General features: G+C 40.7%; 1 long non-coding RNA gene across 1 annotated transcript; it reads right to left on the reverse strand.

Moving 5' to 3' along the window:
• Nucleotides 1-89,256: 89,256 nt before the first annotated feature.
• Nucleotides 89,257-235,743, reverse strand: LOC128787653 (uncharacterized). The gene is made up of 4 exons (XR_008430776.1): nucleotides 235,587-235,743; nucleotides 217,432-217,532; nucleotides 108,637-108,692; nucleotides 89,257-89,416 (listed from the first exon to the last, which is right to left on the reverse strand). It is a non-coding gene; the product is annotated as an uncharacterized LOC128787653 (long non-coding RNA).
• Nucleotides 235,744-264,421: the final 28,678 nt, after the last annotated feature.

Raw genomic sequence — 264,421 nt, forward strand, 5'->3', positions numbered from 1 at the left:
TTGACCCCATCCTAGCCATCCCATTAATTTGGGGGTGTTCAGGTACATCCCACAGGCGACAGGTGAGTGGTCTTTTTTTTTCCCTGAGGGCATTTCTTGGTGGCAGATTTAAGGCAGACTGGTTGCCAGTGGGAGGAAGCTGATGGCAGAACATCTAATTACAGGCTTTCCCCTTTCCAGAGTAACCCTGTGTCACACATAAACCTGTCAAAATTCCTCACAGACAGAAAATATGATGGAAAGTCAAGCTGACCCCTCTTTAGGGTTTGTAGGTAAATTTCTACTTTCCTTTCTTCTGCTTTTGCTTGGCTTTAAACACCTTGAAATATATGTTTGGCAGAAAATTGTGCAGTGCTGTAAATATCAACAGGGAAAATGGCATGTCAAGAAGGATTCCAACATAAAGGAAATATTTCATGTTTTTCTGGTAGTGCCAATAAGTCCCTGTATACAATAAGGCTAGAAAGCAGTTTTCAGCTCATGCCATGACCTGATTCACTACTGAGCATCCCAACTCCAAAAGAATGCAAACTTCCTAGATTTAACTCCTTTGAAATAGTTTCATTTCTCCCTGGAGTCAGATTGAGAGACTAATGTAATCAACAGTTATTTAAGGAGGCAGGAGGAGGTAAGATCCCTCAGGTTTTTGAGACCTGCAGTGCAGGGTTGAGCCAGTGAGATGCCTGCCCAAGGACAGGAAACCATAAATAGGCTCCTGGGGGGAACTAGCATTAGGAATTAGGTTAAAGCAGCAACAATTAGAGATGGAAACCTGAGAAAATACTGCAGTGCAACAGTCCTAGATGGGGGAGGGGGTGGGTATTTTCCTCATACTGATAAAAAGGACAGGCCAGCTGGGCAGGTACCCCAAGATGATGCTAAATGCCAGTCCCCTTGCCTAGAGGCAATGGACACATCCCCAAAAGACAACATGTGCTTCTCAAATCCAGCTACCACACATCCAGACCAGGGCTGCAGAACTGGGAAAGCAGAGGGGGGATGATATTTTTCATTGAAATCTCTCAGTATTGATATTGGGTTTTTTCTGATGGTCTCACAGGAGCGGCATAGAACTGGCTGATGTGTTTTCTCCCAGAAGAGCACAGCTTTAAGTGTAAACTAGGAATTCCTCATTCATTACAAAACTTGCTTCAGGATATGGGATACGATCTCCTCTGTGAGAATAGAAAGGGATTGGGAAGGAGCTAGTGAAATGCAGGGGCTAAAAATAAATATATGGCTTTTCTCTCACCGAACTTTAAAGCTTTGATCTCTTTTTGCCTTTGTTTCAGCAGAAGGGAGAGTTCCAGCATAGCTGTTGATATTTACCTATAGGTCTTACATGAATCTCTCTAAATTTGTGTGCTTTAGCAATAAATAAAAAGGATACAAATTTTAGCATCTTATAGCTCCTGTGCCTTCTTGTGGTTTTCACTAGAGCAAATATTTCTCACTTTGGGAAACCCAATAAGAGATTTGAAACACTTTCTTGCATTAGTTACTCTGATACGACAGCTTCTCACTTGGTATTGTGTGATTGTGACACCTGATCTTGACCTAAGGCAGAAATAGGAATAATAAAAAAGAAAATCTTCACTTGGCCACAGCATTAGAACCAAAATCAACCTCTTTGTGGGCCCATTCCTCATTTTGAGAGGGAGTTGTACTTGAACACTCACCTCAACAATGCAGGGTGAAGTCATTCTGATACTGTCACAAGGAAAATAGCCTTTATCTAATGTCTCTGTGACTTGTTTTAATTCCTGGGAAGTTGTTTAAACTATTTCCTCCCAGCTTCATTAATTAGTCACATAGAGAACTTTTGAAGGAGAAGTGAATGTCCTAAGTTCATTAATTACTTGAATTTATGGCATAAGATTTGGGAAGTTAACTTCAGTTGAAATAATGTTGCATGGTCCCATATCAAGCAAATTAATATCTTGTGTTTGTAAAACAAAGGTTGTAAAAACTTGCTGGTTTCATCATGGTATGTAATCTTGTATTCTGAGCAGAAGCTATCATTTATTAAAGTGAAGTGCCTAGGCAGGTACACTGAGGGGAGAAAGTAATTACTCAAAAAATAAAATTGGTCAGTTGAGTTTCTGTATATTACAAATGGCTAGAATTTGGTTAATGGCAGTCTGGTGGCAACCACTTAATTTGTTTTGACGCCATTCTGCAGGTGCTGAGGGTGCTTTTCTGGCAAAATGAAACCCCTTTGATGTTAAAAATTGTGTTAACACATTCAACTTTTACCCCTACCCTATTTTTGGTAATTTAATCATCCATTGAAGCAGATCATTTCACTGAAGGGTTCCAGCCTGCTCACAGCACTTTGGGGATTTTTCTTACTTAACACTTTGTTCTAATTTATTGGTTCAGCACTGTTTTTCATGTCTCTGTGGATTTGTAATCATAGTTCCCATTAACTTCAGCATGGCAGGTGGTATTAAACTTACCTGTGTGCTGTGTTCTAGCCATTGTGTAAGAAAACTGTCAGGGTAATGCAGAATGGTGCAGTTTCCTCCCTCACTTGGAGTTACAAACCAACACACGCAGCATCAAAACCTGCTCTGAAGTGCACTAATCAGTGGCCCTCTTTTGAGAAGGTGAGCACTGGAGGATTTAGTCAAGATTTAATTCTTAAAGGTGCCAAAATCTACTCCGAAGCACAGCAGTAATGGCTGCCTTTTGAGAAGATGAGCACTGGAGGATCAAGTCACGATTTAATTCTTAAAAGTGGTGCTGTTAGGCCCCCCAGTTTTGACCTTTCAGACATAATTCTGAAATCAGATTGCCCTTGTGGCCAGGGTGGGTTCTCTCTTAGATGTGGCCCCCAGCACAAGGGAGGGCTGGGCTCTGCAGGTGGGTGCTGAGGAGCATGGTGGTGACCTCTGATTCACACGGCGGCAGCGCAGCCTCACCTTCCCCGCCACAGCACCTCCCCGGTGATTTATGGGGTCTGATTTGCTGCTGTCAGCTACCTCTGATATGTGAACAAGCTGGAATGAGCCTCGGGGAGAGGGTAGGAAGGGGACAGAGGGATGCTTGAAAGGAAGGTTTCATACCTCCCCCTGCTCTGAGGGGCTGAAGGCATAATCTGCCACTGGAGTTCTGTAATTTCTGCCTCGCTTGGTCAGATGGAGGGAAAAAATACTGCAAACTGATGACAGCCTTGAAACAAGCACTTGACGAGTTTTGGGGTTGTTGGGGTTATTTTAGCTACCTTCAGGTAGAAATCCTGAGGAAGGGGAGGGTATGAGGAAGGAGCAGTTGGAGACTGGCAGAGCAGTGATTGCAGTGTTATGAGAAGGGAGCACTTCGTGATAGAAACAATGCAGGAGCCTTTCTTTTTAGACAAACTCAAAACTAAACTGGAAAATAATTTATTTTCTTCTTCCTGGTAACTTACTTGAAGTTTGCAGGCTCTGCACTTGGATGAACCATGTAAGTATCGCTCTATCAAGTTTCTGAGGAGAGGCACTGCTCATTTCTCCATGGGATGCCCCAAGGATTCCCAGGTGCTTCTCTGCATCTTTGTTCCTCTAAGTGTGAGCCTTGCCACCATCCCTTGCAGCATCCCAAAACCCTTCAGGTGTGTGTGCCACACCCCCAGGAAGGTGTGGAGAATCCTCCTGTGCCTGTGGTGCAAAGTGTGGGTAGCTCCACACGAGGGAACCCTGGGCAGATTAAATCAGTAGTTGCAGCAGGATATGAGGTTCTGGCATTTAATAAAGCCCCGTCTGAGCTGGATGTGTGGCTGTGCTTCATTAGTGAGGAGCCAAAGACATGTGCTGAGTGATGTGTTATCTTTTTAATCATCTTAGTCCACATGAGACTTGGACAGAGCTATTTATTACCCATCCTGTTTTCATAACTGAGGTTTCCAGCTCAAGCTGAGGGACAAGAGATGCCAAACTTCTCTTTTGGTTTCTCCCTTTTCTTCCAACTTTGGCTTGAAGATGCCGCTAATAACACTCAAAAAATCAGTATTACTCCTCAGAAATTTACACCATGCTGGCAGTTCCTGTAAAACAAATAAAATTATTCATTTTTCCTGGGATCAGGTCTGGGAGGCGTGGAACATGTTAAAATGAAGATCTTTGCTGTCTATCTTGCAGACCAACACACAATTTATTTTCTAATACTTTCTTGCAACTCAGGGGTAAGATTTTCTTTGCCTAATTTGCCTAAAATTTGTAGAAGTCTTTTGCATACTCACCTCAGTATGATTTCTGAGCTGAAGCTTTTGAGGAATCTCATCACAAACTTTTGAGGAAATTTGAAAAGAAAATTATGAAGGTAAATGTCAGTGCCCCCCACGAGCTTTATAGCACGTGTGGCCAAATAATACAAATAATAAAATACACTCTAGTTTATCTACATCTATTTGTGACTCAGGAAAGCTCTGGCAATTCCATGTGTGCAGGATTTGATGGAAAAGCTGGCACAACTGTGGTGACAGTAAACATATCACTGTACTTGGATGAACAAAATCTCATCTTACTGTGAGGCATTATCCAGAGGTAGGGTGTGTAAACAAGGGATCAAAGTGCATCTAGCATTCCCAGGCTGGGGAATAGGAAATGCCTGCTCTCTTCCATTTCAAATGAACTCCTCTAGATAAAAAAGTTGCAATTATCCAGGCAGCTCTAAGGAGATGAGTGAGCAGCTACTTTAGAAGCAGTGCGGGTGTTAAGCATACACAGTTCAGGTGCTGCCTTCTGGCAGTTTTTGTGTGTTCTTTAATATTAATCTTTGTAATTTAATAGGCATAAATAGAGATCATAATTACCTTAAACAAAAATGCTTTTAAAGTTTCATCTGGCACATTATTGTGTATTTTTTTTTCCCTTTCAAACTGCAAACCATCCAGGCAGGATGGGAAATATAATACTTGGTGTCTTGTATTGGGCAGCAGTGTTTCCCTGCTGCGGTGATGGCCAAAACTTGGGGAACTTTCACAAAACTTGGTTATTTTGGTTATTCTAGTGATAGCCAGAGTTCAGACTGTTTGGGAACCATTTCTGACAGTCAGTAGCATCTGCAGGTGTTTTATGGAGTGGTCCACTGGGATCTGGGGGAACTTAGGAGGTGTAGTATGCCTTAAAGCCAGCTTGTTAATTCATAAATAGCCACCTGATCAAATGGGAATGAGGGGAAAGTTTTGCCTAAACCTGGAAACAAAACATCTCTACTTCACCTGATTCTGACATGCCCAGGCTCCCTTTGGATAGGCCAGCCTCTCTTGAGGGTACTTTCCAAGACAATTTAAGACCCAGCCTCTTGAGGAGGTTAGGGTTTTCATGTGCTCCTGAAATCCTTTTTTTTTTTCTGCTGCTGCTGCTGTTTCTAACAGCTGAGGACTGAGGGGTGTGGAGAAAGCTCCAGGAGGCATCATAAACAGAACAAAGCACCCAAAATGGGGCCAAGTCCCTTTCTCCTTTCCTTTTCCTCCTCACTGATGGCAGCTCTTCAGAAGGAAAAACTTGCATCCAAGTTGTCCCTTCCCACTTTTGGGGATTTCCTTTTCACAGCTGGCCAAGGTTTGGGGTTTATTTTTCCTCTGTTGCACTCCATTTGTGAGGAGGGAAATGCATCACAAAGCTTGAGAGCCCAGGCAGGGTTGGTACTTCCCCCTCTCACCTTCTTGCATCTCTGAACCTTCCCTCTCCCTTAGATGTTTGGGGAGCAGCTCAGGCCAAAAGGAAGAAAGGAGAAGCGTGGGTTTAATTTGGCTTATTGTTTATGGTAGATTGCCTAATTTTAGGTGAATGGCCATTTGTTATATTACCCGATCTGCATTTTGATATTGTAATTTGAATTAGGGGAGTCCTCCAGTGCCAAGATTAGCATCATAAAACGAAATAAAATAAAAAAGGGTTAAAAAAACAACCAGGCAGTCCAATTAAAATTGTGGCTGTCTGGAGCCATGGAAAAAATTTAGCATAAACAGAGCTGCAAGATTTGCAGGGTGGAGCTGGCACTGGCAGCAAAGAGTGCAGGTATATACCTGTCTCCCTGATTTGGCCCAAACAACTTGCCAGTGTGCTGTTTTTTGGGGATCAGAGAACAAAAGTGAGGCAAACACTGCTGAGCTGTGGGAGAAGCCAGTTCCAAGAGGATAAGTACCTGTTCAAACATTCCCCACTTTCCTGGAACATCTCTCATGTAAAGGACTTTCAGCTCCCATGCTTATTGGTTTATTGTCCTGCTCTCTGGCAATTAGGGATCCACTTCACCCCTTGCAAGCTCACATCACTGCTGAGCCAAACTGACAAGATAAACTCAGTGCTTAAAATTCCATTTCCAGTAATAGAAATGTACCCCATCCTGTCATTTTTTTTAAACTTTTTTTTTTGAAGCTATACAAAACACCACCATATTAGATTAAGCCTGGAAGGCACAAATTTAAAGGGTGAAACCTGTGTTTCTGAACAGAATGACAGCCTCTACTTTTTACACTGTAGAATTTTCTTTTGACTTTGGCACTCAGATTTCTTCTTTCTTTACAAGTTTTCTTTCTTTTTTTTTTTCCCTTTGTCTGTTATTTTGTGTAATCAAGCCTTGAATTAGTAAATCACTTAAACATGCTATAAGCTTATACTGGGGTTCTCTTGAAATCAGTGAGGGTTTTGTTCAAGCACTTAATTAAATCAAAATCTTTGTCCTTCAGTCTTATTTTGGTGGGATTTTGCACCTAGTTCAGTTCCTAGATTTCATGGCAGTACAGTTATGCCAAGTTTGCTCACTGGCACTGATTTCTTCTGGGATACCTTCAGAAAACAAAAGAAAAAAGGAACTGATCCTCAGACAAGAAGAAATTCCATTGGCATTCAGATTCCTGGATGGCCACACTGGCTCGGCTGGACATAAAGCTGATTTATAATGTGGTGAAGCACCCGGGTCTCTGAACTGTGTGAAAAGCAGCTGCTGTGAGATGTCCTTCCTGTCCTGTTGGGATGGCAACAAGACAACTCTTAGCACAAAATTTGTGTGCTGGTCCTTAACCAGCTTGCAGAGTGCAGTGGTTTGTTTTGGTCCAAACATGCCAAAATTAGCAAAGATCTGGAGATCCTCTGTGTCTGGAGCAGTATTGGAGGCTTGTGGAGAGTGCAAACTAAGGCTCAACCACTTCTTGATAAACGTGTGATCCAGCAGAATTTTGGATCTGAGTGATAGAGCATCAAAGCTCAGCATTTGTCACTCCCTTTCCAAAATGCCTTCCTCATGCTCCCCTTTATCACTCTTCTCTGCATTGCCCTGAAAAAAAATTAAATGCTTATAAAAGAAAGACATAATTCGCTTTCTTCTCATTTGAATTCTCTGTACAAACCAAGTCAGCAAACACACAAACCCTCCTAGAAAAAGTCTTTCATGTAGGTAACAGTGGACTTTTTTTCCTCTAAGAGGGCAGTCTGCCAGAGGGTATCCAATATAAGCTTTTGTGGACAGCAGTTTTTCTACACAGAGCTGAGTTGACAGCTTTCCTCCTGGGATAATCACAATCTTCATTCTTCTGGGACAAAATTGCTTCTGACAGTATAAAACCCAGGACATCTTTGATGTAAAATATGACTTGAACACATGAATGGTGAGACTGCAGAACCATCCCATTCAAGAGACAATATTAGTAGTGGAGGCAAGATCAGAGGTGTCAGCTGAATTAATCAAACTGGTAAAATGTGAGGAAGTATCAGTCCATAAAGCTGCCTAATAAATCCGAGTGCACAGCGTTGGAAGGGAAGTGCCTCTGGACACTAAGCTGGGTGTCAGACTGGGGCAGGGTGCCCTGTGAGTGTAGTCCTGCCCTGTCTAGCTCTCTAGTGCTCGTTGTCACAGTGTAATGTGTGTTGGGTTGTTCTCCCTCCCTCTTCCTTTCTTCCCCTTGTCTGGAATGGAGAGCTGCTGCCTCAAGTCGTAGGGATGAACCTTGCAGGGTTGGCTCTGTTCCCTCGGGATGACAAAGGGATTGCTGGGCAGCAGGTGCCCCTAAAAATCAGCCAATTTGAGTTTGTGAAGGTAATCGTGGTGTTTTTCCAGGGAGGGACAGAACATCAAGATGAGCAGCCAATTTTCTGTAGAGATATTTAAATAAAATTAACCAACACTACTGTGGGTTTTTTTCCTTAGATTTCAAAAACCACAGAAGGGGTTTGCTTTTTTTTTTTTAAAGCTCAGGATGTTTTGTGATAAACAAAGGTGCAGTTAAACAAAATACTAATTGCAACACGTAGCCCAGGAATATTGATATCCTGGTAAGCCTGGCTTTAAGCATCGTTTGCTTTCAAAGATGTGGAGGTTGAGCAAAGTATTGAAAACCAGAAAGGCAAAAGGAGATGCATCTGTTCCTGGAGACTTTAAGCAAGCAGAAGGATGGAGTTGGTGAGAGGGTAATGTTGAGTTGGTGGCACTCGTGTGTCCAGGCGGGAAGCGGTGGGTCAGCAGGTGGCACCAGCGCCCCATCCATGCTTCAATCCATCCCTGCATCCATCTCCCGGCAGCACCGCTCCACAGCCCGCTGGGTTTGGAAAATACCCTGTTTGTTTTCCTTTTCAGCTCGTGTGTAGTGTCACCCAAATGCCAGACACTTTATCTGAGAACAAAACTCAAACAACTGCTTCCAGTCTGGGCTGTGTCCTTCCACCTGAAGTGAGGAACAGTAAGGTCTCTCCTTTCTGTGCCCCTTACAGCAAGAATGTAAGATCTAACAGCCTGCCAGCTCCTAAAAAAAGTTTTAGATTATTTCTCATCTTGTTTTGTTGTCACATTCACTTTTCTTAAGCATTCCTGCAAGAGCCCTCTAGAAAGGAAATGGAGCTCAGCCTGGAGAAGACTGAGAGAGGACCTTACCGATGTATCGAAGAATCTGAAGGGAGGTGCCAAGAGGGTGGACCAGGTCCTGCCCAGTGGTGCAGGACAGGAGGCAGGGGAAGAAACTGATGCACAGGAAGTTCCACCTGAGCATGAGGAAGAACTTTGCTGAGCAGTGACCAAGTGCTGGAACAGATTGCCCAGAGAGGGTGTGGAGTCTTCTTCCCCAAAGATATTCAAAAGCCACCTGGACACAATCCTAAGTAACGTGCTCCAGGGGCTCTGCTTGGGCAGCAAGCTGGACTAGATGACCTCCTGACCAGGCCAATCTGTGAGATGGAGGAAAAGCCTGCAGAATTAGCACAGACTGACCAGGCACACACAGTTTTCTCTATGCCTGCCAATATTTCTGTAGCAGGTCTCAAAGTCCTGCTGATTTCCCTGTGAATCATCCACTCCTCAAGCTCATTCAGTGCCGTGCTCACTTCTCTGCCCTTCTGCAGAGGCTCCCTGTTCTCTGCACTCACCCGAGTACAAAGCAGGCCCTGTCCCTGTGCCTCAGCCCAGCAAGCAATTCCATTCCCATTCAGCAGAACACTTAGCCACATGCTTACCTTTAATTATGTGCTTAAACCAAAGATGTGTGAACTTGTGCTCTGGTCTCATGCTGGATAGCACAGAACTTAATGAGATGCTTAAAGTTAAGTAAGTACTCGGTGATTTCCTGGATCAGGACCTACCTAAATAGAAGATTACCCCACCTGATATTTAAAATTAGATTATGTTTAATTTGGAAGTCAGGGCACTTCCTTGAAGTCACATCAATTTGCCATAAACAGTTCTTGGAGGCAATGCCCCTGGGGTCTAATCCAGGCCCCTTTCAACAGGCTCCTGTTGATGTCAGTGGATTTACATTAGGTCCTGGATCCCTGCAGAGGGCAGGGAAGGAAGGAGACAGCTGGGATCACACCCTGACAATTTACCCCCTTGGGTGACTCTGGTGAGAGCCCTGGATGAAGACTCAGCAGCCTCTTTTCCCAGAGCTGGAACAAGATTGGAGGGTGGGAGCCAGGGTGCTGCAGACCATGCACACCCCCATCTCCCCTCTTTCACCCCCGTAGCCCAAACAAAGTCATGGAGCCCAGAAGACAAATTAAAAGATGCCCATTTTGCTCACGCAGACAAAGTGTGTGGATCTGCTGTGTGATGCTTTTGCTGTTGGGATGAGGCAGGGCTGACTTACTGCCCACAAACTTAAAAACAGGATGTTGACTCCATCACCACATGGCTTTAGAAGAGCTTTTAGTGCTGTTTTCTTTAAAGAGGTGAAATGGATAAATCAACAAATAAACTTAATTAGAACAGGGTAATAAATTTGTACAGATTTACATGTCTCTGGATAGTAATATATCTTCTCACTTCTGTGGGGGAAAAAAGAAGGAAAAGATATGAGTTTGTTTTGGACATAAATATCTGAACGGGATACTGGAACCATCTTAAAACACACTTCAGTGCAGCTAAGAGAGGAATTCACACATAATCCTGTGCCCAGATGTTAGGGTTTTCTTCTTCACACAAGACATCTATCATCAGAAAGGGGAAGCTGTCTCATTTAATTTGCATTCCAGGTTACTAAGGAATTCAGTAGTTTGTTGCAGTAAGCCTGGGCAGGGTTTTGCTTAGCTACAGAAGCCAGAGGCAGATTGTATAACTTCCATTTCCTGATTATATGGCAATCATAAGTGAAAGGGCAAAGCTTGGGCTGTTTACTACGGGATGCAGAGTTTAAAGGGCTGTTTACAAAAGTAGGGTTGTGACAAGAGAGTTCCCTAAAACCAGCCTGCTCCCACCTCCTGTGGGATACTATCCTGAAGGGTCCCTTCATTTAAATCTCCAGTCTGTCATATAACAAATTGAAACTTTGTAGCTTTATTTTATTAAAATGAATATGTTTGCAGTGTGTTTTAGATTGCAGCTGGTGCCTGATGCAATTTGGTTCTTATCACCTTGCAGCTCTGATACATTAGAGCAGAGTAGAAGCTTTTCTCAGGGAATGTCTCAGGAATAAAGCTCCTGGGATCTCTCTTGTGACAGATCTGGTGTGCTCTCTGACATCTGTGGCAGTGCCAGCTACAACAGCACCCTCTTCCTTGCTTTTTCCCCCCGTGGTCCATTCCTTAGTGTTCCTGCCCTTTTTGAGCTTTGGCTCTCCTTCCTCTATCCATTTCCAGGGATTTTGCAAAATCCAAAGTGTGGCTGGTAGCACCCAGGCTGAGGCACGGGGGAAGTGAGGGCTGAGCCGGATGGCCACATCCAAACAACCCGCAGCTCTGAAAATGCTTCATGCAGGAACTGGATCCAAACGTCAGGGCTCAGGCCCACGGCCATAAAGAACGAGAGAGAGGAATTAAACACCCTGTTCCTTTAGCTGACCAGGCTATTTGGGGGTATTTCGTAATCAGAACAGAGGGAGCCGTGGGGCCAAGCTACGTCTTGGCTGTTCCTTATCCCTTTGAGTAGCACAGAAGGACAAAGCTCAGATGGGATGAGCACATCCTATGCTGTAAGGCAAGTGCAGATGTCCCCTCCTGAGAGGAGCTCCTGGCAGCTGGAGGCTGCCTGCTGTTTACCAAGGAACTGCACCAGCTCCAGGAGGGAGCAGAGGGTCCTGCTGCTCCTCAGCATCCCCCAGCAGCAGAGCAGAGCAAGGCAGTCCTGCTCTCCTGTGCTCCCTGCTTTGCCGACTTGATCTGTGAGCGTTGGCTTTTAGGGAGCAACACAGGAGGCTGCTGGAGGTGAGCATAATGGGGCTCCTCAGCAGGCAACTCCCAGCAGGTGCCAGCAGCAGGGCTGTCCCTCCAGGCGTGCCAGTGGGAAGACACATTGTCACAGAGCTTGCCCAAGTCAGTCCCGGCTGCCCACAGCCCTGCTCCCACTGCTGGTGACGCTCCTGTGCTGGTGCTGGCACCCTCCCTCACTTCCCCTCCCGGGTTTTCCATTATGACTCCTGTGCTGTGTATAGAAGAAGGTTCTGTTTCTTGTTCTTTTGCAATACAAGTAGCACTCAGCTTAAATTTAATTTTCTTCTTTTCAACAAGCATTTTTTGGCAGTGCCTTCGTTGCCCTTCAGCTGTTTTAAATGTTTATTTCTCATTTTGCACATGTTTGACAAAGACAGCACTTACACAATTCCTCTCTGAATAACTCCCTTTCTCCCTAGAGCCAATAAAGTGAAGATATTATAAAATGAGACACTGCACTCCTGTGTTAGGCAGTGAGGTTGCCCATCTTGTTTCTCTGCTCTGCAAGACAGAGATGGGATATGAAACCTCAAAACCCGTGTGCTCCTCCAGCTTCTCCCAAATGCCACCATTTTTCCAGAGGTACAAACTCAGCTTTGGGGGGTTGGGAAGAAACTGAAGCACACAACCTGAACTGTGTTTTTTAAAGTCCCTAATCACCTTACTTCCCATTCTCTAGGGTTTGGAGTTGGGATGAAATAGTATGTGCCCACCAAAACTGGGGCACCTCCTGAGGCAGTCTCACTTTGCAGCACAATGAGGAGGGTGGGCATTAATGAGAATGATTCATCAATGAGATAAATTGTACCAAGGCTTTATTGCTTTCTGACAGCACAAACTACTCTGCACATGGGCAAACTGAGAAAAGTGTCACCTTCCAGTTTGTTATCTCATCCAAACAAGTCACTACTGACTAAATGACCAAGTATTTTCTTAATTTTCTGCATTATTTATATTTAATCCACTGATTACACAAAGAAAGTGGTCTGGATTAAAAAACCCGCTGTACAGTAAAAGGAGTTTTAACAGTGAAAATCTATGCCAGTATTTAGGGTAAAATAATCTCAAGATTTGCTCTAAGCTTAACCCAAGATTAAAACTGATCAGAAGGAGAAAATGGTAGAGTAATAGAATGGTTTGGAAAAGATTTAATTCACTCAAATTCTTTGTAAATTTGGCAAAATTGTTCTGGTTTGCAATTTTAGCCTGAACCAATAGCTCACACTACAATAAACAGCTACTGCTTCTTTCCTGTCTGCAATTTGAGTTGGATACATCCACTATTCAACTACTTTAATTTCTTTGGAGGGGAAAATCTCATCACCAGCCATGAATACTTGAAAATTGAAGCTGCCTTATTTGCCACATTACAAATACAGGCTGAAGTCCTGCATTGGCAAAACTCTCCCGAATTTCACTAGGCCCAGGTTTTCCCTCACGGGATACTTTGGTTCTTCCACCATCTATCTGGCTAATTGCTATAATGAGATTTGCAAAGGGCAAGCTTGAAAGTCAGCTGTAAAGTCCAAAGTGAGCTATTGCCTCAAATTCACTTTCCATGAGCATTCTCACAGAGAAGGCTGGAGTGCTGAAATGTACAGGGAAAATGAACAAAATAGATCTGCAAACATCATTAAGTCCAAACTCAGTTTAGGGGATCAAATTCCCTTGCAAAGAAGGATCTTTTTCTTTTAATATTATTTCAGCTCTGTGAATTTCATACTTCAAAACTGCCCATGAAAAGAAGAAAAATTAAAAACAGAGAAATAGGAAAATGTATGGATGGTGTGACAGAGTTTGCCAGATGTTCCACACACATGAGAAAATGAGTTGTGAGCACTTCCCTCTCCAGATTTGCTGCTGGACAGAGACGGGCAGCACCCCTTGAGCTCTCCCTGGGCCTGTTCTCCTCCATGCCTGCATCCACAGGCACTGCACACCCTGCTTGGCTTCTGGTTCCTTTGGGGGGATTCTGGTGCCATGTCTGTAGCTGCATGGAATCCATTAATGATGATTTTTGCAAACCAAAATGAACACACCTTGTGTTTTAGGGCAGTTATTCAGGATATCATCTGCTTCTCTTGCTTCAAAGCACTTTAACATTTGCTCCCTTCTCTTACCCCACTCTTTGCCCAATTTTTTTTCCAATGGGCATTGGGATTCCTCCTTCAAAATCTGTGGAAATGTAATGAAAAAATGAATGTAGGTAACATGTGGCTGGGCTTCTGGCAACAACCTTCAGATGCTGAAAATAAAGAAGCTCTGGAATAATGTGCTAAGGAGAACAAGTAGAAAATATTGCCACTTGGGCCCCTGATAAATCAGTTGGACAAACCATGTAGTGGGAAACACTCTCACCCTGGCATGCCCTCAGGCTGTGAAAACATTTGATTGTCTGTATAATCAAAATATTTCATGATGGTGCAGTATTATTTTTTTATACCCAGACTTTCCTCTTCAAAACGTATAAGGATATTAATGCCTAATGCTCACTCAATTCCAGTAATTAGGTTTTGGCCTATGTACAATTTAGGTAGAATTATGTTTTAAAGTGCCTCACAAATATCAGCTCAGACAATATTCATAGTGAAAAGTGGAAAGTTTCTCTTTTGAAACTCCCCGGGTTTCTTCTTCATCTGCAAGAAATGATGAGCTAGACAGAGACTTGCACAGAAATGTTGTCCAAGACGTCTTTGCCACCAAAGAATTTAATATGAAAATATTTTGCTATCTTTGCACAGCAGTTTCTGCATTTCTGAAAGCAAACCATGCATTTGTGTAAGAATTTGCAGCTGGAAAATAAGTTCTGTGTGAATTCGGCTCCCTCAGTCTTATTGTCAGAAAATCTTACAGTTGTGACATTTGTAATTTTCTTTTGGCAACTTTCTGCAGCTGTTTGTGGTAAACTGTCCTGAAACCATTGCTTCTTTTAAGTTTAATAAGGCTGGTAATCAGCCTTGTTTTCTTTGCATTTGCATACCAGCAGACCAGCTACGTTCCTCACTGTTACATGGATTTTCCATCTGCCCTCAGTTTTGGTAATGTTAGGTTATGGTTTTCTCTTTTTTTTTTTTTTTTTTTTTTTTTACAAGCTGTTGTTCTGTGTAGGCATGGCAGGTGCAAGATGGTTATTCAATTGAAATTCTAGAATATATATATATATTCTTAATTTTTGAGTTCTCCATCATTCTCTTTCCACTGCCTCACTGTAGCTCTGTAATTGATTTTCCTGTCAGGTCCATCTCTGCCTTGGACTTCCAGAAGTCACATATGCTCCTGACTCTCTTATGCACAGCTATCAACTTCATTAAATACAGCACCCCACGTTGTCTTATCTGCATTTGTAGGTGCTGGAGCAGCTCTGTGGTGGTTATTCAGGGGTGTAAGGAATTGTTTTTGCAATCATGGCTTGGCAAAGAGCAAACAAGGAAAAGGGGTGCCCAGATCAGAATGAGTCTGCCAGGCTCATTTTGTCCTTGCTTTTAGTGCTGGATTTATTTTGTCAGCCTCTGGAGGAAGTGGGACATACAGATGTTTGATAGTTAGCTGGAAACAAATTCATTTACATTCCTGAGGTGAAAAGAGTATCAAACAAAGTCTGCCTCACTTCTTACTTCTGTTGGCCAAACCTGAGTCCAATCAGGGAAGCCCTGTGATCCTGATAGAGCTGCCCAAAGCTTGATATGAAGGTTGTAAGGAGAGCCTGGATATTTAATTGGAATAAAATATCATAGCTCTGTGGCACTAAATGGCTCTGATTTTGAATAGACAGTAGAGCTGAGCAGGAGTCCCTGTGTTTACAGCAGGACACTTGCTGGGAAGGCAGAGGGGGCTTCTGGGTGTCTGTTGGGCCTCTGCAAAATCCTCCGGGTTGTAGATACAGCTGAGCTGCCATTCTGTGCATCCCAAATAAAGTACTCAGTATTTCTTTGCTTATTTATAACCTGAGTTCTGTGTCAGGATATGAAAGTGGAGCTGGTTCCTAGGCAGAAATGGTCCTGAGGGAGGTAGGAAAGTGAAAAAGATGCTCCTACAGGAAGGAGGTCTTGCTCAAGGTCGAGCTTCTTCAAACTGGTAGTGAAATGTTCAATTCCATTCATTCCTTCTCACAGTTCTAAAATAAAATCTTTTATTGTTTACTTCCTAGGCTAGGGCCAAGTTGTATGTTAAAACTGATAACAGTAAATCATAACATTAGGAAAAGTATCCTGTTTCATACATACTTCTCTTTAATGGTATATGATTAGGAACCAAATAGGAAAAAAAAAAAAAAACCCAACAGATTTCCTATCCCTTATCTGCAAAGGTCTTCACTCAGTTAAAATGGCCAACATTTCCATCTGGACTCCAGCTGCTGAATGCATAACTGAAATAGAGATGTGGGGCATAAATAACCAGTGAGATAGTTTTCTAAAATACAGACCATTAATATCTAAAATTGGTTGTGGGATAAACCCTGCAAAGAGAAAAGAAAAAAAAGTAGCATAGGAAGTTTCAAAACCAGATAAAACAGATTTAAATAACAGGTTCTCCTAACATCTGTCAGCTAGTGATTTTCCAGATAGGTGATGTCTCAGGGGTTTCCCATGGAACAGAGAGAGCTCCCTGCTCCTGCGCCTTCTACAGGATGGTGGAGAACCCACCACATGCCAAAAAATAGAGAAGACTGAGAGTCTGAGCTGTTGATTCTTTTGCTTTTTTTTCTGTTAAGGTTGGGATTAAATTGTGAGATAGTATTTTTTGTTTGGACTCGGATGTTTATTAGTTTTTATCTATATTACAGTCTCATAAGTTGTGACTTTTACAGTGTTTTATTCTAATAAGGTAAAAAAATGCAGACTTATTTCTCTCTCTGCAAGGCTTTTTAAGGATAAATTGTCTAATCAAGAAATGATACTTTAATTATTTTTGCTTTTAACTTTATAATTAACTACTTGTGTCCTGCACTGTGGATTTTTTGTCTAATTACATAATACTACTTGAACTCATAAAAAGGACTAGCTTCTGCTTTAAAACTTCTATCTTGTTTTATATATATTACTACATTCTAAAACTTTAAACTCTAAGTTTTCTACTATGTGATAGTACACACTTCTATTCAAACTACACACTTATAATTTCAGTTTTATCATTCAATTTTGGAAGTTTTCTTTGCAGCCTCAGGTCAAATATAGTGTTCTCTTGGGGGGTTAGTGTCTGTCAGTACAGAAAGTTTAAAATTCTCAGTAACTAGGGTTCTAACACTGAGCCTGCACCTCTCTCCCAAAGCCTTGCTCAGAGAGCTCAGCAGCTTGAAACACACTGTTGAGAAATTCCAATGGAGTAGGGGCACGGAGGCTTTGTCAGGAATGTTTGATCATATCCTTTTGTGAAACCTAAATACTTTCCAGATTCAGAGACTCCTGCCCTCAGAAGAGGACAGCTAAGTAATTTCAGCATTTTTAACCAGTAACTCTTCCTACCATTAGCCATGCAAACACAACTCCAACTGGCATTAGAAGAATGTGTGGAGGTGCATTGATTTTATCAATATTTTATTCAAATCCCTTTTCAGTTAGAGAGCCCACCTATTGCCATATTTTATCATTGCAGGTTTACTGTTGAATGGTGTAAAATCTTTTGATTTAAAGCCTCTGTCATGATTCTTCTAAAGCTATACTATCACAGATATATTATACCTTTCCAGCAGAATTTATAAAGCAATAAACCAGATTTTCTCTCTTAGAGCTAATGAATGGAGAATTTCATCCTTTCTTCTGTCCTTTTTAAAAACTAAATATCTCAGATTAACTTCATCCTTCCCAACTGTCAGCACGGTTGGCTGTTTTCAGAAAAGTTATTTAATGTTTTAGCTGCAATTTTTGTCAGTTTATTAAAGACTGATTCTACTCCCTATGCTGTCACTGATGCTTGAACTGTACCCATTACATGAAGCACTCGGGATCTGCAAAGAGCAGAAGCATTTGTTTAGAAGAAAATGGAAAATGTAATATTTCTTAGTACTACAAGGTGGTTTTCAAGTGACAAATTACTTCAGACAAGAGTGGTTATGCGGTAGAAGAAAAGATATTTACTGTCGTGAGATAGAGTTGCATTTCCAAGGTCAGTATTTTCCCTCATGCTCTAGACAGAACTTGAAGGAATCTTTGGTGCACACACTGTAATTTAAAATTAGGAAGAAGCATAGTCAGGAAGAAGCATGTTTCTGCTGCCTGGCATGCAGAATTGCATGTTTGTGAAGCTCTTTTAGCAATACAAATTGTTTGAGGTGAGTGTCAGGTTTGGTTTAGGCCCTTCAATCTTCAGTTAAGGAATTCCTTAACATTCCTTGTTTTAGGTTTGGCTGGCCTTATTAATTTACTAATTTGGTCATTTGCTTGGACACAAAACCAATACTTTTAAGGAGCCAGATGACACACACAATTGACAAGTGCCAAAAAGTAGATTTCTTACTGCTCTAAGGGTATACATCTCTGTTGGAAGAAGGGATGTGTACATCTTGGCTTTACAATGTCTTCTCATGAACAGATTTTGATCCAAAAGGAATAAACATTACTTCCTAACTAGCAGATCCATGTCATGGCTATCTTTAAGAAATTACTTCTCCAGACTGGCCAAAGAGGAAGGTCAGCTGGGCAAATGAAAGCAGTGGGAGCCATGGATTACAAGTCTTATACATTATTATTCCATTCTTCATTGCATGGACAAACCTGGAGAACCTTCATTAATGGCAGACCAGGAAAGGCAGCTCTGTTTTGCTCCCAGAGAAGAAAGATTGAAGGGGGTATAACAAGCTGAATTCTGCCACATTCTAAGCAAGGCCTTCCTTCCCTGATGAGTAATTAAGAGAACGTGCAAAGACTGCATTTTCCTGGCTGAGATTAAGGGATCAGACTTCCCTGGACAGGCCGTCAGCCCAAGTCCGTCTCGCAAAACCACAAACCCAGTCATGTCTGCCCAATGCTTGGTGCCATCTGTCCCTCCAGCAGTGAGACCCCTCAGGTTTGGGACTGGCTTTGGTTGCAAAATCGTCAGAGACTTTTCCCTGAGAAAGCTCTCTCCCTGTTTCTCCCAGGCACAGTCTGTGCACTGTCAGTCCTGATGCAATGACAGACCACAAAAGATGCTCCGAGGCTTGAAGAGAGATTGTCCTCAAGAAAATTTATTGTCAGCTGAATCAGGGCACTGTGCACCACCTCCAGCTCCAGCAGGGACCAAGGGGCATGTGTGACGTTCACAAAGAAGCATATACACACATGCATGCATGTAAATATATTAGTTGTGGTTATTTAGCTGCTAATGGAGTGATTAGCAAAGGACAATGCATTAAATTAATCCCTTCTGCAAGCACATTGTTTTACACAGAGTTATACCAGCAATAATGAGGGCCCTCATTCCTACCTCCCTGCTTCTTCCATATCTGATTAGGGAAAGAAAAGAAGTCCCCAGTCCAATTAAGCCTCCCAGCTGGGAGAAGTGTGAATTTTTGAGGCCACTCCTTTCTTCAGCTTGGCTGTCTCCTCATTAATTATTTTAAACATATTAGTTACAGTAGTTTGTTTTGGAAGGTAAACAGAAATAAAACATTATGAAAAGTGATACAGTAGTGGAGACCACAACTATGCCCAACTCTGTCTGTGGATTCCCATAAATGTCAATATTTTCATTAAATGACTGGTGTTCCTACTAAAGTGGCCAGCGCTGTTCCAGTAATTCATTATTTTCTTTCCATTCCTTTGAATATGAGCTCCCTCCTGCTGTTTGAGCAACCAGTCCTATATGGTGGAGTGCTCACAGCATCTGAAACACCCTCACAACTGGGATCAGAAAACAAGTGAAATATTTCTCCCTGATCACAAGAAGTGGGGCTGGGGAAGGATTTCCAAACAGAGTTTGTTTGTGCCACCTGGAAATCAGCCTTTGCACTAGCTCTGATTGATAGTGACAGCTTAAATCCATCAAGATCCCACACATCCATCCCATCTGGCAGGCAGTAAGTTTGCCCATCTTGTGGGCATCCCAAATCCAGCAAGGCTCGGTGGGAAGCTGCTTCTGGAGTCCCAGAAGCACTGCCTTCAATTCCTCCAGGAAAGGTGCATCACCAAAATTTGTGGAACTCTGGAATTCCCATCACACTTCCCTGGGTGACTCCCCAGCTTCAGCTGCTGGAGCAGGAATTGTTTGTGCATTTTTTTTAAATGAAAGAAATAGTTTCACATCCATCTATCTAAGGCTTGGTATCTAAGGGTTGCAAGGAAGAGCTTTCTTATGAATGTAAGCGTTTAAAAATATGTTCCCATGGTTAAGAAAATTTCACTTTGAAAACCTAATTTTCTTTCCTTTTGAGCTGTAATCAGTTATAAACTCAGGAGTTCCACTACCAGTTTAGTACAGTGTTAATAATTCTGGGTAATTGCAGACACAAGTAACACCCCAAAAAAAGCATAACAGACCAACTAAAATGTCCTTGGGATGGGGATAAAAGTCTAGGAAAAATCTGATTGTTTATACAGGAACTGGGAAGCTTGAAATTGATTCTTGTAATGATACAGGAATGGAGAAAATAGTAGAGGAACTTTATATTAATTAGGCCCAGTGTCATCTGTGCATGCCATATCCCATCTTGGCTTGTCAGGAGATAGCTGGGTAGATAATCAGGTGGGTCATAGAAGAGTTTGACAGATCCTGTCCAGCATTCCCAAGTTTCGTCCAGAGCAAGCGGTGCTGTCACATCCCTCCTCATGCTCTCTCCTGCATCCTCAGAGCATTTTTTCTGGAGTCCTTCAGTCATCCATTCCCCTGGCTTCCCTGGGCCATCTCTGGCAGGGCAGATGTGAGCGTTCATCCTTGCCATGTGTCCCAAATGCCGCTTTTTCTTTTGCCAGGGTTACAAATTTACTGAGCTCCTCGACAGCTCCTGACATTTGTTAGAAATCAATTCCACTTCATATATTCACTCCAGTTTGTTTCCAAAGCTATAAGCTGCCTGCCTCTGGGGAGCATCCAGGTTTCATATCCATATGTTCAGATGGAAATAACATTTGAGTTGAAGATTCATAGTTTGGTCTATGAGTTGCTGATTTGGCCTTTAAGACGTAGATTTTCAACAACCAAATCTTGTTTAAACTGGTAAGTGCAGCTGCTGCCCTGCCAATTTGTGACCTTATTTCCTTCTGGATGTCCCCACTGGCTTGCATGTTGCTGCCAAGGTATGTAAACTGACCTATAGGTATTCCCTTGCCCTCTAAAGTAATTCTTCAGCTGGGAGTTGCTGGGGCTTTCATTAGGCTGACTTTAGAAAACTGATTATGAATCACATCTGCTTGTGATTAAAAACAATTTGTTGTGATTACAGGGGGGAAATGTTATTTTTGTACCGTCTAGCTGCTGCCTCCTTGCAGTTGGTTTTGTAGGTTTCTATCTGTTGGACACCTCTGTGTGCTCCCAGCTCTCCTCTGTTTTCAGCATCATAGGACAGCATACAGTGTTTGCATATCAGGCTGAACTTGTCACTTCTGAGTACCCAATACAAATGTTTTGTGCCTTTTGTCCACAAAACAGCCTTTAACCCACATCAGTGGGAAAAATACCAGCTTCTAGGCATCATCATACCTGTGATAGCAGAGGCACACAGAAAACCAAAAAAGACCCAATTTTTCAGAAACAAAATATTCACAAGCTCCTTTCTTTTGTTTTTTTTTTTTTTCAATTGCTTTTTTCTCATTGCAACATAAGTGAGATTTGTTGAGTTTTAAATAAATATTTCACTAAAAAGGCTCTGGAAAGGGATTTACTTGTAGTGAAGATCCTTTCTGACCTTTCCTATGTGCTTAGCTTGTGCAATAGAATTTGTTTCCTGGGCAGACTTTTGATTCAGAAAGTGTAGTAACTACATGGTGTTTCTAAAACACCATGATTTGACATAGTGCTGCAGCAGTAAGTGCAAGGGTTGCACTTAGGAAGGGATTATGCACGAAAAATTCATATGTGTGTACTTTTATTTTCAGGTTGTCTTCTTGTCTATTTGCACAAAGAGATTAATAAGATCCCCAGGTTCATTATTATTCCATTCTCACCAGCCTTGTTTCATATATTTTATTATATTTCCCATTACTCATTCCCTCACTGAATACATAAAATATTTTCCTTACTTGTCATCTTAATACAAACTTTCCCAGGAGCTTTTATCACTTTTCTTGCTCTTTTCTAGCAATTTGCAGTTGCTATGGAACTGAGATAAGACAATAGAAATCAGCCCATCTATTTAGAATACTTTTGCCTAGAAGCATAGATGTATGTATAGATGGATATATTATAGAATGAGATATAAAAGTTATAAATTCTACACGTTTTTGTCAGCGTGCACAACTTATTTTATGTAGGCTGTGCAGCTCAGTGTTTCAAAAACAGTCATCATCTGATGTCCCTGAGTGTGCCTCAAAGCAATGAGTGACTACTCCAGCTTCACACCACTGGCACCTCAGCCAGAATTAAGTCATTAATGGAGATTTTATGTGCAGTCTGTGCACCTGAGGAGTTGAAACTCTGCTTTTCACATTTGCTTTATTTTGCACTCACTCGTGTTAGGCTTTTAGTGTTGCAGTGGTGCTTGCTCTGAGCCAATACCCTCATATTAAAGACAGTAAATTTCTCAGTTATTGAGGAAAAAAAGTGCAGTGGGCATGGCAGGTGCTGCTGGACGCCCTCGGGTGCCCCTTGGGCTCCCCAGGAAGCTGCGGGGCTCTGGGAGAAGGCTCTTGCCCGCCTCGGTTCGTCAGGGACAGTGACTCATTAAAACACGAGCGTGTGTTATGCGGTTGCCACGGGAACAGATAATTGAAGTAATTGTTTTTGCAAATTCTTCAGTTGGTATTCAGCGTGTAAGGCTGCCTGTCACTGGGCGAACAGAGCTATGTGGGCTGTAGCCAGCTTTTCTGGGAACCAAAAATGCCTTTTCAGTATGGGCAGTGCATATTCCTGCAAGGGTTTTGGATTTTATTTTATTTTATTTTATTTTATTTTATTTTATTTTATTTTATTTTATTTTATTTTATTTTATTTTATTTTTCCATTTCACAGGACACAATGCTTTTTTTCTGAGCCAGTTTTTGCCCCTCTGAGACTCGTTGCAGATCCAGCAGCTGCAGATCTGGTTCTCTCCTTACATTTAAATAAACATTCCTGTCCTGACTGGCAAAAGCCCTGTCTCTGGTTTCCTCGGTACCTGCATAGGCAGGGCTGCTAATGCTGCTGCCGAGCAGATGCTGATGCTATCAGCAAACCTATTCCGAGAGAAAGCGCACTCAAAACCCCTCCTCCATCGATAAGAGCAAGCCTGCAGATGCTTACAAAATGTCCAGATTGGCTGTCGGTAGCCGGGATCGCTTTGGCAAACAGCTGGATCTCATCTCCGGGCACGTTTCTGCTAGTGTAGGGCTGGCAAAATTTGCTCTTCTGCAGCAGGAGAGAAAGCAGCAGCTCCAGCCAGAGCGGTGGGCTCAGCGTGGCACATCCCTGTGCATCCCCCCTGCCCTGCACATTCCGGTCCTTCCAGAGCGCCACCATCCCGGCAGACAGCATGTTGCTTTCAAGCTTCTGCTTTCACTACAAATTCATGGATCTGTGCTCGGTATTTTGTTGGAAGTAGGAGTATTCATTTCACTCGTGACCCGAGGCAAATTTAAATGTAGGCTTCCAGAAGTGTTAAAACAGTATAGACAGAATTTAATGGGCCAGACTCCAAGCTCTATAAATTTAACTATTCCCATACACCCAGTGTAACTTACAAGTTGATTAAAACATGTGTGAATTGATTCCTGTAGACTGACACTTCACGGGTGGCTTTAGACTGAGAAATTATTTGGTTTTGCTTTATAAAGTGACTTGTGTCTTGTACACATAGTTTGGAAGTTGTTTGAGAAAACCTGTGAGGCTCTTGGGCTGCTGGACTGGCTGGGCTGACAGTTTGGCAGGGAGACAACAGACAGATTATCATATTCCTTTTATTGTCTGAATGTTGCAGAAAACACAAACAATATGGTCATGGGGAGCGAGCGAGAACAGCTCATCCCTGCTGCTTTGAGTGGAAAGTAGCCCCAGCCTTGGACTTAGATGAATGCAGTCATTTCAGTAGGTTTGATGCTGAAGCATGAATGAAGCATCCATTCCATAACTCCAGGATGGAGTATTTGGAGGTATGGCTCCTCACCAGTGGTAGTATGCACATACTGATCACCCCAAGGAGGTGCAAACCCTTCTGCCCCATATCAAAGCTACTCCTTCACCTCCAGAGGGAGAGCTCAGGCTCCAGGGGAGACTTGTGCTCGTGCATATCCTATAAGGATATGCCTATGCACATCTGCTGAGGCAGGAGTGTGACCTCCTGTGAAGCTCTCGTGTCACTGTCTCCCACCCAAGAGGCTGCAGAGGATTATAGCACTCCTGGCAAGACATCGTGGAGCCAGTCTTGACTGAGTTTGGGCCACCGTTAGAAAAGCTTCATAAACTGATCCTAGGTCCCATGCCAGTAAAGATGTCAGTCAGAGCTACCACCTTCTCTCTATTTCCACTTGCGTCCTTCCTGCTCTGTTTAATAGCAGTTTCTAATGTTACAGGCAAAGATAGCTGATACACTCCTAGATAAAATGCCTATAAACTTGGATTTGATAGCAGGAGAATAAGGAAGGGTGTCCAGTTTAAGAAGAAGTTTGTGCTTTTGATTATCCTTGAAGGAAGACTATTTCCACCCCTCTCCATGCAAATACCCAGCTGAGAGACAACCTAATTTAGGTGCTGTGTTTCCAGCAGTGCCCAGGGGGTTGTCTCCAAGAGAAAGCAGCCAGTGCTGCCCTGACACTATGGGGTTATAAGGTTTAGAATTAAACTCAGCCTGAAACTGATGGTTTGGGATTTTATTAAAGAAATCATATTAATCTGGCTTTGTCATCCTGGTTTGTCCAGATATCCATCTGGCTGGTGGATAAACCAACTCCCCTGGTTGTTTTCAATCTTTTCTTGTGTTCTGCTATTTGTAGGGTGAGCAAGAATGAGAAAGACTGATGAAATGCAAAGGCTGTGATGAAAGGATGGTTTTGCAATGTGGTGTAATGATATTGTACACAAAATCAGGCCGAAGCAGTAAAGTCAGTTTTGGGAAAGGAGTTGTAGTAATCTTTGGTATTCTATTTCCCTAAGAAGGAATACAAGGAGTGTGCAGGAGGCTTTATGATTGCTCTGTGAAATTCCAAGCAAGTTCATTCCTGGGATTTACCTGGGAAACCAGAGGAGTGTGTGTTTGCCATTTGTAAATTGTATTATTTAAATTCCCCATTAACACATATAGCTCACTATCTCTCTGGATAATCCAGCATGCTGGACTACTTCCAGATAACCCAAACCACAAGGGCTGGACGTTGCTTCAATTACTGAGACACTTGAAGTGGAAGCCTAATTCCACACCCTTTCTGTATTGCAGGGGGTCTAGGTCTTAAAATCTGGCTTTTCAGTCTTGATTCTGAAAGGTGGTGAGATCTGCCCAGCCCCAATCCCAGCAGAAGTTCACAGCCTGCCATCAACTGTTGTATCAAACATCAGTTTGGGAAATATCGTGGATGAACTGTGCATGCATTGTGGGAGAAAAAAGAGGTCATGACACCCCTCACTTTGAAGGCTGAATCCCTGTTATCCATCCACTCATATCTTCCACCTCCACCACTTTGCTGTTTCTCTTCCCAGAAATTCTACTCTTTTTATTCTGTCTTAATAACCTCAATAACATGCCTACACAAGAGGCACAAAGGCAGCTACAAGCCAACCTCCATGCTTAAAGTGACCCAAGAAGCAAATCTCTGTTGAAGTGATTTGAAACCAAAAGTTGGATTTGATTATTCTCTTTTTTTCCCCCTAGGACCTAATGGAAAAAACATTCAAGCTCTCTTCAGGGCTGTATGGTTTTAGGTTAGTCTATTAATCTTTATTATCTAAATTAATGGAATTTTTGTATTACATAGATGTTTATATATTATAATCCTTGCCAGTGCTGGAGGTCATGGGTGTTGCCACTACGATATTTTGCATTCTTTAATATTTACGTTACTTTTTTAACAGATTGGCCAAAATTCTAAACAAGTGCATAGTCACAGTGTTTGCAAACCCAGCTTTGGAGTTTCTACCTCCTCAGCCAGATGAAAAAGCAAAAAGGTAACAGTGAGCAGGATCAATTTTCCTGCAGGCACTGAGGTCAGGGGTTCTTCCTGTTGCATCCAGCTTGCTGCTACTGCTTGCACAGTGGATAAAAACAGGAGAGCACAATACTGGTGCATGCATCATTACTGGTCCAGACCAGTGCATTAGATTTCACTTCTGAGGTAACATGGTCCTTTTTTCTCTAATTCTTGCCAAATACAAATGGGAATTTTGTATTTTGTGCTGTGTCCTGCCTCGATCGAGGCAAGGGTTCCTCAGGGAAAATGCAACTGAACCTCAGACATTTTCTTTCCTTTAGAAAAGGATTTTGCTTTGAATGAACACCCAAAGCATCACAGATCCTTATTTTTACTTTGTACACTTCAGCCTGAGGAATATAAGAGAGCTCTGTGTGTCTAAAGAACAAGATTTCTCCTACACTACCCTGCTGAAAGGATATGGGTTCCCCACTATTTAATTCATAGTGCATTTAAGACACTTTTCTTCTTGTCCCAGCTGGAAGCAGAAACTGCCAGACGTTCATGAAAATGAAAAACGGCGAGTGAAATATATTGTAAATCCAAACTTTCAAACCCCAATAAGGCTTAATTATGATTTCATCCAAAGTGGCTCACATAATTGCTTCTCCCAGGTTTTAATGCTGTAAACCTGTCTTCTGCAGCACACATCCATGCTCCCCTTGGCCGTGCCAGGAACTGACCTCCAGATTTATCACTTGAGCAGGAAAACATACAATGACCCTTTAGAACTTGCCAGTTGCTGGAGAGCTTAATATTGCTGCCTTAGATTAGGAGCATTCTTGAAGGTAAGTAGTAGAAAGTTCAAGAAGCACTGAAGAAACTCTATCTATTTATCTAAGGCAAAACTGGCAAATTTATAAGGTTGTCTCCTCCAGGTACTGTCAAATAGCACTGGAGGTCCCTACATAATTTGGACCAGGAATATATCATTAAAGAAAGTAAAGGGCCTGTCAGAGAGAATTTCCTCTTTGTGTCATGTTGTCACTTTGCTCTCAGCGTGATTCATGTCATCACCAATAATTCCTGCACCCCACAGCGGGTCTGTTTTTCCCTTTAATCCAGTGGTTAGATGGACTGGCCAAGCTACACAGGGCTGTGATTTCCAGTGGGCACAGGCCTGACGTATTTAAGAGACTGCTTTCAAATGTACACGTGAGATGAAAGGCACGAGGTGATGGTCTAAGAGGAATGCTTTTGTCATAGTCCTCCAGCCTAGCATCGTTCATTTTTAATGCTATTAATAAATTAACATCCTTCATTTGTAAGAACCAGAAGTCTAGTTACTTTCCATGCTTTATATTCTCTTCATCTGAGGCCTCTGGATCATTAAGTGGCACCAACAGTGTGTCTAGAGGTGTATTTCCTTGCTCAGTCATTTGCACAAACAAATAAATCCCCTTCCCAAAGCTTTCTTTTTCTCAGTTCTGTGTTTCTCATGACTAAGCTCTGCTTTATTCATGATTTTATTTTTCGTGCTGCTTGAAAAATACCTGTCCCTTCAAAAACTGCAGAGATCTCTGTGTATGTGATAACATTTGAATGCTGATAAAACAAGAAGGAAAACTAAAAAGCAAGTCCAAGACTCTCCCCTTGCACACCGCAATATACACTTAAATCTCAGTGTCTACCAAAGGATTTTATGTTACCTCTTATGCTGTGGAGCTCATTAATACACAATTATGTATCATAGAATGGTTTGGACTGGAAGTGATAATATCAGGAGTGCAGATCCCTAAAGCCAGCCCCAAACCTCTGTGCACGAAGCTCTTCCTCGCCCAGGTACCGCATCCTTCCCTAGGCAAGGCAGCTTTCTGAAAAAAACCGCAACCATCATCATCAGCACGACTTCCTGCACTAACTCCCCTATAAACAACCACACTATTTATGCTTCCCAGCAATCTTTCCTGTTAGGAGCAGAATTGCTAATTGCTGGCTTACAGCTCCTTCCTCCCCGCAGCAGTGAGACCAGTGGAGCCTGGCCACACTCCAGGCTTTTGGCTGCAGAGGGGACGAGCGTTTCCAACCCTCTCGTTTGATCTTTCCCCTCCAGAGACAAAAGTCTGTGTTTGCACAGCCGGGTGGATGATGCTCGTGCAGGGGTGGGAGTTCAGGATATGACCCGGCCTCTTGCCTCCTGGTTTCTGTTTATCCCAGAGCAGAAGGGAGGGTTCCTATGGAGCAGCCCTTAATTTGGGGAAATAATGTGCAGTTTCCACTTGGAAACTCTTAATTAAATAGTCTGTGTAGGCTTGGAAATGAGTCTGTGTTTATCTGAATGCAAATTTTGTTTTCCTGGGTGTGGGCAAATTAGGGGACAGAAGTGTTCACTCCAGAATTAAAACATTCAGTGCCAGCTCCACCAGCCCCGGAGAAAAGGAAAAGCAGGAACTCAGAGATCCTGCCCACTTTACAATTTTCCTGTTTTTGAGATGAGCATCTAATTCCTAGATTAATTTACTATTTATCTAGGTCACATGCTTTCCTTCATCTTTGGGAGGCAAACTGAAGCTGAGAAAGAAACGGTCCTGGTGTGCTCACCTTGGGCAAGAGAGGAGGGGTTTTTCAAACGGGATTTGCTCTCACATCCCTCTGTCTTCATGTTTTTGTTGTAGCTGTCTTTTTCCCTCGGGGCTTTCCATTGACTGAATTGTCTAAACACTTTGACCACGATTGCCAAATTATACTTTCCTTCAGAGATCGTAATGCAGATAAAAGAGTTGAGTAGCTGCCTGCAGAGAGGAGGGATACACAGCAGCCGAGTTCTCAGCACTTTCATTTAGCAGCTAGAGTATCTTAATTATTCACCTTGTGACAAAGAGGGGTTTCTCCCATGGCCCTGGGGACTGAGGTAGGGATTGGCAGGAGGGAGGCTGCAGGCTGCACTCTCCCTTTGCCACAGCGCAGGCAGAGCTGGGGTGCTTTCGACAGCTGAGGGTGCACATTGCACATCCCTGGATTTGGGGCAGCTTCCCAGGGGCCTGGCGCCTTGTAAGGGGAGGAAAGGGCAAGGAAGCATGGCTGGTTGGCCTTTCCTGCTCTCACTCTGCTTTTAGTGCCAAAGAACTGTTTCCACCTACATATCTAAAGGTGACTTTCATCAAAAGAGAAAAAAAAAAAAAGTGGCAGCTTTACAGGTATGTAAACACCTTGTTTTACAAACAGCAATACAAAAGCCTGACTTGACCTCACAGCGTTTCTTTAACAAAAATATTCCCTACCTATAATGAATCTCCTGTCACTGATTCTTGGTTCCAGAAACAAACCGTACTGTTCCAAGAACGTATTGCACAAGTGAATTCATAACAAAGTAATCATGGAGAAAGCAGGCTCCTTATAGCAAAGCTGTTATAAAGCATCGCAGACACGGGTATTTTAATCTCCCAGAGTGTTTCTGTCAGTACTTCCCTTCCTCCAAGCAATTTGGACCAGAATGACAGCAGCAATAATTGAAGGATGAGTCACTGGCTGTATTGCAGGTGAGACATCATCGTGGAGGAATGGCCAAGAGACAAACCTTTAAAAACAGGCTTGTTTTTACACTGTTGCTGTCTCGCAGCCTGGCAGTCCTGGAAAGGGCACCCCCTGACGGGTGCCCCCAGACTCAGGATCCATCAGAGTTATTGCTTCAGTTTGAAGTTAACCAGTTCACCTCCAGAAAATCCCTGTCACACAAGATCTCAGTCTAAATACAAAAATATGCATGGGAAAATTCAGTCCCTGAAACCCAAATTTGCTCTGGGTTTGAACCAGTGGACAGGAGGCAGTGAGAAAACCCAAATTCTTAAATTTGCTCTTGAGATCAGGATCCAGATCTAAAGAAAAATGGCCACCAAGGTTCAGAAAAGCAGGAGCATGAAACCAAATTTAGAGCTTGAAACAGTTTTTAAGTTTTATTCTTTGCAATTTTAGCACTGACAGAGCAATACTTGAAATTGGAAAGCCTTGGAATGAGATTCAGGGAGAAAATGAGGGAGGCAAAGATGCAAAAGAAGAAAAGGCAACAAGGAGGGCAGAGGAAGGGCAGAACTGCCTTTTGTAGCTGCTGCTTGAGTTTTGGTGACCTCTGTGGGTTCAGAAGTGGCAGAATTAATTTTGCCATTCACATTCTTTGAGCTGCTTTTTTGGCATGTGAGGCAGGAGAAGAGGCTGGAGGGAGCAGAGATCCTGCCTTCCCTGCTGGACCATGCCTGAAGCTGGTCCTGGGGATGGAGGACAAGCATGGTGCCACTCAGGCAGCCTGTCCTCTAAACCAAGCACATGCCACCAGTCTGATTTATTAGCCTACATTAATTAAGCAATTTGGTGATTAAAGCAGAGAGGATAAGAACGTGTGTTTCCTACCACTCATCCCTGTGCAGGAAGATAACATCACTTTTTTTGTCTTGGGAAAAAAACTTGAAATTCACATTTTTCCCAGGGTGGGAATGTGGAAAGGGAATTTTATCCTGCAGAGGAGGCGCAGGGAGCTGCATGTACCTGGCACGTTTAAAGATGCACTCACCAGCTCCGGGGGCTGGGGCCTGGGAGGCAACAAGTGATGGGTAACATGATCTATCTTTTGTACAAGGTGAAGGAACTGTGGAGCCGGGCAGAGGCAAGGGAGGGTTGAGCCAGCCAGGAGCGTGCACCGACTAGCACCAAGGCAGGGAAAACAGCTCTTGGAACCACTTCCATAAATTTTCTTTTCCTTGAAGCATCCGACAGAAAAAGAGAGAGGGGAAGAGAGGGAAAAAGGGGGAGGGAGGCAGATGAAGTGTGAACCGTAAAATTTTGCAAAAGCAGGGCTGGGCACTCACTCCACACTCCAGCACAGTGGCTGCAAAGGCTGGGGAGGCTCGGCTGCCTCTTCTGGAGCTGGCCCATGGCTCAGGGCTGGTCCTGGAGAGCTCTGCATGGATGAACAGATAAACCAGTGGGGCCTGAGGACTGGGCCAGCAGGCAGGGACACGTGGGGAACAGGATGGGGAGGAAGCAGGAATCCCCCAGCAGCAAAGCCAAGCACCTCGGAGCGAGGTGGACACCGAATTCCCTGTGCTGGGCACAGCTTTGTCCCCTCTCCGGAAGCCTGAGCATCCCCCAAAGGTCTTGCAAACACATCCAGCTCCCATCAGGGCCACACGTGTTTGTACAGGGGCCTGAGAAATGCCTCCTTTCTCATGCTTGAGTCCTGAAAATTGCTAATCTGCTCTCCTGCAAAAGAGACTTTTCTTCTGTCCTCTGACACCTTCCCCTTAATACCACCTTTCTGTGCTGAGGAAGCATTTCTTTGTGCTAAGGAAAATGTGAATGGGAAGAAAGTCAATATAAACACTGCCTCAATCATCAGATATTTCCTTTTTTAGTTCTCAGCGCTTTAAACAACAATGAAATATAAACAGAAGTTACTCCTTTCCAACCTCTGTTAGTAATGGCTGGACCATTCACTGTTTCCATCACCATGACAAATTGTGGTTAGTCCCATGGCAGCTCCCAGGCCAGTTGGTTGCCTGTTTCAGAAGAGCATGTGCTGAGCACAGGGGGCAAAGTGACTTCCCCAGCATCACAAAAAAATGCCTGGTCCAAAGCCCTTTTGAAGCAATCAAACCATTGCATTGACTTCATGTGGGGATTTGGAGAAGACCCAGAGTCAGAGTGGGGAGCAGCAAAACTACAGCTGTTGATGCCCTCAGCATGTCTCCTGGATTAAATAATCATTTTCTTTCATTTTGGAGAGGGAAAAGGATAGTGGGAATCATGAAGGCAAATAGGGCTGGTTAAACATATAAAAGTGTTAAAGTGCTCTATAATGTTTCTAAGTGCTCAGTGAACATATTTCCTATCTAATAAATGTATGACTAAGAATAATATTCAGACAGCCATAACTCCTTCCAGCAAAGACTTTGAATGCAAAACAGATCAGAATGCTCCTGGACAGGGAAAAGCATTTGGTTCTTATTGTAGTCACCAGGGTGAGTTCTCAGCTCTCTTTGCTGTCATTCCAGACGGGAAAGTGGGACAGCAGGATATGATGATACTGCCACCACAGCAAAGACTTATCTCTGTTTGCTTTCAGAGCCCTCCAAAGCAACTCCTTTCTTCATTTTCTACACTGAATCAGTTTGGTGGCTGTTAGGAAATCACAAAGATCCCTGTAACGGGAATTGTCACCAAAAGTCAAAGATACCTAGATATGTATCCCAAATATAACATTTCAAGGGATGAATGGCTCTAGAAACCCAAAGGTATGGACAGCACTAAATGAGGCATCTCCTCTGTGCTGTAATCCTGGCAGATGGGACTCCAGGCCATGTACTGTGGGTGAATCTGGGAAAGTCACTTTCTTCAAGTCTCGGCAAAACAGGAGCAATTTCAGTCTGATTTTCAGACTGAAAGGGCAGGATTAATTATTATGGTTGTTCTTTTGGTCCTCTCCAGTTATTTTTCTCAGTCAGCTCAGCTCTTTTATCAGGGTAGCAGTCCTCTGACATCTGAGAGGCTGGACAAGCTTAATCAGGGGTCATTTATGAAACGGGATTAAATTTTGCTTGTAGTTTAACAAGAATCCAACCATGTTATCCCCTGAATCGTTGAAATGTCAACCTCTTAAAAACTTACATAGCCTAAACAAACCACAGGCTGTTGCTAAGGAAAATAATATAATATTATAATATTATTACAGCCATTTATTGTAACAGTTCTCTGATGGAGACGTTGTTTGCTCTTTGGATTTTTTTCAGGTTTGTATGGATGGTATTTGATTTGATTGCTTTTCATTTCATAACACCATTCTTTCCTTAATTTTCAAAAACATGAGGAAGGATATTTTTCCAAGGCTGCAGAAAATCCTGGAAGTAAGGAGTGCCCCTAGAACAAGGGCAGCTAAGAACTTATCAAGATCTTTGGGAAAAGTCTGAATTCCTTCACTCCTACAGCTCTCTCACACTCTCACCCTGTAAGTTAGCAAATCTGTAGGACAAATAGATTGGTTCTGCATATGACTGAAGAACCATTTTTAGCACAGACTTAAAAAAATTTGGCATTTAATAATATATTGTGGCACTGTATGAAATGCAGAGAACTTGTAGAGTTCTGTTCCTTTTCCATCTCTAGAGATGAGTAGAAGATGCAGCTTCCCATCAGGTGGGGAAGTTCCTATCTTTAATAACATTTCTGTTGGGACTATTTTTTCCTAATTTCGTACTCCTTCTTGAAAGTTGTGTCATGTAAGTCAAACAGTTCTTGGAATTTTGTCAGATATTATTACCTTCTCTATGAAATATGTATATGGCTTTGTGTTCTGCATAACCCAGGCTTGTGTAAAGATAAAATATTTAAAAATGCACACTTGGGTTTTCTTTACCTTGGCCTTCTTAAGTATAGAAAATAACCACTCATGCTTGTGTCGAAGGAAAGTGTTTCTTTATGGGTTAGTGAAATAAGCTATTCAAAACCATGAAATCCTTCCAAAATACCTTTTCAGAGCTGTCAGAGTGAGAGACCTCAAGCCACTGTGTCAACAGCACGCTGTTAATGCTGCCAGAGATGGAGGGAAGCAGGAGTTTGACACTGAGCCCATTTAGGAGTGACACAGCATTCTATTAGTCAATTAATGGATGCCATTAATTGATGGATACCATCATCTCAGGATGGAACCTTTCTTTTCTTCTCCTTTCCAAAGTGCTCACCCATCCAGCAGCAGGTCGGCACGCCTTGCATGCCTTTAGCCCAAAGCAAATATTATGGAAATACAAATGGAAAAATGCTTGAATTTTATTTCCTGCGTTTTGCTCCTTGTTGAAAGAGAGCAGAGTGGGTCCTGGGAGCTTTTATCTGTCACAAAGTCAAAAATATCTGTTCGTAAACATAAAAAATTTAAATAATTCCCCCTATATTTTAAATATTGGTTTTTTATATTATATTGTTATATTGTATATTATATAAGGTTATATTGTCCTTAAAACAAAACCCATTTCTACACCAAAGCGAAATGTGCTTTGCCACTTAACACCTTGAAACCCACCTGTTGTGCTGTCTAGCACTGCATATGCCAGTGCTAGAAATCAAACAGCAGAGTTTCCTCAAAGGCAGAAAATATCTAAGACTGACATGTCAGAAGAAACTCTTGAGCTTTTGCTGTGATGGGAATGTGATAGTTTATTTTTAAACAGATATGGCAAGATTTTCTGACCTTCTATGCAGGTAGAAAATTAGACACATACACACATGTCTAAGAAGGTCTTTAAATTGGAAATCACTCATATTTGTGCTCTTTAAGAACTCCAGAAGAAGTTCCACTGTATTGAAAACACCACCTTGCTCCTGACTGGGGCAAGATTTTTTCTTGGTTGGGCAAGGGAGGTTTTCAGGCTTTATTTCCTTGCTTAAGCAAGGAAATAAATTCAGTCTTACAAATTTAAAGTTTACACCGCCTTTTTATTTCTTTGCTACACTTAGGTTTTGAAGAAAATCTTGAGAAGTGATAATTATATATTATATTATTGAACCTTTGATCACCTGAGCAATATATAGATTTCTTTTTAAAATACACAGTTCATTGCCTCTATTTTGTATACAATGGCCCATTTCACAAAATGGTTCAGTACCTTGGGTAAGCAGCAGCTTTCCCCAATTAGTAATTTCAGAATTGCAACATTAATTAAAGGCAAAGGCAGAAGGCTGTTTTTGTTCTGTGCAACCATGCAGATTTGTAGCTCAGATTGCTGGCTCTTGCTCATAGAAACCCCCAGCAAAGGGAGGTGGTTGGGGTGGGGAGGAGCAGTATTTGTGCCATCAGTGGCTTTCTCTGTGTCTCCAGAGGAAAAATTATTTTAATCCATGTCAGTACCTATTTTCTTTATTCATATTCCCTATGCTTTCAGTCTCTTTGAAAATCTTTGGTATGTTATTGTGGGAAGGGATGAAGTGGATGCTTTCAAAATTCTAAGGACTATGTGGTATATGTAGGGATCATATGGAACTACAGTGCACTGACTTCTGCACTCAAGGTTGTGCTTGATGATCTCTTTGCCAACCTTAATGATTCCATGATTCTCTGACTTGCTTTAATCCATGGCACAGAAAATTGGAATTGTAAGGATACGCTCAGTTCTTCCCAGTGCTGCTGATTTTTTAGTGTCGCTGCTGCATGAGGCACGTCGCTGCCAAAAGAAACATTTTTCTATGGATAATTTTCATTCCCTTGACTTCAGCACAATCCAAAGGGATCGGTGAAATAGTTTTTTGTTATTTATTGATGCCACAAACTTGAAATGTGCCACTACAGAAGAGAGCAAACCGAATTGAACAGATGAGTGCCTGCATACAAGTGAAATGAGCTTCCCCCAAGTCTATAAAATCTGTAACAGACTTTTGAGACTTAATAGTTAAGTTGATGGAGGACAGCCAAGACTACCAGTGCCATGACTTAGGGAAAAGGCTGCAAGTACAGCTTGAGGTCTATGAAATTCATGTACCATTTAGAGGGCAAAAGCAAAGGCTATGAAGAAAACTATGCTGCCAGAAAAACAGGCCCCTATTTAGTGCATGGTCTTTAGAAAGCAGCTTGGTGCAGGTAGATAAAATCCCATCTCTATCCTAGCTTAGAAAGTGGCACCGAAAAATAACTCTGCCTTGAACCTTGTGGTCTTCTGTCAGAGGGTGAAAAAAAAATGCTATCTGCCATTTTTCATAATTTCCATCCTCTTCCTAGCAAAACATCTCATTCATGGTTGTTCAACTTGGCTTATCCAATAGCTCCTTTTCTGCTGAGGAGCATGTATTAAGATCCCCAGAGTATTTATGCCTGGTTTTTTAGCCTGAGCCTGTAATTTGTCTTTCCATTAATATTCCTTGGATGTACCTGTCGTACCCCTGCTTCAGATGTGACAGTGAGCACCACTGGGCTTAGAACCACAGTGGTTTCAACACACACTGGTGATTTGACTCTCACCAAAGAGTCTTCCCTTAAGTGAAAATCTTTAGGTGAAAAATCATTCTGAAGAGAAGCATTAAGATTTTACTGTGCCAAATGGTGATTATGAGAGACTCAGGAGAGGTAATAAAGACAGCAACTTCAGCGCTCTGCACTGATTTCCTGGAGATCCTAGAAGGGGTGTGTGAAATCTCCCAACTGCCACTGCTGTAGTGAAATAAGTAGCCAGAAGAGAGGGAAAAACGTGGAAAAAATCTGAGCTCAGCTGTGGGCTTTGGCCTGGCTCTGCTGCTTTGCCCTGTGTGGGCAACCTGTGACCATGGTTCTTGCTCACAGCAGCTCCTTGTTGTGATTAACAGGGAATGGCTCTGTTGCAGAGTGGTCTGTGAGGACTGGGGAAGCAACATGAGACAGCTTGGTTTCTGCAGCACAGCCTGATATATTCCATATGCTGCAGGAGCAGGTTTTTACTTCATCCCTCTTTATCTAGGCAGCTTCGGATGGAGAAACATCGCAAGCGAGGAAACAGAAGGCAGAGGGAAAAGTCAGAAACCCTCATCTGGTTTCTACCGGGGTTGAACACTATTTGCTTTGGCTTCCAGACGTGGCAATTTAGCAACAGGAAATGTCAGCTCATTAGAGCCATCGCATGGCATGGCACGATGATAGCAGCGGCTCCGCTGGCAGGGCTCCAGCCGTCACACTCCGCAGGGAAACGGCACAGTTTGATGGGAAGGGCTCAATTTCGCTCTCAAGGCAGGACAGTTTAGTGGGCTAGTTGACTTGGCAGGCTGTTAACAGAATTAATTTGATTGCCTTGGCAGTGGTAGGAGGATGCATGAAGGAAACCTGGCTCTGTTGCCAGTGTGTAATACCAAATGATTATCTTATACCATTGAACTGGTGCTGGATGAAGCATGTGTGAGGGTTTGCAACAACTTTACCAAAAATAGTAAGTGCCATTTGAAGTTGGCAAACCCATGCTCAAGAGAAAACAAGCTTTCCAGTTAAAGCCAGTCAGAACTTCACCCCGCAGGCCTGTTACTTGTCATGTTCCTGGGCTGTGTCATTTTTCATCCACGCTCTGGCCGTGAAAGTACTGCTTTGTATTATCCACCACTGAATTACATTAAAAGCCACAGCTGTCTGCTGTTCATGGAGGCTGTTTCCACTGGAGGATGGATACCTGCATTAATGACAGCTGGATTTGCTGTTGGACAACTTGTAGTCTTGGCATCCAGCTTGTTATTTTGCCTGAAAAATCATTGGAAAGCGTGTTGCACGTGGAGCTGTGCTCTTTACATATGTAAACTTCTCATATTTTTTTGGAATGAAAGAAAAATCCACTTGGCACATGATTGGTTTGTATAAATACCTTTTCTTTAGGTACTTAATGCAATGCCAAGGGTGATGGAGAAGAAGCTGTAGGATTTAGCTGGCCCTTCAGAGGCAGGTCTCTCACTCCAAGTGACTAATGGTAAAACAGGCATTCTTCATCCAAAGAGCTGAAAGCATTTAAAAGCATTCAGGAGAAACCAGTTGCCTCCCCAAATTTAAAGCTGGAACTCAGTTTCCATGATCAGGCTGATATTGGCTCTGCATCCAAAATGAACACAAAAATGGAATATCTATCTGGAAGCTGGCATAAGACTCATGTCTGAGAAACAGGTTTCCTGATAGATTTGGGATGGAGTGCCATGAAAGGTTCCTGATTTTGGACACTGAAATGGAACCCATTGCTCCTCCCTCTCCCTTTCTCTCACTGGATGACACACATACATAGCTACTAGATTGTTGCAAGTGATGCAAAAAAAAAAAAAAAAAAGGAGGGGATAGAAAAGGAGAGGAAAAACAAAAGTTTAGAACATCAATATTTATTTTCTGAAATTATAAATAAAAAATTAAAATTAAAGCACTGATCTCCTACAGAATCTGTTAACAGCTTTGTTAGAGGTATAGCAAAGACAAAAGCCTGGAAGATAAATTTCAAAAATTTTTTATTACCTATGGAAATCAATTTAACTGGAGTCAGGGACAAGTTTACAACAGACTTCAAAACTTCCTTGCTGCTTGTAGGTTGTTGATTGGGTTTTCTTTAACATGAATTCATTCCATGATTTCCTGCGTTTTATGATCTCCACTGGACCTGAAGAGTTGCATTTATATTTCAGTGTTCACATTTTCTTCCTGCAGTGTATGCATGTGCAGGTACATAGCTCTACACACACACGGGAGCATGGAAAGCTCAGAAATTCCTAACAGAAAATATCACCAAGCTAATATTTTAATGGCAATTTCTGCAGAGTAAATAGATTTTTTTCATACAGATAGATCAGCAGTCCTGGACAGTTCTTTACCCAGGACCAATTTATGACTCTGCAGCCCACAACAGGTGGCTTGTCTGCATGAGCTCATACACCAGAGACATCCAAAAGTTTCCTGGTACCTCACACTCAATCCAAGTGATCTGATTTTATAATTCATTATGTGATTGAAGGAGCAGTAGCGTGACCAGCACTTTGCAGCACTGCTCACCCGCTCTTTCTTCTGCAGGGGTCAGTGGGAGGGGGAAAAAAATAGAAGATGAGAATATATGGATTTTGGGGGGTTGTGCCTTGCCAACCCCCCAGCAGCCACCATGCAGCCTTGATGTCCACTGTGCCCTCAAATGAACAGGGCAGAGTTCCCTGTGGGTGGAAAAGGAATGGGAAGGGAAATGTGATCTCTCCACCAGTGTTTTTTTGTGCTGGTTGCCAGTGGCCCTGAGAGAAAAGGACCATAACCTGATCAAACAGCCTGTGGCCCTGAATGCCTGGGGAGGCAGGAAGAAAAGAGGGTTAACAGCTCTGGCAGCTGGAGAGGGAGGGAGGGGGCATGAAAGGGCTGCTGCTGGCAGCTGCTCCGGGTGCTTGGGCACAGATTCCCCTCTGAGTTCAAACAGGGCACTGAAGCCTGTCCCAGAGCTCAGCTCTCCAGGGAGCAGTTGGCATGGTCCTCATCCTGGTGGCTATGGGCTGGACACCTTCAGGTAGGATGGGATGGCATGGTATGGCGTGGCATGGCATAGGAGAGAAAAGGGCTGGTAGGAAACAGAATGTACCCTGTGAGGAAGGTCAGCCAGAGGAGGGGAATGGGGAGCAAGCTCTGAAGAGAAAAAAATATCACAGAAAGGGAAGCAGAAAGAATTAAACCTAAAAATGGTCTAGTTTTCCTGCACTTTAATGAGGACACGGTGAGGGTAACTGTGCACCAATAACTACAGCAAATAATGCCATTCCCATGATTCTGCCTAAAAAACTTAAGATCTCATTTAAAATATCTATCTATCTATCTATCTATCTATCTATCTATCTATTCTATTCTATTCTATTCTATTTATTAATAAGAAGCACTCTTGTTCCCAATGGAATTTCACAGCCAGATGTTTTCTTCTGAATAACTTTGGTAGGTGGAACTTGAATCTCTTAGGATGTGCCTCAAAAAAGTAATGCCCAGAGTTCAGAGCATAACAAGCCTGGTAACCCAACAATGACAATATTAACCACGAGTTGGTCCTAATATGACTTGGAAACATCCAGTTTCAGAGTCTGCACCTGGTCTTGGTGATGCCTGCAGTTCCTTTGTGGTTTTGCATTCTTATTTTCCATGGTTTCTTTGTGCTGCTTTCTCACACTCACATGAGCAGGGGAGCAGGCTGAATAATTAATGGTATAAAGAAAACAGTGACTGTGAGTGACGCTCTCTCAGTAGCATAAAGGGGAAAAAAACTGAGTTGTAATCAAAGAAATTACCGTTAATGTAAAGAGGTGGAAATGGTCAGAAAAATACAACTGGTTTAGGACTGTCTTTTACATTCTTGTTTCATCTGTTGGCTATGGTGTGGCTCTATGACTTTAAATTAAATTAGTTTCAGAGAAAAACACTGGATTTAGTGAAGTGGGTGCAGTGCATGGAGTATCACTGGATGTTAAAGCTTGTCTTCTATAACTTGAAATGATGTAGATCAGGAGTATATGTAATTTTTTTCTTCATTAACACATTAGGTCTGACGGGAATTACTGGGTTTACTCATTATTGATGTTCAACATGAGTTGATTGATATCTTGTTGATTCAACACGAGTGCATTGATATCTTTCCCAATGTAACAGGAAGTTAAATATCCATCAATTTGGAAAATAAGGATTTTTCTTCTTCTTGAGGCTGATGTGTATTAGGTTCCTTTGAAAGGAAAAAAAAAAGTAGGAATCCAGTAGTTGCTGGGAAGAGCTATAACCTAGTTTTCCACCAAAAAAAATGTACCATGCATGAATGTATATATTTTTTTTCCGTCTCTGGTACCCATTAAGAGAATTTAATGATTTTGTGGAGGGCAGAACATGGTTCTGGAGAAATATCAGGGGACTAGTACCAGGTTTGTTGGAAAGTCCATATTCACTTGGAACTCACACCCTTTCACTCTTTGGTGTTCTTAGCAGGGACTTGATGTACTTGTAACTTCAGTTCTGGCCATTGTCAGTGCAAAAAGCAAACAGGGACACATCCTTCCATGTATTTTCAAATACACGACTACATTTTTTCACTGAGGCCACAACTGCCCTAAGGTGTGCCCTTGTGCTTAGCCTAGAGGAATCTTCTCAGGATTATTTTTTTGACACGTGATGGCAAAAAATTGTTAAAGTTCTTTATCAGAGGTTATGAGACTGCTTGGAAAATAGGACACCAGTGAGAGGTTTGAGGCAGCATGAACATACCCTTTCCAAGAGCACCTCTGAAACCAGTGAAGCCTCTCTGACACTAAACTGCAGTCTTTAATGGTCTGAGCATAATAACAGCAATAATAATAAAAATAATGATGATTTAAGGGAGCTGAAATAATAATAATTTTGCAGCTGATCTGTGTTTGTTTCCTTTTGTGGTGCTGGCTGGAGGCAGCGCACAGCTGGTGGGCCATGCACTGTGCAGGCTCTTTCCAGCCTGCACCATTATTTCTAGATCAGCAGCTTTCTTTTGACTTGCCCTAAACTCTGCCCTGTTCAGAGGAATAATGCCTGCAGGGGAGATACCTTCAGAATAGCTCTTAGTCCCTCTGTAATGATTTTCATTACTTTTTTTTTTTTTTTTTTTTTTTTTTTTTTTTTTTTTTTGGTGGTGGTTTTTAGGTCCATAAGTGTAGCAGAGAGATTTGTGTGAGAGACTTGATTAAAGCCCAGCTGCTCCATGCAATCTGGATCCCAAAACATCAGGACATTTTTGGGTAAGTTCTGCCATCAATAGTGATGCAGCATTATTCTTCTTCCCAGGTGTTAAAAACCCACCAGCACTGACAGTTTCTCACAGCACAGGAGTATTTAATGGGGAAGGAACATGTGCTTGCCAAGAGAACCCTTTGCCACATGGAGGCCCTAAAAGTTCATTACAAAACACAGATATTGCTGGTGTCACAAAGGCACTGCCACAGTACAGTATTTCATTTGGCTTTGCTATGTTTCACCCAAAGCATGACTAAAGTGAACGTAGAAAATTAGCTTTCCTTTCTGAGGTTATTTGGGGTGATTTTGGAAGGGTGTCTTAGGGCCTTTACCTGGCTTGTGAGGACAAATCATTGAATTGCCCTTGTTAGCTGCCCCATAATGAAGGGGCTGGCCCTATGGAGACCTGCTGGAGAGGGAAGAATAGGGTTCTTTTCTTTTTTTTTTTTTTTTTTTTAGATAGTTTTTCCCAAAAGATAAATTTGCATTCCAGACGCAATACTGTGCTTTTTCTAAGCTTACCTTCTCTGCCACTTTGGGCATGACAATTATTGAATGACCCACCAGCAAAATCAAACACCAAGAAATCCACCATGGGGCTTCCTGGGAGTTGCCTCAGGCAGCCCTGGCTTCTGGAGCCTGAAAACATCCCTCGGAAGGAAAAGACATTCCCATCCACAGAAGGGCCAGTCCAGCCAGAAAATGATTCCTGGAGGTCATGGCACCCTCTGGCTGCCCCTGAGGGAGCTGGATTACCACTGACAGCCAATATTTTTATGTTTTGTTGACACTTTTTCAGCCACAGTATCTTAATGACAAATCTAAGCTGGTTTTATGCACAAAACTTTAAGGCGAGGCTTTTTTTCCTCACAGAATTTGTTTAGAAACAAGGAAAGGAATCTTTAAACCCTATCTATTAAGGGTTTTCCCCACAGAGAGAAGATCACATTGCAAAGTGTCCAAAGGAACACAGTGTATTTCAACAGATGACTTTGTATTCACTGCCATTAAGAGCTCTCTGGCTCCCCAGCTGTCACAGACACGTTACCAAATTTTGAGTTGCAGAGAAATCATTGCATTTGTTGGATTATCTCCTGGAGTGAATAATCCAAGAGCCCACAAAACCAGACTCTGCTCATGAATCATCCTGTAACCTGAGGCGAGTTACTTACCACCTCTTTGCCTCCAACTCCCCAGATAAACTGAAGAAAAATCAAAGAAAATCAATATCCTTCCCCACCCTTCCCTTTTGCCAAGTCCTTTCACATATTCAGGCAAAAGGTGGTGGGCAAGTGAAAACCGCCCTGTGCTGGGAAATGTTTCCATTTCTGATTTGCAGAGGAAAGCAACAATTTTACCCCCTCTCTTTGAAGAGAAGGAGAGAAGTGATGCTGCTCAAACTGAAAAGAGATTTATTTTGTTAATTGAAGTTCTTTTGAAAAATGATCCTCAGCCTGCCGGTGAGGTGCTAATTAATGTGAGGATGTGGTGCACCATATAATAAAGGTTGCTGTTGAGGAATGTGAGTGAAGTAGGGATTGTTCCCAAGGTGCTGATGTGTAAACAAGATTGCTGCAGAGGTGGGCCACAGGTAAGCTTGACTTTGCATTTTTTGCAAGCTGCTGCCTTGCTCTGTGTGTTCATTTGTAGACATTTTCCACAGTGGGAAGGTGAGGAAGAAAAAAATCCTTCCCTTGTAACCACCACTCTGAGTTGTCAGATATAGCACAGCTCCTGTCTTTAGGATAGAGAGATGCTCAGAGCAACAGAGCTAAAAAATTGCTATGTAGTGAACAATCAGCATTTTAAAAACTTAATTAAGATTCTCTAATTTTATTTGACACTCTGATTGTCTGATTATACATGGTAGTGGGTAACTTTGGCCCCACATTGACAAAAATCTTTTCAGTCAATAGACACTCAATGACATTTTAGTTCTGCATCTTAAATTTCTTCAGATTTCATCTTGATCATTTTTGGTTTTCAGACAGAAACAATGCCCCATTCAGGGAGAAAATTTATTATCTCTCTGGTCCACAAGTATTTAAGATTTTCTTAAGCCTCTATTCCAGAGGCTTTTGGCCTTCTTAAGTCTCTATTACAGTGGCTTTACATTTAAGACTTATGGAGAGAAACTTTGCTGCCATATATTGATAATAGTGATGATAACATTGATACTAGGGTAGCAACTGTGGACTACCCCCTCATTGACTCTCTTCTGCAGCCACTTTTGACTTAAAATTGAATGGCAAATCATGCCAGTGACATACTTAAGAAATCCTGGAAGAAAATGCATCCCATGTTCCCAAATTGTGCAATGTCTAATCTGACTCTCTTCTGCAGCCAGTTTTGACTTAAAATTAAATGGCAAATCATGCCAGTGACATACTTAAGAAATCCTGGAAGAAAATGCATCCCATGTTCCCAAATTGTGCAATGTCTAATCTGACTGTTACTGTCTGAAGCACAATACTCACAGATGGACTGGAGAGGGTGAATCTGAGGCAGAATAGGCAAACAGCAGTGACTTGCTTGCAGGCAAGTTTAGCCGTATTCTCCTGGGGAATTCAGTGCTCAGTAAAGAATTTTTCTGCCTTTTCTTTTGTATTATACAAGAGGACAAGCCCCAGGCACATCCAGTTTGTGGATCCAGTGTAGGATCCTGCCCTTCAGCAGGTGTGTTCTGTTCAGATGCTGGAAAGGGAGTCCTCCAGCTGTGAGGAGGTTGCTATCCCAAGTTATCTGAGAAACACTGAGTATTCCAGGAACTCTTCCCAGTGCATGAGCTCAGGCTCACCAACTCCCCACCAGATGTGTCCACTTCTTTAGAAGACAAATCTGAATATGAGCAGTGAAGAAGGAATATCCTCTCTGCTAGAAGAAAAATAGTGAAAAGATAGATTGGAATAGCTGGGATTGCTTACACTCATTACTCAGAGCCAGAGGAAGGAGCTGAGGGTCAAAGGAAGGACAACAGGTCCAGTCCAGGGTGTGTGGAGGCAACTTGTGATTGTCAGCTGGCCAAGGTTAGTGTCACTGTGCTGTCAGCAGTGCTGCAGTCCATTGGGAAGCGTCCAGTGGAGCACAGCTGGGTGAGGAACATTCCAGGCCTTTAGCAAACAGCAATGCTCCTGCAGCTGGGCTCACTGGGAGAGGCAGGGCAATTTCCATGCAGGTGCCTTACGGTCCCCAGCTGTTGTGGGGACACCCCCTGGTCCCCTGGGGAACATCTGGCTGGGAATACGGAGCTGGAGCTGACCAGGCTGATGCCGCTCAGGGCCTTCTGACCTAGAGTACAGGGTGGTCAGAGGTTTTTCCAGGAGAGAGGAGATGCTTTTCTAGTGTGATATACCAGCAGATGAGGGAAAAGGGAGAGGATCAACCAAGCCCCTTGAGAGAAGAATATTTCACCTGAAAAATGTATCATTGCATTGTAACTACAATGTTTGGTTTCTTCTTTGGGAGAAGGAAAAAGAAGAATATAATTTTGACACATTGAGGTCTTTCTGCAGTGGGTTGTGTCTTCTGGAGGTTGCTTTTTTTCCTTTCTAGAAATATTTCTGAATTCTTGTGCTACTGCATTTTCAACTCCATGGTCTAAAGGGAGAATAACTGAGAATATCTATATATATGTAAAAAAGCCTTCACAAAACATGCTAGATAGCAATTCTATTTACTGATTTCTCTATATCTCTATATATAAATTTTCTATAACCCTGCTGGCTATAAGTTTCATAAAGTAATAATTTTTTCAACTGCACTGTTTATATGGTGTGGAGATATGCTTTTTTGGCAGTCCCAATATTCCAGGATTGTCATATATTTCATGTGAAAAAGCAGAACTTTCCCAGATGTGGAATAGCAGAATTTGGTGATTTTATTTTTATATTTACCTTGATAGGGCCAAAACAAAATCTTATTGATTGTAAACTACTGGGGAACCATTTGATCAGCATAGAGCAGAGTATAGAACTACTGGGTTTTTTTTCCCAGTCTTCAAAGAATCATTAGCTATTTTAGAAAATTACTGAAAGTCTTCAAAAGAGACCTTGGGCAAGAGCTCCTTTTGTTTCTGAAGTTTTTCTCCACTTCACACACGCATTCTGGATATATATTTAAGGCAGAGAGAGCTCCAGGCTGTTTGTACAATGAAATTGGCAGGAGGCAATCTTTCATTCACTCACACAATTGTGCCCTTAGAATATGAGCTATGAACAAAACTAATATGATAATTAAATTATTTGAAAAGATACCAAATAAAATAAAGAGTTCCACATCAGCTCAGTAATAAGAATAATCTCACTTTCAGAAAGTACATTTTATCTCGAAGGCTCCCAGAGCTGCCAGCACTTTGCACATGTCCAGCCACAGATCAGAGCTTGGTGAGCAGCACTGCTCCCCATGGGGAGCACAGTGCCATGCACTGAAACCTACTCAGGAAGGGGAGCTGAAAGCCAGATTTGGAGTAGAAAGTGCCTGTGGATGAAAGATTTCATTAGACAACTCTGTTGTGATCAACCAACACAACATGCACACATCGCCTCTCCAGTGGCTCAGGTTGTAACAGCCCAGGATTTCTGAGAAGCAGCACTGATAATCAGAGAACCATAGATTGGGTTGGGTTGGAAAGGAACTTGGAAAAATCATGTTATTCCACCTCCCTGCCATGGGCAGGGACACCTTTCCCTAGACAAGATTGATCAAAGCCTCATCCAAATGCATTTTGAACACTTCCAGGGATGGCACATCCACACCTTCTGTGGGAAACTTGCACCAGTGCTTCACCACCCTCTCAGAGAAGCATTCCAGAAATTTCCCAGAACCAGCTCTGGTAAGCAACACCACACTATTCCTTTTCCCCTCAGCTGGGATTTTTCTGGATGTCCCAGACACCAGATATACACACAAAGCCAAATTTCCACCAGTGTGGTTTTTTAAAGGAACTCTGGTGGAGAAGAAATCATTTCTGCCTGTTGCATCCACAACCGTGCGGGTGAAGATGAGCACAGCAGCTCATGGTAACTGAGAGTCTCCTCATTACCCTGCTGTAACTGTATCTCAGAGGTAGACAATAGCCCCAGGCTTAGATTTTCTAAAAATTTATCTGTATCAAAAGGGATCTTGTACAGGCAGAAAGCAGCAAGTTGATTTTTTCCAAGAGCAGCTTTGCCATTTTAAGCAGTTGTTGGCTTAATAAGTGAAATAGCTCAGGGCTCTGTGCATGCCACAGAGATTGCATTCTGTAAGAAAAGACTGTGCCTGTGGGTCTCCAAGATTCAGAGCCAAGACTAGTCATACTTGTGGTCTTTAAGTCACAACCCCAAGCTATTCTCACCACCGTAGATAAGGGATAGCTGATCATAAGAATAACACCAATTCCAAAATAACTAACCACAGCAAAATTAAAATGACCTAGTGGAGCAATACAAAGGGCGTGTGATTGACAAGATAGCTGTTCTTTGAAATGTGCTGCAGGCAGTAAATAGAATCTTATGCCCATAAGGTATTTTCTATCTTAAAGCCAAGAATAATGATCTGGCATCTGTCCTTCCTGAGTGAGGATTCAGTTCTCAAGGCTGCGGCAGCTCCCTCCCAAAAGTCTCTGGAAGTGATAGCAGGGCTGTGCTCATGGCTTGTAATTATACCATGGGGTACTTCTCCTCTTTCTTTCCAAAAGGGCTTCTCTCTAATATAAACAGCTGTGCAGGGTGGAGGGAAGTTTTGCCTCTTACACTTGTGCTTAGATGGATTTAACTCACATTTGCATTTCCTTGGAGTGGGCAGACAGGCAAGGAAATGCAAGGGCCAATTCCTAGTTTATCTTTGCCCCCGTCAAAATCCAAGTGGCATTTCTGCTCATTTCTACCAAAGCAGCTGCAGGGCTCTGCTATCACTGCCTTGTAATCACTGTAATAGTTCCATTTCCCTGTTTGTGGAATGTTGCAAATATAACCACGTAGGGCTGTGAACTCTGACATTCCATGGACCTGATGCCAGTAGGGAAGAGTCAAGTTCCCAAGGTCTGCAGCAGCAAGATTTGCCCATAGCACTTTGGCAGCCCATCCCAGCACCTGAGCTGCACGACCATTCTCACCTCACAGGAGCAACAGGAATCAAAAAATGTGAATAAGCCAACAGTTATTTGGCTCTTTTTTTTTTTTTTTTTTTTTCCTCCTAGTATAGACTGGAATGCAATCTGGTGAACAGAAAGCTCTTGGAACATATCAGAGGGCTTTGAGGAAAGCAAAATGTTCCTTCTTTCAAGAATGGTATATTTTCTGATGTTGTCATGGAGCTTTTGGTTGGTTTGTTTTGTTTTTTTAAGTGAAAAGGAGAATTGTAACTTCCTTTACACCAGTGCATTAGCATAATACGTTCCTGCCTTCAGGTACTGTATGTCATTGTTGTGAGTACATTTTGACATCTCTCACACTTCCAGCAGTCCAAAGATCCATGACAGAACTGAATGAAAACTTTTTTTTTTTTTACTTGGCAGAAGCAGTAAGAACACATAAAACCTGCCAGCTGTCAAGGATGTAAATGGTGATTTTGTTTCACTTTTTTAATGAATTAAAGCAGGATTGAAATCTGTCCAAAGACAGCATGTTGGGCCTTGCAAGGAAAGAAAAAAATGAAAGGGAGGGATTTTTTTTTCCTCTTTTGGCAGTTATGCTCATGGAATGTTTATTCTTGGTAACACAGTATAGGACAGAACTACTCTCCTGGAAGAGCCTGGAAGAGTCTGTGGCAGAAACTGGTTTCAAGAGAGAAAGCATTTGAAGATTGAAAAAAATTTTAGCTCTGCCTTATTTCAATACAGGCACCTAAAAATTACAGCACTCATCACTACTTTGGAGAAGGGTGGCAGCAAATCAATGGCAGAAGTAATTTTGTATGTCATTTACAGGATGAAGCCAAACTAAAATCTGATGGATTTTTCTTATCAATTATGTTTTTGCTGCTATCTTGCTGACACCTCTTTTTGGAGTGAGGACAGGTGTGTCTTTCTTCTGTCAGGCTGGCATCATGTACTTCTGAGGGGACTGTGATTAGTCCCTCTGATCCCTCCTTTTTCCTCTTCAGGGGTGAAAATATGGTAAAGAATTTGCCAGGTGCTTTGCTTTTTATGCCCTAGTTTCTGCTTCTCAGCTGATGTCCCATTCCAGAACCAGCCAATTTCAGGTCATGTTTTCAAGCTGTGAAGGGATTATCAATTATAAAGGCTATCTCAGCACTTTGAAAATTGAATTGCACATGTCTTAAACATCTGGCAATTTCCCTCAACACTGGCAGAGGGAAATGAAGCCTGTTCTTTAGGAAAATGGAGTGCCTCACATCAAAACAAGCTCATATTGACTGATGTTCCTGGACCAAAGACCATCCTGGAAGCACAGCTCAGCTCTGGATTTGGGTCAAGACAGGCACAAGCTCATCTCCAGTAGTGTGTGCTGAGATGGTCCTGTGTACAGCCTGGAAGAGGTTCCATGTGCATGGAGCACATTAGGTCTTGCAGGGATTTACAAACAGGATTCAACTTGGCCTTTGTGAACAGACCTATTAATCCAATGTGGCTTCTCAGGCAAGCCAGGCTCGGGCTGTACTTCAGCCAGGTGATTTAGACAAAATAGAAGGGAAGAATTTTGTTCAGACAAAACAAAAAAGAATACTAGCTTCTTCCAAAAAAACTCAAGATGGGCCCAAATTTCTGAAGAAAATGTAGAACTCCCTTTTCCTCCCCTTGTCTCTCCCCCAGCCTCCTAAACCTCTGGCACCTACCCACTTCAGCTGGAACAGAATGACTCTTCTCCTGTTTCCAGCCTCTTTTCAAGCAGGAAGTATAGAAAATCTCACAGGAAAGCCTTTTCTTATGAGCTTTCCAGGCAGATTTCTCTGAATAAAGAGAGCCTTACACAGTTCAGCTCTTTATTAAGTCTTCCATCCCCAGCTTGAATATAAGTCTTGAGACACAATATGTAATTACAGGATGACAATCTGCTAAACCCTACAACCTCTTCAGTAAACTTTGTAGGATTATAGGAAATATAGTGACAGTTTGGACTCTTCAGTTCTATTTTTTCAAGAGAAATCTTCATTTACAGCAGCTTGCCAGGTAATTCCAGTACTTATATATCAGAGGGGGAAGGGGTGACCTGATGAAATGGGGCAGCTCAGCAATAAACATTAAATTGCAATATGTTCCTCACTTTGGGGCAGTTGGGCATGTTCTGCAAAGACACAGAGCAGGTTCCCCCACCTTGGGATCCTGCTGTTATTCAGCATCTTCTTCCTCTGTCTCTGAAATAGAGAAAGCCTGCTCAAAGAAATTTCCAACTTCTTCCTCCTTGCTGGAAATGAAAGCACAGGAGATGAAAGGGAAGGAATCCCTGCTGCCTTTCCAGGTCATGCTTTTCTCCCCCTCATTAGGGTCTGGGCTATCTTGCCCACACTGTGAGACCTCACCTAGCAGGGGTGAGACTCATCTACCTCCACTAGTTGGGTCCACAGCATGTACAGCCATTGATAAAGGGATGAATAAAGCAATTTAACCACTTAAATCTTGCTCTGGGTGGACACAGGGGGAAAGACAGGAATGGCTGAGTGGGGGAAGAGCCCCCCAAGTCACAGCACATTTCATGCCACCAACACACAACCCTGAAGTAAATCTTGTACCAGAGAGAAGTCAACAGTGATTATTTACTCACTTGCTGAAGTGGTAATTTGTGCTGTATTATGAAAAGTTTTAGGTTTCTTGATGTATGTGAGTCAAAAAGCCCCCAAATTACGATGCTTGGGTTGGCACCTTCAATGGAGGGAAGGTGCCTGATGTTTAGCCTCACTTTCTTTGATGGGGCCCCAGCACTTAACCATGCTTAATCCTTTTTAATGAACACTTTGCTGATGCAAATCAGCCCACAGATGTCTATTTAAAGGAAAACAGTGAAAAATCTGTTGGGAGACTGTCTCTGTAAGATAGACTTGGCCAAATTAAAGAGTGCCACATAAAGGTGAGTGAAAAATAACTGCAAGTTAAAACCACGCTTCAGAGAAGATGGTTCAGAGGAGAATCTTTTCCAAAGTGGTGAATTTTTCATTTCATAGTTATGAAAAGAAAAATAATCCAATTCTACTCTTGTCTCCAGAAATAGTTCAGAACAGAGAAATAGAAGCACTGTTTTCAAACAGGACTTTTCTGTCCCTTAAAACTACTTTCTTTCGAAAGGCAGGAAAGAGCACAAAGTAACAGTGGCTGTTTTGCCAGTTGGAAAACACTTAGAAAGTGTGAGAATGTGAAGGGGGGAGAAAAATCACATCCTTAAGCTTTGTCACTGTTCCTCAGCTGGAAAAATATTGGAAAGCAGAAAAATGTTTCTTTTTTCATACATCCTTAATTCAGGGAATGGTTCCATAGGAAAGCCATTGTCTCCCAGGAAAGATATTCCACTGAGAAAAATCAAGAATTTTCCAGCACTCTCTAACCACATGCCTTGCTTTCATTTCTACCCACTGACTGATAAAAAGGGCATTTGTCAGGCTGGATATTCACTCCTCCAATGTGTTATTACAAAGCATGTGACCAGGTAGATCCTTCTGAGAATTATAATTTTCCATTTTTTTTCTCTAAGTGAATTTTTAAAAAGGGCTCTAAATATCCACTCACATGCAAACAGGAGGTGAGCAAGTCTCTCTTAGAACCCTGCTCATTTAGGAAACATTTCAAACATTTTCAAGAGCAGGATTATGAGGTGCATATACGAATTTGCAGCTTGAGTCATTGCTCAGTGACTTTTCAAGTTCAATTTGCCATCTCTAATTATTCTTATTTTACTGCTTTTAATACTTTGAACAGTTTTTGGCGGGCTTAATCCATCAAAAGTGTCACATTGCATAAAAATTTGACTTCCTTGAAGTGGTGACCTTCCCCCCACATCATCCAGCTTTGCTTGATCACCCTTCCCACCCTCACTGGTAGTCTTAATCACACAGCATTTGGGGTAGTCAGGACAGTGACAGCACCCTTTTTCCCAAGCCATCATTTGCAAATCATTGCACAAGGTGCATGCTTTCCCCCTTGCTCTACCAGAGGCTATTGCTTAAAAGAACCAGTTCCTGTAAAAACAATTGCAGGTCAGCACTGAGAGAGTGATGGAAAGGCCCATTTCAGTCATGTGTTTTTTGGCACGGAACCATGGCGAGTGCATAATCTGTATAAATGTTAGCTTTCTAAACAAACAGAACCTCTGGTTGCACAAAGGCACACAATAAGGTTGAAACTTGTTTCTTTCATTAAGCAACCTTTCAAAACTGGCCCTTGTTTTGTTCTAGGCACACATCAATCCTGACAGATCCCAATAAACAAACAGCAGCAATGGCAACGGAGCCAACTGAGCTGCCCTGCACCCTTTGCTTTGTTTCCTTTCCTCAAGTATGGAAGTATTTTGTCCACTATCCAAATACAGAGATGTTGGAGTGGGAATGGGAAAGTTTTTGGGAGTTTGTACCATGCTGTGGTGGGTGCCAGTGGAGTGGTGCCACCAAGCAATCCCACGGGCAAGGCTTGAATTCCATCTCTGACCCTTGAGGGATGTTGGTGATGTAAACTTCCCACTCTAGATCTGTGAGGATTATATGGAAAAAGTCAGCTGTTGGCAATAGTCATCCCTCAATATCCTGTCCAGACCTGACCCATTTCCAAGCTGCAATACTCTAAGCAGGAATTATTTTGCTTGGTGTTGCTATTGAAATTTCACCATGGTGTCAATGATATATACAAGAATTTGAGGGTTTTTTCAGTCTAAAAAGGACAGCAGGAGTGATCTGTTTATATACTAAAAAATAGCCTGGAAAATAAAGAGGAAAAAAAAATTTGATCCATCTCCAGCAATTATATATATTTTTAAAAAGTTCTCTAAATATTTTACTGCGCTGAAGTATTTTTGAAAGAGATGGAAAAGTAGTGTTTTGTGTACACTGTGCTAAAAATGCCTTAAAAATCCATCATTCCCCAGCCATCTGTTTAGGAAGCTCTGCAGATTAAAAGACACAGAGGTAGACAGCAGTTGTCCATATTAAAATGCTGTTTGTGTGTGGGCTCTGTTCGACCTCATCCCACTGTTTTCTGGATACTCATAGGTGCCTTTGCACCAGGCAGGCCTACATTTCTAGGACAAAGTTTTGCATTTTACTTTCTAAAATCTAAATCAGCATTAATTATATCCTTTCACTGGACAATATGTAACATGCTACCTTTCTGGGAAAACCAGAACATGGAAAATAAGCACATGTTTTATCTGAGAATGCACACCTCACGTGACAGATAATGCAGGGATTACAGAATATGTGATTTCTGTGCACTGACAATACAGATGTGCTGTTACTGGAGGAGGAGGAATTTTGGTTTTAATGTAGGTGGGGTTTAAGTCACTCAGCAGTTTGTCTGAGGCAAAAGAGCAATACATGGCTTTTATTTAAAAAAAAGAAGGCACTAAGATGATTTACTGCTTGTCACACAACACTAAAACAGCACATGGTTACACAAGTCATTTAAAAATGAATTTTTTTCTTTGACTGATCTGCACAGTGGTGGCGTGCAGTGTATATTCAAGAGTGTATATTCATTTTCTTCTCAATGAGTAAAGGCATCAGATTAAAAAAATTTAAAAAAAAATAAAATCCCCCAAAAACTCAAACACAAACCAAAATTAACCCATCCTGTTCACTCAAAAACCCTTGCAAATGGCTACAGTAAATATCTCAGCACTTCAACATGATTGACATATCGGAGTCATGTTCTGGCATAAATATATTCTGATGAAGTTATGCCTTCAGTGGTCACAGAAAGTCATCCTTTATGTCTTTCCTCCTTTGTAAATAAGGTCTTAGGTAGTTTCCCTCCCACTTCCATGTCTACACATGATTTTCTAGTTTATTAACAATTTGGTGGCTTCCATTGTGTGGTGGCTTTTTTTGTTGTTGTTGTTGACTGCCACCTCAGCTTTGCCAAAGTGTCTCTTGATTTGCAACTGTGAAAGGAGGTCTGGGGCTGGGGCAGTGTGACCCATCACTTCTCCTTGTCACACCCAAGACGTGCAGAAGGAAGGGATCAGGATTATCAGATCCAGCCTGTTGCTCTGCTCCCATTCAGAGCTCAGAGACAGCAAATCTGTGGCGTGCACTGATCATTGATTTTAGCACCACCAAGCCCAAAAATCCCCTCTCAGTGCTCCCTGACAGAAGCAGCACTCAAAGAGCTCATCTGTTTCACCCAAAAAAGAGGGCAGAAGAGCTACACAGTCCTCCCTTTCCTATGAAACAGTTTTTACCTGCTTCCAGAGGTAGATAAATGCAACACAGGTTTTCCACAAAGTGCCTTAAGCCTCCTAAGAAAAGTAAAACAAAGCACGGTGAACTACACCTTTGCTGAGCAGCTAAGACAGCAGATTTGAGCATTTTATAGCTCAAGTCTGTATCATTCACTTGGCAAACAAGTGAATTATATATTAATTAAAGTGATGTATTAGTTAAATGTTAAATTAAAATATATTAATTAAAATATATTAATTAAAGCGAATCATACATTAATTAAAATCCCTGAAAAGTGTACTGAGTGTCTTTTTAGCAGCCACCTGATCTTTGTATAAATTAGACTGCTGAATACCCTACTGTCTTGATAGTATGTCTTGACTCTTCCTCATTTTTAAAAAGAAATCTTCTGAAATGCCAAAAATCTCTAAAGGCATTTCTGACATTTCAGAAAATATGCTGAGGCTCTTGTCAGCATGGAAAACTGCCTGAATATCGATTAAACATAATTTTCTCTGAATTATGTCATATTTTCCATTTTTTGAAGTACGAAAGATATGTAGATGAAAACACTGGATTCTATAGATGACTTTAAAGTTCAGAATTGCCCTGGAGACCTTTGTGTCAGCCAAAGCAGATGATGTTATAAAATTACACATACAAATACTTTAACAGGTTGTTCCTAAAACTAGAATCCGGTTTTTTGGAAACTCCCTACCTTTGGCAATTCTCATCAGTTGCTATAATAAATACTCAGTTTTCTGCAGAGCATAAGAGAAGCTCTGAAAATGTTTGTGAGCTTTTTGCATTGTCTTCCAATGGCCCCCAAACCAAACAGTGTTCATAAATCCATCCTTTATCCTTGTTTAGTTATTAAATGTTTTAGTTATTAAATGTTTCTGGATCTGCTTCTGAGACATTTGAACTTTTCAGCTGGTGCTTCGGTAATTTGTGACAAGTCATAAGTGATCTATATCCACTTTGTTAAGGGGTTTCAACAACCGCTAAACTCTCATCTGTTGGCATTGCAACTCTCTGAAAAGCCCCAAAATCTGACTTAAAACAGCTGAACTTTTCTTATGCAACATATTAGCACTTTGTGGCCTTTTGGATGCCTTGACTCTGCCTTGATCTTGTTTAGAAACTGAATTCTATATAAAGAGTATGTTATTATGCTTTTTATCTATGGACCTTATGGACAAACATATAGGACATATAGAATGATTGCTTACAATATGAAATATAATCAAAATATATGCACATACACTAGAAGGGGGACAATTGTGGAATAAAAATGGCAAGACAAGTGGCCAAGCACACTCGTGAAACTACAATTTAAAATTGATTTGAAATATATTCTTTCATTTTCTTGGGCTTTAGTAGGTCACTAGATATTTACCCCAGTTTGAAAGAGGAGCTGCGTGGTATTTTCAGGTTAAAATCTCCGTTTGTCTATAATGTTTTCCTTTGTGCCATTACTCCTCCCTGACAGGTGAGGGGAGGTTTTGACACTGTTAATATAACACAGGGTGTTAATCTTATAATCGCCCTGTCAGCACTTTGTGTCAGGGTGTTAATGGCCACCTTTCAGCCACTCAGGCTCACCTGCCAATAAAAACACTGCCGGCTCCTATCCAACCAGCAGATCTGCAGCTACTCTGTCCTATCCCCAAAGAATAAATATAAAATTTCACTAGCCATGTGGCTGTAAAAGATGCTCCTCTCTGTTTATTTCCTCTTCCTTCTCTGCACCCATTGGCACACAAAGCAACTCTGATACTGAGGCCTCCCAATGCACTTTGCAGACTTCATGTTATTTTAAAATATGCCATTTTTTTTTTTAAGTTTTAAATAAACATAATACCTTGGACAGGATGAAATGAGATTTTTTTTTTTTTTACCAGTGGGAAGTACAAGATTTTCCACATCACTTTGCTATATAAATGTAATCCAAAGACAAATTCTATATTTCTGTAATTTCTCAGTGGTTGCGACAAGTCCGTTTTTTTCTCTCTGCACAGGAGAGGGGCTTTTCCAGCTTCCTGGCAGAAGGAGTTGCACAATTCCTGATGACTTACTTTATATGCCTAGAGGAGCTGTATTACACAAAGGGAGACAAAGAGAGGAAGAGGGAGAGAGCACACACTCAGAATAATAAACAAAGAAGAATAGACAGTCCTGCAGTTATCCACAGGGATCCCAGATGCTGCTCCATCCCTTTGCAAGGCCTGCCTGCCTCCCCACACCTTAATGAATATTAAATACAGGTTAACATTCAGCGAGGTGTGGGGAGGCCAGAGCTGTGATGAAATCCCACAGTGCAGCCAGTTTGCTGCTCTCACTATCTGGTGTTTGGATTTTTACTTAATTTCCTATAGGTTTCCTTTAATTAATGTGACATGGCTGGTTCTAGCATCATGTGCTGTCCATCTGGATTTTATACTCCTTGCGTTTTCCTGGCTGAAAAGAAACAGACTTACGACCCAGCTCATTAGAACCCAGTCCCCAAAAAAAGTAATAGTTTGCCCCTAGACAAAAAAAAAAATTGTTTCTCGTGTGGGATTTTAATGCAGACCAAAGCATAAACAATCACCAGTTTCCATGTCATACCCAGCCAAAGATGCAGTCAAAATTATTTCTGTATTAAATTAGGATTTACTTTGCTTTTGCTTGCTGTGTTTTATAGTAAGCACGAATTCTGGAATTCCTGTTATCTTGGATGCACAAAGATGTTCATTATATCACTACAGAAAAAAAATGTGGCTTTTTCCACAGTCTTTCCATAGCAGCTCATGTGCTTTGCAACAGCAAAATGAATGTGAAAGGTCAGACACTCCGAACAGAAGAAGATACCCCTTATCTTGTTGTGATCAGGCATTAATATAGAAAATACATATAATTTTGAAAGAAGATTATATTGAATTGAATTATTTAGAATTGGATTCTAAACATATGGGGATGTAAGAAGATCTATTATTGACTCCAAGAAAAGCCCAACCAGCCAGGCAGCCTCCACCTCATCCAAGCCACTACAGCCATTGCCAGTCTTTTTAGCAACTTATTTAACATTTGGTTATTAATGCATCATATCCTGTCTTGGTTCTGCAAAGTTACTCATCACTGGTATCCTAAATATTTGTGGAATTGCAGCTAAATCAAAAAAAAAGGTTTAAGCAGCACTTTATTATGCATTAAATACTTCAAAATACGTGCACTACCCAGGGGATATAGAAAGTATTTGAAAGAGGAGGTCTGTCTCTAATTAAACTGACTGACTGGTTTATGCCATATTGCTTCCCTTTCTATTTTACCTGTTACCAGGGGCTTAAAAATACCTATCCTTAGCAGAAGGGAGGAATGTCACCATCTGCAACAAGATCACTGGGTCAGCAGTTTGGGCGATGGACAGAGGTCCAAACCTGCACATGGATGGAATGATGTGTGTGAGCAATCTGAGTGAGAGGAAAGAAAGGGAAAGAACAGCCCTTCCACCTGCAAATCCCAGAGGATCATAAACTGGTCACTGCCTGCCAGGCAATTTCACATCCCAGTCATTATCTGTGCAAGAATTTCAGAGTTTCATAGGTTGGTGAGGCTGAGTGGGTCACTGTAGTTCAAAACAAAGAGGTCCAAGATTCTTATCCAAACAGCTGTGCTTCATACTGAACTTTAGCCTTGTGCACTGTGAAAAACCTCAGGCCCAGTGCTCCCTGAGGAAGTCTTGCATAAGTTTTGTTCTCTATTGGTGGAGCATAGAGAAAGTAAAAGGTCCAGACTTCAGCTGACCTTGGAATATTGAGAGTAGATGGTCAAGTCCCTCTTATATATCTGTGTATATTTAACTCCTGTGAACAGTAATGGGACAAACATCTGCAGAGTGAGGAGCAGCTACAGCCCTAAAGAAAGCAAATTAGGAGAAGCCAAGAACAATCAAACTTAGCTACATTTTAGAATTTTGCCAATGCAATAGCAAACCTCTCCATCTGCAGTGGGATTTCAGCTTCCCAGTAGAACAGAATTCACCAGCTTTTTGGTGCTTTAGCTTCAACAAGCAAAGCAAGAGCTCCAAGAACTCTTATGCAAAACATAAGCAGCTGCTTGCAGAGATGAGACAGGATGGTAAAGGAGGCCTCTTGGGAATGCTGTGACAGGCACAGTATTTACAGACTGCTGAGATGTAAGAAGGAGGGATTGCTCTTCAGTTTTGTGATCGCTGCAGCCTGGTGGGAAAGTGGTGTTGGAAATCCATATGAACTTGATTTGGTATTTCTGAGGACAGAAGTTCTTTATTGACAGCCTAGGTGGTGCTAACATCAATGTACCCCCTTGCATTTCATTGCTGGTATACAGAGAATACCTCTTGGGAAGAGGCAGGTTCACTCTTGCTGTTTTTAAAACCGTGGCTGTTCCTGAACTTTTGACTAGGATTTATTTTTGGATTAATTTTTTTGGAGATACTAAGATTCTGTCAGTAAAATTTGTACTGAGACCACTGAAGCAATTTTCACAAACTACCACTGGATATAGCAGTCACCTGGTCTTACTTTTCAGTTGCCACCAGCCTGCCTTTGACCACATTGCTAAAATGGAGGTCTGAAGCCCTCAGTATCAGCTGAGATTCAGCCACAACATGATTTATACAGAGCGCACACTCAATTCCCTCATGACTCTACAAAAACTGTAGGCCAACCTTCAGCAGCCCATCAACAATATTTTGAGCCATTCAGGCTCCTCAGATTCCCAAAAGAGACTGTCAGATGACTGTGTTACTGCTGTGAGTCCTGTGACCTGCGGGAGTCTATTCCATGCAGGACTTTCAAGGAAGGCAGGAGAAAGCTGTCTTCCATTTCTCTGACAGAAAGGTGCTTGTAAAGAGGAAGATCTCCAACCCAATAAAGACCTACAGCAATAAAAAATGAAGGGAATACTGGCTGGTCACATACTTCCAAAACTCAATGAAAGCTATCCCATTTACATATGAGCTTAACACAGAAAAAGAACCACCATAAATGAGGAAACAGAGCAACTGCGAGACCTCAATAAAGCTAGTCAAGTGACTGCTTAATCTCCAGTGGTGTGGCAGAAGATATGATCAGGTTTAACAGGTATGTGTTTTCTCTCTGGGAAAATGGAGATCCTATCTACTGTTATACTTGTAAAAGACGCTGCAGATGCTCCTTAGTCACATGAATTTCCCCAATTTTATCAAGTTATCCTCTCCAGACCTTAGGTGGAAATGCTGGTCACAGCTGGTTCTGTTTCTGTATCAAATCATGGAGCAAGCACCAGAAGTGTGGCAGGTGCTGGCTGGCATTACTTGTGACACAGCCTCCCTCTGGTAGAAAACATGCATAAAAGTAAATTATTTGATTGCAAAAAAACCTTTGTGGAGATGATTTAAAACAAAGTATTACCCAGCATCCAGGGTGCTGAAACTCCTCAAGGGAACAGCAGTTCAGTAGGTATAAATGGACACACAGAGTTCTTGGTGCTGTTCCTAAAGGGTTTTAAAATTAATTTGTTTAAGAGAATATTATTTTCTGAGATACTATGACTTGGAGAAGGTGGAACTATTTCCAGCTTTGTCAAGCCCTGTAATAATGGAAAGATCAGTCATTCCCTCTTCTTCCCACTTGTCTTCCCACTCTTCTTCCTGACATGCTGGCACTCTTCTGTTGTATTGGTTTGGTCATGCTTTGCTTATGAAACAAATCTTAACAAAGTAATATTCATAATTTTTGAGCTATTTGCAATGATTTCTGCTATTTGGTTTCCCCACATAAACACTTTGTTATGTGGAAAGGATAATTTTAAGTCATGCTTAAGTTTGAGGCTCATTGAAGGCATGGTTGTGATGCTGTTAATTCCAACATTAATAAATGTGTGTACATGTAGGGAAACAGAAAGGTCTTTATTTATCCACTGTCAATGAGAACAGAACCTAACTCACCTGAATTTTTGTGAATTCTCATATTTAATTCATTCAATTACACAATCACAAAGCTTTTAAAAAATATTCACTCTCTTCTGGCTCTGGCACTCACCATCTGTTATTCCTCTAAAATTGGATTTTATATGCTGAATAAACAACCTTCTGTTTTTGTTATTCATATGCCATGTTATGAAAAATCTATAAACACAAGGCTTCGCACTAATTATTAAATTGCCACCTTTTATTAAATGGAAATATTTATTTCATTTATTCCAACAACTTTTTTCCCTCTTAATTCAAGATCGTCCAATACCTTTGAACAGTAGCTGCCTGGACAGATAAGTAATAGATTAAATTTCCTTTTGGTAGAACAGGAAGAATAGCTTTAAATTATTTAAAGTGCTGGCATTTCAGAGAAATGGATTTTACCATTACAAGCTTGCTCAGTGTCTCAAACAAAATCACAAGCAATTTTGACCAGAACAACTACATGATTTAAATAGTAAAACAGAACTCACACAGACTACAATATCACAGCAGTTTCTAGAACACCCTTTCAAAGTCATTGATGCATCCTGACTTGTATCAATGATAAACTGGTATTTTGAATAAGTCCAAAACTTCACCCAGTGCAGAGAATCTGGTCAGTGTGGAGAAAAGACCATGGAAAAACTGAATGCCTCTGCAGAAAAATAGATTCCTGCCTGGTTTCCTTCCGTCTTTATGAACAAGACTTTTTTCCAAATGCAGCTGAACTGAGATTACAGACCTGCTTTTACTCTGTGTGACTAACAGAGGGGAAACATACTCAGCATTGGAAAAATAATGATGGTCCTGTTATTCTGAAGGATATAAAAACTGGCCTGTGAAGAGCAGCAGTTTCAGACTGACCAGCAGCCTGTGCATACTGGCACTTTCCTCTTCTGTTTACTGTATCTACATAAATATTCACTAAGTGTTTATTTCTAAGACTTCAGCTGGCACTTCCTGTACACCCTAAAATTTCATCAGCTTCAGGGAGTGCATTACAGGATGGAAGCTCAGGCCTAAGGTCTTGAATCATGCATTGCATATTTCTTGCTATCTGAATGAAAGCCTGCTAGCACACTTCCCGATCCAACACCAGGCCTCTGGTGAATATTTATGTTGGAAGTCAAAAATCTAAAAAGATGGGGCTGCTTTGGAAATTCTGGTCTTAGTGACACAACAATTCATCACTTCTGTGCAGTTTTGGAGCTCTCATAACAAACATCACACAATGAGGTTTGAATCAAAGCAAGTAGCCAAAGGCAGTGGTGGGGTTTTCCTTCCTACAGCTTCTGCCAGTCTCAGCGAGGAATGTTTATTACAAACTTTTACAAATTATATGTTAACATAAACCCAAGTTAAGTCCTTGTCTGGAACAAGCTCTTGTACGACTAGTATGAAGTTGTCTAAAAATACAGCTGGAAGAACGGTATGACTTGAAATAAATAGAGTCATTTCAAGGGTAATTTGGGTTGCTATGTCTTCAACACACAACTAAGAAATCTGTGATTGCTGAGCAGATTGGGTTTCTTGCTATTCTTTAATGTGTTTATATTTTCTGAACCAGCCCTTGGAAATACTGTTAGGACTGCATTGAGGATTAAGTTTATTAGTGCTGCTAATTTCTTGGTAGGAGATGGATAAGACCATTATGATTCCATCATTTTATAACACTTATAAATTACACACCCACAAAAGTGCCTCTAGTACCAGATAAACAGAAGACCAGTCCCACCCTCTGGAACAACTTCCATATTTATTGTTGTTTGAAAGTCTTCCTGAAGCATCTTCTCTGACCTTTCAGTTACTCTAAGGAAAACCATGAGCATGTGGATGCAAAACATGATATATCCCTGACAATTTCCATGCTCTGTCTCTCCTCACAGCTAAGACATTGAAGAAATTTAAAAAACAAAACAAAGAAATTGACATTCATTGAAGGGAATAGGGTATAGAACTATGTCAAACAGAACACTGCAGCAGAATAAAGCCTGCCAGTAAATTTAACTCTTTCTAGAGCTTTACTGCTTGTTGTAATTATTAATATCTTTAGTTAGAACACCATTTGGATATCATTAAAATAAATGCAAACAATCTTGGCCTATCCTTAAGGACACTCTCTTTTTTGTGACACACTCTTTTTGTCACTCAGCTCACTAATGCATTGTTTTTTTATCATAGAGTATCATGTTACATACATCAAACAGCTTAGCAACATCCAATGTCCTGTTGAGGTGAAAATAAAATTGCACAGATTCATCACTACTCCGAAAATTACTCGAAACAAATGCTTGTGAACTGTATCTTCACTTAGCAAAGACTTACCAGCCAGTGTCTTCTCAACAGCCAGTCTCCAAGTTCACGCTGTGAACATGAACCTTCTGGAACCCAAGGTATTCTCAGATGGAGCTTTGCCTTCACTTGGGTACCTGGGTTGCAACATCTCTACATTTTTATGGCTGTGGAGCAACAAGAGGGAGGACAGAGGGACTCAAACTGAAATGAAGTCTGTCCCTGAATAATTTAAAGCAGTAATTTAAATTAATCTATTTTGTCACTGAAACAGGCTACAAGCATTCACCAAGGAATGAGAACACTACCTCAAATTGCCCCTCTAGATCCACTAATGGATATCCAACTGCATGTTCATCAAGGCTCTTCCAGTACTGGCTGATTACCTCTTTCAAAGCCAAGAACTTTGGCTCTTTTAGTATCACTTCTCTAGAAGTTCTAATTCATCTTAAATTAATTTCGTCCTTAATGCAGCCAAATAACTAAATTACTTCCTTTCACAGACTTTGCCAGATGATCTTCCAAGGCACACAAACACTCTCTGAATTGTAGATAAGGCCACTTAGCAAACAATGCATTTCAGCACAATACAAATGCATACCCAAAGGATCATTTTTCTTATAGAACACACCAGTTGTGATTAAAAAATTGTATCTTCATAGAATAGATTTGAAGATAGCAACAAATGAGCAAACCAAAATGTTGACAAAAGACAGTATTTCCCCCCCCTGTTTACATGGAGAAAGGAATTTGAGTAAAGAATTTTTTGCCTCTTCCTCTGTAGAATAACACCAGGAAATCTGTGTGGCAGGATCTTTGTGATCTTTTTCAGTTTGTTTCCTCCATAAATATTTCCTCCCATAGAAGGTAAGTGGGAGAAATAACAAGTTGGAATAACTCCCTCAAGCATCCTCTGAGCAGGAGTGCTACTTGTTTTTAGGGGTTTGATTTTGTTCTGACTTTTTAAGTTCAATGCATAAGTGAGAAGACCAAGCAGATTTACTGAGCAGTCTGCACCCTCAGGGAAACACAGAGACTGCATGACCTACTCAGTGACTTCAGTAGGGCTGAAATGTCATCGTTCCATGATCATTGTCTTAAAAATTTTAAACTGGATATAGTGAAGATATACTTACAAAAATGAGTTCTGAAACAGCAGAAGTATTTGCTGTTGTTTTGCCCTGTATACTGAGACAGTTTAGTACATGGTATACATGAAGAAATATTATATTTTTAGGTCTCTGGCTGGATATTCTGTCTCCATATATATGTGGCTGTGTTTGAATGCTTATTGCACTGGATTGCATTGGATTTACTGGATTGCTACAGAAATCCTGGCAGGTTTAGTTACCAACACTTCTCAGGTCCACACTCAGGTGACTGCTTTGAATATAGGCCTGAGATTTCCTTTAGCCAGTTTAGAGATGTTTAATTCTATATCCAGTATCTATTTAATTCTATATCCAGTAGAGAAACCTAAATAGAGTTAAATGCCTCACTCTCAGGGATAGAGCTGACATCTTGCTGGTTTTCTCTGGAAGAGTTCAGCCTGCTGCTCTCCAGTGACATTACTCTGAGCTGATTTAGCTCTTCCTCTCTATTCATTAAGGAAGAGATGTGCCTAATCTTGGAGCAAAAATCCCTGCTAGCTAGCAGAGTGCCTGTAAGTGAGGGGTGGTGCTAGCCAGAAATGCGCTCTTGCAGATTTAGCCCTGCACTACTTCCATATAGAGCTGATCTCCTCAAATATTAACTAATCAAATTGTAGTCAATTAAAATTGGCTTTCACTTAACATTCTGTAAGGTCATTTTAATTTAAGAGGATGTAAATACAAATAACAACCAGCCCTATTCAGGAAAGAGGTGGTTTCCACTGAAAACATAGTTTAAAAACTATTATCCACACCCAACAAATTGTCGTCTTCTTTCTGTGCAGTAAATATTCTACATTTTTACTTATGTGCATTTTTCTGTCTCTCTAGCAAAAGAATACCATTTTTATTTTGATATTCTTGTGTACAATATATTAATTTAAGAGAACAAAAATGACTGCTATATAGGACAAAATTCAAAGTTTTATTTGGAAATGGCTGTATTTCAAGTGGCTTAAAGTCTAGAATATGTTTTAGATATGCAAATGTTTTATGCTTGACATCATACTTTTCCAGCTGAAAGAAACACTGTTATTGTACAAAGGTTAAACACAATCAGTACCCCACTTAAATTTCTCCAAATAAGTTGGAGAATTCTGTGCATCAGCATCACATCGGTACTTCTAATTGCCTTTCACATGATGCACTTGAAAATTATTTTAACTTGTGAATAGCTTGAATTTTTCTGGAACCTGAGCTGATCTTAAAATTCCTAGACTCTGATAATGTAATCAGGTGTATCCATCACAATCTTATCCATTTAAATGAAAAAAAAAAATTTAACAGTGTTCTTTGGAGGTTATCTTTCTTTTAATAAAAGATCTTTTGAGGGTGCAAAAACATTCAGTAGGGTCCCTTGAAACAGGCATTAAAAGCCCAAGCTCTAAATATTTACCCCTTTTACTTCTCTTCATATAAGAAAAAATATGCCAGCATGGTGCTCTGCTTATGTCTGGCAAGCACTCGGATGGCAGAATTAGCTTCCAGAAGCCAAATACCTTCTTGAAATATTTCTTGGCATGTTTGTCTGATCAGTAATTACATACCTGCCGATAACAGGAGGAAATGTTTTGTTGTGTCTGAAGATAGCTGAGGTCTCAAATTCTTACAGTTTCCATAATAATTTCCTTCCTGTACTTGACTCCATTCCATTCCATTCCAAACCAAGGTTTTTAGCAATGAAATGTCAGCTTCTGGACAAATGCCACCTGACCATGTATGGCATAATCTTATGAATGGAACAGAATGATGGGTATTTGGTCAGTCATTGAATCAATTGCATTGATTATGCAATGCAAAAGATGAGATTTTCAGCTCTTTTTAATTGCTCAGAAACAACCCAGCTAAAAATCAGCCCAACATAAAAACTTCTTCCCAGATTGTGTTTCTAGTTCTTAAAAAATGATAGTAATTCAGACCATTTGGGTTTTTAACACAACATTACAGGCAGGATATAATATCCAGTCTACTATTTAGTATAGATAACTCTGAGTATTTTATGTTCTTTTTCCTGCTCTTTTCCTAGAATGTAATAAAAGTTTGGGGCCGTTGCTTAATGTAAATTAGACTCCTAAAAAAGTGCTTTGTTTTCCATAAATACCAACCCTCTGAAGGTTCTTAGCGTACTCCTGAGCATCAGCTTTCTCTGTCAGCTCCTCTGTGTCTCTCTTTTCCAGGAATGTAACTTCTCAAGCATTTGTGTTTTTATATCTTCACTTTAATCTCCTGTGCTTTGGTTGTAAAAGTACAACAAAGTTGCCATTTTCACCAAACACTTTGGGAGTCACAGGCAAAGAAAATACGAGTGGAAAGGATGAATCCCCAGCTGGTGATCTTTTATTTCTGCTTTCTGGCAAGAAATCCTTTTACTCAAACTGAGCAAGTGGCTGCTGACACAACAGGGTTCATGAGCAGACTTCTTAAAAATATTACTATTTGCCAAATGTGTCAAAAATAATTTTATATTCATCTAATTTCCGCTTGATTTTTTTTCTAGATGGCCTACCAAAAAATCCCCAAACTATCAAATAAAAAAACCACAAACTAACGTCTTTTCTTCTGTTTTGGGGCTGAGGGGCAGAGATTTCAGGGATTTTTTTTTCAGTATTGGGAAGAAGGCAAGCAGGTTGGCACTTAAGAAGGCTGGTGTAAAGGGTGGGATTCCAGAAGCAGCCAGTACTGCCCTAATGTATCTAACGTGTGTGTAAAAGAATATTTATTGGATTATGACCAAAATATCAAGGTCTTTTCTGGAAATCTCTGGTTTTTTATTCATATGCCATTACTTTTTTTCTTTCAGTCATGAGGGACATGACCTGGTTCCCTTAGCCACCCCAACACATTCCTCTTATGGAGGCAGTAGACCCTCAGGTGAGTTTAACAGAGTGGTTTTCTGGCCACAAAATACAGGTATTTAAATAACATCCTTAGATGAATCCTCAGCACAGTTAGGTTCTTGTATTCCTGGATATTGTTGATAAATGGAATAGACACATGTCCACCCTGCACACACCTGGCCTTTGAGAGAGGTGGCACAGCTTTAAACTGTCAGATTCTTTGGTCAGAGGATAAAGTTCCTGGAAATATCTACCTATTATTTTCTCATCTGTGCTACATCACATTAACCAGCAGCAAAAAAGGTGTAGCCTTTCATTTCTGAGCATCGGCCATGGATAGCACTGCAGTCAGCAGCTTATGGCTAAAACTGACTGGCTGGAATAACACCAGTGTCACTACAATAAAATACTGACTCACTCCCACTGTCTCTTAATCCCTTCTTCCTCTCCATGCCATGCCTACAAATAACAAATTGGTGGGATTTCAGAGAGAAAAATAACACTTGCATTTCCAGAGCAGAGAGAGGATAATCTTTAAAGTATAGTAGAAAAAATGTGTGTTGAATGTTGACCCGGTGAACAGTCTAGAAATTCAAGAAGGGATATGACCTGCAGCTGCTGCCAAAATGTATCAAGAAAAGGTTTACATTCTTCTGGGGTGCATCTGTTATGCAAAATACAGAATTTATGTAAATACTGAAATGCGTACTAAGCCAGGCATATATTAAAACTTAAGGACAGCATGAAAGTTTAAAAGTCTCCATTCTGAACTTTGGAAACTGTTCTTATGAATATCTACCCCAGATGTCAATTTATTTCAAGAGTATCCATAATACTACAAAGTGTGAGCACAATTTCTGAACAAAACTATCAATTTGTTTGGGATAGTGGCATTCTTGGAGGAAAGAAAGAATTTATTTAAATCCTATATAATATTTCTAGTCAAAAACTCGTCCAAGCAAAACAAACCATAAATCAATTTGGGTTTATTTATTAACTCTTGCAATATGGATGGTAAACAAACATTAAAAAGCAAACAAACAAACAAAAAACTTTCAAACAAAAAAAAAAGACATTAATGAAATTTCTTCATGAATACAAAATTGACTGAAAAAATGAAATCTTGGACTTACTAAAACCCTTTGCAAACTCCAATCAGCTTCAGTGAGTAGCTTTGTTCCCAAAATGGGTGAGTGAACTACTTTGCTTTGAAGCATAAATAAGTAAATAAATAAAAGTTTTAATTTCTTAAACCAGCACTACTTTTTTGAAAGAGAATTTCAATTTTTAAAACAGAAGATCTCTTGAAGCCAAAATGGAAATGCAGTCCTCTTGAACACACTAGGACAAAACAAAGCATTTCATGTTACCCTGAAGGAAAACATCCTTATCCCTGCTGCTCCAGCTCTGCTGTACTCTCCAGGAGCAGTCATAACATCAGCTATATCATTAAACAAACAGTGCAATTATTCAAGAACTACCACACACAGATGTGTTTTCTCCTTTACTTACAATTGTTGGCTCCTAAACATGTACGGATGTAGTCTTGACTCTCGTTGAACTTTGGAAAAGAAACCCATTCCACATAAAAATCCATTTAGTGTAAATCATCCTAGTGAATCTCCATGGATGCAATATGGAGATATTTTATGATTGTTTTTTATTATTCAATTCATTATCATAAGCTACAAAAAATGAAATTTCCACACCAGCTGGGTCAGTACTTTGAATATCTGGATGACAATAAAGAGAAAATTAAATCACTAAGAACTTTTATCTAAGTAGAATATAAAGGCAATCTATCTTGACCTTCAATAAATAGCACATTTTATTTCCCATTTTCCATTTTATTTCCTATTTGATAATCACTTTAGAATTTTCAGCTGCCAATGTTCCTGCAATTATTAAGCACACCCTAATAAAAAATGTAATTCTGGGAACAATATGTGATAATAACATTTAATAATTTCATTTGGTTCTTGTTTTAAGTGCAGACAGGTCCCCATGTTAAGCACGGACCACTTGACAAACTTCCATAATGCAGTCATCGTTATATCACAATACACTTTAGAAAACTGCCAGGCAGTGGTGCATTTAGGACCTCAAAATTAATGAGTCCATTAATTCAGAAAATGTGACTGCAGAATAAATCTTCTATGTGTGACATTAGGACCCCTCTAGAGCAAAGACACTTTAGATTCCAGTTGCTCGCATCCAGAAGTCCATGCACATCTCTTTTGGAGATAGATGCTTTTTAGTCCTTCCAATTTGTTAATGTACACATCTATAGAAATTAAATTAAAACATGCAAATAATGTTTTCAAATTGTAAATTAGATGAGGGGAAGATGTTAATATTTAGTTGGGATTTAATTTCAATGGTTTCTTAAGCAATTAAATCTCATTAGGAAAACTGTAATTGCTAACATGTGAAGTAAATTTAGAAAATATAGAAACTGGCTTGATTTTTATTAAAGACAAAGATGGAATGCTATTATTTTCTTCTGCAAGCATGATCTTCATCTGTGAAAATGACTCTTTCTAAGTCAAAGCCCTTTAGTTAGTGCTTCATGCTGGAAGATGATCACACATCAACATGAGCATGGCCAAAATTTCAAGGTTCAATTTAAATAAAGTTTATAACCAAATAATTCTCAAACAACATCTACATGTTAACAGTGGATTGGTAATAGGATATAGATATTTTACAATTAAAAGCAGTCCTTGAACCCAACACTGTACAACATATTAAGCAATGTAATTATGCTGGAGAGAACAGACTGATAAGAAAATAAGGAATGATGAGATTTTTGATTGAGACAGAATATGGAATTATTATTATACTGCATTTGTTATGTACATGACAATGGAAATTAAAAAAAAAAAAAAGAGAAAAAGAAATCAAGTCCTGCTACAGTCAATCATATATAAGACAAAGAAAAATGCTTTTGGAAAGTCTTCAGCTGCAGAAAAACAACATATCTCCATGGGAAATGTGTGAACGTCCTATTTTTCATATTCTTAGATAAGACAAATTAGTTCTTAGGAGATGGAGGAAGGAAAAACATTGAGATATTTATAACAGAGTGGGAGTATAAAAGAGAGCTCAAGAATACAAAAGCCACTGAGGCAGAGTAAGACACCTGAAAAATGAACCACAACAAAGAGGTGTTCAGAGCATCCTAAGCTTCAACATCATGTTGAGACTGAAAAGATAAGAAAGCAGTTCTGTATTACTCAATGGGAACTCACAAGTCACTCTTCCTATGTTAAACCCAGGGCAAATTCCCAGACATCAGGGGTGTGAGGGCCACTTGTGCATAGGTGAATACTAAAACAGAGCCCAGGGCCACCTCCTGGCAGCTCGTGGAAAGGATGCCACGTTAATCTGGGAGCAATGTGCATGAGAATTCTGCTCCTGAGGGATAGCTGGAGGGAAACTTGGGGGCTGTGGAAGGAAGAGATGAGGAATGTGGCTGGGAGGAGCACTGGGCCTTGAGGATCACAGAGGTCTGTCACAAGAAGCGAGCTGAGAACTAGGTACATCACATAAGGTAATGCAAGTGGCTGAGGTTTAGTCCAAAGAAATACTAAGGTGACCAAAGCAGGTACTGGTGACATGAATAGTCTCTTATCACCTTCACTAAGTGCTGTGTCCATGTACATCTCAGAACAGGCTCCTTCCGAGGGCCCTGCCTGCATTTTTCTATTGCTGGTGCCTCCGAAGAGGGAAGCTTGCAGATGCGGCTCCGACATGCACATGAGCAGCCAGCTGGGTAAGTGAGGGGTTTGCTCAGACATGTCACAGAGCTGCACATATTTTTTCGAAGTGTACAGCAGGCTTTGACAACACAGGCCTTTACAGAGAATGGTTTAGTGGGGCTCCTTGCCCCCTCCTTCTCCGTGCCCCCAGCCCTACATGAAAGCAAAGGCAATGTTCGGAACTAAGCTGGCTAAAAAGTATTTGGTTCGTTGCTACACTTCAAGAATATGTAAAAAAACCCATGCTGCTGCCTTGTGACACAACATAGCACGTCCCAGAGGTTGGTTTTAATGTATTTATTCTTCCAGAGCACCACAACTTTTAGTAAACGGGCAACATATGATGCTGTTCTGGTCTCATCACAACATGTTTAACATCTGGGAGAGCTGCCACTTGTGAAGCCAACCAGTGCTGTGCTGACAGACAAAGTGAGCATTATACTGAAATGCCATTCCTCAGCTGTTTGCAGAATTAATTTCCCTGTAGAATTTTCTAATTAGTTGGCTCTTTCCAGCCTGTTCCCCACAGAGGAAGCAGAAAGGAAGCAAAAGGCTAGCACCTGCTCCCAAAGCTCTGGCTGGGAAAAAAAAAAATTAAGGATGACATATACAGTAAGTATTTAGGCACTAGAAAGCCTTCTATCCATGCAGCTGTGGGGATGAAGTAACTCTGTTTGAAAGCTTAATGGAGATTCTTCTGTGGGGAAGAATTTTCAGTGGCTCACATTCCAGACAGTTAACCACATTACCAAAGGGAAGAAAAAGGGATTTGTTCAAGCATTAAAAACTGTCTTAAAAAAATACAAAAAAACAAAACAAAACAAAACAAAACAAAACAAAACAAAACAAAACAAAAAAAAACCAATCTGCAGAAAAACAAACAGATTAATCCAGACCTGAGGATGATTCTACAGTAGGTTGCTCCATTACCTATGGGTTATTTTCAATCATTCTTTTTTTTTTCTATGATTTTGAATTAAAAGCTACTATTATGTTGGAATGCAATGTATGATATTATCTTAGAAGGAACAACTAACACAACAGAGTTTGTTCCTAACTGAAGTGAGTCATTGTAACAAGAAAAATAACATGGTTTTTGCTTTGAATTTACCTGCAGCAGGTCAATGCAAGGGAGAAAACATGAAAGGTATTTCACAAAAAATAAAAATAAGAAAAAAACAGTGCAAGAAAGGTAATTTGCATTTTTGATTACTCAACCACTTTACCAAAACAATTTTTAAATACTGAATATAAAACAAGATGATGGTCAACTAAAGTTAGAATGCATGAAGGAAAAAAGCTCCCTTATGGAAATGAGGATAAGCCATTAACACTTCAATAAACAGTTTTCACTGTGTTTCCACAGTGACTTTACAAAATGGTAGAGCTTGCAAAGAACTAAGGTTTGCAAGGCTTGCAAAGAACTAAGATCACAGATAAAATCCATTTAAATTAATTGGGTGTGTGATGTAGGCCCAGAGATGAGGAATTTACCCATTAATAAAGCAGATGGTGTATTAAATGTACCATTTTGTCTAATTTTTGTATAATTCCAAAGTTCCTGAAAACTTTTTTAATAGATTCAGCATATGTGTCTCAGTGCATGTATGTATTTGGAGTAGGGGTATGTGGGACTGAAAGACTTCTTAATTAATAATTTATTAATTTCAGAGAATCAAGACACATGTTACATTTTCATAAAGTCATAATTTTCCAGGACAATTTAAGATAAACAAATACAACAGGGAGTGCAGGTAGGAGGGAAAGTTCTGCTAAAAGACAAGGAAAAGAAGACATAAAGTTGCCTGCCTGAGACAAATGCCCAGACATTGTTTCCCATTCAGAATTTTGAAAAAGTAGCAAAATAAGGAGTGGAATTGTAAGGCAAGGCTATTCCTGCTTTTCACTGGCAATGCTTGGCAATATTCTCTACTGTTCTGGTTGTCTGTGGAAAATCTGTGTATGAATGAGTGGTATTCATCCCTGTCATATGAGGTGGTGCTGACATGTCAATTCCAAATGTCTACAATTATTTCAAGTGGACTTTCCCCCAAAGCCTACACTGGAAAGGATAATTTCAAACTGCAGAAAACCCAAGTAAACAACACTCATTTATTTTCCTCGGAAGTGGTGCAGCTAAATTCATCTGTGGCTTTGAAAATCTCCCATGATACTTTAGTCTCAGCCATTAACTGCACCTGTTCTCTTTTTCTTTCTCTTCTTTTTTGGGGTGGAACAGGGCCTAGGGGGAGAAAATGATCTTCCCTTCAATAGCAAGTGTCTGGCTTTTAAAGGATGCATAGGATATTTTGTTTCATTACTGTCTAGGCATTTGAAATGAAATAATAATCCAAAACCCCTCATCCCATTTTATTCTCCCTTTGAAATTAAAAGTAAATAGTGGAAAGGGAGAACATGTCCTTGGAAAGACAAATGGGTGATAACTCATAGACAAACATAATGAGAAAGAGTACATCTATTTTCCACAAATAATGATCTAAATTAATCCATTTTATAGGTTTCTCTATATTACTCACTTTGAAAAAAGTTAAATTTTTCAAAAGGAAAACATATCACTGAAATAATTTTGACTTATTTCTGATTTGAGGGTAGACTTTCCATAAATATAAGCATATATAAGCTCCTGCAGGCAGCTTCTCTCCAAGACCTTAATCATAGAACTGATTTAAATTTAATTTACCTGTGGCTCACTGAAACAGTCTTTTTTTTTTCTGTTAACAAGTAAAGTGACAGTGAATAGCAATTTAAGTGTAAATAAGACATATTGTTCTCAGATTATTACAAGTCATAATATTTTACTTCAGCTAAATCTGAAGTCAAAAAAAAGAGGCTAAGAAAACCTTGGTTTGCTGGAGGAAATAACCCCTGCTTATTTCCCACACTCTGAAATTAAAAAAATATTAAAACTAAATATAGCTGAGTCAGTGACCTTTAAAAAGTCTGTTGGGAGATTTTATATTGGTTGTGTTCTGCTTTGCTTTTGATTAGTTTTGACTAGTTTATCTGCAAATCTAAAACACATGAAGAACCAAAGTCTGCAGAACAGAAAAGGGTGATTTTCTCTGGGAAACCTCTAACCTGTTGTAAAGAAGAATTCTGCATTGTGGTGCAGCTGACTCAACCCTTATTTTTCTCAGCTACCGAGAAAAGCAAAAAAAGGCAAGTTCTGTACCTTTCCAAAAATTTAGAAAAACATTGGATACATGGCTGAAGAGGAATGTTTGACTCAAACCCCAGAACACTGATTCAGGAGCCACCTTTTACTGGCTGCCATCTGAATGCCAGCATTGATTGGTGTTACCTGTTTTTTAGGACACTGAAACCTCACTCATGCTGAAAGGCAAAGGCAGAAAATATTGGTTTGCCTTCAGCTTTAACAAATATCTAACAGTGGGATGAGAATCCAAAAGTAGTTTACATGGTGTGATGGCAGCTGGGTGACACCTTTCATAATTTTGGGATTACAGCTCCCTGTCCTTCTTCCCCCTTTCAGCTCCCAGACACACAGCGGGTCCTTCTCGCTCCCATTCTTCCTTGCTTGCTCCCTCTTTTGCCAGTCATTGTTTCCCCACACAGGTGGCTCACACTCCTTTCCTTGACTGTGTTCATCTGGGGTGAGGCTGCCAAACAACCAGGGTGTGGCCAGATCCCAAATCCCAGTGCAGATTCACTGACCACCCCTATATCCAGCGCCAGGCAGGGCAGCCCCGGAGAGGCTCGCAGGTTGCAACATGTGTATTAATATGGCTTTGCTTTCTCATATCTTTATCTCTAACAGCAAATCTGTGTAGCTCAGGATATGAACTGCAAATGAGAGATGAGGAACTGGTTAGTGCTTATCGGGAACGATGGAATTTGAGATTTGGAGATGAAGGGGGGTTGTTAACTGTGTTTTTTTAATGAGAGGACTGGCTGATGTTTATCAGTTGACCCCTGTTTCAGGTAACGGAGCAGTTGGCAGAGAGCTATTCGTACTGATTAGATTGAGTGAGTTGGTATTCAGATTAACTTCTGATTTCCCTCGTATTATTTGTACAAGCTCTTTATTGCTCTGGATAATTCTCCCCTTCCTGGTTTAGGAAGTGGAACTGACATCCTCCTGGAGCACTGCTACCAGCTCACCAGATTTTATTATGTAAGACGAAATGATGGTCATAGATTAACTCAATCTCTTACTATTTTTCTGTATTAAAATTAGACCTCTGTGACATTTGCTTTGTTCTAACCAAACAGGAGTAATGCACAGCTTTATCATCTAGGAGAGATTTATGGTACTGAGACTGATCAGGATATTAGTTTTAATCAACATTGCTGTGGCTAAGGCAACTGCTGTCTTCTTTCAGGATTGAATATTTGTGTAACCTGAGTGGCTTTCAATTCTTGCTTGTTCTGAGAGCCTCCAAAACTCTTCTGCTGTGGCTGGAAGGAATTATGATGTTCTTCCCTTCCCTCCCCCCTGCTAAGCTCTTTGCAGTATCTTTGGGGTTCTTTCCTCTCTCACAACCTGTTATTTGTCATTGCTTTGTCTTCCCTGCCACAACAGATCCTTGAAGTGTTCCATCAGAGGAGCAGATTCATAACCAGTTTTTCAAAAGTTCCCTTATTGGATTTACAAGCCTGAACCCAACAGACCTTACAATCACAGATGAGAGTCCAGGTAGAACAAGTAATAACTTCACACATATGTACGTGAGGATTTCCACTACACTAGCAAACACATTTTTATTGGCATTTCCTTTTCAAACCTGGCTATCAAACCTCATATTTCACATATCTGTAGAGAAAACCAGGTTTGTTTTCCATGAATGGGTGCATTATGGGGATTTTTTTATGTTATTCCATCTCCTACAGGCTTTTATCCAAACCAAGCAACTAAAATAAAACATGGCTTCCTTCCCCGAGATGGTTTCATAGCCCAGCTCTCCAACTTTCTCCTGTACCACAAACATGCAACACAATTGTGCAACAGCCGAGGAAGGAATGGTGAGATCAGAGCCATGACTGCAGACATCCTGACATGGGGATCTGGCAGTTATTCAACACAAACACAATTAGAGGACTTACCCTTGCGTGAAGTATTTGCTTTCTTGATAGTCACCAGCCTTAACCTCTAGGAATGCTTACGAACCAGATAGCGTTCCTTGAGGAGGGCGAGCCTTTTCAAGCTCCTCTGTCCTGCTTTAGCCAACACAGATACAAAGAAGAAAGAAATTCCGCTGCATCCTACAACTTCTCCCAGGGAAAGCCTTTAAGAAGCAGAGAAGAGTTGTGGTCTCAAAATCCCTGCCAAGGATTTGAGAACACAATATCACACAGTGCTTGCTCCTCTTCCTACTATCAGCAGGAAAAAATAACATCACAAGAGATAAAGTTTGACATTCTCATCAAATAAGAAAGAAGGGGGTTTCCTGAGTCCTGCTCCTTGGCTTTCCATTGCAGTTGACTTGTCTGGCAGTGGTGATACCACAGAAGGATGGCAGAGATTTGCATGTCTTGGAAGGCTCATATGTGTGTATCTGCATAGATATTTGGGACCTGGATACAGAAAAGAGTTCATTAACTTAGAAAATGTATTGTACATGGGTATTACACAACTTACAAATCCTCAAGTATGACAACACAAATATTTCAGTAGAATAATTCCAATCAGTTTAAATCTTGGGCTTTTCATACAGTAACAGCATCTTAAAAATGGCAATAGGAGCTGACCTCTAATAAAACATCTGCTAGCAAATTGGTCAAATGTCAGTCTGGCACAGCAGTTACAAAGGGAAAGTCTTGTTCCAAAATGCCTAATAATTTACATTATTCTCATCTCAAACTCCTTCAGTGACACACAAGAACTAGACCAAAGGAGGCTCACTGGTGTAACCCCAGGAGTGTAACAGAGCAGTGCAGAGGGGAAGACCAGTGGGATTTCCAGATGATGCAATGTGGCATGACATGACTACCACAGCTACTGCAAGATACACAGAGGCTTAACTGGTATAACATAAAACAAAATAATAGTAAAAGAAAGTGGTAGAGATAACTCCAACCCAGAAACACTGAAGTCAGCTGAGAGGCTCTGACCTGTGTGACCTGCCTAAGCAAACCCAACATGCTGCAGGACCACTTATTCAATACCAGCTTTGAAACTGCACCCTGGAGCAGCACCCTAGCAGCTGTAGGAGGAGCAGTTGTGCAGTGTTGTGCCTTCCCAAATGACCAAATGCACTTTTCCATCTTTAGAAGCTTCCACAAATATCAACCTGAAAAACAGTGGAGATCGCCAAAATATCAGATATCTTAATTCAGTCAGAACGAGACACTCCCAAAAATATTTCCAACACTATGAAATTCACACACACACATACCTCCCCAAATACCCAGGGGAAAATTTTTGCACGGGACCAAAGGAGAAATAACAATAATACCTCAGCCAGATATCAATGGTCACAGAGTTCCAAGCTAAGGAGCTGATTTAGGCTATTTTGGTGTACACAAAACAAACTGGCCATGCTCAAGGGACAGACTACCCGAGCACGGTATTAAACTACTGTTAGTAAAGCAGTTGCATCAAGAGAGCAAATGAAGCAACTAAAACACATTTCTGGAGTAGCACTGTTGACATCTGCAGACCCACCCAAGCCAGGCATTCGTTCCAAAATAAAAAATTGGCAACCAGCTATGAACGGTTGCTGGTCTTGACTTTTTGTAACTCCACTAAAGAAGCGCAATATAAATCTGCAACCCTGTATCCGGACAATAATTGGAATACATCAAGAAAATGCTTGCAGTCATTCCAGATGAAAAAAAAAAAATACAAAAGGGAAAAAAAAGAGAGATTTCAAAATCTAAGAGTGCTTATAAACAAGGATGTTACTTTCCCCTTTCTTGTCCAGAGCCACCCTTAATTGAAAGGATCAGTATCTAAAGCAACTGGTGCTGCCCTGCACATTAATCCCCTTTGCACCTCTTCCCTCTTATTGCTTCAGTGGTTTTATTAACATTAGTGACTTATCTAAGTATTAGAATGCTTGGCTGCTTCCAAGCTTATCAACAGCAAATTTTATGGGCTGTTCAGTGATGGAAACAGGAGGAGATGGAGCTCTCCCCCCCCAGCTACCTCGATATGGAAGTCTTCAAGAAGCCATGGAATGTGCTCTCTGGTATTTTTGGTATCTTTAAAGTGTCAAGAGTGCAGAATTTCTCTTGTCAGTTGTCACAGTGTGACTCACAATTAGAGACATCTGCTCTGCATTCACCTCCCCAGGGGCACCACTCGTTTTTCACCAGCTTCCTGTTGTTGACAGCACAGTTCCTCCCTGTATCACTCTCCACCAGCACCCATACTCCTCACAGACATTGCAGCAGGCTTAAGCAGATTTCCCTTGGGAAAGCCCTTCCCCTTGTTTTGCTAGTGATTGGAAAAAATATAGAACGTTGCGAATGCTCTGAAGGCAGAGGCTGTGTTTTTAAAGGAACTGAACAAATTCCTTTTTTTTTTTTTTTTTTTTTTTTTTTGGTCAGGAGGATCCCATTGTTTTTAGATCTTTTTCAAAAATCTCCACATTTTCTCTACATCCAATTTTTATTTCAAGCAAGAGAGCAGCTTTAAAAATGAAACGTTTTTTGTGCTGAGTCCTTGTCAGTAATTGGTGTAAATGGGTGACTAATACTACCAAAATATTATTCAATTAATTTTTCAAATACTAGAAATAATTTCAAATATTAAATTTCAGATGAGGAACACGCTGCCTTCCCTTCCTACTCCACCCAATTAAGAAAACAGTTGTTCTACATGTTTTTCACACCAAATCCTTAAGCTGAGGTAAACTGACTATCCAAGCACAGATCTGTGCTTTGTGCCTGGTTAATGCCTGGACAATGCAGAAATACCAAACACCACCTAGGCTGAGTATGGCTGCCTGAAGCAGAGATCTGTTGTGTGTTCTACCTATTTTGCCCCTGTGGACTGGAAATTTTATTTCTTAGGCTCTGAGACAGATTTGAGATTCTACTTTCCCCAGGAACCCAGCTTTCTTGAAAGGATCTCCAGTCCTGCAGGAGCATAAGATCTTAGATACTGTCAGTTTCTGTAGTCTTTATTCCTTGGTCTTGGTCCAGTGCTTCCCTGTTATGTCCCCTGCACAAGCAGCAGCTCAACAGAAAATTCAAATATTCAATACAATATAAAAGACATCTTCCACAAAGATTATTAATTTTATGCACATAACACTTTTTCCTGACCCTTTAGGGCGGTTCCTGGCCTGACACTGATGAAAACCACTAATGTCCGTGGTGCTCCCCCACTCCAAATAAAGTTGTAAATCATCTGTTTTGTTCCACATCCTGCCAACAAATATTGCATAACTTTTTTTTTTTTTTTTTTTTTTGGTGATTTGCTGGGATCCTTCCAGAACCTGTGTTTGACTTCTCCCAGGAACAGACTCTTCCCTATATATTCACAATGCTCCAAGCACCAGTTTAGCAGACTCCAGCTCATGATGCATCTGCACTCATTCAGTCACAACACATCAATGCGATGCACAGAAGCCTTTCATTTGCCTTCTAAATCAGGACAGCATAACAGCTGAAATATTTCTCACTGACCCTGGTCTTCAACACAAAACTAAACTTCTTTTTGCTATTTCATCATTCACTCCACCAGGATTATATTTAAGGTCAACACAATTTGGGACCTGGACCCAGACTGCTTAAATTATTCAAAATAATATGAAACCACGCCAGTTAAATCAAGAAAATATGGTCTAGAAAAGATAAAACACATCCTCTGTTTAAAAACACATTTCCAAAAAGCAACTCTAAACTCATAAAACTGTTATGAAATCCACAGCTCCTCCAAACATGAGGAGAACTCTCTGCAAGCTAGAATATTAACTCATATTTGTTGGGTAATCTAGTAAACCCAGATGGGGAGAAACTGGAAAGGGAAAAATGGATTCTTTCAGTGTTACCTCAGATTGTTCATCTATTACATAGCCCAGGCACGTATCTGCATTGAAGGCTTTCATTGTTCCACAGCTGAATTCTCACTTAAAACCTGCATTTGCTGAAGGCATGAAAACCTGGATTCAAAATAGTCTCTATAAGATCAATCATGGAGCTGCCACTAAAAGGCCTTAAAATGCATTTGCCACTCAATAATTATTGTTCCAGTAGACTGTAGCAAATTATTTTTACAGATTACAAACCCACTGGCTTGGCCACCTATTAAACACAATCTTCTTGGACTGAGGAGCTCTTTCTGATAACCATTGTTCTAAAAAGTCAATGCAATTCAAGGTTCGGTATTTTCCATTTACGAGGTTCAGAGAACTGGAGGATACGACAGCCTGCTCATCACGCTTCATTCCTCTGATCTGTGTTTCTGTTTCCTGCTTATTCTACCAGTAACTTCAGTCCATTTTTTTACAGTATTTTCCCAGCATTTTAATGATGGAACCATAAGCAAAGCTAAACAGCTCAATGGCTTATTCTCAGCAAATAAAGCTACGTGTTTGTACCCCAGGTCATACCTGCCAGAACTCGCATGTTTTAAAAAGGAACATCCAGCCATAAAGACTAAGATGCACTTTGAAATGAAATTTAAATTAAATTCAATGGAAATACACTCAGTGCTTTGCAGAAGGGAAAATAGGTAGCAAGGTGGATTGAAAAATCAAAATTATACTGAGGGACAGTATAATTCTTTTCAAGCAAAACTGTTTAATGTATAAAAATTATTGTGACTAAGAGAATCTGGTTTTGCACTGAAAACCTCAAGCGTAACATCACAGACAGACCTGAGGCCTTGCATTTTAATTATTAATTTCATAAGAGATCCCAAGAGCAATAGAAAGGTCATGAGAGCTGCTCCAATCCATGGGCAGTTGAGCAGGAGAATGCTTTGGTGCCCTTTAGCCTTTGAGTGTTCTGCAGGACAGGGGGGTTTGGTGCTAAACGACAAATTGAGTTAGAAATATTTAAGTCATAAACCATAGTAAATCTTTTAGCACTTGAAACACCATGAGACACTCCAAGCTGAGAGCAAATGAAGTGTCAGTCTATGCATGTTTAAAAATGCACAGAGGCTGTGTTTACTGAATTATCCATTTCTTAACTATGTCTCCTTTAGGAAGCTGACATCCAACAGTTTCCCACCAAAAGAAACCATTTATGAAAAGTGCCTCTATCATGGGTTAAGAAAAAAAAATAATATGCATCTCTCTGAAAGCAAAATTATGTAGGTTGCAAAGTCAAGGACAGCTAAATTAGGAAGTGGCAGATTTATGTGTGCCTGCATAACCTCTACTTAGCCCTCTTGTAGGTCCTGTGCCCCAAGTGAGACAGAGGTCCTGTGGAAAAAATAGTATGCGATTATGCAGTTAAAGACTGTATCTTAACACAAAAAGCATCTGAATTAAGGTTCTGTTGGCAGCTGTGAATAAAACATTTCCTAACATTTAAATTCAGGACTTTGCAACCTTAGCACAGAATTTCTGTCAGATTTCTTCATGTGGCTTTTATACATAGGTGCAAATGAATTCTAGCCAAATTACCAAGAATTTATTGCCACACAACAGTTTTCTCTTTACCTTGAGTTGAAGAAAGAAGAATATCAGTAAGCATCTGTAAAAGGATGCTCTTCCTGGAACAGGAAAAATAGCTAAGGCCCTTGTGTGGAGTCAGCAGAAACTTTAAAACTGGTTCATCTTCCCTTGTTTCTTGTCTTCTTGTCTTGTCTTCTTCCACTTGTCTTCTACCAGTGTCAGTGTTGTGATCAATATCAAAATTAGCACAGTGAAATAAAGGTTATTGCTGCCTAGATCTGACTCTCACCATATGCTTGGCTTTTGTTATCAGAGTCCTCTAAAGTGAGAGCAAGATAAATTATTTCTTCTTAACCAGTTTTGAAAGCCTGCTCAGAATTCCTAAGGAAGACTCATATGGACAGGAACCTTCCTACCAAAAGCCTTCTGACCAGCAGGACTGCACACTCCTGGGAAGGAGAAGGTCTGAAGGAATTGTCACCACACTACCACCACTTCTTTACGCCAAGTCCCTCAGTCCCTGTCCTGTTCTGACACAATCCTTTCACAAGAGGAGAGAGCAAACTTTTTGCTTCCCCGCTAAAAGCAGACAGCAGGATCCAGCATAAACTTTGAGCTGAATTTGAGTCAATGTAGTTCTTGTTATTTTAATCTCTCCTTTCTTTGCTTTATGGATTTAGTCAGGGAAATCAAATATTGAAAAAGCATGTTAAGTGCAATGCAAGCTGAGACTGTAAAAGTGCCAAATTGGTTAATGAAGTTACTATAAAATTTGCCACACTGTTTAAGTAAATAATGGTATAAAGTTATCACCCGATAGAATAACAGAAAATGTCATATATTTCTGAGTCATCATAGTTGCAGAGAGTCATCATTTTTCACTCCCTGACTTTTAAACTTCTAGAATCTTAGACCTTCTTCAGTATATATGACATTTTTGGATTAAAAGCACAAAACCTATGTATTCTGAGAGTCATATGAACAAAAAAAAAAAAAAAAAGCCTCTTGAATCCAGATCTTAAATGTCTAGCCAAGAATAAATATTTCCTTACAGATTCTTAAATACTTGGGAAAAAAAGTAAAAAGGGAAAAAGAAAGGCTGCTCAAGTTTGGAAATATTTCTATAACAAAAGCTGCTCCAAAACATTGTGTGCTACAAAAGACTGTGGCAAACAGTATAGGTGCAATTAAGACACTGTTGTCTTGACAACATCATACAAGAAATGAAAGAAGCATTACTGTTTCATGAAAGAAAGCTGCAGTGCTGTTCTTTTAACTCAGAATATTCCACTCAAGGATCTCAAAAACATTGCTCAAAATGAATGAGCCAAATAGTTATCAAGAGGAATCAGACTTCACTTTGAGACTATGGTGCAAAATCCAAAGTGAAGCTCCCTTCTCTGAAAAACCAGTATCAAGCAATGTTACGTCAGGACAAATCACTAAAGCTTGCAGGAGCTGTGCTGGATGTTTTGGGATTAGATCTCCTGTAGTGTTCATTTTCATGGATAACTATCACTATGGAAAATGTGGATTCTGGGGTCTGTCACCCTTACCCAGGATGCCATGCAACCCTTCTGATGGCTTTCAGCAGGCCTCACTTTTGCCCATATCCTCTTGTGCCGCTAAAATTGAGAAGGGATTTAAGAAAAGTCCAGGAATAACAGCTGGACTTCCCAGAACAGCAGATCCAGTGTCAGGGCTGTTACCAAAGTGATCCTTGTAGGACAGGGAAAAGTCCTGTCCATGAGAAACAGATGGAAGAGAAGCAGTGAGGGCAGGATCCCATTAGAGGTTATCACACTGTGTATATCACACTGAGTATTCCACACTGCCAGGTGCAAGCAGGAAGCCCTGGAAGCCTTTGGGCCCAGATATAGAAGCTACAAGGAGCCCAGGGACCACTTCTGGGTGCAGAGTGGAATGTGCAATGCAGTGCCAAGAGTGGTCCCACCTGAGAAGCCATTTAGCTGTGTCACTGAAGTGCTGCAGCACAGAGAGCAGAGCTGTTGAGAAGCAAACACCAGCTCCCACCCTAAGAGCAAGAACTTTGCTCTCCTAGGGAACAACTTGGGAAAAAGTAGAGCCATCAGCTCCAGGGTATGCATTGTGCCCCTCAAGCAGCATGACAAGGAAGTCCTCAACTTGGTGAATGCCTTCACTTCAAAAGATCCCACTTGAATGTGAGGATACGCACTGGCAACAGCAGGCTCCTTTGACGTACATTTTCCCTCCCAGCAATATATACCTAAGAAATTTCATGCACAGAAAAGAACGAGTGAAAAGGAATATTCAGATACATGACAGGAACAGTCTTTACTGCGATTGCTTTTTCAGCCAACACTTTGTTTTCTTTTAGGGGAAGGCCTGACAGTCATAAAAAGCCATTGGAAGTGCAGCCCACTGAGAAGCAAACCACAGCCCTGCCTGCAATGCCGAGGCTCGGGATCATTATGTTGTTAGTGTGCCACCCGGAATCCAGGCAATGCATTTGCTTACTCTATTGAATTAAAGCATTTCCTGCAGCAATTGAGAAAGGATAAAGAAAATATATGCTATTATAAAAGTTGCGTGATTGGCCTTTTTCACTGCAAGCCGTTAGGACGTGGCAGCTTCTAGCTTAGAATTGCAGGATCTCTCATATCCCATCCATTACCACTAGGGCATAAATGAGAAGGACTGGAGCCAACAGTATTGCCGTAGATATACAAGCTGCAAATAGGACAAGGATCTGTCTCTAGTGGTTTTCACTGTTTCAGCTTCCCCAGGTTATGTATGCCCTGCACTGCAGGTTCCTATCTCCCTGGTTAGTCACTCTGTTTTTCGGCCGCTACTCTTCCTGTGGGACCCTCCTGGGTGTCTGCTTCTCTCTGCATTTGATAAGGAGATTACTTGGAATGGAAGTAGACAGGCACAGGTGGTGGGACCACCTGCTACAATCTCTTCAGTGCTTTTGGATAGAATAGTAGTGCTTGGATTTACCCTCCACATTTCCTTTCTTTTTTTTTTTTTTTTTAACCTAAAGTTAGCTTTCAATTCATTTATTCAGTGGTCTGAAAGGAGGAATTATGATGAAAGGCACTATTCCCTTGGTCCTGGAAAAGCAATTTGCTAGAATATTGTTCCCGGGACAACAAGCTCATCCTTTGTGTTATTTCAAAACCTCTGGCAGGAACAACAAAACTGCAACCCAAAAGCACTTTTTAAGGTATTTCTCTTTCCCTTCACTGCCTAACAACTTCATGTGCCTTGTTGCCTGACTGCTCCTGCCAGCTCCCAAATTTTATGTGGCCATTCACAGCAGTAAGAGAGTATCTCACTCCCTCATTTGGCTGTGTTACAGCCTCGAAGAGTATCTACAACAATGATTTATTACAGCAAAGGGTTTCTTCTGAAGGCTCAGTTTGGTCGGGCTCTTGTTTACAAAAATAATAAAAAAACCCAACTAGTGTTGATTCTAAAGAAGCCACATTTTCCATGAGCTTGCTATTTTGGGACTGAGTCAGATAGCCTCAATCTAGCCCAAGAGGAAAGAAGAAATCCGTTCATTACATGGCAGTCTAAGAAAGACAGCTGAAGACCAAATTTAAATGGGGCTTCATACATTTGGAGTCAAAATTAGAATCAGCAAGAAAGACCTGAACCCCCAAAAGTACACTGACAAGGAATATTTAGCAGACAAATAGTTTTGAGACAGATACTACAGTTTGCAGACAGGGGAAAGAAATATTTTCTCAACTTATTTCATATTTAGCCTTTGTAATCACAGAAACACTTTTTCTATTTCTGGCAGAAACATTTATGCTAGATTTTAACCAAAAAAAATCTGCCTAAATTAGTTGCTTAAGGTAAGGTTGGGTTTTTCCTGCACATTGTAGAAAGCATGAGCAAACTGTGAGGTCATTTTATGACATGTATCTCTGGGAGCACAACCAGAAGCATCAAATGCAAAACAAGCCTCTCAGGTGCACTTGTCCTGAATGCTCTTTGGGGCTTGACACTTAACAAAAAGGAACAATTTTATAATGTCACTTGAGAATCTGGAGATGGAGCCATTATTAGCTGATATGTGATGTTAGGCAACTTGGTTTACATCCCAGTGTTTGTTTCTGCCTGCAAAAACTTGGGATAATTTTTATTTCCCTCTCTCAGCTTTTAAAAAAAAATGCCTAGGCATGTTATTATTCATTCATGAGTGCTGCTTCATTTAAATTTACGCAGGATGTCCCTCTGCCTGCAGAGGTGATATTTTGTAGCATCTTTAGTCAGATGCCTGCAGTGTTTTATTTGTGATGCGCATGTAGTCTTTCATTGGGATCCCATCATTTTCCCCTGGAATTTACTCAACTCAAGTTCTTAAACTGACAGAAAATTGGACTGAGCAAGCCAACAGTGACAGACCTAATTGAAAGCACTTACATCTTTAAAGTACACCAATGATGCAAAGATTTACATGTGGTTATGGAGGGAATGTGTGCAGACTGTTTCACAAAGAAACACTGTGTATGCTGTTCTCCTCAAGAGTCTGTCTTTTGTGCCTTCAGTACCTACAGGAGCGATCAGGAATGCACAGAGTTTGCATTCCTGCAGATACATTATCTGAAAGTGTGGCCCTTTGTTTGCTTTCCTCCTGTTTTGTTCTGTTAGTCCTTTATTGTAAGAGAGACCTGTTTATACATTCCATTTTTCTTGGTCTTCTTGGCACCTTGCGGTCAAACACTGCTCCAGCTTGCTTTACAATGCACTGGGAGTAGAGTCTGTGTAAGAACAGACAAAAGAGTGTTCTCGCAATCTGATGATTTCATTTCTAGCTCTCCAGCACCTTTTGTTATTTCAGGGTATTTTTTCCTGGTGGGAACGGGCACATTCAGCTGCTGTTTTCATGCTGAAAGCCTGTGTGGAAGCACTTCCCTGTTGCTTTTTTTTTTTTTTCCCAGACATGTCTTTCAGCATGTTTCCAAAGGCTTGGAATCAGCACATTGTGTTGTGACATGTGCATACTTGACATTGCTTTGTTCTCTGACTTCCTTTTGCTTGCAATCTTTAGGAAGTTATCTTACAATTAGAAAGGAATTTTGAGTCAGTGTTATTGCAGACCAGCATATTGTCCTCTGCCATCTGCAAAGAAGAAAGCCTGGAGGAGCAGGAGGGAAGAAAGTAATTTTGGTATTTTTAACTGCCTGAACCACGTAGGAGTCAGTTCACTGCATAGAGAGTGACTGCAGCTCTGACTTCTGCCAGAAAAAAAATTGCATTACACACTACAAACACCTTTTTTATTAAAAGAATTAAAGGGAAAGCAAGGGCATTGCGGTAACAATATGCAATTTGATACATACTTTTTCTGTGTTTTGCTCTTGATTAGTGATTCTCTTATCATACAAAAGTGACAAGGTATCTTTTTCCTGAGAAGTTTACAAAGAATTCTTTTTTCTTTCCCTTTCAAATGTGCACCTTTATGTAAAGGAGCTCTGTTCATTTCTATTGTAAATGAAGCTGGTAAAAACAAACAAGTTTTGTATGATCTCAGTGGTAAATACATTCATAGTTAGCGGACTAAAAAGCACAGATTTTTCAAAATTTTATGGTGTTCTCCTTTTTTTTCTTGTATTTTAGACCATCAGCTTCCTACAGCACAGACAAGAAGCCAATTGGTTTTGAGCTGCTTCCCTGTACAGGCAACAAAGCTCAAGAAAGGGGAAAATGGCAGCTCATTTTGGGCAGGAGAGGAAACCTTGAGAGCTGTCTCAGAAAAATTCCCACATGGAAAGCCCTGCTTTCCCACAACCCAGTCAGGCACCACCTGGTAATACTGAGAACGCCTTTAAAATGGTAAATACACTGAAGTGCTTACCATTATGCCAGAAAAAAAGAGTTGGAGTGGCAATAAGAGACTGTGCCAGGAAGACAGCAGTCATACCCATGTTGATGTAACATGGAGACCTTCTCCATTGGAATGATGTCTGCAGTCATCTCCTGACTTCTGGACAGGAGTGAGGGACATACCATGCAGTCACACAAGACCTCTTGGCATGTCACCATGGCATCAGGCATGTGTACTACACCTCTCTGAGCATCAGCTTACTCTGGGTGTAAACACTCAGGTTTTAACTTTTGCATTATTTCATAATAGATGTATGATTTACAACAGCACTGTACAGGCAAGTGTTTGTCCATTATGAGAGAGGTGGGGAAAGCATCTCCCTAAGTAATATTCTGAGTAGCTTTTTCTTTACATGCCATAGAACACACATTGTAATGTTTGGAACAAAAATTTTGGTGTCAGGAGGCCTCATCTTCCTGCTGAAGTGGAGAGATTTTTTCCTTGGAGTCAGTAAAAGTGTAATGAGACATCTGCTTCAGGCTTCAAGACCCAACCTGAGGAAACAGAGCTTTTTACAGACATGCAGAGGATCTCCAAGCATCAGCAAGCAGTCTCTGCTTTTCACTGTACTGACTTCTCTCCACCAAATCCCCTAGAAGACACCACTTGAGTGCATCCACACAGTGGAGGGTAATAGAGTGGCACCCAAATAAACAGCAGCTGGACTGATTTCCCAGCTGGATTCTGCAGGGGAGCATGGATGCAGAGCTCTGCTCGAGCTGTGAGAGCAGCCCCACAATTTCCAGACAGCACTGCACAGACAATGCAGGATTTCCCAGAGACAGATCGGATGTCAGAGCACCACAGTCCCTGGCTCAGGATACACAGGCTGGGCCCATCACAGGAAGTCCAGAATATTGAGCAATTATTCAACCACTGAGCAAGACAGGGCTATTTAGATCCCACATGGTAAAGTGTTGCTTAATTTTTTTCCTTAGGAACTCTCCCTCTGAAATCTGTTTCAGATCACTGCATAGCAGGGAGAGCATATGTCAAAGTCTGTGCAAGACTGAGAGCCTGCAGCATAACAATGAATAAAGTGTAAAATATATATTTGCCAAAAATACAGGAATCATAATTCATATAGTTATAACAGAAGGAAAAAAAATCATGCTGGAAATTCTAACATAAGAATATCAACAAGAAGGAAATAGCTAATCCTTGGGGAGGGGAAAAAAGACTTTTTTTAATGTTAGAAGTTTAGGGTTTCCCTTGTTTATGGCAAAAATTCCCCACAATTCAATTTACTAACTCCACAATCTAAGGATTAAAATGTACGGAACATAAAATCAACAAAAGCAAAGAGAAAATTATTCTCCCCTTGCAAATTTGTTTTCAGTCATTCAGTAATAAGTGTTTTCTATTGCTACCATATAAATGGCATTGTGGGTGCTCACTTTTGACACCCACAAAAATTGGAAGTTTGTATAATGTCCTGTCCTGCATGGGGCACATCAGATGATTCCTTATATATGAAATAATTCCTTCTGTAATATATTTTCCACACATAGACATCCCACTTGGTATGCTAGTATAGTAAATAACTATACATGGGCACAGATAGATTCAGGATATTCTTCTAAAAACTGTTTGTTTTATTTGTTTTATTTTTTTAACAGAACACCTCAGAGTAATCTATCTTTTTTTGGCACCACTGTCATTTATTAGTGTTATCTAAGTTGTACTACTTTCCTTGTCACATCATAAGTTAACGTTCCCTAATCACCACCCTGGACATTTACCAGGCCCTCCCTGGGGAGGTGTTTAACCAGAGCCGTGATTTTCCTGTTATTATGTACTCCAGGGTTCTGAAATCTCATATGCATTTTACTCAGAGACTGAGAATAAATCTATGGGAATCTAATGCTAGGAATTGAACACACTAAACAGATAATGCCTACTTTAAATGAACTCCATAGCTGGTGGCATGGCAAGATCCTCAAAGAATCCCACTTTTTGCTGCACATCCTGCTTTTTTGGAAGCTTAATAGAAATGGTTTAAAGTCCTCCTCCTTTCTCAGACACCCAGCAGTTTTCCTTCCCTGGACATCCACAGGAAGCAACAAAATTGCAGAGATCGAGGGAAAAGGTAAACTCCTTCTGAAAGCACTGCAAGGAAGCACTTAGGCTACAGTCACATTACTCATGAAAGACCATTAGCTCAATCCAGGAGCTCAAACGAGACCTTGAAGACCAAATGAATTGGTCAAAAAAGCCAGCCAAACAAAACTCACATTAATTTCTGGTTTTCACTAGCAGGGATATAGACCAAGCAGAGAACTGACAATTCAACAGCAAATCTCTTGAGGAGTATTTTTCAGCCTTAGAAGGGAAAGTTGTTGCCAATACATCCAAACACCAAAATTTCTTAGGCTAGGAGAGGAATCCAACAAGAGACCAGCTGTGCTGAGTTAAGGCACTCCACTTAAAAGATCCCATCAATCACAGAGCAGGAGAGTGCTGACGTTATTTGTATGAAATGTAAGAGTGCTATTACTCACCTGCAATTAAAAAGAATAGTTTGATTTGGTTTCTTGCCGAGAGAATTATGTGAATATTTTCCCTTTTGCCAGGTTATGAATTTTGCCAGCTTCCATAATCTGCAGGTAGCATTCCAGGTTCTGACTAAATTGTGAATGATACAAGTCAGATCATTTTTGAGGGGAAATCATTCTTTTTCTGAAACCTAAATTATAAACCTTCATTTCTTTTTTCATTCACATTCTCTGCAAGGGGCTGGCTTACAATGTCATCAAAGCACAGTTTTAATTGGTACATTTTTTGGTACAGTTTGAGGAGAGTCCAACATCTGCATGGAGACTCGATTATTCGACCCTCTCGGGATTTGGACCCTCAAGGCATGGATTAAGATGAGACACTAATGGGGCAGCATGCAAAAGCTTGTACTACTGAAATAGATCTCCTTCATGGATAAAAAGGAATAGGAACTTTCCAACTTGCAATTATAAGCGAGAACAAAGCTACAGACAGGGAAAAGAGTCAGACAAGGATCTGGGCAAAGATTGGTGATGCATTGAAAGCATGGGAGCCATCTAGAGGGGATTTTGGCTGGGTTGCATCTTCAGTGTTAGGAACCAGCAGTTCACAAGGCTCTGAGTGCAGCTTTATACCACATCTGGCAAAGGGAATCATTTCACGTGCATTACATGCATGAATGCAATTTAAAAAACAAACAAAAAAGGACAGAAGACAAGCAAGGGCAAGTAAAGAGAATTATTCTAAAGAGAGAAATTCTTTAGGTAAATGCCCTTGGTTCTTTTTTCTTTTCCCCCAGGTTCAAATCTACCATTTTCTCCATATTCTTTTTAGCTGACATGGAGTTTCATCATACCAAATTGCATCAATGTTCATCAGAGTAAGAACACATAAAAAATTTGAGGTATTAAAAAAAGCTTTTCTTGCTCCCAGAGACATTTGCTTGAGGACTTCTCTCCCCGAAAATAAAATTAATTAAAAAAAAAAATTGAATACTCACATTATAGAAAACTATTTATGAGAGGAGTATCCATGCAGCCATCTTAAAGCTATTTTTTGATTCAGGTAATGAGAACCATAAAGTTAATTAACCAGGTTTGGGTATAAGCTTCAGCTCTGTCTTGATGCTGTATTAGACAGGTATCCAAGCATCCATATGTCCACCCCTTCACTTTGGTTTCTGAAAGAAAAAAAATCACATTTGTGATACTGAAGGGTCCCTGTTTGTACTCTGGTGCTTCAGGAGATGCCACACAGCATTTATCTAACACAAGCAAATAGAGCCAAGAAACATAACACATGAGTTGCAAAAACCAGCCTTTTTAGTATCCAGTGAAGGAAAAGTAACGACTCACTCTTCCCCAAGGTATTCCCACTCCTAGTTACAAGAAACCATCTAAATGTTCCACCCAGAGGGTTGATATTGCAAAGCAACAGCTAAACACGGCCTTACAAAACACAAGTATTTTGTCACGTAAATCTTTCCCTGGCAGTTCCTTTCCACGTGGCTTTTTCCTACTTCTCAAACTTCTTGAGGATGTTTGAGGGCTTAGATAACACAGAGTAACCTGTCTTCTTGTAGTGGAGAGACAGAATGATTTGAGACGGGCTTATCTCAGGGTCATATCCTGCCATTGATTTTTTTTAGCACTCCCTATTGATTCCAGCAGTGAATTCCACATACAGATCAATACCAGGATATGGCCTTTATTTATTAGTACACTTCTGGTCTTTCCACTCTACCCTAATGCCTCAAAACACATGGAATTAATTACAGCATTCCACATTATATTTGCCTTGTTGTCTTTAGAGGAGCTAAGCCTTCATTTGGTCAACAGAAAAATTTGAAAGGATTGTTTGGTGACTTCTGCCATTGATCCAAAAATAGATCCTGTGACACATTCTTTAGGGGAAGGGATGAAGGAGAGGAGCAGAGATATGTGGATAAGCACACCCTTTGGCTTTACCAGCACTTCCCACTTGCAGCAGCACTAAATTCCCAGCAGAATTTTCTTGACAATGAAAAATTCTCTGCATTGAGTCAGTGGTCTGATTGTCCTGACCTAGCCTGATCTTATAGTCATCATGTACTAAAGAAATATATGTCGGGCACTTGGCTGAAAGTTCCCCTACTACTCATTTCTGAACTTCATCAGCATCTTTTACTTATCAGGTCAGGCATACAGGAACTGGAATTTTCAAGGGGTTCATCAAATACGCATTTTTTACTTCCTGGGGCTTGGAAGAGAAGCGAGCTGAAACTGACCTGGAAAAATTACTATATATTCTCCAACTGCCAAGAGCAGGACTAATTAGTATACATTCTCCAACAGCTGCCAAGAGCAGGACTAATTTCAACAGTTTTTCAGTAGTTCTGACTCAGGGCCTTGGCCCCATGCTGCAACTGGGCCCTACAGCTTTACCAGCCAGGCTCAGGTTTGATACAGATTTCAAACTGCACAGGAACTGAAAGGTGAAGTGTCTTTAAAGAGAGTGCCTTTTCATTTCTCCCTCATACCACAGAATTCCTTCATAGATGCAGGCTTGAGTTAAAACAGGCCATGGGACTCAACTGAATGTCCTGCCTCCTGAGAAATCAGATCTTCTACTCAAAGTTGTCATATTTGATGACCAAAATGCAACACTATATTTAAAAGCAAAGTAAATAAAACACTTCCTTCCTAGGTACTATGCCTACATTACCTTTCTGCACTCTGCAAAATAGCACCAAGGTAACCTTGTGCATTCAGAAGACTTTTTCTTTAAAATCGATAACCAATTAATCTTGTTAGTGTTTCTAGAATTACACTAGAGGCAGAGCAGAAGATGAGCAGTCCCAAATTTTTCATCTATTACCCAACCAGTGCATCCTCGTATTGGGATGCAATAAACCAATAGCTACTTTTACAAGTACTGCCTGCACCTGGGTATATTTGATTTAACCCAAGTTGGCAAAGGAACAAATGAGCAAGGAAAAGAAAGTGCAGAAGGAAAACAGAGCTTCAGCATTGTTCAACTGCCTTGGAGCCTTAGGAAAACATCAGTGCTCTGTTGACTTTGCTTCTCTTGTTCTCCTTTACATCACTGGAGGGTCTGGGCTGTGCTTTAAGAAAATACTGCTCCTTTTCAATTGTTAAATAGTGACAAAGTCCAGGTGACCCTAACACAGAGTCTGAGTGGTTTATGTCAAGCCTGGAGACAGTGACTCATGGAGTCACAGATGATCAGTTGATAAATGCCACCGGTGTCAGAAATGTGGTCATTAACATGAGTAATGTGGGAACCAAGAGGTTAAGTAAAAGCTACCTCCATAATGAGTGTGTGATACAGAAAAGCAACGTTTTGACCCAGACTTGGATTTTTGGTTTTGTTTCTTTTTCCCCTTAAGATGGATTTTATGTTGTAACTTTTGCTTTCTTGGTAAGTTCTTTTTTAATGCAATGTTTTAATTTTTCATGAGTGGGAAAAGGCTACAAAAAATGTTAGAAAGAGGTTCAGATGAACCACCAGGAGGTCCCACTAGGAGTTTTTTCCAAGATTCTGCTGCAACAATGCAATGTGTTTGCCACAAACTGCTGGGTTTTGGAATTGCCTTTGCTTCAAAGCGACTCAGGAGCTGATTTTAATGTGTTTCTAGGAAAGAGTAAACTGTATTATTACATGCATTACAAGCAGTAAGTTCCCTTATCTACAGTCAAACATAAGACCAAGGACTTTGCTGAAGCCGAGCCCTCATGAAATCTTCCAAAGTTTTATTGGTTAAATGTATAAGCAGGCAACATCTTAGACAACCACTTTGAGCAGTCTTCTCAGCCGCAACTCAAGAATTCAATATGTCATTCAAGTCATTGTGTTCCACTTTTCAAATCTTCAGTGATTTAATGCAAAAAACCCTACAATTAGAAAAACTGTGGAGAGCTTTGGCTGCCAACATGCAGAATCCCATTAATTATCAAAGTAGAAGCTAGTATTTCATAGTGGGGATAACTAGTTCTGAAGCATTTGTATGTAAAGTATGTATGTTGTATTTTTAGTGCACCAAGCATTTACAGTCATATTTCTTTTCTTCATCATCTTATTTCAATAAGAAAGAAGAAAAAGCAGTTTAGGCCACTAAAATTACAGATGGATTTATGAGAATGCAGTCCACTCATCAGAGGATTTAAATAAATATAGGGAAAGGGGTAAGAAGCCTTCCTGGCTTGTGGAGGCTTTAGGCATAACAGAGAATGCCCTCACAAAGCTGAGTATTTAATGTATTTCACTCAAGTAAACATATTCCATTCTCTCTCAAGAGGAGAGGCTAAAGTACAATTGCTCACATATTCATCAACAGTAATATGAACCATTAACAGAAATCCATTTTGCAGTAATAAATATTTTTCTGTTATATTTCAGTTTAAAATTATTATTTACCTACAAATACAGGGAAGACAAGTTTCCTTTTCTCTTTCCCTGTTCAAAATTATTTTCATTTAATTATTCATACAGTGGGAAACACAAAAGAAATCAAAATCAGAATGAAACATCACACGTGATACTTTCTCAACCTCTTCAATAAAAACTTCTTTTGGTAGAATTCCTAGTCAGTTAGGATTTTGGAGATTTTGCTTCTCTCTGGTGTATGAATAAACATGGAAAGCTTTAAATATCTGCTTAGAGATAATTTTATTTTATGACACTGGTCTCAAGACTTGAATGCAGATTTATTAATTCATCCTTTCCTATCAGGAGCCAGACTGGAAGCCAGGAGTTCCCCACATTTGCAGTCCCATCCTTATGCTCTACACACTCTGTCTTGCTGGCCCCACAACATACATCAGGATTCTGGCAAGGTATGATTTCCCCTACATGAGTCTTCCTTTCACTTCTCCCATGCCAGCTTTGGTCTGCTACCAAAACTGCTGAAAGCTGAGTTATTAACCTCATGATGCTCCAAACTTGACTGAACCAGCCCTGAACAACCTGGTCTAGCTGGACCAAGTTTGAGCAGTGAGATTCTCATGGCATAATTAAAGGAATTATGTATTGTGCTTGACCTTCTAAAACAGATTGAAGCAAAAATTTTATCTCAAAATGTAAATCTGAATATTCAAATAAATTTTACATTAAAAAAATAAGAATTGCTGAGAATGAAAACTACTTTTTGCCTCATATTAGGCCATGATAAGGTGAAAGTGCTGACATTTTTTTCTTTTTTATGGTACTGATATTCGTATCAGCCAAAGCTTCCAGACCTGAAAACAAAGTCTTGGATTTCCATCTTGCATTTCTGGAACTTTCTGGGCCTGGAAAATTGGGTAACTTGCTGAACTCAGAAATAATTTGACATTATTCATACGAAATGAAGAAATGATATTTGGCTAGAAGTAAGGGGAGGCCCATTCTGTGGCTTAGGAATTCAACATCTGGTTGCAGAAAAGAGCCAATAAGCAAATCTTGCAACATTTGCAAGCAAGATGCAAGATTGTAAGATGATTACACCCCGGAATCTGTAGCGTGCAATCCATCCATTTTAGATCATCTACCAACACAGCACTCCTGAAAAGCAGGCAGCACATATTGCAGTGGTTAGTAAAAATTTAAATGGCTTAAGCACACTCACAGGAAATCACAATTGTCTCCTTTGTGTCACATAAGAAAAGCAGAGCAGCAAAGGAGAGGCTCCTTATGAGGACCAGAGCAAAGGAAAGAATTTGAAAAAAGGAGATGTTGGATCTGTTAGAGTGGCAGACTGGAGATTATTTTTGAGTGAGGGGGTTATTATAGCTGTATGAAATCCCCCTTCTTTACAAGGAAACAAACAAAATTAGAAGGAAGAAACCAACAAACACAAAAGTGCACATTGTCATTAGGGGTGACTCTTTGGCTCCTAATAAATGACCCAAGCTGTCTGCAACACCAGAGCACTCACCAATTTGAAAGTCCTGAAACTTTTCCAGAGGCTGTTTTGTTTATTTCTGTTGTAGCCAATTCCATTTAACAGGGCACTGTGATAAACACTCCTTTCCCTTGATTTGTCCTGATGGCCAAGAGAGTGAGTGCCAGGTGCTCTCAAAATGTAGTAAATAATTGCCTGTCTCACCCACTTAAGAAGCAGAGCTGCCATTCTGTGCAAGCCTGCTGTGTTTTCCTGATGTACCTGCTGGCTACTGCTCTTACTTTGTTGTTTTCTTTTGTCAGGCATTAAATACAATCAGTGGGTTAATAAAATTTTAAGCATTTTGTACGATGTTCAGTCAGGCAGAAATGACTCCAAGTCCCAGAACAGTGTCTTCAGAATGACCACAAGGGCCTCAAGTTTTAAAGTTGGATCTTAACAGGACCATCACTCTGGAGTTAAGGTTAGGTATGGGTTTAAATTCAGATTATGCCAGGGTAGACCAGTCAACCTGAATAATAACAGGCATGACATAAGCAGTGGTTTCTGACTTGGATACATGGCAGTGTTTGTAATTTTTTCCTCTCTTGGAGTGAGAGGGATAGAGTGGAAAACATACTTGGTGTTGTGGGATTTGTGGATAATAAAAACAATCTGTTTATATGCATTTACTGGGATTTGTCATAAAGCAAAAGGTGAAAAAAACAGATCCAGAAGGAGTCTCAGAGACAGCTTAAAGTTCATGGTTGATATTGAAGTTCATGTTCTTCTATGGAACAGATGTGTGTTCTAGTCTGCGAGTTCTTGGTGTTCCTGGACCAAACTGAAATGTTCAGGTTTTTGCTCAGGCTTCCTAGGGAATGAGGGGCTGCTCTGCTGAGGCATTGTCATGTCTGTGGAGAGCAGCACTGACAGGCTCCTGCTCTGGGTTAGGCTCTGCACAGCACCAGATTTCTGTCACCCTGGACCAGATCCACAGCCCCTGGCCTTGACTGAGGACTGGTGCTTGTCTGTGATGGCTACGTAGATGTTTTTTCTTTTCTTTTCAACGCAGCAAGGAATGTGAGAGCTCCTGTAACAGAGGTCGTTTATAACACAGTGCACATCCCTTCTTAATCAACACAAAGATTGCTGTGGGAAGGCAAAGCTTATTTCATCCAAATACTCTATCTGAAGAAACAGTTGAATAAAATCAATGAATAATTGACCTGAAGCTTCCAGGAGGTTCAAACACTATCAGAAACCTGGGTTTGAAACTGTTGATTTGTCAGTGGCCTTAGATTTTTTTTTTCCTAATCCATCTCATGAATTTAAAGATGAACTTCTAGCCCAAATGAGGACTCACATGTTGCAAACATTCAGTTTGACAGAAAATGTGTATTACAAAACCTCCTGTTTCTCAGTAAGCAGATAATGACCCGGTCAGAGAAAATACTAGCAGCAAGTTTCAAAGGACTCTCAAAGACACTTAGGTTATGTCTAAGTGAACTCAGTGATTCAGAGGACTCTGTGACCTCAGAGTGACTTTGAAAAACACTTTTGCAAGCTGGAATGAGAGTTTCTGTGCATCTCTCCAGAATAAGCATCTACACTGGAATAAATTAGTGAACCCAGCACTGTGGGCATACCAAGCTTTTTTCAGGAGCCCCATGCCTTGGGAGGCTGGGGCAGGAGCAGTCCTTTACCATGAGCAGTGGTGACACCAGGGCTGGACAGAAGCAGACCAGGACATCAGACAGAGGGATGGTAGCCTTTTGCTGAGACAGCCTCCCATCCCAGTCCAGCATGGTCACCCATCTGAATGGAAACTTGATTCCAAGTGATCTGAGATTTCCACATATCCAACTCCCACACCTGCCTACAGAGATGGCTGTCTCCTGGGAGCAAGCCACCATAGCTCTCTGCTACCTGGGGCATCATCTAGATCCTCATCCTCATGGAAGGGCTCCTGACCTGGGCTCTCCCTACACCACAGCTCTTGTCCCCCAGGGAAGTGGATATCACTAATTTTTATCATCTGGATAATGCTAATTCATAAGGCAGAGAATGGAGTAACTGCTTTAACTTTCTTGTATGTTAAGTGGAGCTACTGTAGTTGTGAGTTATTGATCAACCTCTGTAGTCAACTCTATATTTTCCCTTGCAGCCATTTAGCACAAAGTGAGCTCTTGCTTTTTCAAAAGGTATGAGATGGCTGCCCACCAAAAACAATAGCCAGCATGGCAAAAGAATGGCTGTCCCCTTTTGGTTAGAGACAAATCTCACTTTAAATGGGAAAAAAACAAAAAAAAAAAAAAAAAAAAAAGACAGTCACAGTTTAATAGTTTTAGTGCCATAATAAACTAAAGTTACATTGCAGCACTGTCTGCAGTGCCTGGCAAAAGCAAGCAACACATCTACCAGGGCAGACCCCTGTCTCCATATAAATGCTTACTAAAAAGCTAAATCACCTTAGAGGAAGGATTTTACTGTCGTCCTGCTAAAGGAGCTTTATGAGCCATTTGTTCAGCTCAACCCTGTGTCTTGTCAAGAGCACTGGCTGTATACTGCACTTGTCAGCATTTGTTCTCACATCCTATTCACTTGTATATTTTTATACATTGACAGCTTCTATCATCAAATTTAATGACCTCTTTTAGACAAAGAAATAACTGACTACTGAGATCTTCCTTTATTTGCAGTAATCCTAACAAACCTATTCCTCAGGAAGCCCTTAGACAATTAAAAAGCATGTTCATTTTGTGTGGAACACACATGATGCAGAAACTATCTACATGACACCAGGACAAGTGTATAAGGATAAGACACAGGGACTACTCACTTTTTTTAAAAAATGACAATTATTTTATCTTAGACCCTTTCACATCTGCCTTCAATGAAATTTGTATTCTGCAAAATATTTCATACTGAACAAATTCCTCTATGAGCCTGAATCTCACTGGATGCTTCATCAGTTCCTTTGAAACATTTTCTTCCATTTCATCCACAAAGAAATCATCTGAGGCTTGATGAGACTTCTTTCCAACTTCATAACAAACATTTCCAATATTCCTTGTCTTCCTGTTTTTGTTTTCCTCTTGAAATTCACACAGGGCAATGTAGACCCTGGGAATATCAATGTATTTACATCAGGACAAAGTCACTTTTGGATATGCAAGTCTCAGGAGTCAACAACACCCCACAAAATAAATATACTGAGTGTAGATTGCATTTATTAAGATTATTGGTTCTGATAGGGAATATGCAGTTCCCACCACTAGCAGAGAATCCAGCACCTGAAGGAATGGAAACTCTTATACCAGATGTAATTAAGCCAAATGTACCTCGCAGAATTGACTCTGTATTTTGGAACCATTAAAAGCAGAACAATCTGTGGTCCATTATTAATGTATTCCCATTAATACATTACACAAATGAGTAGCATTGAAGAGTCACAGATTGTGACAGATCTCTGAGAAACCTCTTTATATACTTAGATGTATGGGCCATTTCCTCAAATGTGGATTTTTAAGGAGAATTTCCCAAGGGAAATTCATACAGGTCTACTTGTTTTCAACAAAATCTTTCCTCTGTAGGGCGGGGAGCAGATAAAATGCTTGCAGAGACTGTTTTGCAAGAAAAGCATTTGTGCTGCCTGCGCCAGTTCCCAGACAGTGGAACACATCTTGGAACAGGTCTCTACTAGACACAGGGGTGGAACGAAGTTTGGCAAAACAAAGACGCGGTTCCAGAAACAAAGAGCGTCCTGTGAATGACTGATCCACTACAAAAGAAAAGGAAATCGAAGGGGAGGGAGCTTCTTCAAGCTCGTTGTAATGCTAATTCACGAGATTAACTCACCAAAAGAGGTAAGGAGTCTGCTCCATGATACAGCTACTGTACAGTGGAGAATTTAATATACATTAAAAATAGAGCAGCTTTACAGATTGTTGTGCAATGTTCCTCGTTATGTCACGAAAAAAACACATTGAAAAACCCTATTATGCCAGAAGTCAGCTTAATACCACTGTAGATCGTATCTTTTGCCTGATCACATTATGCCACCTGAGATGGACACAAGTCTGGTCTGCAGCAGGTTATTTTTATCATTTATACAGGCAGTGATTCAGATCTCAATTGTCTCACCTGTATTACATGTCCATGGAAACAAAGCCAAGGGCTAAACCCCTCCAGGGTACCTGCAAACAGCTGGTTCTCAGGAAAGCAGGACGACCTGCACTTAATCTGACAATCATCCTTCCTCCCTGGGCTTTAAACACCACTGAGAAGAAGGAGCCAGGATGTGATAATGATGTGCTTCCACAGCCTGATGCTGCCATGTGAAGCACACAGGCAAAATAGGCAACAATCCCTTTTAGCGAAGAAGGAAACATATTTATTGTTAGTTAATAAACCAGCCTGACTTTATTCCTTTCTGCTTAACCCATACAGACTAGCTGAGCTCCCTAAACAGCTCCGCAAGTTTCAAGAGAATAAAATGCACTGCTTTGTCTTTTAAAATACCTGAGACCTGAATTCAGGCCAAATTCTTACTAAGTAATACAGAAGCCTGAAGACTGGTCTGGGTAATAGGTGATCAACATGAGTTTCCTAAACCTTGTGACTATTAAGCGCAATGTATAAAAATCTTTTTAATTTTCTGGTTTGGTCTGGTTTTATGTGGTTTGTTTGAGAATTGTATGGGGCTTGTTTTCACTGGGACTCTGCAGATACTTTTATTAGAAAGCTTCTGGCCACACAATTGTCACCAGGTCACCATGAAATGTCATCAGACACCTGCTCATAGACTGTGCAGTTATTCCATCTGTGCCTCTCCTCCTGTACATAGCTCCTTCATACCATGCCAGTGCATTACATAAGCTCCCCAGGCCTCCAAGTACTTGAGTCTGTTTGACCTAAATAAATAACCAATTCTGCCACCTCTAAGCAAACCACAACATTTTTCCATGTACCTCTTCTCACAGCATAGTACTCCATTCAATAAGGGTGGCAGAACCCGGCCTGAGGAGGCTCAGCTGTGCAGAAATTGTGTTTGGTGGTTAGACTGAGAATTTCAGCAGTGGTATTTGTCCACCCCACTAATATCTCGAAGCCCTAATTTAAACTCCATAAAACAAGCCAAGCTTCATGGAGCAGCAAAGTGCTCTTTACTGACTTGTATAACAAAACAGACTCATGATTAATTATATCAAGTATAATCAAAATCCTACGCACTATTAATTTAAGATAGGAAATGCAGCAATAAAATAATATCTGCTACTGTAGTTCCTTTCCCTGAGGACTTTGCTACTGTGGGCCCAAAGAAACAAATGACAGGCAAGGCAGTTACACCCTTTTTTATTTTGCTACCTAGCATTCACTGTGCAAATGCATAGCTGTTTCCTTACTCCTGCTAATACTGATTTTTTTCACCAGAAATGTAAACAAGATTTTCTCCTAGTAGGTACAGTCTGCTGCATATGTGGTGGTATTAGTATGGTACAGAAAGCACAGAGTTAAGAAAATTCATAGATTAATCTATTCTGATCCCACACCTTCCATCAAAAAGCCTTCCTTTCCTCTGCATGCTCATGTGCCTGTAAGAACATTCTTGATTTGCTCCATGACTTTTTCCAGTCTTATTTTTGCCACTGCTTCACCAAAAAGACTTGTTATTGCAACTTTTTTTTTTCAATATAAAGCACTTAGGATATCTTGTGAAATAGTCTAAGAGCTTCCTCATGCAAAGTGTTGATCTTTGCCATGCACTTCAACACTGCCAGGACTAAGACCCCTTTTGGTTTACGATGATATGTTGTTTGGATGATACTTATTCATAAGGATGAATAAGGATGATATTCCTGAGAGGAGGTATGGGTAAGCAGCCAATCAAAATTATTTGTCAGTCCAGCCTCAGTCATGGCTTTTCCCTAATTTGCATGAAACAAGTCAAGACTTGAGTTTCTGTGGAAAAAGTAAATCAGGTAAGTTTAGCTTAGTTTTTGGTTTCACTGAAAAAGTTACACTGAACTTTGGTATGTCACTGTTTGCTTAAAAAACATTCTTTCTGAATTCCTCCACACTTTTTTTCTTTTTTTATTCCTCCGAAGAGTTTTAGGTCATTCTTGCTGGAGACGAGTGGATTTCATCAGGCTGTAGAACTACTTTGATGGTATGGAGTGTATTTTACTGGGTCATGGATTTGCTGCCTTTAACATTTGCTTAAGGAGAATGTCATCGCATCTCAAACAAAACCAGTTCTGTCATTTCAGTGCTTTTATCAGGCTTTGCTGTCCTGGTATGCGATGAACCACAAAAAATGTTATGTACCCCTTAAAATTATTATTTTACTAGGACAAATGAATGAAGTTAAATTTGTATTTGGGGCTGTTCTGCTGGTGTTTTTGGCTGGCAAAACTATGAAGTTTTAGTCTGTGTTGGCTGGTGGGTAGAGCTTGCTTGTCAGTTTTCTTTTGCCTTATGTGTGTTTGAGTGTGTGGTTTGGTGTTTGTGTAGTAGGGTTTTTTTTAAAGTTTGCATGTTTGGCTTTTGCACTGTGAGCTGTTGAATCTTTATTCAACATGTTTATTCAACATCTTTATTCACATTCAATATGTGATGGCTTCTGCCATCACAAGTAGGTGTCAGGCCTACAGCAGCATGGGTGGTGTAAAGGTGGCAAATAAATAAGTGGCAAATAAAAAAGGAGAGTCTTAAGCTTCCAATAGTATCCACCCAACTGAGATTCTTTAGATTATGTCCAAAACTCATAAGAGTCTCTAAAAACTCAGATATCATCTATCCAGACCACTATGCCACTCCATTCCAAATCTGCCTGTAATTTTCAATATATCTTCCAGTCTCTTTGCCTGAGAATATTCTGAGAAACAAGCAGGACTAATAATCAGGGTTAATTCTGACTATAACAACATCAACTTTTATTTATACCAAAGTTACAGGGAAGGCATCTCCCCTTTTAGTGCAGATGAATTATTTAAAAGGGAGGAGGGGAGAGATAGGATCATAACCAAAGTACGTGCCTTATCAAAATTGTCAGGGCTTTTACATTCCATTTCCTTGTGATAAGACTCTTGTGCTGAGCTGGTATTCGGAAGTGAGCCCAAAGGGTTGACTGATAAGTTTACATAAGGAAGGAAATAATTAATTTAGGGCTGTTACTGAATGAGCTCTTATCATGTTCATTTCCTCACTATTGCTTCTCAAGCTAAATATTACATGTTTAGGAGCAACTTCAAAAGATTTAACATTCTAGCCTCTGCATTTTATTAAGGAAAACTCTTTCAATAGCACTAAGCATTTGCTTGCAGCACAATAAGTTTGTCATTCATGCACTGAAAAACTTGCATTTTAAGATACTAATATTTATGTTGAAGGAAGAAATACATTATTGAAGGAAGATTACACTTTTTTCCAGCTTGCTATCTAATATTTGAAGTACAGAAAAAATATCCTAAATGGTACTAATAGGTAGTACACTAAATTCGCTTCTGTAGATTTGCTTCTCCTTCTCCTGTAATGTGCTTTGTTTAACTGCATTAGTGTACTTTTTCTCAGAAAAAGATGGCTTTTTTAAGACCCTGATGACAGCAGTGTGATTTGTGGGTGCACATGACTTGTCATGCTAAAATTTAAATATGTGGCTCTTATTTTGAGTCTGCATTAAACTGTAAAAAAGTACATTGTGTCTAGTAAGCGACTGACTGTAGCCCCTTTGTCCAGAGTAGCCTGGCAGTGCTTTGGAGAGCTTCATCCAGGGCAGAATCTTTTCTACAAGATCAAAATGGAATTACTGGAAAAGAATGGGGAGGGAGAGTCCCAACTTAAATAGAATGATAGTAGCATTTAAGTTGATTTTATCATGTATTGGTACTCCAGTGTAAAACAACTACAGGTTTAAAACACTACAGCTTTCATATGATGTCAATATTTATTTCTCTTTACTTGAGCTGGTTCCTACCTTGTTCACAGTCAGCACTGAGGAGGATCTGCTCAGGTCTTAGCTGGGATGTTTGGTTTTCCACAAACACAGTTTACATTTGTATCCTAACATATTTCTGACGGGACTGTGTCCAATCACTAAGGAAAACCACAGAGATCTTCTAACACTGCCATGGCTATAGAACATTTTCCATTGGCATGCAAATGCTACAGAAAGTGCTCCCATGGGCAATTCCTTCTGCCAACAAATTTAACAATAATACCATGATCAAGCTTCAGCTGAGAGAAAAATCTGGGAAGGAATATACTTTCTCCCCTGCTCCAGCAAAGCCCGAAGTTTCAGACCATCAGGACACTTCACAAGGTTCATCCACTCCACAGTGAGCAGTCTCCTTCCAAAGCTGCCATTACAATTGCTTTGCTCATATTTCAGCACTGTTGGATCCAGGTATTTCATTCTAGCACATCCTTAATTTCCAAAACTATATTTATTTATGGAGCAGACCACTTCCTTTCTGGAAAGGTTATATACCTTTCATCACCTGTAATGAATATATAGCTTAATGAATTCATCATGAGCCTGATGGAAAGACCTTGAAATGAAGTGGAATCTATTCAACAGTTTGCTGCCTGGAGAAAATACAGAACACTCAGCTTGGACACAAAGGAGGATGCATTTGCATTTAACAGCCAGTTTTAAGCAAGAAATTCAATGCTTCTCTTCCTGGGCCCCATGATGTTTGCAGCCTCAGCTAGGCTTTGATCCAAAACCCTTAACATAACTCTCCGAGGTACAAACACTGTAGCACAGGAATTGTTTGATATAGATGCTCTCTAAATTGTTTCCCAGAGAACATTCAAATAAAACAGGCATTGTACTTCAGTAGCCAGCCCTGTCCTTCTGTAGGAAAGCTGACATTCATTTACAGAGAGGGCAGCAAAGTTGTCCAAGGATCATCAGGTGCTAAAGAGAAGGGCAGGGCCTTCCTGCTGTCCAGCACATTCAAGAGGATGAGGAGATCACTGAAACTATGCAGCAATGAGTAACCAATTGTTTTGAGTGAGACTTTCTGTGGTACCATGTCTGCACACTTTATAAATCATTGACAGGTTTGTTATGCAAATGGTCACTGGTACCTTGTAAACAGAGCTTCTCCATGCTCTGTTGATCTTTCCACTGCAATTTGTTGCAGGCCTAATAGCTGTTTAAATAATTTCTGACATGGAAAAGTCCAGGCCGTATCCAAAAGTGTAAAGCAGAACCCTTAGGCTTAGCTGCTAAATCCAAGCAGCTACCACTGACCTCAGAGCATCTGCATTTGAGTGCTTGGCACTGTCAGTGCAGCACACTCAGAGCCACCACAGTAAGTTCTGACTGCTACTTCCAATGCCTCCATTTAGGGGATCACAACTGGAAATTCTGGGATATTCGAAAAGGGAGGTGAAACTTCAGAGTGGAATTGCTAGACAGGCTGTTTAACCTCTTGGGTTCAGTCTGTCTGCATGTAAGGAACAGAAATACTTCCTTCAGGAGGTCAGTTTTCCATTATTTTAATTATTATTATTATTGTTGCTGCTGCCATTGGTCATAATTACCAGACCAGATAATTGTCAAATCAGTAACATGAGTTTATCTAGCTACTTGTAAAGTAGATTGGTTACTTTTCCTTGCTTTCTATGATGATGAGAAAAATCTAAGTATACCTGGGCTGATAACACCAAATGCTGCATACACTGGCAGCCCCTGGAAACAAAGTTTAGTCAGATGGCAATAGATTTCAGTAAAATACTCTGGATTTACACCAAAAGGAATGAGAGCAGACTGAATTTTTATTAAATTCACCTGTGTTTGTAATCACAGGCTTACTAGCCTACTACCAAAATTTCATCTAAAAGGCATCAGTACTAGTGGCAAAAATGGCATTCTGGCCAGAACAAATATTTTACTTTCAGTAAATAAATTTTCACCTTCCTGCCTAAGAATAATGTTGTTGAATTACAGCTGAAAAGCTCAGAACCCCTTGGCTTCCAATATAAGCTACTAATGAATGTAAGGGACACTCACTGAAGTTCAAGATCCAGCAGGATCTTCCAGTGTGAGGCTAGGAACTCCACAGAAGCATGATCTAATGGAAAAAATATGATCGAATGCAACCCTCAGTAGAAAAGTTCCTTATACTTCCCTTTTACAAGAGACCTTTTTACTGGTATAACATTAGCTAATTCTGGGAAATGTCAAGTCTGCCTACAAAAGGCTTAAGAAAAGTTTAGAAAAATATGACACATAAATCAAGGTTCTCCATAAAACTGCAGATGATAGGGTTTTTTTTTTTAATTATGAGTAATTTTTTGGAAAAACCAGGGCACTCCATTTTCATCAAGTGTCTGCTCTGTACCCTTTAGCATAATTTAATAAGTAGAAACACAGGAAGAGGAAAGGCAGTAAAATGCCGATATGGATGGGAAGGTTTTAACTTTGTCATGAAACTGATATCCCTACGGAAAATCCATACTGAACTACAGAAAATCCATACCTCAGCCTGAACACCTCTCTGCCCTGCCAGACCTATTTTCCTGCATTTTCATTTTTCAGTGTGCAGGAAGGTGTTGCAGCCTGGAGGACTAAATGAGGCATCTGGGATCTCAGTGCCAACAGCACAATTCCAGAGGTCACTCTAGCCACACTCCTCAGGTCCTCACTCAGGCTCCCTCCATCCCAGAGCATCATTCCAGCTGCAGGAGGGTGTTGTGTGCATCACTCCTGGTGTGGCAGGAAATTGGTCCCGGCATGGTGTACATTTCCCCTTGTTGTTATCATTATTTTCATTCACAGAAACAATTTAATAACCAGCAAAGGGAGAAACTGCCATAAGGATTAGGATGTTTTGTTTAGGATCCTGGCTCCAAGCCTGGAATTTTTATCATTAGGCGATATGATAACATTAGCAAATAATCATGATAATACCAATATGATAAACAATATCAGAAGATAAAAGTAACAAAGTGTAAGCACTCTTTGACTATTTTGTCTTTTTCTCACTTGCATTATGGCACACCACTGAATATCTGCTTTCCTGTATGAGTCACCTCAAGTTATATCATTTATCCTTCCAGAAGGTTCAGAGGATATCATAAACCATGGAGAGAGCAAAGCTTGTTCTGCACCCTAATGTAATCTTAAGTGCCTGGTGCTATAATTGTCTGCCTGTTGACTGCTCTGCTTACGGGGCATTTAAAGCAAAGGAAAAGAATGCCTGACTGCAATTTTTTTCCTCCATTCATACTCTTCTTTAGACCTGATGCTTTCTCTCACTTTCTCTTGCCTATCTCCTATCAAGGGAGACATTGCTCCCTTGTCCTTCCTTTTCCCAGCCTCCTTCCTTCCTCCTCAGTCTCCAGGGTGAAATGAATCCTTTCTTTTTCCTAAGCCTGAGACTGAACGCACATCCATAGAACCCTCTAAAAATTATTTGGGCTCCTTCAAGGAGGTGGGGTAACCTACAGGTCTTAACCAATAGCCATAAAATCATCAAGTGCACCCAAGAATGCTCTGGGCATAGAGTCTGAGTGAGTGTGGAGCCATGCAGCAGATCCCACCAAACACACAACCAAACCAAACAGAAACCACAGAAAATGTGCGAGAATGCATTGAAATATCAGCTATATCCTCCTCCATCCCTCCCATCTGCTCCCCAGATTTATGTCACAAAAATCTTTGGTAAATGTCATATAACCTTCATTTAAATGTGTTAATTTATCAAGTTTTCATTCATTACTTCCTGAATACAATCAATAAATTATATATGCTTATGTCCAATGTTTTGGAAAGGTTTGTAATCCAAAAGCTTCCAATTTCCTCTTTTTTTTGTAAAAGTTTTGTATTGCTAAAGCAGAAAGAACAGATTTCAGTGTATCATCCTGATGTAACAGGATGAGTTTATTCTAAGGAAGCCACATTAGAAAAAGATTTTTTTTCACAGCTACACATAGAGTGTCTTTGCATTACACTTCAGGCTTACACCACATGGGATTTTTTATTTCTATTTGCACAAAATTTGTGTATGCAAACTGCCACTGCACGCCTTATGCACACAATTCTTTACACACTTTTCTCTGAAAAAAATTGCATTTTGCAAGTGTTGCAAAATTATCAGATATCATTCCATTGCACATCAAAATGAGTGAAGACCTTTTTCCAAAGTGTGGGCTAAACTTATATTGTTCAGTTCTGGTATAAAATAGGCCAAAAGGCATAAAAATCATCCAATAACAGTTTCATTCAACAAGACTCTACTGTGATCAGTTGATACCAAAAAGCATGGGGTTTAAATATTTTTAAAATTAAGTCAGTGTTAATTCATTGTTGTGTTGTCTGCATCATGAAATCCAATTTGAAATTCAGTGTCTGCCCATGCTGTGTTTTAGAAACACTTTCCCACAATTTCTGAATGATGAAAAATGCAGCCACATTAAAAAAGTGCTCCTCTCTAGTACTTCATACTGCAAGTTATGACATGATCTTTACTTCCACTATTCGCTCTTTATACTGTAAATAACAGATAATTATACATTACATAAAATTATAATTATTGTTAATTTCATCATTTTTGAAGAGTTACCTGCAAAACAGAGCTACCTGTGAAATGCATTTATCACTACAGAACTTCTTTCTTAAAATACCATCTTTATAACTTGGGATAAAGGGGAAAAAAATAATTTTTCTGTCTAAAAATGTGCACAACTACAGAGTTTGTTCAGGGGATGTGACACACAGAAGTCTTCAGCCTGTAAGGTACATTAGGGATGGCCCAAGGAGTTCACACCTAATTTAACTGTGGTGACTGGAAACAACAGGAGTGAAGCTCATCTCATGACCAAAGGAGTTTGTTGCTCTCAGCTCCCAACTTGTGCCCCACAAAATGCTGTAAGATACAAATTTTCAAGTTTACACTTGAAACCATGCTAAAGGTGAAGGGCCCCAAACTCTGCAAGGCACTTAAAGCCAAGCATCCCTTGCAAGTTTTAATGAGTGATGGAAAAGAAAGCAGGGCCATAATTTTTCAAGCATTTGGAGGCCTGAGTAATGTTAACACGAGTGCAGAACAGGAATGTTTTTCTTTTAATCAGGTTCTGAAGCAATGCCAGCACCATCCCAGCATAATGGCACAGGGTAGAGTTCAGAAAACACCAAAATGCTGATCTGTGGTACCACCCAGTGACTGCTGTAAGTCACAGAGCACACTTTACATATTACAGACCCTGTCCAGTCTCACTGGAATAATGGTGGTCTTGCTTTTCTTCCCAAAAGTGAAAGGTGTAATTCTACTACTTTTCTGTGAACATTTTTGAAGCAATGAGCATGGGTTCCAGTCCTATCTGGAGGAACAATCTGACTCGCCTGCATTTTCCAGTATTTATGGTTTACATTCAGTTCTCAAAAGCAGTTCCAAACTACCAAACCCACGACAGCTGTTTTCAGAAACAAGCATTTCTTATCATTCAGTATCAAGCATCAGAGCCCATTAGAGTATGGAAGGAATGCCACAAAAGAACTGGGTTTCTAGAGTCCTATGAGATTTGTTTCAGTTTCTAATCAAACTGGTTCCCAGACTTAATTCAATCAGCCTTTATTTTTCCTACACTTGGCAGGAGAAGGAATTTTTTTTTTCCAGAAGCAATTACTGTAAATATAAATGGCTAAGCACTCAAGCAGTATATTAACAATCCTAAATCCTTTTCTTCTGCTCTTGATCATAAAAAGCCTTCCATGCAAGCAACAGTAATGCCCCTTTTTATAGCATAAAAAGTATAAAGAAAGACCATCTGGGTTGGCATGCCTGCCTTTCTCATACTTGCAGAGAAGCAAGGTGACCCCTTCCAATGTTTCAGACTCCCTGATCCCTTTCAAAATAACTGGAGACTTTTTCCAGCTTATCTTATTCCCAGGATCTTTTAAAGTGCATCACATATATTAGAGATTATGGAAGAAGAGGAAAAAGGGGGAATGATATGAACTGAAACAGTTGCTATGACCCCTGTGCATTTTAAGGTTATTTTGAAACAAATTTGTCCAGTTAGAGGATAGTGACTTCCCATATTAAGATCAACAAGGGGGAAAAGTATGTAAGTGAGACTGACTTTCACTGCTAAAGCAGCTTTAAATGTTAATCATGTGGTGACACAACATGCTTAAGTGTTGAAAAGACAGAACCCTGCCATAATCAAAGTGACACTGCAAGAAAAACCTACTTTGAGCAGGGAAAAGCTTTAGGTTTGTACAATGGGCTTCCCAGACAAAACAGCACAGGCAAATGCAGTTGCACAAATGTATATATACACGCATAGACAAGGGGATAGGAAAATAAAAAGATACAGGCTTAATTTCCAAGAGTGGAGTACTGAAGGCGGTTTATATTCTTGAGCTGAAAATAAGCACTGAATGAATAACTATCATCAGACCCTGAACCATCAAATATAGGTTCACTTCTGGTGGCAGACTTGCAAGTGGTTAAGTATTTTTACACTATTTCAACAACCAGATCACTTAATCCCATTTACAACCAAGAAACACCATTGATTACCTAAAATGCAGGGAAAAGTCCTTTTCTTGTACTTCAGCTGGGAGTGTCAGAAGTCCCTGGCAGAGAAAAGGAAGAAGGTTATTATTAAAAGGTGGATGCTTTCAGGTAGCAGCACCTCTGAAGAGGTACACCACATAACAAACTACTACCCAGACACAGTGTGAGGTGGCAGGAAAGTTGTTCTTACAGGAAATTCCCCAATTGTCCTAATTTAATGGTGCATGTTTTAAACTAAGGCAAGGTTCCTCCTTTATAATACACATTAAAAGAATATTGACCTCATAAAGCATAACCACACAGGCAAAGAATTATAAAGACTGTATCAGAAAGGACAGGCATCTTCCCTTGCCAGCTGGTCTTGAAGAGGTATCAGAAGCAGACCTCTGCATTTCTTCCCTTTCCTAAATTCTTAGCACTGCCCTCACATCCTTCAGCACTGGTTTAACCAAGAATAGTCCTATAGAATTTTCATACCCAATGAAAATACTGAATATAAGTGTTTTAAACAGACTAAAAGAACAGATCAGGACCATGCCACCTGCAGCAGAAAATTTACATCGATTATGTTTATTTTTATGATTTTCATTTTGACCATTTGGTTTCATTACATTTTACGAAAAGAGCCTTTTAATAATCTTTTGCTCATCTTTTAGCACCTGGTTACATTGTTTTTCTTTTATTACATGAAGAAAGGCTGTGATGTTTACCTCTATTTCTTTTAATAAACAGTCTCTTATGCTGTAGCACAAAGCATTAGGAAGTTACCTAGTTCCTAAAGAAAAGCTCTTTAATGCTGACATTGTTGAACTTACTCATGTTTCCTTCTTATTTATGCAAGTCAACTTCTGTAACATTTCCTTATCCTGGATTTTCATTCTATTTTACCAACATAAAGGCAACCCTTCACAACCTAAGATGAACATCTTGTATTTGCATTGGAGTTTTTTTTTTTTTTTTTAAAGTTTAATTAGACACTTTAACAATGTCAAGTTGTTAGGCAACTATTTACAGTTAGGATGGGTTACAAAGGAAGCTCCCAGATCACAAAGGTCCCAGAGATTTTGAATGGCTTCTCCACTTTTCTGTCTGTGCACGCTGCTGTGTGCTTAAAGAGTGACATCACTCATCTGCATTATTGTGCTGTACATTCATCAAAGTACTGATTAGAATCTAAAAGTTCTCAAATAGCAGTAGGATTTAGTAATTTGTAATCAGATACATAAGAGTGAACAAAAGGAAGTATCAGTGCTTTCAAAGGGAGTTTGTGACCTTCTGGTGCAGGTTCTGGAATTACTTTCTCTGCTGATTTTAAATTGTACCTGAATGGCAATATTAACAAAGCAGTTGGCTGTATATTTCAGCTGAGGGAAAGTCAAGAATCTACTCTGTAATTACATTTTGATGTTTTATAGTTTTAGAAGTATTAGTACATGAAAAGGCAGAAAGACATGAGCAGCTAAGTACAGTAAGAGTCTCAATTTTTTCATTTGCAGTGGCTAACACTTGTAGTGGTGATGTTCTGATTTCCCAGGGGCATGCTGCTGCATTTTGACCAGTTTGATGCCATGGAAGCTTTGCCTTGATCACAGATCCATAATGTACATGTGTTGGATACTACATGAAAAATGTAATGACAGCTGACATTAACTATCTGTGGTGGGTATGAGTCCTTTCTCTCTCTTTCTCTCTCTGAGACCATAGAGAAGATTTCAATCTATATTATGGTATGAAACAAGCCAAGCATTTTATTTTTATTTCCATCACAAAGAAACCCATTTCAATAGCAAACTTGTCTCCCTTCAGAGCGGCTCTTCCATCTGCACAAAATGCCAATAAATCACTCCATACTTGACTATTCTGGTACACAGCACATCCCAAAGAAAGTTTAGGGTTTCAAGTCAAGACATCTTTGTCAATGACCTCAAGGCTCTCACGGATCTCAGGTGGAACCCAGCTCATGAGTTCCCTTCTCACTTTCAGCCTCCCAGGCAATATCTGCTGCTTCAGTGTTTCATTAGGTTATTGCCTTGCTTACAAAATGCAGATGTGTTTAGATGACAGGCAGGGGCCTTGCTCCCACCCAGCAAGGCCCACATCTCTCTTTTCAAGGTACTGACGGCATATTTCAGTGCAGATACTTGGTCACCACCTCCCACAGCCAGACAAGGATCCACAAGAATCTCAGGACTTTCCATCCCAGGCAGGGGCCTGCAGGGACCCCACTCAGCAGCTCGGAGCTGCTTCAGACTGTTCAAAATTGTCTTCAGCTGCAACATCCTCCCAAGGGCTGCTGCTGCAGCTGGGGTTTGCCAGAGTTCACAGACGGTTTAAGCCTCCCTCCTGGCCAGCCTCAGCTACATCCCAAGCGTGCTACCCCATGGAAGGCAGAGCAAGAGGATGCTGCAGGGGCCAGGGTCCTGAAGCTCAGGGGTACTGAGCAATTTCCTCATGCAAGGCAATGGATATAAGTTCAGCACTGCTTCTTTCAGATAGGGATTCTCCCCACACACACACACTGCTCTCATTAAAGGAAAGTTGCCATGTGTTAGATAACCCTAAACTATCAGTGAGAAGGAGCAGTCGAAGCATTTCCTTCACATGCCTGGATACTGTAAACTTTACTTGGATTTTAAAAGTTCCACATCAAGCAGCTTCCCACAAAATGCACAGATGTCCATTTGTGCAGCTCAGGGGGTGAAAAGTTCCTGCATATTCCGGGAATACAGCTACATGTCTGCACATCCACAGATTTTGGAAACACTAGTGGCTGCTTCTATTTCCAAAGGTTGAGTTCACACTGCATTGTAACAGATCATTTCAGTAGGTCAGAGAGAACACGAGCTCAGGGTCTGGAAGGAAGGTCCCTAACAGGGGCTTTGAGAATCTGCTGTTGTTTTCAGCTGCAGCCTTGTTTTTCAGAGCTCTGCCAGCATCAGCAGCTCCTGCTCACAGAAGCAATTTGATTTTTGGCCATTTTTACAAAGCACACAGTTCCCATTCTGCAGCCCACGTTCTGCCTTTGTTCATTGTCATTAAAACTTCACTAACAACAGGCAGGGGTGTAAATGAATGGAGACTCTGCTCCCCTCTTCTGTTTCCTGAACTCCAGCCAAAATCATCACGTTTCATACATCCTGAATAAAATCATAAATCTTTCCCCATGGAGAGCAGGGTGTTCCCCTTGGAAGTTGGCCTGTGGTTCCAAACCACTTCAGGAATATAGGCCAGGTTTCTAAAACTGAAACAGAGGCATGTCTGACTTTTTTGTAATACATAACTTTTGCTTCCTTTTCTCTGAAAACTGTGCTTTGCATGTTTTAAAATAATATTCCCTTCTGAATTTACACATTTAAAATGTGCATAGCTGAGCTGCAGATGCTATAAATTGTCCAAGCTCAACTGGAAATGAGGAATCTATTCTGCCTTATGCAGGGGGAGGATGTGCAGAATTTCAAATCCATTTTTATATGCAACCTTACTTAAGCTAAGATGTTGTTGGAAATCACTTGGTTCTGACCTTTAAGATACATTAAAATACTTCTGGTTTTTCTCACAATTATCATTATTAATCTTCTCCTGGACAGTATAGCCTACAGTATATTCATTTATTAGTGAAATTAAATTCCAACAGGGAGAGCACTTGGGTAAAACATCCTCAGATTTTTTGGTATTCTGAGGGAAATCATGTGTATAAATGAGCTCTTTTTTTCTGTATATACATGAACTTTATACAGAAAATAAAGAGTCAGCTACTTCACTGAAATTCTGGTAATTATCCTCATATATAATGTGAAAGTAATGATCTATCATGGCCCATAAAATAAGTGAAGTCCCGTAAATAAGCAGTTCTTGCCAGAAGTCAGCATGTTTTTCTAAAACCTTCCCTTGCTGGGCTTTGACTGATTCAGTATAGCAGGTTCATTAAGTCATTAAATCCTTTCTGTGCATTAAAGATCTTCTGCTGTTCCTGGCACACACTGCCACTATGTGCACATTGGGAAATTCCCATCTCTCTGCCCAGGAATATCTGTTTACTTTTCAGCTTGCACTGCAAACTCAGCATATTGTTCTGCATTCATGTCCATCAGTAATTTGTGCCAGCCATCTCATTCAGGAACAGAATTGTTTTAAACTTAAGAAAACTTCTTAATCGTATTTTACTTTCCTTTTCTTTTTTTTTTTTTTTTTTGCCCATGAACTGGATGTGAAGGGAAATGCTAAAGCACTGCAAAATCTATCAGTATAAATCAAAAATAGAAACACAGTAGTAGCTATCTTTCATGATAGGTCCTGGACTTTGTGTTTCACTATTGCACAAGAATAGATTTAGCATGTTTGGGATCAGGAAATTGAAAAAGCAGCTTAAAATCACTGTGTACCAAACCCTAAAGTTCCACCAGATGCAGGAGGGTCAGACTCAAATTATTTGACCTCCTTCAGGATTCTTATGTGCCCTGAATGACAATACTCCCTGCTTAGGGTTTTCCAGCTTGTGCCACAGGACTCAATTAAACAAACATCAGCCAACCTCTGACCCTAGTATGCCTCTTTAATGCTCACATTATTTGCCCATCCATAAGGCAGACAAAGTCCCAGGCCACAGTTGCCAAAGTAACTTGGATAAGGTGCCACAGAGAAAACTGCAAAACTCACGTAATGCAAGTACCAACCAGTTTTTCTAACCAGCAAAAGGCTCCTTCTGATAGCAACACAACCTGAAGAACACTTCCACCTGGTCTCAAAAAGAAACTGCAATTTTTTGCTACGCCACAGTATCCCATAATCACCTGCAGCCACTAAAATCCATAGGGAAAACACATCAAATTTTAGTAACATTACTGGGAAGCATGGGATAGACTTAGGAAAGCTGTTTCCAGAGTAATGCCTAGTGGCTGCCTGCAGCAAGTTCATTCAAACAAATCTCATTTCTGATTAAGCTGTATAACAGGGTCAGCAGCATTTGAAGGGCTGAGGTGTAATTCTCATGAGTATGATATCCTTTTTGTGCTCTGAGAAGGAAGAGAAAATGATTGAGGTTATCCATCATTATAGAGAAATGTGATGCCTGGTTTTAAAAGTATTTTACACTCACTCTTTTCCTGGCTCCCTCTACTTGCAACATCTCTGTGGTGAATTTCTGAACTGAACTGCGGGGGTGGTTTTATTGCTTCCTGGCCATAAATGAGAACGCAAAGTCATTTTTAAAAATCAATTACCTGTAAAATGCAGTGTCAGACATTAATATTTTTTCCATCTTTATTTACTAAGGGGAGTTAAAATAACTTGTTCTAAACACAGTTTCTGTGGAAACACCAGTTGCCTGTCAGAGTCATTGTCAGTCACAGGAATTCTGCAGAACGAAAGCAAATGTTACCTAGTTTTGGTGTATTTTGGCAAAGCTGCCAATAGTATAAAATCACCTTAGCACTGGTATGCACATCTGATGATGCCTACAAGGTTGTCCCCAGGGAGAAAAATCACTGCCTGCTCCCTGGCTGAGGTCCAGCAGCTGGGCATGTACTCTTCGCATATCATTTACATATATTTACATGCATCTATATAGATATCTTTGTATATCCTGATGTAAAGGAGACAGATTCACTCTTCACATGCCAAAAGCCCTCCTCTCATTTTGGAAACTCAGGTTACAGTCTGCAGAGAAGAACATAGTGTAGCAGAATGTGGAAACCAACCTCAAGGGGCACAGTCAAACTGAATTCAACTATAAAGGTCTGTGTCAAATAAACATCACAAAAGCCTCCAGAGACCAAAGAACCTCTTCATTCCCATCTCAGAGAAAAGGCATAAAAGAAGGGGGAGGATACCAAAAGCTGCAAGCCTGTGCTCTTCCAGAAGGAATGTGAGGCAGCATTGCCTCCTGTGAGGGTCTGTGGATTATTTACTAGCTAGCCCTTAAACAACACAAGAGCCTTGGAGTAGACACATGATGAATTTTCTCTCTCAAGCAGGCTTATTGAGCTTCACTCTTGTGGTTTTTGAAACAAGGAAAAACACTCCAGGAAAGAACAGTGTAAACCATATCTCAAATTTAAATATTTATATTTTTTATATATTGCACTTGAAATTCAGGCTGCATATAAACCACAGGTTTTGGAGAGAAATAAGATAGTTATAGTTGAGAAATCACAGAATTTAGTGAACATTGAAGAGCTGTTTCATATTATTTCATCTCATCTTTAAAAGAAAAACTGCATGACACTGACTGACAGAGATTATAATGCCTAGGCTTAAGGGGAAAGAAGATTATAGGGCTCTTATATTTACTCCATAGCGAATCTGCAGCCAAGTGCTTTAAGGAAAAACACTAAGTCAACTCAGCCTCTGCAAGATCAATATAATTCTTTAAGAGGAAAGAGTTCTCTAACTTATTTTTCTCCCACAGGGGACTGTGTCAGACTGTTGCAGGAAGCATTAAATTGCAGAGTTTGTGGACCCTACTCAGGCACAACAAGAAATCATTGTAATTCAAGTGATGAAGTAAAAAATATCACAATCCGGTAGAAAGTAGTTTTCATGTTCTGAACTGCAGCTAAATTTGTGGCCTCAAACTGTGTCAAATAATCCACACTGCTTGAGACTCAGACCTGCATAGCCTGAAGTACCAAGCTGAATATCCAGTCTTTAGAGTCTGTAATGAGTTGAAGAGTAAAAACCACTTTTCTTTTTCCATGGACTATTTCAGGACTCCAGGAAAGCTTTCTGATAGGTGACCCCTAATCCTGAGTCATGGCTGAATTCATATTCAATTGGTGTGGGTATGGCAAAGCTCTTAACTCGCTCCCAATTTATACACAGGAAGAGAAGCTGTGAGAGAAAAGCAATATCTGGACAGAGAAAAGAACCAAAAAGATGATGAAACCATCCTGAAGTCACATGTACATCATCACCCTTCCCTAGCAGAAGGACTGGAAACACACTAATGAAGAGGAGTTTGAAGGATAGCATTGAAAAATAATATGGGATTACCCTTCCCCCTGGATAGCTGAGATGAGCTTGTTGGAAAAAGGAAGATTGTCAGTAGGGATTTATAGACTGGATGGAGGCATCAGGAGACTAGCCAGCAGAGGGGGAAGGAAAGGCCTTCAGACTGAGGACAAGAAGGACATTGAGGGAAAGGAGAGGTACTCAAAACTATGTTCTAGGAGTGCCATCTTGGCAACTAAACTCTGGAGGAGCTGCTCAAGGGAGGACTATAGCTGTCATGCACAAGACACAAGGAAAAGCTCAGTCAAATATTTTAGCTGTATAAAAACTGCCCTATCATTGAGTTAATGTGAAACAGAATCAGCAAAAGGTGCAACACAGGCATAGGTCAAACTGAAGACAGAACTCAAATTATGGCTGACAGGTTAGACCATAGCAATATGTACTCTGATTAAGAAAGGAAATACTCTTCAGCATGGAATTGAGAGAATGCATAGTTTGGCTTTTTTTTTTTTTTTTTGGAAAATGTTAGCGTGGAGTACTTGATAGCTGCTATGAAAATTTCCTGGCATAAACTTCAGTTGCATGATGAATGTCTAAGCTTAACTAAATCATCTTCAGAGAAAAATCAGAGATAATAGTCAAATCCCTGAGGAATTAGTTGATTTGATAACACTTTGTATAGTGTCATGATTCTAATGTCTGATATCTCAGTGCTACAGGAGGTCAAATGACTGAAAGCAGCTGCCGCCTGCTTCCCCATGAATGTGGAAATCCTCCCTTTGCCATAGACTTAACTTCCCAGTTCTTCCTGTGAAGCTAACTGAGCTGGCCAGAAGACAAGAATTCCTCACGAAAAACACTGAGGTTTTGGCGTTTGCCATTCCAATGAAAAAAGAAGGGATTTCAAAATATTTCACCACAGGGAGAAGAATGTCTGTGAATTACTCCAGAGCTGCACTGAAAGCACTTGTCCAGTGGTGATTCACGTCTGCTCTCCTCAATTTCTGTAGCTGGCTTTTCAAAGAAAGAGGGGAAAATATCCAAATCTTCCCTTTGGATTCAGCTGTTCCTCCAAAAAAAATTAAAATAGGAGGCTGAATGTTTCCTTCTCTTTTAATGAAAGGTCATTATCTACGCATTCCCGAGATAAACTATGGGAAACATACAGCAGGGTGATTTCCAACTGAATCAAGGAGAATGAAAGATGATGAGAAAAGTTTTTGTATCTAGTGTATGGAGCATAACATCCGCTAAAGGCTGCACAAACTGCCAAGTGACTCAATACCAGACATAGAATCATTTAGGTTGGAAAAGACCTCTCAGACCATCGAGTCCAACTGTTAACCCTGCACTGCCAAGTCCAGCACTAAGCCATGTCCCCAAGTGCCACATATTACGGCACAAGTGGCCATTGATTACAAACATGCCCTGTACAAATGCCAGGGAAGCTGAGGCAGGAGCAGGACACCCAAATGCCATGTGGTCACCAAGTTAGCAGCTAACACTGAGCTGGCACCCTCTGTAACTTGGTATTAGCTCATGCTGCTGGGTAGGGGCTGAAACCAATCATGTTCTGGTTAATTTGCCTTGAGTAACTACAGCTGGTGGTCAAGAAGAAAATTACTCTGAAATTAATCTGCAGCATCTCATAATAAAGGTTTCCTTTAGCCAGTAAGGAGTGTCCCAGGGCTAGCCCTGCCCAATGCTCCAAGAGACTGTCAGGAATGCGCAGGAGGAGGAGAATCTTTCCATTTAAATACCTTCAGAATGTTTTCGTGCTTCACATCCTTCTTCTTTCCTTTTCCCAGCCACTCTGTTCTCACAGCAATTGAGACTCTCCAGTGAAACTTGCTTAGTTGCCTGGATATTTTTATGGATAAGATGTTTTCTTGTTTAATTCCATCTTTGGAAAGATCTGCAGTAAAAATTAGGTTGCTTTTTTTCACTATACACCTAACTGGCTAATATCTGCATGCTGTTTAAGTCCAGGACATAGAATAATATATGTGGCTTTATAAGGTTACATAAAAGTTATAAATGCCCTGTGTAAGTATTTGACTTGTTCATAGTCAATGAGAACTGTTTGTACACATAAGGCAAGCAAGATTTATCCTGTAATGGGTAATCCTTTCTTCATTTAATAAATAATCCTTTATTTACTTTTCCTCGGTTCTCAAAGTCAGTCTTCAGAACCTAAAAAAAAAACCAACCCATGACCTCATTACCTTCTCCCCTCATGGAAGCCTAGGGATGACTGAGCTTATGTTAACATGCTTGCAAGTAACCATTCAGCCTTCTTTCCCCCCTCCTTTGAAGCAGCTTTTCCTATGAAGGCCATTCTGAGAACTGCCATGATGTTCCATAACACAAAAACCTCATGGGGCAGGATTGGAGGGGAAAAAAATAATTTCAGAACCAAGCATGAATTCTAGGATTAATTGCCAGGACTACCACTTGATGTTTGTGTTTCACACAGTCTTTGGTTTAGTGTGACTTAAAGTCTTTCTGATTTCAAAGTTTGAAACCTCCCTGCTGCATGTCAGCACCATTTCCTAATCAGCTCCTTCAGCTTTGAGAAATCTGCTGTAAAGTGAAAGAAATTCTGCCTGGACTAAAAGATTTCCTATCCAGATGAAAGCCTCTAAAACAAAGCAACAGCACTTTGCAATATGTCATCATAAATATTGACATGATTTACTTCAAAGTGCTTACTAAAATTAGGCTTCTAATCCCATGCTGAAGCATTTAAATCAATGTCAAGCTTTTCCAAAATGGCAAGTATTCAACCTGTATCCCCTGAAATTTATGGTGGTTTTGGTGACCAGCACTCTTGGATGTCAGGCTATTAATTTATGCAGCTATCTTTCAGCAACCAATTCTGCTTGACCCATATTTCAAAGGTGTCCTATAAAAGCTGGAGAAGGAAGAATTTTAAATCCTGGCAACACTACAGCAGTTACTATCAATGAGGCCTTGATTTAATAATAATGTTGTTGTGAAACAGATCATAAGATGATGTTGTTTAAAATGGGACAAACTAACTTACAAGGTCCCTTTTCTTTTTGGTAAACTATGTGCAGTGCTGCCTGTATTCCAGTTCCTGTAGCATGCTTCCTACCATCTGTTTTCCATTTTTCTTTAATTTCCATTCATGCCCTTTGGCCTATTCCCTGTGTTCAGAAGAAAACAGTAATTAAAATTGGCATTATCTCTTTTGCCTTTTCCAGACCATATAAATTGAAGATATTCAATTTTTTTTTTTAAATGTACCTATAAGTTGTCTTGTGTCTTTTACTACAAGATCAATCTTACGGTTATTTTTTGAGGATCTTAAGAGCTGTCAAGTAGTGACCAGCTACAGATTCTCATTGACCACAGTAATGAAGAGGTTTGATTTTCACTGCATCTGATGTACATAATTTCATTAGCACAGGTTTCAGTGAGTATCCTTGTCCTTGCTAGGCTGCAAAAATTATCTATAAGAATACAGAGCAATATAAGAGTTGCAGTGTGTTTACAGCAAGCTCTTCACACTGTCAATGCCCATGAGGTGAAATTCAGTATGTGCATCATTTTTGTCCCACAAACTCAGAACAACTCTTTGTTTTCCCTCACACCTACAGACAAAAATATAATTTCATTGCTCAGTATAAATGGTACATTAAAAAAAGCTGTTGACCTTTTAAACTGTTATACACTGAAAAGTACAATTGTCTTTAGTAATCCTGGAGCTACTCTTACCAAAATCAAGCCATATTTCATGGCAATGGCATCAGAGCCCTAAAATACAGCCTTTCTTTGACACTAGAGTTGTGTTATGACCAAAGTCTTGTGTTCTGTGGCTGCCTTTTTGGGAGTAATATATTTGAAATTTGACATTTATATATAAATCACCTCTAGGGAAAGGGAAATTGGGCTTTTAAAATCATATATATGAACTCCTAAATTATTTCCTCAGTAAATACTGTCTTTCAATAGCTCCAGATAATGCACAGACGCAATACACAGCACCCACGACATGTTTGCTGTGCACCAAAGAGTTAACTGAAAACACCTGGAAGATGATGCCCTCATACCAGCCTTAATAAAAGATAATTAGAAATTTAGAATTCTGATGTTAGCGCCACAAATAAATATAAAATATTTGCCTCTTAATTCAAGCATTTCTGTGTGCCACAAAATACTTCAGAACCCATAAAGCACCACAGGAAAAAAATAAAATAAAAAAATACAAGGTGACATAAAAAGGAGGTACAAAATTATATAAAGATAATATTAAAGAGAAAATGCTGTGCTATATAATACTCCTATCATTAATGAGTCATCCTTAGAGAATTATACACACTCTATATATGCATGAATATGTGTCTTCTTATTGATTTTGTATATTTGCTTTGTATTTTACATACATTATCACAGTACATGGTAATTGACTCAGTGCCTTCCTCAATCTCACTTTCCTTTAGCAAAATAAACTTCAGGTTTGTTTGACACTTATGAAAAAGCCTACAAAACAAATAAAACCAACAAACCCCACAAAACAGGTTGAACAAATCAAGCTGTAATGCTATTTGTTTAATCCTCTGCACTGATTTGAGACAGCTGGATAGAAAATTAGTGCATTTTAAAACAGAGAGATTTGCTGTACTTCAGTTCAGCACAGTGTAACTGTTGTTGACAGGAACAAGAGGCAGCTTGGTGGAAAACATAAGGATAAAAAGCCACACTGGGCTTGGGATGGAGTCTTCACATGTCTGACAGAAATACTGACTTCAATGGAATGGCTACAACACTCAAAGTACCACACACCAGTGAGTTCTGTGCCAAATATATAATTATCAAAACCACTGTAAACAAATACTCTAAAAGAAGTATTTTTTTTTTAAATTTAATACAAACCTACTATGTTCAGCTTCCCAGTATAGAGGTAAGGATATTATTTTGCAGTCTTCTATGCTACAGGTGGTCTTAATACTTGATATTAACTTGATACTCATTATTTGCTATTTCTGAAACATCATGAAAACCTGTCAATAGATTTTCTAGTCTTTACTTATGAAAAAGCTTCATGTGTATTTTGGAAGGGTTTTTTTTCTAGTTTCTTGATAGTGAACTGTGAAACAATCTTCAGTGTAGAGCATGAGGAGCTTTTTAGCTTGCTAAAAAAGAGGGTTTGCCATTGGCTTTTCTTTGGTCCATCTCACAAAATCCTTTTCAGAAGCCTAAAGAGAAATATTTAGCTACTGGAACCAAGTTCCTTATTTCCACATTCATCTTTTTGCCCAAAATAATATCCTCTGCATATTTCATCTTTCCTACCACTTATTCATGGATACAGTGAACAACACTGATATCTCCACTCTGATTAAAGCAGAGAGTGAATTCCTTTCAAGCATGAATAAGTGCTACACAGAACGAGGATGTATTTAACTTCCTAGAAATGCAGCTTGTTTCTGCAATATTCATTGCATCCAGATCAATAAATCATTCAGATCCTGTGGGACTTCAACTTCCCAAGGTGCAGAGGTCAAGCTACAGTGGAACTAGTAAATATCAGTTTCACACAGATGTGCAATTAGAACATCGGTTTGTGTCTTCTTTGCCTATTAAGATGTTTGTTCTGTTAATTGTAGGCAAAACATAAGTAGCCATTGTGGTTTTGTTCTGACATGGGGAATTTTGCATCCTACATTCAACTTAAACAAGCTGTCATCACAGCTCTTAGCCACTGCTGTATTTTTCATAGGGTGTGTCAAGCTTGGTAAAACTTTTGTCTGAGAGATGCTAGTTACCCTGAAAATACTTTGCTACAAAGAAAAGTGGAGACTTGTCAGCTCCCTGAATCGATTTTTTTTTTTTTTTTTTTTTTTTTTTTTTTTTTTTTTTTTTTTTTTTTGTAGGTTTAAATGCACTAAGTTCCTGTTCCATAGCAATAAAGGGAAATTTGGTGGGATTTTTGTATGGGAGTTGATTACATATGAGTGAAGCCAAACTGCATAATCTGACCTGTCTCCGCCGCCAGCCTCACAAACACCTACATCTGTGCTCAGCTCTGAGTTTGGGAGCACTTTGCACAGTCTCATCAGAACGTTTGCACCCTGCCAGCATTTGCATCACACAAAGTGGAAAGCTCTGTAAATTAAACACTATCCACGGTGGTATGAGCCTGGCAAGTGCAGCCAAGGCCTCTGAATCTACTCATGCAGCACAAATATTTGCAGCACGGGAGGTATTATGAGGCAGAGGAAGCAACACAACTGGAACACCAGACCCTGAGTCCAGAGTCTTCTCCAAACTGCTGTTTTACTCATGGCAGGATCTTGGTATGAGCTTTAAATTGCCTTTGTCTCTGTTCCCCTGTCCATCTCTGCAAAACCAGTTAAGATCCAGAGATGAGAAGCAGTTTTTCTAAGTGCTAAGCTCATTATTATTGCTCCTTTGGGGGCAAAACTCCCTTACTAAAGAGGATTAGGATGCCAATTGTCACTTATTAGAGCTAACAACACACAAACTTCACAAATTCATGTGCTTTTCCTACCTCTGTTGTTGACAAGTAACAGCAGTCTCTTAAAAGAATGCACAGCCCAACTCTTTGAATTGAAAAGCAGAACTTCCACGGCTTTCTTGCCTTAATGCTGACCTCAGGTGCCCAAGGCAACAACAGATCCTTCTCCCTCTGGTATCACTACTCACTTGGGAAGGTACCAGACTGACAGAATCTTTGTTTGCCAAGAGCAGACCTATAAATTATCTTCTCCTTCACCTGCCCTCTTAAAAGTATAAGTATTATTTTTCAACCAATTATTCCTCAAACGCATAATCATTAGAAATGTCAGTAAAATAATAACTCGAGGGTGCTTCCTGTTAAATTTCTTAATAACCACATCCTCTGCTAATAAACACCTAGGCCTTTGGCCTCAAGTTTATTTAGCCCAGGATATGGGTATTATTACCTCATTAAGAGGAAACACCCTCAAGATATTATTTAAGTACCTCCAGAAGGAAAAACAGCTGAATGAAAAGGACATATAGGCCAGCTGTTTAAAATTCGCTGGGTAAGGCAATTTTACACGTAAGTCACCAAAAATTGAGTTTACATTGGATAAAGAGATACTTATTTTTAACATGATAGCATGCAGTTACCTGTGTGTTTGCAGGAAGAAACTTAAGGTATAGGAAAGTTAAGGAAAGGCCCTGATTTAAATGTCCTGGGCACTGAGCATTTAGCAATACAATGATAATTACTGGCTTTGATATATTCCATTTCTGCTGTTATGTTGGAAAATGTTGGTGACACTTTGCTTGACTTTTCCACTTCAGAAAAGACAACTTTTAAATTAAATGTGATGAAACTGTTTCTCTAGCACCATTTCATCAGCTCATGTACTTAAATCTCAGCATGTAGGCAAATTTTCTTAGACTCCACAGCTGGGGCATTAAGCATTATCGCATCCTTTTGACTAGAAACCAACTGAAAATAAATCCTTAGCTTTGTTTACAGGAACAATTTATATCTTTAAATAGTGCAGGATCTCTTCATATATTACTAGACAGGCATATTTTTTGCAAAACAAAAGAGTGTGTATATGTATATGTGCATCATCTTTTTTTATTATTTTAATGATGAAACAACAATGCTGTTTGGCAACTATATGAACAATTAGTCTAAGTGTTGGGTATGTTCATCAAGAACAAAATATTCTAATGATTTTCAATGCATATCATGGCACTATTCCAATGGAAACAGAGAGGGCACAGAGGCTCTCACTTCACTTGGTTGAGACTCCAGAAAAGATGGGAGGGACTGGTAACTGTGCCTGCCCAGTTTAAGGAGGGATTAGGGACTGATGGCTGTCCTGACACACAAAAAAATATCAAAGTAGCCATTAAAGAGGAGGAGAACAACGGGGGTTCCACTACAGGGAAAGGAGCTGGCAAACCCTGGAGCTCTGAGCTTTTCCTGTCCTTACCCATCAGTGTTTATGGCATTAGGGCCCTAACTTTCACAAGCCACATTCCCATCTTCCTCAGTGTTCTTCTCCAGAGACACACAGCCAGGTTTGGTGACTCCATTATCCGTGCACAGAATATGACCTCAGGCAAAGAGTATTCAGGGAAACCCACTTTAAACCACAGGTCCTGCAATAATGCAAGTGGTGAGCAGAGTAAAAATGTCATTTTTGAAAAGAGTACAAAAGTGTGGTGTGGAGAATGTCTGTATCCATCAAAACAAAATCTTTTTTATAGCACCTGCCTTCATTTCTCCTCTAACCTCCCAAAAGGAGATTTCTGTGAATAAAACTGTTTTGTTTCAATCTGTATATATAGCACTGTGGACTATGATTATTGAAGTAGTTTACAAAGTAAGGCAACGCAAAGAAAGTCCAAATAATCCTCTTTATGGACTGGCAACCTTTGATCAGAGGATGTTGTAGGCTACCTTTGATGTAATTACCCTACAGAAACATCACATATTTTATATATGCTCACATACAAAGAAAGCAAACAGGCATCACCTGGAAAGAAAATGTTGGAAAAGCAGCAAGAAATCATTAAAAGTAGAAGAAGTAAAACCCACCTGAATGAACTGAAACTCTGACCTCAGGAATTCATAAGACTGACATAAGTGAGCCCAGAGGACAAGCCTGACCACAGATTCATATAGGTTGGAAGAGACCTTAAAGCCCATCTCATTCCACCCCCTGCCATAAGCAGGGACACCTTCCACTGTCCCAGGTTGCCCCATTTCTAGGGATGGGACACTCACAACTTCTCTGAGCAACCCATATCAGTCTCTCACCACCCTCAATGTGGAAAAATTTCTTCCTAACCTCTAATATCAACCTTCTCTTTTTCAGTTTGAAGTCTTGCCCTGTCACTTCATGCTCTTGTAATCGAGATGCTCAAAATTCACTGTCAGCCAATTCTCTCTCTTTGGAATATTTAATTGTTTCCTGCCTTTGAGTCAAACAATAAGCATCTTTCTCATTTTATTCTTTTATTTCAATATAAAACTAGCAAAACACAGAAAGAGCCACATCTTGGCTCTCCCTCTGTACCTTTATCATTGGTCACTGGACTCTCAGTCCTCAAACAGCAGAACAAGGCATGAGCCAGCACACGAAGTGTTAGTGGAATCAAACCCTGAAATTAGGCTTTTAGATAATGAGCTGATGTTCTATGTCTCAAAAAAAACCACAACAAAACAGAAAAACAACTCCTCCCTTCTGTCTCCCTACATGTCCATTTTGGGAATGTGTACAATAAACAATTTCAGCTTTTCTAGCAACATCAGAACATTGACCTCCCAGCAGAGCAGTGGTGATGGACCTAAAGCATGTCCAGGAGCCAGGTGAAGCTGTTGGGTGTCCTACCTGAGATTTTCCTTGCCTGAGCAGCACCCACCTCTGGCAGCCTCCCAGCCAGCATACCAGAGCCCTGAAGGAATGGCATGTTTGTAAACTAAACAGGAAAGAGGAATAAGTCAGACACTTACATCACCTGACAGATGTCTTTCTCAAGAATGCAAGTTCATTTAAGGATTTTCCATGGCATGTGTTGACTCAAATTAATAAATAAATTAAAAAGTAAATAAAGGAAAGGGTGGAGGAAGAAAGGAAGGGAGAAAAGAATGAGAGAAAGGGAAAGAATGGGTATCATGCTCAACATGTTTTGCACCCTGTAAAAAGGAATTGACTCAGGCTCCTTGCCCCCCTTTTCCCTTTATGTCTGGAAGTGAGTCCTTCTGAAACACTATCGCTACTGGCAGCAAAGCAACACATAATAACATGGTAGCAACACATAAAACTGTCAGTCTTCAATGGAAATGGGTGGTTAGGCTGAGGGGGTAAACAGACTAAATCAATTTGAACATGCATGTTAAGGACTGTGAAAGGGCAGAGTTTAGTGCTGCTAAGCTGGAAAACATTTGTCTCTGTCTCGTTGTATTTCCCTGCCATTCAGCGGCATCCACCCACAGGCCTCTTGCTTGGCTCCAGTCAGACTCCATGGCTGATTAATGGCAGCTGGAGGTGTCCAGTAATTTCCTCACCTAATAATAAACAACAACCCAAAACAGGGGTTCCCCTCAGGCCCACATTTAACACAGCTCTACTTACTACCAGGAGAAAGCCAATTATCCCACATCTGCTCTCATCTTTGAGACAGTACACATTTAAGTGGCTTTGGGAGGTGACGCGGTTGGCTTCGGGCACATCATCTTTGTCCGTGGCAGGGGAAACAAAGCTCAGAGAGCAGAGAGAATCTGCATCACTCTTACACACGGATCATTAAGGAGGGAAGGAAAAAGTTGGGAGGGAATGTCATTTCTGCAAAGGGAAAATAGTCTCTCCTCCAACAAATCTTAACACCAACATGACCTTAAAAACAGAGGGACTTTCTTTGTCTTATCCTAATCCCAGGGTCACCAACACACACAATTATGATTTCAGTGGCTGAGGCTTAAGCAATCAGTCTGGCTCACCACTTCCTACCCAAAGGTGCCCAATAAAACATTTTATATGAAGACACAGCCTCAACAAGAACTTTTCCAGATTTTGTTAGCAATTAAAGCAAAGCCTTGTTACTGAAAGAGTTGCATGGATTTGTGTACTTAGCATTAAGGCTACAAATACAGTATTGTCTGTGTGGGATATCAGATTAATTACGTGTATCACCCTTACATTAGTAACTTACTGGTTTAATAACCAATCATTTATACAAGCTGAGGGAAATGGTTTTTAATGTTTTTTAGGTGGGTAACCTATCAACTTTTGTACAGTTACCTGAGTGAATAAGGGATAAAGATTTAGCTGTAGATAATTGATAGTAGAATTGAGAGCATGAAATAACTTGTCAATCCTTTAGCTGACAGCAAATTAATATATAAATATGCATGCAAAACACAAGGATTATTCCTTGTGCACCTGCTCCTCTACACTCCAGTACTATGAATACAAAAAATACTGGAATAACATTCAGTTTCAACTCTCCTGCAACAAAAAGATGGGAAAGCTGAGTATCCCAGCTTCTTAGTGAATGGACAATTGCAAGCAATGCAGATGCCAATATTTTTGCAGTAGTACTTCCTCACTATAGGAACAGGATACACTGGGTGCCAAAAAAGAAGTAAATTGTGTCCCATACTGTGTGACAGGTTCTATTAATACCTGCAATTCGTGATGTCTCTCAAATTTTAAAAAGCAAAAAATGCATATGCTTATGTGCACATGAATGTGCGTCTCCACAGGAACAGATCTAATTAACATGTGGACACTGAGGGAAGACTGACAGACACACACAGACCATCGCTGGCAGCGTCTGGTCACACAGACAACTGCTGGCACTAGGGGATTAAAAGGTAATATAATGATTTCTTCAAAAGTCTTAAGACAGCTTGGGAGGAAACTGATTTTCCAGACATCTGTGCAAATGGATTTTCCATTCTCTTCAAAGGTTTTTTCCTATCCTCCCCTATCTTCCGTCCCTGAGGCACAGATCATCAGAAAGAAATTTAAAACAGCTCTGGACATTGTTTTTATGCTATTCCTTCTACAAAGAGATAATGTCATTTCTGCCACAGATGTCACTACCTATAACTTTGCACTAAGCTAGAAACTGAATTCAGAAAAACAGTGAACAAGAAAAAAAATGTAGATGTTAAAGAAAATACAATTAGGAATTGGTGTTTTTTAATCATGTTGAAGCCATTCCACTAGAGGTACTGGTACTAACCAGTAAATAATAAGCAAGACTAACTTCAAGAAAAGCTTTTTAAAGTGGGAGAGGAGAAATTATGCTTACATTTGTTTTAGTAACAAGCAACCATGACTCACATCACAAGTGGCCTCCTAATACAAATTGCAATAGCCCCATTTTAAGCTCCAGAAGGACTCGCATCTAATTAGCAAATGAGCTGTATAATTAGCATCAGCCATATGATAACTCAGCCTAATGAATGCTCTAACATTGCCAACAATATACAATTGTGGTGACTTTTTATGAACACTTACAATACTATGTTTTATGTTAAAGAGCAATAAATATTGTTCTCTGTATAGTCATAATGTGTTTGACACGTTTTTGTGTCACCTTTGCAATAGTGGCACATTGCCTCAGTTCTGCTCTCAGGACTCTCAGACTGGTTTCCCACTCGAGTTTCACAAGGGACCTTTGCACATACATCAGATCACATTCTGATCATTTCATTGGAAAATTTTGTTTGGAAATGTGGAATTTTTTCCTCCTAACAATGATTAGAAGTTATTACCACAGACTTGCATTTTTTCTTCAGTATGCACTATCTTAAGAAATGACAGGCTTGTGGTGTGTTTCGGGGTCAATAGTAGTCAGACAGTTAAAAAGACAAAAACTGATAGATAAAATAAGTTTTCTAAAGAGTTTCTGTCCATTCAAGAGTCTGTGAGGCAATAAAGCACAAATAAGGCAGAACTCTAGAATTGTCCTTCACAGTGGCTATGAATCTGAGATATTATCACTGATATTTCCTGCAACTTTTTTTAAAAGGGGAAAAAAGTAAAAAAACAACCCCAACTTTCCCCCACAAAGATTCCAGTTATTTTCTTTACTATCAGTAGTATTTATATGACTAAAATATTCCCAAATGCAAAACTTGCAGTAAAAGTTCTGGCCTGTTAATCTTATGTACACTGACACAGCTCTGTAAGAGTGGAACAACTGCACATAAAATTCAAGCCTGATTTACTTTCCTTTCCAACTTCACCATTTCCTGGATTTATAAAAATGTTCTTATGAAATTGCTTAATTAAGTCAGATCATAGCTGCCATGTGACCGTCTACCACAGAAAAGACGGATCCAACTACCACCACCCCCACCTATTTTGGAAAACAAGAACATACAGTTATTTCTTCTAATCAGATAACATAAGTGCATAAGTGAGCCCAAAATTAAGTACAATCATATGCATTGATCAGTGCATAAGTGAGCCCAAAATTAAGTACAATCATATCTGTAGCTGATTTGATAGACTATGTAAGCCCTCCCTATAAACAAGAAACAGTTCATGGGAAAAGTAACATCATCCATTACACCAATTGCTGTTTTGGAAAAAAAAACCTTCCAGACACAAAAGCACTTAAGACCTTGTGAGGGTTTCCCCCCCCCCCCCCACCCCCCAAAAAAATGTATCCAAACTAATAAAATCTGCTTCTCCCTTCTAATCTTTCTCCCCAATATCCTTTAAACACCATAGCTGTAACAACACTCTGCTTTTTCTATACATCTTCTGTCTCCCTCCTCTCTGTGAAATGAAATATAAGCTTCAGGTCTGCAAAAATAGTTGTAAAGCTACTCCTGCATCCACATTTAAATCCCTTCTGAAACATCTCTTTTGCCACGAGGACTGCTAAAAATGAAGATTGCTGATGTGCTGTGACAGCTGCTCTGCCTCTCCCTGTATTTCAACTATTGGTTACAAAAAGCCTGAAGAAATTGTTTTTTCACTATCCTTTTTTCTGGTTTCACATCTGGCCCAACAGGCCTCTGGTTCACGATCTAGGTTCCTAAGCTAAATAATCAAACAAATAAATTATATTAATAAAGGTAGTCTGTGTGTGAGCTGTGGAGTCCCCACACGGACTGTGTCTTATATGATTTGAATCTTTTTTAAGGACAAAAATACCCATCTGTTTAAACTAAAGACTTCTGAATCCTGGATGCTTCCAAAAGGAGGAACAAACTTTAAAAGGCTATGACACAAAAATAAAATTTATTTCCTTTAGGGAGTTTGAATGAGCCTCACTTGCAGTGCAGTCCTTTCTTCTTCAGGTTGCCCATACAGACTATTTAAGAAAATTGTCTTCACCTACAGCAGAAAAGCACTGCTCTTGAGAAGTTTCCCCACAAAAGACCTCTTCAAACTTGATCTAAGGTCAACCAGAATTTTTGATCAAATTTAATAAGCACAGGGTTCCTGGACAATTTTAATGGAATTACAGAGGAAGTGAACTTTGGTTTTAAATAATGTGTTCTCCTCACTCAGGAGAACTGAGAGGTGACAAAACCTTGGCATTGAGTTGAATCTGCCCCAAAGAGGGATGCAGGCTTACAATTGTTCGTTTTGTGCAGTGAGGCTCCAGTTTACAAGCCAGCTTTTGAACCCAGGGACCTCTCAAAGGGCTGAGCTCTTTAATGACCTCCCCGACTCCTTCAAACACATCTCCTGAGGCCACCACACCGCTCCCTCTGTGCCAAGATTATGTGTTCCCAGAGCACAGCGAGAGCCAACAAAGTCCAGAAGAAAAAGGAAAGCTGCTCTCCTGTCAGAGCCTCGGCTTATCTCAGCAGCTCCCTATTTTTAACTCAATTGCAAACGATATCTGTGATCAAAGAGCCAGAACCCCTGGAGGAGCTTAGGCGAACAGCGTGGTGGCCGCAATTCTTCCTGATGATTTGTAAGCAGGAAAGGACTTTTGACATGAAAGACAGTTTAAACAGCACAAGAATAGCAATAAACCAGCTGTAAAATGCTTAACATTGCCCTTGAACTAATGCAAATTGTTCCAAACTATTTTCTTTTTCTTTCTTCTTTCTTTTTTTTTTTTTTTCCTCTTTTTTTTTTCCTTTTTGCAATCTCTGGGTGCCCTGCTGGGACATTTAAACAGTCACATGCTCACCGTACAAAAGCCTATATAAGTGGGGAAATACAGTGTAGTAATGTGTTTAGAATAAGGGAACCAAACAAGGGCCACAATTCAGATCTGCTGCCTTCCTTTCTTTTGTTTGAGAAAGTGTTCATTAATGACAAGCTTGTTTTGGATACTGACTGAGCGTCCAGACAGAAATGTTGAAGGGTTATTTATTGGCTTAAAATATTCACTTAAGCTATTGAAGAGATAGTTTAAAAAGTGAGTAAAAGCCTGAATGTTCTGAAAGTAAATTAGCTGGATCACTGAATATTTTAGATGTTTAGAAAATGGCAGTATTTACTGCCTGAGCTTCAGCAATATTAAACAAGTGTTTGCGGAAGTGATGTTTCAAGGGCATACTCTCTCCTACAGAAATTATACTACAAGAGATTTACTGAGCCCTTTAATGTCATCTTTAAAAGCATTATTTTTCTTTTTTTGTCACATGGATGTAATGTAGATGTTAAATTTCAAGCAGCGACACCTATATTTATCACCAGCAATTAGTTATGATCATTTAATAAGTTCCTATATAGAATAAAATAAAATAAGATTGTAGTAATTAGAGATAGGAAAGATCAATGAAATCATCAGTTCCATTTCCAACATTTTTGAGTACTGGGATATCTCTAAGGCAGATTCTATCAGCTTTTAGAAGAAAACACCAATTCTCTGCTACATCTGTTCACTTATTTCTACTGCTTTCTGACAATGCTTGTTCCCTTAAAATAACACTTTCTCCCCCAAAAACACTTCATTCCTCCCCACTATGTCGCAGGTCATTGCATAAAAACCTTATCAAAAAGTTAAGTATATTGATCAAACGTTGTATATTTCAAAGAGCTCTAAGGTATACATTTAACTCAGTTGGAAGGAAGTGGAATATAACTAAAGGTTTAAAAGTTACATCCTAATCAACAGCCCTGACTGGAGGGGAAAGATGGAGGGCAAAGGCTATGCTGCCACATGAAAGAGACACATTCAAAATAAAATAATTAAAAACAGATAAACAAATATTTCCTGTAGTTTTATCTGCAGTTAAAAGGGCTTCAAATTGAAGAACTTAAGTTTAAATTCAGGACAGTTTGCCAATCCACCATTGTATTCATAACTTTATACTGTATTTTAAATCATAGGACAACTGGCCTCAGAAAAATCCACAGTTAGAGACAATTTACCTCTGTATGCCAGGCTTCAATTTCCTCAATTTCCATTATTTATCAAATTAACTTCATAACAGTATGGTAACAACCTCATTAATCATTTAAACTATTCAGATGAGGAGCAGGAAGAGAGTGCTGTGCATGCATGGCCAGGAATATATGAGGTTTCTGAGCAGCCTAGGAAGTGCCCTCAGGAATCCATATCCCAGGACATCTAGGCATATTTCTTCATCCTCTGGTGATTTCTCTGTCTGAGAATGACAGGATATGCTCTCCTGCTAAATCTGAACAACGTGGGAACCTCTTCAGCTCTTATTTCTGGTGATGCTCTAGCCATTCACTGACCGTACCAAGCACACAGGGCTAGGAATTGTTTAAACTAACATTGTTTGAGGTCCTAAGTGCAACCACAGAGCAAAGCATCTAAAATGTTTTCAGCTCCCAAACATGATGTCAATGAAATATAGTTGGTGAATATTTTCTGTTCAGGCTCACATTAGTGTTTCTTGAATTCAAGTGACCTCATACTCAGTAAAAATCCACTATTCTATTTTCTATTGTTTCTATGTTCTATTTTATGTAAATTTTCAATTACTTAAGAAAATCTGCAAGCATTTTACTGGCTTTTGTTTTCTTATTTTGCTTCCCATCATTTTTATTTCATGAATACATGATGAAATAACTATTAAATCTGCAAAGTTTTATGGCACCTCAACCAACAATCAGGGGAAAAGAGCTGCCTGGCTTTGTCTCTGTTTTCCTTAAGACTAATTTCTGCAAGTGTTAGAGGTTAATAACACTTATTTCATCCCTTGCTTGAATCTAATAAAAGCAGTGGGGCATAACATTCTGTAAAATCAGGCAATAGAGGAAATAACACTAATGTTAACCTCTAACATAAATGTAGTGGTAATTGCCCTGGTCTCCTTTTGAAATGAATGCCTTTTGTAGTCTCCCAAGTGGCACTGAAAAAAATTCCAGTGTTCTAGGCAGCCACCAGTTTCCCAGATGGAGAACACTGTGTTGTCCATCCCTTGTTGTGCCATACTCATACTCCACAAAGATGTCACACAAAGGATTAGCATACAGACACAGGAAGAGCAATCCCTGGTAGCTGCCTTAAATGTACACCTTTAACAGGCAGAGACAGCTTTCTACCAGGAGGAAGAAAAAAAACAAAAAAAAACAAAACAAAAAAAAAAAAAAAAAAAAAAAAAAAAAAAAAAACAAAGAAAAAAACAAAGAAAAAAACAAACAAACAAAAAAAACCACCAAACGAACAACACTTTGCCTACTCTTCTTCTGCCCAAAATTTAAGCAGAATACATCAAAAGGCAAATGAGGTATTTTTTGTTAAATCATAATGGCATAACTATTCAGTTTTATCCCAATATTATTTTGGTTTTAAATAAACTGGTTTTAAAATTATCTTTTATAGTTTTCAGGATAAATCTGTGTGTGTATAAATACCGAGTTTTTATAAATACTGTCATTATCTCATGTTTATTTATAAATGCTATCACCTCAAAGTCTCCATTGACCCGAAGGGGACAGCTCCAGACTGTGTGTGCTGATACTTCATGTCAAAACTGGAATTTTACAAATATCCACAGAATTATTCTCAGCCATAATTTTAATTTCCAGTTGTCTTCAAGCAGGGTAGGAAAGAACGTGACACTCACAGGTCACAGCCATTACTTAGTAGCTTCTCACCTACAAATATCCTCAGCTAATCCTGAGAATTATATTCCATTCTGTTGTATAAACACAACTTTTTAGAGCCATTTGATATCCTCTCCTGGCTTCCAACTTACTCTCCATAAGAGCACAGAACTCCCACATCTCAATCCAATAGCAATATCCTGGAGGCAAAAAGTCTCACACAACACCTCTTGGTAACTGGGTAGAGCCCAAAAGATGTCACTCCAACTCTTTGTACACTTCTTTGGTTTATTGTCCTTTTTACCACTGGAGTTTCCTGAACATTCAAGAGATAATATTTGGTTGCAATGGTGCTGTTGTAGCTTTCTGAGCCTCACCTACAGCTCTGAAGAAATCATCTCTTATCCCTCCCTTGGGCTCTGAATGATTAAATAATGCTCCAATTCAGTTAAATTCAAAAGTATCATGCTGTTACCACATACTGAAATTTTCCAGAACAGTTACCGTACTGTACTTCACTTTCTTCAAAATCCTTCTTACCACCTGTCAGGACCATCAGACAATCAAGAGTTCTGAATCTCCAAGTATTTACTTGGTGGATACAACCTAATGACTGATGAGGATGATCAGGGATATTCTTACCAGGAACTGGTATCTTGTCACTATGGGTATGAATTAGCAGAAAGAGAAAAAATGGAGTGCAGGATGGTGGTGATTCTAATCACGTGGAAAAGGAGTTCTGGAGATGATCTTTCAAGGAATTAAAGAAAATTAAAGAAAAAACATACAATAATGAGAGAAAACAAAAATAGCAGGTATCTTTCTGCAGAAAGGCTAAAATTTGAAATGAAAAATGAGAACAAAAGAGATCCTGAGTTGCATACTCAACTTCTCCGAGTGACTTTGGAGAGACAGCATAAAGTCAAAATGGAGAAAGTGTCTATCCATCCATTCCTCCAAAGGCTACCTGATATGGAAGGAGACTCAGACTGTTTGCTGTGCTGCCACACTAATGCTCTTCAGACGCTTTACATTCACTAAATTCTTTTCTAATAGGGCAAGACAGCAGAGTTCTTTTCTCTTGACATTTACGAAGCCTGCAAAGTGGAAACAATCAGTACTTTGTCAACACCTGACATTTAGCTTGACCTTTTTTTCATAATTGTATTAGAAGGCTAAACTAGACCCCAGAACATTTGGAAACCAGCTGGATTTATAAACAGTAAAATATACTCCAGTCTACTATGCTCAACTAAGCCAGTTCAGAGTGGATTCCTCAAAATTTAGCTGCGATTTTCACAGAAGAACAGCAGTGTAAGGGAGCTTTTTAAGGAAATGGACCCCAAGGTCTGTGCATAAAACATCCTTTCCATCACCACAGACTTACTTTTCTATCTGAAAAACGATTTTCTGAAACTTTCTGTAGAAAATCCTCAAGACCTTTTGAGGATGGCATCTCTCTCCCACATAAGACACAGATAAACTGCACTAGAGGGGAAAAAAAATTTGGAGTGACTGATTTTGTGATATTGATCTATGTATTTTACTTGTTTCATGACTTCATTGTATTTGGAGGTTTTCTGCAAGACAGATTCAAGTGGAAATGTGACATCCAATAGCTACATTATATACAGGGAGTGATTAAATATGTCTGCAGAGGAGCAGCTACTATCATCTTCATTGTTTTCATGATACAGGGCATGTTTGGGCACACATCCCTCTCTACCTCACTGACTTTTCACTGCCTTCCAGAAGCAAAACTGTAGCCTGATTAACTCAGCCCTTGACATCATTCCCATGTACTTTGTCTGTGGAACCATGGCTTTCCAGAGATTTCTTGTTAATCTGGGAGGTTCTCCTCCACCCTTTGTAAAGGCATAGCCTGGAAAGAAAGAGGGAAGGAAGAGAAAGGTACTGGAATCGTGGAGTTCTCCACAAAGTGTAGGAAGAGCTATGCCCCAGAGAAGCAGTCGAACAAAATAATCATTCTGATGCAAGAAAAACAGTGTTATTGTAGTGGAGCAGCTATGAAAGAAGGTATTCTGCTGTACCTGCTGTGAACAAGGCCCCTGCTTTAATTATGTCTAAAGCTTGGTGGCAAATATCCAATCCCCAAGTGAAGGGAAAAAAAGGAAGCAGTATTTTTTTTTCCATTCATTTAGTTGGCTGATTATTATGAGTCTTTGACTCTTTGACCTTTTGTTCTTTATGAATGTGCCCTGCATATACCTATAGGGTCAACTTAGACTGATGGAGAGCAGCTAAATCTGGCTTTGTACAGTGCTTTAAACACTCTCCACAATGCCCAGCAGCTGCCTCCTGCCCTCACTTTACTCCAGTGCTAAGAAACCTCACCCCTAGGGACTGATAAGAGCTGGGAGCTGGTGGGCATGTTACAAAAGCAAAGGTTGATCTTCATCACAAAACACAATTTCCAGCATTGCCAGCTGCTGTGAGACCTCCTGCTTACAGGACAGCAGTGCTGGCTCGTGACATGAACATTGCCAATAAAATAACTGACAATAAACTCAGAGGACTCAGACAGATAACAGTGCGACATTGCTGGCTGTGCACATACAGCACTGACTTGTGCCTCTAAGGAAGCCTACTGTCCAAAAGGACCCTACAGCCAGCTTTCGGGGCAGAGATCTCATAAATGACTTGAGGAAGCATGACCGAGAGTAAAATAAAAGGAAAATTTGCAGCAAGATGATTCAGAATATATTATTTTAAAAACCTAATTCCACTGAAAGATTTTGGTCCTAAAGATCAACTGCACATTATGTTTGATATACTGTGCAAAAACTCTTCTAATTGAAACTGGAAGGAGACACAGGCAAAAGGATAGAAAGATATGAATGCAGGAAAGCACAAGCCATTTTTGTTAGTGATGTTTGCCTTTTTCTTGCTGTTGGATAGGCAGGAAGCCTGGGAAATGAAGTTTCTAAACCAGCATCTGATTTGGATGATTAAAATTAGGCTATGCAAAGAACCTGTGAAGTCTTCCCTTGAAGTTGCAATATGTGTGATTTTTTGGTAGGAGTTCCAATCATTATTATCCGTGTTCATGCAAGAAAATTACACGATTCCAAATGCCTAAGCAGCAGAAATGCCAAGCATAAGCCTTTCAGAAGGCTTGTTTTCCAGACCTCTCTGTGAACCACTGCATTTTCTGTGATCCTCAATCTAAAACCAGAAAGACCTGTGTGTTTCTACTATTATTAGAAAACAAATAATGAACGCTCTGATTATTTCTCTTTCTATTTGTGCTCCTTTCATTTGTGTTTTCCCTTCTGCCTGTTACAATCTCCAAGTATTTCAGCCTCCTTCAAGTCTATAATACTCAGTATATTCAGAGGACCTGGACACTTCCACTCACCAGTGTATTCCAAACCAAGCTGAGCAACTGCAGCAACCCCAATGATGTTGATCTGGTGTGATTTAGCTTTACAATGTAATTAAGTACATAGTCCTTACTCTGATAAGAACGCCACAAACAAATAAATACATTAGTACCCTAGGTTATGCACCAATATGCTCCCAAAAGCAACTGTTTGGTGGGAGGGACTCATTACTTTACAAGTTTGTGATCCACAGATGCAGTAATTGACACCAAAATAGGAGCCACATGACCAAGTTTCTCAGTCTCTCAGAAAAAAAGTTAGACTCTTCAAAGATTCCCAGGGAAGCTAAGATCAAAGCCCACAAACAATCCCACAGCTCATTAGTGACATGACCAGTCACTGTTGGGTAGAGGGGAAAAGATGCTCAGTTTGATTCATAAGTGTGATGAACAACAGCTTTATAATTCACCACAGAGGGCAGATCCCTAAGAGGCACCAAAACTTTTCTCCACAGTAAGTGAAGGACCACGAACTGGTTAAACAAAAAAAAACAAAGCTGGAAAAGCCCTGAGAAACGGTACTTGGTGTAGAGATAATGATTTAAATTAAAACAAATGGAGAGGATAAATGTGATCCTGGATAGTGCTGTATGGAAAAACACTGAAATCACCAGGCAAGTAACTGTGACCCAGGCTCTGCTGTGCACCCTGTCCAGACAAGGCACAGCTATGAACAGTCTAGTCAGAAAGGGGATCTGAATCATTCTCTGCTTCAGCTTTAAATAAGGATGACATTTAGTACTGAACAATTCAGGAAAATAATCTTCATTTGAAACAGTTTATAATTTAAAAATGGGTTATTTGAAATTAAATTGTTGGCATTCAGTCTGTGGAAAAACATCTCAGTGCTGGGTTTTCTTCTCCCCTGTAAATCTATCTTTGTCTATCCTGCAGTAAAACCATGTAATTAAAGATATCACTCATTCAGGAAGGTGGTACATATTACCAGATTCCCTCCTCAGAGGCCACTGCATATTGCCTCCTATTCCAAACTGCGGTGTGGTTTTCTGGTGCCTGCTCTGTGGGCAGATGTTCCCAGAGAATTATTACATTTGTTTAAGCAAACTGCAATATATATATAGATATATAGATGTATATTAAAAAAAATCTATTACAGCAAGTAATGATGACCAAAAAAAGCCACAAGTTTTTCTACATCTGTTTTTGTTACACATGGTAACCAGGGAGATGAAAATATCCGCAGTCCTTGGTTCTGCTACTCATAACAAAGTGCTTCTGCTTTATGCACTGAATGGTTCCATTTGATTTTTTTAAGAGACTGAAAATAAACACAATCTCTATGCATAGTTTCCTCTGTTTTCAGGAACTATGACCTTTGACTCCTGTAAATCTATTTAAAGCTAATGTCTAAAGATCTGTTGTTCCAAGGATGTACAAAATATACCTAAGATTTATGTAACAATAAATCTTTCCTGGGCTTTCCTTTGTCAATTTTATTTCATTAACCAAAGCCAGTAACCAAAATGAGCTGCACATCCTCTGGAAGCTATCTAATGGGTTATTTATTTTTATTACAAACAATCATTTGTTTGTATCTCATATTAATGTTGAAGGCAGGTGAAGACATAAGGATTTACTGTCACCCACAGACGTGCAGTAGCAGTACAAACAAGAGATATTATTATTATTATAAAAACTCATTCATCTCTGAAAACAGCCCAACTAAAATAAGCCAGCTACAAAATATGGGCTACTGCACAAAGCACTCCTGAAAACAATATTTTCTGCCTTTTGAAAGTAATGGAAAATGTTACAATAATACCATTTTAAGACTGCTCTTGAAAATATCTTGATCCTCTTATTTCACACTTAAACCACTATCCCACTTCCACCAGCCCCAGATTAACACTGACTTACATCTATTTACAAAAACAGATGTATTTTCCCTCTCAGCAAGTACTGTCACCACTCCAATGGTCTGAGTAAGTTTAAAATTGGTGAAAAAAATCTTGTTTACAGTGACACACTTGTTTTTCCAGACATATTGCTTCAAACCATCTCTTTTCCCAGAGAAAAAAACTAAGCTAAAATGATTGGAAAGAAAAATTGCAAAGCAAAAAGTAAATGAATCAAACTACTTGGGAATACGTTTATCATTTGAGAAAAGACCACAAACCATATCTAAAGAAAGACAGTAACTTTATTAAACAGCCAGCTGAGTCACAATTAAGATAACAAACAAAGAGAAAGATTGCAATACAGAACTCCTGGAAAAATATCAGACTGTGATCCATAAAAATCCATACTGGATGAAGTTTATGGTCATGGAAGGTGCTAATTGGTATCAGCTAGCTATAAACACTTTAACAACAACTGGCCAAGGTAAGAGGCACAGATTCCTAGAAGAGCTGCTGACTACATATCCAGCCTGATAAGGTGGACTTTCAATACATATTTTAATAATGAAGAAATTCAAGAAAGATTGGAAGAATGTTAATAATTTGCCAGTGGCCATAAAGGGCAAGGTGGATGACACAGGTAATTGCAGGCTGGTTAGTGACATCTATTTCTGGTAAAACACTGGAACACCAAAAGGGGGTTCAGTTGATAAAGAATTCAGAGATAGGAAGATAATTACTGCCAGTCAGCATGTTTTTATGGAGAGAAGATCTTATCAGATATCCCATTCAACCTTTTGAGATCATACATTTCACTAATGGAAGCAACTGCACTGATGCAATAATCTGAGACCTCTTTAAGACATGCACTTTTAGTTTGTTTACCACTATCCAGTATCAGTGAGATTTATATCAATAGAGTAAGATCAACCTTAAAATAAGGAATAGTCACTGAATGGAAGTTCACTATCATGGACCCTGACAAATTGGTATTAACTCCAATGCAATTCATAATTTTCATGGGTGATCTGAGATTATTAATTTCCACTGACTGTACTCTGGGGTTTGCACAGACACACATAGATATCATTATAGACCAATACAGTTAGAGACTGGGCCTTAAAAAGCAGCAATAGGAAGGGATTTATGTGTTAGGATGTGTAGGTAATTTAAATGGAGTATCATCTCCATCTTTCATTTTTCTTAAGAAACCTAAAATACATAAAGAGAGGACTATTGAGCAGAAATGTGTTTTAGCCTCTAGATTGAAGCTGATTAAACCTCTAAGGAACACTTGATCTATGAACAGATGTTCACTTTCTAAGAAGAAGATTGGAAAACTGAAATACCTAAGGTGAAAGAAGCTATAAAAATGAGAGTTTTAAAAAACCCTTATTATGAGAGGAGATACGCTTGAATGTCTCTTTTCATTCCTTTTAAGTGAGAATACTGGAAAAGGATGATGATGTGCAAATACCTTCATGAAGAGAAAATACAGACACTAAACAATACTTAAATTTAGCAAATACCTAGATTTCAAGATCCAATATCTATGTAATGTTTAGATTCAACTTTCTCTTAACTCCCTTTTTGATTTTTTTTTTTTTAATTAAAAAAGGCCTTTTAAATAGGGGTTGATTATCTCTGGTTAAGGTCTGACCTCTTTTCTTCCAAAAGATCCCTTTTTAAGGCAGCTCCTGTGCTCTCTTCTAGAAAGGGAATTTCTTAGTTGGGCAAATGGCTGTGCTAGTTCCCACTACAGACCACAGCACTTCCGAGAGGACCTGCAGGACACACTGCGGAACAGGTTAGTACCACAGGAACATTCAAACACCACCTTCACAAGAGGGCTAGCTGCATATAAGATTGTGTCTTCAATGACTAAATAAGGATAAAAGAGCTCAGAATTAAAATATTCTTAAGATCATTTCAGTACCATCTCACAGTTCATTTATAAGGATATTTCCAGCCTTTTCTTCTTACCATCATAAAGATATTTTCCCTATCATTGTCAGGTGACAGATGTTTTTTTAAACCTTCAGGAAGGCAGCATTCCTGCCTTATGGGCCTATCTTTTACAGGTGAGACGAACAAAATGGAATCAAAAAAAGAAAAGGTTATTTTAAAGTGCAAGTGAAACAGAAACCTCAAAAGACTCAAGTATAAACATATAAAGCAAGAGTCTTACAAACTAAGGCAGCCTGCTCTCTTCAGCAGAGACAGCATTAAAAAAAATGTTGATACTATGAGGAGCAGATGGATTTGGGAATACTGGAGGAGCAGATGGGGAGGACTGGGAACAGGAAGCCTGCTGTTGGAGGACAGCAAAGAGGGCAAGCTGTTCTTGCACACAAGGTTGTGGAAGTGGTGGCAAGCTGCTCACACCTGATGCAGCACCAGGTGAGGAGCCTGTAGGGACACATGAAATAGGGAGGGAACATGATTGAGCTGATGAGGAAGGAAAAACTTCAGCAGATGCATTTCATATTCACTGGGAAGGGTTCTGCTTATTTTGGGAATGCTAAAGTAGTGGATGTCCCAACAGTCAGGGTCACATAAAAGTAGACCCCGCAGTTCCATGTGGATTTAAAAAAAAAAAAATCAGTTGGCTCACACCAGCAGTATTGCTCATTGTTAGGTTTGGGAACAGATATTTAATTGATGAAAATCAGAGGAGCTATATGAATTTCAGTGGAGATATAGCAGCTTATTATTACTAGCAGCTTTAGGCCTGTTTGTCATTAACTAATAACTTATCATCAACAAACACCACACTTTGTATATTTACAGCACTAAAGATTTTTAGATTGAAAAAGCTATTTCCCTGTCAAAATGAACTAAATTAGCAGATGTTTACTGCCTTTCTCAGTTCTGTTGCTGCCACTGACACTGATTTTCACTGGCTTTAGCTTGGTAAATATTTGGTATTTTATCAAGTATTATGTCATTCTCAGTATATGGTTCACAATCTTGTCCTTAAGTTTCTATGGCATGAATTAGTCAACTGGAGATTGACATATGAGTTTGATTTAGGTTAAAAAATATGAACCAGAGCAGAGGATGAAGAATTCAATTTATAACCACCAAAATGGCAAGGAAAATACGACTGAGAAATATATTGGCATTCCTCAAAATAGCAGATATATGTGTGGTTGTGGTTAGGAATGGGAGGGCAAAGGGGAGGATTTTCCAAAGGAATGGAATAGAAATTTTACAGTGGTTTGTCTGGCCCTTCTATTCATAGAGTTTGTTAACTCCCTAAATAAAGTCAGATCATTTGCATTTTAAATAATGGGTTTTGCCTAAGACTCTTAACTTGTTTTATTAAACAAGTGAGTAAATAATTAGGTACAAAAGACAGCTAAAGGATAAAAATTCATATTAGCAAAACATCTCCAAACTGTAAGGCTACACCATATGATCCTCTGGGAGGCATTGCAAAAGCATTTCAAAATCTGCTCATTTTCTCATTTCCTTAATCTTTGATTATTTCTTCTAGTTTCTGCACTAACAGAGTGAATTTTACTTTATTTCAAGTTTTTCAGAAGAGAAGCCTTCCCTAAACACTCCTAACTGAAATTTCTTCCAAACTGGCCTTGCTCAAGTCTTGATTCACACATGCAAAAGTACAGACAACACAAGAGAATAAATTGTCACCTGTGTTCAGCAGTAATTTCTAAAAACAAAAGAGACCAAGGGTAAGGAGACAGCTGCCTAATAAATGGTCTTAACTGTGTTTCTCTCTTTACCTGGGACAGCCTTGTTCTTTCCTCATATTTCCTCTACTTTCCCTCACTGACAACATCTCACTCTGTATCTCTACATTGTACAAACATTCTATTCAGAAAACAAGCTGAAAAAAACCCTAGAGATTGGTGTTTGTCTTCCTTAGCCTCACCCTTGCCTGTGTAACAAACCATGAAAATTTTTCCTCCATTTTCCTGGTATTTTTATTCTACCTTCTTTTCTAAGTTTCTTATCCAGTTGGGGCTTTTTCCCCCTCACTGTTCAGCTATAACCCCAGTGTGAAACCCACAGCATCTTCTTAAACCTGGCAAGAACAAGAAGTTCATTCATTGACAATTTCTCCCATTAGATCACCTCATGAGATTTCCTGACATTGAATTTCACTCCAGAATCCTCCATTGAGCTCTCTGGAGGCCAAACACTAAGCCACAGGCCTTAAATCAGAGAGACATCAATACACCAGCATTTCCTGAGGCTTCTGGAGTGGTAGACAATTGATTAGATGTGCCCAGGTTATCCTCTCAGGCAGTGTTTTCTGAGGATGCCATTCTTTCTCCATTGTACTGATAAAAGTCTTTCCCAAAGCTTTTCAGCTTGTGAGGAAGAGATACTGAACAAATATAGAGGGACCAGACTGGCAATGAGACTCAGAGTTGTATTTTCCTCTACAGGAATTCCTCTCTGCTTCTCATCTCTCTGATAATTCACCAGACTTTGTCTCTGCTCCACTTCTGAGCAAGCTGAGCAACAGGAGATAAGTAACTTAAAATTTTTTAATTTCATACTCTCATCCTTTTTATTTAGGTTTAAAACTAAAGCAAATGGATGCGTTCACCCCCAAAACCTTTTTATGGGTAACTATCCAAATACTTGTGGCTACACAGTCAAACAGAAAGGCTAAGAAGGTTTTTTTTAAAAATACAGTTCATTTTGAAAGAGAAACCTAAGAAGGTTTTTTTAAAAATACAGTTCATTTTGAAAGAGAAACAATCTGTTTGTTACATGGATGAGGATCACAACTCATTTTGAAAACATGCAATAAACAAAGGGCAAGAGCAGCAGCAACTCTGCTCAGGAAATGTCTTAAAATATTAATAACTGCATACACCTAGATGAAAAAACAACATCACATCTGCTCAAGCTATTATAAAGTCATAGAAATGCATTTGTATCAGACACTTAAAGCTTCCTGCTTGTCTTCTTCCTGTTCCACATTGATTCCATAATGCATTGGCATTGCTGAGTAAGCTCTTGGGAAGTACAACCAAATATAGTTTCAGAAGCTAAAGAGATTAAATAGAGTCTGATCTAGTTTGCAATAATGGCAATAAACAGAACAAATAAAAATACCTCCTGAAAGAATTGTTTTTCTATGGAAATCCTAGCCATGCTCTTTTTTTTGATTCTAGGGAAGAATGTCAATATTGAAGTAGCTTAACTTGGTGGAAACATTTAATTCTCATGAGTGTAGCTTTATAAGAGGTCTAGAATGTCATGGCTAATAAATGTCTCAGGTCAGATTAAATAAATCAGAGTGACAGCATTGTAATGGTTTAATTTTATAATCTGCATATAAACTTAAAGCACTGTAGTAGATTTATTCTGATTTATTTATGCCTGTACCAAGATCCATACATTTAGCATCTCACAATTTAATCAAGCTAGGAAAACAAAACCCTGCATGCTACATTAGTATTCATTATACAGCTTAGGAGTAAGTTCAGCCAGAGTTTCTGAAAAGATAAGTTTCAGGGCACCTGAAAAGATATGAGGCATTCTCTAGGCCTCTACTCTTAACTCACACAGGAAAAAAAAAAACAAAATTAATTGGACATAATGGAGTGGGATACAAACGTGAAGAGAAATTCTTAATATTCTTAGTGTTTGAGAGCTAGGATAGCACTCTAAATATGAAAGATGTGACTGGGTTATAAAATTAAGAAGTAGAACCACAAGGCAGTTTAAAAAAAGAGCAGCTTGAGTCACGACAGAAAGGGATTCATGCTAATTGCTACGCAATCTCTTCAGTTTCCATTTCCAAGCTCTAGATGTCCCATCAGACAAGACCTGTCATGGAATATAACTGTTTTCCTCCATTTCTCACCTTCCACAAACAAGTCAGCCACAACAAGGAATTCCCATAAGTTCCATTCCTGTGAAACCCACAAAGGCTCTAGATTGTGCTAGGAAACCATAGCCACTAAGGCAAAGAGTCTTCTTCAAATAAGTTACATCACATCTGTTTCAAGCATATTCAGAGTTGGCAACACACCTCTTCCCATGAACCTAGAATTACTTCTGACTTTATGCTTACTTGCTATTTTGGCATCTTGATAGATACATCAGAAATTTTTCTGCTCTTTCTCATATTGTTTGTTGACTCATATGTTGCCTAAACTTTTGCTGCAACACTTAGATTTCCAGAATAGTCATAACCTAAGAATCTGTGCAGAAGTCACCTTTTCCTATGTCTTCCCAGAGGCTTGGGCTAGAACCGCCAATAACTCACTGCCTCCTCTTTTCCCCAAATTGTTTGATATCCTCTGATATTTCTTGTTAGTAAAAGGGTTCTTCCTCAGAAGCATCCCTGAGAAGCAGTATTCCTGCACAACAGAAATGCTAAATACATTATCTGGAAATAATCTATTAGTCTTTTGTACTATCACCTGCACATTTTTTGAAAATTTTCGGAGAGAAATGGGGGTATGGTTTTTCATGTCCTAAATGCCAAGATAAACTGAAAGATAACGGTAGGGCCATTAAGATAAAGTCATGTCTAGAATGCCATTATCTTGAAAAGTGTAATTTTAATTTCTTGATCTCTTTCCTCACTCTAATGCAACACAAGGTGGCCAGTTCTCCAGAGCTTGACTAGATACAGCCAAGCAGGATAAATGTATTTATTCCTACATTCTGGTCTACCCTATTACAGTAAATTAATTCACCACTATCATCATCCAACACTGGCAGCTTCTGAAACACCTTCTACAGCAGCTCATTGCAAAGGCATTTGAGCATTAACTTTCTCCTGGAGCTTATATGAGCAAAGATACTGTGTGAAATTGTGGTGGGTGCATTTCTAATAAGTGTACCTGACACATTTGACCCATAAGATTGAAATGCTAACAATAGTTTGAGTACTGTGATAGGGCAGGTCACAGCTATTCCAGACATACTTTCACATATAATGGAGGTTATCAGACTTGTATTTCCTCTTTGCCTTTAGCTCTTTTAAGATGTATTTTTTCAGGTAAGTAACTGCCATGGGATGTCACCCATAAAAATCTCGCATGAACAAAATTTTCAGGATGTTATAATCCACAAACCATGAAAAGACCTAGCAGAAAGGAGAAGAGGGATTAAGAAAGAAGTTGGGATAAAGTCCAGCTGTGGAATAAACTCTCTGGGTCTTGCACCTCAGTGAATGTGCAGCTAGATAGTTAATGTGCATTCACATCCACTCCGCTCAAAAATGCGCATGCTTTTGGGGATGACAACATTGACTGCTGGAAAAATGCATGCTTTGGAGGGTGAGGACATCAACTTCCTTTTTATATTGCTATTCTAATTATACTGTCCTGACTTCAAATTAAAGACACAATGGCTTTTGCTTTTCCATTATGTAATTATAGATTTCTGTAAACATTCTTTCCTTTGTTGGTTTGCGCTGCGTGCAGATTTTTTTTAAAACGCACAAAGCAATCAAAATAAATTCTGAAATCAAAACAAAGAGAAAACAAATGGCACCTTAGTCCTTTAAAAATTAGCTCTGTGCATCATCCTCAGGCACTTTTGTCATCTTTTGCTATAATAACAGCTCTGATTACACGAGCACTCACCAAACTGCACTTGGCTGACTATACGGCACTTCCCAGCAGCTAAATGAGTATCTCTGCAGAGCTGCTCACTTCCAGCTCAGTACCAGATCCTGTCCTATCACATCAACAGCCACTGAGCCAAGAAGCAGAGCTTACTTGCACATGGTCTCCATGGTGTTGATGTGTTTCTTCCCCAAACAGACAGATGCAGATTAAGCAATGCATGTCAATCTCATTAGGAGACTGTGAAATGTGCAGAAAGTTTGTTACACACTCATACCATCATACACATTGTGAACATCCTGTTTATTTGGCCTCTTCTCTGATGATTGGCTGTGGTGTTTCAGCACATTACTGACAGCTGGGAATTGCTCCAATGGAACATGCTTTTCCTATGACAAAGATCCAGAGAGCAGCAGTAACATGTGTCTGCCCATTATTTCAGCCTTACAGAAAAAAAATTTAAAAAAAAAAAAAAACAGCACAGTCCCTCCAAATGAATAGCACATTGGTTGTCTGAGCTGGGCTGCGGCACCACTAGACGGGCCCTCAACAACCTTTAGAGGCCATCTGAGATAATAAATCCTTGGACCTCCAGTTCCGGAATGCTTTGGGCAAGGTCAGGATGGCAAATTTCCCACTTCCACAATATCAGATGTTACGGTAATTCCTTTTAGCTAATGTGTAAGAGCTAAGGAATGTCTTCAAACCTCATCTAGGCCCTGTGGAATCTGTTGAAAATGCATGACAGCTGCGGGCTTTGGCTGGGGTCTGCCTGTGAATATATGAGATTTGGAAGCCTTTCAGACAGGGAAAGGAGGGAATGACTGTACACTCAATGTGTACCATCGGTCTCTCCCCTCCCTTCCCAGCCCCATTTCACACCACACAGCCGTGTCACAGCTCCACGGTCACGGTTGTCACGCATTCTTTACGGCTGAGTGTCGCAGCCAGCACACAAATACAGATGTGCAGGCGTGTGCACCTCCACACAGGCACGCAAATGAAAAGAAGGATAAAAAGATGGATTTCCATAAGGTCTGAGAACAGGTCTGAGAATTGAATAGCTCTCACATATTTTAATAAAATTGATAGGGAGCAAAGAAGTGAGAAACTAAGCAATGGATTGCTGTTTGATGTGTCTGGATGCCAAGGATGGAAGGCATCCCATGTGAATTCTCTTGTTACCTGTTCTCCAGAATTCAGGTCATGCAAAAGACTGTGGTCCCCACCCCATATCCTTATTTTCAAGCAAATGATCATGGCCTCCTACACATCTGTTTTCTTAAACAAAAAAGTTCAACATCAGCTAGCCTATTTAATCCTCTTTGCAGTCTTGTGTTTTCCAAGGACTTTATAGTCTCGACTTCTCTAGTCTGGCCTTCAGATCCAAGGTCGGCAGTGTGTGTGGGAAACTCCACTTGCCATGTGCATAAATTACCAAGACACAAGGCATGGAAGGATCAAAACAACAGTCTGGGAGAGATACCTCCTCTGTACATAGCTTTTCCAATCTGGAGTTGACAACCCAGACTAACACTAGCTTGCAACTATTCCTGAATCACTTCAACAGTGTGAAAAGGCTCCCAGCACAAGGGGCTTCTTCCAAAACCACAGTACTGCACACAGTGTTTCATAAACTTTTATTGTATCACACACACTGCCATGGAGCCACCTGCATATAGACTCTGTCCATCTTTTACCCTGAAAATAGCAATAACCTGCTTTATGTGCAATAATAGCTGTTACAAATTGTTATTACCACCAGTATAAAATGAAATGAAAGAATGGATTCAGCAATATCTGGATACAGTGCACCTGATGGTGAGAGATTTGGAGCAAGTTCTTCTCCCAGACTCCAAAAAAGGTCTTTTGTTTCCAAAAGAAGCAAAAAAAGGACAGGTTAGAGAACTCGAAAACAGGTTAGAGGACTTGAAAGATGTCTGGGGCTGTCACACACAAACTGCAGCACAAAGGGAAAAGGAATTGGGAGACTAGAAGTATATTAGTTATAAAGATTAAAGACAGCACACTCACGGCTTCTTACAAGCAGCTGAAAAGCACAGCAAGGCAAAACTTATTAGCCAAAGTCTACCCATGAGAGATAATGGTCTTCGGTAAAATCAAAGTATATTGAGAACGTTTTCCATTTTTTGCCAAAGGGAGAAGGGCTGGAAAGGTTATAATTTGTCACAGATTTTCATAGGACTGGGAGGAAAAACAATTTCATGGCTGGTTTCAAGAAAAGACAGTTGAAAGGACTTATTTAATTCAGAAAGATTTCTGAAAAATAGAGTTTCATCTACTTCGGAATGCAGATGCTGAATTAGTGAGCTGGAGCTGCTTTGTTCTGCCATATGTCCAACAAGCATCTACTTACATACATCTACATATGATGCATTTTGAATGACATGGAATTATCACCCACTAAAATACAGCATTGTATTTGATTCTGCAAAATATTTCAATCCCTCTATGTAGGGGCTCATAAGCAACATCTACAAACTTAATGTACTCACACTTCATGGAAGTCTGGAGGCTGTAATTATCCTTATTTTTGTCCTGCTCACAATGTCAAATATCACCTCCAAAAACTCTACCTTATAGCACTCTACTGGGTTTGTGCTCAATATGAGTGGAAAGAGACTGCTGGATTTTCCATTATTTATTAATCTGCCTTCCTCAGGTGGAGGTGCCTGTTCTCTACCCCATGCCACCTTGGCTAATCCCTGAGCCCCACACCAAACTGCTTTAACATCCTTTGGCTCTAATGCAGCTTCATTATGCAAAATGCAGTGATGGTGAACACAGATAGAACAACCTATTTCCAAGCATGCAAAAAAATTAACATAGTACAATGCTGTTTGGCCCACTGGTATTGTTATAAATTCTATGCTGCTTTACAGTACATAAACCTTCCCTTCCAGATTTTGTAATTCCTAGGTGTACACTAGAGTTTCTATTGTTAGTTTCTATTTCTTCTACAAGGAAATATTTTCATGTACAAATTGCTTACATATTGATTTTTTTCCAGCAAATGCTTAGTCAGAGAGCCACAGGCACACAGCATTTTTTAGTTTATTCACAGATATTCTTCTTTTGACTGTGCACAGAAAATGGACTAGATCATCAGGAGGCAAGGACCCTACCATTCAAACAGATGGAATTCTCTCTGGAAAGAAAGGAGAATGAGCTCTGAACTCATTCAAAAGATATAACAATAATAGGTCACTGAATAAAATAATTCCCTTCATTCAGTGATCAAAAGGTCTAAGTCTCCTCTGCCAGGGGAACATCAGGGATAAAGATTCACTTTGCAATTGCTATAATCTACATGAATTGACCACACTGACCTGGTTCTCCAGAGCAGCAATGCTTCAGAGCTGATGTAATCTTAAAACCCAAAGACTAATTGTGCATTTGTTATGCCTGTGGATACAGAAAGCTTCCAGTCATTACCACAGGAGAAAGAAACCCAGAGAGATGTGTGCAGAGCTGGTACAGCACCAGTCATTTGAAGCTCCATCCACTTTCCCCAGTTTTCCTGGAAATACGTACGAACAGACCAGTTTCTGCCTAACAAGAGGAAGCCCTTTATATAGAGTCCTTATAAAATATTAAAAAAGACAAAGAAATAAACCATTCCAATAACACTACTGTAGTGGTTGGTGACATTAAAGCAGGCTATAGTAGCACCCTGTTTTTTAAGAAAAAGGGAATGACAATACACAAAACCAAGCACAACTCTCTTTTCAGTGTGGAAAACTAACCACACCTGATTGATGGACAAATTCTCCACAGGTAAAATTAGTCTGTCTACTGCATTCGACATGGTTTCTAATCCTGACTCTGCTTAATTGGGAGTTTTACTTGTGATTTCAGAGGGATTTTACCTACTGCCCTGCTTTTATGCAAACTTCCTGACCCCTGGTAAAGTGCACAAAGAGCCTAAAGCAAGGGAAGAGCTCCGCTCAGAACATACTATCAAACTTTAAAACCAGCTTATTTTCAAAATTACAGCTACTGGAGAAATCTCTTTTTTTCAGAAGTCTACAGAAATGCTGGGTTTTTTTCTTACTAAATTATCAGCCATTCCCTCCCACAGTCACAGCTGATTTTCTTCCACACTCAAGAATTTTCAACAGAGCTTAATCAATTCAACAGAAAAGAAGTTGCTTTAAAAATACACAGAAGTCACGAGGATAAACTTTCTTTGTGGAACCTTATCAAATAGCAGAGGATTTTTTTGTGTAATCAGTGGCTCTTTCAATTATGTCACTGGGGCAGATTCAGCACTTTAAAACAACAGGAGAAATGTAAAGGAAATCCATGTATTTAACTTGGTCTCAGGGGATTTCACCTAGATTTATACTGTTGTCAATAAGATGAGAATTTGGACCATTGTTTAGATTAGGTCATTTTGCAATGTGATAATAGCACTATTTCAGAGCACTCACTCCCAAGAAATGTCAAATAATAGATGCCACTACCCACAGCTTTTTCAAATAATGAGGAGCAGAATTCAGCCTGCACACCATTACAGAATAAAGACAAAAAAAAAAAAAAAACCACACACACACACCAGAAAACATCTATTTATTTAAAATTCTATAAGGCCCATATGGAAATACAGTTTTAACCTTAATGCCAGGGAAGTTGTAAAGTGTTTTGACCACAGCAGCCATTTGCCTTTCAACAAGATTATTTTCCAGGCATGGTCTAAACAGATTTTTAAAGGCAAAAAAAAAATTATTGACTATTCAGCTGAGAAATGCTTACTGAAATCCAGGCAATACCAATATCTAAAATATTTCATCTGCCAGAATGCCTTCCAAGCTGTTTTCAATATTCATCTTCTAGCTTGCATTTAGACATGAAGGAAAAAAACCTCTTTAATGACTAAGTAGAAAGAATTTGTAGAAGCCTTTCCAAACTTCTAATTATACAAATAGTCATGATTCCAAACTGCATGTAATAATTAAAGTAGCATGTTCCACCTCAGGAAAATCCATTTTTCATATTGGATGTCACCCTTGATTGCACAGAGTGGAAGATTTCTGGTTTGTTACATATGCTTTCCATTTGGTATCTAAAAGTGATACTGCCATATGATATATAAACAAAACAGCAAGCTAGGGGAAAAAGTGTTTAGAAGAGTGACATTTAAATCTTTAAGGTCTTCTCACAGCATGACAGGTACCACTTATAATCAGTTTCTCCAAACCTCTACTTGTTCCATCAGGTCATGGGATGGTCACATACCTGACAACAGCTCTGAGAGCAACCTGCCAGCACCAGCATTCCCACTTCCCTTTATTTCCTTTTCACAGCCCAAGAACTGCACCCTCTGATTAATTCTTTCACTTCCTTACATCGAGCAGGCAAGGCTCAGTAAGGGATTTGAAACTGACTGATGAGTTGACCCCAGAGAGAAATCCTCCGTCAGCCCCACTCAGACACATAATGGAGTGTGAGCAGTCTCCCCAAAATCCTGCAAATACCGCATCAGATGCTTCTCTTCACACTCACTTCTACAGTGCAGCCAGAATCACACAGCAGGATTCTTCCCATTAGGCACATTTAACCAAAATAAAGGAGTCAAATGTAAGGGTCTCCCTCCTCCCACATCACCTGGGTGAGTTAGTGCCAATGAATTACCTAAATATTTTAGAACTGGTCTTTCATTTCATTGTTTCAAACTTGCCTTGCTTGGTAAGCCTTGATATATAACCAAAACAAGGTGTTTACTGCTGCTCTATAGGCAAAATATATCAAGCCTATACCTCAGAGGTCACCTGTGGCATGACACAGAAAGAGTAAGACTGGAGCATAGTGCCAGGCCAAGAGGCACACCTTGAGCAGGATCTTCTCACACAGAATCCAGCTTCTCTTGGCACCAGGTTTCCAAAGGAGCAAATTCTGAAATTTTCATTTGTGAAGTGAGTGAAGACTGAGGTAAATCCTGGTAATGGGTTTGTCTAAGGTTTGCCTCACTGAACTGGGTTTTTCTCAAAACTAGGCAGGACCAATAGCATATACACTTTGTCTCCTCTGACCTAGCTGTACACCTGACTTGTCAAATTTCTTCACATGATCTATTTTTTCAGTAGGAGTAAAATTTACAAAGTGAGTAAAATTTTAATGACATTCCATTCATTGCATGCATTCCTAGTAACAAACATAATATCCAGGGATGAAAACTATTCAAGTATCACTTAAATTTGAGAATATTTAAAAGATATGGCCCGGAAAATACAAAAATCCACAACAGCCGCAACAGAACATCCACTGCAATCCCAAAATCAGCACAGCAGCAAGGTCTGCAAATTGCCTGCAATTTGCAAAAGGCAAACTTCCGTAGGTAAAAGTAGTTACTATTCAGCATGGCTTGGGTTTCCAGTAAATTGCTCTCTTGAAATCTGCTTTTATAATCATCCCCGTCTCAGAAAGAAATATAATATTTCCAACAAATCTGTATCAGCAAAATCATGTTGTCCACAAAGCTTGATTGGCTGGCTGGAATTCTCATGCACACTGTTTTCAATTCAATTGTGTCTTTTGGGCCTCCTCCACTTGCAGGGGAGATAAACAAGAACAATTTTGATCTATACAAATTTATGTCCTTCTGAGCACCGTGAAGCAATAAACCCCAGGAGCCACAGAAGCTTTAAGAAGGCCAAGACAAGCTATAAACCAAAGTCTTCAGTAGATTAATGCAAATCCACACCCCACCAAAACTGACTTAAAAGTTTTCATCTTGCCATAGTGATTCTATATGTACAGCATAAATAATGTTCCCTACTAACCCTCTCTATAATGTAGTTCTTCACCCTGTCCCAGGAACTGGTGCACTGAGCCCAAAACAGAAGTCTCTCCAAGGCTGGGCTGTATTTCATGGCTATTTTAGTTTGTACTAGCTGGGAACCTACCAAGCTCTTTGGGCTTGTTCCCTGGGAACTAATGTGGAATATGAAGGAAAAATCATCCTCCCAAGATCAGGCTGGGTGAATTCTTCTTACACTCTTGATGGCATAATACAAAGTCACTCACATACATGATGCATCTTTTTCTTTTCTTATGAGAGTTACTGAAATCTTAGCTGAAATTTAGTTTATTCATTTCCTTCTCTCCCTTGTGGCACACTGAAAACTCAGATCAAATATTGTGAAAACACAGACACAGAAACATGAAAACCCTAGCTAACAAAAATCTTCCTAAGGTGCCTTTTTTCCAGCAATGCTGCCATTCTTTAATCATAAATTTCTCATAATTTCAACAGTAAAAATATTAACTCCAGGTATTCGTGCAGTCTAGCAACAGGTGAAATAAACTATTAAACTCCTCTTAACAGGGACCAAGCAGGATCAGTCCTCAACAAACTCTGTTTGGTCCAATTTGCAACTGGGAGAAACTTAATATCTCAGAATCACATGATGAAATTCTAAAGGACTTCAGCTGGGCCAAAGTAGAAACAGGATTAAAAATAATATTTTTTTCCTCAAGATCCTCCAGCATGCTCTACCTAAAGTGTCCCAGAAAAGCAAACCATCACACAGTGCTTGAAAAGATTCAAACTACAGCTACGCTGATATATCCAAGACAGTTTTGTGTTAGAAGGGCAAGGATGCTGAAAAAAGCACATCATATGGAACAGCAAGTCTGGACTGGAATTCCCTCTTGAGCAAGCTCACTGCTGTCTTCTGATATCCTTTGCTTTTCAGTCTTAATTTGAAACAAACAAAACCCAACCAAATAGAAACAAAAATCCACAACAACAACCACCTCCAGAATAGCACTTCTGTCTGATCTTTCCTTTTTTGGGTCTTGTAAGGAGAACAGCAAAAGTTATGACCAGATGAAATAGATTAACTATGCCACATTTTGACACTGTATATTTATCTAATAATAAAAATGCTGATCAAAGAACAGTTAAAATGCATTTCAACCACCAAAAAAGCATTAGGGAAAAAAGACAAGGAAAAAAACATAACCACAGACTACAGTAGAGAACTGGAGGGCACAGCTGCCCTCAAGCACTCATACCCTGCCCAGCTAGAGAAATTATAAACCATTCAAATGCCCAGACAATTAATTCCATAGGCAGAGTGCAAACTTTGGACTTTCCCCTGCCATCACAAGGCCTCCAGACCCCAGATCAAGGAGTAACAGTTTCAGATGTGAGAAGCCACAGGCTGTAACCACAGAGGACCAGCTGCTGCAACAATCACATTCACAACAACTTTGATCCTAAAATGCAGTCTTAGACAAGTAAACAAAATTAATTCTGTCCTTAGATTCACTATAACAAGCATATACTAAAAATAAACTCGTCTACCTCCTGAAATAATGAGAGGTGAGGTCTAAGGGGTTCAGATTTATTTCTTACTCGTGCTGTACTACACTTATATTTCACATCTGCACTGCACAGCAATCTTTCTAGGCAAAACCCACTGAGACTTAAACAATTGACACTGCATGCTAATCAAACCAAGGATATAGATCAGTGCTGACAGGATGCAGGAATCCTTTACTCAGTGATACATCTCTTTGCTCTCACCCTCCCAAATTTCAGCAGAATCAGGTAAAAAAAAATCTTGAGGTAGGAAGAATCCTTATGTAGAAACCCCTTAATCCTTGAAAGAGGAACTGAATGAAACAGTTTTCATCAGAGCAGTTTCCCTTCCCAAGTGCACTGCACCAGATCCAACCACCCCATCAGCCACATGCCAGCTTCTTTGTGAAAGGCATCACTCAAAACTTAATGATTCCACAGAGCTATGGAAATTGAGAATACAACTTTTCAAAAGTCAGATTCTCTTTTCTGTCCAGAAAATTATGTGCAAATATGATGTAATAAGAAAACCTGACTTTATAACATTTATTTCAGATTCCTTTATGTGAACAGTCATACACAAAATTACTTATTGTAAATTCAAATCCTTATTTGCAGTGATTATTTTTAATGGACATGGGAAAAGGAAAAATCTGGAGTGCTTTGATTTTATGAATTGTCAATGGGCATGATATTATTTTGAAAACATAAAATCTAGAAATTCCTAAGAGCTTAGATTCTTCTCCTGCTGATTTGCATTTGCAATGTAGGACTGAATTAGGATAATTTTTTTTTTTTTTTGCTTAGTGACAGACACACTTCTCTATATCTGCAGAGAAGCCACATTGCAAAAAGAAGGGAAGAAATGCATCCTCCTGCTGCATCCTACCTATGTATTCAAGTACCCAGGAGAGTATAAAATCATTTCATAGCAAGAAATACAGAGGCCAAGTACTGCAGTTTAACTAGAGAAGCTGAAAAAGCCAGAAGGCTTTGCTGACTCTCCCTTACACAATGAATATCAGTCACACACCTACACGGACTTCTTAAGCAGAACTGTCCTGCAGGAAATAGACTGTCAATTAAATTCCACAGTCACACCATTGCAGCCCAAAATCAGCACAGCTTTGAACCAAAGTCTTGGCTTTGTGCAAACTACATGGCAGCAGCACTACCAGAATATTGCATGCAGGTCTTTGGTGCTTCCTTTTTATTCTGATAGGAACAAAATTAGAAGAACAACAGAAAAATAGCCAAGACATCATGTTTACCCACTAACTAATTTGCATCACAGGCATCATTGCAAGTGACCCACTGGAATCAAATACCTTATCAAAACCTGTCCACAGAGGAAAAATGCAAGACAAGAAAAACAAGAGAACAGTTTCTTAGGCAAGTCTCTTTTATTAGACACCATCGTTCCCATGGCCTGCAAATGCTATGCTATCTATTCTTCATTTAATTTCCCTGTCAGAAACCATCCCACCTGTTTTAACAAAAGTTTGGGGACAATAACATTGAAAGCCAGAATGGAATCACTTCAAACTGGGGTCACTTCTGGCCATTAGCTACCAGCACACAAACACCTTTCCTGATGTCCCCCTTATTGAAAAGCTGTACTTTAGTCAGAAGACTTTGGGGTTGTTCAGGGTTACTAAAGTTAAATAGCAGTAAAATTGTTAATAGATGTATTGACTTCTTTTCTTCCATAAAACACACACAAAACCAAAGCACAAAGATCCCAGAAAATGATAAAAGAGAGTGTTTCAATAAAGACAGCCTTTTTCCTTATGAAAGATTGAAGCAGAAACCTCAACCTTCAAAATAATTGAGCTGCAATGTATACACTCAATTTTCAGCTTTGTTTGGGTTCCTTTGACTCTGAGCCACCCCACTGCAAGATCCTTTTGTTTTTTAAAACTTTTGGTAATAAAAGAACAATCCAGCATCTGTCTGGAGAGGTTCTAATTCCCATTCGAGTACTGCAGGTGTTTTCTGGAACACCTGCACTGACAGTCTCAAGAAAAACTCTTGGGCAAAGACACAAAGCTCTGGGGGAGGCACAGACCAAACCAGGCAGAGAGCAGCACTGGCAAAGCTACAGGAATTTGTGTGTGTGTGCACACATGTGTGCGTGTGTGCTTGAGGACTCTAGACAAATTTGTTCATGGATCAATATGGTTTGTGGATACAGCCTTTTTGCCACACTACCCCGCTGGTTCCCTTGCTTTGGGGAACAGATGATAATTGGATACACTGCCCTTGAGTAGGAAGCACATAATATGAGAAAGCTACTGTTAATTCAACACACAGGTCTTTCCCTGAGCTGGGGGACCACTGGTTGTGAGCCTCACTACAGGTAACCAGAGGTTCCAATTAGGCACCAGCTTTGAGGATTTTATCAGCTGACACTCATAGGAACAGCACTAAAACCTTCTCAAAGCTTATACAAAAGGCAGACTTGGAAAAATATTCTTTTGTTTTTATTTTGTGTGCAAACCTTAACTTTTCATTAAGAAATTGACATACCAGAAAATCTGCTTAAGTAGCTCAAATTCTGGAAAATAAATCAATAGGCAAATTCTTCATTAAAAAATCTGAATGAGAAAACATTAAATAAGACCCTCCCACATCATGAAACACTAATTAAGGAGTGCCAAAACTGATACCCCTCACACATATACCATGAGAAAAAAAATATTACTCTACTTCAGGAAAACAAGAAAACTAATAATTTTGATTCTTCAGCTGTAATATAAATCCTGCAAATACATTATCTAAATCTAGGCACAGTGTTGAGTTCCAGCTCTTTTGGGAGTTAATTACAGAAACTGAGTCTTCTACAGGAATGAGCATTTGCTCTCTCCCTATTTCTCAGTTAACTCCAGAGTTGCTATTCCCTACAAAAGTATGAGTTTCAGTTGAGCTGACATACTCTATCACTCTTGTCAGTGCTTCTGGTTGCTGTTCAGCACTTCAGAAAGTCAAGAGACAGCCAAATACCAAGAGAAAAAGTGAAAATAAATGAGCAAAATTTGTAACAACTAAGGAAAATAGGAGCTAAGATTGAAGGCAGGGATTTGCTTTTTGCCATTTGCAGAGTGACACCATATTCCAACACATGAAAAGTCATCACTCAACCAGCTGATCTCCTGCCTGATGTTGAGAAATACAGCTGTTCTGCATCACCAACTTTCCAATAAGATGACATTGCCATGATATTTTTCATATGCCAGGGTTGTTTTTTTGTTTGTTTGTATTTTAAAATCAAGAGCACTTTTTCCTGGACTATTCTTTTTTATAACTGAAAAAAACTTTTTGACGGAGTACATTTTGTGTTTGTGTGAACACGTGCTGTCACTTAGGAGTCTGCACTGCAAGCTACTTTGACACACTAGACCAGTCCAGGTGGGGTTTTTGGGTCCATCAGAGAGGGGCACCATGTTACCAACTCTGCCTCACATAGTATTCCCAGCAGAAGGATAAAACCGCCATGTGTTCCACAGCTCAGAGAGGTTAAATGTTGCAACACTAAATCAGGTAGCAGGTGTAGCTTTCAAGGATGCAGCTACCACACACAGTATTCCCTGAGTTATCCTCAGAACAATGAGAAATGGGGCTTCCAATAATAAATGCAATTGGACTTTGGAAGAAGCACGTGATCCTGGTTTCCATAAAAACTGGAGTGAAGCTCTGGTTCTGCAGAAGACAACTGGACCTTATCAGGAGAATTTATTGAAGTTCCACTCTAAAAAAATTCCCTGAATGAACAGTGCTGTTGGAAAATATTACTAGAACCTTTCATTTTTTAGCTAAAAGGAAAAAAAAAAAATCCCAGAAATGTAAGACAGAGCAGATGCGAGAATCAGAGACAATTTCCTACACTGCAGTAAACTTAACTTCTGCTTGGAGATTAGGATCTCTTTATGCAAAGTGTTTCAGCATAAAATTCCCAAATTCATTTTCTCACACACTAGAGAAATAGAAAATCAGCAATGTGAATTACAGTTCAAAATCTCCTATGTTTAGAAAAGGAGCGAAAGCAGGTACAGAAATTGGTTTTGATGATTTATTATTGCCTGCATTAGAACAATAATGAGACTGTGTCATTACTCAGAAGAGACAAACTGATTAAAAGGAGGAGTGACTGTACCATTAAAACCAGATGAATTCATCAGCTTTTTGGCACTGTACCCCCAGAGCTGCATGCTCTATCTTGCATCCTTTTTGTTGTAATTTACTTCCTCAATTTCAGTATCATTATGTGCAGAGTCAAGAGATGCCATTACATGTTACTTTACATCTTCTTTTATTTAGCTGGCAAGTTCTGCTTAATCCTTTGAGAAAAGCTACTATTTTTAGTCATAAGTTTGTTTTACTTGTGGGAGGTGGCACAAGTAAACAAGACAATTTGTTCTCTGCTTTAGTACCTCTAACAAGAATTAATTCCTGGAATAAAGTCATTCCATTGGCATTGCTGTTCTAGCAGTCTAGGAAAGAAAACAAGGATGAGGGAGAACATCTTGCACGCTCTTTGACCATCCCTGTCACAGAACTGATGAGTGCAGTCTTAAGTAAACTGAGAACATACCCAGACTCCACATCATCAATTTCTCATCCAGTGGGAAACCCAGCTTGCATGACCAGGAACATCTGCTGCCGCTCAGCTCCAGGATGATAAAACTTACATAAGAGTCTACCTTATACTGTCAACAATTCTGTTTATCTTCCACTGCTCAGGTACTGGCTATTGCTAAATAATTATGAAGGGACTTGCACAAAGGGCAGAAATGTAACCCTCTTGCTGATATAGATTCCAGCATATCCTCCCCTCTATGACAACTCTGATTCCTTGAGTAAAAATGCATTTTATTCACATTAAGACATAAGATGGAAATCATCCCTCCCTGGCTGCTGCTTCCACAGTTGCACTGAGACTGGATTCTCAGGAGCTGGAATGTTGCTTTTGAGAGTTACAGGCTGCACAAGCACTTTCAGCATTTCAGCCCATGTTACTTAATGCTTTCACACTGCATTAGAGGCCAGCAGAAGAACACAGTGTTCAGCCCTTAGCACAGCCAAGTTTAAAACCCATCAAGTCTGGTTTGAACTAAATACTTTCATAAATAGGATGTAACCCTTTCTTTGCAATGGCTGCAGGACTGAGTTCATCTTTTCAACGCTACGAGAAGATTTTTGGTAATATAATTAATCTTGCATCTAGACTCTTGCTATTATTATTACTATTATTATTATTCTACTTTAAACATGAGACTACTGTGAGAGGAGGGATTTGCCCCATTTTAGTCAGGGCTCTCTGAGGGACACCACAGCCACTTCACATGGCCCATGTCTTCCCCCAAAGTAGGCTTATACACAAATGGCTCCATTGCATGTGATTAAACAAGACATGGAAGCATACAGATTTTGCAGCTAATAGTGAGTAGCATAAGCAAAATAGAGGGCACCCTCAGAACATTTCCTGGCGTTATTGTTTAAAAAGTAAAAAATATTTAGTTTATGTACATGACTTTATCTAGCAAGCCAAAGTCACAGTATCATCACCAGTGTTTCCTTCTCCTCTTGGGAAGAAAATACCATTCCTTGCTTGTATTTCTACAGCTGCCCTTTCTACATGGGTGCCCTTTCTACCTTCATCTTCCACGTAACAACACCTCCTTTAGGAGCTCCAAGACCTTAAAATACTTCATTGAACCTCCCAGCACCTTTTTGCCTTGTTGAATCCCTTACTTGTGCTGATTGTAGATTCACAGAATCACTTCATTTTGCAAAGAATTCCAAGATCATCAAGTCCAGCCTTTGGTTGCCATCTTCTCAAATAAACCATGGCACTGAGTGCCACATCCAGTCCTTTCCTGGACACCTCCAGGGATGGGCACTCCACCACCTCCCTGGGAAATTCATTCCAATGCTTAATGACCCTTTCCATGAAGAAACTCTTCCTGATGTCCAACCTGAATCTCCTCTGGCACAAGCTGAGGCCACATCCTCTTGTCCTGTCACTAGTTGCCTGGGAGAACACTGATTAAGAATTTGGGTAATGCACACAAATCACCCCCTGGCATCTTGCTGAAAGTCATCCTGCCTCTGGCAAGTCCTGCTCTACAATAAAGAGAAACTGCAACAATAGGATATTCTGCTCCAGACCCTTTTCAAGACAGAGCAGGGACGGTCCGAAACCAAGCGGAAAGACATTCTGGATTGGTTTCCTTGGTTTCCGTTCTATTTCTTTGTCTCCGCTTCTTAAGATACTTGTAGTGATTTACAAAACAAGAGATGGCTTTTCCTTCTATTCAGCTCCCAGGGAATGATGACAAATCAGGAACACCCTGCACCCTGCATCTCAGCACCAGAGCCTGCTCTACCACTTACTTCCCCTTCCCTGCTGCTTTCAGCTGTTTTCACTCCTGGGCTCCAGTCTCTGGTTTCAACTTCCATGGTACGCTTTATTTTTTAACAGAGCAGTAATTGTACGTGTTGAGCATTAGAAACACTAGCCCACTACCAATATAAAACAAATCTGAAAATTAAAATGGCTCCAAAGTGGCCAAAAAAAAACATAGCAGATGGTAAGTCCATCGTAGGTTTGCTCTAGAAAGAGGTAATGGACCAGTTTCCAGTGATGTCGTATTTCTATCAGAAATTTGCCAAAACTTTCTGGAACTTATTTCAACAAAGAACTTTGGTTGGGATGGAATAAATTAGATGCCCAGCATGGAGTGACTTCCATAGTGCGGAGTGCTTTGGCAGGAAAGAGAGGCAATCTAGGAAACCCTCAGCACAGTATTCAGAGCACGCTCCTGAGATGGCACGCGTCATCTCCTCATTCTCCGGTACAAAGGTACAAAAGAAATCTCGTTGGAGCCAGGCTCTCCTTCAGGATAGTGCCCTAGCCAGAGGACTGACTAACTACTCAGGAAAGTCTTATTGTCTTCCCTCAGAACTGACAAAAAAAAAATGCTTTTTAAATAAATCTTGGTTTCATGCTGATGTGGCTATCTTCACGACCGAAAAATAAAATATCTGTTTGGCTAGATCACTGCTTCTGTGCCTTCCCTCTTTTACTGACAGCGGAAGGTGTCAGTGAATTAGAGTAATGCAAAGGCTTCAGGCCCAATTTGACTCTTCATGAAGTGTGAATGGCCAGGCCACATCAGTATGTAAGTGAGCTTTATCACAGTTTGCTTTATCCTTTCCTCCCCTGTGAGGTGGCACTGATCTATGCAATTCTCAGGCAGCAGGGAGCCCGGCTGTTGTGTAGACAGTGAGACATTCCAGCTGGTACATCCTGTGGCTGCCTGTCTTCTCCACTGTCTGCTTTAAATCCTGCCACTGAACACCGCTTCTGGTGTCAGTTTAACGCACTGATCTCCTTCAAAAAGAAAACTTAGTCAATCTCCAAATCTCTGAAACAGTAAGAATTAGGACAGACTCCTCTGGACTTCAGAGACCTTAAAGCCCAAGGACTTAGAGAGCTGAGAAGAACTCAGCTTGTGCTAAGACTCACAGATCTATCTAACCTTAGAAAAGCTGTCAAGAAAAATTATTAATGTTAAACCAGTATGGTCATCTTAAAAAAGAATGTAAAACTCATTCAGAATCATGAAACAAAAAGGTACAAATCAATCCCATAATATATACTGCATCTTTGTCCTATTGGAAACTCTTGGAAGCAGCATTCTGAGAGGCTACAAAGACCTGAGATCTAAACGACTCCAGTAATTATTCTGTTAAATCTAATTTCAAACAGTAATATCTTTAATAGATGGACACTAAGGCTGTTCCATTAAATAAATTCCAAGTAAGTGAACAGTAAGAGCAATGGCTGAAATAAAAATTTTTTTGGAGTTTCTTGCCCTGAAATTACAGATGTTTTAGAGAGCAGTCTGCATTGATTCAGAAAGGTCTTTGTCCTGGTCACTGAATGTACTCAAGACTCCAATTCAACAGGATGCCTTGCAGGGTAAAATAAATGGAATATATAACAGAACATGTAACAGAACACAGTGTTGAGCGAAATGCTTCCATCTTCGTAGATGCTTTCCACAGTTTTTCTTCTTTAAGCCTTTCCTGGGATTCCTTATCTTTTCATCTACAAATTCCCACTCTGATATCTTTATGTTTTCTGTTTTTTTCTGCATCTCACTCTATTAGCACATAGAATTATATTACAAGAACAGAACTGTTTTGTTTATTCATATACATGTATATGAATATATATAGTTTTTAAAACCTCAGGAAAAATTGCAGAACAAAGTTAATCACTTAAGATCTGTAAAATTACCTTTTTTTTTTACTTTCAGACAAGCCAATGCAAATATTATTGTTTCAACTTTTCACAAAAATCAGTTCTCTGCCTTTCCTCTGCAAGCCTGCCTAGAATAAGGAGTGTTGTCTAAAATAAATTCAATTCAAGGAGACAAACAGGCAAATCAACTTTAAAAAACCAAACAAAGCTAAGTGATTGATGGATTGATCACTGACTAGTCAATACGCAGCATGCACCACGTGACATTTGAAAAACTATTTCAAAATTTCATTTTAACACATACTCCACTAGCAATGAAAAATGTGCTGTCACTGATAAGTGGCCTTACCAGAAGAGTTTGTGGTGAGAGGGCTTTGAAAGAAGGAAATCGAAAGGGTATGGCCTTTCATTACATTAGGTAAATCTATTTGACCACAGAGAGGTTGAGACTCAGCTGCTGAGGTTACAAGCTAAACAGGCCATCAACTTAATTAATGCACGACTTTTCAACCGAGGGCGCATTTTCGCTGCACCCAACGATCAATGTAATTCTTTACAAGGTTCGCCCCCTGCCACCGGCGCCGCGCTTGGCAGAGAGCCCGCCAGCAGCGCGGCCCCGCTCCGGGAGCACCTTGGGGAGCGGGCGGGCGGTTCTCAGGCTGCCGGCGGCCAGCTGTGGCCAGCTGTGCGCCGGGGAAAGGCGGCCCGAGTCCCGGCTGCCAGCGACGTACCAGATGATTCCCTTCCCTCGGAAACACGCGGCAAACAACTGCCCCACCGCTGCCTCGCACGCCTTGCTCCCCTCCCCGGCCCGAGAGGAAAAGGTGGCCAAGTCTGGGTGAGTGTTTACCATAGGCTTCCAGTAAGCACATCCTGTGCACTGACAAGTACAGCATCCTGTTCCTCAGTGCTGCCTGAAATCCCATTCTTCCGCCTGGCAGCGCCTGTCCTGTATACAAACCCGGGAATTTTGGATTCCCGATGCTGTCAAGGGGCTCTTGAAGATGGGAACTGTTACTCATGCAAAAGTTTTTGTCCTGAAACTTGAAACCAGGTGAAACCTCCCTGTTGCCTCCTTCCCTCCCTTCCCCCAGGCAGCCTTGCAGAAGCTTTTGCCAAGTTTCGGGTGCATTTGAGCACACCTGGGTTGAGCCTCAAAAGCTGAGGAAGGATGTGAAGACGTTGATGGAAATTATGCAAAGCAACACCAAACCCCCCCAAGAGGTTTCACGCCGCCTCTCATGCGTTCCTAGGCTACTAAAGCAAATATAAGCAATATAACTTCCCAGCTTGTACAAATGTTGCTCTCAAAACTGTATTTTGGGCCACTTTTGCTGCTGGCTAGAAATGCATCCAAAATACACCTGTATTCCACTACTTGCAAATTGTGTCATTAAATTGTAATTTATTGTGTTAAGCACAAGACCAGGTCATAATATCTTGTCCATCACTTTTTCTGGAAACCCCTGCACTGGAGGCCCACAGCACAGCCCATATGACCTGGGCCTAACCCTTTAATTTTCTGTCTGATTCCATCCCAGAACACTGACTGCATCCTCTAACTTTTGACTGAAACCTATAGATCTTGCTTAACCTAGAGTATTTGGTTCTTTTACTTTTTTTTATTATTATTATTCATGTTTTGTAGGCATTAAGTGATAAAAGGCACAAATCCAGATTAAAAAGGGAATTAGCTAAACAGAAGTTATACCTTCAGTGCTAACCATAGCCAAGGTGCAGGTGCTCAGCTCTCTTCTTGCTCTTTCAGAACAAACCACATGTCCTGGGAAGGGTAAAAGAGCTACACAAGTCTAAATAAGAGAGGAAACCCTGTGTAGTGAACAGAATTTTCTTATACTGTTTGTCACTTATTAAATAATTAGCATTACATATATGTTATTTCTATAACATTGAACATAAGCACGGGGATTATTTCCTGTCTGTCTTTATCACAGGATACTTAAAAAGAAAAGAAAGAAGTGTAGGAAATTTGAAAACTTAAAAATCCCACCTGCTTAACTCATTGCCAGCTGAGCTTCAGCAATCCAAGTCAGGCAGATTCCTTCTCTAAGAGTAAAGCTGGGATTTGTCTCAGTCCACTTTTTTTTTTTTTTTCCTTTATTTACACGAGTAATTGATTTTACAGAAGGACCATCAACGACCACTTCACACTTTGGACAGGGAGAGCAGTTAAGACCCATCACTTCCTTTACCTTTGTCTGTTTGTGCCCTTCCTTCAGCATCACCTTTCACTCACCCACCTGACAGCATCAGCCCTCATCTTTCTCTCTCTTCTCCCTCAGGATCCGTGCCTATATATTCCGTGACACCAAGGGGGGGACATTTTTTTCACAACAGCACAGAGGTTCAGCCAAACAAAGAAGCCGCTATGGGGCAGATCCCCAGTGAAAGTCCCACAGACAAAACGTGGAATTTTAATCCACTTCTGACCCATATCCATACTGTAACTCCAAGTGCCTCAGTCTCCTTGCACAGCTAAGTCAGCTTTAGCTTGCTGTCTGAAAAAACAGAGGTGGGACACATTTGTGCCCAAGAAGCGATGCTCATTTAGACAATAGCACAACTGATAATGATTGACCCAGAGCTGCAGAGATCTGATGTAAATTATAGTTTTTGAGAGTTTCCTGGCATAATCTCACCTCCATTACAAGCACGTCTGTGTGCATCTCTCCCTGTGTCACTAAGAGTGGCTTGGTCTGGGAAAGCCAGATCAGTGCCATCCCACTGGGAGCCAGAGCTTGCTTTCCAATATAATAAGAATGGGTCAGACAGAGCATCCCAATTTACTCAGGTGGAAGGACTTTTTCAGAGAGGAATGGAAAAGAAGTGGGTGCAGTGGCTTATGCTAATTATCATCTATTTATTTTGGGAGATAAGCTACTTATACATGGTATGTTTGGTTTGGATTAACTTGGGCAGACACAGAATGACTGTCCACAATTTGACCTTGACATGAGTAACTGGCCTTTGGCGGGGGTGGGGGACATTGACAGATACTGCCTGAAGAAAGGGATCAGTCACAACCCAACTGCTGCACAAGTTGCTCTGGGCAATGCATCGGGGCTGGGAAACACTGGCTGGAAATGGCAAAGGGAGCAGGGGGAAAAAATATGAACTGAGGTCGGAAAAATCGGAAAGCAGAGGAGCGAGGTTGACCAGGGGTACAGACACCTCCTGTTAATGTCATTTGTTTTGGAATGACAATGTTTGTACCGAGCTGAACTCGAGGACAGGAAAAGGCAGACAATAGCACAGAGCTGCTGCATTGTTCGCCCCATGTGCTCTTTTCTTTCCCCTTGGCTTACCCAGCTGATCATTATGTAACCAATCAACTGGGCTAATTTTCAACCTGTCCAGGATATTCTCAATTCTGCATTCTTCATAGAATGTCATGGTTTATTTTTAAAAGGCCCAGAATATTTCCTGTGATTAATGTCTGGATTAGTCGTTGTTTTACAGGGTATATAGACTTGGGTAACAAATGTTAATCCTGACTGAAAGGGCAGTTCAACATGAGCAAGCTTTTAATTTAAGTATCTTAACAAAGGGATTATATATTCTTCCCCTTCCTTACAAGTCTTCAGAGGAAAAATACAGCAATGGCAGATGAAGTGGGTCATGAAACACATTGTTTTCTGTTCTGGGAAGGTTTGCTTAAAAACCAAGCAGATTTCAAAATGACAAAACAATTTTTCCTGGCAAGTTTGGTATCAGGCTTTGTTTTGCTAAACCTGATTATGTACTTTGGCTGCTCAGCACAGGCATATGTTCCAAACCAATTTAGTCCCTGCTCAGAATGAGTCTCCTTATTTGTCCAACAGCTTCGGAAATCATTTTTTCATGCTGACTTTGAGTGACCGTTTAGCACACACTGCAAAGGTATTCCAGGGACAACAGACCTCTGCAGCAACTGAAGGTCCAATACAAGACTTTTTTTTTCTTTTTTTTTTTACTCTTCTGTTCAAGCTGCATTAATAAAGTTCTTCTCTTTGTTTTTAAACCTGCTGGCCACATTGCACATGTTCAAAGAGAAGAAATGTCAACTCTTTCATCAGGGTTGCAAAATACCACAAAGGTGGATAAAAGGGTTAATTTTTTTTAATGGTCATAATGTTAAATACAAGCCTCTTTTCCATGATTTAGCACAACATAAAAGTCTTCAGATGTACAGAACTCACAATTTAAGGTGGGAAAGATGCCCAGATCTGCCTAAACTCTTCCACATCCTCTTACAAGATTTTAGTTGTTCTGTTTAGACACTTTTAGTGCTCTGTCCAGTTTCTACTCCTGAATGGGAATATTTCTAATGTTGACTTCACACATGCTGGACTGGTGGGGAAGAATGATGCATAGGTCTCAATAGCTAGAACCTCCCCTTCATGTTTAGCTGACAACTTTCTCAGACTCGGGACATTTTCATGTTGGCAAAACTACCAAAATCCTGACAAATAGCTCTGTATCTTTTACAAACACCTCTACACTAGCACTACGTACTCCCCCTCACTGGCATTCATACAATTCCCTTAGAGTAAATATTTAGTGGACATCCTCTTCCATTCCTCCTGAGAGAAATCTGCGAGAACACAACACAACTGTATCTAACATGAGAGCAATACATCTAAACATAGGGGAAATGAAGAACAAACAAGAAAAAGTATTGCCTGATTTGGACTAGAGGCAAGCAAACCAGTTTCTCTGGGGCCTGTGAACTGGTACTAGAGAAACTAGGTCTCCCCATGATGAGGAAATTGTGGGTTGCCAAACTGCTCAGCTAGCCACCTCTGCTGTCCTCCTTGGCCACAAGGAACACATTTGTTAGCCTAGGAAAACCTAGGCTGGGCACATTTCTAGACACCAAAGAGCTCAGCTAATGACCCCTTCCCTGGCAATTTTATTGTCAGAGCAGCGCCACCGGGCTTTATCAATGGGTTGGACAGGCCACCCAAGATAACCCATAATAGGCAGGCAGAAGCAGTGCATTTACCTATGCATAGTGACAGTGAGCAAACAAACTCTATTGAACGTTTTGGCCAGTGCTAATATCACTTGGCTAATGCGAGAGATTAACCTCTCTCTGCTCTGAATCACCCTTCCTGTAAATGAAAATAATGCAACCTGCATGCTGCAAGGAAAAACTTTAGCCAATAATGACTGTTGACAGATTGGCACTAGAAAGTATCACAGTCTGCTTTTTCTCACTCAGTGGGAATGACAGATATTTCAGAGGTTCTGATTGTTTTTCACCCTCATGGAGCAGAGAGGACAGGCAGTCTCAGCACAAACAGAATAGCTCCCTTTGCTTTCAGACACCTTAGATCTGTTTCCAAATGGGAAGTTAGGTTTCTAACTTCTTTGATCTCCATGACAAGTGGACTGAAAGTTCTCTTAAAACTGAAATGACCACAAATCTTTCCCAGGATACCAAGAAGTCCCCCTACAACAGAAAGGTGGGGAGTCAGACATCTGCAATGAAGAACAGTAAGAAAACTTACCATCCTTAACTTGTAGCAAATTGACTGTTGGTACAGGACAAAGACAATGCAAAACAGGTCCTGCTATCCTTAGCTCCACTAATTGGTTTCTTAAAGAGCAACCTCCAGAGATTTACAGCAAAGCCATGCAGTTTTACATGGGTCTTCTGCAAGAGGAAAAATCACTCTCAGCTTATTTTCAGGAAAGCCATTTACTAAGCTAGGTCACATTTACATTCCCCTCTTCTTTCCAGAACCACAGAAGGTTGAGTAAAGAGATCAGAATAAAAGGTGTCTAAAACAACAATCTTCAGCAGCAGTGCCTACAGATGTCCTTGTAGGAGATGACAGGTTTGATTAATATTCAAGGCCTGCCTTCACTAACCACAGTGCCTTCTGCCTCCAGGTACTGAGCTGAGGGGAGCAGGCCAGTCACACTGACACACAGCTTCTCAAATGTGACAGGTTTCTGCTCCCCAGGTGCGAACCCACTCCAGGATCTTGTAATGCAATCAGGCTGAAATAAACTCTTTCCATCTGAAGTAAGGGATTGTATGTTTCTGCAGGCTGAGGAAAGAGAGACCTGCAACAGATCATCTTTTGTTGCTATCACAGCAATCCCAACCAGGGCACCCTCTGGGGATATGACAGGGCTTCACTCTCCATCAGCTCCTGGTTTACAAATGCTGGGTGGTCAGCCACAGTACCTGCTGCACAATGCTCAGCATTTCCTCTGCTCCAGGGAAGTTCACCCCTGGGCTGTGTCGTCTTCTCTCGAAAGACAGCACTTGGCCAGGCCAAGTCCAAACTGATGTCTTGAGGGCAGCTATCAAAGGACAGAGGACTGACAAGCTCTTAACTGTTCATTACATCAGTAGTTCCTTGACATCTTCCAGAATGAGTTGGAAATTGCAGTGAACTACAGATAACTCATGTTTTTCTGTGCTTGCTTCTTAATACCTTGTGTTACATCCAAGTGTCACCAAGAATACCTGCCACAGTGCAGTACATTTAATTTACTTTGAATGCGAGGTAGGGAGGGACATTTCACCTGCAGGTGATAAAATTTGTCAGGACTTTGTGTACAAGCCTTTCAAACCTCGTCCTATAAACTTTAGAGAGGTTTTACTTTCTGCTTGCTTTAATGCTTTTGCTGTGTTGCTAACAACATCATGCTTTCTTTTTATCCTGATTAATCCATTTCATCTGGAATGTTACCATTAGAAGATGTGATGGCATGTATCATAGGCATTACGATTATCAATAAACTGCTTCCTCAAAAACAATTGGGTTCAGCCAACAGAAATTCAAAATGCTGCTGTAAGGTGCAAGATGTTGCTTGTCTGAATACGAAGAGTCAAACTGAGAAGACATTCAGCAGGACTGGAAATTTTTGCTTAAGCAGGACCATACACAAGAAACTCAAACTGTGCAAGGGCTGCTTGTGCAGATGAACAGGATGGAGTTGCACAACCTAGCAATAATTTTCCATTTTCTCCTGGTGCAGCACTTGGCCACAAGGCTGCCTTGTTAATTAATCACAATTCCACTCCACACCAAACCCATATTTGCTTCTATGTACTTGTTTTTAAGCAATTCCAGGAAACCAGCCCCCTTGCTCTTTCCTCCATTCCATTCTCCCACCTCCCCCCTCCATCCCCTGGAAAGATGCCTTTTAATTCTGACCTTCCACATATATCTCCATGAACAACTGCACACTCCAGCAGGGGAAAAGCATGACAGCTCTGCTTGGGGCCTGGGGAGGCGAGCCTTGCAGAGGCCTTTTGTTGTTCCCCAGGTAGGATGTTTAGCTCTCCATCCATGGTGCCTAAATTCCTTTCTCACCACACCCAAGGTCATTTTAATGAAAATTCCTAAACCCATGCCAGGGGGATAGAATTGCTCCTAATCCTTCAGCAACACGTCATTTGATCCCCGAGCCCACTGGGGTTATTATTGTGTGTCTGCAGAGCACAGCAAAGCAGACAGGAGTAGAAAAATGGCAACCACTGCAGGAGATCTCCTTCCCTTTACCAACCTTTCTTTAAGATCCTGTATTTTTTTCTTTTTTTTCCACCACAGCACATTCACCGCCTGCCAGTTTTCAAGGATAATGCCATGTTTTAAGTCACCCTCTGCCATTCTCTAGAAGCTGCACACGTTTTTAATGAAATTAATGAGGAAGTTTAATTTTACAGGCAGATTGTTTCCTCTGGTTTGCATTTTAAAAAGGAACTGCATGTCTGTGTGGTCCATGCCTTACAGTACTGTACTGATGTTTTACATCTGTGTTCAAGCAACATTTTAGCATCATGAAAAACAACACAAAACCAAAATTAAAGTAAAATTGCATTTTTGGCAGGATGCAGAGGAGGGGAAAAGAGCTAGTGAATCCAGTACAACTTCATCTGTTTTTCTGGACTTTTTTTCCATGATTCTACAGAGGCCTGTATTTTATAGAGAAAGCTTTTGGTGAGTAATGTAACGTTTCATTTTTCTTCTCTAGTTGCCTCCTCATAGCCTATCTGGGCATTGATTCCCTTTCCTTATCATGATGAGATCTGGAAATCCACTGTGTCCTTGCCTTAGTATGTCCCAGGCCTCACATAAATCTGCCTGCCTTTTTCTTATTAGCACTCCTTGTTTTCCTGCACAGACATTTCAGAGCTTTCCAGCCCTGCCAAGTAAGATGAACACTTAGAAATTAGCAAATTTTCTCCCCAGTATTTAAGTATGTGTAGGGCTGGGACCACAAGCTACTTCCTATTCTCTCATCTCTTCCCCAAACATGATAATTTCTGCCCAGTCCTTTTCTACCACCTTTTCATTTGCAGAACTCAGAGTGGAGCATAGCAGAGAGGAGCATTCCTATCTCCTAGGAGAAATTTGGCCAATGTCACTGAGCATACAACAGCTGAGACAGCAATAGAAAGGAAAATCTTCAATCCAGGCCAGGAATATGTCCCAGCTTGCTCTTGACCCGATCTGGACAATAAAGGACCAGTGCCAAAGAGCATCTCCATTCTTCCAAAGAGCTGCCTAACTCACTTGACTACTACAGAATGAAAGTATTGACAGTATTTACAGTAATTTCCAAGATACAAAAGTGTTGCCAAAAAAACACTTTAAAAGTTGTTGATACAAATGATGGAGAAGCAAGACTCTGCAGCAAAAACAAGTGTGTATATATATGTCCATGTGCACACAAACCTGCAATTTTGATATTGATAATAATTTTAAATCTACTCATTGGGAATGTGCAGAAATTAGGAACCAGATGAATGCCTAAGAACTACCAGTTCCGTGTATATTACTGTGCTCTCTCTTTAATTTAGCTACGTTCACTCTGAACAATTATTATTCTGTAAACCATTCTTGGTTTATATGATATACTTCACCACTAGCACAAAAAGAAACCAGTAAATAGGAGCAGATCTACTGATAATCAAGTTAGAGCCAGGGATGATGTAAACCCATTTGCTGTGCCAATCCACCTTCTTCCATCCTGACCTGCCATATTTGTGTTATTCTAGGCCTGGGCCTGATCAGTGGTGCTTCCTTGTGCCAAAAGATTAGGTAATCACATACAGATACATACAAAGTTTAGGGGGAAAAAGAATCATAATTTAAAACATTCTTCACAACCATGTTTAGGGAAAAAAAAAAGAAAAATTGCAAAATAATTGTCAGAAAAGTGTTGGGGACATAGGTAAAAAATAGATGGATTTTTTTTAAGGCTATTTTATTTAACTTTTTTCAGGGGGTGGGTTGGGGTTTTTTTTAGGATGGGGCAGTCTAGCTTGTGTTGTCCTGCAGCCATTGTACAGCCTGATAGGAGACTGATTGATCACAACTCAGCTTGTCATTGACCAGCATCATAAAGGCAGAGGTATCCCCTGTGGAGGGACTGTGCAGGCAGACTTGACTGATGGATTGAGTACAACAGAGTCCCACACTGGTCTGAATTGTAAAAGTTAATGCCACACCATGCAGGGGTCCTCCTGATTGATAGGATGCTTGACTGGCTGCAGCCCAGTCCCACAAGGATCACAATTCTGGGGTTTATGGAGCACTGAATTCCTCAACCTGACACAAAGCTGGGCTGCAAGTTCACATGCCTCTCTCACACACTAATCCCAAACATCAATTCATGGCAGGTGAGGATCACCCAGCTTTCTACTGAAGTATAATGAATGTCTTAATGTGGCACCTGTCTGGGGGGAGGCTGCACAGCCTTGGGGACAATGTCCTGATAATATGTGCAATGTCACTGCTTTGTTCACAAAGGTGCATTAGAAAAGAACTCACAACTTTCAGAAGCCACCCCTTTCCTCTCTCTTGAAGAATGAGTCCTTAGCCTTCAAATCACACAGTGTAAAGAATTAGGGTAGCTTTGAGCCTGCCTGCCCTACCAGCATTCATACCAAAATAAAACATTAAACTGCAGTGGGCAGGAAATAACTGTGTGTACACACTGACCAAGATCTGGTATGGTTTTAGTCTGAGGAAATTCTACATCATCCAGTGATAATGTGGAGGAAATTTCCAAAATTATCTGAAGCATGGGTTCTACAGAAAGAAAACATGTTTTGAAGCACAAGAGATTTTGAGATTTTATTTGGGATCAAAAAATCTTTGTTTCATTAAATCTCATCATTTATTGCTGCTGCTATGCTATCATTGTGAAAAATTATTTCAATCTTATGGGGACCTTTTCAATCTTTCAGTTTTAATATAAGATTTCTATGTATGCAGTCAAGAAGCAACTAGACCTTTGGTCCTTTTCAGTAATTCCCTTATTAATTAATGTGATTTTTATAAAAAAATATGCAACCAATTTATTCACTCAAATGTGGCTAGGTAAACTTACCTGCTAATAAGAAAATAGTCTGTGTGTCATCTTCCTTTGGTACTCGCTTTTCTTGGAGAAAGGAAAGTTCTCAGGTGTGATATGAGGGAGCCTTTAAATATTGGGAAGTGAAAGTACAGAGCCCGGAAGATTTTCACTTTTCTCCTCACAGTTAATATCAACTCAAGTCTCACAGAAAGTCTCTGCACTAAATTTGCTGATATACTTTATACTCATATCTTCCAAAAACCACAAAAATCGTATGTAGCAGTTCTGCTCATTTTTGACAAAGAAGTGGTGCAGGACAAAAACAGATATTGTATATGTATAGTGCAAATACAGCAATACATGGCTGGAAACCCTTCAAAATAAGAAAGAATCAAATGAAACAGGCAAATGCAGGATGAAATTAGAGCTAAACCCTATGAAGCCTCTGAGATTGCCTGAAGTCACAGAGATCATGCTGCTGGTGGAGTCGCTGAAGAAGGAACATGAGGAAATCCCCAGCTGGATTTTTTGGGCCATTCTATTACATCCTCAAAAAGCCAGACAAAACTCTGAAGAATGGGAAGTTGAAAGCCACAACCGTTTGTTCCCCCACAGGGTAACATGCTCCCCTTGGCAGAGGAACAACAGCTGCACAAGCAGCAGAGGGAATGGCTCTGCTACAAAAGAGCAAAGCACCTCAGGCCATTTTGAAGAACAGAAGTGGGTGAGATCCTCAGAGGATCTCACAAGGAAGCCATGACAACACTCACCTGTCACCAGGTAAACAAAGACAAGCTGCAGTTGGAAAAGTTGCAGGAGTTAGATGGAAACCCAAGAAAACAGTGAAAAGAATCAGACCAACAGGCAGCCTCCCTTCCTCTGGGACAGGAGGCCATGGCCAGGACCATGGAAAGGCAGCAGCTAGTGGGAGGAGGCAGCAAGAAGGAAAATCATGCCTACAGCAAGACCTCTTGGTGGGGTAGAAACACTCATGTCCAGGTCTGCCTCCAGTTCTGGCTTAATGCTGGGGCAGAAACAAAGTGCTGCTATGGCACTGCCCAGCTCTTACATGCAAGAACAATGCCCAGTCTAACCAGCGCATGGGATGTTCCCCATGCCAACACTTTTTGCACAGATCTCTTAAATATGAGAGAAGGAGCCCTTTACCATGTGTAGGTATTTTCTGTGCTGGGGGAATTCCTCCCTGGACACTGGAGAGATTTCTACCTGGCTGTTTGCAAAGAAGTATTTTAATGATGAACTAGGATTTGTGGGTTCATTACAGATATTTTCAGTTTTACCTCAGAGTTACCTAGTATTGACACACTTTAATTTAAATTGCAAAAGACATAGCTCTGGCATCCTCTAGGCACACACTCACTTGTACGAAAAAAATTTTAATTCCCTTCCAGAGAGAAGGAACACTGCTGCTCCTCAGCATGTTGCAGTGGCACACGGGCAGCCAGACAGGCACAACACATTGCTTTCCCATCCATCCATTCCAAACACAGGAGGATAGGAGTTTTCATCAGAGGGATTACAGTTTAAACATTGGGAAGTTAAACATTTCCTTACTCAGTTAAATCTATTAGTTTTGTTTAGTTACATCCCCTCCTCAGCAGCCCCATCCAATTAACTGCCACATCACGAGTTCCAGCTGTTGTCTGAGCTCATAATTCCTGTACTGCTTATCACCCACAGGGAAAAAAAAACACCTTCACCTCCAAAAAGACACTACAGCCTCTGGGTACTGCAAATCTGACACAACTTAAATGGGGAGACAACACATTCAGCTGAAGCCAGCAGGTCTCAGGTGGCAAAAGGACCTCCACAAAAGTAATGAGGAACCACACATTTGCTGCAGGACAAGCAGCCAGTGGTAACCTAGTCATAGAGTGTACAGGTGCCATGGCAGCCTTTGAGCTGCAGTACATCTGAGTTCAACATACAACACCAGTAAACCCTGATGATATCCTAGAACCCCATATCTTTCATCATTTTAATAACTGGAGGGGGCATTCCCTTTCATTTGTCTGGAGCAGAGGTAGGAACACATGCACCTGGGTTAAGAAGCTCAGCTAGGATCTCTTATTATATAGATACATGTCTCTGTTCCATTAAAAGTTCAGACACAAATTCTAATAACACATTGTTGCATGGAAAATTCCTCAGGGCAATATTCCAACTTGCCTATTTCCACTGACCCTTGCCTGTGAAACACAAAAAGGCAAAGACTGTGTGGAGGAGAATGAATTGGGGTGCTAACACACTTGCTATTGGCATGGAAATGTGCACATATTTCAAGCTCTGATGCCTGGAAAAATAAGGGTTTATTTTGAAGTCGTTGCCCTTCAAACCCAATAATTACTGTCATTGACAATCATGATTTATGTAACCTCACTAAAGTGGTTTAGATGCCTGCATGTTTAGGAACTTGCATGGTTTAAAGAGAGAAAAATACATACTTAAGTATTAGAGTCTTTACAGCAGAAGCAAAACTTTGACTTTCATCTCTCAGGCAATTACTCTGGAAACATTTTTACCAGTATGACCAAAAGGTACCAAAACAGCCTTACTTCAAAGTTCTTGTATTGTTCCAACATGTGTCATGCAGAAACACTATTTTGGACATGGAAAAAACTGTGGGCAGGTCATACATTACTGCACTGAACACTCACAAAGCAAATGTGACAGAATCTATCCAACTGATGGGCGACTTCTTTGGCATGAGTCAGATACACTCTTTCCTCCAAGCTTGTACTCCATTCCTCCCACTGGTAAGAGAAAAAACCTTCTCCATTTGTGTACGGTTCCACCCTCGACTCACACATTGCTCTCAGCTCCTCCCAGCCCAGCTGTCCGAAGGTGCACACAACAAAGCCCAACTAATTGCAACGATTCATTTTGCCAGAGTAGCTCAGCCCAGCACTTAACCAACACACTTTGCATTGTTTCCTTGCTACAGATACTGCTCTTCTCTCCTACACAATAACGTTTCCCAACAAGCTTTGGTTTTGTAGCTGTTATTTTCTTCAGTGAAAGATCTGAGATAGCATAGCAAATTCTTGTTTCACACACTACTATATGGCCCTGAAACAACCAGAGGCTTTTTGCCTGCAACAGGAAGCTTGCAAATCCTTTTCTTCGCCAGTAAATCTGGTCTCTCATGCAAACCTAGCATTGCAGGGCTAAATGCATATATTCTTCCTCTCAGCTAACATGCCATATAGTCTAGGAAAACTGCATTCCCCAAGTTGGGAGTTAAATACGATCAATTAATCTAGCTACCCATGACATTTGGAAAAGCTTTTTTCCATATCTCTAACCCAGTTCTGAGCCAGGATATGAACCTACATCTCTAGATGATCATCTCTGCCTGGTTCTAAAATCTCTTTCTTCTCCTCTGATGGTTCTGCTCTGTACAAATATACCAACATTCAATGAACACCCAGATATCACATGAATACCTTCACAGTGTCTCCCTCACTCCCCTCCCTTTGGCCTAAGCCCATGTCTTTATCCTGGACACCTCTAACTACCTCTTTTGTTAGCAAGTTACTTTCCTTGCAGCTGGATCCACCCATATCCTAGCCTATAGCTGATTAGAAGCCTGGATACCTGACACAGAGCTGCAGATTCCATGGGTAGCAGGACACCCAAAACATGGGCTATTTAACCTCTTCCATCTGCCTGTTCCATAGCTTAATTTCCTTCCTGCTCCCCCATCCTTTCTAGCAGAGAAAGAAAGACCTATGATGTCCAGGAAGAAAATAGATGAAATGAATGGTTAAAACTTACTTTTTTGTTAACTGCAGTCCCATAAAAGAAAAAGAGGTATTTCAGCAATTAGTATATAGTTGGAGCACCCAACACTTCCTTTCACAAATACCAGACAAAAAAAAACAAAAAAAGCTTTCAATCTTGCTGAAAAAAAAAATTAACTAAAGAATGCCTTAACACATGTTCTGACATTGTTTTATGAGGATCTTTATGCTGGCTATGTGTAGTGAAGGGGGCTTCCCTGAATGGCATTCAGAAAGAATGGCGCCAACACCTGGGTGGGGCACAGTGGCCTCCCCAAAGATATTTTCCTTCTCTATTCACATAGCTCCTCTGTGTTCTTCATTCCTATAATTTAACCATTAAACCAACATCAGAGACTTCCACTCTACCTGAATGCATCACAAGGCTGACCCTTCCAAGAGATGTTACCAGCCAAATTATGTTTTTCCTCATCAGGTTCATTTCCAGTGCAATCATGGGGACAGGGAGATCAGCACTTAAAAGTAACTGGTAAAGTCAGGCTTTTGACCAAGGTGCATTGTCAGCAGAAGCCACTGGCAACTTCTACACCAGTGGAACTTCCTGCTGTTTCATTTTTTCCAAAGAAAGTACTTGAAAGAAGGTAAGTAAGGAAGAGTGATGTTCCATTAACCAAGTAAACAGTGAAGGACAATGACAAAGCCTGAGACACAAACAGGGAAGTGATTTGAGGATATGACACTCTTATTTTTTCCCACACTTTTGTCTTGCATGTGACAAAAGCTAATTTAATGGAGATCAAAAGTTATGATTTTGATAACTAGTACAAAATAAGGTAAGTGATAGACTAGAGTCACATTTGGATACTTCTACATAATCAACACTTCAATTGGCATAAACAGCAACCTCATCAGCAGTGTTACTAGAAAGATCAAGGGCCAGCCAGTCTTCAGCATTATACAGTAAGTGCTCAGAGCAACAGATGGAAAAAGAAAGAAATCAATTTTTCTGAAAATCTTGAAGTTCTATTTCCTTCTAATTTAGGAAGGAAAAAAAATCCATAAAAATAGATTCTAGGGACAAAAGTTTAACTCAAAACATGTTATGAGTTTTCTTTTTCCTACTGCCTAAACACCACAAGGATTCCAGACTTCAAAAATACTCTGAAATTATTTTGCCTCCAAGTGATAAAAAGGCACTTCCTCTGTGTCTGCTGAACACTTCAGTGGAAACAGTTTCATAACCCACCCCTGTTTAACCAAAATGGAATTTTCTGTGAGAATCCAAATGATCCTAAGGGAAAACAAGTAAAAAAGAGCATGTAAACTGTATTTCTAAGTTGTAATGCCATCTGTCAGTAACAGCAGGACCTGAGGGAAATTGTTTGCTGAATATTCTGGCAAGCTTGCTCCTGCCCATTATGGGAACACAGTCCTTTATAGCTGCTGTGCATGTCATGAATCTCTGTGGTCATTCTGTAGGCATCAGCTAAACAGGAGTACCAGTGGGAAGGGACTGCAAATGCTTTGGGCAAAGACCAAATGATCTCTATACAACCATTTTCCACCATTGCTTTAGCAAATGAGTTTATTCAAAGGTATGGTTGTAGGAAAGGAAACTTTCATACAAGTATTTTTTATATGTTATCTAAAATTGAACTAAAACATTCATCTCAAACTCAGGACTTTAATCATTCAGTTACACTCAGATAATCAACACAAGGATATGATACCACAGAGCCATAAATTTCATAGCCTCAAAAACTTGGAACAGCTTGGAACAGATATTTCAGGCTAAGAAGACATTGAAGATTTCATGAACAACATACATCATAAAGATGATTCTCCTAGATCATTTTCTAAATAACTTTGAAAAATAAATGTGAGAACCATAATTATGGCATAGCTCATATTCTGAATCATAATTGCCCTCTCCTGAACTACTTGTTCACCAAACATTACTTTCACTCAATACCTAAGAGAACACCAATTAAAATGTCAATAAAGAGGGGGAGGAACATAAGACAAATACTCTCAAATTAGAAGATGCCAAAGTATACCCAAGGCAACTATGCAAGGTTCTGAACTATCTTTGTGAGTAATTCCACCCACTCAACTCCCTCACAGGCAGCCTCCCTATTTCTGAAGGAAGTGTGTGTTTTCTGTATTTTCCTAGAAATTATAAGTAGTAAGAGCAGGATTTGTTGTAATCACAGGGGTAAACTGGACATGTTCCACATCAATATTCTGTAAGAAAATCACCACCATTGTTAGGTGCATCTCTCAAGTGACAAGAGCTCATTTATTCCCTTTTCAGTGCAGGTTTTCTCTGGGGAGAGAAAACCCACAACAAAAGCACAGACACTGATGCCGAGTGGTTATTGGCAGGGCTCTCCTAGAGAAAGTCACACATACTGTCCCATGGAGGATAATTCTGCACTGTCCCAGACCATTTCTGTCTACCAGGGAGAACCACTGTGCCTTTTCTTCATATGACAACAATACACAAGGAATTAGACCCAAGAGTGGATAGCAGCAGAGTCTGTCATTAAGCTGACATATAGCAATACTGCCACAATAATTTCCCCCTGCATCATTGTTTCTCCCATAATCAATAGCTGAATTCTCTGTGTTCAAGTAGCCTTTTCAGAAGTCCCTTGTACTGTAAGCTCCTCTCCTCAGAAGTGTTTTGAACTTTCAGTAGTCATTTGGCCAGTAGAAAAAGAAAATTGTGTTCAAAGCTGTAAAACAGCAAGTGTCATGTCAAGAACAAGAATTTGTAGCAGGTACTGTGACCTGACTGGTTTACATATCAGTATCAAGAGCAACTACTAGTCCTGAAGATAACATTATTGAAATTCCAGCAGTGCATGAACAACATGCTGAAACTTGTTTCCTCACACAGTTTATCACTAAGCAGTTCTTACAAGAAATTCAACATGCTTCTGTTCAGAATTGAAGAGGTTTTACTTCATAGACTCAGAATTTAGGGTTCCAGAAGCAAAAGTGCAAGCCAGCATCTGCAGGGAAAATAAACTTCCCCAGTTTTGCAGGACAGAAAATTCCCATGAGTAGAACCTCCAGATTTCCAGTTTCACAAGTCGCTGGAGCAAAGAAAAACAGTAAAGATTTTCAATTGATTTGACAGAAACATTTCTGGTGATAGCCATTCATTTCTACCCTCCACAAAATGAGCCATAATTTGCCTTGAATTCACAAATGGAACTTAAAAAACTAAACATCCAAAGTTCAAACACCTTCACTTTCTCTGCCAAGAGATGGTTTAGACCATTACAGTTGTTCCCAAGAACAAGCAGGTCTGCAACAGCATTTCTCCTGTCAATAACTGCATCTCTTGAAGAAATTCAATAAAAAGCAAAGGAGAATGAAAATTAAAATTGGGCAAAGCAAGTATCCTGGGAAGGGAAGTGAGAACAAAACCATGCAGGCTTATGCAGCCAGTCATCTGCAAAGCTGAAGGCTTCAAAAAGAAAAAAAAAAAGCCTCTACTGTTCCTGAATCAATGACTTCCCATTTACAAGCGAGCTCACTCCGAAAGACATTCAAAATGGCTCTCAAGGAACCCACGCCAACTGTGAGGTCTGTTTTCTTAGCTCTATCCCCCTCCTCTCTTTCTTTCCCAGTCACAAGGATGTAAGTATTTATCAGTCCTGTACCGTTGCCAGCATACACTGGAATGAGTCAAAGGGACCTGGCACTGAATCACAGGGATTTGTGTTGCTAATAAATACAGCAGGCCCCATCCATTGTTGATTAATTTTGACTGAAATCTAAACACTAAACAACAAACACTCTTCTGAACTGCTTTGGTACCCATTAGTTTGATGTGTTTATTAGACAAGACTGTATTCTTTCAAGTTTATTAACAACAGATTAGAGTATCTGCAAACAAATATAGGAGTTTTATTATTTAAAGGTGTGGGCACTGTACACTAACATCTTTAGGATTTGACAATAAATAAAACCAAAATTCCCATATCAAACTGTACTTAGGGTGACAAAAAAATATCCCAACTAGTTAAAGTGCAGCACAGTGCCAGCCCTCCACCTTTTCAAAAGTTTCAGCTGAGTAGATGCAGAATGACACTGCTGGAGTACACAAAGACTAAAGATAAACTAAGAAATGCAAAGTGTAGGGGAACCACAGAAATTGCACTAGTTCATAAAGGATTCACAGCAAATAGGAGAGGTTTGGTAGTTCTGTAATATACTTGGCAGGTAAATAAATTCCTTTAAATTAATTTTGTTTGCCAAATCAACATGCAAGTATTCCAGCAGCTCTTACCAAAACCATCAAATCACTATTAGACCCCACCATTTCTTCCCCCCAGGATTTCAGATCTTTAAAACAGGTGCTTACTGGACTGAAGCACCTGATAAACAATCAAGCAAAGTGCTTGCAAAACATTTTTAAACCTTCCAATCTGGGATCTGCCCAGCTGAGAGTGGCACTCTGGAAAGAGACCAGGGCATCCCTGTGTACAATGAGATGCATCGCCTGCAAGATAAAGAAGCCCTTACTGCATTAAGCACTTCTCAGGCTGCACCTGGAATGCTATGCTCAGTTTTGGCCCCAAATATGCTAAAAAGACATGGATGGGCTGGAGAGGGTCCAGGGTAGGGCTACAAAGACAACCAAAGGATTGGGAAGCTTGCCATCTGAGGAAAGGCTGAGGGAACTCGAAAGTTCAGCCTGGAGAACAAAAGGCTTAAGGGAGTTTCAGTCTTTAAATGGATGGCTACAAAGAAGATGTAGGGAGGAAGATGAAAAAGAAGATGGTGATTTCCTTTTTATGGGGAATCACATGGAAAAGATATGGGGTAACAGTTACAAGTTGCTCCTAGGGAAATTCTGATTGGACACAAGAGAAAAAATTTTCCCAGTGACAATCATCAGCTGTCAGAATATTTTTCACAGGCAAGTGGTGGATTCCCCAACATGTGACACTTATAACATACAGCTGGACTGGGTGCTGGGCCATCTTGTCTGGATCATGTTTTTGTGAGGAGAAGTTGGACCAGATAATCATTGAGGTCCCTTCCAAACTGTTAATCTGTGATTCTATGATGATTCTCAAAATATGACAAACTGAAGAACCTCTCTGCTAGAATCAGAGACAGAAGCTTTGAGTAGGATGCAAAGGGTGACTATAGAAGAAAAACACTATCTAGTGTTTTCTAGTTACACTATCCGAAACTAAACAATAAAAAATTATTTCCCCATATCTGCTAAAAAAAATAGCTTTTGACTACTCTTATTTTAATTCAAAGACTGATAGGATATGTCAATATGCTTTTTGTTTCTGTCCTAAATTTGATTTTAGTTATTCCTCTTCAGATATTCACAGGCCTTTAAGTTTAGATGACAGTAAATGAAATGCATCATTATTACTTAGATAGATGAGAACACTAAAATTTAACCCAATAAAGGACCAAACCAAGGGCAGTTGAAAAGGAATAAAACAAAACCTTCTTTCTTGATGCACTGAAGTCAAATAATAATTTCTGCCTCAAAGGAAATACAGTTCAAAATAATAAGCTGGCAATATAATGAAAACACATACTATTAGATTTTGCATCTTAAAGTTTTCCAACCCACCAAAATTTTGCATTCCAAAAGATTGGGATGCAAAGATACAGCTGCAGTTGCTGAGATTTTAGCATGGAAGTTCAATGTGAAGTGCTAGAGCAACTGCAAGGCTCAAGAGTTCAGACTTGGCCCTGACTTAGACTTTGGGAACAGAATTATGCATCAAAATCCTCCAAATCTGAGGAGAAATTAATACAGAAGTGGTGCGAATCTCACCTGTGTTTTCCACAGCATAATAATATATCCTTGATCCTTTTCTTTTACCCAGGCCAACATTTTTCTTTTCCACCACGATTGCCATTGTACCTCAGACGTGTGCACTGAGGGGGCTCTCATACCTGTCTTATGTTACAGCAGTTAATTCAAAACTCAATAATAAATAAGAGTAAACCACTAAAAAAAAAAAAGTCACTGTTTTCCAATAGCAGCAATCTTATGCTTCTAACAGAAAATTTATTTTCTCACAGCACTGTTCTGTCACTAGTTTTATTACAAATTTCTGACTCCTCAATAAATAATCCTCAATAAACAGTGCTGAAAAGTTTGCTCCACAGATCAAATAGTCAAGTACCCAAATAGCTTTTCAATTTAATGGGCTCTTTCAAGCATTATTTCAATGTGCTATGTTGTCATAAGAATATTATAGTGCCTGTTACTTGACCATAAAATCATTCAAGAGGAAAAGTCATGCTGATCTTACCAAGGCTTATTAGCCTTCATTGTAGATTCAAATTTTATAATTTATTAATCTAAAGAAGAAGTCTACCTAATAGAAACTTTATGGGATTGAGGAGTTATTTTACAGTTTCCAAAATATTTGTAAATCTTTTGACAGAAAATCTTCCTTGTTTGGACAAACTTATCTTCACAAGCAGATGTGAATGTCATTACAGGCAAGAGCTATAGGAGGGCTTTACATTACAGGATTATTTAGTAGGGGGTTTTGTCACCATCTTCACTCTGGTTTTTATTTTATATAAATCATTTCATGTGTTCCTATTTAAAAAGCTTGAAAATAAGCATTCATCCAACTTTTCTTTAGCTCTTTACTATGCTCTGCTACCAGAGCCTATAATTGCCATAAATCTGGTTGAAGTGTACTGAAAAATAATCTTTTCACATTTTCACTGGCACACAAACTACCAACTACACCTCACCATATATTAGTTAGATGTATTCAAACAGCTATAAATCTAGTTTCAAAGTTTTCTATCTCTCACTGATCTCAAATGAAATATTCTCGCTACTTTTTCCTGTATTATTTTAACATATTTATGTCTGCTAAGCCAGGACACTCAGAATCATTGGTCAATATCAATTTTTCTGTGAGTTGGTAGAACTCAAGCCCATAGGAAATCTCTCCAGAAAGGTTTCAGAAATTCTGCAGACTACATCAGTCCCACTGATTTGAAGGACCATGTCTTAAAAAAATACATCTCCTAAAGTTCTTTTATTCATATGTATTCCAGGACCTGCTGCAAGGTCAAGAGGAAGCAACATACTAAAAGCCAAGCACTTCACTGGGTTTTTCAAGGAATTTCCAAAGCAGATATTTTGTCCTTAATTAGTCTTCTTCCTAAAGCAAATACAGTCACAGAAGGAAGGAGGATCAACAATCAAGTCATGGGAATATTAATTTGTTAATTACAACAAAATACCTGGAAGACAACAGTCACATATTGATAGTTTAGTGGCGGGGAGGGGGAACTGGTTCACATTAAGGATTTTGATTGCTCAAGGAACCCAACTGCCTTGATAAGAGCAGCAGCTTGGTTTAACATTATCACTGGTACTGTATTGTATCTCCTTTACTAAATCCTCTCCTGGCCTCCTGACTTCTTCAAGCACTGCTTTAATTTTCTTCATAATAAATCAGTGAAGACCCCAGACTAACCTTGAACAAAAGGTATCTAATAGTCCCCTCTCTAATGGATGAGGAAGATATTAACAGGTTGAGCTTAATATAAGGCCATGAAGCAGGAGAATCCCCACTCCCTTTTAGCTTTAAATAAGAAATTTTATTGGTTTTTTCCTGTGCAGGTCAATTTGGTGTGCACAGCATTAATTTTGAAGGAAGCTAACACTGCTAATGAAGGATTTTCCAAATAGCACAAAGGAAGCATTTAATTACTTCTGGGCCTGTTGAGCCCAAAGGCTAGTAAAACAAGTCAAAAGTGAGTTAAGAATAATAAAACAGCAACTGTGTTTCCCTCTGATACCCTGAGTGAGATGGGGAATTTGCATAATATTTTAATATAGAGTAAAACTGCAACTCTTGAGGTTAAGTTCTTTCAGCACCACACTAATGAGACAAACACCTTACAGCTAACCCTACTAATGATCCTAGGTAAAAATTTAAATAGGGATAGGATTAGACAGGAAATTCCTCTTTTGAATGGTGAATTAGGAAGATCTAAAAAGATCTCCAGTGCCTACAGAGTCTTTGACATTACAGCTCAGATACAAGAAATACTGGGCTTGTTATGTCACTGAGATGGCTACTATGGTGCTTCATTCAGTGCCTGGGTTATAAATGTCCATTTTTAGATTCTTGTTTCCTGGGATAATTCACATGCCACTTGTTTCATATTGGCTGTATTTCCATGCACAGACTAATATAGTAATACCTGCAACTTTATATCCCTTTATTCCTCTGTTTACTAAACCCAGCAAATCTTCAATAAACCTCCAGTATGTCCCATATAGTCTTGTGTTTCTAAACCACTTGACAGAAATTTGTAGTTATAGAAAAGGTATTTACATCATCCAGCATTCTCATGGTAACTGGTGTGAATCAATTCACTTAACCTGGTTCTTTGGGGGTCTGCACACAAAATTATCCCAGTTTTTATTTGTTTGCTGAGACCAACATTTGGTAGGAACCAGTTATAAAACTGACTAACATGTAACTTTTTAACCTGCTCTCAGATCAAAAATGTACTGCTAATTTTAATTTCTACTTTTAAAAATATTTCTCTGAATCACAAACTGTGGCACAGCTGAATAATGTCAAGCTCATTTTATTTAGCAAAAAGAATTTGCTCAAAAGAATTTGAAGAACATCTTCTCAAATCTATCTTGGTGGATATCCAAAGAATTGGGGGACTTGGTAGGTTTAAAACCTATCATGGGTACTTTTACCCTGAAAATGTGATTAAATAAGCAATAATGAACAACCAGACATTTACAGGGCAATTGTATGACACCTTACTCTATACCTTTATTCAGGGGCCTGCATTTCCTGTAGAGAAAAAAATTCCTCAAAAAATGATTGAGTGCTTTTTTGTTTGTTTAAAGATAGACTACCATTACCCATTACTTCACAAACTCTACTCCTGAGAACAAATTTTTACCTTTTTGTGTTCTAGCTGACCATTTTTTTGTTTTTTTCCCCTTTAGTGTTGATTCCATTATTTCATAATGAGAATAACTAAGTGTCAGCATCCTCAGGTTCAAATTAATAATTGTCTCTTTTGCTATCTGTGCAACACTGTTCACATTCTCCTAAGGTGCTGCTCCCAAGAGGAATTCCTTGGGGCTAATAGCTGGATTGTCAAACCTCTTCTCCTGGCCGCACACATTCTACAAATTCTTGCAATATAATATTGCTGTTCATTTATCTTTTTCTCCAATTATCAGGCATCATCTTGCATATATTATCAGAGCTGGCACAGTTCCATGGGCTGTCCTGCACACTGTAGTTTTACAAGGTATCTGTCCTTTTAGCATCAGGGATTTTGCTGTCAAGCCCTAGCACATTTCTGTTTCTTTCTCTAAGTTTAAAGTCCTGGGTACTCATCAGCAACTCGAGGGAAGTTCTTTTAACAGCTCTGCCCACTGAGTTGCTTTCAGACAACCCCTTTCATCATCTCTGATCTTTAAAAAAAGCACAGTTATGTTCAGTATTCACATTAAACCTGACCAGCTTTGCCCATAGTGGTACAGAAATGGAATAAAAGACAGTAACCATTAGATTTTCATACACAGGAGATATCTATAATACCTGCAATAATTGCAATGGTATGAAAGGGGCCTCAGATTGGCTTCAAAACAGCTGCCAAACCAGTTTCAAGACTTTAGTTGCAGGTCCTAAATATCTTATATCTATCTTATTGAAGATAGTTTCAGGATTTGGGATAGGTTCTGTGCAAAGCACAATTATAGCTACTGCTAGGCACCACACCAGATGGAAAAACCCCATATTCTCATTATAGGCTTATTTGGAAGTAGAGTAAACCAAAATTTCATCAAATTGCTGAAGTTATCAAGGTTTCTCACAGAACTGCCCAGAACCTGAGAGGAAAGGGACTTGAAGCTTTTCCTGGCCACCAAGCACCCCCCTCTACAGAGCATTTTCAGCATGGTGTCACACAACTGACTGCAGGGGGATGGACTCAATAGCCAAGAGCAAGGAACAAAATAAAAAACCACTCACAGGGACTGAAGTACATATTCCTATTAAATAATTTCAGCGACTACTTACATACTGTGCTACCCAGGCAAGTTTACAAAGGGACAGTATGGCAAAGACTTTACTGTGCAAGCACAGATTTCATTATAAAGCAAAAATTTTTGTGACCACTTCTTTCTGCCTGTAAAAACAGGCAAGGTAGCAGTGCAATATGCTACCTCAGTCTGGAAGGAATAAAGGAAAACTTGGAATTTTGTTCAGCAGTGATCTGTCATTTACATGGTCTCCCCCTGGGTCTAATACTCTAATGACATTCATAAAGACAGTTCAATAAAGAAATGGAAGCTGAGGCTGTATCACAAACTGTACTTCATAAGCTATCAAACTTCAGACTTCTATATTTCAAATTAACCACAATCCATCATATCATATGTACATTGGAAAAGGCATTTTAGACTTCATATCAGTCACCATAATTAATTTAAAAAATTAGAGTCATGACAGGTAATATAATTAAAAGAAGCAGGCTTAAAAAGAGTTGGAGGGGAAGGTTGTCGGGTTCGAGTTTAGGGGGTTTAGTTGTTTTTTTTTTTTTAAAACAATGTCATCTTCCAGTAACTTTCATGTTTCATCCTATTCCATCACAGCCTTAGAGATTACAGACTTTGCTTCAAAGAATTTCTTGGCACTCTTATAGTCATAAAACAAACATTCTATAACTTCCAAGATCAAACACACTTTGGCGGGATGCAAAATAGCTACCTCTGCTCCAGTTTGGGCAGACGCACTTGTAAAGGATTGAATTTTTGCCTCTGCACCTGAACAGCACATGATGTATCATGAAATATGCAGGTCTTCATTATGCTTGCCTTTCAAACAGGCTGCTTGTCATTCCCTAGAACTGGAGTTGACATCTATTGGAATGTGTTTTTCCAAGAAGAATCAAACTTGTCACAGGATCCTTGAGAACCTCTTGTACTGCTGGAACTCATAGAACCCTCCATTTTAATAAAGAAAACTTTGATTTTAATGAGTTCCACTCTCACAGGCAGAGACTGTCTGCCAAGGATTATGTGCCAAAAATGCTGTAATTTTTTGAAGGAATAACCTCTTATCTTGGAAGACTCTTTTAGATTTAGGAAAGAATAGTTGTGGATTTGTGGCCAGAGTCAAGGGGAACTGAAGATACCAGGACACAAAAAAAAAAAAAAAAAAAAAAGGGGGGCATATATTAATAAAGTCTGTATATCTTCAAGTATAAACGTCTCCTCTCCTTTACTGTTTCCTCAGTAAAAGTGGACAGACAGGAGTAAGTGCAAGCAGGAAAGGCAGTTAGAAAACTTAATATAATATAATTATAATAAGATGTATGTGTATAAACACATAGACACCCATCTCCTCTAGTTCTTCCAAAATATAAATTCAGAATTCTGTTCTATAGAAAATGGTGACTTGGAACAGAAACATTTTTCACATTTCCAAGCTAAATTTCAAACACTCGCTCCCAGTACAGTTCCTGCAGTAGTAAGTGCCATGGAAAAAAAAGTAAGAAGAGAATTCACAAGTTAGCATTCAAAGCAGTGCTTGAAAAACACACAGCAAATGAGCCACAGGCCATTTTCAGGACAAAAAAAAATAGCAAACACAATATAGAATTCAGTAAGCACTGATATTATCAATGATTTTGGAATTAAGGAATTTCTAGGGAAAAGTATGGGCTAACAGTTTTGGCACTTTGTAAATTGTTGCAAAGTAAAGCATTCAAATGTTCTTAAATACTGTTCGGGAGCAAGAATACCGACTCAGAAGGAAAAAACAGATTGATGCTCTACTGACCAATTTATTCTCTGACTTCTATCACTTTCAAACATAATTTTAAAAAATGCAACTACCACATGACTTCCTCTACACATTTATCAAGGCAAAACCCTACAATTTGATATAGATTATTAACCTGCCTTACAGTTTGGAAAATTGATATACAGAGGTGAAGCAAGCTGCCTAAGGTCAGAGAAACTGAGTAAGCAAGAGAAGAAAATAGCCAGTTTTCCTGAAAGCAGAGATCCTCAATGAGATTTAGTGCTTTGCCACTTATTAGTCACATAAATATAAAAACTCTACTTTTTCCCTTATCCACACACCATGCTAATATATTGGTTTTACATGTCAGGAGGAACACAAGGATTGCCAAGGGGAATGATAACAACTTTAATGATAACTAGACAGCATTAGGTGAGGAGACAGGATGAGAGGTCTCAGTGCTCAGGTGAACTTGCTCTCCTACATAACTTACAAGCTTTCTTCAGAGCTTACTGACAGGTACTTGGACAGAAAAATCATAAGGTCCCAAACCCCAAAAGAAAACCAGCCTACTCTCTACGAGCAAATATTATCATCTTTCTCTATCACAGTAACAGCCAAAGACCGTGTTGGATCTGTTCTACTGAGTATCCAGCAAGAAAGGTGGTATTTTCTCCTGAAAACTTTCTAATCCAAATAGACCAGAGACATCAGGCAGGGCAGGTACAGAACATTTTTCCTCCTACCAACACCTCTCAGCACCTGAGGGCCACAGTCTTACCCTCTCTGCTGAAAGCATGTTGCAGCGTACGCCACAGCACATGTCACAGTTGAGATGGCCACAATAGAAAGAGTGTCACCATACCATTTCAGAAGGCTTCAACCCACACAGAGTAACACCACACCACTTCAGAAGGCTGCAAGCATCTGCCCTTCTTATTCTTTAGCCCAGCCTTTTATACCCTGATGTTGATGCATTGCACCTGTGTGCCCTCTGTTCCCTTTGGAGGTTGGTCAGTGCACCTGGGCACTCCATGGCTCATTGCTGTCAATGCTGCTCAGCTGCTTCTCACAGCTGTACCCACTGGGGATGAGGCTCAGCTGCAGCCCCACCCCAATTACCACAAATTATGTGCCTACAAAAGCGAGCACCTTCTTTCCTACTTATTTTATAGAACTACACTGTTCTGCACAGAAGGTCTCCAAAAGACCACAGGCAGAGAGCTGCTGATCTTCAGCTTGCCTCAGCCCACCCTCACTGCAATTCCTCAGAGACCTCTTATCAGAATGATATCCTTAATATTTTGTGGCCTAGAAAAATGAATCTTGCTACTCTTTCTCTTCAGCACTCTACACTTGCCCACAGCCTCACTCTTTGCAGAGCTCTGACTGGCATTTAGATGACAGAATATTAAGGTCAGGTCTGTACCACACAATACAGCCATGCACAGGGCACACCAGCTATTGAAACATCATTCCCATAAATCCAACACTAGCACAGTTTGTTTTGAAAGGCTGTGGAAACTCTGGTTGAAGGAGTTCAAGGTCTGACTGAGCAAGGCTGGGCTGGACATCCTCCCAAAATGCCAGGTTATGAACCTACACTACCTGCTACTTTTCACCTTTCAGCAGTATCCTGATCCTGAATGCCTCACAAGAAATAGCCTGATTTTATAAGATTACATCAAAGTCAATGTGGTCCCTGGGTGGTGATTTACTCCTACTGAGCCAATAGAATTGAGACAAGATCTAGAAATGATAAGAGCTTAAGTAGGGATCATTCCACTTGCAATCATTATTACTGTCTCTGGGGTTTTGAAAAATAAGAGGAATATTTTCCAATTGAAATTTATAATGGGAGCTTAGCAAGTCATCAGCCTTGGATTTAGGCAGGTTATATGATAAGACAGTCATCCACATGAGTTTTGTCATTATCTTTGTTCCACAGTTTGCATGTTTCTCTTCAATCTCTCACAAAATAAACTGAATAAACATACTTCTATAGAGAAATAAACTCTAAGGAATACATAATTTATTCCTCATTCATCTCTTCTAACTTTACCAGTCCTTTTTTTCATTGATTAAAAGCAGTCACATGTGTGCATCTTCCACCACTCCCTCTGCTCACTCTTTGCCTTTTCTCATCTCTCTGGGTCTATTTTCTGCCCAACTGTCAAAGATAAAATTAGCTCTGTAATTCCCTCTGACTTGACCATTCTGCAGATATTTTCCAGCAATATAGTTTCTTCCCCTGCCTATCCCTTTTGAGTTCTCTTGCCATCTGTTACTCATCTTGAATGTCTTTAGAATTTTGACAGTATATACAGTCTCCTTTTTTCCACTGTTTTGGAATTTAGACCACGTAACACCAGCAGTTATTTAACTCTTGCAAAGCATATAAACTTAAAATGGAGGTCTTGTAAAAGACAGTAAACATGACAAAGTAGTATTTTATTTTTAATCACTACATCACTACTCTGTGGATACATTTAATAACATTTGCAGCTGTCAGATTTGCAAGCTGAGACAGGTGAGGCAGAGGTAAAAGGTCAATGTTCCTTATTTTGATAGAAACAGAGGGAGCCTGATTTCTTTCATAGGTTTTTATGGGACTGTCATTCATAACTCAGTTCAACGTGACGTTTATCTGTCTGTTTCCCCATTTTACATCCTCACTGTGGTGGCTTCGTAAAACAGACCTGTCAAATTCTCTCCTCACCTTCAACCTTCCCCCAGCTGTAAACTGAATGTAATGCACAAAACCTTTCTAAATAAAGCTAGAGCTTATTCAGTAGAAAGACCCATGACCAATTAGAACACTTTGCATTTCCCTTGGCTTATGTGAATAGCAAAATGAGAAAAACAAACAGAAAAGATAACTGTGCTCTGTTAAAAGATAATCCCTTAGTATAAGAATTGTCTAGCAAGTTGGAGTGTCACAGCAGGCAGAAATACAGTCAGCGTTTAGTAATTATGTCCCCATTTATTTATGAGAATTATTCTCTGCCATCGCTTCAGGCCCTTTAGAAATGTTCCTATTCCCCAAGGCTTCAGCTATAATGCAGTTTCCCCTACTATTTCCCCAGTGTTATGACAACAAAGAATACGATATTTAGGGAGCTCTCAAGTTCTGACAAGGCCAGGCAGCAGGGTCTGTTGCACATGGAAGGTGCAGGCTGGGTGTGCATGTGCGAGGGTGAGCATGCATCTCGCTGTGCACGGGCACACGTCAGCCAGACCGGCAGGAGCAGCCAGCACAGAAAAGGCACCACAGGATGGAGGAAGGGGACTAACAAAACTGTGTTTGTTTCTTCTCTAAACCTCCTGGCTAGAGGCACTTAATCACAGTATAGATTAGACTGTGCTGACTCATTTTAAAAAGAACCTGAAATTCAAGAAAGCTCACTTCCTTCCTACTTTTCTTTTTTTTTTTTAAATGATAGAGTGAGGCTTGACTCACAAGGTCATTGAAAGCTACAGAATTATTTCTTTCCACCTCAATAACCAAGAGACTCCTATGCATGCTTCCACATCTTTTAATGATTTTGCTACACATCTGTAAACACAGCAAGGTTGGGACCCATCAGAGCAGGATCCATGTTTCTAACAAATATATTTTTATCTAAATGGACATGCAGCTCTTGCAGTGACTGCAGTTTTCCATCACATTCACTTTGCACCAGCCAGCAGAGCAGAGCCCTTTCTCATATTGCCATAGTTCTGGTCAGGAGACTAAAAGGTTTTGTTTTCTCACTCAAGCTAACTTCTGGAAGTCATTACTAATAGATGAAACCAAAGTTCAGCCGAGCTGTTAAGCGCTCCACTGAAAATTTTCCAAAGTTAGCAACTGTCATGAGTCCTAAGACTTGATAAAGATTCTCTGAAGATTGTGCTTCCACAACACTGCTGCTCAGTTACTGCCCTGTCAGCAGTACCACAGATATGTTACCACCCTGTCATTTCTAGAACCTACTAGAAGTAGGTGAGGGAAAAATTTATGTTCCTTTTTGTGTGTTGCACATATGTGCATATGTCAAAAAGTCATCGGGCCATACAAACACTTCCTATAGACAAGGAGGGAAACAGAGCAGGAGTATCAGGGCTATCCCATGCTCACATCTCACCTCTCCTTTAAATGTTCACACTGCCTCCATCTCTGGCAAAAATAAGCTGCTCAACCTTCGTAGCCAAAGGAAATTAATGTAATTTAGTCAGACTCCAAACTTCTACTCTTGCCCACCAGTGTATCTCGTTGGGTTTGCCTCTATTCATCTAATACAGTGGACATATAGAAAGGGAAAATATTACTTTGGTAGGAAGTATTGAAGTATGAAATGCCTGTACACTTCTTGAGTACTTGAATAATTTTTCCTGGATAATCATAAACCAAACTTCAGAATCTATGTTTCAAACTTTTTCAAGACACTTTGTTCACACCTTAAAGCAAAAGGGGAAAAAATAAAAGGGATGGGGAGGAAAGAAGGAGGAGAAGAAGAGGGATATACCAATGGAATTGAGCAGCTGGGTAAGTAGTTCTCATCTGTATCTGAGTACATCCAGAAACACTCCAAGTGCCAATTATGCAGTAAGCTTGGTAATAAATCTAGCACAGGAGCACAAGAGCTGCATACAAGAACTAGGACTTCTTCACTTAGGAAGTGGGCTGTAAGCGCACTTTCCTAAGAGCACTAAGTAAATACCAAGCACACAGCTCTATGAGCAAGTCTGCAGAACTGAGCACAGCTCTTGCAGGTTATACCTCTTTGATTTCACCCAACTGTTATTTTTTAAATTTATTTTCTACCATTGCTACATCCCACTTGTGTAAAAGACCCATTGCCCTCTTGTGGCTCCCCCACTTGGGAGCAGACTGTGTCCACAAGGAAACTGAGAATAGCCCAACACAGTCTTTGTGTACCTTTTAAGATTTGCCTCAAGAAAGGAAACATTGGCTTATGTCCAGACCCATGATTTACTGTAACCTTCCAAAGGAATATCCAGTTGACTGGAGCAATTTATTAGCCATGCCAAAAAACAAAGGCAGGCAATATTTCTGGCATGTTCTGTTTCCAAAGGCCCAAGCATAATAGGAGGGGCTACGCCTCTGTCTGCTATTTCTACATTCAGAACTTTAGACATGTTGTTCAGTTCTCTTAAGATTATTTGTAGTTCAGCATTTTTGATCTGACTCGCATCAGAAATTGAAGCCCCATCACTGGGAGGAAATTGTTGTTATCCTCCCAAGTACAAAATGCAACTACATTTGGTCATACAAGCCTTATTGTACACACCTTTTCAATTACAGAAATCACATTATACTTCTATAGAACCAAACATGAAGCCTCCAAAGCCTGTGAAAGTTACCTCTTAAAAACCAAATCAGAATACATGGAAATACTAATTCAGTATACAGGCACATGTGTAAGTGGCATTAAATGGGCAGCAAAAGCAAGATTCCAGCTTCTCATGTTAAGTAACTCAGTGTGATTTCCTATTCTGTCAGTTCTGATCAGCACAAAGATTTGTGTCAACTGGTGTGAAAAGTTGTTTCTGTTTATCTCTTCTCTCCTCCTCCCTCATGTCTCATCAAGGAACTCTTGATACTTTGCTTGGAACACCTAGATTCTCTGCAGCTGTCTCTCACACAGAATTACCCACCTTGCAAAAGTATTTTCCAAGTGATAGCCGTGAAAACAGAAACATGAAGTGAAAGACAATCAAACACATTATTTTTCCATACCAATGCTGAATTCACACAGTAGACACATATAACTAAGAACCACTTTGTATTATCTCCATAGTAAAATCTCCCAAAATATTGTGACACCAAATACATTGTTTATCAGATTTCATGTCATCTTATTCATTTACAAGTTGGTCATGCTTAATCACCACGACCTTCCGGAGATTAGAACTTACTCATCTAAGTTGCTTCACTTCCATTAGCTGACCATATTAACAAAATGTACAAAAGCACCATTGAAATGCCTGGATTAATTTGTGGGGCCAAGCTAAAAATATTTCAAGTCCATCCTCTTACATCAACTGAAAAGTCAGAGCTGAAAAATAAGAAAGCTTGGAGTTTACAATGTCAAAAGAATCAACAATTAATTTTTGCTTCTTAAATTTGTCTTCATCACTGCCTCAAAACTTTAGATGCAGAACTCTGTCAGATGAAAAAAATATTCGGTTTAGACATACTGAGCTCAAAAACGTGAAAAACAAGCACAAAGTAAGAAATAAAAATAATAACAACAACCAAGAAAAAATTAAAAAATTTAAAAAGTGACAATTGATGAACACAGAAGTCAGGTTTGGTTAGGGTACAGAACGTGCTGCTCAATCTCACTGTTTGTGATTACAAACCTCAACATCTGGCTCTCAGAGTAGATGCAAATTTAATGGCAAATGTTTGCAAGAATCACAGAGGACTGTTTTTGTAGTTAAAAGTGACTAAGGCAAGTTGTTCATTTTGCCACATTTTTGTCACCCTTCCATTTTGAACCACACTCTCCTACCTCTTATCTGTCAGTCTTGGACAGGACAAGCCATTTGGCAATGACTTACTCAATTAAACCTACTTCAAACGTGCCCTTATCATCCCAAATTCTTGATCCTTCCATCCATTCTTCCAATTCAGAGGCTACAGATTATAACCAAGGCCACCTCACATATTCTGCCCATGTAGGCTCAGCCCAAATGTGACCATGAAGATTGAACCTCCACATAGCATTTTGCCCTGGTGGCTGCCTCCAGCTCTGCAGTGACCCCAGAAGAGCATTGCACTCCTCCAACACACCCTAATACCATCCAGAACCTGCAAAATGGGAACCTGCTAAAGCTTAGCTGAGAAGAAGAAAGGTGTCAATGACCCCTTCTCTATTCCCATCCCAGTGAATCCACACACAGGATATAAACCACTCATAGTGACATTTCCCTTCTCATTCTGTTGGTGTTAATGTTAATGTGTTAATTTGTATTTCCCTCCTTGTTCTGGGAATACAGCCTTTGGAGAGCAGCCCCTGCAATCAAGAGTCACTTGCTAACACCACAACTTTCTTCCAGCCTCAACTCTCATTTATGAATATCCATCTGTTTCTAGACAAGAAAAATTTTCATTTCACACAGTATAAAATAGATCAAGGCAAGGTGGGATGGGGCATTAAGCAGCCTGGTCTAGCAGAAGGTGTCCCTGCCCATGGCAGAGAGTTGGAAACAGATGATCCTTAAGGTCCCTTCCAACCCAAACCATTCTCTGATTCATTCTCTGACCAAGAGCTTGTCTCAATTTTAGGAACCTGATTATATCCATTTCCCACATTCCAGCCTTAAAGAAGGGAAAGAGCACACTCTATGCTAAAAAATGTCCCAGCTCATATATTTCACTCTTGAATGAAGATTTTGACAAAGGAATCAAAGGATGCTAGATGCTAGTGGTGCTTGTAAATCAGGACACCTTTCCCCAGCCTTTTTTTTTTTTTTTTTGGGGCTTATTTTTCTAAAAGAGTCCACCTTCATTCCTTAAACAAGCAAACCAATTTGCAAAACACTCTGTACCAAAGGGGCAGCAGACAACAATAAATTTTACCCAGCTTAACATCCTGAGCTGCACTTGAATTCCTAACCTACAGAGAGATGACTTCACACACTTTACCAATCCCACACACCATCTGGCCCCTGCTTGGCACTGCCTTCTTGGAGCTCCCTGCCCTGTGGCTCTCACACAGCTGTTGTGTTCATAGCCTCAGAACTAAACAGAATTTCTGTTTCTGCTGTGATTACCCCTGACTTTCTGTTGCTACTCAATATGCCTCCTGACATTTCCAGGCACCATGACTCAGTCAGTTTCAACAATGTCCTACAGACATATGGCAATAAATAGCAAATTTTCCAGAAAGTAACAAAGAGCACCCAGATTCAAATCCTGAATGCCCTTTTCAGCTGCAACTAGAAATGAGGGCTGTTCAAGAGACTCTTAATTTTGTGGCAACATGCGTTGAATTTCTTTGGATTTCAGATCTGGCCATGCTGTCTCTAAAGTGCTCACCAGAGGTACCCGGAGCTTCACAGGAACATCTCCCAGGCTAAAGTCACAAAACCCTTTTCCTTCAGCAGGAGGCTGAGACAGCTCTTATTCTCCCCATAAAATGGCCTGAGGCACATCTTGGAGCAGTACCTGTTCCATGCAGGAGAGGGCAGCGATATACACGTGTGCACGCTTGGCAAATAAATTGACATGCATTTGGACACACTTCCTTTGAGTGTCTGACTCCCCTGGAGGTTCAGATGCTGTTCATGATCACGCAGTTAAGTCAAGGAAAAATTCCATTATGGCATACGACAACGTCAAAATGAATGCAGGTAGATTGATGCTAAATTAAAGGAATCAAAAGTGTGAGGTGGAAAATGAACTGCAAAAGGCACAGGATATGCTGGTGGGAGAAAGAGGTTGAACTTGGGAGAAAGCAGAGGTCCACAGCAATTTATCTATTCTTCAAGAGCTGAGAGTACAATTTTATTTAAATAGGCACCCACAAACATTAGATGAGAGAAGGGGGCGGGGGGGGGGGGGGGGGGGAGAAAGGAGGTTCCTAAAGCATCCAAAACCAAAATCTGCAAGCCACTTTGTCATTGGACACCTTGACATCTAAACACCAGCATGTATTCAGATCTGGAGTATGTTTCAATAGGAAGTTAGTGGCACTTGAAAAACCTGAAAAAACTTCCTCCTAAAACTTTGTTTACTAAACTTTTATGAATACCTTTGCTTTTATTTTTGGAAAATATCCCAACTTCTTCCCATAGCAGAATTATTTCCTGAAGACATTCATGTGGATTATGGCTTTTTTTCCTTTTTACATGGAACTCACAGAGAAAACTTAAAGACAAAAATAATAGTCCTCAATATAAAATGCCATAAATTTAACAAGCATGATTTCAAGTGGACTACTTCACAAATAGAAAGGAGCCTAGATGAGCCAAAACCAAGGAAATGCTCTCCAGACACCTCTGGTGTGCTCAGCACAAACACCACCAAGATATATTTAATACACTCCTTACAGCAAATTTAATAACAAATTCGTTTAATAACAAATTTTTACTCAGACAGTTTATAGGGGAACCCTCACAGGTGCACCGAGAAGTGCGACACATCCCACAAAACCTTCTTAAGGGCGAAGTTTCACAGCTGGGGGAGGCGGGAAAACCCAGCAGCAGAAGTGCTCACCTCACTGCTAGAACAAATGCAGCCCTTGAGGCAAACATATTCTGCACAACTCCAAAAACTGTCACTCAGAAGCAAAGGAAGAAAAATTGGAGCTGTGTTGATGTTCACCTGTTTTGTGAATGGGCATGAAGCTGAATGGCATAAAGCTAAGTGAATGTTTAAGCTAATGTCAATAGCCTACTCATTTAAAACAAAAATATAGTAAAACAAAAACAACTACCAGTAAAAGGATATAATGAAAGAGCAGCTCAAATATGCAAATAGTACACAAAAATATCTCTATTTCAGCAACTAAACTGTGGTAACTAGAGCTGTATCAACAGTACCTCTTAGTGGCCACAGTAATCCGCTACCAAAAAGAGGGAGGAAGGAAGGAGAAAAAAAAAAAAAATAAAGAAGAAGAAAAACAAGTCATGAGTAGAAACATAAGGGAGCTAGAAGGGGGAAAAAAATTAGAAGGATTTGGTACCCCATCATGAAATAATCTTGCAGACATTGATCCAAAGATAGTAGCTTTTCCCCTTCATTTTTAAAGAGATGTATGTGAACAGATATCACTCAGCCTGTGTTCTGTGTGCCACATGCCTGCACTTTCCAGAAGCCCGGCTAGCAAAACACCCTGGCCTTGAAAACTCATATTTAATATGCTTTAAAGTATAAAACCCACTGGAAACATTTCAGATATGTAAAGTGAGATCCAAACCAAGGTAAATGAACTTCGCATTTCTTTCCATGTGGGCTGCAGAAGGGGCAAATGGGGAATGGGATATATCTATCCATTTACAGTGTATCTAGACATTTAAAAATAACAAAGCATATTTTTGACATCCCTGTACTTCACTTCTGCAAGCTGTGAAGGGTTGCCAGGGAGCTGGAGCAATGACTTGTGGCCAGAAAAAGGTGGAATCTGAAGATGACAGAGGCATTTGTATCAGTACACGGATCATGAAGCAGGAGGCACATCCTCCAGAGCACACTGCTAAGGCAGAGCTTGTAAGCACAAGGGATAAAGAATACAGTGGCTATTTTGGGAAGATCATGAGTGTACAGTACATGACAATTAAAGTAATGAAGAGGGGAAACAGTGAGAACCCCAAGTAAAATCTTCCCAGATGTAGCCACAAAATTAGTGGAAGACATGGAATTAAAATCAAGCCTGCTGCCACTCTCCACCTCATCAAGACAACCCAGAACACCCTTTCCAAAGGGTAATGTTCTTGTGTAACATCTTCCAAACTTGATAAGCTTGGAATTTAAACTGAAGAAATTTGGATTTGTTAAATTTAACATAGAAATAAATATGTTGACCACTAGCAAAGCTTAAAGCAGCAATTTTTTGGAAAATAGGAAAATTCAAATGTCCTCTACCTATCATTTAACTGCAGGCTAGAGTGCTAAATTTCCTCTGACTCTACCTCATGCCTGTAAATCTTCCAGCCAGTCATTAACTGCCTGGTAAAGGACTGGCACCTCATATATTGTCACTTAATTATGCTATGCTACATTGGGCTTCCTAGGAGGCACTCATTTAGCACAAAAACACCTCTAAAGAAAACGATGTAGACAGACTGCCCCAGACGATGTAGAATGCAGCTGACAGGGGAATAGAAATGACAACTAAAACAGCCTTTGGAACGGAAGGAGAAACCGTAGCGACAGGGAAAAAGAAACCAAACATGGACATTTGAACCATCAGATAAACAGCAGCTGACAGGACATTTTAGATCTGGAAGGAGGGGGCAGAGGAGGAGGAGGAGAAGTGCACCAAAGTGGAAATAGAAAATTACCCTCCTGAATGAATGAGATGTGTTTGGAATGAGTCACAGGGGAAGGCGAGTGCAAGCATCAGCAAGTTGAGAAGCTGACTGCACGGTACCTTGCTCCTGAACCCGGTCTTCAGAAACTAGAGACGGCTGAATAAACACAATGAGAAAAACAGCCTGTTCTCACTTCCTACCTTTGCCACACTGAAATGAAAACACTCTCTGGGCACAGCCCTACGAGCACAAGGAGGGCACCGCCACTGCTGACTTCAACACATGCAAAGGACATTCAGCACCTCAGAATTGTCCTTACTTCTTCTCACTCCATAGAGATGCTTGGATCTTTCCTGCTATGGAAGGAAAACCAACCTTGCTGTTGTACAACACACACTGGCTTCAAGACCTATTGCCGAAAAAGCCCAGACTAGAACTGAACATAAAAGAGCCAGATCGGGATATTGAAACAATACCAATGCTGCCACATGGCAGTAACACACGCACACGCACACACACACACACACACACACACACTTCCCTCAGCCACTAGAGCCACTGTGGGTGCTGCCATGGATGGAGCATTTACAAAGAAGTCTGTGGAAAGGCAGAACTGGGTCTTTGGCTGCTCCACAGCAGAGAAGGATTTGGAGTATTTATGGTAACAAATGGCTGCAGCGGAGGTTTTCCTCCCCTCCCCTGGCTAAACTTTATTTCCCCTCCCCTTTTTAAACATCAGCATTTCTCAGTCCCAGTGACATCTACCAAACTGGAAGCTACCACCCTTCAAAGCCCAGTTGCAACTGCTGTGCTTGGCAGCTTTACACTTAACCCTGGTGTCATTCAGCTACTTCAAGTCACTGGACAAAGTCAGGAATTACATGGAAATTGTCAGTGATTGGTAACATTCAAGCAAGATCTTTTTTCCCCCCACAAATTTGATAATACCCAATTCAGGGTGGTGCAAATCAAGGTGGAAATATAGGTTCAGAACCTAATATGCATACACCCATATCCCTAATTGGACTGAAAAAATTGTCTCATTTTTTTCTCCCCATTTTTCATTGATAAATTCAGAGTTTCCACTTGGGAAGAAATTCCACTTCCTAAGAATACACAAATAATGTGGTGGGCAGAGAGAAATTTGGTTTGCTCCATATTTTTCTTCGATTCATCTCCTGAAGGCTGCTCAGGAAAAGCCTGCTTTGAGTCCATGGATAGTAAGGAATTAGGGACACAGCTTGTCTATGTAAAACCGTATGTTTGCTAATATCACTGCAGACAAGGAGCCTCCTCAGTACTGAAGATGTTTGCTGAATGACTTTGTGCTGCTACCTGTGCAATGGAGCAGGCACTTCTGGACATGCAATTGCCTTATGAGCTACTGAAATAATTACTACAAACGGCGCTGAAAGGATTTCTACAACAAGAGGCAGCACTGGTGTGTGTTCCTCCGAGCTGGAGAAGTGACTTGAAATCTATCCTTTCCCTTTCCTTATCTCCACATCACTTTGCCAGCAAAGGTCAATTACCTGCTCACCAACAACCAGCTCATAGAATTTGCACTATTAGTGAAACCTTAGTCACCAGTTCTGGCTGCCTGCAAGTATAAAAAGCAGCAGCAGTGCAAGCCTGTGTTAGAGCTGGTCAGGAAATTATACCCCTACTTCCCAACCCACACAAAAGCATTTTAGGAAAATGAACAATTTCCAATTTGATCGGAGTTTCCAGTTTACATGCAGAGTTAAATTTTGTTTGGTTTTGGCAACTAAGCCCTTTCCTCAGTTCAGTAAGTTTTAGTGTTTTTTGAAGACAGGCTAGAAATTCAACCCAAGTGGAAAGTTTTCATTTAAGTTTTTCATTTCATCAGAAAGTTTTATTTCACTCATCCCACAGATTTTTGACCAAATAAACCAACCAGCCTCACAGGAAAAGTCCCTTTCAACACACAGGACTTCTGCCTTCTTACTTATTATTACACACTCAGTTCACATTGTACTGCTCACATCCAAGAATCAAAATCCTAAATATTTATCCTGGGCTTTTTTACATAGTATTACTTGCAAAGGTTGAAATCAATTTGCAAAACTTATTCTAAACTAGTGCAAATATGTTTTGAAGCTTTCATTGTAAATGTCATGGAGCAATGCTGATACCAACATTTTGGACAGCTTTTTACATGTACTAACAGTACACAAAATCTGAGGAGATTAGCATCTCACTGCAAAACTAAAGGCAGATGACAAGGCTTCAAATAAATCACAGCAGCATAAATCTGTTCTGTTTTCAGGTCACTGAGATCTCTGGACACACCCAAGTGTTGTCTTTGTTTTTTACTATAGGGAAAGAGAAGAAAAATTCACACAAAGGTGCTGCATACAGGCGTTTCCAGATCTTAGAGTAGTTCCACTTTTAAAGAAGGTGGAAAAAAAATATATATATATATAAAATGCAAACATGCAAACACAGTAATTGTCAGTCAGACTTGTCTATCAGAAGATATTTGTGAGAGATGTCCTTTAGTACCTGGTAGTTTTCAAACATAACTGTTGAGAACTGTGCAAATCAGAATCTGAAAGTTTTAACAGTTTAAAGTGAGATTTGTCTGATCTCCTTAGTGAAACTTTTACCTCCATTTTGCTCACAACCCCAGCCTACAAACGTCTGTCAAAACTACCAAACTGAAAATGGAGTAAGATAATAAAAATCAGAGCAAGAAACTATTCTGTGTCTACTCCCTAACATGGAACCAAATTTCATGGATCCCTATTCTTTTTTCATAAATTAATGTCCAAGATACCCCAAAATGCAGCAGAGCGTTGGAGGTAGCCAAATGTGTTGCCCAACCAAATGTGTTGGCCCAGCAACTTCACAGCAGGATGGGATCTTCATAGCAAACACTTGCTGGGCTGGGACTTAATGGGACAAATTCTCAGTGGTTAAATCCCACCAGCTCTAATGGAGCTACATCACTGAAGATTTGGCCACATTATTTTTATGTTCTTTCCTCTGCTGCTTCCTTAACCACAGTTTAAGTCTCACCTTTTAGTAGAAAATTTCCACTTGGAGAAAATGCAGGCCCTGTTTCTAAGGAAACATAAGGACTGTGGCATTAAATGGTGTAAAAATAAATCATCTTCCACAATACTTCCTTCAAAGTCTCACTGTGCCCATTAGAAGACCAAATCATACCTGTGGTAGATATCTGACCTTAACTATTGCCTGTGATGGATACACATAAAGCAGTTTACACAATTTTTATAGAAGGCAAAAAAAATATATATTTAAAAGAGATTTAATAGTGGCATGCCAAGTTATATGTTCTGTAAAATACTGTTTTATGGAATATGCTCAGGCCATCCCAATGGGGAGAAAAATCATAACTATTTTTCCTTGCTTTGTTTTGAAACAGCAAATATTTTCACCCTGAAGGTCATTAAAGTGCTCACTGTATAGAACTTACTTCAGAACCACAGTCAAGCCCCATATATACTGTACTTTATCTTTGTATTTATCAATATTCTACAAAAAGCTGGATGTTCCTATGTAAGATCACATTTTATTAACCTATGCTGAAAAATACATATGTTTGGCAAAAAATTGGCCAGGTAATCACTTAGCAAATTGCACCATATTTGAGAATTGTCCATGGATATCACAAATACACTTTATCCCTAAACATAGTTTAGCTCAAGTCTCCTTGTCTCAGCAATAAGAGATTTATTAGGTACTTCCAAAAGGGTTTCTCTATCACAATTCCTAGTCAAACACACCAGGAGGATAATACATTTAATGTTATCACTTAGGAAACAGCATGCCTTATACCAGTAAACCAGGACTCTCAGGGACAAAAGGAAGTGGGGAAGAGCCCTTAGACCTTTAAAGATATGGCAAATAAATTTCATTATTATAAGAAACTTGGCATCATAAATGAGCCTTTGATAGAAAGAATATTTCACTATGGCTACTTGCAAACTCTGTAAGAAAAATCAATTTAGACTTTCCAAAAAACTATTATAGAGTGTATATGAATGACAATTAAGGACAGAAGACTATTAAATCCTTTCTCTAATACATTCTAAAGAGCAGAGAGTCAAAAGTGGAATGTAAAGCAAGTTTATAATGGATTTATCATGCTTGCCTACTTACAGCATCAAACTGCTTGGAGAAGAGGTCTTCTTGGAACCCAAATCAACCAAGAAAACTGCACACATAGGAGTATTTTAGTGAAATGACAGAGTAATTACATTGCATTCTTCCAGATATCATAGTGGCACTTGGGCAACAGAAATTTTTTACAGCGCATACTCAGTGGTCTCAGGATAAACATGCTAAGCAAGGTTTTTTAATCTGTTTGAGGAGTCTTTGTTTTGTCATTAAAAAAATAGTAATAGATCATTGTTTTGTGGCAATATTCCTACTTGTTCATAGCTGAGGATATTTTTATCTGGCAAAAAAACTAAAATAACCTTACACTGAGTAGAATATATAGGCTTTACAAAACTATCACAACACAAAAGCAGAAATGTCTCTGTGCTCAGGTCAAACTGAACCTCAGTGGGAGGTCAAGTGCAAATTATATAAAATTCACTGGTTAAAGTCTACATTCCCACATTACTACACAAAGCACAAGTGAAAACAAACTTGCATTATCAATTCAGCACCACAGCTTTCCAAGGCTGGCCAGTTGTGGGGTCCTCCTCAGTCTTTGCATCAGGAACTATAGGAAATGACAAAGTATTGTGGATTACAGAACCATTATCCTAGAACCACGTGATTGGAAAATACCGTGCTTCAGCTAAGGTCTTGCCAAATCCCAGATTAACACAAGCCCAAGGGGCTAGATCAGTTAGCACAGACTTAGCAAACCACCTGGAGACATCTTCATGACTATGAATTTTTTCTTCAGAAACCACCAAGGCCACATTTGAAAGATCCCTACCATAATTAAACTCCATGGTGCAACCTGGACCAAGAGAATTTGAACATGTCCAAGCAGATATTTATGTTCTCGTCTTCCCTTACCATTCCTCTGGTACTGAGTATCATTCCTTGCTTTGTGCCTCAAGGCTTCAAGTAAAGTTACAATTCTAGCCTGAGAATCAGTCTTTCCTCTGCTAGGAGAAATTGCAGATTCTGTATTTGCATACAACCTGGAAGAATACAGTCCAGACCAGGGTATCTCCACAGCATCCCCTACTACAGGATGTATGCTAGACCATTCCCTGAGACCAGCAGCCAAGAGATAACCTTGGAAAAGCTTTTGTAAGGAATTTGGTATACCTGAGTCCTCTTTGAGGAAGGAGAAACCAGGGGACCTGCTGCAGATCAAAGCTTCCATCCATGATTGCTCTAAGTCCAAGATATGCAACAAAGTGCCCAGAAACTGTTCTCATATGAAGTTTGTAGAAATAGGGGTGTTAGAAATGTTCATGTCAAAATCAAATCCAAGCTGAGCTTCTCTAGTTTAAAGCTCTGCTCCACAGCCAAATAGAAATATAAGTCTATCATACATAAGCCTATCATGTGTGAATGAATTCTGAATTATTTAAGCTGACTTACAAATTTAAAATGAAAATCAAGCACCCCTGTGCAAAAACTAAGAATAGCATCTAAAATTTCACAGCAGAAAAAGCTTTACTTCCGGAAACGTGGAAACAGCCTTTGGTATTTTTTGTTCTTTTTGTCACCTCGTGACAAACAAATCCCTTTGATTTTTAATAAACCCAGTTGTATTTTCCACAGTTTGCATGACTGAAAATTCTTTTAAAAAAAAAAAAAAAAAGCCAACTTTAAATACACTAAGCTCAAAATAGAATTTTGGAGAAGATCGTTTTTATATGGAAGTCATCAAATCACAGAGAAGACTATTTTTGCAGCCTGTTGTTCTCTGGGGCTTGTTCTTTGAGCAACTTCTCCAAGAGCAACATTGGTTCTGTTTGCAATTCATCTCTCCAGTGAGCATTTTTAAACTTGAAGAAGTGGCAGTGTAGTGGGGGAAGGAAATGAGAGGCCAGAAGACAAAAATGTGGATATGTTTAAAGCAGGGGTCCTACAGGAACGAGAGGGTTTGGCTTTGCATGCCTGTGAATGTATTTTAGATTTAAAGGAAGTCTTGCTTGCAAGGCAAAACCGCTGGCAATGTGAATTATACGAGCCAAACTTCCTCCAGTTTGGCAGGGTGGAGAGAGCAGCCACTGTGGTTTGACTCTCACTGATAATAGCCGACCCTCCCTCCACCCCCTGAAAACTCAGCACTCTAAAAATAAGAAGGAAGCAAAAGGAGAGTCATTTCCTTGCCAACGCCAGTAGCTGGGAGGCCTGGAATGATGCCATTAGATACCCTGCTATTTATTGCCCATTTCCACCCCATAGGAAGCTTGGGGAAGTAGTTGCCAAAAGAAAAAAAAAAGAAGGGAGAAAAATAAACCTTCCTGTTTGGCTTAACATTTGACAGGACAAAGTCAGATAATTCTAGCTCTACATTTTGCATGTTCTTGCCCACAGTTGTTTTCCTCCAGAGGTTCCTTCTGAAAACAAACAAGGGTTTTTATACATCACTGCTTTCAAAGCAAACACAGGAAGTATCTTCCCAGTCTTCTTTGCTGTTTCGCTGGGCGCTTTCATTCTGGACAGCACAAAACCGGGAGTGTTAAGATATATATGCTCATTAGTTCGGTTTCCTTCAGACTTTTTCATCAATATGAAAAGTTTTACAACTTAGTTGTAGTTTTATCAAGTTGTCTCAAATCAGAGACGTGACTCTGGAGGAAGGAGTGGGAAAAGACCAATTAACTGAAGAGAACATTATTTGTTATGTCCTCTCTGTTCAGATCAGAATGGATTCAAATTGGTCTCCTGTCTGCCCAAGGAAGGTCATACCTCTGAGCCTAGAAAGGTACTTCAGCACCTTCTCCTAAACTTGTTCCACTTTATTTAAATTAAGAATTAATTAAAAGAATCAAGACAAACTATCACCTGGTAGAGCTAACTCTCCATGGAGAGCTCAAGCTCTCCAAAGCCTGATCCTTTGAGGAGTTACAACTTATATCAGAAATTACAATAAAATAGAAAAGCTGTCAAAGCTGAGATTAGGTGAGTATCTGGAGACCTATTTTAAGTGTCTGGTCCAGACTGAATCTGGCTAAGAAATGGTCCTGATAGAGACTAGTTCCCAGTGCAGAGGCAGTCCAAGCAGTGATGTAGAAGGGTAACCACTCACCTTCTCCAGCCAGGCCACCAGTCTGAGTGATCAGGACAGGGCAGATTTGTAGGCCTGACCTACAGCCTACAAACATGCCACAGGACAGTAGAAAGTGCATATGGTGGGAATATGTGAAAATGCATCATTAGGACTGGATGGGAAGCTTGTTTCTTGTCCTGCTAACATTTTTAGGATTACAATAACAAATTCTTCTGCACCAGGACACAAAGGAGAAGACAGAGTGAGAGACATTCCCTCCAACTTTGAAAAAGAGGCATCCACACAGGACAGCCAAAAGCCCAGTAGTCAGAGCTTGTAACAGTGAAGGAACAGGAACCTCAGAATCAAGACCTCATGTTTGGCAGGCACATCTCCCACATTCCCAGGAAAAGCTCTACCCTCAGGGGTATTGGCTATTCTGAGCTTTCTGCTCTGGCTTTCTACAGGAACTCAGTGCCAGATCACAGAAATTTTTCCACGCAAAAGTTTCATCCAAATCAAAAAGTTTCCATGAAAAGTTTTGATGAAAAAAAATGTTTTCTTGGAAAATTCCTAACAAGCTCTAATCTTCACATTAAATCATGGCCATGGATTTACAGCAGTGTGCTGCACACATGCTGACTGGAGCCTAGTAAAACTGTACCGAGCTCTGGCTCGTCCTCCAGCCCTCCTTTGGGACATGTAAAATCTTGCATCCCCTGGGTCCTATACAACCTCCTGGTCAAAAATGCAGCACTTTTTCTATTCTTTTTTTGTTGTTAATCAAACTCCTGTTATTTCTCAGGAGCAAAGCACCAAGGCCTGAGTTTTTGTAACTTTCCCTTTTGTTTTCACCAAGTCACACCAAGCAATTCCCCCAGCAGGAATCATCTCAGATGTCCTCCCTGAATGGTGTGGCACAGAATTTAGAGGCACAGAAGGTTTTCTGTTACTTGCAAAGGATTACAAGCTGCTGAAAATTCTTCCCTTGCTCCCTGCTGTTTTGGAAGAGCAGTGTCATCTTTGAAATAAGCGGGGACAGCTGAAAACAGTGACGACTCTCCAATGCAGTGCACAATATCATGGAAGCTGCCTTTGTAAATGCAAGTGTTTGAATTGCAATTCTCAGCTTTAATAGGATTTCTGCTTGCATAGAAATTAAGTTATATTCTCTTGGCAGCTTTCAGTTTCAAGAGGAAATTACATCTTTCTTTCACAAGCAGTAAAGATCAGGAGGCAGTTTAGCACCCCACACTTCAGGTTTTTAGAAGGATTTTTTTCTGTTCTTTCCAAAAAGCCTGCAACCTTGCCACTCACAGTCCCATTATTTCCTTCTTTCAAAGGACAGCACTGAGGACTCAGCACAAAGCTACCTCTGATTGCGTGTCATCCATATTAGAAACTGCAGATCTATGTTAAATTTGGGCTGAGGTACAACACAGTTGTCATACTGGCAACTAAAAAACTTATGAAAATCATACATTTCTACGTGCAATAGACAAAGAACAGACATTGATGGCTAATCTGGCTTGAATTACCTCATATTTGGTGTAGGCCAAGTGCAAGCACGTGGACAGTTCCCCTGGAGCAAGTGCTGTGCAGTAAAATGTTGTTTCACAGCAACTCATCTGCATGCTAAAGCTTTTCACTTGGAGCTATGGCTCAGGCTAGACACGGAGTTGACCTGACCTTCACAAGAAGGAGCTGAAGGAATTGTGAGCCCTCAGTCTCTGAGCAGAGATTTCTTCCTGGCCAGGTACTAAACCCAGGAATGTTTATTTTTATACATATCTCTAAACAGCCAGTGTGCATGTGAAACATACCTAGGAGGGGAATATACATGGGAGCTGTTCAAGTTTCGTGTATAACCAACACCACTGACTCCACACAGTTTTCTCTTACTTGAAGATGATCAAGGCTTGTGATGCCAAAGCTTCAATCCCCGTTCTCTCCAGCACTAAATCCTGAGAAATCGGTATCAGTAAAGAGCTACTACGATATGCATGTTGCAGATGTATATGGTGATTGCCAATGGATTCTGGCACCTCCCAATTTCTGTGCAGTACAATAAAATATGGAAAAGAAAATAATATTTTCCTCTAAGCCTCTTTTCCTTATGCTGCCAAAACATCAACTACTCTGCCATCTCACCCTCCCTAGCTGATAGCACCCTGCACTTTTACACTGTTTGTACTTGCTCTGCTTAGAATTCAATTTCCTCTGGTGATCTGCATGCAGGCAAATATTGCCCAGGGCACTAATGTATATTTGCTCTTCTTGAATTGCACACAGAAATATTGTTGCTATGTGGCGAGCACAAAACAATCCAGAAGTCACCTGACATCCTCCATCAAACATTTAGGAGTCATCAAATTTAATTTCCCCTTTGTGCCATAAAACACCGAGAGGAAGCTTTAATAGATTGTATTATGTAACGGTTCTATAAAAATAGCAGGCCAGCACTGGAGCACTTCCTTCCTGAGGCCCAATAACCTATGCTGAAAGGATACACACTGGTTTCCCTGGCAACCATGAGAGATGACACTAGGGGAAAAACAGCAACAAAAGGACCATTTTTTGCTTAGTAAAATAAGGTCTGGCTTCAAGCTTGTGATACAGTGAATACAGAGTGCCTGACAGAGAGAGAACTGGTTAATAATTCTGCTCAGGTCCCAGTGACCTTGCAAGGCTATTAATGCTTTTCATTTCTTCTTCTACTGACTATGAAAAACAAAAAAACCCAAAACCACAACACCAAACTCACTTCAGCAACCATTAAAGTTTTAAATATTTTTAAATTAAAAAGAAAAAAAAAACAGGAAAAGAAGAAAAAAAGATATTTTATGCAGGACTGTGTCAGAGATTGATCTCACCTCCTAGCATTTCCACATTTCTCCACTCTACTTGCATAGATCTCAGGATTTTCACTTTTTGATTCAAAAGATTCCTTTCTATTTCCAAGCCTGCCACGCTTAGTACTCCATTGTCCAGCAGACAGCTGTTTTCAAGACAGGGCCTTTGTAAGTAACCAAAAAAACAAACTCCCTCCCCCCAAAAAACTCAAGGTGATACAGCACCACACTAAAAGCACAACCCAATGAGCTAGAACACTTAACAAGATCATCTCTAGTGCCTTATTCAGCCCTTCCACAGCCCCATAGTCCCACATGGAGCCAGAGATAAAAGTGACAAAAATGGTTTTTTGTTTCAGTCCAACCATAAGGGTTGGAAGTTTTCTTGTGGCATAACCACATGAGCTTATTCTTGTCACCTTCAGCTTTTCCTGGGCAATTTTTAACCCTTGTTTGTTGCAAGAGTTCCTGCTGAGGCAGCTCCCACACCAAATTGCTTTCTTCACTTGCACCTCAGAAACCTCTGGCACATTAGGGTAATACACAGTGCAGTGTCAGTGGGCAAACACATGTTTTTGAGAAGATTAAAAAATAAAAAGAAAATAAAACAGTTGTTTTCTCTACAATCTGGAAAGCAGCTGTCTAAGGCTCATTTCCAGCCTTTCTGAAAAATTCCCTTCCTCCTCCTTGTCAGTCAATAACAGGAGGCAGTGCATTTGAACAGGAAATGTAGTGGCACATAACTCTCCTGCTGAGCAACTCCACCATCTTGAAGCGGTCCTGGGCTCCTCACGCAAGCCAGAGAAATGTAACATGTCCTGCTGAGGAGGAAACCCAGGAACAGAGACACTACTCTACAGCAGCAGGTATCCTGGCTGGAATGCTATTTCTGTCATTATAGCTCCCTTGCTAAAAGCATGTCTTCAGTCTTCAAGTGGATATTTGGATCTTGCTCTTCATTTCCTCTTGGAAGTGAAAAGGTGTTTGCTGTGGCTGTATTTCAGCAGGGAATTAAGTCACCCCTATGTGTTACCTACTTCACAGGATCACACATGTTCCTTTAGACCTGTTCACACCGGGTGAAACTCTCCCCTACACACAAGGCCAAGGCATGACATAACTATTTAGGAGGTTAAACAGGATTTGAGGGGTGTGTAAGGCACTGTAGCTGGATAAATTTCCCTCAAAACTATTTAATTGTGACACAGTAACCCTTTCAAACACATACATGAGGCCTTTATGAAGTGTCCAGTTTAGGTGGAAACAGGTGAGAAACAAATTCTTCTGCCACCTTCAAAGTAGTTTTGTGCAGACTCTCTTGTGCACAAGTTCTGCCCAGTTCTGACTGGGAACTGGCCACCAGGGCACTGGTGCAATGCTCTGTGGCTCCCAGCCCTAAAGTTAGCAATGACACAAGACTCCATAGCAAGGTAGCAACAAACCACAAGGACAACTGTCACAGCAAAGTTCAGCTTCATTAAATCCAATTACCCAATGGGATAGTCCCTTATCTAACATGGAACTCTGAATGGTGCAGAAGCAGCAGCAGCAAGGCAACCTGGCACAGAGTCCTAAGAAGCGAAGAGCCCAGCACCAGCACAGTCCCCATGCTTGTTCAGCGGCACAGCTGGCAGGTAGGGAGGCAGATGGAGTAAACCCTCAGGTGTCCTACAGCTCCTGCTCCTACCTGGGAGCTGCCAGCCCAGCAGCCACATTTGCCGACTTTGTTGCAGTCTTCATTACCATGGAGAGAAAACCCTCTCTCTATCAGAATGCCTTGCTCGCCACCAATTGAGCAGCCACTAACAGTGCCTGCTCCTACTCCTGGCAGGATGCCAGCTCAGGCACCGCTTACTCAGTTACTTAGTTACTATGCTTATTTAGCACCTAAGTAGGTAGTGCATTAACATGTCAGGATTTCAAAAGTTAGTATGAGCTCACTGGGCATTTCCACTTCCGAGTCACAGCAACCAGCACAGGAATAATTAAACCAGCTACAAATGCCTCCAAATGTAAGGCGTATGTAAGACAGACTGCTCATCCGACTTTTAAGGGCAAAAGCAAAAAATATATCCTCCTCAGTATATTTTAAAACAATAAAGGAGAATTTACAGTCAGAGAGAGTTAAGCCTACAAAATTACCCCCAATACACTTCAGACAACAAAAATACAGGGAACATGCAGGAGTCCTGAAGCAAGCTGTAACAAGGTGAAACAGACACCTGAGAGCATGCCAAGGCAGGTTAGTGTTGCCAATTAGAGCATGCTGAACTTGCAGCCACTAGTACCTGTTCACTGCCCTGCAGACACACTGCTGGCAGCAGGCTGTTAACATTTAACCAGGGCCCTGGGGCCACTGCGGTGTCTTGGTGAGCCTGTGGAAACCTACACAAGCTCCCTGGCTTTAGGCTGCACCTATGGGTTCAATACACACAACCATGGCACTCTTGGAAGATGACACTAGCAGCTTCCTACAGGATCTGTCCAGCCAGGAGCTAGGCCTGGATTGCAACAATTAGGCTAGAACTGATCATGGCAATGACAGTAAGAATTAAGGACAAATATTTTTTACTTTCAAATTAGCCATTTAGCCAGTTTACCTATGTAAATTTTATCATTTCACCACACCAGAGGGAATAGGAGCCCCAGAGGAAGGCAAAGCTTTTGATACTCTTAGGTTTGAGAGAGAGCGAGCTTCCAAAATAAAGTGCATGTCAAGATCAGGTCCTTCAGAATTACATCTTAATCCTTCCAGTAACAAGGTCAAAGCTGTTTAAAACAGGTATCATGCTGTAATATTTTCCCTTGTGGAGAAGCAGGTTACGTATGAAAACCTAAGAGCTATCATGCTGTCTCAGAACAAATCACCCATCCCAACAGCCTGTCCCCCAGTAGTAGTAGAGAGCAGATCTCTCAGAAGGAGCAGAACTGGGTGAGCACACACGATACCTCCTGGCAGTCTCCCAGCAGCCAACCATTTGAGGATCAGAGACTTCCTGTGCCAGACTCCTTTTTATCTATTTAGTCACCCTCAATTAATTTCTCTTTCATGAACCTGTCCAGTTGACCTTTGTACCCATAAAGCACACTATCTGGTTGCTCTAAGTGGATAGACAGGTATCCCTGGTATGTGAGGCAGCAACATTCTACTGCTACTGAAGGGAGGAAACTACAAACCAAGAGTTTTGCAAGGCTGCCTGCTTAACACAGCTCGTGATTTCCTCAGTGCTGCCCCCCCACCACACAGGCTACATGATGGAATCAGTGAGGTGCGATAAAGCTGGACATCTCAGTGCTACCAGGTTTGTAGGGACACAACAATTAGAAGCTGGAAAACAATTCAGGATTCAAGGGGCTTTTCTGATGGCTGAACTCAGCCTCTGAAGTATCTTAAAGCAAGCAGGAGTTTGCAGGAGCATCCCTATTTAAAGCGCTATAAAGGTGCCTCTGCAAGATGCAACTCTCCAGAGACTCCTGGAAGGAGTGGAGTCTCTGGAATCTTGTCTGAGCCAGCCCAAGCACTGCAAGGATTCCTAGAGCATGTAATCCAGGAATACCATTCCCTACCATGCCTCCAAAAGCCATGGACAAGCCTTCTACATGCAGATATTCACATTCTCTAAAAACAGAAATTCTTATGCCTGCAAGCATATCTCACCACCACGTATCAGTTCCTATCACTGGAAGTGTTGAGGAGCCTGCCAGTTACAAGGCACACTATGAATCAAACATGAAATAGGCAGAGAAGATAATGAATTTTTTTTTTAAAGGCAAAATGACATCTTATGTGTCCAGCACTGAGAACTGAGTCTACCTAAATCACAAAAAAAGTTCCATGTTCCCTGCTGCTCCCAAGGATAAGTTGTACTCCAAGCAGATCGTGTGCTGTTAGCTGTTACTTCCTTCAGGCAACTACTGCAGGGAAGTTAATTCTGTTTCCAAGTCACATCTTCAGGGATCGGGATCCTTTTGCATGTTTGCTGTCAAGCATCCACCACATCAAGGCAAACATTTGGAATAAAGCCTTGGGTGCAAGATACATTTGTTGCTAAATAAACAAAGCCAATGCTACAAAAAAAAAAAAAAAACAATCATGCTTCAAGGTATAAAGCAACAGGGTTTTCTGGCCAAAGAAACACCCAGCCCCTCATTGTATCCCCCATCTGGGAAGATACCTGGGCAAGTGATCCCACTGCTGCCTGAAGCACTGATAAAAGCCAAAGGCTGGGAGTGGCCAGGAGAGGAGATAAGCCATTGGACTGACCTAGCAAATCACACACTTTGTTTAGCTCGTTTCCTGGGGATTTGAAACAGCTCTTCCTATTCTCTCCAAACCCAGACAAATAAAGAGTGATGGCTTTAGAGCTTTTCAAATGACAAGAGTAGGAGGAAAGACAGGCCTATAGTAACAGGCTTTAAGGAGGGCACTATCAGCTGACATAGGGACCTGTATATTGGCTTATTGAGCAGACACCCCATGACAATATCCAAGTACTGAAATTTCAGTACAACGCTGAAAAAAAAGGCAATAATAATGTTGCAGGTTGCATGGGACAAACTGTGCAATGAGAGAAGAGCAAAGAGCTGGCACAGAACACTACAACCCTCTCCATGGCACCTGTTCTTACTGGTGCTACAACAGCAGAAAAACATTGGTGCTCCTTGAGCATTCTGAAGGACTGGAAATGGCATAATTGAGCTGCAACATAGTCACAGAAATATTTTTTGCACTTTTTCTTCCAGATGTTCCCACACCCTCTATCTAAGCTGAACAGAACATCCACACAAAGGTTTGTGGTTAGGGCAAAAGTAAACCCATTATCAAATTTCTCTGAGACTGTACTGGAAGTTTACATTGTAAGAGGAAAATCAAATTTTATGCATCTGATTATGAACACCACACATCTCAAAGTAAACATGGCCAGCCTGATTTGGGACTATCCCAGACAGAAAATGTTCAATGTAGGAAGAAATGTATTTAGCACAAGGAGTATCGTAAATTAACTCTAAATTCTATCAGCTTCTTTTCACAGTTCTTACTCATTGGAAACAGCCCTTGTCTTTAGTTTGGTTCATTTAAGTTCAGCTCTTGTCTCAATGTTTTGTGCTCAAATATAGCTGTACTAACAAAAATGGGTGCAATGTTCCATAATTCTCTACAGATGGATCAGGAGAATTCTCTACAGATGGATCAGGAATTCTCTATCATGCTTCTGGACAGTCCCTCTGTGCAATTGAATAGGTGTATCAAATATTTCCAGTTATCCTCTCACAGTCATAAAAGCAGAAAAGAAAACTAAGGGCAAAAATTTAAATACTACAGCTGGAATACAGAAAGCTGAAGTTATTAATAGATTTTGGACAAAATATATAAAATGTGTTTTGTAAAAGTGTGGAAGAAATGAAGTCAGCTCCAGACCAAAAGGTGTGTTTTGGGATTTGATGGGGTTTTCCCTTCTAGGACTCAAAAAAGACTTCTTACTGTGAAAGAGGTTTCACAACTTTAAGGCAGATCAGTCAAGCAGACAAATAGATACATGATGGCTACCAGAATATATATCAGCAAATGGTGTCCAAGATTTAAAGACAAATGGATTTGAGTCCCAACAGTGAATGGCTGGTCTGTTCCCAATAACACATAAACCTACCTCCTTTCAGAGTTTGACCAGGAACATATTTTAATGAAGTCAGTTGAGAAAAGGTGTCCCATTCAGTGTATTTGCCTACTTTGAAAGGCAAATTAGGATCTCAACAATTATTCTAGGAAGTAGGTATTTTCTCCAATCACTTTTGTTGGTTTAAACAAAATCATTAATTTTATTCAACTTTGAGATTCAAGTAAAAGAAACCCTCAGAATTATTCTCAAGTCAAACCCATGAGATCCAAAGAAAAAGGGCTAATTTCACATAGTTTGGTACTGAATCATGTGGTTAAGCTGGGCTCACACAGTTTTTAGGACAACATGTTTACACAAAATTGGATAAACAAAATCTTTAAGGAATTCACACACAACTGCATTTTAAAAGAGTTTATTCTTGGCACAGATGGGAACAACTCCCATCAGCTTGAATGGAAAACTCACCTGTTTATGCCAGGACTGACTTTGTTCTCCAGCACCTGCAAACACAAGGCAGAGGACCAGCATCCCCACAGCAAACTGAAGGTTCATACCTTTGTGAGGTCACTCTTTTTGATGAGGTGGACAGCAGTAGTGAACCAGGACGTGGGCTGTTGTGTTTTCAGATATATTCAGCAGCCATATTTAAGCAAAAAAAAAAAATCACACTCCTGTCCATCTTAAGGACTTGTTTGGAATTATAAAGACATATGGTATTTTTAGAGGCTGAAACAAACTGACTCACACTCACCACTGCCAATTGAGAATAAGGCACATTTACTGATGTAACCAATGTTCCACTTCAATCTGCTTTCCCATCAAACTTCAACATTTTATTTTAGCTGCAAAAAGGTTTATTAAAACCCTGTAGCCACATGATAATTCTCTCAACAGAGAAATGTGATGCAAGGCTCAAAAAACCCAAACCTATGCAGCTGGACTCATTTTAAAAATCACCTTAAGTTGCATAGCATTCCACAGAGTTCATATTTTATTGTGCTGTTTAAATGAAAAGAAAAACAGTTGTTCCTCTGATTTTTTTTTACACACCCAAAAATCAAGGAAGTATGGGGTAATATCCCCAACTCTGTCACCAAACCCACTTTGTGGATTCCTTTTGCTGTCCTTAACTGGCAGAAAATAATGATTTGTATCTGTCCTGCACCTTTGCCCTCTTCCCCACAAGCTCAGCTTTTCTGTTATATGAGTTAGACATAGCTGCTTACCCACCCATTTCAGCAGGAGCTGGAAGTTTAAATCCTGGAACCTGATCTGCATGGGGGGTTTAAAACTTGTTAGATGGAAAATGACAATTATGTTGTATTTATCAGTTGGTTGCAAAGATACCTCTTACACATGAAGCAAGAATATCTTTGCAAGAAAATACCCAAGACAGGGTATTTTAATTTTCTCTGTGTTCTGCTCCCAGTGAAGCAGCTGAGTGAATGACACACCACTTTTCTCCTAGATGACAGCAAACAAAAAGCACAGGAAAAATTTATACTGTAGTGAATCACATGCATAATTTGACTGGTGGAAGCTCTGAGAATGGAAAGAAAGATTAATTTAGTTGGTTTATCCCTTCCTTCGACTTCCACGCAGACTAACACAGTGCCTCCTCACAAAGGCTGCCCACAGCCTGGCACGGCTCCAGGCAGGCACTGGTGTGTGCCGGCTGTGGATCAGACAGCACTTTGTCCTGGCCAGGATGTGGTCTGCCTTTGTAACGAGGCCCATGCAAACAGGCGCCCATCGGCCCCTGCAGCCGGCTCTGGCAAACACCACTTGTCCCTTCACTAGACATAAATGAACTGTAACTACCTCAAAGGAGAACAAACAATATAAGAAAAGAAGGGGAAACATCCAGATTTAACCAGATTAACGATAACAGCTCTCCCAAGGGAAGGCTCCCCAAGAGGAGAATTCAGGCACTTATTAGCAGCCATTAACCACGTTTCTGGTTTGTGATGTGCCATGCAGCAAAAAGTACAAATCTGTGACTTCCCCTGTAGAAGAATTTAGGGAGGATTTTTAGCTTCACAGAAGACAGATTAGTCACAGCATAAACTGCTGCCCTAAACATTTCATATTTGTTTTGCATCCCCAGCATCCTGCTAAAAATAAAAGTGACAGGAAAAAATATCTGTGCTAGGCTTAGAAGCAAATGCACAGCACCACCACAACCATCACCATTCCTCTGCTGTGCTAAATACTTGTTATTCATCTTGAGCCCTTATTTTTGTCATTTGGCTTAAGCCTGGAACCAACGGACTTCAGAAAAACTGTTTCTTATCAGTAATTGCTATCACAATATTTGTATTAAGAGAAGGAGAACAATGAACAGCAAAGAACTCAGAGTTTTTCCTCAAACTTTCTTACCTTATTCCTGCCAGAATGCTGTTAATGCATGATCTTGGGAAGAAAGATCAACAGAATTCAACAGAACTGTGTCTCATTTTCAGGGATGCAGGACTCCATTTCTGAAAGCAGAGAGATTAGGATGACTGAAATCTGAAGTACTGATACTGTGCTGGGAGAATGGGTGCTGACAGCAAGCTCTTAACTCATCAGCAGATGCCGGTCTTGTTGACTGCATTTAAACTCAGTCACAGAAGCAAAAACCCCATGAAAGCAGCAAGAAACAAGGAGCAGCCAGACTGGCCTCTCTCATGACTAACACAAGATAACCACCTCTATCCATCTACAAACTCCATTGCCTTGACTAGAGAAAACACAGTTTCAAGGAACTATTGGACCCAGATATATAATGTTTGGATAGTGGTGCACTTGCACCAAATTAAAGCAAAGATGTGCCTAGGCAGGTGCAGCTGACACAGAAATAAAACTCCTCTCAGAACTCTGAGCTGTTCAGTAACTTAAATATCAGAAAGCATGAAAGACCACAGCTCCCCCTCCACTTTCTTCACAGGTCTTAGGCCCGGGACAAATTATGCAGATAATAAAAAGCAGAACAGTTGAGTAAAAAGTAGAATAGTTGGACCCACCACATTTGCAGCATCCTCAGGCAAACAGATTCCTATTTTATCCTGACCTCATCACAGAAGACGTTTGAGACCACTTCCACTAAGCCTGTTCACCAAACTTCAAATCAGCAAGGTGATACAGGCACCTTTTATGTGTCAAGCAATAAAACAGAAACAAATAAAATTTGGGATATTCCAGAAAAAAAAAAAAAAACAACCTTTCTGTTTCCAACTCTATTCTTATGAAATACCATCTGTTAGAGATCCCAACATTAAGCAGAGATCAGTTAGCAAACCCTGTACCAATAATTTAATCAAATTTGAACCTGTGGTCAGATATTCCTTCTTTGGGAAAACTGAAGACCCTCCACCTTCCATAATTTTTTAAATGGGGATTCCCCAGCTGCCAGGCAGAGACGGACTGTAAACTGCATCCAAACTACACTGAAAACATTCATCAACAGGTGCTTGGCACAAGGCAGCTCCCTGCTCCTGGTTTGGGAAAGAGCTTCTCCAACCAGGAAGGAACTCTGAGGCGCAGCAATAAGAGGCCCCTCCCTCCTGGTTGCTCAGTACAGAAGGGGCTCAGCAGTGCTTCCTTTGCTGCTCAGTCAGTTATTTGGAACCTCTTTATGTACTAAAACCTCATTGCTTGTGGTGCTGTTGCAGCTGAGGGTCAAGTCAGGAACAGATCCAGCAAAGGCTAACATTATTCCAGGGCACTCTGAATTGGTGCACTAAGAACTGTTGCAACAGAACATCTAGCCAAACCTCTTTTTCAATTTCAGTTATATCAACACTGAGCTCATACAATATACTAGAACAGCCTTCCAGAAAAAAAAAAATCTTTGGGGTTTATAAATCTTATTTACATACTTACAAATCACCTGTGCCTGTCTACAAAGACTCCACTTTGGCAATAACACTTGTCTGTGTTATTGCACAGTCTCCAGGTACTTCTTGCTTCTCATTCTCTTTCAAATGTTTTTGTCTCCCTGGAGCACCACCCCCTTCCCCAGCCAGTTCCACTCTGCTCCTAATGGAGATAGAGTTAAATTTACAAAGTGTTTTTATCCTAATTACAAGCCTTTCAGCTAGTACCTTGGTCTCAGCCTCAGCAGGAAATGATATGCAAAATATACTTTCATGCATCTGACAGTCCCCAAAACTACCGGTCATATAAATTCTGCCAATTTACTCTAATTAAAGCTAAGCAGTGTCGTGTGTGCTTAAACATTCAATCTGTCTTGAAGTAATTACACCTGAAAGCAGGAATACATCAGTTTTCTTCTCCTGGAATTAAACTCAGATGGGGCAGCTGAGAAACAGTCAAGGGACATTTGCTAATGATTAAATCCAAATCACATCTCCTCACAGTGCTCCAGCAAGTACAAGCTGCTGCATGGATGCTGATGGATTTGTGGAGGAAGGAAGCAGATGGTACAAGGCACTTGTCAACACAGCACTGCCTACACAAGACTCTCTCTCACACCCAGTGCTGCAGAGGCTTGTGCTCTGAAGCAGTACAGCAGGAAGGCAAAATGAGACTCTGTGAGAATGTAAAATATATACTATGCTTGCAATCAGAAGAGCCAGTAGGCAGAGCTCCTGGTGTGCTGGAGAACTCCCACCTTCCATGCTGCCAGGTCAAAGATGTCTCTCATCTCTTGATAGTCCATTAGAAAAGACCAAAGATGACTTTCTAGAAATAGCAACAATATTGACTCACTTAGGAAAAGATGAAGAGGCTGCATTGCTCCATCCAAATCCTCCTTCCTGCTCTTGTGTACAGAGCAAGGAGCACAGAAGGCAGAGAAGGAAAGACAAAAAAAGAAATCATTAACCACTAACCACACTTACACAACCATATTTTGCTGTGCCACTCAACAGCAGCACGTAACTCCAAATTCCCATAACTCCTGACACCGTGGTCAAAGACTGTTAGTCAGAAGGATGCTTAATTTGGCCCCCTAGGAGCTGACAAATTCCACTTTATCTCCCTGGGATCTGACAAGCCCATCCTGTCACACGGGAAGATGATTATGAATGACAATGCAATGAGTAACTTCTTAAACAGGCCAAAAAAAAAAAATCTGACTTGAATATTCTGCTTAGATTCTTATCCTTTGCTGGTTCACTGATATGTGCTAAGTTTCCCAAAAGGAGAAGGACATATCACTAGAAGACAAGCAGGAACCAAGTTTACTACCATTCAGGAGATAATGCCATCAACATATAAAAGCTTATATAGATGCAACACTGAAAGATTAACCTAAATCCATGTTCAGCCTCCGAAACCGTGGTTTGAAAGATGCAGTAAACTATGAAGGGACAAGCCAAGGACCTGTGCAACTCTTTAAGCTATCTGTGATTTGTCCATCCTCAAAACAAACTAAAAAAGCAGTTTTTTGTCAAGTTTATACTTGCACTCCTTTTACAAGAAGTGAAACTCTGTTCCCTCCCATTATCCCATTAATCATCTTCCTTATTTAAACACAAACATGGTTTTCTTTGGGTTTAGATTAAAATATTCTGAAGGATACCTATTAGGAGTCAGAATTCTTTTTTCCTTAATTATGATCCAATCCAGCCATACTCATCAGAGCAGGCCAGTTCTTTCTATCCCTCTGAATTGGGACCTTTCCAAAATGCCAAAAACAGATCTCTTCTGGTGTACCTAAAATAATTTATTGGCACTTATCTAGAAATATTCTGGGTTTTCAAAAAGCAAGCATAAACATGGCAGAAATCACTCTGTGACTGAATGTCATAGTTTGTGTTTTGTTAAAATATTCCAGAAGATTAACCTGCTAAAACACTTGGGGGTGGAAGGGGTGCCTTTAAAAGCTGCTTTGGCATTAAAAAGCGTGCAGTATTAGGCACAGAAGAGAAAGGAAAAGAAAAAACCAAATAGCACAGTTTTCCATTATCAGAACAAGGCAAAGTGGGATCAGATTTTTTTTGAAGATAATTCGTTGTTGTGAGAGACCTCACATAGTCCCCAAGGCTGCATTTTCCATTCCAGTCTCACCATGGAGTATTGGTTGCAGCAGGACTGTTAATCACTGCTAATTGTGAGGACAGCACTGGGGCAGAACAACTGTCCCCAGTGAAGCTGAACCAGTAACTTCATTTTAGCTTCCTTAAGGGCTTTTGATGTTAGTGATGTCAGGTCACTAACAGGAGTGGGTAGGTAAGTCCCTGCCCTAGCAGAGAAGGATGTTAGGACAGTAAACCTATTTTCTTATTTTAGCCCAGCTAACAACAGAATAAACTAACTTTTACCATTAAACCTGAACTAAACAGCCTAATTCCGCATGTAAGGCTTCTCAGCCACAGCTGTCTTACCCTTTAAAAAAAGGAAAGGAAGAAAAGCCAAGTAAATATTCTCTATGGAGACATTTAAGATTCCCTTCCTTCCCCCCAGCAGCAGTAATGTATGTATCTTCATCTTTTGGACTTCTTCCAAAGTGCTTAAGGTTGGAATCTACATATTATGCTTGCCACAGCAAGTGTCTCTTTAGACTAACACTCCTCTCCCAGACAGGTCTAAATTCTGTCACTCCTTTTCCCCAGAGTTTGCAGTAATGACTGGACAGTTTCTCTGCAGCAATTGTGGTCTGTCAGAAAAAACAAAGCAGAGGAAGTATGTATCATTTGGCTGTCTCCTTAATTTTAGTGTGACAATTCCATTTTTAGGTACAGAGTCCGTAATAGAATGGGCATATCCGAGTTTAGCACACAAAGCTCTAAATAAGATTGCTGCTTTACAAAACCACAGCATAGAATGGCAATTGTTTCTAGCGTGGTAACCGCAGTGATTGAGAGATGCCCAAAGTAACTTGTTTTTTAAAGGGGAAACTTCAGTGTGTAGTGGCAAGCTCTGAAACCACCAATATAAATGGATTGGGCCATGAGCACAGCAAACAACAGTCCCATTACTTTGGCTTAGGACTGTTTTAAGAGAGCTAGAGTACTTAAAAAAAAAAATCTCCTTGGTCTTTCCAATATCACTGGAGGGCTGAGCCAGGGCAGAGACGCTTTCTGCAGGCACACAACAGGACATGCTAATATTATCAAGCCTTTCGCTTTGCTGTCGTGCTATTCTTACTTAGATTCTAATGCTCCATGAATGCATGACTGCTCTTTCCAGTCCACATAACAGCTATATTACTGGAGGTTCCAGCCTGTTGTTTTTCTTCGAAGCTAGGCTTCAGCCTTGGTTAATGTTTGCCCAGAAATATGTAATTGCAGACTTCCTCCTCATAAACCGTTCCAGAGCACAGGCTGCCATCCTTCCATGTTATTATTATCTGTGTGCCTGCAGGCTAGAGCAGGGTGTGCTCTCACATTTGAGAGGAGAGATAACCCTTTCCCTGCAGGAAAGACACTCAATCCCTTGGATTGAGGCAGCTGCTATTAAAAAGAGGTGACCTGAAAGCTTTACTGGTGTTATTTTCTGCCCGCAGATTACAGAATAAAAATACTTCTAGCACAGGCCTAGGTCACAAATAAGTGTAAGGGAAGCTGAGTATAAAATCACAGAACAATTTGGGTTGGAAGTGGCCTTAAAGATTATTTAGTTCCAACCCCTCTGCCAGGTACAGGGGTACCTTCACTATCCCAGGTTGCTCCAAACCCCATCCAGCCTGCCCTTGGACACTGCCAAGGATGGGGCAGCCACGGCTTGTCTGGGAAACCGGTGCCAGTGCCTCACCACTCTCACAGTAAATGGACCTTTTAAGCCATTTAATTCATAGCACTGCATATACTTACTTGTGAGTCTTAATTTTTTATTTCTGATTATCTGCACATTTTTTAAAAATCAAGTTAAAAAAAACCCAAACTCATTTTCTATGTTTTCTCCATATCATTGAATACTGTCACCAAGAGAAGGAAATAAGAAGCCTGGAGTAATTTTTGTATAAAATTCAGATTTTCAAACAGACAGTGGGATATTAATTCAGCATAAGCACTTTCTGGAGAAACAATCAGCAAACTGAACACACTTATCTTAATTTTGGGCACAGGTCTTCAGTGCCAGAAATGCAGTATCAGCAATGACAGCAAAGCCCCAGGCACTAGCAGAAGGTAGGTATTGTTCAGGATTTACAGTAGTAAACATGCCCCTGTAAAGAAAGCTGCCTGATTTTGAGCTACTGAAATAGATTTAAGAATCTCTCCTCTCCTAGGAATTGCCCACATCTTCCATGGATACCATGAAGAATCCAGGTCACAGTCTTTGCAACATTATGTTGAATGACCAGAAGGTTTGTAATGAAACAAACTCAAGAAACATGAGAAATTAAGCAGATGAAATCTCTCCAAATACTTTGTAGTCAACAGGTCTTCTAAGGTCTTGCCCAGATCCCTGCTGGAGATAGTCTGGCATGCTTTCCAGTCTTGACATTCCCTCTTTGCCCTCAAACCATCCAGATCTGGGACCTGTCAGAGTGTGTTAAAGCTCACATTCAGTCTATTCGCCTGGATTGCCTCTAAGGAGAAACAAGGGTAAAGTGAAAGCCAATTTGAGCCCACAGTCTCACCGTGATATAGATTCAGGGTATGTCTGGCACACACACCTAGTCCAGGAACTGGGAAGACCTCCTGGGTCAAGTAATCAGGCACAGTCTAAGGGGTTCACTGTCCTTGAATACACAGATCACAGGAAACAGGGTGGATCAGGCACAACCTGCACACTAAACTAAACAAACCCATGTCCAGCTCCTCTGCTCAGAAAGATTAGTGAATATCTCGAGTGCAGTGAACTAAAGCAGTACCTCAGGTGGAGGAGTAGTACAGTGAAAAGTCTTCACTTCCTCCCAGATTTAAATTCTTTAACAAGAGCAACAGCTAGAAAAAGCTAGAAAAAAACACTTAAACCAAAAGGTATCTTTGTTTCTGACAACTGCTGGGTTTGAAACACGATGTTTTTAGTAGCTTTCAGATGCCTCTTCTTCCTGAGCTCACTACAAACTGCAGGACAGTTTAGAGAAGGGCTGTGTTCCACATAAAAATGAGATACAGCAGAAAGATATTTTAAAGCAGAACAGAAAAGTAGTGACAGCTTAGAGAACAGACTTACAGCTACTAGGTTATTTTTGGAAGGAAAGGGCTAAGCAAGTCTCAGGATAACAAGCCAGAACTCCAGAGACATTGAGGACAGACTCTCACAGAGAAATTACTAAAGGGCCAAGAGTTTACTCTCAAGCCAATTGTGATTTGCCATGCAAGGGAAGTCACCTAGTCAGGTGAAAGCACACATGAAATAGAAATGATCATCTGAATCAGGAGTAGCTTTCCATGACTGACAGACCCATTGTCAATTCAGACTAACACATGTGACAGTCATCCACATGTTGTTATAGCCTGGCCTAAGACATCCCCCTATAAACAGGAATACCTGGTTTAGCAAAATACTCAAAAAAGGTCAATAGGAGTTTGCTTCAGTAAGGAGCCACTCAAAACTGGAAGACAAGCTACAGGACTGGGCCCTAGCAATCACAATATTAAAAAGCAACTAGAGTGGGATAATTTTTGTGCATGGATTCCAACAAAGCCAGCTAAAAGGTTGTTCAGTTACTGAAGATTTGTCCTTGGATTCCTGTTGAAATCAATCCATAAAAATCATATTAAAGGATTAGGCATCAAGCATTTGTGTGTTGATGTGCATAAGAAATTCTTTGCTCACAGACTGCTGACCTTACGTTCTTAAGAGGATCTTTTGCCCCATAATAAAGTGTTCACTGTCAACAGTAATTCTTGCGCTTCATGCATCTGTTGACAAAGCCTGAACAGGAAGCTTTTCTGCAGGTAAAAAGTTTAAATGCTTCCACAGGGCCTTTGTCCAAAGCATGATGTAGGATTTGGACATTTTGGTGAACAGCAAAGTACCAGTCGTGATATTTATGCCACAAGTGAACAGTGAAACAAAGAGATGCCACACATTTATTTCAGAAGCTTGGTAGTTCAGGAATTAAACAGCTCTCCTTGCATATCTATCCTTCTGTTATCATCTGTATTCCTTTAGGCACAGACATACTTCTGTGGTAAGCACATCTACAACATACTTCTAGCACAATTATGCCGAATAACTCATGAGCACACAAGAGTGTTTATATTATGTCAACAATCCTTGCTTGCTGAATTAATAAATTTAACCTGCACTAATTTTTATAAAAATGCACCGTTTCAGGTGTCTGCAACACTGATTTCACAAAGCACTGAAATCATCCCTGTGCATAAACTGTGCACAACACTGAAGGACCAAAATGACATGCCCAACATAAGCCACCTGTGTTAGTAGGGAGCGCCAAGCAAAGAGATTTAATAGAGACCCAGAAAAAACACAATTCTAGAATTGGCTGACCAATTCCCAACCGCGTAAATCCAGGGAAGGACTGGGCACAAAGCTTTTCCACAACTGCCTTGTAGGCTGCAGCTACTTGGCCAGCGGAGGAACAAATCAAATTCTCTCACTGCAGACAGGACTGCACTCTCTGCCTTCTTTCCCTCCAATCATGCAGGAGTACTGGGGGCCTGGCAGGCATGAAATCCCTGCAGAAACCCGTGGGGCAGGTGAGGTCTGCTGTGGTCCCTCGCTCTCCCACTCTCTTCCATGGGAACAAGGTATCTGATGTATTTAATCTTCCCTGTCTCTTCTGTCTGCTTAAAAAAATAAATCTCTACTCTGATTTCTTATTACTGGCATCTCCAGATGTTTCTTTGCTCAGGAAAGTTGCATCAGTTCATGCTAAAGCTCTCTGCAGATGTGCATCATTTTGCATGCCAAAGATTTGCTTTCTGCCTGTACTTAAACTAAATGCACTCAGCTACAGAAGTTACATCCATTGAATTGGAACTGGTGTTAGGAAAGGCCAACTTAACACAACTTGCCAGCTAGAAATTCTATCTCCAGCCTTCTGCAGATAATTTCCTAGCCAGCCCCTTGTGAAAAAGTCCTGCTTAATGGTAATTGAATTTACTGCAAGAAGATGGAAACAATAAATACAGGAAAATAACAGAGCTTCATATCCTTGGGTAAAATGGAGTGCTTGTGGCTTCCCCAGCTCCACAGCTTGCTGTATTATACGTCATCTATCAGTCCCAAAAGCATCTTTTACTTTTCACAGAATAGTTTACATTGGAAAGTACTCCAGGGACGTCATCTAATCCAACTCCTAGCTCTGAGCAGGTCCAGTTAGATCAAGTTGCTCAGGGACTTGTCCAGGAAATAAGAGATTCAGTATTAAAGCACTGGGAAAACCATGAAACATTTCAAGGAAATCACACAGAAAAGTAATTAAAGTTAACATATGGAGCCTAAAGAGAGAGGCCCCAAGTCTGACTCCAATTCCTAGATCCCACTCCTACCTTAGACCACAGGTGCTGAAACCAGGAGCTTTCTGTTTACACATAGAGTTAAGAGATCCAGGAAACATAACAATCACAACCACTCCTGCAATGGCACAGTGTGGTTTCACCAACAATTGCTTTTGCATTTTGGGAAATGCACTTTTAGGACAGTTCTATAAGTAGAGAGATCAGGTTCTAGCCTGATGCAAACCAATGATATCAACCGGGAATCTGCCTCACAATTTGATTCTGTCAAGAAAATTCTCTGTAAGAAAATCTTGCATCTTCTGTTGAAATGCAAGAGACAAGCAGATTCTACCAGACACCCCCTGCTTCATACTGAATCACTGCTAGCACATACATTGGAGTCTTACTCAAAAACAAAGGACAGAATACAGGGTAACAAGCGATCAGTCACGTCTGACACGCACACTGTTTCCACAGAATTACTCATCTCTATGAGGTCTGATAGATGTTAAAGGATTTTTCCTAATTCACACACAGATGCCTTGTAAATAAATGGCAACTATTCATATGACTAAATAGTTACTTCGTAGGTATTCTGACAGAAGAGCTCATGGAGTTTCCAATAATGCCATCCTCAAAACATAAACTGCGCACTTCCCCTCCTTTCACTTGTTTTTCAGGAAATCATATTTTCAGACTTCCTGCGGCTGACACAGCCTGGGTAGGTCAGGCTGTGCTGTATCACATCCCACAGCATGTGGCAGAGCATGAGCTTCCCACGGTGATGCTGCACAATACAGCAGGTGAGAGATTCAGACTGGGAAATGCAGAGCAGCTTCGATTAGTTTCAGTTTTTTCATTGCTGGCATGACGTACAGTTAAACAAACTGGCTGCCAAGGGAAATAGGAAAGGGATGCTCTGAGCTTAACTGTGTGGTTAGCACATTACATCTTTCTAGGAGTTAACCTACAAAGTTAAATCCAAATGATGGTTTTGGGCATCTCCCTCTGATAGCACCATCTGCTTTCACACCCTGACCTAGCTAATCCTAATCCTGCAGGGCTCTTAGATTTTCATCAGCAGATAAATTCAGAATTTGATTCCTAGGACACTGCTTTTCTCAGCTCCTTTTTTTTTTTAATGGGATTTTCAGGCTAACTTTTCTTCTGCCTAATACACTTGCAAGCCTTGCTCCAAGAAAACACACTGGCTGTGACCACAGGATAAGACCTAGCCCAAGAAATCTTTCAAAAAGACTTCTTGGCAGCAGGTAGAGAAAGCAGGCATCCCCAGCATAGCCAACAGCTGTTTTCCTACAGATTCCATATCCCCAAAGACTGGCGATAGTGGAAGAAAAGTGCATACAGCAGGACAAGAGAAGAAAGATGAGGTGAGAAATTAATATTCCAAATGTTCACTGAAGCAAGGAGCTGGTGTCCCCCTCCAGACAGCTCAGTGTCCTAGACACCAGATCACTGTATTATCTCTTTAGCTTCCCTAATGCTTCACTATGAACAAGTACAACAATCTCCAAAAGAACAAACTATAAGCCAACACCACCCCATGTTTCTGACTCTTATAGCAACCCTGCAATCTGATCTGTTCATCCCCCCTTAACAGCCAAGGCCTGTCCATTACCATGCAAATACAATTCTAAACAATCCTTTTATTGCAAATAATTTTAGCAGAACCATACAGCTAATAGATTCATTTCATTATTAACGACAGCTTGGAATTGTGAACTAATCAATATCCCAGGGTGCTGAGGGGAAGAGACAGCAAATCTAATCAAGACCCTACAGAACTTACACCTAGAATCCTAATCTACAATTAAAAGCTTTGAGAATAGTAATTTACAATCAAAAGCTTTGATTCCTGACAGTCATTTTTCTACCTTTCAAGCAACAACAATGTATCCCATTATACACATAATCAAATTATGATCTTACTGCTCTAGAGATCTCTACATTCATCAGCACCATTTTCTCCCGAGAAGGGTAAACAAATGAGAAAGGCCATTCAGAATCCTTTTGCACCTATACTTTGTTGTCCACACCTTTGCATGTTAGACAATAAAGGGGGTTGTGACAAAGGGATTACAGCCAGATATCACTAAGTAACCTTCCATTTATTTGCATATCCCATTCCTATTAATTACTCTACTGTAAAAGTCAGCATGCCCAAGGTCAGTGCTGTTCCAATACTCAGATCCTGCACCTGGAATGGATGCTCTCCCCCTGGTCATTAATTGCCCTTCCAATGGGCTACTAACACTACTTATCTGGACCTTGTCTTCCAACACACTGGGAGAGTTGTTCCATTTCTTTCTGTAGCCCTGTATTTGCCAAAAAGGCACCCATGCAAGTGGAAGCTGTCGCTACACCCATGAACGGCACAGCTCTGAATTGGGCTACACCCAGCATTCTGCATTTTTCACCCGCATGCATGCTGCAGAACAAATAATCTGCTCCTTCACTTAGGAATCCTTTGGTTCAACACACAAAAAAAGTCATTCCTTGTGAAATCTAGAGCAGAAAGGACAAAAGCAATGCAGGGGAAACTGAGATTTCCATCTGTTTATGTAGCTATCTGCTGCGCAAAGCCAGAACACCTGGCCGGAGCTGGAGAGACACATGACTGTGGCACACAAAGCAATCCCCTCCCAGGCTAGTTCAGTCCTGCTTGCATCTACCCAGTTGTACTCATGGATTCCTGCAAAGGGAAGAACTCAAAGCTCCTCTGTGCAGGCACTCAGGCTGGACTTGCACAGCAAGAGAAGAGAGGTAAGTGATCTTCTCTTTCCCTTTCTCATCTTTCTCCCCGCTTCTCCACATATTTCTCCCAAGTAACTGCTGGGATATAATACAGCAGAGTTTTGTTTAAACCTTCCTAACACCATGACTGTGATTTAGGCAGCAAAAGGATTGAGCCTACATGCCTTAGGAGGAGGCAGGACAAATTCTTGCTCAGACATATGATTTATTTGAACAGTAGCAGACCTGGAAAAAATTTTAAAAGGTAACACGGGCAGACATTATACACAAAGGCACTTCAAAAAACTACTAGTGCAATATTAAACAAACATAGAAAAGGGCACATTTGCCTTCTTATAAGAATTCCATCCTGTATCTTTCTGGACCCGCATCTCACTGGCCTCAAACTGATCACCACTGGCACAACCATGGGCATTACAGTTTGCCATGCAGGATGTGCTTCAAAATCCCAGAATTAGCTTGAAACACTGCAGCTCCATTTCTTGCAGCACATGAAATATTAGCAGTCAAGCTGCTCTTAGCACTGAATAAAATACATAAGGCACTTGTCTTTTGTTAACAATGCTTATTTTGGATGTGCAACTCAAGCAATGGTTTAGATATAAAGTCATTGTAATCCTGAGTACAAAACTAGGCTTAAAAGAAGTTATTGAAGTCCAGATGCTAAAATAAAGCCTTAAGGAAGAGCCCCGATTAGCTGGTGGGGTGTAAGTGCTCTACCATTGGAATAGCTTGGCAAGGAATTGTCGGAATTCCTCCCTCCTCTTTCCGGGGTGGGGGGGGGGGGGGGGGACGGACGGATTCAGTAACAGCTCCCAAGGGGACGACACTCCCTTCCTTTGGCCTGGGTTCCCTGCGGGGAATGGGTCTGGATTTGTTAGGCGGGACTGCGACGAGAAGGGGAGGGGGGATGTAATCCTCACTCCTCACCGGATATGGACACAATCCGAGCTCGAGTTATTGACTTGCAACCTCACCACAAAAGGAGCCATTTGAATTTTTGCTGCACTGCAAGGCTTGTGCAAAGAGCTGTTACTGAATTGTCAGGGCTTGCAGTGCCCCAAGAGGCCAAGATCTGAGAGGAGTCTCAAACGCATCCCTGCTTTCCACTACAAAATCACTTTTAAAGGGCAAACATCCATGTATGCAAATAACCCAAAGGGATCATGAAAAACCCAAAAAAAAAAAAAACCTCTTTTATGGATTGAAGGGTTTGGGGGGGATGCAATATTTTTTTGTTGAACACGTTAGGAACTTCTCCCCTCATTCCCCAGTATGACACAAACCTTCATCACCCCACCATGGCCTGTATAATGTTCTTCTTTTGGCACCCACTGTTTCAGGTCCTGGAACCTGAAGTATGGCTCGCCCAAAGCCTTGGCATCACAGCTGTAACTTCAGAAGGGAGATGATGAGCTTAAGGCAGGTAACAAGGAGCACTTGTACACCTTTATCTTGTTCTGACACCACACAGACAAAGCCTGACAGCACCGGTCTTCCCAGGCTAATCAGTGCAACCTTTGGCTCAAGTCCACAGGCATTTTGCTCATCTAAGCACCCTCAGAGGTTACTCATTAGGGCCCTTTGATTACAGTGCTGCTTCACACCATCTCACAGAACACTCAGAAGAACCAGGAAAGATTAGGGGAAAAGGCACCATGGAAAGTAACAAGTAAAGGACAAATTCCAGACAAGAAGAAACTAAATAAATTAAAACATGCCAGCTGGCTAAGAGGGGACAGAATCAACATCTGAAAAATAATGAAATGGAATGATGTGGTAAAAAAGGGAATTATTTACTGTATGTAATAAAGGAAGTCAGGAAGCCTGTTTTAAACTGGCAGCAATTTAGAAACAAAAGGAAATGCTTTTTCATAAAACAATTACAGTGTGGAACTCAGTGCCCACAGGGGCTGGTCGAGGCAAAGCAGCACACAGGTTCAAATGGAGATCAGAGGAATGAACAATGAGCACATCCAGGAGAAGCTACCAAGCTCATGTTAGTCTCAGAAGCTGCTACACAACTCTTTGTTAGAAGCTGAAAAGATAGAGCAGGGAAAGATAATTCCAAATATATATTTATTTTCTGAGGCTCTTTCCCATCCCACTCTCACCAGCCTCTGCTGGAGGCAGGATACTTGCTTACAATAATCTTTGATCTAACCTAGTGTGACAGCTGCTGTGTTCTCATAAATTTCACTGAGCTTCACAGATCATAGAATCATTATCCATGTTTATTGTTACAGTGAACAACAGGACACGTTCCTTCCTTCACGACTTCTTGTTTTGCACAGATGATCTCAAAACCCAACTCCCTCAGTACAATTCACATTCAAGCAAATATTATGGAAACCAAACACAGCCTCTAGAATATTATTCTGGTTTCACGTATCAACAATGAAGACACAAGGGACTACATAGAAAACTTCATGTGGGATCTAGTGAGCGCTGCATCTGCCTCAACAGAGTTAGACTGCAGTTTCAGGGTAGTAACCCTTTACAGTTATTCACTGTAACATCTCTGGTGCTTCTCCTGGCCAAGAAACCACTAAGCAACAAGTGCACCACAATCCACCAGGTTTACAAGGAGTTATTTCATTTGAACACAGCATGCTCCCTTTGTTTACCTGCTGTTTGGTCTCATGATGCAATCCAACATTCTTTCATCAGTTCAGAGCGCTTGTAACACAGCCAGAGGCTTTGTCACCCACAGGAGACTGTGGGCTTAACAAACTTACACAGCCAGGCGTCGGTGAGTTACTCTTGTACAAAATTAATACAAAAATAATTAATAAAACAAAACCCCCAACACATGGACCAGGTTGCAGCATTCTCCCTTCCACATCTTTCTGGCTAAAAATCCACAGAGAGGGAGGCCAGGGCCCTGCAGCTGGTTATGGAAGTGGGCTGAGCATCCAGCAAGGGAGCAAAGCTGCCGGCCACATGACACACGCCCTGGTACCAGCGACACACGGTGCTCATGGCCAAATCAGCTCCCACCACTGAGCATCTTGTGATTATTTGCTACTTCATGCTTTCTCCCACTGCCCCCCCAGAGGATTTTGGACTAAACATCGGGAAAAAAAGGCACTAATCACGAATAGTGCAGTTCCAATTACAGTGCTTGAAACATTCAGCTCAAAAATATGTACTCACTGTTTCCTTCTACTTGCTGCTTAGGCAGGCCCGTGGATGTCACTGCATGGACACACTGGAGTGGATGTGATCAGCACAAGTATAAAGACCAGAATAACTCCAAATTCCTCTGCTTTCAAGGAACTGTTTAGTTTAATGATTAAAACCTCATGAGCGCTTGGATTGTGTGAACACCTGTCAGTGCTCTCTGGAAGAAAAGGTATTTGCTTGCTTATTTATTTGAAAACTCAAGCTATGTACTAGTCAAAGGAATTTTATTTGGTTTTTAAAACAGAATTGAGATGACAGCTTCAGCTGAAAAGTGAAGCTTCAGTGCAAAGCCAGCACACAGGGTTTCAACACCCAGCTTTTGTTCCTGTGAGCACTGACTTTGCTGCAGGGGGGCAGATAGAACTGAACTCTGCACCTTTAAATTTTTTACCACTCTGCTTTTGTGGGTAGCTGTACTAGGACCCCCATACCCTTACAGACTTAGAAAGTCTGCACACTTAAGCTGTAAAAGAAAAAGAGAATTAGGATTTTAAGCATTGAAGCCTGCCCTCCCAACCTCATCTCTGCCCTTACATAGCGCATCTGCATTACCTTTTGCACAAATGTGGATTATTCACAATAATTAAAATAGCATTCCCCAAAATCTCATCAACAGTCATCCTTTCTACCTAAAGCTCATTTGGACTCTGGATCTAATTTTCAAAAAAGTCAAAAGCTGTTTCCAAATGGGCAAGAAAAGTCCATTTCCTCAGCTCTCTCCAACATTTGCATCCCTGCTTGGAAAATAAATAATTAAGTTGTGACATGGCAAAGACCAAGCCAGGAAAACATCAGCCCAAAAGAGGCAAGTCTTGGAGAGCTGAAAACAAAGGATTACAATGGGAAAACTTATATAATCTTAATTACAGAGGATGCTTCTTCCATAACCACAATGACATACACATGGCCTACAACTGCATATGCTGGAGAGAAGAGTAGTTATTCCACTGGCTTCTCCCTGTGCTTACCTCCCTCTTACTACAGTTAACAGGGCAAAGGAAATTCATTGTCATGCCCTTCCCCCAAAATGGAAAGGTTAACCATAATTCTGAGGCGAGATGAAAGCGTTATCACTACTCCAGAAGGCTATCAATCTAAATAACCCTCACACTCAGTAAATCAATAGGATTCTTCTGGTTGCATCAGACCAGCCACACAGTGTTTGCATAGGGAAACAATCAATATGAATGTCATCCAAATACGGAACTGACAACAGCAGGGAATGTGAGTAAAGGGAGGAGATGGGGGGAGGGAACAGGGCTGCACAAGAGGAGAAAAGGAAAGCATCTAAGGTGTTGGAGTCAGGGAAACCCTTCTGAGTTTTAGTGCCTCAGCAACCTCCATTCATATCTTGAGAAATGTCAGAATTCAGGAAATACTACTTTGGGTTGCATGCTTCTGTCCTGGCCTATCAAATATGTGGAGTAGTAACAGCAAATTACTGGAAACTGCACTTTGAACTTAGCCACTGGCAAGGATCCCAGTCAAACAGAAATGTAAAAGTTCCTTTCCTCCATGGGGCCTCTTGTGTGGAGGTGTCCCCATAGACGTTCAATAACTGGTTGCAACAGGTTGGAATGAGGCCCTGAGCCAGAAAAACAAGCCCTAACCAGTATTATTTCCTACTGCCTACGTTGTTTATTAAGATATTTTGACGTATCACTCTCAGCTTTGTTGGGCTGCATTGGAGGCTCAAGGCCCATCGAGGAAAAACTGGCACCATTTTCACTAAGTATTCACACCTCCTTTTCTTCCAGCATTATGCCTCATGCCTCCCTGTGTGCACGTGTGCACGGCTATAGGTGCAGCACAAAGATATACTTAAAAAAGAATTGGAAACAGGCAGACTGGTTGCTAAGCAATGGCTCTGTATTTCCTGCAAATAGAGAAGTAATTAGATTCTAAACCCTATCAATATTCCTAGCATAGACAGAAGAAACAACATTTTTCTGCACACCAGACTTTTATAACAAGGTTTGGAAAAAAAAAAATCCAACCACAGAGTGTTCAGAAACAGTAACTTAATGTTATTAACAACCCAGAGAGTGCCCAGTGAGTGCAGAAAGGCATTGTAGCCTTCCCCCTTCCAGAGGTGAAATGATCAAAAGATTGGTCTCTTTACAGTCTGTTATATTTCTGTCTAAGAAAACCCAATTTGCACAAGCAAATAAACTAGCTCATTATAAAACTGAGGGGTCAGCCTGAGTCAGATAAACTCTGAAGTCAGACAGCTGAAGAAACAAATTTTTATTTAAGCCACAGCACAGGTGATCCTAAGAGGAAACAGTAAATCCCCATAGAGCCACAGCTTCCACATTGGGCAACAAAGAGCACAAGGAATGGAGGTGCAGGGAGTGCAATTTTCTAACACCACACGGTTCAGCACACATTTAATCAGAAACAACAGATCCCAGCCTTGCATTCAAAGCGGGGGGAAAGCAAATAGAAAAATCAAACACTGTTGTCACAATGCAGCGAGTCAAACATTGAAATCATAAGGACTAATCAGTTTCTTGCCTTTTCTTTTTGTTTTTAAGAGACTAAAATTTCTTCTTATGCTCTCCCCTCCTGGGAAGAAAAAACAAACAAACCCCCCATCCAAAAAAAAAAAATCCCAACCAAGCCTGTTCTTCTTTTGGAGATTGCCTAGTCACCAATACACCATCCAGCACAGGTTCCATTTTTCCCTTCCTGATGAAAGAAATTAAGCCTGACTGCATGAGGACTAGTCAAGAGGAATTACTTAAAAAAAAAAAAAAAAAAAAAAAAAAAGGCAGACTGCCTTACCAGGCATCTTGAATTTTTTTTTTTCTAGGTAAGTTTAAACATAACCTTCCTGGCAGAAAATCAATAACATTTTGACTGGTTTATAAGCTTGATAGGCATTTCATTTTCAAAAAGAAACAAATTTTTATAAGAAAATAATACATTGAACCTCACAGGTGTTTCTAAGAGATTCCAGATCAATAAATCCTGATTCCAATGAGACTTGCAAAGACAAGTTACCTTAGGGAAATAAAGAGTGTCTATGACAGCTTCAGCCTGTTATTGTATGTCCTAAGGACATACAGTTCTGTTCATGCTGTACTCCAGGCCACTTTTTTGTTTCATTGTTGGTTCCCTCCCCCACAACAAGTAGAGTTACAATGAAGGTTGCTAAGAGAGATTTAATCCACTGCACTTTCTTATATGGAAACTTAATAATCATTGCTTAACTTAAAATTTGCCACAACTTCTGTGGGAGAAAGTACTTTACTGTGTACTTACCACGTAGTCTAATTTTGGTCTAAAAATGTATCTCTTTCTTCTGCACTTGCAAACTCAACACGTAGAAAAAATGTAACATTTGAACTGCCACAGGTGTTTCTGTAGGGGGAAAAAAATATTAGGTACACCATCTATGACACTTAATGTTATTATTCCATGACACCTGCTCCAAGAAACAATGTCACTAATCAAAATAAAGGTAAATATTTTGTGATGCCTGTGCAACAGAAAACAGACACATTTAGGCATTTCATAAATAAACAGACAGAAGGATAAATAAACAAATACGTTGAGGCGTTTGCTGGTGTTCATGATGCAAGAGACGTGCCACAGCTGGCAGGAACATGCCTTGTCTCAGGTGTTAACCATGTTTTCCCAATTTTCTGCATTCACTTGCTTCAGTGGAGCATGATTTTGTAACTCTGTAATCCAGAATATTTGTACTGAATGTCATTATGACAAGGAATAGGCTTTTAATTTCACCAAATGGTTTCTCATGCATAAAGTCTTGCCAGTAATTTTCACATTACACACCAGCAAATTGTATTTCATGCTGTATTCTGCAGAAGGGCTCCAAGTAGTTAATGCCAGTTTGAGGTGTGCTTGGTTTTAAACCATACTAGTGGTCTGTGCTAAATGATGTGGATTTATTGACAATAAACAGAAAGCAAAAGCTGAACACTGGGCTATTCCTACAGTGCTGAATGATGTATCCATGAATCAGACCTGGTGCTGCAGGTGAGCAGGTAAAGTAGAAGGAGCAAACAGGAATTTAGTGAAGCACAGTTTTACTAAAAGAATTTTTGAAGCGTTACCTACCTCCTGCACTGCTTGGACTTTTTGAATCACTAAATTTATCCTGGAGAGCAACATTAGATGTCACCACAAATTCCACTGCTTAGCTCTTTGCAACACACAGTAGTTGAGAAGTCACAGCTGACACATTGTCAAATGAGAATACTCACTGAAATCAGGAGCAAGATTGTTCTAGAGAATGAAAGAAGAAACAGATTATCACAAAAAAAAAAAAAAAAAAAAAAAAAAAAAAAAAAAAACCAAACACCAAAAAAACCACAGGGTTAGGGCACTATCTGAAACTGTGTTACTAAATATTTTTCATTATTAATAATACCATGGTACTAATTTAGAACTTTCATCATGGAGATTGTACTGCATGCATCATGCAAGAACATACTGGTTTTGTGGGTTTTTCCTCACTTTTCCCCCTTCAAGAAAACTCAAAAGCTCATGCTGAGATCAAATGCACAGAGCAGAGTGGGGTGAGCAATATTAAGTCAAATGCTTGATAGAAGTTGCTCTGTCATGATCATGTTTTATTCTCCCTGCTGCCAGGCTACCAAACTTAAGAGGACACATCGGTTAATCCCACCTTTGCTTTCCCATTCTTAAATTTATAGCATTGGTTTTTTCAAATGTTACATTTTAGAAGGTTTACCAGATTAATGTTCCCTGTCCACCACAACATTTTGGTTCCTACCATCAAAATTTGGTCTGACCCCATGCAAAAACATTCCTGTTGGAATGGGTAATTTTTCTTTCTTTTTTTTTTTCATTCTGTTTAAGCACTAGGTATATATCTCACTTGTTCCCTAATTTCCTGAATATGATATATGTTTCCTCACTGAAGTCCCATGATGACACAGGCCTACACTACAGCTTTGCTCTATCCTGTCAGAGGCATCAAGTTACCAGGAATGTCAATGGACTTTTAAGGAGAAATGTGTTAGGGGAGAAAGACAAATATATTTAGCAAGATTTTTTTCCAGAGAACACATGTTGCCCTGAAGCAAACACCTTAGTATGCAGCTGATTGGATCTGTAGAGAAAATAAAAGAAAAAAAGGGGAGAATTACTTTTGTCTGAAAATTTCCATTCCTTTAACACAATCTAGAGCAGTAGAGTCAAAAATCTCCCCAAAGCAAACATGGAAGAGCCATCCTAAATGCTGGAAAACTACATGTTAACAGCATGGAGCATGCCACACAACTTTCCAATTATTTCACTTTTCAGGCAAGGGCAAGGGATCAAATTCTGATCTTAGTGGCACAATGCAAAGCAGATAATGGGTCCCTGAGCTGGCTAGGGCTAATCTCAGACCTGAAAGGGAACAGGAGAGGCTGATTCCCTTCCAGAAGGAAACATTCCCTTCTCCAGCAGCTGAGCAGGCCCTATATGCTATGCAACATGCCAACAGGAATGGAAGGAGACTACAGTCAAAAGGAAAAACAACTGAGGAGGTGGGGTGGGGATGGAGAATGTATAAAAATCACAGCTGATACAATTTCTCCCATACACTAATACCTTGAGGAGTTCAAAGGTTTTCCATGCCTATGGCATTTGGCAATTATAATCGCACAGTAAAATACCTAAGGTTAATGAGTAACCTCTAAAGGAAGTTACTTCACATAATGACAGCAATTTCTCTGAACTAAATGTTAATAATCAGGCCTGTAATACGGTGAGAAGGAAATAGTGGGCAATTGGCAAATGGAACTCTGTTACCTAGTAACAAGTCCTTGAGGTATGAGCCGAAAAAATTTGAGCAGGCAAAACATTTCCAGGCAGGCAGAGCAGCTTGACAAACACAAAACATTTTGCAAAGCTGGCGACTCTCTATGACATGGAAAGTGGAAGCAGATGCGGCAAATTACCTCGTTAACAGGCAGTATGAGGGACAATTAGCTAATGGCACAGCAAAGGGAATGCTGTCACGTAACCAGCAGCAAGGGCAGGGCAGCAAAATTCAGGTTACTCTGAAGATGAATGGGAATCCTGCTCCTTACACGGGCATTGTTCGTTCGCAACTCCGCGCTCCTGTGCCCTTTCCCTGCCCACCGGGAGATCAGGGGAGCGCTGCCGCAACTCCAGGCACGGTGTGTGAAGCAGCCCCGCTGCTGACTCAGCAGATCTACCGCTGGTACCACGTTGGAGACGCTGCTGCACGGAGGGTTTCGACACCTTTGTTATGAATGGGGCAATGAGTGCTCTGCTCCCAGGCAGGGTTACTTGCAGTTTGCCACGAGGAAGAGCATCAGGGTGATTGCCTCACTCAAACACACCAAACAGGATTTCCTAAATGTTCCCTTACAGCAACAAATGCACTGTCAAAATCATCTTAACAAATCCATCTCCTTTCAGGCACAGTACAGGAAACCACATACCTACCTCACTCTCCATCTCGTAAAATCCTCTTGACAGGTACAGGAACCACACAGAAAAAAAAAAAAAAATAAAGGTTCTGTCAACCTCCTTTGTGCATTTTTTTGCCACAAGCAAATGGTGTGTTTTATCTGTAAACCTGGACAAACCAGCTCTTCACAGAACATTGGTAAATCCCATGTAAGCCATGACTGAAAAGCATTTCCTACAGCAGCCTTATCCTCCCAAAGCCAGCCCGCCCCCCCACCATGCTCAAAAGTGTGTCCAGAGCCATGCAAAGGTTTGGATTTGTGCACACCATCATGATTCCTCATCAATATCACCAACTGAAGCACCACAAAGGATATGAGTGATGCCTCATTCCATCCTACCTCATCACACACACAACTTTTACTTCCTGGCTGAAGCTGTTCATCTACAAATAATGAGTGTGTCTAGTGTATGTCCTGTTACTGACTTTTTCCCCTTATCTTAAAAGCAAACAAGGAAATTTGGGCTTTAGATGTGATGTTAATGCAACAGTAAATTTGATTTTTTAAATGCACAAAGCCCAGAAAAGTCACATTTAAGCTCAGTCCTAAGCCATGAGCAAAACCAGCATTTTCATTCCATGACTATGACTCTGGACAACACAAGACACTTCCCTTATTTGCATAAATTCAGATCCAAACTAATCCCTGCAGGAGATGACTCCAGAAAAAGAAACCCCAGTAAAGCAAACACACCAGCTGAGGAACTGGGGAAAGATGGGACCATTCTTGCTTTGGATCCCCTGGCCCCCCTCAATTTCATTTCTCTCCTTGCAGAATTCCTTGAAAAAGATGGATCATACCCTGTACTCTAAAGATAGCAATAAGGCAGAGCTCAATATTTAAACAATCATGATACTGAAAATCTGGAACTGATCGGAATTCCAAGTGCCTCGGTAAGAACATTTCTCAGGAGATAACAGTTGGTTGGCTTTCAAGCACTGTGCTTGCCACACAGGCCCTTAATCAGTTTGGTCTAATTTCGCTAGCTTGAAGTACTTAAACCAGCTATGTGGCCTCCTCATCATAGTTGGACTCAGAAGAGAGCATAGACAGAAGTGACTGAAGAAAACCATTACATCAAAAGTCACATGAAAGCCTTTTAAAACTATCAGATCTTGCTGTAGACATACAAAAAAAAAAAAAAAAAAAAAAGATCAAATTTGGCAGAACTCTGTGTTCTAACTAGTTTCCACTATCAGACAGAGAATACATGTGCTCATTTAGACAGCAAAGCATATTTCTAAATCCTGAAGGACAGACACAGCTGCAAGGATTGCTAAAAACCGTGGGCCAAGTCTGATGGTAGTGCTGCAACATTGCTTCTAACACTTGAGCAGGTTCGCTTTGTGACTTTATCCTATGTCAACAAGCCCAGCTTTATCCTATGTCAACACATATGGGCAGGATGTTATTTGGTGAAAAAAAAGCCACCAGTGACCAACAGCACACAGTTAAAGGATTGGCTATAAATCCAGGGGTTGATACAGAAATAATTAGATATTTGGCATTTGCCATTGCTCAGATATCTGACTCCAGGAACAGGGGAGCTGACTGCTTTCCAGGAACAGCCAAGCACCCACTGGGGGCCCCTTCACAGCACCTAAAAGCAGTAGCCACAAAGCACATTCTAACCTGTCCTGATAGAAGCCCATATACAGCATGGCACATTCTGGATGAGCACCTTCAAGGAAGGTGAGAGGATAGCCAAGAATTAGAAAGCCCCACACATGAGCAAGAAGCGGGTTCCATGTGCCAGGGTTACGCTGAGGCATCTGGCAGCGGGGCTGGGTTGGCACTGGAGCCACAGGGCAATCGGAGCCTGTGCCTGCACAAGGCAGCAAGGCAGTGGAGCTGCTGGAGCCAGCACCACCAGGTCATCCTGGGACACAGCCACATCCGCGGTTTTGTTCCTTTCCATAATGGCCTGAGCCACGAAGCTCCTGTGGAGCTGCTGGCAACACCACCTGCAAGTCATTCCTGGGAAGAGTGCTCTGAGGTGCGAGGTTTGTAGCCCGAGGCATCTGGCAACATCTCGGCTTTGGCAGGCGGCTGCAAAGTCAGGGAAGCTGGCTGCCCCTCACCCAGGGCTTCACCCAGGCAGGCTGGAGCAGCTGGGGGGCCCTGGCTGCAGACAGTGTCTCTTTGCACAGCCGAAATCATGAGATGCACAGCCATTTGGAAAAGATAAATGAAGTCACTGATTTTTATTTATTTCTTTTCACAACAACCAAAGGCTGCTGCTAAAAACCTTTCCTCCCTCTAGTGCGTGCCCTAAGAAGGCTTCACCCCAGAGGCTGGCAATAAAGATGTTTAAAACAAACTCAACACTGGACTCATCATCTGCACCTCAGCCTGATCCTCCTGCCTTTGCATCCACCACTTGTACAGTAGAAGAACTCTTATCGCCAGCCAATCTCAAGTGACTCATTTTGCACTTGTGCTAGGGAGTTCAGAAGGAAGCCTCATGACTTATAATCCATAGTTAAAGCTCCAAGAGCATAGAGACAAGTTATCTGGCAAAATGAAAGTTAAATAAATACAGGTGCCTTGTGGTTGCTACTTGCTGATCTGGCAGCAGTTGTTAGTCATTTCATCAGAAGGCCCATCTGCGAGGATCTAAGAGTCAAAAGCTTTGATTGCCTGCCCTTTATGTTGTCTGGCTCCTCTTCACTCATTCTCCAGAGCCAATGAAGTCTCGGAGTAGTAACAGAAACCTATCCAAGCCATGCTGTTCTGCAGATGTTAAAAAGATAAATGCACAAACTGTGAAGGAGCTCTCACAATACATGGCAAACGTTTTGATTAACTGCCCTAACTGGAAGTCACAGACTCCAGGCTCTCCTAGCGTGTGTTTTGGCTTTTAAGAAAGGAAGTCTGTAATGGGGTTTTCTGTGACTGTCTGTCATCCTGAGGTTGCTCAGAGCCAGGCTCAGCCCACTGCTCTGCAAGTGAGAGAAGGCTGCACTGTAGTGGAACTGGTGTGGTTGCACTGCAGGGAGCAGCAGGAATCAGATCCTTTCCAGGGAGGCAGCAACAGGAGCATGGGACACTGTACCCAACCCTGGGCTCCAGTCAGCTACTGGGGAGCAGCTCTACAACTTCAAAGGAATTCCTCCTCCTTCCTTCAGTCTGCCCAGTGGCCTAGATACGGGGGTCACGCACACAGCCCTGCATTTGTCCCTTTGGGAATCACAAGCAGAAAGAACCACAGGGAACAAGCAGAGCATGAGGTGACACATGGGACTTTCTTCACAGCCCACCAGGGGTTGGAGCTTTGCAGGAAGCCAAGCGACATTTCTCAGGCTTAAAAACCAGAACAACACCTGCTATAAAATATTTTGTGCCAAAAGAGAGGAAACAGCATCACATTCACAAGATACCTCAGGTGTCCAAGCAGTGAAATCGGCCTGTACACAGGGAAAACATTGCATCCACACATGTAATTTTGGTGCTGGTTGCTGAACTTGTGTCTCTCAAATTTCCTGTCCTAACAATATAGGACAGCCCCAGAGACTCAGTATGCATTGCAAGGGGTGTTGGCACAAACTGACTGAAACCAAAAGAAATTCAAATTCAAGGCTGAATTGCTTTCCTTACCTCATCCCATTGTACTTAGTTATTTCAGCACATAATTGCTAGCATCCTTCATTGATCTGAAATTCCTGCGGATACAATAAGGCCAGCCACGGATGGATGCTAGCCTTCACTCTGGGTATACAGACCTTTGTCACAGCCCCTGGGCTCAAAAAGCACAAAGCTTTCAGAGTGTCAGTGACCTAAATACATCTCTGAGTGCATCTGTGGGCACCCCTCATGATGCTTTCAGCCCATTTCCTGCAACCACACCAAAAGCCTGAGGCTCCCCTGCACACGGCAGCTCCTCTTCCCAGCCCTGTTGGCTTGTCCTTTTTTCCACTTACAATCATAAAATAATTTCCTCTTCCTCCTGGGCTCTGCATTAGCTATGATTAACTGCCACAGTTAATCATACTTTTAAATTCTCTATGCAGCCCCATCTGAGGAGTTTGGTGTCAGTGTTTGGAGAGGAAAATTCATTGGTGCATAAAGGTTTTATTATTCCGAGAGTGGGGACAGATGTGCAGGTGAGGTTTTTTCCCTCCCAAGGTGAGAGATTACTGTAACACACAGGAGCATAATGTAAAAGTATTGTAATGCAAGTAAGAGGAGCAAATTGGGAGATGTGTGTTAAATTTATATACATTGATATCAACATCAATTTCACACATAGATATGAATACTTTCAGTTACTAAGGGGAAACATCACATAATAGATATTTCTTACATCTAAAAAATTATGAGCATCATTCTGTTAAAAAACAATCAAAATTATTTGAAAATCATTTGAACTCGTATACAAAATACACTCCAAGAAAGCCTTTAAGATTATTTCTCATGGTTCAGTAGAAATAAATGCTCTATTGAGCATTTGAAAATACTCAGTCCCAATACATATATTAGAAACATACCACACTAGAGGTGAGAAATATATTTTAGGTTTTTCCTGTAAATTTCCAAAAACAGCATAGAAGACAGTAGTGAAATCAGCACGAAAGTGACCATCTGGGGTTTGTCTGAGTGAGCAATAAGATGTAAAAGATAAAGAGAAAAAAATACATGGAAACAACAGGTCTGTCTTCCTGTATGCAGCAACCCTCCAGCAAATTTACAATCAAGAAAAGGTAATGTTAAAACAAGGCAAACCTCTGATTTTCACAGACACTGCAAGAGGCTCATTTTAAATAGCTGTCCACCCGTCCCTCCAGTAGAATCAGTCTTGGATATATTTTAAATGTCCCTCTAAAATTAGATTTACCTTAACTGTCATGGTCCCTACAGTGAGGAAAAAATACTGGGGAAGTACATGTTCATTCCAGAACTAGATTTTGATTTTACTGTAACTTTTTAACACTCATCTTAGCCTCCTTTTGTTTTTCAGATATTACTGACCAGGACATGAGATTCCCCTGCTAAAATTCTTATTTTTTCTTCACACATCACCACTTTTTGGGAGGGAGTGCCACAGCTCGAAGCCCCGGGGGCTGCCTCAAGGCTGAGCGCACTTGGCAGCAGCTGGAAAAGTGGGTCACTCGCTGGCAGCTGAGCGACCCCGTTCCAGGCTGGATTGCAGGATGTGTCCCAACCTTTGGGGAACGGCAGGGTTTGTTTGCTCTCGGGGAGGTGCGGGTTATCAGCTCGGCAGGGAGCGGAAACAACCCAGCGGGGCAACTTCTCTGAGGATAAGCAAAGCTTCAGCAGCCCTGGGGCAGGCTCTCCCCTTTCCATGGGAGGCTGTCTCGGCACAGGTATAAAACCTTATTAACCTGCGGCAAAACAGTGACCAAGCTTTCTGGCCCATCTGGAAATACATAAGTGAAGTCTGGGGCGCTATTCTCCCCACAGAGACAACTGGGGGTGCTCCGCACATCACCTCAGCCCTGAGCATGGCTAGGCACCATGACCCCGAAAGGGCAAGACAGACAAAGATGCAACCGGGCTTTTCACGCCTCCCGGTGTGGTCCCGGCGAAGAAGGCTGCTGGAAAACGCCCAATTCACAGCCATTTTCACAGCGGGCTCAGCACCGCCAGGCCCTCCGCGGGTCGCCCCAGGCTGCGCGGGCCCGTGAGGGAGCCGAGTGGCGGGAACGCCGCCGCCGCCTCCTGCCGCCCCTCAGAGCCCTGGGGCGGGCGGGCGCCGTGAGGGCGCACCTGAGGCAGCGCCCACCGAGGTGGAGATGGCGCCAAGGCCCGGCACCATCGCCCTCCGTGCCCTCAGCGCCTGCACGGGCCACCTCCACAGCCGTGCCCTCAGAGGGGAGGCGTGAGGGGGAAAACGCTGTGTCACCTCTGCGTCCCCTCGTCACCTTTGCAGTGAGGTGGGCTCAGCCCTTCAGACAGAAAGTGGGTAAAGAATCTGCCGAGTGCAGCCACTGACTCAGATTTCTATTATTTCAATACCCACTTTGTTCGCTATGGCCACCACTTTCTAAAAACTGGGACAAATACATATCTCCAAGAAGCTGATGGGTGCTTTTGGCACATCTAGGCAGTGCCAGGGCTCCATTCCAGCCTCTCAAGGCATCAGCCACATAGAAGTGTACTTCCTACAGATTTCTGTGCACTTAAAATCACCTCATACCACTTAACTTGACACAGATAAAATGGCACAGTGGCACTATGTGCTGCATTCGACCTTACTGCGACGAAAGGGAACTTTAACATGAAAACAACCTCCTTCAAGTTATCCTTAAAAAAACTCATTAAAATCTTAAAAGATCTGAAAGCCAATTCAAGCATCCAGAGGTCACTGCTTAATGGTCGCACATGTGCATGCTGTGCTGCAGCCTGTGATACTGGCTTGTGTCCTCAGTGACTCGCAGCATCATTTCAAACCCATCTGCACACCAGGAGCTGCTTTAAGGGAGATGCCAAAGATTTTCACCATCTTTCTTTCCTCTTTCCCCTTCCCCACCCTGCCTCAAAGAGCCATTTTTCTTCAGGTCACTCTGAAGAAGACGCTGTTTTGACAGCATCGTGCATTTTCCCCTCTTGTGAGTCCGTGGAAGCCCTGCCAAAGAAAGTGATATATGGCCATAAAAAGACCCTCAGCCTCACCCTAATTAGAAGCCTTCACTATTCAGCAGGGTTTCAAGAGGACAGAACCCGAGGCAGCTGGATGGGAATACGAACCATACCGTGCTCCAGCAGCTTTCTCATATTCATCCAGTGACCGAGATCCATCTGTTTATCATCATCTGCAATACAGTTGGAGACAAAGTGCATTGTTAATAGGGTGTGTTTGAGAGAAAAGTCACAAGGAAGTGCCCTAAACGAAGTGATTTCTGAAAGTAATGGCTACAGAACACATACCACACAGTAGCGCTGTGCTAATGGATATTTTTCTTCAGTCATGGCCATTAACTGTGTGGTTTTGCCAGAAAGATCCAAAAATAAAATAGAAGGGGTGGCAAAGCACCTTATCTAGATAAGATATTTCAGTTTCTAACTAGTTCTAATTTGGATTCCTTTTTCTTGTAAGGATTTGCCATACATTATCAGTACAACAGCTCCTTTTGGCCACAAGCTTGTCCCTGATAGTAACCCTGGACAATGTTTCAGAGCATGCTGAATGTTTTCCAAGTAACATGATTACATATACCAATTCCAAAGCATTAATTAGCTTGCTTCATCACCCTCACTCAAGTTCCTGTCTCTAAAATAACAAGTAATATATTATCACATATGCTTGTTACAATATATGAGCAACTTTTATCACACACTGCATGTTGTTGAGAAGCTGAAGATTTTGATTTTAAGGCCATAATCCTGTTCTGTTCAGCACTGTATGGAAAGGAGAAGCAACCAGGGGACACCACCACATTTTCACTAAGACACTGTGAAAATGCAGCTGACCTGATGCCACTGGGGGATGTCCCACTCAGAGTTTGGTTGTTAGATCAGTGGAGAGCAACAGATTCTCTGCTGCTGAAAAAACACTCAATGGCCACCAAAAGTAAGTTGGTTTTTTTTTTTAATTAATGACAATGTAAGAGGATGTCAGAGTTCTTCCTAGTCCAGGCTTTCATAGAGCTACTTGGACTTGAATTGATTAAGTGTGGTGCCCTGTGGAGATGAAGCTGGACACTATGGGGCACACAAAATGCAATCAGATCAGCAGAAGCTTTCGGTCCTTGAAGGCTCTAAAATTCAGAAATAGAGACACCTTGCAAGCAACACACCCTGGGTTATTTTAAAATCAAAGATTATAGGGTGGATCTCTTTTTTTTTTCCTGTTGCCCTTGCTTCAGCTTTCAGAAATTTAACGACGTTCCACACTATCAAAGCATTCATTCATCATCTTGATTTCTTGCCCCTCCCATCGTAAACTTTATTCTACCACCTTTTGCTCGGTTCCATGCAGTCACCGTTCTTAGCAGGCTCACAGAGAAGATTGTCTGGAGGCAAATAGACACACTCGGGTAACTCGAGCAGATTAGTTCATCTGGTACCAGAGGTTTTATAAGGATGCTTGTTTTATAGAAGTTTGTGCACTTATTTCATAGAAGGTAACTATAGTAAAAATCAGCAGTTTTCTTTTCTAATAAAAGAAAAAAAAGATGGTTTTGTTTGCTAATAGAAGTTTGAGTGTCTGAGTTTGAAGTCAGGGTAGAAGTAAAAGCTCAAGCTGGACCTTCTCCAACAGGACCTAAAACCGGAAGAACTACAGTAGCCTTGTGATCCAGCGAGGAGTTATGTAACACTTGCCAGTGCCATGTAGAATTATTTCTAAGGATGATTTTTGCTCTGTGGCCCTGTCCTGTGAGGTGATTTTCACAGCAGGTTCAGGCTGCCATCTACTATTGAAATGGACTGCACTCACACTCCTGTACAAGAGGTCATTTAATCATGGTTACCTCTCTGCTCATCCCAGCAGCTCATGTTTGGTTTAAGCACCGCTACCAAGTAGGGCTGCAGCCCTGACCTGAATAAATCAGGAGCTGGGGAATTTATCACTTTCTTTGGTGGTTTATTATAGCGGTTATTAAACATACCTGCTAAAGATACATACCTGTGCTCTGAGTTTTCTGGTTTCAAGTTCAGTCTTGTGACTTAGCCAGCTAAATTGTGGAGCCCTTTAGTACATATTTCCTCTCCAAAAGGTGTTTAATGTGCTGTAATCAACTCACTCCCCAGCCTTTCTTTGTGATAAGCTAAATACATGGAATTGTTAATTGCCTTCTTGCCATGCAAAACACAAGCCTTTAAACCAGCTCACAAGCTTTCTGCACTCTCCCATTTTTCAGCATCCTCTTAAAAGCACAGGCAGCTAGAGGGAATGCTGTACTCCAGTGCATTAACTGCACTTGTGTCTCCTCTGAGCTCTGGGAAATCCTTTTCCAGATGTTTTGTGGGGTATAGGTCCCCTTTATGAGGCATGAATCTGGCTCCAGACTATCCACCCATTAAATTTGTGTATCTTGCTTTCTAACGCCCAAGGAGTCTCCTTCACACCCCTTCCAACAGTACAGCACTGCACATGTGTGGCATGGCCCAAAAAGGACCTTTGAGCTCTCTCCCATTGCGACAGTCTTGACACTTTTCCCTTCAGCTTCCATCGGAATTGCCACCAAAACCACCATTAAATGGCAACGCACTTCAGATTAAAGGAAATAATCTCCGATTTAGTTTGTGCTGCAGATGACTTTGGGAAGAATAGCACATTCTGACAGCTGCTTCCATTTCATTGTGCTTTTTTGTTTTTGAAAGAGAGAAGACCATTTGTTTTCAATTTGTCTATAAATAATAGAGGAAAACACAGCTGAGGGGCCCAGTGTGATTTTTATAGAACATTCATTTTTAGAAATCTGATAAGCTTAACCACATATGTTTGAAATCACAGTAATATAAAATAGAGAAATCTAAAAAAAAAAAAAAAAGCCCTACTTGTCATGCAACTTATTATTTATTTTATCTAGTACTTAGCAGCATTTGTCAAATATTTGTGTGTTGGGGCAACTTTAGACCTAAATTCTGAACACATGGAGAAGTATCTTGCAGACGGAATTAACAGATTAGGACTTAAACCTTTACGAGGTCAGAACTAGGGAGTTTTTCCCTTGATTGAGAGTGACCTCACAAGCCAGCAAGACAATTAATTAGCTCCTGTTTATCCAAGTGAGCCAGGAAGGCAATGGACTACACCTGAATTCCACTCATGCTGTGTTGGTACAGGTCAGATCTCAGAGATTACCAGTGACATTGGTGATATGTGTTCCTCAGCCAGGGTGCAACAGCAAACCCCTTTTTTCTAGTTCCCTTATTTCCTCAGAAAGACCATATTTAAAAATAAATAAATAAATAAAGGAGGTAAATTATGCCACTCATGTACCAAGAGAAAATTCCCTACCTGGTGTATTTAGTATTTTACCTAACCATTCAGACGATTGCTGGTTTACAGTGCTGATCTATGGTACAGCAATCTCACGAGACTGGAGTAAGGGGGAGGGGGACAGATCCATAGCTCAAATGTAATATTATGCCTTAGAATGTTAAATTCTCTCTTCCCACTCCCAGCACTATAAAAATTGTTTATGACCCTATTTGTTTTCTGCTTTCCTGAGTACAATCACATCATGTCACACCCATGCCATTTAACTGATATATCGTGAAGTGTTTGTTACTAACACAGCATTAAAGAATATTTCCGGTCTGACTTGAATTTTCATTGCAAGTGGGTGAAGCCACTGGAAACGGTGTTGTTGGAGAAGGGCTGTTTTCTCCTGTATTGTAGCATGTGAAAACTGCAGGAAGCCAATAATAAGCAGAAGGGTTTTATTACAGAGGCTCTGGCCACTACCTTGTAAGGTCTCCACAACATCAGAATCCCAGCCTGTTTGTATCAGCACAGTGCCTGGAAGAGATACAGCCACCTGGAGAGGCTCCTAAATCTTCACAGGAGGTTGCGCTTCTAAGTGCAACTTCCTATTTAAGGAAGCAGGCTCTGTGTTAAAGGAAAAGCGAGGCTTACGGGAAGATTTGAGGATGTGAGAACACTTCCCATGAGATCAGTTGGTTGGAGCCATCTGTCCAACATGGGGAATACTCATAAGAGCTCATAGGAATGACCAGGTAGTAAAAAGATGTTGGCCAAGAGGCTCAGGGCATTACAGTAATCATCCCTGTCCTTTCATCCATGTCAGATCCCTCCTGAAGGAGCAGTGTGGGGTACCAGTGGTGGTTATGAGAGTCCAAAGCAAAGAGAATGGGACTGCATCCCACTGCTGGCTGTGAAGGGTAAGCTCAGTTTTCAAGCCTTTAAGAATTCCTTTCTCCTCTGTTCCACAGAAAGGCCTGACAAACTAACAGTGATATACAAAGATTCCTGCTTTTAAAAAAAAATGTGTTTCCTACAGTTTTAATGAGCTGGTGTTTGCCCAGTACACTCAGCTATGGTGTGTGCTGGCCTGTCTAGCTGATGGCACAAATTGCAGATGTATCACATCCAGACTTTCAGAGAGGCAGAAGGGGAATTGCCATGTCCACAGCCTTCTCAGACTTCCCTCCAGGTGCTGTGCTGGCAGCAGGCCCTGCTGCTCCCTAGAGAGGCAAGCAGCACTCTTGACTCAGAAACTGTTAGCAGACAATAACTAGTCATTTCAAGAATATGTTCTGTTTTCAGATAAACACACACACAGAACATGATGAAACAAGACTTTTTTTCGCAAAGGAAGCTGCCCTGCTCTCACTGGACTCAGTCCTGACTGTGCTTGCTTAGACATCTAGCCATTACTGGAACCTAAGGGGAGTGTTTAGCCAAGTGCATTAGGGCTGGAGGTCGCTTAAAAACCTTGGCTTTAGCCCCCAGTGATTTCGGAGCACTGAGTTTAAAACCACCCACCACGATGTCCGTGTTTGTAATATATTGGTTCACATTGCCCACGTACACACCCTGGGAGGACATGACAGATTTGTTCCTGTCATCTTTTACCACTCCTTAAGGAAAATATGTAACCAGCATCCCACCTGTCACATACTGAGTCACCTCCTGGTCAAATACGTTTCTTACTTGTATTTTTTTCTATTCAGCAGATAAACATGCTTCATTTGTCAGTACAGTCACTTCCTCAGGAAAAGCACTGAAGGTTATGCTGTATCAAAGTGCAGATCACCCACCAAAACACTTGCTGTAAGACAAATGCTCAGACTTTGGGAACAATAAAGGTGATGGGACCTATTTCAATCAGGTGCTGCAGGAAGGGGATCCTCTTAGTCTGGAAAGGGAATAGCTGAGCTGGTGTGGTGGCCGGTTTGGTCACCCAGAGTGACCATCCTGCTGTCACGCAGTAATTGAAGCGTGGTGGTTTTACACACAGCAGTGCCATGTAAGCCATGCATGGAAAGCTGTCCGTGAGTCATGGGAGCAGGTAGGCTCCCTGTGGAATCTCAGCAGCTCTCAGCATCCCATGGGCACCAGGTCCCCACCCCGGCCAGGAGGTCCAAACCAGGAGCAGGAGTGGGCTGCACAAGTTCCCAGCAGTATTACACAAGCTACTGTTGAATTTTATCTGCAAAGGTAATTTTCCCCCCCTAAGAATCTCCATTCACCAAGCCTGCTCCACACATTACGGGGAATTACTGTCGATTCATAGAGGGGCATAAAGTTTAGGGATTATAAATGGGTTGCTTGCTACAGCTCGTGGGGCAGTCTGGCAGCAGAATCAGGAGCAAGTTTGGCATTCCCACTATCTCGGGTTTGTGCTTTAATCAAACTTTATAGAAGATAAAGGAGGCCCAGGAACTCACCATGCTATCTCTAATGTCAGGAACTGATTACGAAGGCACCAGTGCTTCTTGTTTTGCCAATACAGCTTCAGTGTGATAGAAAATTATTTGACTGAGGGCTGGTTCAGAAAGGAGCAATAGACAGACAATACATGACTACAGGAACCAAGAACTTAATCTCTGATGGTTATTTCCCAAAGTAAATATTTAAATAAACTAACATCTAAAAAATAATAAAATGTAATTGGAGATAAGCAAGGTTATAAAAGTTATTTTCCTGTAGACTGCAGGAAATTTTACTTCCAATCCCCTCAGAATACAATGGGATTAAAAAGTCACTGTGACAGAAATACACATTATAACCCAAGAGCAGATTTGCTCTGAATATCAAAAAGCACTTCCCGTAATGGGAAATTGTCAACACACCAACATAGTGGCAAAGTGAGGCTTAGTTTATTACATGTGGATATCCTGCCAATATATTTGCACCTGCTTACAGCCTCTAGATTGATTGACAACCACAAGGGAAGGCTTCAACTCCCTCACTATGAAAGGTGCATCTCTTATCATTATGAACCTCCATATATCTTTATTCTTGCCTTTTTTTCTCTTAACATGACAAAAAATTTTTCTGCCCTAAAATTTCCAGATCACCATTCCTGTATTTCAAAAGTCACCATTAATCTGTCTGCCGCGTCTTTCCTTTATGTTCTTTAAACCCTCCAAAAACAATGTGCAGACAAAGGGGGAAAAAAAAAAAAACAAACCCGTAACAAGGCATTTTATCCCCATAACTGGGGAGTAGAGATCGCAGTGAACTGCAGCCAGGCTGAGCATCAGCCGGCTCTGCGGGCTGCCAGCTCCGTCATCTGAGCTTGGGGAGGAAGAGGAGGAGCAGAGGCTACGGCAGGTGCTGTGCTTGAATTCACAAGCACAGTGACCCTCCCTAGGAGCACGGCAGGAATTTCAAATGGGATTAGCCACCCGGACAAGGGAAAGGTCATACTTGACATTTCCACTGGAAATTCTAATGCAAATAGACTTCTGATACTCATGACATTTTTTCACACACGTCTAACAGCCATACATATGTAAAAGGAAAATGATAAAATGTGATGACTAATTTATGTAAATCTCATAAAGGCAATAAGACTGAGGACTGAAGCACATAGAAACATTAGTCAAGTGAAGGAGCACATGATTGTATTCCTCTTTTATTTGCTACCATTTTAAATTGGTTTATTTTGATAGGGTTATTATTTGTTTAGCTTTCAAAAAGTGTTCAGTGCCTGTACAAGAAGAATAGGACATAGAGCCCCTGCTTGTAGTAAGGAGCACCGTGATCCCTCAGCTTTATGTGAAATGGTTTTGGTTATTACCATGAGGATGGGAGCTGAGCGAGGCAGAGAGGCTCTCTAGGAAGCCAGGGATTTTTACAGACTACCTCAGGCTTGAATATTTACACACTGAAAATCCTGGCTGAACACCCAAGGAAAACATGAATTTTTGGAATTAGATCCCAGTACAATTCAAGTAGGATACTTACAACGTGAAGATTACACGGAAAATAGTTCTCAGCAAAGCTTTTCTCACCTCAAGGAGCCTTAAAAAGAGCATAAGCATTGCAACATATTCTCACACTTACAGCTATTTCCACCATATATCTTGATAAGCAAATTTCCTTATCCGTTGTGTTCTGAGGTCACCAAATTAGACAGAAATAGAGTGCTTTGGGTAATCTACCCAAAGAAGAAAAAGCTATCAAGCTGAATGACAACAGTGTGGCTGGAAATTTTGGTTGTCGAGCTTTTGTTGTTGCTTTACACAGCAGACTACACAATCAGCGAACCTGTGGTCAGCAGAGCTCTGAGGTAACTGCAGGTCCCCCAGTACAGGCAGGAAAATAAGTCAAAGCTAATTATAAACTAAGTAGAGAAAACCCAATTCTCTCAGCATCTTATTCAAGTTTTGCTTTCAACACAACCAGGAGCGGTTTTACCCCACTTCCCATCATCACGCATTTTATTTCAATATGTCTATTTATGCACTTTTATATTAATCCAAAGGACAGTGCCTCATTTTCCTCAGTTGGGGAGTTGAGGAAAACATTTATTAAACTCCTTAAAGCTTATTTATTTTTCTGAAGCCTAATTACCTGCCTGCAATGACTTAATTTTGTTTATTACGAATTTTAAAATGACAAGTTCATCTGCCACCGGAAAGCAGTGCTGCTTTAGCGACAATGAAAGGCCGCAGTCCTGCAAGCACTTATGCATATGCTTCACGTTTTGCATGTAAATAGTCCCATTGACTAAATCTCCGTTCTTTGAAAGGGAAGAAAAGGCTGAAAGGCAATCATTGTTTTCCCAGGCAAACAGTGCTGGAGAAGAAAGGAACAAGTTAGGAATATAGAAAATTAACTCATTTCCCATCGCCCACCACATGCATGCCTATCCTGAAACTCCTGAATTTACTTTAAGTATCTAAAATCTCTTCTGTATGCAGCCCAGTTTTTCAGTGTCTTAATGCTTTGTTAGCTTTCCAAGGTAATTTATTTAGGCAAATCTAACATGGCACAAAAAAACTTTCAAAAGATAATTCAAGAGAAAACATGAGCAAGCAAAGACCAGCTCTGACATTCAACCTCTATAAGTATAAAAAAAAAAAGGGGGGGGGCAGGAACTCAAACAGTCTAGGAAGGAAAAATGTATTCAAGCACTGTAGAGATTAAATAATTCAATGCACTCTTCCCCTGATCTTCCCAGTTAGCTCCGTCCCCATGTCATCTGAGCTGCATAATAGCAGGTGTATTGCTTCAAGTTAAAGTCACCCTAGGCTAGACATGGGATGACTTTTCATAGAATCACAGAATGGCTTGGTTTGGAAAGGAACAGAACATGTAATTGCAACCCTCTGCCATGGGCAGGGACACCTTCCACTACCCCAGGTTGCTCAGAGCCCCATCCAACCTGGCCTTGAACACTGCCACAGCTGAGGCATCCACAGCTTCTCTGGGCACCCTGTGTCAGGGCCTCACCACCCTCACAGAGGAAAATTTCTTCCTTGTGTCCAGTCTAAATCCACCCTCTTTCAGTTTACAACCATTCCCTCTTGTCCTATCATGCATTGTGAGTGGTCTCAGACTTTGTAGCATCTTAGAGGATAAGAAATCTCCTGGGTTCCCTCTCTGACCAAGAAGGAGGAGTAGCTCATAGCCTTGACCTGAAGCCCCCCAAAAAAAAGAGAATGGAAAAGATGATGCTTTTTTTTCCCTGTCTCTGCCCTACAGCAGCCCAGCCAGAGTCGCTGAGGTCCATTTAAGCCTAAAAGCCCCGTTCTGCAGCCCAGCATAGCACCCCACCAGGTGCAGTCTGAGGGCAAAGAGGTGTGGAAATCTGAAATCAACATTTCTGAGGGCTGTGGGCAGCTCATTAACAGCAGCACTGACATCAGCAAGTGGAAATAGACCCCTGTTACAAACACACACACACATCACACGTGGGTTCCTACACCAAAAACCAGATCTGCTGCTTTGCCTCAGACTGGCTCATGTTTTTTCCGCTTGATAAAGAATCATGAGTTACTCTGAGGTTTCTTCTATCACAGAGTTCTTTCAAACCTGACTGAGCAGCTATCATACTACCATCACTGAACCCACATGAGAAATTTGGCAAGTGGAAAGAATTAAAATAAATTTGCTAGTATGAATTTTCCTATAGCTGTTCTTCATCAATTCTCATTTAAAAAAAAAAAAAAAAAAGTATCCTTAACTTGCACAAATTAAAACCTATATAAAAACAAATTAGGCTGGAAATAGTGCTTTGAGGCTCCTTCCAACCTAAAATATTTTAAGATGTAAATTGCTTATCACAGCAATAACTTTGGCACGGGGGAGAAGACAGAGCAGCAGTCATTGCTGTGATTACAACCAACAGGTATGGGGACAGATATGGGTTCAATTAACACAGCCTGTGTAAATTGAAGAGATCTTGTAGCCTGGAGAGCTACAGTTGATACAGCCTGTGTCTCTCAGGTGCCCTCAAGTTACCACCTGACAAATCTTCCAAGCAGTGCAGCTGAATCTATACAAATATTTCAGTGTTTCTTACTGTCCAAAGATAACACTTCAGTGGATAAGATAGGGGCATGAGGAAAAAAAATGCATGGAATTAATTAAGAATCATAAGTAAATTCTTCCTCACAGAGAAGTCCTGTGACATTTAACAGTGGTGAAACCAACAGGCTTGTGGAACAGATTGCTCTGAGAGCCAGGAGAACCCAGGTGAAGGTACCTGCTGTGGTGGCCACTTGGCTGGACACCAGTCCTCACTGGGCCCAGGATTCCAGCAGCTGGAGCCCAGGAAGGCAGGGAACAGAGCTCCCAAGCCGCCTTCATGACACAGAACGTGTCCAATTCACACCACAGACATTTGTTTGATTTGCCAGATGAAGGGGTGGCCTTGACAGAATTAAAAGCTGCTGATGAATCTGTGAGGCCAAGAGAGCTGACGCATATATTTTTTTTAAGGTTACTATTCAAGGAAGCAGTGTAGTGCACAGCAGTAACAAAAGGATTGTGGCAACCAACAAATTATTCCCTGGAGAAAATTCCTCCAAAATTGGGTAGCAACAGAATCCAATCAGGGTAAAAAAACCAAACAAACAAAACAAACAAAAAACAAAAAACTAGACAAAATAGACCCACCAGACCCAAACACAAAGAATAAAATCCATGTAGAACAAGGATCTTTCTCCTTTAACTTCTACAGGACTTTTTTTTTTTTTATTTTGCCAGACTGCCTAAGACTTAGCTCTGTCTTGAACACTGAAAACCTAAGGCAAAAAATACCCAAAAAACAGCTTTCTTGATTTTAACTAACAGATTATTGAATAACCCACAGGCCACCAACTTCTCTCCTGCTATTTCTAAGTCAGTCCAGATCAAGCTGGATGGGGAGGGGAAAGGCAGGTTTGGGCTTTGTTTGATTTGGTTTTAGGCTAAAGCTCAAGGTCCATTTATTTAGGAAAGAGACACCCACCCCCCAAATGCAGTGTATTTTTAGTTCAATAGAAAATGATAATAGAAAATAATACAGGAGCATATTATCCCTGTTCCAAGTGAGGTGCAATGCACACTCAGTTTTGGTTTTGGGGTTAAAATTTCTCAAGAAATAATTTTCTTTTCCTCTTTTACTACCTTTTACAGAATTTCCATTACTTTCCTTAAATACTGACTTTTTTGTCTACAGGTAACTAAGATCCTCCTTTCTAAAGCTATCAGACCTGCTTTTTGGAGAAGGATCAGTTATTTCCTCCAGGGCCTGAGAGCCTTTCCCTGAAATAACTCCTCCATGCACCCCATGAGTAAAACACTGAGCTCGAGACCAGCTGGCGGCTTTGGGGGCAGGTTTCAGCTCACCTGCCTGAGCAGCCAGGTACAAAAACACCGTAGGAGAGGAGCAAGGAGCAGTTTTTCCCCTTTGCATCCAACAGGGATCCAAGGGCTTGGAAAGGAGCACACAGCGGTTTGCATCAGTGCGCGAGATGAATATAAAACCCAAAGCAAAACACGATTTGTTTTTCAGTTTATTAAAGGAAATGTTTTCATATAATTAATCATGGTCCGCGAGGCCACTTTATCCAACACCATCCCTCCCTACCCCCGCCATCCCACATGGAGCCTTAGCTGGACTAAAATTTTGCAAAGCCTTGCATTGTTCTCCCTGACACCGGATCAGCGGACACAAAAAAGCAACTGCCAGCTCAAAAGCAATCCGGCGATAGAGCCTGGTGCTATCTAATCAAGGGCAAAAGGTCACTTCCGAACAACTGGGCAATAAAAGATTATTTCCAGCCACAGAACAGAAAGGCCCAGTGGTGGATGCTTGAAAGAGGGGGGTGGAAGGAGGGCAAAAGGGCTCCCGTCTGTAGGAGGAAGTGCATTGAATAAAGCCAGCAGACGGGAACCATCTGGCTTTGTGCGTGGCCTGTTCTTCAGAGGAGAGAAAAGGCCCCCTCAGCGGGGCCAGTGACTCTGTGCAATGATTCAAACTTCTTAATTTTTTTTCTTTCTCTCCCCCATCAATTTTAAAGCAGCTTTCTCAGGCACCAAAAAATTGGAAACGGGAACTTTCCTAACAGGCGGATAAACGCATCTTATCAAGTGCAAGCTGCAAGATGGAGCCCATGCTTTAATTTGGTCATGAGAGATGGCTCTTATCAGGGAGCGAGGTCTGTGGATGACCAGACGGGGCTTTTTTTGTTTGTTTTGTTTTTAAAGATGGCTTAAAGAAGAAGCCTCCCAGGGACACAGTGGACTCAAGTTCCCCACCCATCCAGTACACTGAGTTTTGGTTGCTTTTTTAAGCTGCAAATGGCATTTCCAGCAGCATCACCTTTATTATGCATACTTCATACATTTCCCCCTTTCCTCTCTTTCCCCACTTGTTATATGGCCTCCCTTGAATGAAAGCAAGAAAATAAAAGGGCCAGATTATATTCAGTCCAGTTGCCATGGCCTGTGGGAGGGCAGAATTGCAAACACTTCAGTAAAAATGGTACAATCCCTCCTCCCTTCCCTCAGCCCTGCAGTTGTCCTCCATGTCCTCACTTTCCCTCGCTCTGTGGTTCACACCAGAGGCCTTTGGCACTCAGCGGCGAGGAGCTGAATCTATTCAAGCACCCAGACACCTCCTCCGTTCACCAGTGAATTAACTTTAAGCATGCAAATCACACTAATCCAGAATTCACAGGAGAGGAAGTCAGGAGGGTTCCCAGTGGTCTGGGAAATATTTTTCCTTTCGGGAAGGGAAGGAGAGGGGGGTCATTGCACTCTTCTTTAGAGCTCGCTGCAGGTCACTCTGGCTCATCTCAAAGAAAGTTTAGTTCAGAGGCTCAGCTTGACACTCATTGGTTTCTAAATTGGAACCTCTTGAGCAATTGTCCCAGCAATCCCAGGGATTGGGGCCTGAGCAAATAGCCCCCGACTAATTCTGCTGTAGTAGGGGGGAAACGAAGCAGTTAAATGTCCAGTTTATCAACAGAAAACAACAACTGAGCCTTTGTCCTAACAGGGTGCAGAAGGAAACCGTTTTGCAGGGCTCATCTGCATGAGAAACCCGGGCAGCTGGGAAACACCAACATACAGCTTGGGGGGAGATCCACGCAGACATTGGAGGAGAAAAATGTTCCATACATTGGCTTTCTGTACCACCACCTTCAAAAGGGAAGCAAGACTCGGGAATTCTGAGTAAGTCGGACACAGTTTGATAATTGAGGGGCTTTGTTTTAAATGGGAAAAAAAAAAAAAAAACAACACCAAAAAAAAACCACAAAGGAAAAGTTTAAATTGAGAACCTACACAGCAGGTCGTCTGCCACAGCCTATTTATTAGAGAATGAAAAGAAAAAAAACCACTATCAACAGCAAGGTGACCAAATGGCCAAGGCAACTGCTCTGGTATTTATTCTCTACAGCTCTGCAAGCTCAGGCAGTGCAAAGATACCAGAGTTTCTGCTATAGTCTCACCAAACAGACACAGAAATGCAGAATGCAGTTTGGGAATACAAAGCCAAAAAGGAAAACCACAGAGCTGAAATGGACCTACTATAAAGTGGGTTAAGAAACCCCAATGTCACTCCTTCTGCTCCTTTTCTTTCTTTTTTTTTTTTGCCACTCAGTACTGATCTAGTCTCAGTTTTCTTAGCTAAGGGTTTCTTGGCAGTCACAGGCATTTTTCTCTAAGGATTTTTTAGACACCCAGAAGTGGTTGGAAAAGCACAGGCGAAGGACTTGCCCACTACATTCCCTGCCTCTCTGACAGCTGAGCAAAAAGCCTTGCCCTATTACTGCCCAGGGTGAGGTATATAACCCATATAGCAGACATGGAAACTGCATTCCACTTGCTCATCAAACCCAGTGGGAAAACAGCTTGAAGGTGCAGGGGGAAAAATCCCAAATGTAAAGCAGGTGAGCCTCAGGTTAAGGCAGCTGCTGCTTTAACAGCCACTGTCAACACTTCAGAAAGTGAAACCACTTACTGAACAACAAAGCTGTGTGCAAGGAGGAGGGGATGGCTGAGAAAATGTGTCCCTGGAACAGACCCTTTAGGGACAGGCTAAGGCGAGATGATGGGGTTATCACCAGGAAGATCACAGCCCCAAACTGCAAGGTCACAACCTGCAGGAACTTAGACAAAGCTTTTAAAGAGAAGCAAATCCAGCCTTTTCTGGAGTGCCCCAAAAGAGACACCCATCCAAAGGGACACTTCTGTGGCCCAGCAGTACAATATTCACATTCCAGCCACAATGGAGCCAAACAGATTCACTGCAGTGGGGGCAGCTCCTACTCCCACGTACCATGATTAAAAACCTGGAGACTCATAGTTGTTTCAGAGCTCCACTGGCATTCTTTGAGGCCACAGCATGCTCTACACTGAGTAGCCACCCTGCTTTCCACTCCACTTAGCATTAATTACAAGCCTCTTTCTTGGATAGCTTGGCAGCTTTGTGGTTCAAGGGGGAAAGGGGGAAAAAAAAAATAAATCTCATCCTATTAAGTGTAGCCAGCGACCAAAAGACTCTGAAAGATAGGAAACCCTTCTCAGTGTGAACAAGCAGCAGAACTGCACTTTAAAATACAGGGTTTAATTGCAAGTGGCATTTCCAAGCTACCCTGCTCCTGGGGCCACCTCAATGAGGGCCAGGAGTGCTACCAGACAGTTAATACCCTCAAACAAACAGCTTCCCACTCCCAGCCACAAACAGAGCTTTAAACATACCCCATTTGTATCACAAAAGGCAGTCAAAGCCCCTGTCCTTGCAGGAGGCTTAGCTCTAGTTAGGCACCCAACAAAGACTAAGTTGGCAAGAACCTCCATTTGGTCTCTCTGGCCGACTCAAACCCAGCATTTTGCTGGGGGCAGATTCTGTAATTCTCCTACCAAGTCCCAGTAGCCTGATCACAGATCATGGGCCAATTTTAGCTGATACCCTTAGCACAGACTCACCAAATCCACTGGAGCTCCAGAAGGGATGGAGGAGAACAGCACAGCTCTCCTGTCATAAACCCTTGGGTTTAAGGCTGCAGGTCTTAGGGCAAGCCTGAAGGAGATCAAGACCATACTGTGACATGCCTCAAGAAGAGCAGGCCTGCTTTATACCCCTCTATATAACCAAAGGCTCTTGTCCTGGCTGTCTCCTCAGCTGTGAGGAGTCTGGGCCTTCTAATTCTGTGGAGCATCCCAGGTGCTCTCAAGGGGCAGAAAGGAGTTTGCCACTAGCTGAGTTGCTCAGAGCTTTACAGGCAGATTTTTTTCACTTAACCCTGAATGTACAGACCCTGGAGCATTGGTCTGCCGTGTTTTCTGCATTCTAACTGTCTTAGCCAACAACACACACTGCCAGTGTCTTGCTGATGTGGTATCCTTTAGGTTTGTAACCTAAGGGAAATATATGCCAGTAATCTGCTGTGTAGATGAGGCAAGCAATCGCTATTCCTTACATCCAGTTGTAAATCAAAGGGTTTCTTGCCTAAGTCTAGATAAGAATATAACCCCTAGGCTATGGACCACCTGACAGCACTGAGTCCTTTTGTTAGGAAAATGACTGCAGATGACTCAGTACTTTCACCTGTTCTCCTTTGCCAGGTAGCATCTCCTCTGGATGGCTGGACTGAGCTGAGGCTTCAGCAGAAACTTGAAGCTGAGACTCCTTAGATGAGAAATTCCATCTGGGGTCTGGCTTTATAGGCCATCCCTGCATTTCCAGCACAGGAGGGCAATGGAGACAGAGCCACCTCCACCATATCCTGGTGAGATCTGGCTCCTTCACTCGGTGAAGTGCTTAACTCCAGGTTTTGCTGAGCCTGACAGCCTTTAGCCTCCAGCCCTTGCCATGGCCTGTGGCAGTCCTGTTGTGAGAGACTGCTTTGTATGCAAGCTGATGGCAGAATAAGGATGTAGGGAATTTTAAAAAGCATTTTCCATTGTGACTCTGGTGTATTACTGTACAACCTTGTCCAACTCCTCCACTGCTTTGTGGCTGTTGTCACACTTTTCCTGTCTCACTGCTGCCCTTTCTACCCAGCCAGTGGGCTCGCTCCATGGGATGCTTCCGACCGTCGCTGCAGGCACAAAACTGAAAATTCTGATGTCATGTCTCGTAACTGATCAAAAAGCACCTTGTCTGAATCAGGGAGATGGGATGAGGTCATCAGGAGTTGTAATCATTCTCTTTTTTTGGCACACCACCTCCTTATCTGAGAGGCATTGCAGGGAGGGCATTGTAAAGGTTAGGTAAAATCAAAACAGAATTGTCAGGCATTCCTCTCCCCAGCATTTGTCTTGGCAAATTTGCATCCTCTGAAAAACATGAGGGAGACATCGTTTTCCACAGCAGAACATCATATAGGAGCAGGGCTGACACAAAGAACAGCCTGCCCAAGGGCGCTGGGGAGGCCTTAGAGGCAGGAGGGGAAAACCTTTGGTGTACACTGAGTGTATGTGCAAATACCCCCACATGTCCCTCTGCCCACAATGCAGGAGGAGGAAAGGATTATCCATCACACAGCTCCTGTCATGGGGGACATTTTCATTATTGTTTTACTATGTTACACTGCAGTGTCCATGAGCACTGCACAATTGCATTGCCCATTAGCACAGAAGAGCCAGAAAACTCCTTTGTGTTGGCATCTCACAGAAGCACTGTTGCAGACTCACAGGTGGGAAGGGTGGTGGGCACATACCTTGTTCATTCAGATCTCCTCTATCTTCCTAGATTATCTGCAAGGAACTGGAGAAAGGGGGAAATAATCATAATCTCCTAACAAACCTACCAGTGAGGCAGTTTTACAGCTTGGCTCCAAGCCTCTGCTCAGACTCTCTCCCTCCTCTTTTTCAGAGCTCAGCGAGAATGAGCAACAGAGGGCACGGGCATCCTTCCATCTGCTCCCACTCTGGAGCAGAGATACATCCAAAATGTTGTAACTCTGCAATCTTCTCTCCTTCTGGGATGGTTTCAGTGGTAAGATTTACAGCCTAAAGGATATCACTGAAGTCCTGGTAGTAAGTAAGAGGGGCATCTACAACAGGAAGGAAGAGAAATAGTAGTATTTTACTGAGTCTAAGCCTTGCAGGTGGTGAGAACAAGAAGCAAAAGTCATGCTCACAGTTAAAGCTAATGAAATTCTGCAATCCCCATGGGAAACTCAGAAACACAGGTATGAAATACAGTACTGCTTGTTTTCATTTGTTTTTTAATACTTTGGTTACACGTTCAAATGCAACACACAGAGTGCAGGGACTGAATTTCTTCAGGTGATGCTGGATACATCCTATTTTTGGTTCATAGCCCTGCATCCACGTCTGCAGTTCCAGTAGCCCCCTACAGTGATGTGTCTTCAGGCAGGGAGGTAAGGAAGGAGAACACCTCTAACACAGAGAGGCAGGAGCATTCCAATTCAGACACTGTCCATCTGCCCCAAACAATTTTTTGATAAATTTTAATAACACTGCAAGAGCATCTCTTTGTAGGCATCCACAGCCCTCCATTAGCAAGATAAGATTAAACAACAGCCACTTCTATCTTTATGTGGTAAAACAAGCTTCTGTATTTAAAATAAACTTTACAGGACAGGTGGTTTCCTACAATGGAATATCCCCAAGAAAACATTTAACTATCCTACATAAACGTCAACAAAGTACGAGAAAAGTGCACCTAATAAAGGAGATAGAGGCTACAATAAAAAAGGCCCTAAATCAAAGGGCAGGTTCACATCAGCAAACACTCACACACAGTGGGCTGATTGGGACAGGGCCCTCAGTATTGCTGGCAGCCCAGCAGCTCTTCTGGTGTGGCTTTCCCTGCCTTTGCTTGGAGGTTTGACCCACACCATAACCTTGCTGGGGTTGTAGCCGGGACTGCATCCACAAAACTGCCCCTTCGGGTTCTGTATTGGGAGCTCTGTGTGTACTTCTACTTTTATCAGCTCTTAAGAAAAACAAAAAAAAAAAAAAAAAACCAAAAAAAAAACCAAAAAAAAAAAAAAAAAAAAAAAAAGGGGAAGAACGCAGAGCAAACATTATCTATTGTTAATTACCTGTAAAGTAGGGCTTTTGCCACTTCCCCAGTTTCTAAGAGCTCTGAAGTGAAACCTGAAAGAAGCCACCCATTGTTTCCAATTGTGCAAGAGCCAGGAGCAAATAGGGCTCAAATTGCAGCTCTGAAAGGCAGCAGGAAATTGGCAGCCCGGTAATCTGCTCCCCACCATTCAGGGGAACAAAGGCGACATTCCTCCTCAAGTAGTCACCATTAGAAACCCAAGGCTGATCTATTTAGTAAGGCCCACAGAATAAATCTGTGGAAATAAAGAGTTTTAATTAGAAGGCCATAGGATATGGCTCTAGTTTCGAGCCCCTCAAGTAACATGTATTATTTAGACTCTTACCTCGTTTCCCACATAACCAACGCTGACAACCCAGACATCAGCACCACTGCCATGAAAAAAAAAAAAAAAAAAAAAAACCAACCCAACCACTAATAAACGTGGAAACTGTTCATTACAAGTGGATCATGCCATACAGTGTGCTGTACCAAGAACATTTCAAATTGTTCCTTGTCTTGGGATTATATATTTTTCCCCTAGAGTATTAACAATCCATCTAACATATCACACCCCCCTATCTATGGCATGTTTTAAATATTCTTCAGAAAGTGCTACGGTTTCCAGCAGGATGGGGTTTTTCCCTCTCCCATCCACCCATCTATCCCTGTGCACAGAATGACTCAGTAATTAAACACTGCTGGTCAAAGGCTCCTGGCACCAGTGCCTCACAGCATGGCTCCACACAGCCCTCCAGCTCAGTTTTCCCAGCAGCCAAAGAGAAGCGTTTCCTTCAGAGCTGTTTTATCAGGCACAGTTAATATAAAGGAATTTAAGTCCAAGTGCAAAATCCTCTGAGATACTTTGCAATTTTTGCCACCTGAACAGATAAAATTGTCCCAACCCCAGTGTGTTAGAACTGTCAGGAGGGAGAGCAGATGAGGTTAACTTTTCCAGGGGACATTATCTGCACCTGGCAGCAGCAAGGGATGACTCGATGACTCTGGAACTACCATGGCAAGTGCTCCTGCTCCAGTACAGGGCAAGGGATGGAAAGTGGGGATACAAGAACACAGGCCCTAGAACTCTAGGTTTGAAAGCCCGTACAAAAATCTCTGTGGAGACTCCAGGATGGCACCTTCTATCTCTACCACTTACTCCAGAGAGACCCTTTGGCTATTTAACACAGCAGAACTGGTGCATTTTCAATTCTAATAGTATTTC

Source organism: Vidua chalybeata, chromosome 4 (genome assembly GCF_026979565.1).
Source record: "Vidua chalybeata isolate OUT-0048 chromosome 4, bVidCha1 merged haplotype, whole genome shotgun sequence".
Lineage (NCBI taxonomy): Eukaryota > Metazoa > Chordata > Aves > Passeriformes > Viduidae > Vidua > Vidua chalybeata.